Below are 288,358 nucleotides of genomic sequence, written 5' to 3' on the forward strand. Positions count from 1 at the left end.
CCCACCCCCAAATAAAAACTTGAAAAGATTGAACCGCTCTAAACAGGCTTTCAGAACTGTTTAAAGCTAAATAAAGGTAAAAATTGTTCCCATTAAAAAAAAATTAAAAAATCAACCACTTCCCCAACCCAACCAGTGTGATGTCAGGTATTCCTTGTCAGTATTGGCAACATTTTCAAGTATGACAGAGGTGTGTACGTCCAATATTCAGACACAACTGGCTAAATGTCTTCTGATGTCCTGACAGCAACAAGCTATTTGTCAATGACTCCTTGGAGAAGCTGGATGTTTTCAACTTAGCAGGGCTGGATGGGATGTATTCCGGGGTATGGAAGGAATTGGCTGAGGTAATTTCAGAGCCATTGGAGGTCACGCAAAGGGCAAACATAGTGCCCATCTTTAAGAAAGGAAAGGAGGATTCCAAGAATTACAGACCAGTCACTCTGGAAAGATCATGGAGCAGGTCTTCAAGGAATCTATTTCAAAGTACCTAGAGGAGAACAAGGTGATCAGGCACAGCGACTCACCCAGCATAAATTCACTAAGAGCAAGTCAAGCCTGATCAACCTGATTTCCTTCTATGATAAGGTGACATGCTCTGTGGATGGTGGAAGAGCAGTGGATGTGATATATTTTGACATAAAGCTTTTGACACCATCTCTTATGGCATTCTTATTAATAAGCTATAGAAATCCAGACTAGAAGAAAGTAGTGTAAGGTAGATACATAATTGGTTAGATGTTTGTACTTGTGTTCAGTAAATAGTCATCAGTGGCACAATGAGAGCGGGGGGGTCCTCCAGAGGTCTATTGTTTGTCAAGAAGATAAATGATTTGGACAACTGGATTGAGTACACACATAGCCAATTTGTGGACAAAACCAAGTTGGGTGGAGGGCAAGGCTAGAATCCAGAATGACCCGGTTAGACTGGAGAAATGGTCCCAAATCAGTCAGATGAAAATCAACAAGGACAAGTGTCAAGTCCTGAACTTGCAATGGAATAATTAGCCAAACAAATACAGACTGGGGAATGATTGACTAGGTTGCAGTACTGCAGAGAAGGACCTGGGGTTACAGTAGACCATAAGATGAATATGTGCCAACAAGTACGTCACTGAATGGCTTTTAGGCGATGCTGACTGTACAGTAGCTCGTTACTACTGCGCAGTAGCATTGCATCACGCTTCATGCCACGTGGCGCTACTGTGCAGTAATGAGCTCCTGCACAGTCAGTGTCTCATGTAGTCACAGCCACTGGGCTGTATTAACAAGAATGTCTCTTGCAAATCAAGGGAAGTGATTTTCCTGTTTTATTTAGCACTGGTGAGGCCTCACCTGGCATATTTTGTCCAGTTTTGGATCCCACTCTTCAAGAAAGATGTGGATGGATTGGAAAGAGTCCAACAGAGAGCAACAAAAATTATTTGTGGCCTGGGAAGCACAACTTATGAGGAAAGTTTGCAAGAACTAAGGTTATTTAGTCTGGTGATGAGAAGACTGGGAGGGTGATTATATACCTGATGGGTGATTATACAGAGGATGAAGATAACTTTTCTCTGTGGCAGTAGGAGCAGGCAAGATGACTAAGATGACTAGGATGGAGATAACCATTCTCTGTGACAAGACTAGGAGCAATGGACTCAAACTGCAGCAGAGGAAATTTAGGTTGGAGATTAGAAAGAACTTTCTGACTATGAAGGCAGTCAGGCATTGGAACAGGCTACCCAGAGACATCGTGGACTCTCCGCCCCTGAACATTTTCTAGAGAAAGTTAAGCCAGAAGCTTGGCTGGATGGTTTAGTCAGGGATGATCCTTTACTGAGCAGGAGGCTGGTCTAGATGACCTCATGTAGCACCTTCCAGCCCTGCTGCACTATGATCCTCATTGCAGCCCTAGTTGATACTAAGCCCTGGCAGAAGTCTCGCACCTGGCATTCCCTTGCTTGTGTCATCTGCCAATTTTCAAGCATGCTGCTCAGCTCAGGTTGAAAAAAAAGGAAAATTGCTAGAAGGAAGTGTAGTAGCCCACTTGTTACAGTATCCACCTGTGAAGTGGAAGACCCAGGATCAACTTTCTTCTCTGCTAGAGCTGGACTAGATCTGCTGCCTACCAGACGAGTGTCCTAACCATTGGGCTGTTGTGTATTCTGGATCACTCCCTTCCTGGGTATGAGTTTACAGCATGTACTCGTGCAGCTTCCTTACTGGGTTGCTCAGTGCGAACCACTCATTCTCACTGTCAAGTGGATGAATCCACCCAGGCTTTCTTCTCTCTTCTTTTCAATTGTATCCTCACAGAGGAAGTCTGTTCCCTTTGGCAGGCAAAGATCTGGAAGATTCAACATCAGTTGCAGCACAGATGAAGATCCACTGTGGAGCCACAAAACAGGAAGCTACCCTGTATGTCATCGTTGCTGCATCTGGGAAAACTAATGAAGTTCTGTTAAGAGAGCTGAGATTCTCTACATTACAAGGTTTCTTTCCTTATCAGTTACTGTCAAAGTGTTAATCTTTAAATATTGTGGGTGATATTCTCAAGGCTAACTAAGGGAGCTCAGAATGATGGGGGACAGGGGCAGAGGTTGGAGTAGATGACCTCTGGAGGTCCCTTCTAACCCTACTTCTCTACGATTCTGTTAGTGGGGCTTGAGGGGTAGGTCCTACAGTTACCTTTAGGAACCCAGTGCATGCCATTTTGCTATGCATCTGCAGTCCTAGCAGAACTTCTCAGTGCCCAAAAACTGTGAGCATGACAATGTGTATTAATATCCCTGCCACTTCATTGTGGCGGAGGTCTGTTTGGTCATGGCACAGTCCCCGCAGCCCAGGGATGCGGATGCTTTCCAGCCCCTGCCGGGCAGGCAATTCTGGGCGTGGGAATTCCTAGGGTGCACATCTTTAAGTGCAGAACAAGGAACTCCATGGGCTTCCCTTGCTCCCTAGCATGAAACACATGCCCTGGATTAACCTGCAAGGGTGTGTGTCTGCAAGTACAGAGCATGGGACCCTGTAAGGTTCCCTTCCCCCTGCAGGGAATTCTGGGACATGCATTTCACACTGCATAGCAAGGGAACCCTACGTGGTTCCTCTGGTTGGGACCAGGCACCTGGGGCCATTGTCCTGAACAACTGGAGGCCCATGAGAGGCAGGGGTTCGAGCTTGTGAGACAACAGCCCTGGATGACATCTAGACCTGGCAATTGGATCAGCTGTGCTGGAGCAGATTCCGACATAGCTAATCTCTCAAAATAACGTCTGTTTGTACCCCTATTCCTACACTTGGTGATCTGGGGTGGCTTGTCTGTGGTTAACACCTGGTCAACCTAAAACATCCAGCAGTAAGAGTATAGGACACCATCTACCCCAAAGGCATGGCTGTCAGAGCTCAACGTGTACATTCAAAACCTTCAAGAGCCCTGATGAAGAGGACTGGACAATCTTGATACTTGGGACTCTTTTTCTTCATTTATTTCTCAGTTTATCATGATTTCATGTCTAATGTACAATAAAACAACTATAAAAAGATGCTTTCACTTAACAGCTTAACATGTTGTTTAAGAAAAAATACCCATAAATAATTTTAGGGGAGAAAAAAAAATGTTAAGTCTCTAACATCTTATTGAATTAAAATTCAGTTAAGTCAATATTAGAATTTTGTAATTTCTAGAATGATGATCTCTACATGAAACCAGATGTAAAAAAAACAGTTCTCTCTCATAATGATAGGATGCAGGTTGCTTCTGAGGTTAGCCAGCTTAATTTTACCAAAAAAAAAAATATTAGAGGCACAAAAAGTCTAACGCAAGAGACTCTGCCCTAAGCAAAAGAAGTTCCTTTTGGTGAAATGAGTAGCCTTTAATTTTTTTTAAAAGCTAGGTTTTGGATAATATCCATAATTCATTACCTGTTGTGAAGGATGCAAATCATAAATTATTATTTTTAAAAGAACTGCGTAAATAATTTTTTGGGATATCCTGAAAAGTCTCATTAGGTCAAGAGAAAATCAAAATTTTATACAGAATTTAAAAATACTTGTTAGGCTAACTGGGTTATTACTGCTAATAATGGATAAAAACATTTTATTTGTCCTTCTATGATACAATTCACTTGCATCTAATCACCTCACAAGCGTGCGTGCCTGTAGGTGTGTGCACATCACATTGATGGTAGTTCTAACTTCCTGATCTCAAATCCCGTTGCAGGTTTTAATTTGCTCAGAGTGCTGAGCTGGTTTGGAGTAAACACCATAAAAACCTTGCATTAAAGTGATTTAAAGATTCTATGTTCATCCAAAAAACAGCAAAACAAAAAAGCCATATATGGGTAGAACTCAGGTACTTCTATGTACTTATCGTTACTTCCAGAAGAAGGCATCCCACGATGAGTGAAACTGTACAGTAGCTACTTCTTTTTATATACATGCACACATACACCTAGCTTTATAGATATAGTGGTCACAGCTTTTCTTGTTTTCTGCTTGCTCAATGGGTGTGTGTTTATTAGTAAAAACAAGTGCAGTGATGCCATGGTTCACTTACACTCCATAGTTGTACCTCCATTGCACACACATAGCTCAGCTTAGTGATCTTTACTGTCCCAAGGACTTTTCAGAACATTACAATGACATATGTAAGTGGTAACAATTTGTAACTGGTGGAGACCCCTCCCCTCCCCCCCCCCCCCAATTTTATTCTGGACCTCTTAATTGCCTTTTTATGAAATAATACAATACTTTTTTTTCTAGATGTACTTGGGTATTGTAGTCATGTGCACAATACACTGTAACAGTGATGTAAGATCCAAGTATCAATGTGTTCTAGAAAAAATAAATGGTTGCATTCTCAGACATTCCACAGCACTAGTAATAGCACATATGCAGCACAGTACATTGCTTTATGCAGCTCTATTCCGACTTTTTCCCTGCAATCCCAAGCCATTTTGCAATTAAATGTAATTAGACAAACATGGACTGCAACACCTTTCAATATTCCAGCATGTCACTGTGCGAATACTATCCCTGGAGTATAAATCTATCTGGAACAGTAAAAAATAGACTGTTTTTGGGTGCCATTATGAGGGGGAATGTTCTGCTTAATGTAATATTACAATTGGAGAATCTCAAATGATAAAAGGAACATAAACATGACATTCTCCAAAAGCTGACATGCAGTTCCACGATGCTGTTCATTTGAGAATTCCCACTGAGTTTTATATCACACATACAATGGGCAAATGCTGCCAACTCTTGAGTGGATGTCATGCAATTTTGATAACGGAGTTCAAGAAGTCTCTGCCTCTTCTTGGTAGATAAGTCAAGATCCAGCACTCCACTGGGCACTAGGCTGAAGGCCTGTCTAATGCACAATTCCCTGTGCATTTATGGACAGTTGCAGGATTCCTTGCTAATAAGCTGCCTTCTGACACTGTTTTGGCTGGAGAAGAATGCTGCTCCTCTCTGGACCAGAATAAAGGAGAGCTGCAGTGTGGCTTGCCCCATGCAAAATGGCACAAGGATCCTCTCTCTTGCTGCTACATTATTATCATTTAAAAGGACAGAGTTAAAAATGAAGTAATTTATTTAAGGCTCTCAAAACCCAAGGGCTGGTGACAAAACTCCACCTTTAATATTGATTGAATTGGTAAAATACTAAGTTTACTAATTTGTTCATAGCTTCTGGCATAGATATTGTTACAATGTCTATGTTTAATAGAGCATAGAGAAAAGACATAGGACTCTCCTTTCATACTTGCAAGGTATCTTAAACCATCAATGAGATAGTTTAAAGTGGGAGCAGAACTGTGGAAAATAACCCTGGTCACACCCTGTTCACTCTTCCTTTCAGCATCCACTCTCTGCCCCTGTGTGTGACAAGATACTGGGCAAGACGGACCTACCACTTGACCCAGTAAATAGCAGCTCTTACATTCTTATGTTTAATAACAATAAAAACTTGGACAGAAACTCCCTCAAAAGCCTGTTTCTCCACAGTGGAATGATCGACCATTACAATGAATTTGTAATAAATTGTATTTGTAATGAATTTCTCAGTAATCTTCCACCATTTTATGTGGGATGTCCTGAAGCCTCCTAGTGACACAAAAAGCTTTTAAAATTCCTGACTTCATGGACAAAAAAATAAAGTGTGAAAACCGGACTAAAGACAACTGCCATAGGAAAAATCCATGATTGGTAAAATCCAGCCTTGTGCACAAATGCAGCACACCAGTCAAACTCTATAATGAGAGCTTAAGCATGGTTTCGGGATACATAAGCCTTGTGTGGATTAGACTGCATGCACAGGGCTGAGTTTCATAGTAATTAAACTCTGTAGGAGAAGAAAATAATAGTCCTGCTTTTACAAAGTCAAGTCATTAGAGCTACTTCATTATTTGAACAGAAAGTCAAGCTGTGTTTGGGCTGAAATAAATGCATCACAGACTTCCAAGGCACAGGGGATATCATTAGGGGCTTGAAGAAGTAGCAAAGACGACGACAATGCTGCAATACACAAAAGTTTATTTTTAAGATTTTTTTTTCTTTTCTGAAGGCAAAATATAATAGAACCTAACATCAATGTTGTTTGTACAACAAAACAGTTTTTTTTTATATGAGAACAGACAATCCATGAAGAGTTTTGAAGTCTTAGAACTGCTTCCCTTTTTTTATCATGCTTTCTTGTGGTCAACAAAAAAGTTGGCACAGAAGATGCTGTGGCAGTCGAACAGGGTTGGGTATTCCTTCAGATCCTCGTCAGCTGGTGCCAGAGGCTGGAGGGCAGAATACTTTCTACTTTCTCCATCACAAAATTTAAAGGGGCAAAGAGAGTGCTGAGAAACTGCAACGAAATCAGATGTGCATGTAAATCAAAACAAAAGGAGGTAATACATATAAAACTTCTGCAATTCAGTTGTAATAGACCTTCATCCTACTTCTATAAAGTCCTACATGATGATACTAATTAAACACATGGTGCAAAAAGCCTTTCTGCCAAATGCTACCTTTGGGTTTTAAATGTGTATTCCTGGAGTCTGTTATAATGCAAGCAAGAATTACATTTTTCATACGTATCACTATCTGTTCAATATACAAAGGCACACCTGCAGACCCATGCTCAGATAAGCCACTGCAGATTTTACCTAAAACTCACTGAAGTCAACAGTCTCTCTCATGTGGGCAAAGCCAGGCAGACATAGCTAACTAAATACCAGAAGAGTGATTACAAAGAGGATGGAGATGGGCTTTTTTCTGGGACTGTAGGGGACAAGACTAGGAGCAATGAATCAGCAGGGGAAATTTAGGCTGAAGATTAGAAGGAACTTTCTGACTATGAAGGTGGAACTGTGTAGGTTTTCAGGAGCAGGTTAGGTAGACAATTGCCTGGAATGGTGTAGTCAGGGTTGCTCCTGCTTTGAGCAGGCGTGACCTTGTGCAGCCCCCTCCATCCCTATTTTCCTATGATCCAATGAACTATGGGCACAAAACTGTTCAGAATAGGACTTGGATTACTTGAATATCATCTAAGCATCTCCCCGTTGTTTTTCTGAGAATTTATTCTAACCTGCCCTTATCCAGATAACAAACTAATACTTTGAAAGACATATTGATGTACAGTATTAGTCCTTCATAGACTTCTATCCCAGTTCCATTTTATCACAGAAAAAACCCTGTAAGCAGGTGAGAATACCTTTCAAAAATTTGACTTTTTGGGATTTGATGCTCAATATTGAAAAAGGTCACAATCTAGATACCTAAAAACTGTCGCTCCTCAAACTATTAGTTAATCTTGGAAATGCTGGCCAATGTATTTTAATTGTGCTCTATATTAACAGTGTATATTACATACAGATGTGATGGGCCTCCTATAGCTGTATGGAATAGAATATATTATGGTATACTGTACTTGTTCAGACATATAATACTTTAAAACATGCAAAGTCAGCCCTTTTAAGGTTAAGAACAATGTTGCTTTCAGACATATGCTGGTTGATATCGCTTTGCCAAAGAATATAGTTCTTTTATGGGATCAGCACAGCAAATATCTGCAAGCAGCTTTATTTTCAGACACTGCTGTGATGAACACAGCACCTATTAACTGTCCTCAGTACACATATGTTAAAGAGAATCTGGCGATTCATAGATTTTGTTGTGTTGTAATTCCATCCTTCTGATGAGCAATACAGCAATCCGTGTACAGCAAATTCAAATGCCAAACAAGCTTTTGACTTACAAAAATACAATCATTCTTAATGCTGGTGAAATACATGTCACACACTTACTTAAAGTCTGTGGTACAGGAAGTATAAAACCTAGATGTTTTGGTTGTGAGTTTACCAGATAGGTCTTTATGATTAGTTTAACTATAAACATATATACTGCATATATTTTACATGTATTAATTAATAACAGGAAGACTTTGTCGGCATCCTGTTGTCTGTTCGCCTCTGAAAGAAAAGGAATTACCCTAGGGACAACTTGTACATTAAAGACAAATCAGTATAACACCACTTGTGACAAGGTTCTGTCACAAACAGCTAAAAGCAAAACCCTGGTCTCATCCTGAAGGAAGCTGGCACGCTGTATGAGGTACGGCTGCAATCATCAAGTTGTGTTTATGGATTAGGGCTGATCACATGAAATATCCAGGTTTCTGTTGCAGAGTTCCCTGCTCATATTCAAACTGTGATTCTGTCTGTTCAGATTTTACTTTCTCCTTCATAAAACATCTGAAGGAAGTGAATGCATTCACACCAACCTTGCAAAATGCAAAAATCTCATTACAGTGTATTATGTACTTTTCTAATTAAAGCTTGATTTATGCTTTTAATTTGCATCTGAAACATCTCACACAACAAGACAAAATTAAATGCTGTAACTAGTATAAATTAAATATAATTTATATTTAAGTTAGTGAAATTTGTGTTATTTAAATGACAGGGTTTTAAAAAATTTGCAATACTTTTGTAACTGAAGTAATTTAACATGTAGCCAGCAGCAGAAACTCAGCAAAATGTTTGTAGCTAGAGATATGATGAGGTTTTACTTCAGTTTAAAGAGTTCTGTGAAGTGAGAGAAGGCTAAAATGTGCTATTTAGACACATGGGTTGAAATCCTGGCCACAATGAATTCACTGATGAAATCCCCCAGGGCTTCAGTCAGGTCAGGATTTCACCCATGGTTTTGTGTTGTCCCAAATAAGTGATGCTTGTCACTTCTACTAGATCACAGCATACGCTGGAGTTGGAGTGAAGCTCTGAAAAGTCTCCTTTCTTTTAATTCTGTAATATTTTCTCATTCTCAGCTCCTTTTCCACTACAGCCCATGGGGCATAAGGAATGCACTTCTCCTTAACCCTAGTGGAACTCCAACCACTGAAGTGTCAAGGCAGCCTCTTCCTTTTGGTTACTGTTTCTGATCGGTTCCTCTCCCCTGAACTAATAAAGAACTCACTTTCCAGCCACAAACACGTAAAAGATGAAAGGCTCCTATCATCTGATGGCATTCCACTTTGAGTGGAAGTCCGGTAGCCGGAATTTAAGCTGTTGAAACAGAGCACAGTGTGTGGCCCTTGCAAAGTTGTCTGTGCTCATGTTCTCAAGCATCACTGGCAGCTGTGTAATTTGCTTTCATACCACAGTGCGGTACCCAGGAGCACTGACTCTGTGTGCTTTAAGTTTTCTTTATGTTTTTGGCCTTTCCCCTTGACTCTGACAGTATCTCATGTGGCAATAGCGAGAGAAGCAAGACTAGCAATAAAACAAGGGTATAATTATTCATGGGAGATTTGCAGAAATGTTTTATTTTCTTTTAAAAGAAAAACTGTCGACCCTTTTGAACTTGCTGACTTAAAAGGAATTCTGCTTTACGGGAAATTCCTTCTTATGGCATGGCCTGATTGAAAAACAAGCCCTGGAAAACAGTTTAAAGACATTTATGTCTCATGCCCAATCTTTATAGAGACACACTCTCTAACAAAGGCTGTGACTGGATTCACATATCCCCTTCTCTTGTACCCAATGGAGCTCCATGCAGAGAACAGGTCTCCCAGTGCAAGACTGGAGCTTTATTTATATAGGAATTGCTTATATAGAAATTGGTAAGTGACCTTATGCAGAGGGCTTCCAAATACACAAAATAATAGAAAAAATAAAGAAAATTTGATTTTTCTCAGGCTTCATGCCTTTTTTACTGTTGTTGGCTCAACTGCAGATAAGGACTCAACTGAGGGTCACTTTGAACAAACACTCATTCTATCAATGCCAGATTCATTTATACTTAAGAAATATTCCTTTGCCACAGACTTATGCAAGTAACTTCTTCTTTAATGACTCTTCATGATTTACAGATACTTTCTCCTAATTCTACACAATGAGGTTAAAAGAATACAAAACCATCTATGCACCCCGCTTATTATTTTAGCCAAAGTATTGCAATCAAAAAGCTTGCGTTCATCTTGAGTGCCCTCATTAGAAAGCCTTAGTGCAAATCAAAGTATTGTTTGCGCCACTAACGAGGCAGTCATTTCAATGAGCATGGCACTTTAACTTTACTACTTGACCTCCTACCAGCTCCTCAGGAAAATTTCCAGTCTGTATCTCAAAAAGCTGCCAAAATGCAGGCTAGACAAATGAGCTTGCACAACTAAACTGAAATGCTAAAATATGTTGCCATTTTTTATTCTCAATCCATCACAATTGAGAACTGACATTTTCCCATTTCCCTACAGAGACCCTTGCTCCAACATATTCTATGTTCAGGTATTCCTATAAGTACATAATTACAATTGGTCAGATGCAGGTGGAGGGGTTGAATTTTCATTTCTCTGAATTGTCGCCAGACAATTTTCACTGCTAAAACCAGGTTCCTGAACTTGAAGGGCCAGTGCTCTGCTGTAGTATGGCAAATTCTGTGGGTAAGATTATGCAGCACTGTCTGGACTGAGATGTAAATGAAAGAATTCTGTTGACCTATTAAAACTATGGTTTATACCTGCAGCTTTGCACTGTTAACAACACATCACATGGAGTTGGTCAAACCATAGCACATCAATCAGACATCAATTTTCCATGCACACGACCATGATATTATTCAGCATATTTGTCTTTTTAACTATCTTTAAAACTAATCCCCACAAAGAGAAAAGGCAGTTCTGTGAGGCAAGCAGGAGGTCTATTCCACTGGGCCCCGGTACTGCTGCGTGCCAAAGAGACGCCTGTCATTTCTCTTCTTAGATCTCACTCAGACAGCAACCCACTCTTAGCAGATGACAAAATGAAACATCAGAATCTAAACCTTCTCATGAGCTATGGAATGAAAGTCGCAGGCTTTTATCACTCAGCTTATTCATAATTAAAAGCCAGCTGCTGCCTATAGTTGCTTATTAGGGTAGTGATACAGCTATTCAAGTCACTTGGAGCAGTGCCTAACCTACCAACCATTCCCATGTAAACTTCAGACACTGCTTGTATTTTTTTACAGGATTACTAATATGACATGAACTGCATTCTGTTTGGGTGCATTTGTTTAAGATCTGTCCTGCTCTCAGATACAGAATGCTGCCATTCCTACTCTATTAACATCAATTGGAGCTGCACATACGTTTGAAGGGAACAGATACTATCTTCCTGTTGTTCCTATCCTCCATACATTTATCTAAATCCTTTTAGAAACCAGTTATACTGTAAGTCTACATAGAAAGGACTTACACAAATTATATTTTTTACGCACTGCATAATTATTTCACAGTGCATAATTATTTATGTTTGTTCAAAATGTGCTGCTTCATTATTTCATCATGTGTCCCCTAGTTCTTGTGTTATGAGACAAAGTAAATATCTCACTATTCATATTTTTGCCACCATACATGATTTTCCTCATCTCAGTCATTTTGTTTCCAAGGTGAAGAGCCCCTGCCTTTTTAGCTTTCCCTTGTATGGAAACTTTACCCTTTATTAATTCTTGTTAATCCTCACTGGCCAGAAAAGAAAAATTAGTAAAGCCCCTGATAGATGCATCTAAGAAAGGGAGGGAGCTTGAAAAGTTTTTGAGAGAATCTCTCTCATTTGTTGCAGTTTGTGAAAAGGACACTGATTTGAAAAAGACACTGATTTAGTCAGTGTCTAGTCAACAGGAATCCATATTTTTTCTGCTACTAAGAGTTTCTGTTGGTCCTCTCTCACACTGACAAGTACTATGGAGTTATTGGAACCCTTCACAACTATAATTTATTTTTCTGAACAGAGTGGGGCTCTGCAATCAATTATTACTTTACTTTCTTGGATTAATTATGAATTCTTTCCCCCTGTTTTGGCAGAACCACAATAAATCTAGATCATTAGAGCCATCTAATGCAGAGAAGAAAGACAAGAGTATATTTTGTTGATACCTAGATATTATCTTTTTCCCTTGCTGCTCACCAATGAATATTCATGTTATTAAGACCCAGCAGTGTCCAGCTCAGCTCTATTTTATCTGTGCATTTCCTTGCTCTGTTGTGTGTTCTTATTTACCAAAAGAAAGCCGAATACTCACAGCCTTTGCAAAGACCCCCATAAGCTCTGGGAACTGATGTGTCAGGAGAGCTAGCATGGCTGTGAAGGAACATAATCCAGCAGTGAAGAGTATAAAGAAAGGAAGTTCTTTCTTGGGGTAAACTGAAACTTCATGAAATGCTGCAGAAGAGAGAAGAAACAAACGAGGTGTGAGACTTAACAAAAATGGCCCTGAGGTTTGATTCATGGAAAAGAAGCATCTAAAGCAGTGGGTGGCAACCTCTTCAGACTAGCAGTTGGAATGACCCAGCTTGGGTGGGCAGACACTAGGAGCCAGCCACTGCCACTGTTTCTCCCCGCTCTGGTACAGGGAAAGTGCCTGCCACTGCTGCTTCTCCCCACCATAGCATGGGGAAAGCGCCCATTGTTGCCACTTCTCCCCACCATGGCATGAAAGATGCCCCCAGCTGCCAAATGTCTTGGAGTCCCATGTACACAGGCTGGATCTAATGGCTCCATGGACTGGCCCCCAATCTGAAGACTGCAAACCTCACAATCAGTAGAGATTCTTCCTCACGTTTCTCTACCCCTGATAACCACTTTTTTCTAATATGGCTTTCTTTGCCTCTTCCCAAGTGGAAGGCTCCCTGCCTTACACTCTGTCACACCACTATCAGTTCCTCTTATGTTCCTTTAGCATCTTCACCCTCATAGTAATAATCCATTTAATTTTTTTAGATAATTTAATATATACTACCAAAAATAGTTCATCTAAGATAACGAAACATGCTCAAAGGAATCTAGGGACAGGACAAAAAACTATCCCACAAATTCCCAAATGATTCTTATGGTGATTAAAAATACCCAGCAACAAACAATATAAACTAAAGAGAAACTTTGGTTTTAACCTAAAAATCCCCTGGGGAAACCTGGAAGTGTTAGAAAAGGAAGATGGGGCTCAGCTGAAGTGACGCTCCCTTTTATCTTTTATGGTGGCTCATGTTCAGGCTACAACGTTTGGTCAACTTGGTAGTTCTGGCCAGTCCTCACATGTCCAACTGTTTCACTCCATCCCTACTTTTGCATTAGGTTTATTGTACTTCTTATGTTTTGTAGCTATCTATATGCACATCACATTTATCTTCCACTCTCCCTCTTCCATTCCTTTGGGAAGGTGTGGTTTGAGATAAGCAAGAATTTGTCCCACAGATGGCTTGCTTTGCACCTGCCTGGTCACCAGAAGAGGGCAATTAGGTGGCACTACATCAATCATGCATTCACTCAGCACCAAATGGATATCCAAACCAGGGAACAGGGATTTGGGAACAATACTGCTCTTGTTTGGTGGGCCTGTAAAGCCTCTGTGAATAAGAAGAACGTCTTGCATTCAAAAGCTTGTCTACCCAGCCATGCAATTGGTCCTATAAAAGATATCATCCACAAAAAGCTTTGTCTCAAAAATAAAAATGGAAATTCTGTTAGAATTTGGGGTCTTCAAACATTGTTTCCTTAAAAAGAAAACCCATAAAGATTATCCTTTCTGCAAGAAAATGCACAATGAAATACTTTAAATCAAACAGAGGCAGAAAATTAGTCTGAGAAGTAGAACTACATGGACATCGCAACAATATATTGCTGGTTTAGAGTAACTTCTGCTTGCCTTTGACTGACATGATGAAACCCATTGTTGTAGCTTATTAGCCAGCTGAGGCAAAAATTAGGTTTGGTTGATATTTTTACTTAGCTAGGTTATTCTTTTACATCTCCTTTTCATCCTCACACAGATACCAGTGTTCTGACACCACTCCACCAGAAAGCCTTCAAAGAGCCTTTAAAATATAAGCAATTAAAGGGTGTAGACAGGCATGGAAAGCACCTTCAGGGAACCCCTGTCTCTTACAGTATGTTAAATTCTTCTCTAGTCAAACCCAAGAGATTTTGCAATAAAACGCATTTCCCATAATTGTTGAAGAAAAATATTTTCCTTTATGTATTTTATTAAAGGGTCCCTTGCTTCTAATTTTTGACAAAAGTATTTAGTTTTGCATCTAGAAAAGAGAATGCTGGACTATTCCATAGCACTTTGTCATTCCCAAATATCCCAGCTACTCCACCCTCCACAGAACAGTATCCCTTAGAGAAAGCATTCTGAGTGCTCTAGAAGATGGGGTTATAATTAGGATGATTATAACAGGGTGGGGAGCCAGAGCTGGCTGCCAAGGATTTCTGTGTAATATCAGAGAGACTGTGCTGTGAAAGAGGGGCCTCCCAATGAAAGGACTTTGGTATACTATTTCTCCCTACAGTTCATTCACATAGTTTTATTAAGAATGATTACATGTAATTTAGCCAAAATCAGAGTTGTTATAAGGACCAAAAATGCAAGCAAGCCATACAAGAGACACGTTCTGACTTAGTCATTTTTATTTTAAAAATGTGTTCATTTTTGTGGGTCTCCCTACATGTCTGTTATAACCTGATCCTGAAAACATCCATGTATATGCTGTGACACCAAGTCCCGCTGTCTTCATATGGGAATGGAGGGTGACTGGATGCAGGCTCAGTAGTTCAGCCTCTTCTTTGGCAAAGACTGATTTGTGTGCTTAACTTGCTGCACTGCAAGTATGTCTAATTGGCTTCGATTGTACAACTCTGCAGGAGCAGGAAAGAGTGTGTTGTATCTGTATCTTGTACTATTGGGCGCTGCAAATTCGTGGTAAGTATAAGTGATAAATGACACACATCACTATAAGGACAAACCCCCCTCTCCTTGCTACTAGGATTGGCGTACAACAACAAAAATCACAGAATAAATTGGCTAGCCTACTGTGTTAATCTTCCAGCATACTCAATCCTGTGGTCTTTGGAAGGGTGAAACTGCCTTGAATTTAAACAGACTTCCCTGCATTAGGACAACAGGGCTGGGTGACAGTATTTTGGTTTGATGACATGTTATCCTAGATACAAGGTCAAATTTATCTTCAAATGTTTTGGTGAGAGGAAAACAACACAATTTAAAAGAATTATGTCTACAGTAATCTGATTTTCTCTTTTTGACATCAATAAAGATACCTAAATCTTTATAAGCTATGGCTATGAATTACCTTTTTGACAATCAATTGAATTCTTGAGACTCACTGTCAAGTGATCAAGGTTCCCTCTAAGCTGCACGTGTGTGCAGCTGCGCACATGAAAAAATCATGCTGTGCAGTAACTTTTTAATGCCACACACCCACCCCGACCTGGCCAAAGGCTGCTGCAGGAGGGACAAGGGGCAGGCACACTGAGATACCCATGCACTCCCAGGGTATCTGCGGGGGGCAGATCGAGACCCCCACAGTGTAGGAGGGAATGCAGTAGGGGCAGGGTGCTCCCTCCTGCACTGTGGGGAATATCCCATGACTGGGTTCACTGTGAATGGGGCCCTGGCCGGGCTAGGGCAATTGAAGCCCGGTGGTTCTTCTAGGGGTGTGGGCGGGTGGCTGCGGCTTCCACTGCTGAGCGCACCGTGGGTGAGGGGGAGCAAATTCCCTGCCCATTCCGGTTCCCAGGCACCCAAGTGAGGGCATGTGGCCCGGTCCCTGATCTCCGCATGGAGCAAGGGCAGGCGGGATATGCGCTTTGCCTGCTCCCTGCCTCCGAGCCTTGCTGCAGCCTTTGAAAGCGACGCCATGTGCCTCGCTGCCTGGCCCACCAAGCGGTGGTATGCACATGGTGCTGCACCACTTTCAAAGCCTGTAGTGAGGCAGGGAGCAGGCAGAGCGCACGGGCCGAAGTGGCACGATCATGGACCGCTACACCTTAGAGGGAAAATTGCAAGTGATTATTCTAACGCAGTGAACCCAGGCAACCGGTGTTCAGAAATGCAGAACTGGAATAAATGACCTACCAACATCAAAGACAACTTAGAGTGAACTTACATGGAAGTAGTTCTCTGTCAGCTGTTTCTGTACAGATGGGGTAAGGGTAAAAAAGGTGTCCCTTTTCTAAAGGATAGGGAATCATTCTGAAAGCTGAAAAGGAGAAATAATGCATTGAACAGATTATTGTGAACATGACATTTGCTTGAAATGTTCAACAAACATTTAATATGTATTAAAATTTTTGTAAAACAAATACAAGCCAGCACTAAATCCAAAATGATTATATTTGAGTGCCTACATTTAAAAGAGAAAATACTTATAATACTTATGCCTAAACAGCTTAATATCCTCACAGGAGTATTCTCAGTGAAGTCAGCAGAACCACTTTCCATAGATAAAGTCAAGCACATAGATAAGTGTTTGAAGGGTTAGGCCCTCACATACATAAACATAAATATCACATTTGAAGTTTGATTTACTAGTTTTAGAGTTTCCAAGAGTTTGAGACTCAGGGGAAAATAACAATAGCTGGGGGATAATAGGCTTATGCTATGATAAAAGCAGTTAGTAGTTTATCCCTTTGGGTGCCTGTACATGAGTGCAGAGGCTGCTTCAACATGCTGTAATTACATAAGAGCAGGCTTGATGAATCGAGTCTGCTGGAGTGTGGCAATTACCATGCTCCAGAAGCCTCCCACGTCTCATGGATCAGCATCCCTGTGCTTCAAAATGGCAGCGGAGGCACTTGAACTAAAGCTTGTTGAATGAGCTTTAGTTCAAGCACCCCTGCCGCCATTTTGAAGCGTGGGGATGCTGATAAATGAGACACTGCAGTGCTTTAATTAAAGCTGCTCTCAGAACCACTAATTAAAGTGCCATGCCCCCCACCCCTGGAGCACATGTAAAAGTGCCCTTTGGTGCACTCACATTTTTAGCACTCAAAACTTCTGTTGATTTCTGTGAAGTTCTGCACGCGAAGAGAACACAACAACAGGTCCCAGTGAACTACCCAATGTACACAAGTAAGAAACCATGCAAGAAACAGTGTACCAGTCAGCAGAGAGCATCATGACAAGGTAACATACATTCACTTTGCATTTGACAATCTAAGATGAATAATAAATTATTAAAACCACTCTTGACATGCATTTTTTTTAAGTAGAGCAGATCAAGTCAAGTTTTAAATATGAACCTTTAGGCCATAGATCAACTAACACTTTATCTTCTGTATTCCATAAAATATATTAAATATTTAAATTGAAAATAATAATAGAGAGGGAGGGAAATGGATTATATTCTGATGATCTCATAAACCACCTGAGTTATGCTCTTGTGGTTTATGGAAACATCAGTACAGTTGACTGAATTACAGCTTTGCAATCAATGCATCTTTTCTTATTATCCTGTATGTTATTCTCACTGTTAAACTGTCATCCACATGTTATTCTCACTGTTTCTATGAACATCATTCACTGAAGCAATTTTTTCCTCAACAGATGTCCTATAAATACTGTATATTGTAAATATAAGATTGAGAAGAACACAAACACACATATAGAGTCATAGAAAATTAGGGTTGGAAGGGACCTCAGGAGGTCATCTAGTTCAACCCCCTGCTCAAAGCAGGACCATCTCCAACTAGATCATCCCAGCCAAGGCTTTGTCTAGCTAGGTCTTAAAAACCTCCAAGGATAACCTGGGTAACCTGTTCCAGTGTTTTACTATCCTCCTAGTGAGAAAATTCTTCCTAATATCTAACCTAAACTTCCCTTGCTGCAACTTGAGACCGTTGCTCCTTGTGTCATCTGCCACCACTGAGAACAATGCTTTATTATGCATCCCATGCAGGGCAATGAGGAAATGTATTAAAAATGAATGACTGCTACATACCACCCTATTTTCATATGTAAATATTTCATTTAAAATAATTGCGGTTATAATCCTACATTTTGAAATTACCCAACCCTCAGAATGCTGTCACCATGCATTATTTATCAGTTGTCATGTTTAAAATAATAATAAGGAAAGCAGAATATTCTCAGTGTATAATGCTTGTATTCCAGTGTAATAAGCTTCAGCCACATATGGTATTTATTCTAATGTCTGAATATTAGTTGGACATAAAAACGTTATGTATACAATCCCAGAGCAAGGAATGCAATCAAACTGGGCCACAATTCTGTCACTTAAGGGGCACCATGTCTTGTCCCAGAAGATGTAAATTACTCAGAATTTTGCAGCACGAGAGATCCTTTTCTCTTGTAGTTTGCTGATGTCAAAGGTTTACCAATTTTCCTTGGTAGAGAACCTTGTTACACAGAATAGTCTGCATTGCAGCTTTTCAGAAATGAAGTCTGGGTATGGACAGATGTAACATTACACAGTAGAATTTACTTCATTCATATTTGGGCTGTTTGCAACCTCGATTTCTTAATTCACAGTGGGTGCATCTACACCTTAATTAACCTTAATTCACAGTGGACACATTTACATGGTCCTTAATACGCTTCTGCTAATGCACATTAAATTTAGTACCTCCACTGTGAGGGCTCCTATACGTATGTGCAGACATTACTCCAACACAATGGAAATCCAATGCATCGGAGCAGACTCGATTAATCGTGTCCACTGGAGCATGGAAATTGATGCACTTTGGCAGCCTTCTGTGTTATGTGTATCAGTGTCCCACTGTGTTTCTGTGGTGAAAAAATGGTGTTGGGGCACTTTGAAATAAAACATGTTTATGAGCTTTAGTTCAAAGCATCCCACCGCTATTTTATCAGCACAGGGACGCTGATGCATGTGACACGCAGGCACTTTTAATTAGTGTGGCTTGCTAATTAAAAACCCTGGGTGCTACATGCCGCAGCACATGTAAAAATAAGCTGTGGTACTAGAAAAAAGCACATAAGCCTATTTTAATACGCATTAGTGAAAGCACATGGGTTTTTTGTGATGCTTTACTGTGCATTAAGATAGGCTAATGCTGTAGATGCACCCAGTGAGTTGCAGAGGAAAAGATGAGTCACACAGCTGCTTACTGTGGCTTCATCATCCCTGCAGTTCACAAACTCTCATCTTTGCAAGGGCTACAGAACCTATTTCCATGAACTACTGGGGTTCTACTGTACTTGTATAAAAGGACACCAGTATAAGCCATTATGGGCTATATACTGCTATTGTGCTGTAAGTGAGGAAACACTAACTCAGCACTGAGGGAAAATATAATAGATAATTTTCCAACAAAACATTGCTACCTGCAAAGACCAACTCTGAAAGAAACTAGAAAATCTTTCTAAGCAACCCCCAGCTTTTAGGAAAGCATGTAATACAGTTTATCTTAGTGATGTAACATTATCTCCTTTACGAAGCAATGAATCCAAATGCAAGCTACAACTGCACTGTTTAAATAGACATCACTTTAACTGATAAAGAGTATTATTTCAAGATTTTTTTGGATTAAAAAATATGAAAATATGTAGCACAGTATTCTCCAAACTTTTGATATCTGGGCCACTTTTTTTCTGGATTAAAACTGGCAGAATAATTCATTCTTACACCTGAAAAGCTGTAAATGTGTGCGTGCGTGCGCATGTGTATTTTTTTTTCCAAAACATGCAACATATTCCACTTTCCTGCCAAAGGACATAATATAGGGCTGAGATGTACTGTTAAAAATGACACCAAATAAGGTACATCTTTCTTTAACCAAATGATTAGTCTCTAAACCAGTGGTTTTCAACCTTTTTAGCCTCAAGGCCCCCTGCCATATCTTTTCTGAATTTTGCAGTATCCTACAAATTCAGAAAAGATATGTAGGGGGGCTTTGAGGCTAAGGAAGTTGAGAATCTGATCTAGCTAGTGCCAATTCAGGGTGTGGGGGCAGGACCTCACCCTGCTGTGCCCTGCTCCTTCCACTGTCTGCACCTTCCCATACTTTGGTCTGTACTTCATGGTGCCCCAGCCGCTGAGGCTGCTCCTGAAGGTGTCACATGCTGGTGACCACAGCTGTGGTCCCTCTTGCTGGCCCTGGAAGCGGGCGAGGAGTTGAGGGGATGAGCTGAGATGCAGAACATAGCTCACCTGTGCATCCTGGACGCACAGCTGCACCCTCGAGCATGCTGCTAGGAGTGTGTGGGGAGCTGGCACAGGGGCTGCTTGGGAAGAAAGGGTGAGGAAAGGCAGCAGCAGTGGTGGCAGTTCCCAGAGGAGCAGCCTCAGGCACTGCTGGAGTAGCTGGGGCAGGCCAGGGTGGCAGAGGAGGGCAGAGAGCATTTACCTCCTCACAGTGGGGAATCTTGTGGCACATTTCTGTTGCTCTGTTGGCAAACTAGTGTGCCATGGCACACCCATTGGGAATCACTGGTGTAGCAGGATATATTGTGCTTTTCATTTTCAAGGTGCTCTACTAATTAGCTAATTGATTTACTAATGTATTGATTATACTTTTGTTTAATCCCAGGTTCTGATAGTAATGCCATAGTAAAGGATGTGTTAGTGCTCACAGCAGACTAAATCTTAACTTTCTGGCTTCTTATTCTCCAGTGTAGGATTTCTTTGTGAGCAATAATGGGAAGTAGGCAAGTGGGGCTGTAGGAACCTGAACAGCTGCTGATGGAAGCAGAGAACACAGAATATTCTGTGGCACTCTCCTAAGCAGCCTTTTATAAATCTTGTCCCTCTTTTTTCCCTATGCAGATCAGAGTGGGCCTGAAACTGCAGTAAATCTCATACACCTGCTGTGAGGAAGAGACCTAAATGAAACCTTGGCATGCCACACAGGTTGTGCCAATGCCCCCTCCTCACTGATCTGAACATATACTATGTGCTCTCCTGTTGGCTACCCCTGGACTAGTAGCATGTTTTCTCTCCTCAGTTCTAGATAAGCCTGCCAATGAATTAACCACTGAACCACATGTGTATTGAGGCAAACTGTCTTCTCTCACATTAACAAATGAGAAACCTAATTACATTGAATGCCAGATGCATACTCAGGTTTATGAGCTAAATATCTGATTTATCCCTGCTTCAGAAGAAAAGCTTTTCCCCAAGAGATGCCAAGCCATTGCCATGCCTCTACTGTTCATTTTCTGGTCTGTCCTCCATGTTTGAAGTACTTTGAGGTAGGACCACAGATGAACGTGTTTAAGGCTTAAATTACACTGGATGTGCAGCTATGCTAGCCATAGAGTAGGGCAGCTATTACTGTACCTTGCCATGAGGGGTGTGTGTGGAGGGTGAGGAGCGGCAAACAGCCCATTTGCCTTCAGCAAATAGCTACCCCATGGCCAATGAGGATAGATGTTAAATTGGTGAAGCCTACATTGATAGTTTTATTATCTATGGGTATTTATACACATGCTTATAGTGCATGTATTTGTATAAATGGCAAAACATGCATCAGCATTGAGAAAACGGCAGCTGCATTTTGCTGCTTATACAAGTGCACGCAATGCACTGAAGTGTGCGTAAGCTCATGTGTGAGCAGACTTGATTAATCGAATCTGCTCCAATGCATCAGATCTCCGTCGTGACACAGCACAAAAATGTATGTGTATAAATGCCCTATGATTCTTTCATGGATGATTCTACACTAGATTGGGTGAAGTTAAGAATTTAAGGGTTTAAGAGTTTGCATTTGTCTGTCCATTGCTTTCTTATATCAGTTTAACAATGTGAATGTGTCTTCTAAGTTTTTACTTAGGCAAACCTCAATTAAAATAGCTGGCAATCATCCTGTTGAGGGAGGAACAAAAAATTAAATGAAGCTCTCCAGATTTGGTCCATTGTTGACAACTCTCAGTCTAAAATAACTATGCAATGGACTACAGCTGTTTCTTTAAGAGGAAACTGAAAGTGAATGCCCATTTTATTTACTGGATGGTGTGTAGAATAAAATGCATTTCCATGTAGGTGTGGAGGTAAGGACTGGTGAAATGATCAAATGAATGGTCAAATGAATAAGATGGCCCATTACTGCAAAGAAAGATACAATTAACAATTTCTGCAAACCACTGCTATACATAGGGAACTCCAGAGCCTTCTGCTAATGTACTTTTGAAAGTATCCACTAGGGGTGTGCGAAACAGGCCACATTCGATTCGGATTCAGATTCGGCCCGTATCGGGAACACTGATTTGATTAATTGATTCAGATCACTGTCCCGATTTAATTCGGCCGAATCCAAATCTGAAGATTCAATGCTGATTCAGAGAATCAGTGATTCAGCCATAGACATAGCTTTAAATGTTTTTTCTATGCACCTCGAGGTACCAGGCGCAAAGTATTTCTAGTCCACTTCTGGTTCCACCACCAAGCGTGCGGGCCCTCCCCCCCACACCTCCCTGGCTCAGCAACTGGCTGCAGGGGGGCCCTGGGTGCCCCTCCAGACACAGGAGACACCAGTTGCCGAGCCGGGGGGGTGGAGTCACCCACGCGCTCCCTGGAAGTGGATCGGAAGTGCTTCTGGTTCACTTCCGGGTGCACACTGGGGACTCCCCCTGCACACCTGTAAGACATTCCATCGCCTGGAGATGAACACATCTCAATGTTCACAAGCTGCCTGGTACCTTGAAGTACGTAGAAAAAACATGTAAAGCTGTGTCTATGTCTGACTCATCGAATCTCTCTGAATTGATTTGGAGGGTTCCAATTCAATCCAGAGAAATTAAAGGGTCTTCTGATTCTATTTGGATTTGGAGATTTGGCCACTGAATTGGGCTGAATCTCTGCCGAATCAAATGAGCAACCATAATTTCGCACAGCCCTAGTATCCACTATGAAATAGTTAGTGGAGAAGAAGAAACAATAATTAATAGGAGATGAAGAACCCAACAAGTGAGCCACTGGGTAGGAACATGAAAGGACAAAAGAAAACAATGCAGGGAAGAGAGGCTGGGTGAAGACAGAATAGGTAGTATCCTAAAGAAGGTGTGTGTAACATGAGAAACAAATACAATGAAGCAAACCAAAAACACCAAGAAAACTGAATAATTTGTTAAGCATTGCCAACAGCTTTTGGCTTGCCCAGAGCTCTGCATACCTGAAGTACATGCATGCCCTTCTCAAGATTAGCCAATGTTTAGGCTATACAATGCAGTGGTGGATGGATGATAATTCATTATCATAATGTTTATGTAACATGTGCAACTTCAGTGGACTGTTGTTATAACAGGCTTGGTAGGAAAGGTGAGGTTTGAATGACGATAAACAAATAGAGGGAGGAAAACAGAATGGAAGCAATGGAACAAAGGCCAGGAAGAGGGGCAAGAGAAATCAAGTTTCTGAGAAAGGGAAGTGAAAGGTAATTAGAAAAAGAAAAGTGAGAATGGTCAGCCTTACCCAAGCTGGTTCTAACACTGTTTATTACTCCCTTGGAATTCTTTTCTAAATGTGTACGCTTTACAAAGTTCAACTCATTTACTGAAAACAAAATATTCCAACATTCAGGGAGAAAACCGTACACAAAATACACAGTATCCTCATCAGATTGCGAACAATACATTTTACAGACTATGAGATTCGATCTTGGTTTGCATTATACATATATACACATACACATAGTGTCTCCAATCCAATGTACTGAAAGAGTGTAGAAGTAAACTCTACAATACTCCTATGAAAGAGGAAAAACATTTCCATTTTACAGGACAGAAAACAAGAGGCAAAGAGATTAAGCAATTATGCTCAATGTCACATAGCAATTAGACCCAGGGCTCCCTCAGTCGCCATTTCTGTGCTTGAAGCACAAGGCTTTGCTTTTGCCCATTAACTGAATGAAAGAAATGTGTATGTTCAGTTTGCATCTCAAAAAATTTCAAACTGACATTGAGGGGAAAAAACTTCAGATGAATCACCCTAAGGCCATGGACAGGCATTACATCTGTAGTAGTAAATATGCCCTTGTAGTGCTGCACAAAGCAATTGTGCAGACATTCAAGCTGTTTGTTACACTACAAGGAGGCTGAAAAAGTTGAAATATCAATACTTTCAAAGAGGAATATCTAGGTTTCACAGCACTATGTGTAATACCTCTACAGTTACACATAGCATGATGGAGTCTCTAAGGGTGCCTTTCTTTATATATGCTCCAGGGCTGGAAAGGCGGGGCGGCACTTTAATTAGAGTAGCTTCCAGAGCCACTCTAATTAAAGTGCCTGCAGCATCTCATGTATTTAGCATCCCATGCTTCAAAATGGCGGAGAACTAAATTAACTAAACTCCTTCGACACGCTTTAGTTAAAGCGCCCCTGCTGCCATTTTGAAGTGTGGGAATGCAGAATACACAAGACATGGAGGCTGCTGGAGCACACTAATTAGCATGCTATAGTAGACTTGACTAATTGAGTCTGCTCTAACACACTGTAATTACAGCATGTTGGAGCAGCATCCCCACATGTCTACAGGCACCCTAAGATCCCATAGCCTTGTGCTCTCTCTCCCATCCAGGGGCAATGTGTAGGGGGTGTACGTGGGTGTGCGTGCACTCCCTGAGTGCGGTGGTGCACCCCCTGCAAAAAGGCGGGTGGTCGCCTCTCACCACCCTGCCGTCGACACCGCCAGTGGCATCTGCAGGTGGTCCACGACTGCCGCTGGCCGTTGCTGCCGGCAGCACGTACAGGTGGTCACTGACCCCTGGCCAGCGCTTGCCACCCTACCCCCTGCCCTGCCAATGACAGTGCCAGTGGCGTCTGCAGGAGCTCCCAGCTTACCGCCACCGCACTCCTGCTGCCACACTCCCGCCGCCACCAGCGCAGCCGTGTCCCCACAGCCGCCGGGGGCACGTGCCATTCATGCTCCCATCCACCTAGGGGAGGGGTGGAAGAGCAAGCAAGTCTGTCCAGTAGCCAGCTGTCAGGGGGCTTTGTTGGGGACTCTGCTGCAAACCCAGCCACTGTGACCAGAAGATCTGAAGCTCTGTTGGCTATGCAGCTGCTCCTGCCTGATTCTGCTAGACTGATGATTGGAAGGACTTGAAGGGGAAGCTTTGTCACTGCCACGTGGCCAGCAGAGCTCCAGCTCCAGTGAGCCCTTGCTCTAGCAGTCCCAACAAGATGCTCTACCCTATGCTGCCACTGCAGCTGCTAAAATGTGGGTTTTTGCCTGTAAGAACCCAAGCTCTGGGAGCTTTGGCAGCACTGTGTGGAGGCCTTTGCAGGCAATTGTTACCATCCCAACCAATGGAGGAGGCTGCGAATCAGTGGTTGCCACCATTGGGTGGGAGGGGCTTGATGCAACTAGAGGAAGCTGCAGCAAAGGGGCAGCCCTTGCTCAGCTGCCTCACTGACAGGCTCCCCTGGAAGGGAGACAGGAAGGGAGCTAAGGAGCAACTTATGATCTGGCTGGAAAGCCTGCCTTTGAGGTGTCTTTATAACTCTCCAGCTAGGGCACTTGGGTGCCTGTATGCCCTTAAAGCACTACATTTTTGTAGTCTACAAAGTGCCGAGACACTGTGTTGCACTACAAATGAATGCCTGTCCATGCCGTAAGAGAGACTCTCAGAGGTTTACCAGAACAGCTGAATCTTGGGGCTGAATTTTAAGTCTTAGGGTTCTGATCCTAATGTCCTCATGTTCCAAAAACTCTCACTGGATGAGCAGACATCAGGGTGCTCTGCTGTGTTGGGGATATCCAGAACAGAATGGCAACACCACTCACTTCTATAAACATGGTCCTTTCACCATCACCCCATGAGGAATCATAGTTAATTTAGTGGCAAAGTAGCACGATCACTAGGAATCAGGATTCCTGTCTTGTGCTTCACACTTTGCTATGAAATTTGTTATTCTTTGTATGGCCTAAAAAAAGACCACTTGGCTTATTTATCACACAAAACAATACACACTCTAGAGCAGTAAGAGTGGTTCTTGAATTGTCTGAAGTGTAAAGGACATTTCAAGGATGAAAGATACTATAGCATAAGTCAAACAGTATTTCATTATGATATCCAGTGAAGGTGCATGTTGACAGCTTTTACTTCCTGTAAAATGTTTCTAAGAAAGAGAATTACTTACTGCCTTCCCACGTACAATGTAAGAGATTCAAAGCCCCCTCTACCCTCTTCCAGTGCTGAAGGTGAAAGAAAGCATATGCTATTGCTTCACTGTCCCCTCTCTTCAGAATGTGTTCAGGGGGAAGGATTAAGCTTTTCATTTCTAGCAGATACTGCAATAGAAAGGCAGAATGCAATTATTTCGGTGGTCATAACGCACACAATACTTGCTTGCATTTCTACACCTTGCATTGAATGATCTTTTTCCCTAAAGCACTGTCATTTATAAGTGTTTCATCAAACATGTAACATCATTGACTGCACTTGAAGATAATTATTGAATTATCCCAAAGACTAAAATATGCTAGCAGATGGTTAACATTGTGTTTTTCAGCTGTGCTGGGACCATAGAGAATTTTAAGATGTGATGTCTCTCTTATCAAATGGATAAAGAAAGGGAAACTGCACTACAGAAAGGGGGTTTAATTACAATAGCTTTTTAATTAAAATGTTTATACTAAAAGGTATGATATGAGAAAGTATTGAAAAGCCTAAAGAATCTAGCTTCCTTACAAAAAAAAGAACAATACATAGAGCTCCTCCATAAAATTATTTAGTTAAAAATCAGTGTGTGTGATCATGATCAAAGGCATTCCTGGGGTAAGGTTTGTAGCAGTACCAAGGTGGCTCTACCCACTGTAGAAATGGCAAGATCAAGGAGAACAGAGTCTACATTTTCTAATATGACTAATGATTCTGGATGCCTAAAATATTAGGTGTCCAACATGAAAACCTTAAAGTAGCATTATTTTCACAGGACAGGTACTCAGCACTCAAGTTGGGCACACAAATCTGTTTTGAAAATGTAGGCCAATGTGTTTATTGTAGCAGAAAACATGCCAATGACAACACACAGAGCTGTTTCTCAAAAGAGGTCTGCCAGGGTTAGTATTTCTTTCAACACCTGGGATACACCACTTATTAAAGCCCCTACTTCAAACTTTTTCAGAACCTATATGAAAAATAAAAATTTAAAAAAAATCTCCTTTAAATAGAAAAATCTGTATATAAAAGCATTTAGAAACAATTTAATTGTTTTCTTTAAAAAAATCCCCAAACCAAACTTTGGAGTCTAAGCCCTTTCGTGTATGGGTTAGCCCTGACTTCCCCAGAACCATTCATTGCCTGGTCAAATGTAGTGGACAGATGGAGAACCACAAGATACCAGAGCTGAGCTAGGAGGCCTAGGAAGCCTTAGGAAGGAGGGTTTCTGGGCTGTGTGACAGGTTTCCTAAGGCTTCCAGATTCCACAGTGGAGCTCTAGAGTTTCCTCCTACAGAGTTAGGAGCTTAGCCCAAGCAAGAATCAAGATTTCCAGGCTCCCAGCAATGTAGGAGGGACCCTTTGTCTCTGATTGACATCCGTATAGTGAGGCCCAGAGCCAGAGACCTTGACAGCCCTGGATGTCCCCACCAGTTGGCCAGGTGAGCTGTCTGAAAACCATACAGCTTTCAGAAAATCTGCCTGTGCTTTGTTACATGTTTGTCAAAATCAGCGTGTTCCAATGAGTTGGCATTTTCTAATGAAAAATTGCTTTAACAAAAAATTTCTGACTAGCTGTAACTCTGACCCATGCTTTTCTCTAGTGAACCGATACATTGGTCAGATATCGGATTGGTACTGATATAAAGAAAACTGGCTGTATCAGAAATTGGCCTGATGTGGCCGATCATTTGGCTGATAAATGCTTGTGCATATATACAGCCACAGTGTAGCACGCAGGCAGTGAGGAGCAGAGCCTGGCAGCTTGAAGAGCTGCGTGCAGCTGGTAAGTCCATTGTGGTGGAAGGGAAGGGAAGGGAAGGGAAGGGAAGGGAAGGGGTGGGGGGGGCAGGTCAAGGCCTCTGCAGCGAGGGAGGGGGTGGGAGCAGGGGCAGGCACTGCTCAGCTGGGGCAGGGCAGGGTATGGGACTGAGCTGCAGCTCATGGTGGGGGGCAGCTCCCACCGCTGCTTGCACCCCAGCAGGGCCCGGGGGGGGCTTGTGCCCCCAGATCTGCGTGGGGTGAGCAAGTAGACTGCAGCTGCAGGCTGGAGCCAGGGCTGTGCCAGGATCTTCTTGGTGGGGGCTGGGCTCGGGGCAGGGGCTATGGAGAAATATGTCTCCACATTTCACCGTAGGCCCGCTCCCAGCACCATCACCTGCCTGGCACAGCCTCGGCTCAATGCCCTGCCTCCACCCACACACCGGGAAGAGCCAGGGCTGTGCTAGGTGGGTGCCAGTGCTGGGAGCAGGGCTATGGCAAAATTTGGGGTGGCTGCACCTCCTCTGTAGCACCCTCCCTGAGCCCAGCTCCCACCAAGTAGAGCCCAGCATAGCCCCGACTCCAGCTCGCCCGCCCCATTCCACGCAGATCCAGGGGCACAACCCCCCCATGCCCTCTCTGGGTGCAAGCAGTGGAGGCTGGGTTCTCCAATACATATGTAAGAGAGGCAGATGTATAGGGCAGGACAGAGCAGGGTAGAACAGGTACCAAGAGGAAGATTTCTGATCATCAAATGCAGATCAATGGAAAACTGTATGAGCAGAGGGTATTACCCTGAGATAAAATCCAGGGAAAAGAGAGGGATGGATTAATAAACAAAAAGAACACCCACAGAAAAAGGAGCTGCCAAAGATGACCTTGGATGAGCAGTATAAGCAAGACAGGAAACACAAGAAGATATGACTGTAAAAGTCTAAGAATGGTAAGACATTAAAGAGCAACACTAAACACTAATGACAGCAGCAAAGGACACAGTAAAGGCCCTCAGGTATAGGCAGGAAGAGATGGTTGGAACACCTGGTGACTATATCTTCAGAAATAGGGACAGGGCAGAAATTAGATTTGAGGGCATGCAAGAATGAGTCAGTGTGTGTAAACAGATCATTTACACTTTGATTTTCTGCTTACCTAGTTCCCTACCACCATTAGAGCACCAGCAGCACATAGAGGGTTGGTAGGAGTGTGGGGGGGAATCACGAAAAAATTCTGCAAACATTTTTCCCTATTTTTGACCAAATGAAACAAAAAATGAATATTTTGACCACTTATATTTCTTGTACTAATAATATGGGACACTAGTAAAGAAATATGGAGAGATTACTCTGATGCAAGGACTACTGATGTCTCTCTGATTTAACTAGCGTGGTTTCTGAACACAGTAGAATGTTGATTATCCAAAATAATGAGTGTTTCTATCTTACTGGATAGTGAAGAGTCCCAGGGCTGTTCAAACGGCTGTGGCAGCACAGTGTACGTGGGGCTCCCTAACAGCTTGCTATTGGGTAGGCCATCAGGGAACCCGACACTCTCAGTCAGAGTAAGAGGGAAGGTCAGGGTTAATTGATGTTCTGAATAATCAGAGTCCTACTGTACATAATTTTTCAATGTTAGGGTTGTAACAGAATCATAGATTGGGACCTATTTAATTTCCAGTTTCACAGATTTCACAGAAACCGTAAAATCCAGGATTGTCCACAAAATCACCACAAATACTAAATAAAAATAAAATGCTGTCTCCCCAGTGGAAGCCAGAGGTCCTTGGTGCTGGGAGGGGAAAGTGCCGGCTGGCAGGGCGGCACAAAGACAGCAGATAAGATGGTAGCTGCATCCTTGTCCCTCTGCTAGGGTCTCTCCGCCAATCAGCACCAAGGGGTGGGGCCACACCAAGGGCAACTAGCAGTCAATATGGAAGCCATCCCCTCACTCCTCCTCCCACTTGGGGCCTCTCTGCCAATCAGTGCCGAGGGGCAGGACTGCTGCAAAATGACTGTGGAATTAGAACTTTATTCTACAATCAACCCGTAAAAAATGGTAAATCCCCTTGAGATTTAGGTAGACCTTTAATCATAAATAAGTAGGGCTAGAAGGGACCTTTAGAGGTCATTTAGTGCCTGAGCCAAAATCAACCCTATCCAGACCACCCTATACAAATCCACAATCTAAATTTTTCATAGAACTACTCTAACACAACACAACACAACACAACACAAATATAACACCCTAAACCTGCCACAGGTAAAGCAGGGGAACCATGGCAGTCAATGTCCTGCCTCTTAAAAGGTTGTTAATGTGTGTGGAAGAAGGCAAAACCTACCAGTCCGTACCAATCTGACCAGGGATACAATTCCTTCCTGACCCAAAATATGGAGTTCAGTCTGACCCCGAGGTGGGGCAGGGAGGGCAAGACTCTCTAGCCAGAAACCTGAAGCTTTAAGTCCCAGTAGAAGCACTGACACACCCAAGACAAAACCCCAGCCTTGGCTGCAGGTTGTTTGTAGGCTGTGGAGAGGTAAGAAATATGACTTCAGTCAGCAATGGGGTCACTGAAGAAAGAATGAGTGGTCAGAGGGGAAAGGTGTGGGTACTACAGGGAAGTCAATATTGATCTTGACAATATTATGTTTGAGGAAGTTTGAAAAAGGCTAGAAAACAGAAAAAAGACAGAAGAGACACTCAAAGGTGAAGAACAGGCAAATGTGGAGAAGAGGGGGCAATTCAAAGCTAAAGAAGTAATACTGTTTTTGATGTAGCCAAGAGAACTGAAGAAAGTGAAAGATGAGTTTGCAGTGGATGAAGTCTGTCGCATACACAGATATTCTCTAGGCTAGGTTCAAGACTCGAGTGCAGTGCCAGGGCTGGGACCAACAACCAACGGGAGTAACAGCTATCTCCATGAAGCAGTTGGATGATAACTCAACATGTATTACTTAATCCATTCTGGAAATACTTCTTCCCCAAAAAGTCATAACTTTGTTATGATATGATTGCACTTATTACATGTTTTTGGTGCTTGAATGTGTGGATGCTTGCATTTTAAGTGAAGTTAACACATCCTAAGTGTAATGTGCAATAGGGTTCTTATTAAAGCCTCAAAATATGCCTCGTTTAGGGCCCCTGCACATGGCTGATTTTACTTTTTTGTGCACAGAAGCACCAGTCAGTGTGATTTCCATGTGAAGTATGAAAGCCTCTAGGAATCAGAGATTTGGGATTGCCAGGGATCTTAGTTCCCTGTCAGTCTACCACACAGGCTGCAGCAGAGCCAGGCAGAAAAGCGGACTGGGACGAAGGCAGACAGGCTACCAAAGAAAACCTGCCTAATTGGAGGGCCTGATCAGCAACCTTCTTGATGTCTGGTTGATTTTTGTTGAGTCTTGTGAGAAGGTTAGATTCTGATGAACTGGCAAATTCTAGTGGGAAAAATTAACCCCACCTGGTTATATGGGATTAAGAAGCTGTACCCTTTCATATATTCCCTACTACAGAACAACTCTCTATTATATTATTTATTTTTAATTTGTTTAATTCAGTAGTTTTGCAAGGCCTTAATTATATAAGAAGGACCAGAGCCTGTCAACAGCCAGACACTGCTGGATCCAAGAGCAGCTCCAGATGCAGATGAAGAGTCAATTAAGACGCTACATAAGAAAAATAGCAGAGACACAAATTCACTAGAGGGAAACAGAAGTTGCACACAAGCAATATGCTAGACCAGGGGCGGCCAACCTGTGGCTCTTCAGAAGTTAATATGTGTCTCCTTGAACACAAGCACACAATGTGACATAAGAGCTACAGAAGCTGGTCACTGTGTGCTTGTGCAAAGATTCAAGGAGACACATATTAGCTTCTGAAGAGCCACATGGGACTCCACAGCCACAGGTTGGCCACCCCTGTGTTAGACAGTATCAGCATCCACTCTTTTTTATATTATTTCAAAGGCTAAAAGTAATCACTGCAGCTGGATTCAGTGAGGCAGAGGCGGGTTTCAGAATAAGGGCCTTGTTACATGTCATTCTGTGAGATGCTCAAATGTTGATCCTTGTTAATGCTAGCTCGAATTTGGAGTAGTCATACTTTAAAACTAAAAACTTTCTCTAACTGTGTCCCACCTGTACTGCTATGACTTGCTACTAGAGGGCTGGTAAGCAGAGGCTAGACCAGGAGCTACAGCTGTGAATGACCACTACAGGGCTGGTGAGTGAGGGCAGGCTTCTATCCCTGACTGACAGGTTGGAGGGGGGGTGGGAACATGAATTGGGAAGGCAGAGAGTTAATGGGATGGGGGTAAGTAATGAAATGGGATGTGGAAAGGAAATAGGGGTGAGGGAAGGGTGGTGAAATGAAGGAAGTCAGCCATGGAATGATAAAATACATAATAGTAAAATAAAAATAAAGAATTTAAAAAGAAATAAAAAAGAAAGTATATTAAAGATGGTTTCATGTTTTAAGAATCTGGGATTGGGGTGTGGGAGGTGCTGGCCATACTTCCTGGGGTAGCTGGGAGGTGGGAACAGTGAGGGAAGGCAATTTTGGGGGAGCTACTGCCTCTACCCCCAGAAGGAAGCCCCAGAACATGGGGACCCAGTCAGGCTCCCTACCTACCTTGTTCTCTCCTACCACTCCTAGATCCCATTCCTGAACTCATCTGTGCCCTGTGACCTGGCTAGCCGGCACATGCTCTGCAGGCTGTTGGCACAGGCTTACACACCCCTGGGGGTGGGAAGTTCACGCACCAGGGGACAGGAGGGGGAGTTGGCTTGGTGCCAGACCTCCCCCAAGGCAGTAGAGTTCAGAGGGTGGAAAGTGTGTCCACACAGAACAGAAGTGTGGGGGAGGGGACATCACATCCTGGGGTCCTGGAGGACTGCAACTTGGGCAGCTCATCTGTGAGGAGTGGCCACACGTTAATGGAACATGAGCTGGATAACATATATGAGAAATAAGCCTACCCTGCGTTGGCATAACTTTAAATGGCCTAAAGTGTGCTTAAAACTAGGTGTTACTGTGTGGACAATCCAGAAGTTAAGAGTTCCAGGAACTCCCTAAAATTAATGTGTAACAAGTCCCTAACTTTTTTTTATTTTAACAAGAAACAAGAAATGCCTTAGGCCTGTGGAGGCCAAACTTTTTGGCAGGCATGCCGCAAATTAGCCCCACACCCTGTACAAGTAATTTTTCAATCCCTTTCCCCTGCCCATTCTGCTGCTCTGCTTTCTTTTTCCTGCCCTGTTTCCTAGATAAACAGTTTCTCTGCTTTCTGTTTCCTGCCCTGTGCTCATTGCTTGATTTAATGCTCTGCTTTTTGCTCCTTGCCTAATCTGCTACTGTGCTGCCTGTCTCCTCCCCAGTCTGCCACCTGCCACATAGAGGCTGACTGTGCCATGGGTTGGCCACCTCTGGCTTACACTACTGAGCCTTTCTTTTCAGACTGGAATGACACATAGCTTTCCCATGCCAGGAAGAACTGTGTTTGCTGAAGAACCTTCTGAAGCATAAATCCTTTGAACCTCCTCTCTTTTGTGGGGTACAGAATAATAAACAAGGGGGCTAGAATGGATCTCCTTAGATCATCTAGTCCAATCCCCTGCGAAAGGCAGGATCATCCCTATCCAACCTATCCCATACAAATCCCTGTCTAACTACTGGTATAACTACTACACAGTCAACCCTGTCACAGAACTACAAGGCAACACATCCTAACCTGCCACATATAAAGCAGTGGTACAGACCCCCCAGTCCAAACCCATCTGATCATGGGGTAAAACTCCTTCCTGACCCCAAATTTGGCAATTGGTTTGATCCTGAGCAGAGAGGCATTCTGAATTGAACACTCTAGAGGGGTGGGCTAGACTCTAAATACAGGGGCAGGCAATTATTTTGGGTGGAGGGCTGCTTACTGAGTTTTGGCAAGCCATTGAGGGCTGCATGACAGGCAGCCCAGGGCAGATTAATATGAATTTTCTAAATTTTTTAGGGGCCCCACAAGCCAGACAGAATGGCCTGGCGGGCCGCATCCAGCCCCCCGGCCACATTTTGTCTGCCCCTAATCTAAAATGACCTGGATAAATTGAAGAAATGGTCTGTAATCAATTGGATTAAATTCAACAAGAAGAAGTATGTGTACCAGTACAGACTGTACTTCAGAGAAAGAGCTGGGGATTACAGTGGACCGTAAACTGAGTATGAGCCAAAAGTGTGCTCTTGTTACCAAAAAAGTCAACAGCATAATGGGTTGTATTAACATAACTGTCACTTGCAAATCAAAGGAAATAATCCTTCTTTTCTTTTCTGTTCTTGTGAGGCCTCACCTGGAGTAATGTATCTAGTTTTGCGCCCTGAACTTCAGGAAAGATGTGGGCAGATTAAGAAGAGAAAGCAGAGGGCTACAAAATTAATTAGAAGCCTATGACACATGACTTCCAAGGGCAAGCTGAAATAACTAGGACTATTTAGTTTGGTGAAGAGAAGACTGAAGGGGGATTTGATAAGTTTTCAAATACCTAAAAGTGTTTATAAAGAGGATGGAGATAGATTATTCCCTGTGACTGTAGGGGACAGGACTAAGAGCAATGATCTCAAATTTCAAAAGAAGAAATTTAGATTGGATATTAGAAAGAACTTGCTGACTATGAGGGTAGCTAAGCATTCAAATAGACTAGACTCTCCAGTCTTGGAAATTTCAAGAACAGGATACACAGACACTTGGATGAGATGGTTTAGTTAGGGATGACCCTGTTTTGAACAGGTGATCAGATTAGATGACCTCCTGAGATCCCTCCCAGAGGTCCCTTCCAGGTCCCCTTCCTACTTTTCTATGATTACGAGCTAGTAGGGCTGTGTGAAGCTTTGGTCTCTGATTCGATTCAGCAGAGATTCGGCCTAATTCGGTGGCCGAATCTCTGAATCTGAATTGAATCAGAGGACCCTTTAATCTCTCCAAATTGAATCAGAACCCTCCAAATTGATTTGGAGAGATTCGGAAAGATTTGGCGATTCAGACATAGCCACAGCTTTAAATGCTTTTTCAATATACCTCTAGGTAGCAGGGGCTCACGAATGCTGTGATGCTGGGGTCCATGAAGTGTCCCACAGAAGTGCAGGGGGCTCCCCAGTGTGCTCAGTAGCAGACCCGGAAGTGGACCAGAAGCACTTCCGGTCCAATTCTGGGTCCACCGGGGACTGCGCGGGGGGTGCCCCCTGCGCCTCCCCTGGCTTGGCAACTGGTGCCTCTGGGGTCTGGGAGGGCACCCGGGGTCCCCCTGCAGCTGATTGCCAAGCGGGGGGGGTGCAGGGCGCTCCCCCCCCGGCGTGCTCTCCAGCAGACCCAGAAGTGGATTGGAAGTACTTCCGGTTCACTTCCAGATTTGCTGCCGGAAGTACTTCCAAGTGGGGGGTGGAGGGGGTGGCGGATGGAGACACTGAGATGCTCCATCTGCCCCAGCATCGCAGCATTCACGAGCTGCGCCTGGTACCTCGAGGTATGTAGAAAAAACATTTAAAGCTGTGTGTATGGCCAAATCACTGATTCTCTGAATCAGCATCGAATGTTCAGATTCAGATTTGGCTAAATTGAATCAGGGACAGTGATCTGAATCAACAAATTGAATCACTGTCCCCGATTTGGGTCAAATCTGAATCCGAATTGAATAGGGCCTTTTTTGCACACCCCTATCAGCTAGCTCTAAATCAGCTAGCTCAGATACCAATTACTGTAACTGTCAAGGTAGGTTTTGCAACCTTCACTGAGCATTAAGCTGCTGCACCTATGCTGTTAGCTTAAAGCCAAATCAGGGATGTACCGTATATATGAAATACTGCCATATCTTTGACTGCAATGTTGACATATCCAGTGAAAGAAAACATGAACCTGAGGGTTCCCTGGATTAGTCTAAGCAGAAAGCAAATTTATCACTCACATGTCACAACAAAGAAAAGATGGCCCCAGTGGCAAGGAGGGCTGATCTACATGGTAGTCCTGTAACAGTGCACAATGCTTCAGCCACAAAAAGCCTCTGAAAAATGTCTAGGCACTGCTAGCTCTTTACTAGAAACTAGGATGATATGTAGTCACTAACCTTCAATGAAATGCATTGCACACCATGGTAGTCACCAAGGTCAGAACCTTTGTGTCTTTTTCATCAATGAGGCTTTAAAAAAATATAACTCCTTTCAAAATAATAAAAAAATTCTGGTTTTGCTGAGTCACCTAAACTGGACTGGAAATCAGACAAGGTCCTGACTGCCAAAACTGGCACCTGACAAAAAGTTCTGGGCCAGCCAAAGCTTACTAGAACCAAGGAAAATCAGTTATCTTTTGTTCAATTCTACTTGCAAGGGACAATGAACAGGTTTACTTACTGGGAATGAATCTCAAAGTTAAGAGTCACTATGGGCATCTTTACATGTGCTTCGGGGGGGGGAGGGGAGGTGCTTTAATTAGAGCAGCTCTTGGGAGCCATTTTAATTAAAGCACCTGCAGCATCTCATGTATTCAACACCCTGTGCTTCAGCTTTAGTTAAAATGCCCCTGCCACCATTTTGCATTGAGGTAACTTTTGAAGTGAGCGAATGCTGAAAACATGAGACATCAAGGCTGCTGGAGTGTGCTAATTAGCACACATGAGTACTGATTAATCGAATCTGATCCAATGCGCTGTAATTACAGCACAATGAAGCAGGCATTTAGCACATCTATAAACACTCTATATCTGCCTCTTATTAGTTATCTTTCACAGTATAGAAACTATTTAAAAGAACTTCTGAATAGGGTAGCTGAAATTGGTGCTTATTGGGCTGTGGCAGCAGAGAAGTTAAGGACTTCCACATTAAGGCTCTAGAGGCATGAGTTCAGGCTTTGCTAAGATTCATGACCCAGGTGTAAATGGGTACCTGGTCATTTGGGCCTGAGAGTAAAAAGAAGTGATGTTAACCACATCATGCCTTCGCAGGTTGATGGCCACTGAAATTGGTATGGCTAAATCAGTGAACTTAGAATCAGGAGAACCTTTGACTTGATAGTGCTTATGAAAGTGATGCATATGCACTGGTGACATCAATTGTTTTATGTTAAGGGTTCTGAGTCTCTCAATTATGTTCAAAAGCAAAAGGAAGGTTTAAGAAGCACAAGAGGCATAGCTGGCTGGCCTCCAAAAGATCATTATAGAGCTCCCATAATGTAGGGAATTTAGAAGGCCAGCCTTGACTGTACTTGAATCCTGTAGCCCACTCTACACATTACAGTTATTGTGCAATTAACCAAGACCAGCTACATGTACAAAATACCTATCACACAATAAAAAGCTGCAACCAGATATAAAGTCAAACCTGGAAAATGTGTACAAACTTTATAGCTAGTTGTTATCCAGATTTAATTTCCATATGTAGCAAGGAATACATTAAGTGATAGCAATCTGTTGGTCCTCCAGTATCCCAGGGTGCAATGCTCCATCTCCATTGTAAACTTATCTGAAAAGAACAAAGAGGAAACCCCTGCCCTGGCATAGTTCTGATCCCTACGTTCATTCTCCCTATACAGCAGCATCCAGGAGGAGAAATACAGCCCACCACTCCTCCCCCTATGTGAGCACAGAGCAGATGAGCAGGGACACCCTTGCCATGCTGGAGTATCTGTGTGGACAATCCAGGAGTCAAGAGTTCCAGGAGCTCCCTAAAATTAATGTGTAACAAGTCCCTAACTTTTTTTTATTTTCACAAGAAACAAGAACTGCCTTAGGCCTGTGGAGGCCAACCTTTTTGCCTCCAGAGGCAACAGCAACTATGGGGTGTACCTTTTACTATCCCCCACCCCGTGCTTGCTGATGCCTGGCAGACCAGGCTGAGCTGTGGCCGGGTGCAGTATCACTGAGTTCTTGAACTTGTGCTGGGAAGGAAGTCCCTCTGCCCCCTTTGCTGCTGCTTGGGAGACCTGGGCTCTGCTCGAGCTGGGCAGTGTGTCCCTGGCTCCAAGCAGGGATGGTGGGACCTAGGGGAGGATTTCCCTTCCTCCCTCAGCTTGCTTCCCAGGGAAATCCTGGAAGTTCTGGGGGATGACTCCTTAGTAGAGGCATCTAATTTTTTCAGTCTTCTGTTAACTAGTGAGAGGGCCCCCAGCTGGTCAGCAGCAGTGCAAGCTGTTTGTTATTCCTTTTCCTCTCCTGACAGCCTGCCCTACGCATGTGTAGCTGTCCACGTGGCATGATGTCTTCATTGCACAAGAAAAGCAATGCTGCAATTGGAATAGTGTTTAGAGCCACCCTATTTCTCAGGAGAAAGGAAAAAAACACAAGCCATTTGGAGTGCTGTGGGAATTCAAGGACTGTCAGAAATCAACCTCGGACAGACACCGTCTAAACATCCACTTTCCTCCATGCCTAGCTCAACAACACTTCTCACCATGTTTTCACTCTGTTCCTTTATTTTTGTTTGCTGGAGAGTCTTTTTCTCAATCACATTAGAGAAGTTCTATATGTGAAGTAGAAAGAAATTCTAGGTAAGTGCCTTTAACTCTGAAATGCAGAAAAAATTCTACGATAGCTCCCGTATCTGAGGATTGTAGGATACGATTATCTGAGCTGGAAAAGGACTAGAAATGGTGAAACTTCTTTTCTGAGGAGGAACAGAAATAAAAATGAGACCTTTTAAGCTTTTACTCCTCAATACTGTTGTTTCTGCCTATTCCTTGCTACTGGGAACTTTGCAAACACTGGCCACATTTACATGTGATGCTATGTCACCATAGCAACACACTACAGCAACCTAGCGTCTGCAGGCAAAACCTGTGATGCCTCAGCTACGTCACCATAGTGACGTGCTCCCCTGTTATAGTGCATCGCTATGGTGACATAGTGCCTTAAAATAACCATGCATGGTGCAGTACCAGATGTTACTGCACTGTCTTTTAGTATTTCCAAAAGGAAGTACTAAATGATGGCACAGTAACAATGGTGCCATAGCAGCACATGTAGACGTGCACTGTTTAAACAATTGTTCAGCTTTTGGGTCATCCATACATTTTGTTTTTGTCATTCCAAACAAGGAGATATTCATTACAGCTCAAGACTGAAATCCTCAAGAAGCTGAGTGTCCACCTGCAACACACTAGTTTGTAGCATTCCTTGCTTGCTTATGCATCTTGCTCAGAAACTCTGTTATCTGAATTCCATTATGAAGAAATGTAATTCTCTCTAATTTAGAATCAAGTCAGAAATTAAGATGTAACATCCATAGTTTTTATGGAAATGTATTAAAGCTAACAACAGCCAATGCAGTATGATTTGTGTATGGATAGTGATGCTGCATGTTAGGTTATATTATGCTACACTGTAGTCTTAATATCAGAATTTGAGTAAATAATGCTTCTGTTATTTCCTGTCATTAAATTAGAACCCTAATAATCAATGCCTGTAATTAAAATGTCTTACTTAAAGGACAAATTTTGAAACATTGTAGGGATTCAATAGGGGGATAAAACTGGTCTGAAGAGCTCTGGAACATAAATGTTGAATTTCTTTAAGTCAAAGTTGCAAAACATTTCAGAATTTTTATGCAAAGATAGGGGGAAAGTCTTGCAGGAAAGAGCTGCATACCTAACTGGATGAATAACCATCTCACAAAGCAAGTTAGGGGCAAGTAGGGAGCCTAAAGTGGGCAGAAAATGGAACAGATAATGCAAAGAAAGCCACATCTTGGAAATGAGAAAGCCTAAGGACAAAATGAGAATTGCGGTGATTATTTAGTATGGCTGTAATAGCAGGAGCCTGGACACACTGACTCGTGATCTTTTCCAAGCCAGCCAGTCACCACATTTTGACTTCCCCTTCACTCCCAAAGCTGAGCTGCACCTTTCTTTCCTGTTTCCAATTATTTCTGTTTCTTCACCACCCTTAAGGGTTTGGCAAGCATCACCAAATGGGGCCCCAATCCCCCAGTCAAAATGGGCCCCAGTTCACCCAGAAGCCCTCTGTGATCTCCTCTCTCAGCCAGTCACATATGATTGATTAGTGTGGCCCTGCTGTCCATGAGTTGAAGCCAGACCAGGCTGCCCTATGCCTCATCTGCATATACATTTTTGGAGGATCCCAGAACTCATGACAAGAACGCTTGGTTCCAGGCATGAGTGAGGGTCTAATTAGCACATGGATCCTTTGTGGGGGGGTATCTGCCATGCACACACATGCCGAACTGTGCTGAGCTATGGGGGCATCCCCATAGCTCAGCTATTGTGTCATGGCTTGAAATGCTGTTGCCTCTGCTAGGGCCCAGCCCAATGAACTATGTGGTAAATCTTGAAACTTTTGGCTTTGAACTAATATCCTACATAGTTTGTATTCTTCTTGGCCTCTTGTGGGCTCAGATCAAACGGTCTGTGCTTGCCTAGCAAGGGAAACACTGTGACCATGAAGGTGGCCTTCCTAGTCACTCCCAGGGAAGACCACTCTCCTGGCATGGGGATAGTACCTGCCAAGGTAATGTATAGTAAACCTCCCACTTAGCTGCTGGAGTGGGAAGGTCTTGGCTTTAAGCCTACTTTATGGAAATGGGAGACTCCTCCCTGGCTTGTCCCTGAAGCCTTATGGCTGAGGGCAAGCAAAACTCGGGGGCATCCGAACCCCAAGCCTCCGGGCTTGCGCCTGCAAGTAGGATGCCTGCCAAAGGTTTTGGAAACACCTGAGACCCCAGATGGGGGTGGAGGATGTTTGCTGGTAGTAGGGCCACTTATGGTTCTGGACTGACTCTCGGATTTGGAATTTGTTTTGGCTAATTTGGCCTGGAATACAGAATTTTTTTTTTTTTTAAAGTTTGTATTCTCTCTAAGTAGGTGCTAAAGTGCTACTTAAAAATGTGTTTCTGGAGTACCTGTGCTAAAACTTGCAGCAGTTTCGAAAAAGGTAAAATGCATAATTTCTGGGTGAGCTAAGCCTATGGGTACTATATGCAAATTACTACAGCTATGTTTTTTTTCCAAGTTCATTTTTTCAAATTTGATCCTCATTTCCATGTGCTTAGGGAGAGCAGGGTCTGACAGTAAGAAGGGGGAAGGGACTTCAGGTGGAAAAACAGGTGGGGGGTCAGAGGTCAAAGGGGCTATCTGACCCCCAAGATGACAAATAAAAGACAAATCTCCAATAAGTAGATTCTACACCTGAAAAATTATCAAATGTATAAATTTTCCATATATAGAATATAATTATTGGGGCTGGGGTCATCTTATAGTCAAGTAAATATGGAATAGTGTCATCTCCTCAAATTACAGTTATTAACCTAATTAGCAAGAGACGGAATGACTAGCCAGAAGCATATGCTTTCTGGTTGTTAACATGAAGGTGTAATAGAACTCTGTGATTGGTCAGAGGGCCAAGCAACTTTACAGGGAAAAATGCCTAATCCTTGAGAAGTATTGGGAAGAACCTTCCTGTGGTGGATAATCTCACACAATACTTATCTCCTTATGGACAATGAGAAAAAATGCTTGTGAGGATTAGGTGCTCAAATATAACCAGCAGTCAGTGCACTGGTTGAGCTCTTGCTCCCAAATGAAGGTTATGGCAAAATCACAACCCATTTCCAGGTAGCAATACTGGGCCCATTGATCGAAGAGGGGAATACAGAGGGCCTTCAAAACAGGAGATGTGCTAGAACTCATTTCCTGTTCTAAAAGCATCACCCCTATATCCGCCACTGCTTAGAATGCATCCACACTGTGTAGTATGGGGCTATCAGGTAAGGAAAATAAAGATACATTAGCCATTAGCAGTCAGAAGCCAGCACTCTGACTGCTGTAAGGGATAATTAGAGAGGGAATTAGGGAATTATAAAATAAATTGTTTTCCACATTGAACTTTTTACTCTCTATGATTTTTCATTCATGAACCCTGAATACTATGGAATTTAATGACAGCGTATTTCATAAAGAGTTACTAAAACAATTTATATGAAGCATAACAGGAACTATGCACATAAATCCCTTTTATAGCATGCTGAAAATATTAACCATATGTGGAAGAATAAAATACAGACAATATATTATTTTAAGCTTGAAGTTCTTTTCTATTATTGTCATTGTGCATAATACTTAAGAATAACCTTTATCTCTCTCCATCAGTGTGGTATTGATGAACTTTGTTATTGCCTTGTATTTTATTGATAAATTGACAAGACATCAGCCAATATCTGTAATTTCAAGACCTATTATGTGGTAACAGATCTATTTCCTGAGGTGACTAATGAGAAAATCATGGAGACAGTAGAATTTAAGCATTAGCTTCTTCATTCTAACCCCCACCCTGCATCTGGTTCACTTCATAACAACCAGCACTTGCTAATCTACCATTCTAAACCCAAAAGTTATGTCTCCAGCAACATTAAAAAAATCTATGACAAGGATTTTTACATACTCACTTTTGGCACATGTGGATTAAATTCTACTGCCCTGTGAATAGCTTCTACTGCATTCATCTCTGCTGTACTCAGCCCTCGCCTGGAGGCAGCCTCTGGAGAGAATCTACAAAAGCAAAGAAACAAACACGTCAGGTCAAAAATGCTAGTAAGCAAAAGCCAAAAAAGAGTCTCAACCAAGGGCCCATGTAACCAGGCTGAGCCAATTTCCTATGCTCTCCAAATTTCCCTAGTAAATGGAAACTCTAAATGTCCTATTACATCAAGGCCAATGAAAATCCCAGCAGAAGTGGAAAGCATGTCTGCATCTACTCATGGCAGGAACTAAGTTCAAGCAGTCAGTTCTACCTATGTTACTAATCTAAATTTGCTCTAGGTTCCTTGCTAGGGGGCTTATCAAGACAGAAATTTTAGAAAAAGAAAGAAAATAATGGAAGGTAATTGTGAGTGTGTTTCTATTAAAAACATATTTGGGGAGATTTTAGGGAAGTTCTCAACCCGATGCCCCTGGGTCAGGTTGGGATTACAGCATAGTGCAGCAGCAGTAGCGGGTGGTCTACTGTCAGCTGTACTAGCGAGAGTGGCATGCCCAAACTGTGGGCAAATCATCTGCCCCAGTGAATGAAAAACCAGACCATGCAATCTCTTTCTCACCTCACACCCCACGGCTAACTCCAGAGCTGTACTTGGCAGGCAGACACCACAGGGAAAGCTGTGACAACCTTAGCCCTGCCCTCCCAAGCTGGAGTCGCTGTGTAGGGAGGAAAGATGTTGCAGTAGGTACTGGCGATCTACAGGATAAAAAGAATGAAAGAAAATTACTTAGATCTTGAAGTGCACATACACTTAAAAGCAAACTGTCAGGATGTCAGTAAAGAAAGCAGCTTTCCACTCTACTTGCTTTCCAACTTTAGGGCCATATTCCCCCCTCAGATGTGTGCATACAACTCCTGCTTGGGATTTGTGTGCATGCATCCAAGAGCAGAATTTGGGTCTTAGGGCTTGATCTTGCAAGGTGCTAAGCATTCCTGGAAACAGCTGAACAGCCTCAACTCCAGCTGACTTCAACAGGTATTGTGGGTGCTCAGCCCCAAGGCTCAGTACCTTGGAAGGCTGAGGCCTAAGAAAAAAACCATACCAGGAAAGAACAAATGCTTGTGTCATTATAAACACGGACACCGCCTCCTTCCATTTGCCTGTCAGGAACCCTTACATAGGGAGTGCTAAACCCACCTGCCTAAAATAAAGACAACGGACACTGTGGTCAACAGAGTCAATTCCTTTTAGTACTCTCATATTATTTTACCTTTCTCGTATCTGATTTATACAAGATAAATACAACCAGCCACACAGCACCTCCCAGCTGTATTTCCATTATATACTACTTGGGAAGCCACTGGTCACCCAGATAGTATACATAATAACTGAAATAAAAGAGTCCAACTGATGCTCTTTTTTCAGTCATTGATACAGAACATTATTTGATAATGGTAAAATTCTCTCGATGCAACTCATCTTCTGAGTTTCTTGCAGGATAAAAATTATTCTGCTTAGACAGCAGATTGTGAGGGTGTGGGCTCAACAGGTCAGCTAAGAGAAATCTTCAGTTAAAAATTATTTAGTTTCCAGTCAGGAATTTTGCTGGACAGAAGTTCTTATGCACTTACTTGTCAGAGACAGCTCTGGCTTTGAGCAGTGCAGCTGTGTAGCATATTGTTGCTGATTTGGGTAAGCTTATATCTGTTGAGAAGAAAGAAAAAGTAAACATTTGAATGTTCACACATTTGCAGAAAGATAAATGTTTGAATCATTCTTCTATATGGTATATTTTATAAACTGATGAGAGATGGGATTTTCAAAAGCATCAGAATGTCTTAGAAGCTCTTATCCAGTCTTCAAATGTTTGTTTCTATGTTGCCAAAGCAGATATATCAGATTTTAAATCCTGAATTAACACAGATTTTGCCCTATAGTCTGTAAATGATCTAATTAGAGAACAACTTTAGAGAATGATCTTTTTCTGATGCTACATGGATTTAATTAAAATTTTAGTTATTTTTACATAACCTACACAAGGTAATTTTTCAAGACTTTAATCACTATGTCTGTACTTAAAAAACCACCCTTTCGCCATCTAATGCATCTTATTCTTTTCTTTTCACCCAAAAGGCAGTTGACTACATTTGTGGCAGGTTTGCAAGTTGAAATCAGCTCTTTAAGTAATAAGGAATTTGACAGTCAAGCCAATGCTCATCTAATTTACTGCACTTAAAGATTAAGAGTGAAATAATATATTGTGTCTTGTGGAAATATTAAGCCAACATTCAACAATATGCTCTGGCTTTTACATGCTACTCTACTGACACAAGACAGCCATAAAGTGGCCTAATTAGTTAATTCAGTCAGGTTTATTGCTGTTTTCCATCATCAGGGCTGCACAAAGCAGCTGGAGGGTATAAATGAATATGCCCCAATAGCCTTTGTTGATGGATTTGCCCCCATTATCAAAGAAGAAACAAATCCTACACTATTACATAGCTCTCTTACACAGATGTTATAAACTGTCTTTTAAACCATTCACATCTAAAAGCTAAGGTAACAGCTGCGTCAGAAACAAAGGCTGTAGTCCTGCAAAATAGTACTGAATTACCAAGTATAATGAAAGTATACCAATACTTTATCAGTAAAGAAAGAGGAACTATTCATACAAGGAAGCAGTGTGTACTGCAACAGTGTTGCAATTACAGATTACTTTATTTCCACCACTTATAATAAATGCACTTTGTACAATGATGCACTAGACTAAATTCTAAGAGCTGGGAAAGCAAATATGGAGCACTAGTTTAAGAAGCTGTAACCATCACTCAGTCTGTACCTAATATACTGAAAAAAATCACTCACTGGGTTTTCCCTACTGCCTTTTTATATACTAATGTTTCATATGTGACCTCATATTTTTATAAACTAGGTTGACTATAAAGTTGAGAACTACAACATGCAAGGAAGTGTTGGATAGTAGATATGTAAACTACTATACCAGTGATTCTTAACCAGGATGCTGGGGCACCCCATGGTGCCTTGAGATCCTTTGAAGGGTTCCATGAGGTGTGTGGAAACAAGCTAGACATGAGAAGATAAGCAGATAAATGCAGGCATGAGCTGATCCCTGACTGGCTGTTCCCCTCCCCCTACTACCCAGCCCCTCTGCAAGGAGATAAGCAGCACTGTAACAAATAAGTTGTTTGTGGGTTTTTTTAATGGAGTGCTACTCAATTCACAGAAGTTATGGAGAGGTGCCTAGAGTCTACTGAGGGGTGCCTTGGGTCTAAGAAAGTTGAAAACCACTGTACTACAGTAATAGAATCTGGCCACAGACACGTTCTAAGAAAACTTTTCACTGTAGGAGATGAATGTATATATGGGCTACTCCAACAGCCTTTTTAACATTAAGAATTTAAAAAACTACATCACAAATGAAAAGTGAGCTTTTTCAGATCAAACTGGTTTTAATTTTTCAATGAAAATTCTACTTGTTAAATAAAAAAAAAGGAGTGAAAAGCAGCATGTCTTTCTTGTAAACAAAGGAAAAATGAAAAGTTGTAGTTAGGAGCTGTTCACAGGCTGGTGTAAGTTTGTGAAGTAGTAGGTGCAATATTACAATTTTTTTTCATCTAAAAGGGGTTCCTTTGAGATCTTACAGCCATCAATCCAGCATTATAACATGGGGAATTTCTACTAAAAATCCACCCTAAACTCAGGAGCATCTATCCAGCTGAACATAATCCTGTATTGTTGTCACAGAATCATAAAAAATTAGACTCCAAAGAGCTCTCAGGAGGTCATCTAGTCCAGTGGTTCTCAACCTCTTTGTACCAGGACCCATTTGTAAACATCAGTGGCCAGTCCCAACCCAGTAAACAGTTTAAGTAGAAAACAGCGCTCTGGCCCTGCTGGTGGCCCTCACTCCCAACCCTAACTCCGGGGGGGGGGGGGAGGAAGGGGGAATGGGGGGCCCCAATCTGCCCCTTGCAGGCTGGAACTCTGCCAGTATGCGAGGGAAAAGCCACAGTTTCCAATGATTTTCTCCTTTACAGGAGAATCCATTTTAAAAGTTGTTTGAGCCATTTTTAAAGTTTGTTTGTGACCCTTCCATATATTCTTGCAATGCGCTTTTGGGTCACGACCCACGAGTTGATCTAGTCTAACTTCCTGCTCAAAGCAGGATCATCCCCAACTATATCATCCCACCCAAGGCAGGTCTTAAAAACCTCCAAGGATGGAGATTCCACAACATCTCTGCATAACCTGTTCCAGTGCTTTACTGCCCTCCTAATGAGAAAGTTCTTCCTAATATCGAACCTAAACTTCCCTTGCTGCGATTTGAGATCATTGCTCCTTGTTGTCAGACTACTGCTTCTTGTTCTGCTGGTGAGAATCAGTTAGAGGTGTGCTGTTGAATTCAATAAGTATAGGATGAGGTCCTTAAAGCATCTGATATCAATAAACTAGGACAGGATAACTCTTAATCACTTGTTTGAAATCCAGGCAGAATTCTTCTTCCCATAAGGAAAGGGTTAAGTTAGGAGTTGGAAGAGATAGGGTTTTTTTTCCTTTCCCTGGCTTGTGCCAGCTACACCCTCCCAGAGTTCCTTGACTGATGCAACAAGAATTTATCTTCTTATTTCAATCTACTTAGCCATTTAAATGAGACTGAGAAACAGAAGGGAGGGAGAGCCTTTAGAGTGGGGCTTCAACACAAAAATATTTTTCATGAGAAAAGGTGACTTCTCACTTTCATCCACTAAAAGAGAAAGAGTAGGGATACAACAAGAAGCAAGAGGCCAGAACTTCAGCATACACATAAAGATGTCAGTAATAAATGCTTAACTTGTGATGCTAGAACCATTAAACCACTCAACACAAAATCCCAAAAAGATAATGGTTTCAGCAAGCTTTCATACTAGATTGTAGTCTGGTGGTATTCTGCTACAGAACCTAAGTTGTAATGTGCATCAATACAGTGGACTACTGTTAAAGGCACCATAAATACAGAAAAAGATCAAGATATGATACATATATGGATGACCTTGAGGACAGGAATAATAGAAATGGAATGAAATTAAGTGTTCAAAAGTAAGCATAGAGACTAATTACAAAAGTATCTGAGCTGGGAGTTAATTATTAGAAATGACTGAGGAGAAAGGCCTGCATGTATGACTTGATAACAGGATGAGTGTAGCTGCATCATACTGACAGCTTGTAAAAATGGGAAGTGCAATCCTAGCAGAGAGAAGAAACTATTGAAGGACAAGGACCTGATACAGCCTGATCTGGAATACTGGACATAATTCTGGTCATCCACATTCAAAAAAGATGAAAGATCTCAGTACTGCAGAGAAGAACCTGGGGGTTACAGTAAACCAGATGCTAAATATGAGACAACAGCATTGTCATTTGCTCTTCTTGGAAAAAAAAAGCCAATAGCATTCTGGGCTGTATGAACAGGAGTACTGTGTTCGGTATTGGGCCCCACACTCTACAAAGAACCAACAAGAGTCTGCGCAGAGCAATAAAAATTATTAGGGTCATTTAGTTTGGAGAACAGAAGACTGAGAGGAGGATTTGATAACAGTCTTCAAATACCTGAAGAGCAATTAAAGAGAGGATACAAGCTTTTCTTCGTTACATAGGGGGCAGGAGTCATAGCAATAGCCTCAAGCATCAATAGAGGACATTTAGACTGGAGATTAGGAGAAATGTTCTGACTATGAGGATGGTCAAACACTGGAACAGGCCACCTAGAGAAACTGTGGAAAATTTCAAGAGCAGGTTGGATAGACACTTAGCTAGGAAGGTGTAGTCAGGGATGATTCTGCCTTGAGCAGAGGACTGGACTAGATGATTTGGTAAGGTCCTGTCCAGATCTACTTTTGTATGATTCCTGTGATCCTATGTTCAGGAAAGATGAACTGGCACAGGTTCAGACAGATGCTATGAGAAAGATCAAGGGAATGGACAGCATATTTTCCAAGAGCAAGCTAAGAGCTTGGCATGTTTGTTTAACAAAATGAAGGCTGAACCGGGATATGATTTCTGTCTATGAATAATACATCTGAGAGGTAAACTATTAACTTAAAGACAATAACACCACAAAGACAAGCACATAAAGATTGATTAGAATTAAATCTAGGCTGTAAATTGGAAGAAAATTTCTAACCATTGGAACAGGCCTCCAATAGCAGCAATGGGGGGAGGAGAGGGGGGCAAAAAATGAAATAACTTTAGGAACAGATCTTCATCACTTTATAAAAGGATGATATGAGATGGTTGTCTGCAATAGCAGGGATAGGACATTGGAGGTCTCTACCAAACCTATGTTCCAAAAAGCAAATATCTGAATATTATGTCCAGGGGCTCTTTGACTGTTCTTCTATGAATATTACATCCCTCATTAGTCCCCTCCCCAAAGGGAAGTATAACATGCATACCCATGCTTGGGTTGCCTTGGAAGTGGCTGCTCTTTATAGGCACATGATCCCTTCACTTGCCTTTTTTTATTCCTACCTAGAGCAGTACACAGCATCTGGTATTATTAAGTCCTGATTCAGACTGAGGTCAAACTTTAGAATTCTTACCTTATTCAGCTTAGATTTTATTTCCTGAATTGGTTCTTCATATTTCAGACAGAACCATAGTAAAATTGTATTTGGTCACCACTCAAGTTTAGCATCTCGGCCTCTTGGCCCAGATCAAGTGTACTTGGGAATCAAATCTAAACTAATTCTAAGAGATAAGTTATTTATCAGGAATCAAAGTTAAGGTTTTCATAAATTAGTGATTCCAGCTTATATAGCCATCTGGCAAAGCACCTCTATATACATTGTTTCCCACCCTCTTATGATAGCTATTGGAGCTCCCACAGTGTGCTGAAATATGCAACTGCTGCCTGGTTGTCAAAACATTAGGGTATTTTTGCCTCACAACATCCAAAAAAGGCTCTCTTCTTTCATTACTGCTCATATCTCTTGGTGGGACATAAATGATCTGTGCTGAATTTATGACCATTTCCCTTGGACTAATCTGATGTAGTATATAGCACCCCACTTACATGAAGGGCGGGCCGAGAAAGTGATTTCTTAATCATGGTTTAATTCTCAAGATATTTTTGACTTTTGATATTTAACTCATGGCAATAAAGAGCCAATAGAGCATTGCATCCATCATTATATTTATTCACATTATGTTCACACATCCAGTATGCCAGGTACTATCTAAACACATGATCTATTGTTCCCACTAGATAGCAATCAAACTGAGATGTAAGATATGGAGAAGAACATACAGAATCATCTCTGTCCAAGCTGAATCCCTAAAACTGGACAATGCTCTGGTGAAAGATGGGTGTTTTAAGAGCAGTCACTTTGCAGGGATTTTGTTTATCAATCATTAATAAGAAGTTATTCTGCTTTTGACCAAAACATGTTGACAAAGAATTTATCTATGCATTTAACTCCAATTATGTTAGTAGTCTTACCAACATCAAGGGGACTTGCACATGTGAATAAGCATGTTGCTGACCTGGAGCCTAAGGTTGAGGAAACCTCTATCAGTCAAGACAGGTGTTAGCTCCTATCTATACAGCACTGGAAAGAAAAATCTAACCGGGGTGTTAGATTTATATATAGATACCTTAGTATAAAATTTAAACTACTTCAACAAACTGAAGCAATGAAGAGAAAAGGTGATGAAGGATGATTCAGGCTGGTGTTACAGTACAGCGATAAGCTGCACTTGTATATTTAGCCTTTTCTGGCCAATGTGAAGCAGACCTTTACCCCCAGGGTGTCTTTATCTCAAGCCCCAGGTTATTTTTCATTTTAAAGGTCTTTTGTTTGACAGTTCCTGCCCAGAGATCTCCAAACAGGGACCCGTCCAAACTGATTTATCCACTTCTCATGAAGGGGACTGGAGATATTCATTACAAAATGGATATCTCATGTGAGCATGAGGCAACTGATTGTGTCTTCAGTCTTAGCCTCCTTTTAGCCAGTAATAGAAAAACCATTAACCATAAAATACATATTATTTTATGTATAAATACTTACTATTATATAACCATAAATGTATACACATACACACACACACACATATATACCTACACATACAAACACACACAAATATGCCGAGTATGGCTCTTCACGGGAGTAAAAGTAGTAGTAGGACTGACTTAAAAAGAACTACAGAAAATATGAACAGTCTGAATTAGTAATGACAGTGGGGAGATGTAGTCATCAAGCAAAATGAAAAATTATTTCAGCTGATCCGTCAGGTTAAAAAACCAAGGGTAACAGGATAAAAAGGGAAAAATAGATTGAATTATCAAGAGAAAAATCTTGTCAGGGAGCTCTATTATAATGTTATAATCTCCTGTCACAAGCGATGAGTCGTCATCAATGCAATCATTTAAAATTAGATGGGACAAAAGCAGGAGAAAATATACAGCAGGGAATGATCTTCTGGATAAGGCGACCTCAGAAGTTATTTTCACTATTTACACTCAACATGCAGCAGTCCTGTTTTTTCTTCTCTTAACTGTGTTTAGTTCTGTGATAAAGTGAGTTCTCCAGCCACACAAGTGTGAGAAACCTACATTTAAACAAAATGGACAGTTCAGACAGACAAAATGAGAAGGGGTTCCTTGTCCTGATAAGCCATGGAACAAATTTCAACACAAGAGGAGGATGTTATAGTATAACTTTGAGAATGAATGTAGAGCCTGGTTACAACTGCAATAATTCTGCAGTAATTTATTGTCACATAAAATCCAGTGTTGCTTGGATTTGCCGTTTTTGTGAGTTTCATGAGTTGTTTATCCTAAAAGCCTTGTTTCAATTTCTGGAATTAATAAGAAGGTTTGATCACATACTCAACTCTTTAGATTTTATTCAGTCTTAGTCATGTCTAAAGGAAATGAATGACGACCCCTTAGATGTAGATAATGAGGAAATCTGTACAGCCATATTTTAGGTCTCTGTGCATTTTTCTGTGATTTAATCCTGAAAACTCCTTGTGCATAGAGGAGAAACAGAAGTAGGGCATAGGAATCATAAGCAACAAAAAAGGACCAGATGTTTAGAACAGACAGGCAAACTCACACAAAGACTTAATTGGCATAACAAGCAATATTCAAATGAAGGGAAGAAACCAATTTTTAAACGATGGAGCCCAAAAAGAGAATTAAATGGAGACAGTTTTGCTTCATTATCCTGATGCTGATGCTGCTACTCCTGGCCCTGAAGAATTAGCTGGTTTGTACCTCAGATAGAAGGCCCAGCAGGCCTGTGCTTGACACAGATAGGGTTAAGAAACCACTTTTCAGGCCTCTAATAATAAGGAAACAAAAAAGGATCCAACAGTAGAATGTATGAGGTAACAGTTACTTTCTCTGTATTTTAATTCATTGCACTTTCAGCTCAACAGAGTTTAGGAATACAAAAAAATCCCTTCTTGCATCAGGAGACAACAGCTGTACCTACATACACTGGGCTAATCTGGCAGAAAACCTTGAGCATTTGGGGAACTGGACAGAGCTAAAGAAATGAAACTGTGCAAAGAAATAGGAGGAAAACCAAATTTGGTTCCTTGTGGAGCAAAGCCAGTATAACCGGGGACTTCCTGTTACATGGTTTATCTACCCTCAAAGCTTCTGCTGGTAGAATACCTTCAAAATCAATATGCATGGCATTTTAGGAATGCTACTGCACTGGTCTAGCAACCATAAGGGCAGAAAGAAATAAAAGGAAAAAGAAGAGTGTGCCCCTATGCAGTTATAAGTATAGAGATTCACTAGCATAAAGGACCAACATCAACAAGACCTTGCTTTCAGTGACTTTAATGGGAGGTTCATCCAAGTAAGAAAAAAACAGGACTACAGGGTTAAGTCCAAACTAGAATGCAATTAATTCTCATTCTTTCTGCAGTCTTCTATGCAGATGACCAAGATTCTATTCTTTAAAGATGTTTTTGTACCAATGTAAATCAGGACTCCACTGAAGTAATCAGTTATACAAGAATAAAAGTGCTGTAGATTAGATAAAATAAGAACATAAAATATTTAGAAGTGTGTTTTTCCCTATAAATTCTACATACTGAATTCTCGTAGTAACTTGGATTTTATACTTATGCAAATACACTGACTTCAGTGGAATTACTCCTGATTTGCAGTGACGTAAGTCAGTGGGAAACAGGCAAAGAGTATTTATGAAGAAGCTCCTTTAAAAACCAAAGGCTCACATTCTCAGTGATTCTAATATGGAAAATATTGTTCCTTAAAAATAAAAAAAGGAAAAAGTCTGCAACACTGTGATGAACTAAAAGGGCATCCATCCTTTGCAAGTCTGACTTTCAGAGATCTCAGTTTCTACACACTGCCCACATTACCAGTCAATAACAAACTGAGAGCTACTGGCAGTCTACTGAGTTTAATAAATCACTTGCTTTTGGCACCATTTCAGCCAAACTGCTCCAATGGAAAACAATTAGTTTAAAAATAAAGCAAGAAGAGCATAGAGGCTTTTATTTACTATGAATCCTAACATCTTATTCCTTCTGAATAGTAGTTCCTTCAGCAGCCATAACCATTTCTGCTGTAAATAACAGAGAGGTGTGTCAAATTAGAGCCAAAAATCCTTTTAGAATTCGATAGTGTTTAGATCATCTGCACTCTGTTGACAAGTGCTGAACTATGAAACCATAATGATGCATCTCAGCAACAGTGCATGTCTTGCCACTAATGAGGCACTTTTTCCATGAATAATTACTATGGACATCATCTCGGTTGCCAGGTACATAACATAAAAAAAACTCCACACAGCCTTTGGTATAGCAATATGTCTGCTTGCAAAGGCTGAGGTATTCAAGAATGTGATCCAAGTTTTCAGCCAAGGGTGGGGGCAGATTGCTCAAGGAACTAATTTGTTCATATGTTATCAAAATACAATAAATCAGGTTTGGGCTTAACTGAAAAAAAAAAGGTAGTGGAGTGGGACCAACAGAAACTGCCGATATGGAAGTATAAATGAGTTCATGGCTTTATGTTCCAATAAATCTTACAACACATAAAGCTGATGAGTTCTAAAATGAGCTGAGACTCCCCTAAGAATGGTCTTCAGAGACTTATGAATTGTAAGTTTTATACTAGTTAAATTTTGTTCATTGAGTCCTTGGGCATATGCCACACACACACACACACACACACACACACACACACACACACACACACACACACACACACACACACATATATCTGTCTATGCATATAGTAAGGGTCCACACAGAGAAAAGGAAGTGTCCAAGTCATTTTTTTTTACAAGCTTCATTTTAAATACATGCCATCAAAATCAATTCTTTTCTTGAATTTACAACATGATTTGGAATATGCCCTATCTAGACTAGGTTACTATCCTGATATTCAAAAGATCACAATTCAGTTCCATGTTCTATCACATACTTTCTCTGTAAGTATGTGATACCTTGACTAACCGTGCAGGAATCTGTACAGTGAAGCCTGACAAACTTCCTTATCTCACAGCAGCACTGTAAGGCTATAAATACAGTAAGGGCTATGAGTCTTTAGTATGAGGCCTGCTGAGGAACAGCAGAAAAGGGATATTAACACTTGTAAGGAAGAGCAAAATGTATGCTTGTTTTTCCCTCTGAACTCATCAAACCAAAGCCAGCAAGGTTCCATATTTGAGTTATGGGCATTCTGGAAAAAGGGGAAAGCACAAGAAAGCTATTTGACTGCATGGATCACTATAGCAGGTGTTTTTCTTTCCTTTGCTGCTTCCAACCAAACTTGATACAAGAACCTCTCCAGAAACAATGTGACAACCAAACCATTGAAAAAATGGTATGACACTCCGATTATTGCCTGGGCTTTGGTAGGAATCTAAGCAGGAAGGCAGTAAAGAGCTGAAAACACATACACAATACAGGCACACTGTCTATTATAAGACCATACTTCCCATATAGAACCGTATTTTACTTGATTACAATTTTACTAAACTGTAGCTGTTTCAGCTAAAATATACATTCTAGGTGTCTTTCTCACAGCCTTTTATTTGGACATCTAAAACAGGGACTTGAAATTTGGCAGGGCAGCAGCCTGTATGTCAAAGATGTACCCGTTGCCATCTCAATGCAAGTTTTCTCAAATTTGCCAAGTTATAATACTTTGAAAGCAGGTTGCACATCCTCTAAAAAGACATCCAGAGCTTACCTTAGCAACAAAGCTCTTCAAAGATTCTGTGCTCACTGTGCATATTTCAGTGTCTTATGACTACCAGTACAGCCCAGAGCGTATATACACCATCTTCACAGAGACACTGACCGTGGTCATACTCTCACAGTTCTTATATCGGATACAGAGTGAAACTGAACTGGAACTGAAAATAAGGGCATGCCTTTTTTGTATTTTAAGTGACACTCCCTCCCACTTACTGGCACCAAGGTAGCATAGGCATAGAAGAGGAAGTCATTTTTTTCAAATGCACAGGTAACAGAAGCCTAGCCAAGAGGGAGAGAAAGCAGTCAGATTGTGGCAATGAAGGCTTGTGAGATGGCAAGTAGAGCGTGGATTAAGAAAGACACTGTTACAGAGCTGTGTGGGAAAGAAACTCTGAGGAGGAACTGTGGGTAAGGGAGAGAAAGCTGGTACTGGTTGGGTAAGGAGAGTAACAGTCAGTGAAAGAGATGGAGAATGAGTAAATTGGCAGTCAGCTTGCTGGAGGGAACACCAGGACAAGGCAAAGAATTGAAGGGAAGGTGGAGGCCGAGTCTGGACAACAAAGATGACTAGGAATGAGGGAAGGAAGAATAGGGGCAAGAAAACATACCTGACAAGGACCTGAGGAGGAGAACCAAGATTGGCTGGCCAAATAGATTGAGATAAGGAGCCAGGTAAAAAGAAAACTTGAATGAGGGGCTGGATAGGGGAGAATGAGGTTGGATGTAAAGCACAGGGATTTAGACTAAGATAGCAAGTCACTGTGGATGGGGCAAGGGGAACGAAGTACCAAGAGGGGAGAACTAAAATTGGTCAGGCATGCCACCTGGGAACTGGCCAGCAAGCTCAGACAGGAAACTAGCACTGTCGGGTTAAAGAGACTTGGACTGGAATGAGACTGAGAAACTGATGGAGTGAAGACGGGCTCAGAAGGCAACAAGAACAGAATTAGGAGAAAGAACTAGCAGCGGGGATGACTGGGGGAAGACTAGAGGTTGGGACAGAAATATTTGAGAAAAAAGATAGAAGGGTGCCAACTGAAACACTCTTCTCCAGAGTCTGAAATGGAAAACAAGATTCCAGAATCTTCTCATCCCTCTGAGAGCAACAAATACTGTGAAAACCACTGGCAAAGTCTCTCTCTCATCCCCTCCAGTGCTGGTCCACAGTTATCAATTATTCTGTTCCGTGCTGTGGATCTACAGGCTTCACCCTGGCTGATCACTGATGTACATTGGGATGCCACATGATACAATTTGGGTTTTTTATTTGATTTGTTTAAAAATAAGAAATTACATGTAAAAACCAATACGAAAGAACATTGTTAAGTGTGTAAATTCAAGCACTTTAGGAAGCTTGGACATATTAGAAAAAACAGTTGTCTTTCTAACCTTTATTTATCTACCTCAGATACAGTATGATGCAGTCTCTAATTATGTGATCACATAGAGAATCTTCCAAAGAATTCCTGGCTTATTTGGTGCACAAAACAGAGCTGCTCCAGAAATGTTGCCTGTAGCCTGTAGGACTTCTGCCTCACGTGTTAGAGAAGTAGGAACGTGAATCCTGAATAAAGTGTAGTATTACAGGAAAAGTGAGCTCTCTCTTTGTAAAGGCAGGTAAATGTGGCTCTGGAAAATTGAATTCTATCACTGCCTCCAGTGGCTATTTAGTGATCAGAGTCACTTAGGTGGACTTTTTACAGGTGGGCACTGACTGCGTGTTCAGCTTGAGACCCTAGTGTCTGGCTTGAAATGCTGAGTGTGTACAGCTGAAGTTGAAGTCAATGGGAGCTATACCTTTAACATAAAATGCTTTATAATGTAATAGGAACTTAACAATTTGGTCCTATGCATCTCAAATTGGGGAAATAAAATTCATGGTAAATTCAGACCTTTTTGGTGCCTCAGCTCCTTGTTCCATTCCTTCATTTAACAGCTGTGTTGTGAAGAAAATGCTTTTGGACTCATCTACTACTGCAAAGCGCACCAGGAAGAAACTCAAATAATAATTCTGGACAGAATGTAGCAAAGGAGGCATGAGGTTGCCATATTGTATGTGGAGGAGAAAAGCAAATATGGAGTAGTTGCTAGTTAGTCCTGTGCAATGAACAGGGAAAATAGCACATGATCACATATTAAAGACTGAGTTATAATGCATATAGAAAAGGGGGTTGAATTAACAACACAAGTTACTTTAAACTTTAGTATTTTTTACTTTAAAGTGTTTGATTTTGCAACCTTAAAAATGCTCTTCTGAAATAATTTCTGTCTTCAATATGTATAAGGATACATAGATACATTTGGACTTACCATCATACTTTGCTAAAACTGCTTGAACATCTGCATATGCTTGCAATTCCAGCAGAGCTTCTAGCAGGTTTTCGTGGATGTTGAACATACTGAGCAGAGGAAACTCCTTCATTAACTAAAATCAATAATAAAAAAGAGTTAGATACGATGTCTAATTGAAAATATTCAGTCTCATTGCCCTTAATCATCAAGTATCCACTGATACCATTGGAAATACTTCTATTGGACGTCAGTGTGGTCTGGCAAGCCTCTTTGACATCAACAAGCCTTGCATAAACTGTAGTTTAATCCATCAGGCCCAAAAAGAGGCTTATCTGAACAACTTCCCCTCGCTGACATAGTCTCTTTTTGACATTAAGGAATATTTTCTTATTGTAGAGAAAGATAAAATTGAACAAGCCTATTCAGTTAAGCTTACATATTTCCAAATTATCTTATGCAACTTGTCTCTGTTGGGCTTTGCAAAAAAAAGAAAATATATAGGAAAGTCACAAAATAGTAAAATGAAAAAGATTTGCACCTGTTGTGTTTTGTATCTCAATTACTGTTTCATTCATACATAGCAAATAGAACTCTGTAAAAAGCTAACAATAGCTGCTAAACATATTTTTGGCCAATCCAGGTTAAAAAATAGGAGACAGTAGCAGAGAGAGAGATTAGGTGGAGCCTTAATGCTATTTTAATACTATAAAAGAATCCATAGCCTGTGACAAATGAATGACAACATCTGTAGTTAAGAGGCTCAGGAATTATTTTAGTATGTGCTAAATAGACATTGAAGTGCATTTGTTTTATGACTGATCCTTTGAGAAACACCAGAGAGTCTCAGAATGCTAGTGGACACTTACAGCCAAATTTTACTTTTGAATATATGTGCAACTCCTGCTGACTACAAGCCAACTGAGCTTCACATTTCTTCTCACCTGCCTTTTCAACTGACATCTTCTGGAAACTACCAGTTTCATTTCTTTCCAGGGTGAGCATATGTGGGTGAAGCATTCTAACTCCATTGCCCACTGATGGAAATGTCTTGGGGAGAATGAGGTGGCCAAATGAGAATTAGGCCAACTCTGAAAATACTCAAATGTGTAAACTGCCAAACTGGGTCCCCTACCAGCTCCAGGCCTGGGTTATGCAAAGATAACATGTAGCTACCTTTGTCCTTTAGTTCTGCACTGATCAGAGGTTATCTGAAGTCCCACCTCTTGGAGAGATTTTTCAGTAGGTGTGTAGGAAGGAAATACATTATTTCCACTATATACGAGTCCCTGGTATCTGATGTACAATACAATTCCCTAAGATCACTCACTGTGCTCATTATGCATCATACAAGAATATAGTATGAGACCAAAATAACAGTTAATTAGAAATTGTGTGTATTCAACCTAGAAGTTCAAATTAAAAATGGGGGGAGGGGGGACCACTCAAAACCATATACCATGTCTGAAAAACTGGAAGAGATGATTAATCATAGAATCATAGAGGTAGGGTCGGAAGGAACCTTGTAGATCTTCAAGTCCGGCCCCCTGCCTGGGCAGGAGGAAAACTGCGCTCAAATGACCCCAGCCAGGTAGGCATCAAGCCTCTTCTTAAAGACCCCCAGGGTAGGAGCCAGCACCACTTCCCTTGGAAGTTGGTTCCAGATCCTAGCCGCCCTGACTGTGAAGTAGTTCTTACGGATGTCCAATCTAAACCTGCTCTCCAACAACTTGTGGCTGTTATTCCTTGTTATCCCGGGGGGCACTAGGGGAAACAAGGTCTCCCTCAAACCCTTCTGGTCCCCCCTAGTGAGTTTATAGACTGTCACCAGGTCCCCCCTCAGCCTTCTCTTGTGGAGGCTGAACAGGTTCAGGTCCTGTAGCCTGTCATTGTAGGGTCTGCCCTTCTGTCCCCAGATCTTGTGGGTGGCCCTCCTCTGGACCCTCTCAATGTTATCCACATCCCTCTTGAAGTGGGGCGCCCAGAACTGGACACAGTACTCCAGCTGTGGCCTGACCAGTGTCGTGTAGAGGGGGAGGATCACCTCCTTGGCCCTACTTGAGATGCAAAGATTAATTCATCTTTGAAGATAATTAAAGTAAATAGAGAGAAAAAGCAAATTATAATCTAACTGTGAGCAATAATATACCAGAGTGACCAAAAATGGTAGTAAGCCGGGTATCACACAGTGAAAAACATGGGTTCAGGGAATTAACTCCATTCAGGAAGAGGATACTTGTAGACAAATAGTAATTCAAAACATAGGGTGAAATTCATTCTTCTACAGAGGGCCAAACATTAACTAACTGAAGTGAATTTGTGCCATTAACTAGGAATGTGCACAGACATTTGCTCTTGCAGGAGAAATTCTCCTGGGAACAATTTAACCCTAGTTGTTCCCAGGTTATTTTTCTCCTAGAGTGGCCATTTTTGCTCTGGGAGAAAAATCCTGAACATCCGTGGACTTATGATTTCTCCAGGAAGAGCAGTGACTCTCCCAAGAGAAACTAAATGTCTATACATGGCCATGGACTGAAGTGATATCTGAAGTGGTATTCTAGCCCTCTCCACAGCACTATCTGTGCTACAATTTGAGGCTTACAAAAGTACCGCAAAAGAAGGAAGGCAATGTTTTATTGGTATATATTTGTACTAAACTGGTAACACAAACTTCTGGTCAGAATCACAGCTATCTACAGGGGTACTGAAAGAGCTCATTGGATTTATAAAGCATATAACAGAGACGGTAACAAACTTTTAAAGAGAGAAAAAAAAATCAATTTCAGGACACTGAGGGATACAAAGAGCATGAACATTTGATAGTTTGCAGCAGGAATTCCTCTTTGCTTATCTATCACATTCATCCAAATGGTGCAGAGAGCTTGGTATTTATCTAAATGTGCAGGAAATTTGTTACTAAATGCAATCACTGTTCATCACAAAAAAACCCAAACAATTTTGGATTACATGTCAGATAATTGGATTTTTTAGTCAGGGAATCAGACCAGATTCTATTGAGCTATTTTATAATTTCTTTGGGATTTTTAATTGCTTATAGAAAAGACATAATATACAGAATGAATTCCGAGTTTCTTTGTTGCTTTTTCTTTCCAAAGGCAATGTTTACAGTAGGGGCTTATAAAATAGAAGCCAGCTTTATAAGAACTGCAGGTGGATATACCTCATACCTACAGAATCACAGAAAGAGAGAAATGTTTAAATACTGTATACATTTTTGCTATTTTTAATTTAAATGTTATTTTAATTTAAAACCAGTAAAGGACCAATACCATTTTAGTGCAAGGGAATTTAATTTTTAGTTATTTAAAAATATGTAACAAGAAGAGACATCATATTCTGGGTGTGTGTAAACACTAGAAGGAACATAGTTTCATTTACTGATACAGCATATATGCCCTTCTTTTTATTTGTGCCTAAAGAGAATAGCTATATGTTCTAACCATGGTCCAGTTGATAATGATACGAGTCATGCTCGCTGAAGCAGCAGTGTGGTGAAACAACCAATCCTTCCATTATACAATACAGAGGGGTCACTATGGCCCAATTCCAAAGCCCCTACTCAGGCCATTTAAATCTTATAAGTGACTTATAAAATTAAAATGGGGAGCAGTAGGGAAATTGCCCTTCTCAGTAGTGTAAGTATGGGGGAGAAGCAGGGCACCAGCCCTGGGTGCCAATTTACAAGAGGTGCCATATTGGCGGCCTCCAAGAGTCTGCACCATGGTACTAGTAACTGGAGTGCTGGGACACTTCACTACAGGAGCAGCTTATAGGGGTAGGGAGATGACACTGTGGCAGCAGCACTGAATCAGTCTTTGAGTCTCTGGAGCAGGCAAGACTGACTCTCTTCCCTCCAGACAGCTCTGCTCAGGGTGCAAAAGTTGCAGGTTACACTTCTGCCCCTTCTTACTTTTTATAATCATAACTGAGGTCTGAACATTTCTTATTAGAAACTGAGGCCCAGTATGGCCTTGCAAGGGTCTATGGTGACTTAAAAGCTAATAAAATGACAACATCATATCAAAAGAATGAATCAAAAGCAGGGTTTGGGGTGGGGGGGAAAGATATTTCTATTTACTATGGAAAGCAGTGGTTTGTGTTAATACTGATTAAACAGAAGTGAATAATTATCATTTTGAAGAAAATCATTCTTCATTCAAAATTCTGCATCCTGGTCATTTAATTGTCATTTAACATATTTCCACATGTGAAAAAGGAAGAAAATCAGATTTAGTCAGGAAATTCCAGATCCTTCCAAAGCTAAGGGGATGAAAGAGGGAAAAAAAACCCTTCTCTTGGGGGGAAAAAAAAGAGAAAAATAAACTTTTTAGATTTTTTTTACAAATCAAATAAACAAATCTCACATCTCCGATTTAAAAATTTGTTGCAAGTTTTTAACCAACCTATATTGTACTTCAATTTGAATAGACTTATCTCTAAAAAAATGCAGACTTCCCAATTAAAAAATAGCAAATCTAAAGCTTCTTCTATGAAGCAAAACTACTGTAACCAAAATGTTTCAAGTTTGCTGAAAACAAATGATGTCTTTCTCTCTGAATTCTTGATTCTTTCCCTCTGAATTCTTGACAGGGTACTTTGCCAAAAAATTCTGAAGTTTTCACACTGAACAGAAACAATTGTTACTGGATTTTCTGAAGCTGCCAGTGAATAAAAAAAATCCATTATTCACCCCAGCCCATGTTGCAACACCTGCCTGAGGCAGTGCTGCAGGAAAAGTTCCAGATATGACTTGCTATAAAAACCAGACAGGTGGATGGAGCAATTACAGTTATATTCATTTTCTATAGAAATCTATAGAATCTATAGAAATCTAGATCTAGATCTATAGATCTAGAACAGATCTATTCTAGATCTATACGTTCTATAGATCTATAGATCTAGATCTATAGATTCTATAGATCTAGATCTATAGAAATCTATCATTTTCTATAGAAATCTCATCTTTTCTTTGTTTGCCACAAAGAAAATATATCTGGAAGACCTGAGGGCCAGAGTCTAGCACTTTTACATACATGTGTATACTTCGCAGAGAAAGGTACTTCTTTACAGGTGTAAGGATGGCAGAATCAGACCTGAAGTAAATGATGTAACACTCAATGAGCATGTTACACACAGGCCCCTCAGGAAGACGGCGTGATCATCTCCAGCTCCTTGAGAATGACTAAGACTAACATACAAGAAGAAAATGGAAGAGGCGGCAGCCAGCTGCAGATGTCCTGAGGCCAGTAAAAGCTCTTCTTGTTCTGCTTCACTTTACTTCTCACTGACATCAACTATTGATTTTTTTTTTAAATAAGATTCTCTCAGAGCGATAAACTTTGCATCGCATAGCAGCAGAGTAAAGGTCATAGTCTGGTCTGCCTGACCTACAAATCTATAGGTTTTAATAAAGATTTCTGCAGGCTTTCTGGCTCAAAGAACTCACTCAGTCTTCATGAAATCAATTTATGCTGCATCTACAAAAATAATAAGCTGCAACTAGCCACTCTTCTTCTCTTTCTAACATCTGCTGTAAGCAAGCCAGAGCACATGGTTTATTAGAGAGAACATGTGTTCACTTAACTCATATATGAGTCTCAAGTTGTGGACTATACAGCTTATTCTTTATTTTTAATTCTTTTCAGGCATAGTATGAATTGGTTTTCCAACAAATCTGCCAGAAAGTAAAACCACTTTAATGGAAGCATTATCAAGAAATATCAGCTTTTGGACCCTGCAATGAAATGAACAGTGTGGAAGACTGCAACAAAGGCAACCTGGAGATGATCACTGCAAGCTAAATGTCACTTCTCTTCGAGGAGCAGTGAAGAAGTGAGCTGACTCATAAGAGGAATCCTATTTCCTCCTTCTCCCCACCAGGCATATAAATAGGGGCATGCTACCTCTGAACACCAGGAACAGAGAAGCACAAATGCCAGGGTGGTAGTGCACCTCTCCCTGACTTAGATGCTTACTTCAGTTGTGCGTGTGAGATGCCAATCTACTTCTATGTCAATAGATTTGTTTTCAGAGAAGATGTAGATCTAGATCACATAATTCACTTCACCTTTTTCTCAACTCTTTTCTAATCTCTCTTTTAAAATGTCTGTAGTGAAAAAAATTACATGCTTCCTTTTTAATAGTAACACCACGATTCAAGAAAAAAAAAAGTTCTCTGGTACTAAGCTACCAGCTAAATGTCAATAAAATATGCACCAGGCCTTAATAAGGAATATTCCATATTAGCAACCAAAAGTTTCCTATTAAAGCCAATGCATCTTATTAGCAGGGATCCAGGTTTTTCTCTTTCCCGTGGAAAAACATAGATTTTCTCCTTTAAAAGAAAAAAACTTGGGAAACTGCAGGTTTCCCCTTGCAGGCTGGCAGAGTTCCAGCCTGCAAAAGGTTGCTTAGGGCTGGGGGGAGCGGGAGGAGGATAATCAGAGATAGGGGGTGCCACATGAATGTGCACACACATATATTCTTATAGCCGGCAATGCAACCAGGCAGTGTGGTAGAGATCAGCTATTGCGGGGGCATAAGTGACATGTGGGTGTGCAGGGGGGCATAGGTGACACGTAGGGGGGCAAAACTTGTGCGTAGACTGAGATGGTGACAGCATCTCATGCTAAGCCTGCACGGTGAAGGAGGGAGTGGGGCACTGGGCAGGAGCTGCCTCCATGACCCAGTGGGCACGACTCAGCATGGGAAGGTGGGATGGGGCAGGGAGGCCTGGTGCTGCCGCCGTTACCACTGGGAGTGCCATAACCCCAACGCTGCCAAGGTGAGGTGCTGAGGCAGTGGCATGGACTTCTGCACTCCCACTAGGGCAGTGTGAAGGATGTTTAGTAAGAACTGGCTTAGTATAGAGTAGTAAATTATAGAGTATTAAGATGTATCATGGTTAAGACACTACGATATACAAATATATATTGTTCTAGTAAATATTAATTAATTTTGGATCCTCTTTGGAATTTGCACTAATCAAAAATGAATTCTGGTGGTGAAATTAAAATAGTGCATTAGTTCATATTATGCCAGTTGCTTTGGATGTTTGGGGGGAAAGGTAGGCATTCAGAAAAAGTGAAATTGTTTTCATTAGGACATTCAGTAATTGCACTGTAAATATACATACACTGTTGTTGTTTTGCCTGATAATTAATGATTATTTTAAAGATACCTTAAATATGTAATCTGTATGTTAGAACTAAAAATTGACAGAAATTCTAGAAACAAAGTTTATATTAATGGATATCTTCTTACTCCTCAGCATCATATTTCTGGATTCACATTAACATATTACAGGGGGTAGTTTCAATGATTTTTTATGATATTTTAGGATGCCAATTAATAAAAAAATACCTTTCTGCACATTGAAATCCCTCCCCCCTGCCAATTTACTAAAGAACAACCTCTGCAAGGTTGGGTTACTGCAGGAGGACACCCTTCCCTAAGAATATTTCACTCATCAGTTTTTCTGCGTTGAGAGACACTTTCTCACATTCTCAAGGAAAGTAGCCATAGATTTTGTGGTCATTATTCTCCCCGTGATGATATCATCTTTATGCATCAATTAGCTATGATATATTATTTATGAAGAAAACAATTTTAAGCTACAGTTTATGCCCCATATCTAGTCCTTGGGACCCAGAGGAAAATGGAAGTGGATGAATGAGCTTTTGTATATTCCGGTGTTGATGCATTTATTCTCAAAAGTCTCTATTTGAACTCCTATTTTTTGCAACGGACAATATGCAGCTATTCATTGTTTATTGCTTCCAACAAAACAACAAACATTTAGCCTGCCATATTCAAATGAATTCATGAATGCTAAGATACTTTTAAAGATCTGGTTTAATTAAAAAACAAAATATAACAAAACAAAACAGAGAAACTCAATGCAGACTCTGGAATTACATCTCAGATTTTAGTATACCTGTTCCTTTTACTGGTATCTGTAAATCTGTCTGGGAATTGCACTACTCTATTGGTACTATAATACTTAGAGTATATATGTCAATTATCCTAGTATCTGTGAATTCTGTACATATTTCTGTTAGCTTATGATGGATCACTTGCTATGGGAAGACATCAAAAGGGGTCATTAGATGAACCAACCAGAAAAAGCAAAGAGGGGAGTTAGGCCCCTCTACACGTACAGGTAAAGGTGCAACTAAATCTAACGTGTGATTCATAATCACACCTCCTGCCATGCTACACATACACGGCAGGAGACACTATTGTAGGATCGCACATTAGATTCAATCGCACGTTATTGCCAGTGTAGGCAGACCCTGATCCTGGACTCCCCCTGCATCAACAAGAAGCAGGATCCCACAGCTGAGAGCCCCCCTTGCTGAGGAAGCTCCTAGCCACAGAGGCCATGTGCAGCTGGGACCGAGTCCTATGCCTGATGGGAGTTTTGGTCCTGGCTGCGCCACATGTACGGCCAGAACTGAGAGTCTAACACCTGTCAGGAGTCCTGTCAGGTGTGTGGATTCTTGGTCTCAGCTGTGTATGCGGCACAGCTAGGAGAGAGAGCAGCATCGGGTGCAGGACTCCTGGTCCCAGCTGCACCTCATGGTTAGCCAGGACAGAGCCCCGGCAGCTGTGAGGTGCTGCTGTGGTGTCCCAGCCGTGGGGATGCATGGAGTACTCCACAGCTGGGAGATTGCAATGGCTGGCAGATTACAGCAGCTACGGTCTCCCAGCAGCAGATTGCCTATACATGCAAATTAAAGCTGGATAGAAACCATGTATAAAGTTATTACACATTTCTGTGCAGTAATTTTGTAGTTGGTTGGACATTTTTAAGGTGCAATTGTTAACTTGCATGTGTAGCCAGTCTAAATTTATTGTGATATTAAGTAATCGCGCAATAGATATAACATGTAGAAGGCTCTTTAAGTAAGGTGAGTTCCAACACACACAAGCTGTAAGCTAAATTACTAGCTATAAAGAAGCTACCTGACTGATACTAGCAGTTACACCACTATATTGCCAAGGCTGGGAAGATAAAGACCAAAAGTAACTGGCAGAAAGGGACAGAAAAAAAGGGCTGTTATAGTAGGCAAAAAGATGCACATACAGCTATGTGAGGGCTCTGCCGGAGTGAAGATCAGCAGAGAGGTCCAGAATGGTTTATCTAGACTATGAACAGCTATATTATGCTTACACACATTATACGTAAAGAAAAATTCAGTTTTAATACAGTTTTTTAAATGCTGCATTCCTGTAACAGGGAACCCTTGCCCTCTTATTGGGAGAAGGCTGGGGAGACAAGCAAAAACTGTGAGGGCCTTTGTGGCCCAAAGGGATAAGAATGCAGGCAATAATGCCACTAGGGAAAATCCCTTGGAGGCAAGCAGCCATAGGGAAAAAGGAGACAGACCCTCTGCAATCACTAACTGCCCTGCCACAGGTGTAGTGAATCTCAGCAGGGCTGAAAGTGCAAATGGGGGACCACTGTATTCATTCCAAGTGACTGGACAGGCTGGCCAGAAGAGGAGGGAGTTATGGATATAAGAGACTTGCTCTCCGGCCAGCATGGTCACTTAAGCCCTAGTTGGAGAAGGATGAGGAGCCCCTAGGCAGGCTATTGTAGAGACAGAAATCACAGGAAGAAGAGTCTGCAGGCATGCAAAGAAGCCTTTTTTTGTATTCTCAATTCACCCAGGATGGGTAGGATTTTAGTTCAGGTTTATTCCTTGTATTGTGAAGATATGGACGGGCTGCCTTTTCTTTTCTTTTTTTGTTGCAGTCAGGATTGTAACATCCAGTAGAGAGCGGCTGTAGGGATGGTTATGAGGCCATGCAGGGGCAGCAGAGAGACACTCCAGGTTTGGCCCTGCCAGGAAGAGGGCACTGTAGCGAGAGTGAGAGGAAAAGAGGGAGACTGGGGCAGACTAAAGCCTGACCCCATAAAAGATAAAGACTAAGGCTGAGAAGCTGGGCCAGAGTAAGTGGGTCCAGGCTAGAGGCCTACAGCCAGAGTAACCTGTGAGCCAAAGCCAAGAGGGCCGAAGCCTGCACAGGACAGTGAAGGATAATCAATAGGGCCACGCAAAACAGCTGTGTTTCGATTTGGTTTCGGATTTGGCTGTTTTGGAGGACAGTGATTCATTTCAGTGTTTTGGATCACTGCCCTGTTTCGTTTCAGCTGAATCTGTTTTGAACAGACTGCAAGGGAAGCTTTGCATAGCCCTACCCAGCCAGGTGGGGCTTGGCACCCCAGTGGGAAGCAGGACGGGGCCGTGGGTGGCTCATCCAGGGAAGGGGGAGGGCTGCTGCCTTCTGTGCAGGTGAGGAGACCGCTGCATGGATCTCTGATCCGTCATGCCAGGTCGCAGGGCAGGGAAGCAGCGTAAGGCAGCGAGCAAGCCTGCTGGTCCCTACCGTGCAACCTGGCTCTGCAGGGAGCAGAGATCCGGGGCTGCACAGAGCAAGCAGCAGCAGGGAGGAGGCCCTGGTGCGGATCTCTGCTCCCTGTGAAGCCAGGTCGCGCGGCAGGGATTCCCTAGCCCCCCATTCAATTCCCCAACTGTCTGTTCACATTCCCCTAGCTCTTCCCAGGGGGAGCAGGCCCCCAGTTCTGCGTGCTGGGCTTTAGCAGGCTGCTGCTGCAGGCTGGGGCCAATGACAGCACAGGCTGTGCCAAGCAGCTGTTGCTGGCCCCAGCTTGCAGTGACAGCTTGCTGAAACCCTGCGTGCAGATCTGGGAGCCTGCGCCCCCTGGGAAGAACAGGAGAAATGATCAGAGAGCTGGGGAATCAAACTGGGAGCTAGATGTCAATATCAGAACAGTCCTTCCCCCTCTCTTTCCGCTCACTCTTCTTAGTTTTTGTTTCCCTGCAAGCTCGGCCCTAAAACTCCAAAATTCTCTGAAACATTTCGGAAACATTTTGGAGCCTTACAATTCATTTCAGAGCTGTTTCAGAACCTTCTGTTTCTATTCAGATTTGGTGTTTCGGGTGCCAAAACCGTCCGAAACACCTCCAATAAGAAATGGCTGCTGAAATTTCGCACAGCCCTAATAATCAAGTGACACCATGGGCATGGCTACAGCAGGGAAAGGAGACCATGACTGGAACCCTGAAGGCTTGAGTTTGGTCCACTAGGGTTGTGAGTTGTGACCACTGATGTTGGCTTGTGCCCACTGGGCATAAGTAGTTTTACTGGGTACGTGAACCACTAGCAGAAAAGCAAGCAAGGGTCTGGTGGTGGGTGTAGGGCCCAGAGGCCAGAGACTGAGTGGGTCTGATAGGCACCAAGAAGCCCACTCCAGGACTCAGGGGCCCAATCAACAGAAAGGGAACATCAAGGTATGACAGACAAGATAGTAAGGGGTTGGACCTGGAGCAGGAGCAGAACAAGGTTGGTCCACAGACGGTATCACAGCAGACCTTCAGCAAACAAATACTAATTTATTTTGAAGAAGCTGTTTCTGTGCCACTGTAAGTTTATTCTATCACAAGTTCCTGGAGAAAAAGGGCTTACAGAGGTCAAACAAATGTTTAGACTTTTTTTTGGTAAACAAGAGGCAAACATCAAGTGATTCTCAGCCAGGGTGGTGCAGGACCCCTTGAGAGGCACCATGATACACAGCCCATGCGTAAGAAGCTTAATACTCTCCTCCTTCCATCCATCTTCCCTGTGCCTGCTGCAGCATCTCTCAGACCAGTGGTGTCCCCAGCTGCTCCTCCGGGGACTGCTGCCATTGCTGCCCTTCCCTGTCCTCCAGCGTGACTGTGCTGCCCACTCCCACACTGAGCAGTGCATTTTGCTATAGGCAGGCAGGTGGATGTGTGGATGGAGCTGCACTTTTCAGGCCATCTCACCCCTATGACTTCTCCCACAATCCCAGGGCCAGCGAGAGGAACTGTGGAGGCAGATGGCTCTCGTCACTGGTATGCATGACTCCAGGGAACCAGCCTCAACTGCAGGGCCCACCTTTGTGGAAGGTGTTTAGATCTTCTATAATGCAGTTCCTCTATTTATCTTTTAATTTTTTTTTTAATTCCTTTTTATTTTATCTTTCAGTGGCTGACTTCCATCATTTCACCACACTTTCCCCACCCCCATTTCCTTTCCACCTCCCATTTCATTACCCCCTCGCCCCATTAACTCTCTGCCTTCCAACTTCATATACCCACCCCCCCTCAACCCATCTTTCACCCTCCCCACAAACTAGAACAGGGGTAGAAACCTGTCCTGGCTCACCAGTGCTGTAATGGCAACTCATAGCTGTAGCTCCTAGGCAGGTCCCTTGCTAGCCAGCCCTCTAGTGGCAAGTCACAGCTGTGAAGGTGGAGGACAGCCAGAAAAGGTTTTTAGCTTTAAGGTGTGACTGCTCCAAACTCAAGGTAATAACAACACAGATTGACATTTGAGCAGCTCAAAGTGGAACATGCAACAAGGCCCATGAATACCACTTTGCAGTAGATGCTAGCAAATGGTTTGAATCTTGAATGGAAGGAGAGGGAGAAATTAAAGCATATGACCAATGCTATTCAAAACTTCTTAAGATAGTATGGTACCATTTTCAAGCCTTCAGACAACCCAGCCTTTTAAATCACCTTAAATATTTAGGGCAACTTAAGTGTTTAAAGCAAATCATCACAGACACCTAGTGGCACACACTTCCCTAAGAATGTAAGCTGCTTTAAGTCATTAAGGTTGTCTGGTGCCTGCAGACACGCATCAATACATGCATCCCTAATATGGTCGCTACACACTTCAGTAAAATATACATGTATGCAACATTTTCAGAACTAGGTCCCTAAAAGCTGAACTCCTGGGTCCAGCTGTAGGTACCATAATTTCAAAAGTGTGAACTCCTTGATGCTCGGACTGGTCCTAGATACAAACCTGGGAACACTAGAAGGGGCCTCTAGGGCCAATGAGGTCTAGTTCCATTTGCTAGAAGACATTTACTGAAAAGTTACTAAAAACTTATCTGCTCCAAGTCCTCACTGAAGAACTTCAGGACCCAAAACCAGAACTTTCAAGAATTCTGAGATAGGCCAGAGGTTAAAAAAAATATGAATATTTTGTAACCATAAAATGTATTTTGTTTTCATTCACTTCCAGATGTAATGAAAGTTTAGAAGGGTTCTGATTTTACTCCAAACCTAGCCCTAAACTTGCACCCATACAAACATTTTTTCATACAGCATCATTCATATAGTTTATCATATTCATTTTACTTTGACGCAACTGGAGAAAAGAAAGTTAAAATTAGAAAATGTCAATCTCATAAGACATACTTGCCCTTTAAGGACAAAAAGGTAGCCTCCAGGGCCAGCACTCCCCCTTTAGTGCTGCTGTAAGAAGTACTTGTTGCTGTAATGGGCTAGCCAAGTGGTCTGAAAAGGGCAGGCTGGGGGTTGTGAGGAAGGCTTTGATGCCTGCCCATGTTCTGGATCTGAGATCAGTGTTCAAAAGTGGAGGGTGAACAGGAGCTGCCCTCCTCCCTCAGAAATGAAAGATACTACAGTCCCTATAGCTCCTGGAAATGTAATCTGCCTTGCCAAGCTCAGGAACTGATTTTCTTTAGGAAAAGGAGAGACTTTCAAGGAGCCACAAGAGCTGGGTAGTTTCTCCCAGAAGACATAACACATGGTCTTTATGTCCTTTCACATATGGATTTTCTATTTTAGAGGAAAGGGGCAGAAATGGTACAGCAGACATTTGTGGAGGAACCATGCCACATTTTAAGAGTCTGAAGCAAGAAAGAGCCTTGCATCTGCACAGAAGAGCTGCAAATTAGAACCTCTAGGAAGAGGCAGTACTGATAATCGAATGTTCTGGTGGGGAGGGGATTGGTTTTGTTTCATCTCCTGAATGGGGCCTGTACTTGGGCTTGTTTCAGTCTGTCTCAGTCATGGCAGTGACATGATTTCTGCTGTCTCTCCTTTTATGATTATAAATCACCTTCTAAGGAAAGCTTGTCCTAGGATCCAGATAGCTTTGAAATTAATCCCTAAATGATAGATGTATGACATTCACTTTCCTGAGTGATATGTTCTAAATCAAGGCTGTCCAACAGGTGGCCTGCAGGTCTACAAGGGGTTAACATGCAACCCCCAGGCTCCCACCTGGCTGCTATTGCCCCTTGCTCTGACTGCAGCAGCAGCCAGGGTTTGGGGCTCCCCCTCCCTCCCACTGTCTGGTCCAGCTCCGGCAGAGGGAGGTGCAGCACAGCCTGTAGTGCTGGGTGAGCCAGCAGTCTGGAGCTCCTGTACAGCACACTGCCACAGGGGAACCTGGGAGCTTCAGGTGAGACAGGGATCTGTATGGGGGTGCTCACCCCAACATGTGTGGTACATCCAAGTAAGGAGTGCCTGCCTATGTGCACGGTGTTGATTGATGGGGGAATGGCTAGCCATCCATCTGCACATGGTGCAGAGGAGGAACCTGCTTGCTCGCACAAGGTTGCAGCGGGGATGGGGAGCAGTTGCCCCCACACAGTGCAGCACAGCGAGGTGCCTGACCACTCATGTGGGGGCTGCAGCAGGGTGAGGGAGCACCAGTTTGCCAGTGTGCAATGCAAAGGGGTAAGGAGCACCTGTCCACATGTGTGTACGGTATGCAGCCACTGGCGTGGCCCCCGTGGCATGCATCCCCTGGTGCTTACAAGTTGGACAGCCCAGTTCTAAACTATCATTCATCTTCATGAACTTCAATGACTCAGTCAAAGGAGATGATTCACCTCACTCTGTCGGTTCACTCTTATTTTTCAATCACCTTAGGCCATGTACAGGCGTTATGCTTCTATTGAGAAAGTTGCTGTTCTCCAAGTAGAAACTAGGATCATACAAGCATTCAGTCATAGTTTCATAGTTGGTAGGTTTGGAAGAGACCTAAGCAGATCATCAAGTCTGACCCCCTGCCATGGGCAGGAAAGAATGCTGGGGTAAAATGACCCTGGCTAGGTGATTATCTAGCTTCCTTTTGAAGACCCCAGGGTAGGAGCGAGCACCACTTCCCTTGGAAGTTGGTTGCAGATCCTAGCCGCCCTGACTGAAGTAGTGCTTCCTGATGTCTAGTCTGAACCTACTTTCTGTCAATTTGTGGCTGTTATTCCTAGTTACTCCTGGTAGTGCTCGGGGGAACAGGGACTCTCCTGTTCTCCACTGGTCCCCCCGGTAAGTTTATAGATGGCCACCAGATCCCCTCTTAGCCTTCTCTCGTGGAGGCTGAACAGGTTAAGGTCCTGTAGCCTCTCCTCGTAGGGCCTGCCCTGCTGCCCCCTGACCATGTGAGTAGCCCTCCTTTGGACCCTCTCAATGCTGTCCACATCCCTCCTGAAGTGCAGCTCCCAGAACTGGACACAGTACTCCAACTGCGGCCTGACCAATGTCACATAGAGGGGGAGGATCACCTCCTTGGACCTGCTCATGATGCATCTATGGATGTATGACAAGGTGCCGTTAGCCTTACTGACCGTGTCCTCACATTGGCGGCCCACGTTCATCTTAGAATCAGTAATGACACCAAGATCCTTTTCTGCCTCTGTGCTGACGAGAAGGGAGTTCCCCAGCGTGTAGGTATGCTGCTGGTTTTTTTCCCTAGGTGCAGTACCCTGCACTTGTCAGTATTGAAACCCATCCTATTCTCATCTGCCCACCCCTGTAACCTGTCCAGATCTAGTTGTAGCCTGTCCCTCCCTTCTAGCATGCCCACCTCTCCCCACATCTTAGTGTCATCCGTGAATTTGAACAAGGTGCTTTTCACCCCCTCGTCCAAGTCACTGATGAAGATGTTGAACAGTGCAGGCCCGAGGACCGAGCCCCAGGGAACCCCATTGCCCACATCCCTCCAGGTCAAAAATGACCCATCCACCACCACTCTCTGGGTGTGGCCCTCTAGCCAATTTGCGACCCATCTGACTGTGCAGGCATCAGTGCCACAGTCACCTAATTTTTTAATGAGAATGGGGTGAGAGACAGTGTCGAAGGCCTTCCTAAAGTCCAGAAAGGCTACATCCACTGCGACACCTATGTCCAAGGATTTTGTGACCTGGTCGCAGAAGGCAACCAGGCTGGTCTGACAGGACCTGCCCCTAATGAACCCATGTTGGTTGCCCCTAAGCATAATCTCCCCTGCTGATCCTTCGCAGATGTGCTCCTGGATAATTTTCTCAAAGAGCTTCCCCAGGACCAAGGTAAGACTAATGGGCCTATAGCTTCCTGGGTCCTCCTTCCTCCCTTTTTTGAAAACGGGGACCCACACTGGCCCTTTGCCAGTCCTCTGGCACCTGGCCAGAGCACCACAAGTGCTCGTAAAGCCGTGCCAGGGGTCTTGCAATGACCTCTGCCAATTACCTCAGCACCTTGGAATGGAGATCATCTGGACCTGCTGATTTGAACACGTCCAGCCCCACCAGAAATTCCCTAACTAGGTCCTCTCTGACCCTGGGCCTAGCTGTGCCTCTCCTGAGTCCTTCCAGAATCCCGGTGAGGGAGATGTCCTGGTCCCTGCTCAGAAAAATGGAGGCAAAGAATTTGTTAAAGAGGTCAGCTTTATCATCTGGTCCAACCACCAGATTGCCAAACATCTCCTGCAGGGGCCCCACGTTACCCGGTGCCTTCTTTTTACTCCCTATGAATTTAAAAAAGGACTTCTTGTTATCTTTGATCCTGATCACTAGTCCTAGTTCCGTCTCCACCTTAGCCTTCCTAACAGCCCCTCTACAGTCTCGAGCAACAGAGGTATAATCCTCCTTGGTGATGGCCCCTCCCTTCCATCAGGTGTACGCCTCATTTTTAGCTTTCAGACATTCCTGAATGCCAGTCAAATTCTGCTAGGAGAAACATGCCACCTCTGGGAGAAAGATCTTGCAGGTGTCCACCTAGAACAGGAGTGGGCAAAATGCAGCCCATGTGCTGCATGCAGCCCGCTAGGCAATTCTATCCAGCCTGCAGGGCCCCTAAAAAATTTAGAAAATTAATATTTATCTGCCCCTGGCTACCTGTCATGCAGCCCTCAATGGCTTGCCAAAACTCAGTAAGCAGCCCTCCACCCAAAATAATTGCCCGCCCCTGACTTAGAATATCTCCCTTGTCTCTCACAAGAAAGAATGCTTGTATGCTCCCCTCCTAGTCTGCAAAGCCCTCACCTACTCCTCAGGCTGGGGAATTCTGATCTAGGGAGCTGGCAGAGAGCTTTGGGGGCTGCTCTGGTCCCCTCTCAGACTCAGAAATTTCCCCCAGTAGGAATGAATACCAGTTCATGCCCTTAGTAACCCCTGCACCAGTGTTCACCACCTAGTATAAAAGTACACATGCACAATGCAGAGCTGTTAGTGCATTTCACTACAATTCCAGCTGTAGGAGTTCAAACCCAAAGGCCACCTCCAGCTGATTCAGTTGGTTTCCTGGTCATTCAGGGTGGGCAGTCAAAGGTGTCTACATCATTCAATCATTACGCAGTCAAAATGAGAAAATGTTCAACTTGTCTGATGTGTGTATTTTTCTGTTAGTCTGTGAGTTCAGAAGTGCACAAAGGCAAAACTGCAGCATGAACCACTAAGACTTTATTTTAGCACCTTAGAGGATCAGCCACCATCATATCACGTCTTGCCAAATTAAACTAACTCCCTTAGAACACTCATTATTAAATTTTTTTTACACATGCAACATTACAAATCAAACAACAGGCTTTTCAGATTGAGCTGTCATTAAGGCTGGTAAGATTTCTGAGCCATTTTGTATATCCTATGTGCATGGGGTCCTATTCTATATGGACTGGAATAAATCCGGAATACCTCCATGGACTGCAGTGGAGTTGCTCCAGATGTGTGATAACCTAAGTGAGATCATTTAGCACACTGTACATAAAAATGACAGGGTGCTGGCTTCTACATTAGAAACACAATAGTCTTTCATCAGATGTATAAATAAAGCAATACCTGTATATAATCTAATTATGCATCTCTTCTATGTAATTTGTCTGTCTTAGTATTTCTAATAAAGTCAACGAACCAGATCAAAGCAGCACACCATCATCAAAACAATTCAGGTTCTTCAAATGAGTTGCAATGCAACATTGTCTCCAAGTTAATATCAGCAGAGTGTTTTACTCAACAGTCCATAGCAACAGATTAATAACTGACCAGCAAATCCTCCCTTTTAATATACAACAGAAGTATTTTCAATTAAATGTTATGTAACATATTCATTCCACTACCAATCTGTGTATTTATTTAAACGCAAAACCTTATTTAAAACAATGATTGTTCATTTACCAGGTCTTTGTTTACATAGAATTCAAACAATACAAAATAACCCATCAGCAATATTACCACAATGGCCTCATAGGTGCAATAAATTAATCTTCCTCTACCTTTTTTATTTTCTCAAAGTGTCAAGGATTTACTGCATGCTAATCATATTTCTCAGATGGTGTCATGCACCTCTTGACACTTCATATTCTTTGTGTTCCTCATCTTGAAAAATCTGGTTTCAATCTTTCAACTACAAACAGGGCCTCCACTCCCTCTCTCACGACATTCAAATTCAAAAGTGCCCTTTCAATGTAGTCTTAATACTCTTTCAGGATGAATAAATCCCCTTCTATCCCCATTAATCACGTATAACCCATCAATATTATAAGAAGTTTTTATACCCTCCTCATAAAAATACCATCTGTATCTCTCATGAAGAGATCTCAAGACTGAATTCATCCCTTTCAGGACCCTGCTACACATTCAAATCAAAACTGGATAGAAATCAGCTATAGAGTTGTTACACATTATTAAGCACTAACTTTATAGTTGATTGGCTCTTCTTATAGCTGGATAATCATTTTTATTATGTGATAATTACTTTGCATGAGTAGCTGGGCTAAATTTATTGTGCAATTAACCAGTTCATTATGTGATAATTACTTTCCACATGTGGCAAGTCTAAATTTATTGCACAACTGACCAGTTAATTGTGTCATATATGCAATGTGTAGTAGGGGCCTCCAGAGAGTGGTGGGTCAGTTTCCCCCCAGAGGGATGTGGGCAGTGGTGTCCCCCAAGGCTCTGTCCTTGGACCAGTGCTGTTTAATATCTTCATCAGTGATTTGGATGAAGGTGTTGAAAGCATCTTGTCCAAATTTGCAGACAACACTAAACTATGGGGTACAGTTAACACACTGGAGGGCAGGGAGTGAATTCAGGCAGATTTGGACAGACTGGGGAAGTGGGCAGATCAGAATAGGATGCAATTTAACATGGATAAATGCATGGTGCTGCACCTGGGGAGAAAGAATCTCCAACACACCTATAGACTGGGAGGTACCATTCTGAGCACCACAACAGTGGAAAGAGATCTTGGAGTCCTGGCTGACGCAAAAATGAACATGAGCAATAAGCAAAGTTAACCGCACTCTTTCTTGCATCAGCAGGTGCATCATGAGCAGGTCTAGGGAAGTGATAATTCCCCTCTGTGTGGCATTGGTGAGGCCACAGATGGAGTACTGGGTCCAGTTTTGGGTGCTGCACTTCAAGAGGGATGTAGATAACCTTGAGAGGATTCAAAGAAGGGCTACTCATATGGTTGAAGGCCTGCAGGTAAGACCCTGTGAAGACAGACTTGGGGACCTGAATCTCTTCAGCCTCCGCAAGAGAAGGCTGAGAGGTGATCTTGTGGCTATCTACAAACTCGTCGAGGGGGCCAGCAGGGAATAGGGGGCACTCTGTTTACCAGGGAGCCCCTCAGGGTTACCAGAAATAATGGCCACAAACTGAAGGAGAATAGATTTAGATTGGACATAAGGAAGAAATTATTTACAGTGAGTGTTGCCAAAATAAGGAATGGGCTTCCAAGGGAGGTGGTGCTTTCCCCTACCTTGGAGGTATTCAAGAAGAGATTGGATAGGCATCTGGCTGGGGTTACTTAACCCCAGCACTCTTTCCTGCCTGGAGCAGGGGGTTGGACCCAATGATCTGCCAGGTCCCTTCCAACCCTAGAAATCTATGAAATAAATAACTAAACTTCCACCTTGCCGTATGGCACAGCCAGACCAAAGCAGCTAAAAAGTTGGGTTGGCCTGCCTTTTGATGCCAATACACTGGGGTTGTGATCTTAAGATGGTTTCAGTCATATTAAAGGACTGGCCCAGCCTTCAGTTTCCCTATAAGCAGGGAGTAAAAATGGCAAAACCAACTTTCTACAAACTGGCCTAATGGCCATAAGGGGAAAATGCAGGGCACCCAGACTTAAAGTTCAGTTCTGTCTCTACACCTTCTTGATATTTACAAGATAAATAAATGAGGACTTCACAGCTTCCTTTCTGGCATCTTTTGTGGTTCACATGAGGTCCTTATTTGTCAGTATACAATTCATGCTTCGAAAATGACATTAGCCACAGGATGGAATCCAAGAGTCTCGCATATTGTTCTGTTTCGCACAGAAAATTCTTTTTGTTGCAACACTGGATCCTTCCACTACATTGTGGCAATATGCACAATACAAATACATTCCATATACTTCCTTCTCATCCATGAGGACAAGCATTGACAAATACTTTCCCAGTATAACCAACAAGGAGGACATGCATAATACAGTGCCATATTTCTGATCTGTTCATGAAATTGATTGAAGGTTTCAGTAAAGGCACTGAAAATGCCTTTGGTCACATGCTTGTTAGAAACTAGATATTGTTGTCCATAGTTTATACTATTTAAAGCTTAACAGCCATTACTCCAAAGATTTCATTTTCAGTATACATGCTTTAGCCCAGCTTCCTAGCTCCTATGGGCTGGGCTGCCTGAACCATGCATATTCTGTCTCCCTGAGTGTGACTAAGGCCACTGGGTCCTGAGGATGCTCAGGCTAAGCAGGGCTTTCCCTCCAACCATTCCTCCTCACATGCAGAGACCACTAAAGCACTCTGCATAACGGATGAGACCATAAAAACTCTCCTGTGCTCTCAGTAGTGGCTTGCTGGCATCTAGAGAGTAAAAGGATGAAGGAAGAAGTATTAGTAAGTATTCCTCCTGTGTGTTTCCAACTGTGCACTTAATGGACGCTTTTGACCTCTCTACATGTATAAAAGGTCTTTATATAAGGAAGGGGTGCCATGAATTTTCAACTACTAATACTGAATTGTTTTCAAAGCCCTCAGAAATAATGAGTAACACAGAAAAACCCCAGAAGAAATTAATCATTCTATTTTCAGAGCAAGGTGTGTGGAAAATAAAGCACATGTGTGGCACATTCATCAAAGAGAGAAAAAATATTGTATAGTTTTTCGTTGAGTAAGCAACTCATTCTGTGTAGTGAATAAAGCAGGGGTTCCCTGGAACAAATATGCTCAGTTAAGTAGAGACTTCAGTAAATTGCATACACAAATACGGATGAGCTCAAATTGTTAAGGCTGCTTTAATTCTGATATTTCCTAACCTTTGTGTACTTGACTGTGCACCATCAATAATGGTCTTTCAGCACAATCTATATACACATTCCACCTAGGAAAACAATCAGAAGTATTATATGCAAGAAGGTTGTGTGTTTACCTGAAGGCAAAAAATAATTGCTTTCTATGTTACTGTTTTCAAACTACAGAGTTACGTTAAACTGTCAACTCACATCTCTCATCATTTTGACTGCTTCTCTGGTCCTCCCCAGCTTTCTTGCACACATTGCCAGCCTTCTTTTGATGTATACTAGAACATTGGTATCCCGTCCTGTAGAAGGGGAAAGAAAAAATAATTACAACTAAAACAGGCATTGGTCAGGGATGACCTCCTAGGTCAAGGTATACCTATATACTACTATGGGTATTTTCCAAACTTCTGGGCTTGGCTTGTTGCTGCATGGGGCTGGGAAGGAACTTCTTTCCCCTGCCCTCCCACCACCTGCTACTACATGTGTCAGGATTTTTTTTTAAGCCTTCCTCAGAGACATTGGGTGTTGGCTGCAGCCAAGGCTAGAGATCGTGCCAGGGATATGCCTGTGCTCCTGCTAGGACTTCAATCCAGAGGTTCTTGCCCCTCTATTAAGACCAACTGGCATATTTGGGATCAGGAAGGAATTTTACCCTGTGATCAAATTGGTAAAGAATGTAGAGAGTTTTGCCTTCCTTTGTAGCAGGGATGCAGCTTTCTTCCTGGGATCTTGACTGTATTTTTAACAATATTTGCAGCAACAGGACATTGACTGCCATGGTCCCCCTGCTTTATGCGTAGCTGATTAGGATGTTATGTCTTCTGTTGTGCCAGAGTTGACTGTGTTAGACAAAGGATTTATATGGGATGGTTTGGACAGGGACAATACTGCCTCAGGCAGAGGGTTAGACTAGATGACCTATTAAGGTCCCTTCCAGCCCTACTTCTCTATGATTCTGATTCGGATAAAGGTCCATTTGGCACTACCAGCCCACAGTGCCCCCTCAGCATTCTTGCTGATCACCAAGGGCATTATGAGACATTTAATAAATAAATAGCCTGGGCCAAATTCTACAGTAGGTCACATGGGTCTAGATGTGACCCAAATGTGATATATCTTTAGTAAAATCAATGAAACCACTGCAGATATACATTGGCATGAATGACGGCATGTTTGGCTCCACGCTTGTCTAATAATCTGTGTTTGTGAAATACAGTCAGAATTCAAGGTGCAGAAAATTTCTAAAAGCAAGATCATTTGAGTATGTTATATGCAGTCATAAGAGTAAAGACTACTCAAGAAATACATAAAATAAAATGTGCAGTTATTAAAGTTAGCAGCCAACTGCTTTTCTTGTCTAATTCTCAAAATATACCTTTCAGTACTTTGTAAGGGAAAGAGGCTGATACACAGCAGCCACTGACTTTTGCATTTGGCTTTGCCTGGATTATTAGGAAATTGAGTAAAGTGAACCCTAGGTGTAAAAGTCCCTTTTCCCTGATAATAACAGTGGAAATTCATCTTCAGCCTCTGTTTTATGCAACTGTTGTCTTATTTCTTGTGATGATGATCTCCTTCAGGCCCCAAAAGCAGCTAGTTATGAATGTCAATGTAACAGGATGCAGATATAGTAATCCAAGAGAAAGGAAAATGACAAGGTACCAAAAAAGGCATCAAAGAAAGTAAACAGCCACAGCAATAGCTCTCTTGGAAGAGAATTCTTATTCTCTTTGTAAGACTTGAGGATCATTCTCTCACTATTGTTATAGTACAGATTTTTAACTTGCTTTTCAACCTACAGGAAATGTGCATATAGTTAATAATCTGAGAAATATAACACACCTGCTACAGATTATTTTTTTTGTATAATATGTAGTCTGCAAAGATTTTAGTGTACGGTTCTAACATTTCTGACTCACTTGTAATAAGAACAAGATGTCTGCTGAAAACATTCCAAGTGCCTACAAATTATTTTAAAGCAAGATTATATTTTTCAACTAGATTAAACAACAGGTTGAAAGGTTTGATTTTAGAAGAGAAAATAAATAAAGTAGAATAAGGGTTTCATTCAGCTGTATTTTATATTATGTAATTTCTTATCTCTGTATAGATTTCTATATATTTAATAAAAGTCTTATTAGTTACATCTGTTTTCAGTCCCTTTATATAGTGTAACTAACAGGTATACTTTTCAAACTGGGACTCATAATTAAGCTGATTGAAGGAAAGGTCAAATATATTTAGCTATTATAAAATCAAGATAGCCCTTTAGGCCAGGATTTTCAAAAGTGACTAGAGATTTTGGATCCTTAACCTGAGACGCCTTAAAGGGTGTGTTACTTTCTAAAAAGCAGCCCTCTTCAAAATGTCTTGGAATTAGAGACCCAAAAATGTAGGCATCCAAAATCATTCTTGAAAATCATTGCATATTGTAAAAAATACCTTGGGTGTGAGAGAATGTATGTGCACATTCACATATGCAGGCATTTGCTAGTGTTCAAGAAAGGACATCATGAACCCCTCTTGTAAATGAGTACAGGTTTCCCTTGATTTATGTGGGCTCCGTATATGCAATTTCACTCCTATGCGATGACCCTTTTTATACCCCAAATTCGTTATATGCGAGGTAAATTCACTCTTATACAATCGGCTCCGGGGCTCCACTTGTACCCACTCGCTCCAGCTCCTGGGCTGTGCCATGCCGTGGTACTCCTGAGGCCACTGCAGCAGGGACTGGGGTGAGTGGGGACAAGTAGAGGCCCAGAGCACAGCAAAGTAAGTCTGTAGGGGAAGGGGCGGGGGGAGGGGCACAGCACGTTGGCTGCTCCCAGGCCTGCAGCAGGCAGCAAAGCATAGGAAACTGTGAATGGGTGTGGGGTGCAGGACGGGAGGTGGGGCCAGCTCTTGCTGCTATGCGTACCCTGGGAGGGCTGCAGGCTGGGGTGCTGTGCCAGGCTCTTCCCAGGAGGGCACATGCCCCTGGAACTGCATGTGGGAGGAGAGCAGGCTGCTGCTGCAGGCTGCTCTTCCTGGCACTTGGCAGCGGCACTGCAAGGGCAGGTTTGGGGGGGGAGGGGGGCGCTACGGTGAATTTTGGGGTGGCAGCAGCCCCTCACCCATTGTCGTGGCCCACCACGAGCATCAGGAAGAACCCAGTTCCGCTGCCAGCCCCAGCCTGCAGCGACAGCCTGCTCTCCTCCTGCGCGCTGATCTGGGGGCACACGCCCCCCAAGAAGAGCCCAGCACAGCCCCCCAGCTTCCAGCCCTCCCAGGGTGCACATAACCCCTGCCCTGCACCCACTCATGGTTTCCTCTGCTTTGCTCCCTGCTGCAGCCCTGGGAGTGGCCGACGGGCTGAGCTGCTCCCCTCTCCTCATCCCATCCCTAGACCCAGCCTTACTACCTCCCTCTCTCATAACCGTGGGAATGTATCACTATTTCTTACATTGTAAACTGGGTTCCCTTTCTGCAAATTCAATTTATGTGCAGTTTTACAGGAACGCATGTACCACGTAAATCAAGGGAAACCTGTAACATTCTTATATCTTTCCATGCCAAAAGATTAATAAAAGCCCTAAAAAACTGAGTAATGCATATTTTGTATTCTAGTTCTGGGTATGTTTGGTAAACCACATCCAACTAGAGAGCCTGGTGGCAACATGGTGGGGCTACTGGCAGGGTAGCTCCTATAAAATATCACAATGCTGCAAACTCCAGAGTAAGGTGAATATAGCATGCCTCAAAACCCTAGCTCCCACTGCTTTGGGGGTACTCCTTGGTTGGAGAAAGGCTAAGAGACATCACCCTGACAGATGCGTGCCATTGTTCATTTGGCCAGGGGTCGACAAACACAGCCCATGGACGAAATCTGTCCCTCCAAGGGATTTCATTTAGCTCATGGCAGATCCCTCAGCACCACCTGGCCCAGGCACAGTGGGCATCTCGGGCCATGGCACGTGCAGCCAGTCCTGCCACATCCAGGTACACAGCAGGGTGAAGGAGATGTAGCATCCAGACTCTCTGCCTGGCTGCCACTGCCAGTTGGATCCACAACCACTGCTGGGGGTGCTGGACAGAGAGGCCAGGTAAGGTCTCCATGGAGACAGGCCTCAGACCCCAGTGGGCAAGGGTGCTCTCGTCCAGGCAGATGAGATGGGGCCATGGGCAAGCAGGGAGCAGTGTCTATCGCAGAACTGTGGGGGGAGGAGATCACGGCTCTGCCCCAGGCCCTGGCCCCGCACTGTCACACCATCCCATGATCCCAGCCCCAGCCTCAGCCCTGCCCACCCATCTCATTCCTGGATACCACTCACTCCCTGTTTACCCATGGCCCTATTCCATCCACCCGGCTGAGCACGCCCTGCCCACTGGGGTCCCAGGCCAATCTCCATGGAGACCCTGCCTGTTCTCCCACTCTGTCTAGTGCCCCTGGAGGTGGGTTCAGGGCAGACAGCTCAGGGGTGGATAGAACAAATTGCTTCCTCCCCGCCTCCGAACTGGTCTAGCACCAATTCCCACCAGCCACGTCAGCACCTGCCCCAACATGCCAGCTGGGTCAGCACCACCTCCCCCGCCTGGCCCACTACAGTTCACTAAAACTCACTGAGTGGCCCTCCAGCCCAAATAATTGCCCAACCCTGAGTTAGGCAGTCAGCAGCAGTTCTGTTGCTTTCTGGCAGAAGCTACAACCATTGAAGCACTGAACATTTGGACTGAATCTGGCCTCTGGATTCTGTACAACAGTCTAAAGGGGGGATGATAGGTTTTGGGTAGCCTCCACTCCATCATACCCTTGCCTAGGTGTATGCATTGAAGGTCTCAGTATGATGGTTGCAGGACTCCATACAAGTGGATTCATCAGGCACACTGACTCTTATGTATATACTGTGATCCAGAGGATTGACAGTTGCCCTAAAATTAACCCCCAAGCAAAGGTCCCACATGTTTTACAGCCATCACAGATTTTAAGAAATGGTGCAAGGCCTTCAGTGTTTCACTTATTGATGTATTAAGCTTTATAATATTTCTGTGAGGTAAGGAACGCTTATCCATAGTTTAAAGATTGGGAAAAATGAGATATGTTGACCTTTTCTTGTGACCGAAAAAGCTAAATTTGGTTGTATGTCCTTTCCTAGTTTTTGTATAAAAAAAAAATAAAAAAAATCTACAACGTGTAACTGTAGCAAGCCCATTGATATCACATATTAGCAAGTTTGACCTCAGAAGATTAGAAAGTTTCCCAAAAATTCTTTGGCTCATCTGGCAATATTAGGTAGATAGGTAGCCAGTCACTGCCAGCATTTGAATTACTACATTCCAGTTTGGTTAGATAGCTATTATTGCCCCAGCTGCGTTAAACAGCTTGACCAGGTGAGCATCCTGGTCGCTCATGGGGAGCTGAGTGTCCTAATGTTTATATGGCTTTTTAAAAAAATGAGGGTGAGCTGTTCCACATGTTTACTGTATCAAAAAGGAAGCTAATATAGTAGGGATGCACTGATAAAGGTTTTTTGGGCCAATACTAGTGGCTGATTATTGACCAGCCACATCAGCTGATACTGATCTAATTGCCAATATGCAGCCTGGCAGCTTGGAGAGCAGTGTCCAGCTGGTAAGTCTGTTGGGGGGAAGGGAAATTGGGGGGGGGGGGGGGCAGATCGATGGAGTGGGCCTGGAGCAGGGGCAGGTGATGCCCAGCTAGGGCAGGGCAAGGCATGGGACAGAGCCGGAAGCTCCCCCTACCAGCACTGCCACCTCCAGCCCCACACCACCCAGCCTGAGTGCAGTCGCTAGAAAGTGGCTGAATCAGCCTTGACCACAAGTGCACAGCAGGCAGCCTGCCCTTGCCCTGTGTACAGATCTGGGGGGGGCACATGCCCACCATGCCTCCCCTGGGAGTGCACAAAGTGGTAGGAGCCACATTTGCCTCCCTGCTTCCCCCCACAGATGAGCTGCCAGATCCACCCTGCACCCTGCCTCACCCAGGCTAGGCAGTGCCTACCCCCACCCCTGCCAAGCCCCAATCCCTCCCTCACTGCAGGGACCTCGATCTGCCCCCCGCACAGACTTACCAGCCAGACACTGCTCTCCAAGCTGCCAGGCTGCACTCATGGCCACGTACAAGCTGTGGCTGCGCACATGCATGCAGCAACATTAATGCATTTATTGGCAACATTAATCAGCCACATCAGCTAAAACACCTGATTGCTAATAATGTAAATTTTCCTTTTATTGGTGCTAATATGATATGAACCGATGTATCAGTGCACCTTTGTAATATAGAATCTTAACTTTTAACACTTCCCCTTGTAACGGTTCTTATGATCTTTTCTGTACAAAGCTCTCAGGCCTCCGTCATTTGAATAAAGTTATGTTAAAAATGTATTTAAACTTCAATAAGGCAGAAATAGTTCATCTGCCAGAAATAGAATGTTTCTTAGTTGTTTCATATTCCTAGAAATGCATAAAACACTGACATAGTCCTTTCCTTCACAAACATTTTGGCAGCCTGATAAAATAATAAATGAACCCGAAGATTCTAAGACTGAGTGAATGCCACTAGCAGTGTAGCAGTACCAGCAGAAACTAAAAGCCCTGGGAGCCTAGAACCCCCAGAACAATTTAAGTGGAAGGGTGGCTGGGCTGTGCTCTCCTTCCAGACCCATCACTCAGATCCAAGCTGTGCACAGTCATCCTCAAGAAGCATGACAAACCCAGCATATGGTCAGCATAATTCTGACCTTCCTACCTTGGGGGCAGCACATGGGAAAAGGAACTAGGACTTTCCTCACTTGTGGTGGAGAAGCACGGGTGGACAAAGAGAAATGAGAGAGGAGACTGACTGTTCCTGCCCACTGAGCAACTGCCAGACCCCTGAACACAGTCTATTTGGGGCTGTAAAAGTCAAGCACTCAAAAATTAAGAAATATGAGACACGGTTGCCTGGACAACATTAATTGAGCTCCCTTGTGTACATACCTTAGGTCTCAATCTTTAAGTACCTGACTATTTTTTGTAGAACTTCAGTGTACAGGATGGATACACCAGGGAGCTGAGCAAAGGTTTCATAGGCAATGATAAATCTTCTTAAGTCTGAAAATGCTTGGAGAGCTTGGGTACTGTAAATTCCCATTTTCTCAAAAAATTAACAAAGCATTGAATAAGTATCATCCTAAATATTATTTTAGATAATAGCAATAATATTAAGGATATTATTTTTTTATATTATATCTAGTAAGGATATTATTTTATATCAGAAGCTTTAAGCAACTTCCTATTTCATGTGTTTGGAACCAAAGTTGGGAGAGCTCTACAGAAAATTCCACTGTGAGCCAAGTTGAAATTCAATCTTCCAATTATGTGAGTTTGGGTCCTAAGGAACCAAAACATGCCCTAATATGTTAGTATTTGTATTCATATTCTTTTTCAGTTTTTTTGCTTTGCTTGGGACAGACATTCATAGGACAGAAACAGCCTATGCATGTGGCATTGTAGGATAGAACATTTATTGTTGGTGGCAGCAATTTATTTTATGCATTGCTAGGTATATGAAGCAACTAAGAAATATTCTATTTCTGACAGATCAACTTACAGCCTTACTGAAGTTAAATACATTTTTAACATAACTTTATTTTACAAAGTGTAGATAAATGCTCCATGTTACTCCAATTGTTTTTTTCATTTTATTTTGTTTTTGTACTACCACATCAGGACATTTTTCAGAGTACGAAGGCATTTCAGAAACTAACAGCAATTTCTAAATAAAAATATTTTGTGTGCGATGACATATTCTGGGGCCATATCACTTCTCTACAGTCTTAAATGATGAGTGGAGGGACCCTACCTATGACTGGGCGGCGGGCATTCGGGGATACACCCTATATAGAAGAGACAGGACAGAGAGGAAAGGTGGGGGGGGGTTGCGCTCTATGTCAAAGAGCGCCTCACATCATCAAGGATTAGCTTCAGGTTAGAGGAGGGTTGGGCAAAGACACTATGGGTCAAACTACAAGGGGGGCATGGCGAAAGGGACCTTACGGTGTCTACTACAGACCACTCAACTAGGGGGAAAAGCTGGACCAGGACTTCTCCAGTCAGCTTATGGAGGCAGTTAGGTCAAGGGATGTTATTGTCATGGGTGACCTAAACTACCCAGACATTTGCTAGGAGGAGCAGACAGCCAGGTCTGACCGCTCGCGTAGGTTCCTGGCTGTATTACAGGACCTTCACCTTATCCAGGAAGTGCACAGCCCCAGTAGGGGTAATGCCTTGCTGGGCCTGGTCCTGGCCATGGGGGATGACCTGGTGAGGGGACTGCAGGTCCATGACGACCTGGGCAATAGCAATCATCACCTGCTGGATTTCACTATCCAATGCCGGGTCAAGGGCTTACACCAAAGCTGAAGCCCTTGACTTCAGAAGGGCCAACTTCAATGAGCTTAGGAGACTAGTGGGGGAGGTACTGAGGGCCCAGAAGGTAGAGGAGATGGGAGCCCACGAGGGATGGTCGTACCTTAAGGGGGCGATCCTCCAGGCCCAAAGGATAACAGTCCCTGAGAGAAGCAAGGTGGGTAAGAGTGTTCAGAAACCCCCTTGGCTCAGCAAGGGCATTCAGCAATGCCTGAGGACTAAAAGCAGGGCATACAACCAGTGGAAGGGAGGAGTTCTCCTCCTCAGCCCATGAGCGTAGGGGGGCTATTAGGAAGGCCAAGGCAGAGATGGAACTCAGGCTAGCGTCCAGGATTAAGGGCAATAAAAAGTCCTTTTTCAAGTACATTGGGAGCAAGAAGAGGGCACCAGGCAATGTAGGGCCCCTGCAAGATGCAAACGGTAATCTTGTGGCTAAGCCAGACAAGAGAGCTGATATTTTTAACAGTTTATTTGCCTCTGTTTTCTTGAACAGGGACCGGGATATCCCACCTACCAGAGTTAGGGACAATCTCAGGGATAGCTCTGTCAGGTGTTCAGTCAGTAGAGATGTAGTTAGGGATCTTCTGGAACAGCTAGACATTTTTAAATCTGCAGGTCCAGATGCCCTCCACCCAAGGGTGTTGAGGGATCTGGCAGGGGTTATCACGGAGCCCTTGGCCTGGCTGTATGAGCATTCGTGGTCATCTGGCCAGGTGCCGGGGGATTGGAAACTGGCTAATATGGTCCCAATTTTCAAGAAAGGGAGGAAGGAGGACCCAAGTAATTATAGCCCTGTAAGCTTCACCTCAGTACTCAGGAAGATCTTGGAGAGAATCATCAAGAAGCACATCTGTGTGGAGCCTTCAGGGGAGATCATGCTCAGGGGCAATCAGCATGGGTTCATCAAAGGCAGGTCCTGCCTGACCAACCTGATTGCTTTTATGACCAAGTAACTAAATCCTTGGATGATGGTGTCACCGTGGACGTAGTCTTTCTACATTTTAAGGAGGCCTTTGACACTGTCTCTCACCCCATCCTCATCAATAAATTAAGCGACTGTGGCATTGATGCCTACACAGTTGGATGAGTAAAAAATTGGCTGATGGGGCACACCCAGAGAGTAGTGGTGGACAGGTTGTACTCAACCTGGCGAGATGTGAGCAGTGGGGTACCCAAGGGCTTGGTCCTTGGGCCCACACTGTTTAACATCTTCATCAGCGACTTGGATGAGGGGGTGGAAAGCACGCTGTCCAAGTTTGCTGATGACACTAGGATGTGGGGCAAGGTGGACACACTTGAAGGGAGAGAGAGGCTGCAACTAGATTTAGACAGACTACAAAAGTGGGCAGATGAGAATAGGATGGGGTTCAATGTAGATAAATGCAGGGTGCTGCACCTTGGGAGAAGGAAACCACAGCATACATACAGGCTGGGGAGTTTCCCTCTTGAAAGCACAGAGGCAGAAAGGGATCTTAGAGTCATTATTGACTCCAAGATGAACATGAGCCGCCAATGCCAGACCACAGCCAGTAAGGCCAGCCATACCTTGTCATGCATCCAAAGATGCATCTCAAGCTGGTCCAGAGAGGTGATACTCCCCCTCTATGAGACTTTGGTCAGGCCACAGTTGGAGTACTGCATCCAGTTCTGGGCGCTGCACTTCAAAAGGGATGTGGCCAGCCTGGAGAGGGTTCAGAGGAGGACTACCTGCTTGGTGAGAGAGCAGCAGGACAGGCCCTATGAGGAGAGACTGAGGGACCAGAACCTGTTCAGCCTCAGGAAGAGGAGTCTGAAGGGGGACCTGGTGGCTGCCTACAAGCTCATCAAGGGAGATCAACAGCAAATAGGTAGGGCCCTTTTCTCCCCAGCAGCACCTGGGGTGACGAAGAACAACGGTAATAAGCCAATGGAGAATAGGTTTAGGTTAGAGATCAGAAGGCAATATTTTACAGTTAGGGTGGCTAAAATCTGGAACCAACTTTCCAGGGAAGTGGTCCTTGCACCTACCTTGGGCAAATTCAAGAGGAGGTTGGATGATCACCTGTCTGGGGTCTTGTGAACCCAGCATTCATTCCTGCCTGTGGCAGGGGGTCAGGCTAGATGATCTGTTCAGGTCCCTCCTGACCCTAGCTACTATGAAACTATGACTTTGTTCAACAATACTACCAACACTGTTCCACACTGCTGCGTAGGTTTCCCACTTTGCTGCGGATACACAGTGTGGACAGCCATTTTGCCATTAATTTCTGAAACAGCCTTGTATTTATTCTAACAGTATCAATATGACCCTGGTGAACAGGTCTACATAGCTTTAAAATCCAAAGTTTATTTTACAGGTGGCATGAAGCAAATCTTACAGCTGATGCACAGGATAAGAAATAGATACCGCTCACAAACATTTATTCCTTCTAGACAAAGTTTCTTGCCCGCACCCCAGCTTTATTACTCACGTAGTAACCAGCAACAATATCAGTCTAACCCTTCAAAATTGCTAGCTATTTTGGATGCCCAAGTTGAGACACCTTAAAGGGGACTGCTTTTCCCAAAGAAGGTTGTCCTGTACTTCCTGAACGTCAGGAAATATGTAAAGTGTTTTACACAAGACACTAAATTCACTAAACGCTTTTGAAAATTTAGGCCGTAGTGATCATACTAGCATTGCAAGTGTTGCTGACTTCCTACTGTGACTCTGAGAAGGGACAACTAATGATGACTTACCATACTTTACTCCTATCACTGCCGAGGTAGAGATAACAGCAGGCAAAAAAATAGACATAAAACATAAATAGTCAGAACCTGCGGGATCAAATTCCATCTACCATGAAAGACGGTGGGTCTGATTCTCTGTTGCCTTGCACCTAGTATAGTCATTTATACCTGTACAAAGTGAGGGATTTTGTTTACTTTCATTTTGTAGAGGAGTAAATAACTACACAATGTGTAAGGAAATGGAAAAAAGTCTAGTTTAAAGAGGAGGCTTCCAGGTGGACTGAAGAAATGCTCTTACTATGTTGAGCTTCATACTGAGCTCCATGGTGCTGTAATTGCTGACTACGTCTGTAACAGCCTTCTCCTGCTTTCAAAGCCTGCTTAAACAGCTTCTCTGCTTCCACAATAGTTGTTGCTTCTTCTTCAGCCAAGAGAATGTAAGCAGTGGCACACCTGTCAATGAGATCACCAACAAAAAACAAAAAAACCATGAGAAAATGAATTCACTTTGTCATTATCAAACACAAAGCAATCCAGACACACAAGGGCATATCAGATGAATAAGAGATTGTGTCTTGTTCTTGATAAAGCTGCATAAAGTAAATACATTAGTTAGGGGTGCACTGATAGAGATTTTTTTGGGCCAATATCGATGACCGATTTTTAATGCGCCATGTCAATCCAATTGCCGATATGCAGCCAGGCAGCGTCTGGTTGATAAGCCTATTGTGGGGGAAGAGGCAAGGTGGGAGGAAGGAGCATAGGGGGCAGATTGAGGCTCCTGCAGCGAGGGAGGGAGCGGGGATGGCAACAGGGCAGGGGCAGGTGCTGCACAGCTGGGGTGGGGCAGGGTGTGGGACGAAGCCATGGCTCATCCAGGGTATGAGGCAGCTCCCACCATTGCACACACCCCAGGAAAGCATGAAGGGTGTGTGCCCCCCAGATCTGTGTGCAGGGCAAGGGTGGGCTGCCACTGTGGGCTGGTGTCAGGGGTGGTCCCAGCCTTTTCCCGGAGGGGGGACTGAGCCAGGCTGCACGCGGGGTGGGTGGAGGCAGCACTGCTACAGGGGGACTATGGAAAATGTTGTGGTGGCTGCGGCCCACCCTGCAGCCACCCTCCCAGTGCCTCTGCCATCTGCCCCAAGCACAGCCCCAGGCCAACCCCCACACTGAGAAGAGCCAGGCACTGTCCCCAGCCCAAGTCTGTAGCAGCAGCCCACCCTCACCCCATGCACAGATCTGGGGGGTACATGACCCCCATGCCCTCCTGGGGTGCATGCAGTGGCAGAAGCTGCCTCCCCTCCCCTCCCCATATCCCCCAGATGAGCTGCCCATGGCTCTGTCCCATGCTCCACCATGTCCCAGCTATGAAGTGCCTGCCCCAGCCCCAGCACCAGCCCCACTCCTGCCCTCACTGCAGCAGCCTTAGTCTGCCCCCTGCTCCTTGCACCACAACAGACTTACCAGCCAGTTGCTATTCTCCATGCTGCCGGGCTGTGCTTCTGGCCGCCTGTGTGCTGAACTGTGGCTGCGCATGTGCATGCGGCATTTATTGGTGACATTATCAGCCACATCAATCAAAAAAAGCTGATTGCTGATAATGTCAATTTTCTTTTTTATTGGTCCCATATTGTATTGGCACAGATGTATTGGTACACCTCTAACATTAGTTGTCAGAGTCCACCTCCTTATTTATCAAGAGTAGAGTTATACTACTAGAGTTGTTTCACTGAAGCTAGGGAAGCCATTCATGAAAGAAGGTACCATACTAGATGGTCTCAACTCTGGCCTCACAATAACAAGTAAATAGACATGAGAACTTCCAGTGTTGTTACTGTTAGCATTTTCTTTCAGATAACCTTGACATTAAATTAAATGTTACTATATTGAAGGAAAACAAAAAGAGCAATTCCCACAAGAAAAAGAAATACAGGATATAGCCATAGACTCCCAAGCACTTAAAAGTATTTTACATTCATTCAATAGTCAGTTAGAAAAAAAATGAGAAAGAACCATAGCTAAGAGAAAGTAGAGGAAATACCATTAACAGTAGACTGAAAAGTGAAATCCATAGCTCAGTGTGTCAGTCAGACACAAGCCACAACGCATAGGTTGAAGACAGTCATTGCTTAGGAATCCAACAGGGTATCACTGTGTGTACCTCCCTATTCCCTACTCCCCTTTGCCCTCAAACAGACTGCACTAGCCTGGAAACTCATTTAACCAGGCTAAAGTAGGAACTAATTTACGGACCACTGAATCAATGGGAAGATTAACAGTGAAACAGCCTTCAGAGCAAAGGCCAAAGGGCCTATACTGCACCTAAAAAATAAAGGAGAATATGACTAGGTTTTGGGAAAACCATCAGGGAGTTTTCAACCTACAGTAGTATCGATATATATTGATAAGTGTCTACTACAACTACAGTATACAGTTCTGTCTTTCCTGCCAGCATCAGGTCTTTCTTTGACAGTTCTATTATTATGAATAAATATTTCTGTGGCAAAAATTACTGTCCTAAACTATTATCCAATTGACTGTTAAATATCAGGAAATAATTCCAATGTTGGTGTCACTCACTCATTCAATTCCAAGGCTTCATGTGCTGCAGAAATTCTGGCTTGGGGGTTTCTTTCTCTCCACGCTTTCTGCATAACTATGTAATAAAACAAAGCAAACAGAGGCATATCGTTACAGAATGAACAAGGAGAATTAACTGCACAACAATAACTAGATAAATTGCTTTCAGTTGGACTCACTGTGGAACATTTCACAAACCAGGAAATTTAGACAGTCACTCAGAAGACACATAATCAATTTATTATGTTGCTCTCCTCAATCCCCATGTTTATTCTTTCATTTAATTAAACCTTTTTTCACCAATTAATCTAGCCAAGAGTTGTTCATGAACTGAGCTACACAGCTGTAACAATGGGAGGGAGAAAACACAAGGACTCTTTTTTCCTTGCAAGGTAGGACCCTAATGCTTAGAAAAATACTAGGGGAGAGGGATCAATTACCTGTACTAACTCCCTTGCCACTGCTTCAAGCGAGTATTATCCGAGATGTTACATGGATGCAATATATTATTAAATGCATTAACCAAGAAATATTTAATACAACTAATATCTTATACCAAAGCTTATTATAAATTTTCAGCTTCTGTGTTTCCCTAAAGTTTGATTTTCAGTGAACCAAAGAAGTGTTCACTTTTTTTACTTCAGTTACATGGTTATAGGTTCATATAAAGTGAAAGCCATATGGGATCCTGAGCATGTACAATTGCATCGCATGCACGGAAAAAATTGGGAAAGCCAAGGCACAATCTGAGATGCAATTGGCAAGGGACATAGAAGGCAATAAAAAAGGATTCTACAAATATTTCAGAAGAGAAAGAGCTAAGAAACCATATGTCCCTTACAGAATGTAGAAGGCAATTATGGGTGATGCAGAGAAGAATGAAGTATTTAAAGCCTTTTTTACTTCAGTCTTCACAAACAGGGGAAGCTACCAGATGATAAGTGCATTTGGCAGCAAAGACAGGGAAAGAGACAAACAGCCTAGAGTAGCAGAAGAACAGGTAAGGGATTATTTAGAGGAGCTAAATGCTTTCAAATCAGTGGGGATACTGAAGAAACTGAATGAGGTAATTTCAGAACTACTAGCTATCTTCTTTGAGAACACATGGAGGTTGGGTGAGATCCTATATTGGTAAAGGGCAGATACAGCACCCATATTTAAGAAAGGGAAGAAGGAAAATCCTGAGAATTACAGAGCAGTCAATCTGATCTCCATACCTGGAAAGATCATGGTTCTCAAGGAATTTATTTCAAAGTACCTGGAGAAAACAAGGTGATCAGGAACATCCAGCATGAATTCACACAAAGAAAGCCATGCCTGACCAACTTGATTTCCTTCTACAATAAGGTAATAGGTTCTGTGGATGTGGGGAGAGCAGTGGATATGATCTATCTTGACATTAGCAGGCTTCTAACCATGTCTCTTATGACATTATCCCTAATAAGTTAAGGAAATACAGACAAGATGAAAGCACTGTCATGTGGATACATAAATGATTGGATCATTGTGCTCAATGAGTAGTCATCAATGGCTCAAAGCCTAGTTCAGGGGAGGGTGGTTCCTCAGCATAGGAGGTTTGTCCTATGTCCACTATTTTTTAACATCTCCATCAGAGATCTGGACAACAGGACTGAGTATACACTTAGCAACTATCTGCAGATAACACCAAGTAAGCAGAGTTGCAAACATTCTGGAGCAAACGGCTAGGATCCAGAATGACCTGGACAGTTTAGAGAAATGGTCTAAGATCAATCATGAAATTCAACAAGAACAAAAATAAAGTCCTGCACATGGGATGGAATAACTGGTTGCACAGATACAGTCTGGGCAATGACTGGCTAGGGTGCAGTATTGTAGAGGAGGACCTGGGGGTTACAGTAGATCATAAACTGCATATGAGCCAAGAGTGTGCTCTTGTTGCAAAAAAAACCCAATAGCATCCTGGCTTGTATTAACAGGAGTGTCACTTGCAAATCAGAGGAGATGATTCTTCTACTCTATTAAGCATTAGTGAGGCCTTACCAGGAGCACTGTGTCCAGTTTTGGGTCCCATATTTCAAGAAGGATATGGACAGAACAAAAATCATTAGGGATATGGACAGCAACAAAAATCATTAGGGAACTGGAAAGTATGATTTATGAGGAAAGGCTGAAAGAACTGGGTTATTTAATTAGGAGAAGAGAAGACTGAGGGTTGATTTGAAAGGCACTATAAAGAGGATGGTGATGGGCTTTTCTCTGTGGTCACAGGAGACAAGGCTAGGAGCAATGGTCTCAAACTGCAGCTGGGGAAATTTAGGTTGGAGATTAGGAGGAACTTTCTGACTATGAAGACAGTCAAGCAATGGAAAAAATGCTTGACTAGACAGGCTGTGGTATCTCCATCTCTGTCAATTTTCAAGAGCAGGTTGGACAGGCACTTGGCTAAGGTGGTTTAGTCAGGGATGATCCTGCCTTGAGCAGGGAGCTGGACTAGATGCAAGGATCCTTCCAGCCCTACTTTCTGATGATTCTATGAACTTGCCACACTGTATCAGTTAATAAATGAACTTGTATTACTGCCGTGTGTGTCAGAACCCACTGCTTGAAGTAGGGATGCTTGAGCTCCTTTTGAGTGGTTTTAGTGAAAAATACAAAATACAGCAATTTTTTTCTCAAGCCATACATTCCTCATAACTAAATAGTTCCTTGTGAAAATTGCAAACCCTGATAATCTAACTCACCTAGTCCCCTATTTTACCCATAGGGTGAACCACTGAGGTGCGATCATATATTTGACTTTGTTGATTAATCTCAGGCTCCTGGGAGATATTAAAACAATGATGTGGTTAGGATCAGAGAAAGTTTATGCTCCATCCTAAGCTCATACCACTGCAGAACTTCTCCCAGCTGAAACTGGAGAGGAGGCAGCTGTGTCCCTGACCCAAGGCTGCCAGCAGCCCAGAGGTGGTTCCAGACCTGGGACAGCCCTGTGTCCAGTTCAAGACCCAGGCCCAGGGCTGACAATCAGCTGATTATTGGCCCTCAGCCCCATAGAAGTAGGGTAATCAGCTGTTTGTTTCCCCAGCCCTGGACAGCCTTGGGGCAAGTTGCAGACCCAGGGCTAACAATTACCTGACTATTGGCCTCAGTCCTGGGTCTATGGCACCATACAAATGAGCTACAAAAATGTTCAGCATATTTTGTGGTCTATCTTTATGGCTGGTTTGCCACTTTATGCTGCCATGAATTTGCTGTATGTGTAGAACAATGACTATTTATGGCACAATTAATACCTTAATCATACCATAACAGTAATGTGTGCCAGAGGCCTCAGAGAGCTGATCATATGGGACAAATGTCATTGTTAACCCAAGTCTAAAACTTCCATTACCCTCCTGGCAGGAGTTCATTTGCTTACTGGCATCTGCAGGTCGTAAGTGATCCGTGTCACATGTAAAGAACGTTTGATGATCCTGTGCTGAAAGATTCATATCATAGTAAGTCAAAGGTTCTCTTCCTGTCACCCATGTATACCTGCAAAGTACCAACAAATTAGATGAAATGATACATTTACAGAAAAAGGAGAATGCTAGAAGTTAGACATGGAATTGACCTACTAGCTCATCTAAACCCACTCGCAATTAATGTATAATTGCTCCCGACATTACATTACCGTTACTATAATATCAAATACAAAATACTAGGAGATTATACATAGGTTAATTGGTATTGTGAAAAGAACCAATCGGAAAAGTACATACTCGTATCAGAAAAACCCTACATGACTAGGTACTCAGCTACAATCAATTTGAACTTGCTGTTAAGAAATATCGGATATGTTAAAAACTTGTAGCTGCTCTAACAATGTAAATGAACTCATGAAAATGGATTTAAATTCCTTCCCATTCATAAACATTTAGAAAATAGATAATGCAGGTTGAAAACTTGGGGCATAACTACATTCCATTCAGGCTAAAAACAAATCCTGGTATTATCCAGGGTCTGACTGTCCCAGGCATGACTTGCATCAAAACAGGTGCAGCACACCTGTTTACACATGTAGCTTGAATGGCAATTAACTCTATTTAGTCCTGATTTGGCAGGGAGGTTATTTTGGTACTTTACAGGTGCTTAAAGTGGGCCAATGAACTTGTAAGTTCGTAAGATACAAGAATAAAAAGCTTTGTGGTGGGCAGGGGAGGAGAATCTAATGTCTGCCTTTAACTTCAAAAGTTATTTTCTATGGTATCCACAACTCTTACTGAACAAATGAAGTAGCAGTTCCTAATCTAATACTATATCTGCATGGCAAAACACCTACCGGTTATACTCAGCTCCTCTGAAAAGGTTTAATGGATTTCGCCAGACTTTGCATTCTGTCACAATGATAAGCAAAAACACATATTAATAAATTGTAGCAAAATTACAACTGAATATTTAACTTTAGCAGACACATCAATTATTCTATAACAAGTCAGCTTTTATTTCCCATGAATCCAAACATAAAAATCAAAAGGTCAATTTTTGATTTTTCAATCAATAGGTCAATTTATCTGCAGCTTGATTTCCTGCCTCTTATCCCTTTCAAACAATAATTTCATTATAATTTATTGTTAACAAATGATATCATACAAAACAGACTCTTAATGAAGCTCTAAGTGTCAAATTAAAAAGATAATTCTGACTAGTGCCAGGATTCACTTTTACCATAACGTGAAGTGAGTGGGATCAGATCTGGGATTAGTGTGTTGAAAAACCTAGAATTAACTTGGTCTTGTAGCTTTGTTCTTTCTACAAGAAAACTTCACTGTCTTGTTAATATTGTAAGATTCTTGACTATACTTGCCTGATTCAATTCCTCCTCAGTTTCTGAAGGACAGAAAAAAACCATGGGCACCAATCACCCCAGGACTGAGAAGGAATGCTAGGATTATTGGCAGAGGAAAGCTAGTGTCAAAGGCTTGGGAGCTTGAAAAAAAGTTTCATACAGCTTGGTCCTCATATAAAAATAAAATTAAAAGAAAATTTCTGTCCACCCATATCCAAATCCATCTCACAGGAAAGGGGCATACCAGAAAATGTATAACAATAACTTAATTTAGATCAGAGTTTACAGGATTTGTAAAATGAATTCCTAAAATCTCCACATACAAAAGCCGGATTCTGATTTCACTCACACAAGTCTTACACCAGAATAATTCCCTTGACTACAGTGAAGTTATTCCTGATTTATATAATGGGCTTGATGCTGGTGTCATTTTCAACATTTATAACCAAAGATTCAGGGATGGTAGCAAGTTGCTTTGCTACCTTTCATTGTACAAAATGATATGAGTCACTGAAATAATTCATCATACTTCATTTTGCCAGCAGTGTGGTGTCTCAGACATTTGGTCAGGCTACTTTCCATTAGAAAATGTTAACCTGGAAATTTTCTGCAAGGGAGTTTCAAAGACAATATATCATTCAGCAAGATATCACTGAAAAAAACTACAGTGGGATGATAAGTCAACAACATACCTAAATTTAGACACCTTATAACATAGACCTGAGGATTAATACAGTCCCATGACACTCATCATGTCACAGTAAGAAGTATATATAATATACAGAATGGGAGTTGAGCAGTGCTCTTTTTTCATGACCAAGTCTTTCCGCCTCTGCTATATTACAGGCTTATCAGGTGGGGGGTAAAAGGGCAGGGAGAAAAATTTTCTCATGTGGCTATGTGTGAACTCATCACAGGGAGTAGTAGGTTCTCGGAGGATCAGTTCATATATTAGATAGCACAAAGAAGGCATTTTATGACTTGTTATGGCAAGAATAACAAGTCTGGTAAGGAAAAAACCATAGGTAAAGAATTCTCCGCATCAAATTCTGTGCTGACTAAGGATGTAAATATCAAGTCATTAGGCCACCTGCTGTTTTCCTCCTTAAACTCATAGGCTATGGGTACTAGATCCCCCTTCCTTCCCCCTCCCTCCCACATGCCCTGCCACCTTCCCATTCCTGCTGAGACACTATGTGGTTTCCCTTCCCCACCTTCCAGACTGCTCCCTGCACCACATTAAACAATAACTGGTAAGCTAACTGATTACCACTGGGCTTATTGATTAAATGATTAATAGTTTAACTTTCACATCCCTAATGTTGACCTCTTCCAGATCAGGGAAGTGGGCCCCTCAAAGCAGCAAGATGATATTAAGTCTTTACTTGTTTCCTTGCTGGTGTCCTTTCTTTAAGATTCAGAGAGATCTTCCTTGGCCCAGAGCCCAAGTGAGGTGTGACAAATAATAGCAGAAGCACTCAGATATGAATATGGTTATGGAGTAGTGGATTTCTGCTTTATTTTACATAGCTGAAATCCAACACATCTGGACTTCTAAGGAAAGTCAGGTGAACAAGGAAAAAAAGAAAGTAAACTCTCTTGGAAAAAAAGAAAGTAAACATAAATGCACTGGAAGGTGCAAAAAACAATTTCTCTTTTTGAAAAAAAAAATTAATTGATGTCAGTATTATATTCTAGTACCAAAATACTGCACCTTGCTGCAATGAAAACAACACCATGAACAAATAAATGCTTCCATATCCATGTACAAAGTGACACAGCAGAGCATTTACAGCATATCTGTGAAGCATGAATTCAAGCCTTGCTCTGCCCTCATGCTGAAGGTTACATCCAGTCCAGCCAGTTGGAAATGGACTGGGTAATCAAGGGCAGCCGGACACAACACCAACTACATCATTCTGTTGGGAGCATGGATTACAGGAACTCATGTGTCTTAGCCATGATACCCTGAAGGCCATTAGGACTTATGACCTATTTTATTCTATGTCTAAATGATGATGGCAATGAGCTAATGTCAGATGTGTAATTAAATGTTCTGGTTATTCTGACTGCAAACAGAAATAGTTAACAGTGAGCGCACCTACACAAGACATTTACTGAGGAGCTACCTAATTAGTACCACAATAAAGTCTCTGCTTCTATACGTGCAGCCGTATTAGGCTGCAGTAAACTAATAAACTCTACCATAGGAAAGTACTTGTAAATATAAGTACTATCCCACTGCGGAGTTATTTACTGCACAGCAATGCATGTTTAGACACTGATAGGGCTGGCTGGTGTTTCAATGCACCGGACAGCTTGTCCGCAACATGCTGAGCTAGGTTGGAGCGAGGGTGCTTCAATGCAGGGGATGTCTGCCAGCTAGACCTGCACTAAAACACGCTCATGCCCCAGCCAACCCTGCTGAAACATGTTGATCTGGGTCAGAGCAACCATGGGCTAACAGGCTAACCCCCTGGGCCTCCTGCCAGCCAAGGCTGCTCTGGCAATATGTGCCAGAGTTTACAGTTTTGAATTAACTGCCCGTGTAGACATGCCCACTGATTTGATGACTGTGATGTCATTCTTTTTGCTTTATCATCTAGATTTAAAGTTATGAGGACTGATCCTTGAGTACACAAGAAGCCAATGCACTCAACTGGGGATATAAGAAAGGGAAAAAGGTGTGTTAAGGTATAGAAACATGTACCATTTAGACTGGTTTAAATGCAGTTTAAACCTGAAGCGGACAGGTGCACTATAAACTGGTTTAAAGATGCCTGGAATGGTTAAAAATTGTTCCTGAAAAATCAAGCCTTCTTTTGGAACAGCTCACTGTGAACCAGGTCAATGTCTTGTGTGGACATCAAATATTCCATGATACAGGTTTGGTTATTCCTCCAGGTATCCCATGCTGCATCACTCCCAGAGGCAAAACTGACCAGGACTGCACATGGGGCAGTCCCCCTCCTCCTCCCTCTCTCTACCTTCTCAGGCTCCAGTAGCATGTAGTGTCCAGGAGCAGCAGCTGAAGTTCTCTGCTGTTGAGGGGAGATGTCACCTCATGTTTTTACAGCTGATGCCCATGTCGACCACCCAAAAAAATCCTATTTTCAGCATCAACAAAACAGGATGACGTCTCTCCCCAGCAGCAGCGGCCTCTGCCATTCCACACGGCTACATTTCTCAAAGTGCCCTTCACTGACTAACACAGAAGCTGCTCCTGCTGCTTCCTTCCCAGGCTGGACCCAGAAGGGCAAGGGAAGCAGGGCATGGGAAGAAGGGAAGGCATCCCTGATTCTATCCCTTAGTGAGGCCGCAGCTGGAGTACTGCGTCCAGTTTTGGGCTTCACAATTCAAAAAGGATGTGGAGAAGCTTGAGAGAGTCCAGAGAAGAGCCACGCGCATGATCAGGGGTCAGGGAAGCAGACCCTACGATGACAGGCTGAGAGCCCTGGGGCTCTTTAGCCTGGAAAAGCACAGGCTCAGGGGTGATCTGATGGCCACCTACAAGTTTATCAGGGGTGATCACCAGTATCTAGGGGAACGTTTGTTCACCAGAGCGCTCCAAGGGATGACGAGGACGAATGGTCACAAACTACTACAAGATCGTTTCAGGCTGGACATAAGGAAGAATTTCTTTACTGTCCGAGCCCCCAAGGTCTGGAACAGCCTGCCGCCGGAGGTTGTTCAAGCGCCTTCATTGAACACCTTCAAGATGAAACTGGATGTTTATCTTGCTGGGATCCTATGACCCCAGCTGACGTCCTGCACTTTGGGCGGGGGGCTGGACTCGATGATCTTCCGAGGTCCCTTCCAGCCCTAATGTCTATGAAATCTATGAAATCTATGAAATTCCAGCACCCTCCTCCAGTAGGCAGCACCCAGGGCTCCTGCCCCACTTGCCCATCCATCCCTGTACTATTGATCACTTCTTGCCATACTCATTGCTTTAAATGGCCATTTTGGTATATGGTCAGAACTCTACTGCCCCTTTTTTCACCTTTTGTTTGCACTTTTTGAACCAGTGAGATCCCTTGCACTGTTTGGCCAATAAAAGCCATATTTCTAATAACTAGCTGTGTGCTCCCTCCCTAATCAACTGTGCCCCCCTCATTATACTCTCCCCAGCTTTTTTTGGAAGTCCTTTTGGTTCTCTTGTAGAACGGCTTTTTAAAACAATTTTCAGGATCTATGATATACATTGAAAATCAAGAGTTCCTCCAGTTGTTTCCTAACAGCAAAACTCTGAGCCAGAATGTGTCTCTTTAGTCAAAATACCATTTCCTATTTTAAAATGAAGTATATCCTTCAGAACTGAACTGAGATTGAAAGTACTGATGCATACAGGCAGGTACGTCAATAGTTTTCCCATGTACCCCGATAAGCTGCACTTTATGCATGGCACAACATACTGCAGCTATTCAAGTCTTTTCACTCTCCGCAGATGGGAAGGTCAGCAGCCAGTTTGCTCTGCTACTTGAAGACCTCATACTGTATACAACATTTAGTGCTTCAGTTTTCAACTGTTTTTGATCCAAGGCATACCTTGGAAAATCCCAGGTCGTAACTGTCACCCATTTCTTGACTACAGAAATATAATAGAGCAATTCTGCTGGACTCAAGAGGAGTTCAACAGAATGTGGTCAGAATATTTTTGACCCTATGGATTCCTATTGTAAATCTCTGGGTTTAGCTTGTGAATCATGTAGGTTTTTCCACATGTAATATGGTTAATATTGCATACCCCCCCACACCCTTAAAAGGATTTCACAGCACCCCAAAGTGCACTAGTTGACACTCACTGATCTGGTGGAAAGCAAGATTGCTGAGGCCATGAAACTCATTTACTTGTGAACTAAACAACAGTTTTTGATGAACAGGGATGAAATATGTGCTTTATAAAAAATTAACAAGAAACATGATGGAAGTTACTGACCCAGTTAATGTACCAGGCTCCAAACACATGCCCCTCCTCAGTTATTCAGTTTGTTTATTTTCACATTTTCCTCATTTCTTTAGTTTTGATACATTTTTATGGCTTACAGGAGACAAATAATTAAATCACAATTGAAACAGGCACAACAATCCCAGTGAGAGTTAAACAGGTTTCTAGTACTAAAATACAAAGTTGAACAGCAAAGCAGAGCCAAAACAGCTCTATAAATGTAAATGACTGCTGCTTTCTTAAAAAATATCTACACTTCTTGAAAAGCTTCACGCTTATCTAAATAAAGATATAACATCATTTAGAGATGTGAAGTATTTCATTGAATCTGGGGAGCATTAACCTCAGTATTTTTGTCCATGCAAAATCCAATTCCTCTACAGTTTCATAGTAGCTAGGGTCAGGAGGGACCTGAACAGATCATCTAGCTTGACCCCTTGCCACAGGCAGGAATGAATGCTGGGTTCACAAGACCCCAGACAGGTGATCATCCAACCTCCTCTTGAATATGCCCAAGGTAGGGGCGAGGACCACTTCTCTGGGAAGCTGGTTCCAGATTTTCGCCACTCTAACTGTAAAATATTGCCTTCTGATCTCCAACCTAAACCTATTCTCCATCAGCTTATTACCATTGTTCCTTGTAGCCTTGATTTTCAGAAATGTTGCGTACTCACATGTCCAGCTGGAGACAAGGTATCTTAAGAAGTTCAGAACCTCCCAAAAATCAAACCCTAAGTGATTTAAATCTATGATAGTGCTATAACAGGACTCTTATTCTGCTCACAAACCTTCTTTTCCTCACTATAGTGCTCATTTCTTTTCTGATACCTGATATACATGTGTATACACTGTGATGATACCTGATAACAGAGGGTATAAACTTATTATCAAGTACATCAAGGTGGTTTCATTTGGGGTCAAATTTAAAGCAATTCAGGCTGATTTAGAGTACTTTATTGCTTTGTGTTGCTCATTTTTAGAGCTCTTGAAAGGCATTCAGAACAAAACAAATATTCCGTCTGTCCATGCCCATAGGCCACATACAACGCTTATATTTCTACTGGGAGAATTGCAGCTCTCCCAGTAGAAAGGACAAGTTTACAGATGTTCATACTGTTTCTCCCAGAACAAAAATGGCTGTTCTGGGAGAAAAGTAACCCATCTCCCACTTGGTAGAAGTTGCTCCTCGGAGAGTTTATCTGGGAGAATGAATGCCTGTACATTTCTTCACCATTTGATTCCTCCTAGAACCAGGAGGTATTCAGTGGTGGGGAAAGGTTCCTGAGTGTTTTCTGGAGACCGACGTCACCCTGGTCTGGACAAGGTATGGGAAGCAGCTGCTCTCACCCCTCCAGGAGACTGGGAGGGAATGGCTCCCAGCTCCTCACATTGGGGTCCATAGTGCAAAAGTGGAGGGGTGCTTTGCCTTGCTGCTCAGTCTGCTCAGTTCCCAGGCACCAGGAGCCGCACCAAGCAAGCAGTGCTGCAAGCCCCTGCCCACTCCTCACACCAGAGTCCCACTGGACCCAGGGTGGTGGTGGGGAAGCAGTTGCTGTGCTACTCCAGTGTTCCTGGGAACAGGAGAACTGCAGCAGCTGCTGCTCCTCACACTTTCCCCAGACCAGGATCACCCCAGTCATGGAAAGGGCAAGGAAGAGAGGAGAAGAGGTGGTTTCATGCTGAATACCTGGATGGCTCCTTCTCCCAGAATCATTTCTGGTGATGGAAGTTTTGGTGGAAATGAATGCCTATATATAACCATAGTCTTTATTTATTTTTGTTCTCAAATAAATACACTTTTATGCCTGAAAATTAATAATCACAATGTGCGCATGTGCCTTTCATGCAAGTATTTCAAAGCATTTCACACATGGCAGGTATATACAGAGTTGCTGTATTATTAGATATGAGCAACATTGGAGGACTTTACTTTTTTAGATGCACAGAGATGTGTACACCAAAGATTTGGCTCCTACAGAAGTTAATGGTGACTGTGGGTGCCCAGCAAAAAAGAGAAAAACAGGCCCAAAATATCTCAAATTAGGCACTGCTAAACAAGGGTCTCTTGAAGCCTGGCTTGATATAAAACACAAATCAAATTAGTGCCAGAGTCAAGAACAAAATGAACCCCTAAGGCTTAGGCCTAAGCTGTAACAAACCACAGCACTTGCATCGGAATCAAACAATAACTCAGAACTGCTTACTTTAAGCTAAACTAATATAATGCAAAGGCAGATAGATATTCTTCAGATCTTCCAGTGATTTGAGAGTTTACTCTTTGCACTAAGCAGTTGTTTAAAGGAAAATAAAAACTAATTGCTTATTCTTTGAAATGACGTAGAAAAGATTTGTACAATTTATCAGAGGCTTCTGAAATATGGGTGAAAATATCTGGCATTGATTTATGCAAACACAATCCAAGTAATCCCACTGTCTGTGTTTTAGGAAGGCACGATTAATTACATCAAATACTTCTGAGCCAGTTCCAAAACAAAACAAAACAAAAACCCTTTGGTGCCTGAAGTACAAACTAGGTCATACATGTAAGTCCAAGTAACTGATCCACAAACCCACTGTCTAATTGCTTTGTGCTTAAGCGGCTGTAGGTGTCTGAAGTTTCTGGCAAATCCTCAGTTACGTCCCTGAAGTCCTAACAATGAATATGCCCAGAACTGTTTGCATCTTAGCTGAGTATCTTAGCACTTCTCCATCTTAAGACCATTCAAAATTTACAAACCTAAGTCCTCTAAGAACTCAGTACTGTAGATAACTAAGAGCAAACATAACACATACCAAACACAGGAGCCACAGCTACTTCCATTCAAAACATGATGGTGCAGTGGGAGAGGAAAAGGATAGTGATAAAGGCCACCATTTTATAATAGCCTAACGGTTAAAGGACTTGCCTAGGAAGCAGGAGACCTGGGTTCTAAGCCCTCTTCAGCTTGCAGGGATTCAAAGCCACATCTCCAGCTTCTGAGGAGGCTGGAGCCTTACAAAGCTGTAAGGCTCAGTTGGGAGGGTAGAGCATACAGCAGAGTATGCTCCACCCCTCCTGCTGAATCTTGGCTGTCAATGTGCAGACAAGGATATTAGGGCCCCTCTACATGTGCAGGTAAAGGCACAATGGAACCTAACTTATGATGCACACAGTTGTGCATCCTGCCATGCTACACATATATAGCAGGTGATGCAATTATGGGATTCAGTATAAGATCCCATCATGCCTTATTGCTGGTACAGGAGGAGCCCAGGATCGCAGGTATAAACATTTTGTTTATCCCTCCAGACCTACCAGGGAAACACAGGGAGGTAATGCCAGGGGTGTGAGTGAATGTGTGTGTGCATATGTGTGTGCATGTGTGTACATCTAATTCAGGCTTAGTTTCAATTTGCCTTTTAGGTACCATACCAGTAGGCCTTGATCCTGGAAAAACTTAAGGCACATGCCTAATTTCACAGAGCTAGTCTAATAGTTACAGGGTCGATCTACACTTTCAATTAGTGTGGCATGATAAACTCCGGAGCAGTTCGCACCAGAGTTAAGAGCTCCTGGGCACAGTGTATAAGCGTGTGCCCAGGACTGCAGCAGTTTGAGCCAGGGCAGAGCAGCCCTGAGCTGGCAGCAGGCTTGGGTGGCCAATCCTGGGCTCTGAGGCATAGTGTCAGGCAGCAGAGAGGCTGGCTGGGGCATGAGAGTGCCCAAAGAGTGGTGGTTTGCCAGCAGGCAGGGGTCTGGCCCCTGCTGCCTGGGTGCAATTCAATTTACACCTGGGACAATGTTTACACACACCTTTGGAAGCAGTTATTTTTGCTGCCATAAGATAGTACTGTCCCTGACAGCACTGTCTTATGGCAGTGAAAATTAGTTTGCTGCAGTCTAATAGCATTGCACATGTAGACTGTGATGCTTTACACTGCAGCAAATTAGTCTACTCCACAGTTAAGCCCACATGTAGATGCAACCACAGAGAGTTTAACTGATTTCAGTTCTTTTCAGAATTAGGTCCCTTAATTGGTAATGGTCTAAGACAAGGATCAGCAACATTTTTGGGCAGAATGCCAAAAATACTGGCAACCTCGACTTTTAAGATGTTGGGAGTGCCAGGGCTGGATGGCAGGGGAGCCATGAGGGGCCCGATCCTTGTTAAGGCAGCACAGCTTCAGCCCCTTCCCCATCATATGCCCTGAGGCACGCATGCCAAACAAAATGCCCTCGTGTTTCACACTCTGATACACATGCCAGTACCCCGGGCTAAGATATTATCTTCTCCTCAGATATATGATTGATTTCACTTTCCTTTCTACTATCTGATCTCAAGATACCCAAATTTTAAACCATAAAACCGGACAGTAATAATTTCCACGTTATTTCAGGCAGTTTTATTCAATTTAATGATAAAAAAATTAAAAATGTTCTTACATGCTGTGGCTCTTAATACTACTTGTCTTGGCTACTTGTACTTGCTACTTGGCTGACTTGCTTTTTGACTGATTCACATCTTAATTTCTCAGTACACTGAATCTAGATCAATAAAAGCTTAAAGTAATGGTTAAGAATGAACGATTAAGCAGAGTACTGTATTGCACTGTGTTCAGGATAGGTAGAGGTTATATTTTATCATTTTACTATAGTGGAAATTTAATAGAAAGCTAGTACTTTTTTCAGTTAAAAGAGGGGGAAGAAAAGTGATGTTCACAGCTAACTTTGCAGCAGACAAAAGAAATCATCTTACCTGAAACACTTTGTCGGTTTGAATCAGAGTCCCCGTTGCTCGTGTTAGAGTTGTTGGGAGAGTTATTGTCCACCCCACCCAGCAGAGGGCGCAAGTGACTCACGGAGACCTGCTCAATGAAGGATGTCCCATACTTGCGAAAGTACCACCACTCAAATATCTAAAACACAAGCAGACAATATATCACATTACCAGGTGCATACTTTGCCTGTTCTCTCTGGAGCCTAAAGTGTAAAATTTTTATTAATGCTGTCACATCTATCTAAATTTCATTCTGCATCTCTTAACACTGATTTCCCATTCTTTACATATACATTCTTATTCATTGCTCAGCATTTTCCAGACATCATGAAAGGAAAGAAATAAAAGTAAGGATATTCTGGCATTCCTACCAATAAACACCTGCCTCTTCACACTAATAAAATACCTGTCTTTCACAAATCATAGACAACAAAGATAGAAAAGACTTATGATGTCATCTATTAAACAACTCTGCCCATGAACGATTCAACCCTGTATTATAATCACAGGTGGCTTGGGAGAAGAGCTGGGTGAAATTTTTCATATCAAAAGCTTTTCCATGAATAAAGTGCAATTTCTGGTCGATGAAAATGTGCGTTGAATAGACCTAATAATTTCAGCTGAAAAAAATGGTGGTAGTGGTGGTGGGGGGAAATCTTGGTGAAGCCAGAAAGCTTTCTATTGACATTTTCAAAATGAGGTATTTTGATTTTTCATTTCCAAACACTGATTTTGAACCAGCATGGCTAAATTTAATTGAAAAAGGTGGGAGAAAAAACCTCAAAATTAAACATTTTGCTTCCAAGTCAAACAGAATTTTCACTTTAAGGAAATTCAATTTGTTTTTCATTTCACTGATAAAACTGGGGTTTTCTGTTTTGTTTTGGGTTGACTCAAAATGCATTTTTTCCCAAAAATTTCAACTCAGTTAAATTATGCACACAGCTCTACTTGGGAACTGAGCTATCCCACAACTTAAGAGAGCTCAGTGTATGGACAAATATATTTTCTTCAAATTTTTCATAGTGAAGTCAACGATTACATTCTAGGGCAAGGGTCCTCAATCAAGGTCTTTTAAAACTACTAGTCATCCACCCTGACAACCTTCAAAAAACGTATTGATACCCATCTTGCTGGGATCATTTGAACCCAGCAATCTTTCCTGCCCAAGTGCAGAGGGGCTGGACCCGATGATCTGTAAGGTCCCTCCTTCCAGCCCCTAACAACTATGAAACTACGAAATGTTGCATCTTTGATTGTAAACACTATAAATATATTCACGCATTAGAAATGAGGAAATGAGGTTGCAGTTGTTCTGTATCAATAAGCACTTTCTTCAGTAAAGTAGCAAGAGCGAATAATTTAAGGAAAGTTTTTTTTCCAGTATTGGCAGTCCTTTCTGATATTAGGCTGGGAATTGGTCTCTCTCTTTTCCTTTCCACCATCTGCACATGCATTTCAGTACATGTAATTACTCCACTGTGGGAGTAACTTGTCCTGGACAGTACTATCTACAGCAGTTAATTAATTTACTGCGCCTTAACACAAGCTCATGTGTAGATGGTGACACTTTACTGCAGAGCTAATTTGTCAGCTACACAGTGAAGCACACATGTAGATGTACCCACTGCATCCTAACTGTGTTATAAAACTGTCCATCTCATCTATGGAAAGTCTCATATGTTAGCCTGGTTACAAAATACATGTGAAGTCCACCGTACGGTATAAACAAGAACTAGGTTTTTAATTGAGGCGTGGACAACTGGGTTAAAACCAAGTTTTCAGACCTGTTTATACATGTAATATAGTCAAGGATTCAATTTAGGCCATAAACTTAACCCCAGAAAGTGCTAGAGGAGACAGGGCAGTGGAGGATTTAATTTGTTCATTTTAAATTATGTAAAGTAACCAACCAAAAAGGAAGATGGAGGGTACAGACATGAAGAAGTCTTTGTACTCTCCTGAGCTATGCAGACTAGGAAAAAAGGGTCCACTAAAATCAACTGACTTCAGCAGAGCGATGGTTTCATAAGGCATATAGGTTCTCAGAGAGACAAAACAAGAGGAGAAAAGTATAATTTTACTTAAAAGCAATGCAAGATAAGCATTAGTACATAATGCTATTACCCAAAGCTGACCATCACAGAGTCACTGCTGTATCTAGAAATGTCATAAATATGAAGTAAGTGAGGGTCCCATCAGTTGCTATTCTTCTAAAATGATGGCATTTTCCTTCATTTCATAACCTGCATTAACTGTGATTCCAGCTTCTAATACGTAAATACAGCAAACTGATAATGAAATAAATCTGCCAAAACAGACCATATGGTGGAAAATTCCAATCCTTATTAGCACAGCTAGTAAAACAAAATCACAGTAATTTAGGTCTGAGAAAAGAATGTTTATTTTAGAAATTTTTCATTTAAGACCTTATTAAGAATAGGTGTTTGAGAATTGCATGTGTTGTGCAATGTATTATATTAAGCTGGGTTGGACTGTATTTTCTCCCATATAATACACCCCCAAATTTAGCATGCACCCCATTTTGAGAAAGCCCCAAGAAGGAAAAAAAGCTTTACCTTAGATATAGGGTCTTCTGCTGGGGCTGGAGGGCTGTGTGCTAGGGTTGGGGGGCTGGTGAATTGTATACTGGGGCTGGGGAACTGCACGCTGGGGTTGGACAGTTGAAGAATTGGGGGTTGAGAGCCGTGCGAGGGCTGGGAGCTGTGCGCCAGCCCTGATGCCATGCAGGCACTGGGGCTGGAGCTGCATGCCAGCCCCATCGGGCCATGCTGATGCTGGGGACAGAGCTTCACAGGTAGGCCCAATCCTGCCAGCATTAGAGCCAATGTTGCACAGCCAGGCCTGATGCTGCTGGTACTGGAGCCAGGAACCAGATACAACCCAGCTGTGCTAGCGCCATGGGCTAGGTACAACCCAATGCATGGTCCCAGAGTCAGCATGCTGGGTACAATCCAGCATGAACATCTTGAGCCAGTGTTGGGCCAAACTTGGTATGCTTGGTCTATGTTCCATATGCTGGATCAGACCTGGTGCACCAAATCTAGCTGTGGGGTTACCAGAACCCAATTGCAAAGCCCAATCTGGCATGCAGTTGGGAAGGGAGCTTTCCCATGGGTCTGGAAATTTGGCAACAGAGAGTGGCGGGAAGAAGAAGCAGTGATGGTGTTATCTGCCATGTCCCCACCTATATCACCAATTTTCTGGACCCATGGGGAGGCTTTTTCCTCGTATACAGAGCATTTACTCCAAGCATGTACCATCAAACATGCCGTGCTACTCTGTGCAGGCTACTTACTGAACCAGAAATAGCACAGCCATATGCATGTGATGCTACAAGCGGACTAATTTGTCTGACCAAATCAAAAACAACTCTCACCACAAAATCTTCCTGATTTTTACCTGCAACAGGCAAGGAAATTAAACAGGTATCTATCAAACAGGTACTGCTGTAGTATCGGAGAACTGGATAACAAGGGCAATATTGAGGGTACACAAAGGATGCTAGTTTCTCCCAGTCTTCCCCATTACCAAGTCTTATTATCACCTCTTTGAACTTCTTTCTTAAACCTTTTATCTCTTCCCTCTTATCAGTTTTCTCCAACTTCATCTTTGGGGGACATCACAGGGCTAGATTCCACTACTTGGGGAAGGCCTTTTCAAATTGTTAAATAACAGCACTTAAAGCTATTAGGCCTTAGGCCATGGGTGAGCAATTAGTTTGATCTGTAACAGCTTGCCAAAACTCCCCAAGTAACTCTGCGCCATGCTCAGCTGGGTAGATGGGTTGAGGCTGCAGGTGGGCGGGCAGTGGCATCTGGGAGTGGGACAGGTGGATGGGGATAGGCCCAGGGCTGGGATCAAGATCACAGGGCTATGACAGCATGGGGCTGGGGCCCACGGCAGAGCTGCGATCCGATTCCTGCATGCCCCCGTGACAGGCACTGGCTCCACAGGCAGGGGAGCGCAGGGAGTAGATCACAGCTCTGCCATGGGCCCCAGGCCTGGGCTGTCACTGCCCAGCGATCCCAGCAACTCCATGGAGACCTGCCCGGGACCCACATGGGCAGGGCATGCAGGTGGGCAGATGGGATGGGGTCGCAGGCGGGCAGGTAGCAGTGTCTGGGAACAGGAAGGGTGGGTAGGGCCTGGGATCACAGGGTAGTGACAGTGCAGGTCCAGGGCCTGGGGCAGAGCTGTAATCTGCTCCCTTCATGCCATGACCTGCTGAACTGGCACCAGTGCAGACATGTGTGGGCAGTGGATCATTGGCCCTAGCCCCGTGCTGTCACCACCCAGCTATCCTCATCATTGAATCACAGAAAATTAGAGTTGGAAGAGACCTCAGGAGGTCATCTAGTTCAACCCCCCACTCAAAGCAGGACCATCCCTAACTAAATCGTTTCAGCCAGGGCTTTGTCGAGCTGGGCCTTAAAAACCTCCAAGAATGGAGATTCCACCACTTCTCTAGGTAAGTTGTTCTAGTGCTTCACCACCCTCCTAGTGAGAAAGTTTTTCCTAATATCTACCCTAAACTTCCCTTGTTGCAACTTGAGACTATTGATCTTTGCTCTGTCATCTGCCACCACTGACAACAGTCTAGCTCCATCCTCTTTCAACCCCCCCTTCAGGTAGTTGAAGGCTGCTATCAAATCCCCTCTCAGTCTTCTCTTCTCCAAATTAAATCAGTCCAGTTCCCTCAGCCTCTCCTCACAAGTCATGTGCCCCAGCCCCATAACCATTTTTGCTGCTCTGGGATCAGGTCCTGCCTGCCCATCCTTCTCCCAGACACCACTCCCGATCTGCCCACCACCCCATCCCATATGCCCAACCTTGCGCCGTGCCCAGGCTGGTCTCCACAGAGATCCTGCCTGCTAGCTCCATCCAGCACCCCCAACAATGGGTGCAGGGAACATGGGCCAGGGTGCCTGGGCACTGGGGCTGAGTCCAGTAGTAGCAGCAGTGGAGAAGACTGGCAGCAACAGCTGGAAGGAGCCACCACTGCAGGGGCTGCTGAGTCTGGCTGCCACACCACCCCAGCCCTGCTGCATGCCCAAGGGCAGTGGGACCAGCCACATATGCCACGCCCAGGCTGCTGTCCACGCCTGCATCAGGCGGTGCTGAGGAACCCTCAATGGGCCAGACAAAATCCCTTGGTGGGTCAGATCCAGCCCACAGGCCATATTTTGCCCACCCCTGCCTTAGACCCCAGTCTGATCTTCTCTGTAAGGTTTCTATGAGTGATAGCCTGCCCCTCAGACACTCTACTACCCAGGCCAGAGTCTCTGTTCCTGTTGTATCTTCTAGCTGCAATCTTTCTGTGAGTCATTGATGGATCGCCTTCTTTCATACCCTAAAGCATTGTTGTCTTTGTTCCACCACTGCCTGATTTAGAAACCTGAATCGTTCTGACACTGACCTTCCTCCTCTGCCCCAAATAACAGACCTATGTTCTTGCTTCCTCCTGTTAATATTTTTTTAACTAAACTCTGATTAGTCATAGTCATTTTTAATCAAGCTCCCATTAGTAGCCCAGGCACAGAGATCCACTTCCATTTTACAAGTCTCCCAGAAACCATCCCCACTCCTTTAAATCACCCTTAGAGAAAGTCCTATCAAATGCACATTTTCTAACATTGTAGAACATTTAATAAAGGATTGCAGCCTTGCTCTGTAATTGTATACGATGGCTTAAAAATCCCTATAGCACTCAGCCTATTCTAATAGAAAGAATGAGGATTGATTTATACAGAATTTAGTTGGTTTTTCCTATTAAACCCTTTAATATTTCCATAAGGGAAAGATCTGTCTCTCTTTTGCCATGTTCTACAGTTGTCTTCACTCTTGCTCTCTGCCCCTGAGTAAAGAAATCTGAACCATGTTGTTCACGTTCCCAAGGAACTCTTGATTTCTCTGAAGAGCTGTGCTGTGGTTTGGGACTAAAATTACACAGTTCTGAAGAATGCCCAAGGTGGAATCATTAAGTAATTGTCTTCTGTTGCTTGTAAACACTGAAGTGAAGCAGCTCTCTGGATAGCAAAGCAGCAGCACACACGATTTTTTTTTATCTGAGCTGTGCAGGCTCATCCTAGCAAGAGGCTATGGAGATTTCAGAGGGTGAGAGGCTGGAATGGATGTTATACATCTAGAATTACATGACTCCCAGAGAAGGGTTTAAATGATAAAGTTCAGTCCTGAGTTCAAACTCATTGACAGTGAGAGGCCACTGTAAGCAGTTCATCTCACAGTAGTTCAGCATTGCTATTTTATTGCAGTTTTGCTCCCACTCTGAACAAAAGGGCACAGGGCTAATACTGAGTTCAGACTATGCAGGTAAAGCATTCTATAACAGCAGAGACCAAAAATGCAGTACTCAGCAAACTAGAGAAGTATGTGATTTTTTTGCAAACAAAAATAGGGATTGAATAAACATGAAACAAGGCAATAAAGCCGCTCCTAGCATCAAGGTATGTAAGAAAGAGCCTGATATAACCACGATACTCCAACTCTTTTCAGGTTTTTTTTCTTATGAACATGATAAACAAGGTCCAGTTCCTATAAACACAGGCACTACTATGGACATATACATCTATGCTGGTGTTAAAATCTACTCAAGTGCATCTTTTTTACTCTGAGAGGTTTAAAAGAACAAGTACATTCTAACAGGACCCAGTAAAGATATCAAAAGTATTATACATAAATTCATGCTCATTTAAATCTCTTTCTTTCCAGTGCAATCATCACCACTTGGAAGCAGGACACTAAAATCAGGTTCATTACCAATATTGCACCCCTCCATTTTTTAACAGGATACCTCATCTACAGCCTTAGCCTTCTGAAAAGTGCATATTAACGATCTCTAAGTCTTTTTCTCTTCCAAGAATGGTTTTATTTTTGCTGTATTTGTTCAAGGCAACACTTTACACACAAACTTGTTTGAATTATTATAGATTTACTCCTTCATGCTGGGTTGTTGGGAAATTTTTTTTCTTAAAAGGAAACATCAGTGAAACGTTTCTTTTAGGACAAATACTAATAATCCCATGGATTGTATAAATTTGAAAGGTGGCAGGGGGAGCGAAGGGGCAAGGAAAACATATCTAAATGTGGCACCTAAAATTCTTGCCAGTATTTGTTACATTATGGACAATGGAAGCAATTTATAAATTCAAGTAATGCATCTAGTACTTACCAAAATGAGCCCAGAGATTAATGAGGATGTGCCTGTCAGGGCAACATAGAACTTGGGGGTTAATGTGTTCAAAAACATACTCACTGAAAAAGAAAGAAAGGAAAATCTTAATTAGAAGAGCAGGACAGGTTCTCCCTTTTGGTTTCCCCAGAAAGTCTACAAATCAACAGCTTGCTTAATCCTTCTTCTTTTTATTTTTTTTTTAAAGAATGATTTAAAAGAATGAAATTAGCAGCCTGGTAAGACGCAGCTTAGTATGCTACACCCAGGACTTCATTTTTACAACAAGAATAAGTTATAACCAATTATTAAGTGCTTCACTATACAAGTGGTCTTTCCCAGGCCACACCACACATCCCCATCACTGCATTTTAAAAGCCAGAAAGCCAAGAGAATAGGCCAGGGCAGACTGTCTGTCATCTTTTATTGACCGTGAGTACACTGGGGAATCCTGGAATCAATTTGGTCCGCTTCAATTCCTTTTAAAAAAAACCTCCTCCTTTTGGAATGCAGACGAGACATAATTGAACTATGAACCTCATGGTGTCAGTAGTAAGGACAGCTAAACCTCCTATCCTTCTTGAACTAATACACTCCTGGGAACTACTACTTCACTATGACTGGAAGTTGCTGGATGGGTCTCCAGAGCATTACCTGCCTCAATGCCAACAGTAACCTGAGTGACTAAACAAGAGACTTTGGGCTGCTTCCCTGCAGTTTCCTTGCAGTAACCTAACAGCTTACAAAACATTAGGTTTTCTCCTATTAAACTGAAAATCACACTTAGGAATTTTGATTTCCAAATGTTTTAATTATGAGCAATACATAATTTACCAAGGCATTAAAGGCATGGTAACTTCTAGCATTAAAAACAGGGGCATATGTAAGGAATAGGACTAGATGACCTCCTGAGGTCCCTTCCAACCCTAGCTTCCTGCTTTCTAATACCAATACAGTTCATTTCACATAAATCAGTATTTTGTGTTCAATTGTGAGAGGATATTATTGGAAAAAGAAGAAAAGCCCATCATGATAGGAGATGTGCTTTCCCTTCTTAAAAGCACAGAGGCGGAAAGGGATCTCGGAGTCATTATTGACTCCAAGATGAACATGAGCCGCCAATGCCAGACCGCAGCCAGCAAGGCCAGCCATACCTTGTCATGCATCCAAAGGTGCATCTCAAGCTGGTCCACAGAGGTGATACTCCCCCTCTATGAGACTTTGGTCAGGCCACAGTTGGAGTACTGCATCCAGTACTGGGCGCCGCACTTCAAAAGGGATGTGGCCAGCCTGAAGAGGGTTCAGAGGAGGACTACCTGCTTGGTGAGAGAGCAGCAGGACAGGCCCTGTGAGGAGAGACTGAGGGACCAGAACCTGTTCAGCCTCAGGAAGAGGAGTCTGAAGGGGGACCTGGTGGCTGCCTACAAGCTCATCAAGGGAGATCAACAGCAAATAGGCAGAGTTCTTTTCTCCCCAGCACCACCTGGGGTGACGAGGAACAATGGTCATAAACTGATGGAGAACAGGTTTAGGTTGGAGATCAGAGGGCAATATTTTACAGTTAGGGTGGCTAAAATCTGGAGCCAACTTCCCAGAGAAGTGGTCCTTGCCCCTACCTTGGGCATATTCAAGAGGAGGTTGGACAATCACCTGTCTGGAGTCTTGTGAACCCAGCATTCATTCCTGCCCATGGCAGGGGGTCAAGTTAGATGATCTGTTCAGGTCTCTCCTGACCCTAGCTGCTATGAAACTATGAGTTAAGCTAATGCATTCACACATACTTTTTATCATGACTGATAGCTCTGAAAAAAATCCACCTCAGAGGAAATTTCTCCATCCATGAAAGATCCATGCAAGGTTCTCTGAACTACTTCGACTCTGGACAGCCTTTTAACAGAGCAGGTTACAGGAGCAACTGATGTACAAGAGGTCTCCCTACTTCTGTGCTTTGAAAGCAAGCTCCTTAACACAGACCCCAAGTGAGCCCCTGCATCAAGGGAGCTGTTGTTTGCAAGGTGTGCACTGTAGTCTGTCATTACCTCCATCATAACAGTCTATACTGGTTCCTACTTTAACAATCAGATGAGAGCAGAAATGGAATTTTTATCTATTATTTGTTTCAATATTCTCAGGTTCTTCCTTTTTGCATGTGCCCTCTTAAACTGATGGCTCCCAATGTATAAACTTTTAAAACTCCCTCTAAAAAAAAATGCTGCTAGAATGACTGGAAAAAGACGGGCTAGACTGTATGGGGCAGCTTTTCAGTGAGCTGGCATAGGACAACTGATTTACAACAGCTGATTACCTGGCCTTTATCTGTGGAAGCTCTGTGCTTTTACTATTCTCTGTAGAAACACAGTAATCTTCAATTAAATGACTTTCACAAATATTAAATTCTGTTAATTATTCCTCGATGTGTATTAACGTCCCAGGCTTCATTATTAAAGCAACTGGTTGATTATGTAAGTCCAACTAAATACAGAAAAATCACAAAATCCTCTGAAGTCAACGGAAGCCTTAAATGTCAAAGAAACCTAGATTAAGCCTTTATATAAGACTTTTTATAAATCCATGAATACTGTCTATCAGCAACTGACTTTTAGATCATCAACAAAGAAGCATCTGCCAGTGGTCACCACCTGGTGTTATCTGAGGTATCGCAGTATCACCTTATATTTAGAGCTGTAAGCAACTGTATCAAGTGTGTGGTGGCTGTTCTCTAATGGCAGTTCAATGATAACTACTTTGCCCTAACTTCCTGTGCAGAAAAAAATCACACCATGTTAAAACTGTGCCTCCTTTCAGATACTCTAGTGAATTACTGGTAATGCGGTTGGAAGATGCTGAAAGGCCACCAGTCCAAACCTGGACCTCAGACTGATCCCCTATGAAGGATTTTTATTTGATGGAATGGTGGGAGTGAGAAGGAGGATGTTTTGGAGTGTGGGAAGCTGCTTCCTTCGAAAGGGAAAATTCCAGTGTAATCATAAGACAGAGAAAACACCAATACTTTCTTCCTCATAAATTTATAGTATTTTGATACATCTGATTACTTCTGCCCATAGAAGAGGAGGAGGAGGACTGCACATGATGATACAACTGTTTAACTCTGAGTACCCACTTCTGATCGACTCCCTAGCATTTACGAAGGGTCTTGAAGAAACACGCCCCCCAGCAGTAAACATATATATTCAGCACCATTTGTCAGGTGTCCTTAAATAGCACTATTTTAATTATTGTTATATCCTAATTACTTGCATAAGCCTTTGCAAATACCTGATTTACTTTAAGCAGACAAAATTCTTTGGGTAGCGGTGATATCTTTTATTAGACCAACTAAATAAATTGAACTGTAATGTATTTGTGGGGATGATGGAACACAGTGAAATCTATATTTTGTAAAAACAATCAAGACATAAATGCTGTCTAAACAAACTGAGCATGATTACTTATGAGATAACCTCCTCCCTTCTTCTTCTCCTCCTTGCTTATATTTTAGCTGCACTGCGATTATCCAGAATAAGGTACTGCTTCTGCCCTGCACAGCTGAATTTACCTTTCCAAAGCTGTCAATGTTGCCTTAGTAAATAAAGCATTAAATCCCATCATCAAAAGTTCTGGAAAGGATTACTTAAACACTCTAGGAGATGTGAAATCTATTCTGGGCAGTCAGATAGAAAAAGCATCCAAGCCATACTTAATACCATATTCATAGTCTATTCAACCAAATGTTTGTCAGGGATCTGATGTCATTCTGATCATATTATTTTCTCCTTTTGTTGCCCAAACACACTCCCATATTCAGGTTGAATGGCACACAAAAACAAAGCAAGTACAGAGCTCTTTCAAGTGATGGAGTTTTAGCTTCGATTTTATTATTCAGGGCAATGCAACTAAGACTAGGTACAGACATTCAAAAAAACCCAAGGCGCAATCTAAATTATGTGGTTTTCTGGAAGCAATGCAGTTTAGCTCGTTAGCAAACAGAACACACATTCACCCTTTGGTGGGATGGCGGCAAATCTTAGATGAGGTTCTGCCATTTTTATACCAAGTCTATGTGTGTCAAACTTCTGTTCCATTACAGGTATAGACCAGTTTTGTGTGCTGGACTTCTATTCTGGGTATAAAACTGGTTTCCAATCACTTATACCAGTAAAAATGTAATGTCTATACCTGCCCTAAATTGTTTTTATAAATCTCTTTTCAGACTTGTGGCATTTCAATCACATGAGAAAAAAAATTCCAGGAAAGGATTAATAGATTATACTGGCAGAGTTAATATGAGCATAGCATTCAGCTATGTCAAGTAATTTAGATAAGGCCCTCAGGACATGAACATCTAAAATGTCTGCAAAGATCCATTCTCATATATGGTTCCATATAAACTAACACTACCATGGTGATTTTGGATGTCAGGCTGGTCCTTTGCCCAATAAAGTGACATATTAGAAGCAGCACTGCCCAGAGGTCAGGCAAAATGCTGTTTAGGTGGAGATATAGTGACTCAAAATAAACTGGAGGAACAGGAGCAATACAAGTCCAGATTAAAGGTCAGAAATCAAAACGTGCAAAATGCACAAGGCGCACGTCTTTTTGTCTCAATAGTTCTATACTTTAAAGACTCTTTGTGTTCCTGCCTGTGTGGAACACAGTGTGAAGAATAGTCAAGTAACGGTGTGATGGAAGCTTTGTAAGCATCAATGCTAAAAGCTAGTAAGCTGCAATGGCAGCTTTAAAGTGCACTGACAGCCCTCTAAGTTGGCTACTATTAAGGGCACTTCACAATAAAGCCTAGCCTCTTTTACTACAATAAAAAGAATTGTATCACGTAAATCGGTTGTAAGGGAACTCTGTTAATTAGTTAATTTCACAGTGGCCCCATTTAAGGGTTACTTGAACTGTTGACCTGGCCCAGTCTGCAGTCTATAATTATAACAATTAGATAAACCAATTGTTAATAACTTAGCTTTATTCCAACCTAATAATTCTGAATAAGGTATACATGTGTTATTTCAACCAGTTTTCTCTCAAACAAAAGCTTGCAAAATCTGTATTATTCCATTTATGAAACTGGTTGAGGCAAAAAAGACCAGATACAGAGTGAAATCATTTTAAAAGACCCATTTTAAAATTAATCTTACCACATGCTTTTTACCAGAATATCCCAGAATCCAATTATCCAAAAAGTAATTTTGTATTGAAAAAAAGTATCTTCAGTTTTCAAGGGTGATGTACCATATTCTACAAACACATCAAAGAAGTTTATCTTCTGCTTCATGTGCACAAAAGAACTCAACCCTAGTATTGTCAATTTGTGCCTCAACAATCACTCTCTCAAAAGGAAGTTATGATCTCTAGATTTAAAATTATTGCTGCAATATAGAGTAGGAGCAAAAAAATTCAAGAATCCTACTTAGACACGTGAATGTACAAAATTTGCGCCAAGGAGCAGAGCATTACAAGCTTTTGAGTTGTAAGTGAGCCATTTACCCAGATATGCTTTCAAATAGCCTCAATCTCTGTCTGTATCATCCATCTTTAGAAAGATCATAAGCCACTAAGGGTCTTCAATAGACGCAGACAGAAGTGCAGCTTCCCAGTCTAACCCATGGGACTTCACATAAAACACCATAAGTTAGACCAACGTTCCTGATCCAACAAATGTTAGGAGTTTGGTGGGGAGGGTGGGGGATCAAGGTCCAATCTGTAGCCAATCCAGTGAGAGAAACTGTCTGTCTGTAGCCTCTTCCTTAAGTCTTACCTCCTACTCCAGTCCCCCTCTTCAGATTGGGAAGGGGAGAGGCAAGGGAGGGAACTGTTTTGGGGTTTGCTCAGCTGCACCAGAGTGCGTATGTGGGGGGGAAGCGAGTGGATTAGAGCCCCTCACCTCAGGGGGGGCTCCAAACCAACTGCTCCCTCCCCACCCCCAAGCAAGGCTGTGCAAACCCCACTGGACCTCCCTCCTGTGCCTTCTCCCCATCCCATCCTGAGACAGTACCAGGAACGGGGCTGGGCTGCTTTATCCCAGATGCAGGAGCAGACAGAAGTTAAGGAAGGCGCTCTGCTTTGAAGCATCTTCATTTGAACCCTCATATAATGAGGGTTAATTTGTTGTGTGATCAAAGCACTCCACAGCTGTGCCCTTCTGTTTGGGCACAGCTGTAGAACACTTTCAAGGGGCTGACTGCACCACAAATGTAATTTCTATATGTGCCTAACAAGAAAAATGAGCTCAAGTCATGATGGAATGTGCATGCTTCAGTACAGTGGTCTCTTTGTCCCTCAAGTACAAATAAAAGAGCAAGATTGGAAAACACCAGATAAATGATAGGCTGCACCCAGATCCATAATAGTTGTTTTCTCATTAAAGCTATTAAAAATTTGCTTGTGCAAAGATTTTAAGGATATTACCAAAGAAGAAAATATCTAAAAGCTGAACAGTTAAAACCATTCAGTCCAAATTAAACTGAGTGCTTCTTCCTTACATGGTAATACATGGTAACCTGCTGAGAATATAAAGCTTTTTAAATGCTGTCCTGTACAGATACTAACCAACCAATGAGTTTAGAACACATCATGATTAGCAGAAACCTATCACTGTTCTCCCTTATATCCTCATGGTTCCTCATTTTAATGGTTATACAGAAATTCAGTGGTGAATATGTAATATTTTTAGGTTTGCGCTACTATTATGATTAAGAGGTCTTCATTTCAAAGGTATGTCAGGACACAAATTTTCTGTTGAGAAAATGCTTCTGCTTTTGGCTGAAGACTGGTATCCTGAAACAGAGTCCAATGGATATGAGACATTTGATTTAAGTCTCCTAATGGAATGCTCAATAAAAATGTTCACTTTTTAAAAACATTCAACAAAAAGTTAAAATTTTTCATAGGGAAAAACCAAACCAAACTAGAGGTGCACCAATGTATTAGTTCATATCATGTCAGCACTGATAAAAGGAACATTGATATTATCGGCAATCGGCTTTTTTTGGCCAATGTGGCCGATAACATCACTGATAAATGCCATGTGCATGCATGTAGCCACAGCATGCATGGGGCCAAGAAGGCAGCTGGGCAGCCTGGAGGACAACAGCCAGCTGGTAAGTCTCTGGGGGTAAGGGATGTGGTGGGGGCAGCTTGAGGCCCCCACAGTAAGGAAGGGAGAGGGGCTGGGGCAGGCACTGTCCAGCTGAGACGGGGCATGGGACAGAGCTGCAAGTGGCTCATTGGGGGTGGAAGGGGTGGCTCCCACCACTGCACACATCCTCAGAGGAGGCATGGGGGACACGTGCCCTTGGTGAGCATGGGCTGCCCACTGTGGGCTCAGAGCCAAAGGCTGAGCTGGCCTCTTCCTGGTAGGGGGGCTAGCCTGGGTCTGCGCTGGGAGGTGGGGCTGTGGGGGGACTATGGCAGATTTTGTGGTGGCTGCAACCTCCCCCAATACCCTCCCCTGCCAGCGCCAGCGCCAGCCGCCCCACCCTGCCCATCCCAAACATAGACCCAGCCCAGCCCCCTTGGTTGGAAGAGGCGAGGGCAGCCCCTGCCTCCAGCCCATAGCAGGCAGCCCGCCTCTGCCCCGAGCACAAATCTGGGGGGCACATGCCACCTGTACCTCCCCTGAGGGTATGCAGAGTGGTGGGAGTCACCAGCCCCATTACCCTAGACGAGCCGCCCATAGCTCCACCTGACCTTGGCTGGGCAATACTTGCCCTGCCTCAGCCCCACTCCCTCCCTCACTGTGGGGGCCTCAATCTTCCCCCTTATGCCCCTCCCTCCCCCACACTCCCTCCCCTCCACAGACTTACCAACCAGAGGCTGCTCTTCAAGTTGCCAGGTTGCATATTGGCAATCAGATCAGTACTGGCTGATATGGCTGGTTAATAATCGGCCATCAGTATTGGCCAAAATAATCTTTATCAGTGCACCCCTAAACCAAACACAACTATCTTAACCACACTGTGATTCAACAATCCACTGACCAAATGAGACGGATGTCAAATAATCCAGGAACTGGAACGGAAGTTAGCAAGCTCAAACCGTTTTAAGAGTCTTCTATACTCTCTGATCCCTACTGAGGGTTTTGCTGAATGAGAGCTGATCTGCAGCCACATTTTAATTCACTAAATGTTTGCACCCCAAAAAATAAAAACAGAACAGTGATCAGTGTTGCTCCACCTTTTCATACTAACTCTGGTTTCGTTCTAATGGCAACAAATTTTGAAATTAATCAAAATTCCAACTTTTGTGGCCCCTTATATCCCTAGAATCCTATGATTTTTGCTTGCAAATATTTTAAGATATATTATCAGAATCCATCTGTCCCTGCAGCTCTCGCTTTCCAAGGAAGTTATGACTTGTATTAGTTTTACTTAAGTACTCTAGTATACGAGACAATGTTCCACTTTGCTTGTAATTGGAGGTTTTCTTCATTAAGCACTACAACAAGGCAACCCAGCCTCACATTACTATCTGAATGACCAGTATATGTATTACAGAAAAACATCTGAGCTGTGGGAGCAAATTATGGTCCCCTTCAATACATTCAGCCAGTGAGAAAGTAGGGCAAGTTTCAATACCAGACTAGTCTCAGATGAGACTCCTTGATGCACTGTGCTGATGTTGCTAGTATGGTTTCTGAATAGTATAATTTGCACAAATTCTCTACTGCCTTTTAGACATGTAGCTTGCTGCTTTCTCTTGTAAAAGAAAGCAAGTCTATATATGGTAAGAAAAAAACCTGATTCCCTTGGGGCACAGCTAAAGAACAGTACATGAGCCAGATGAATTTAAACCTTACTAAGTATACCCACACACAGCAATCTAATTTCTGCTATAGTTAAAATGCTAGGTAAGTTTATTTCATTGCGCATTTGACTAATTGGATGAAATGGTATTAAATACTGTAAAAAAATACATAACTTGTCAGAGAAGTACTTTTCACCCCAAAATGTATGAACAATCTGTAAATGGGTTTTCTTAGCAATTTCAACTAACCATCAGTGAAAATGGATCTACCAAGTTTGGGAGACAGATGGGTTTCATATTGTTTGCTAAATATAATGTTCCATCTACCTTGGTTATACCTTATACTGAAGCATTATGAGATTTATAAGGTTTAGCCTCTTAAGCTGTATTAAAATGAAAGCCAATTACTGAGCCTCATTATCTGAAGCCATTTAAGACCATTAACAGCTTTTCTTCCAAGTAAAGAGAGGTAGTTAGCCAGTTTAGGCTGAAGTCAGTTAGAAGGAGCAGCTGGTATGTATCTTTATAGACTACCTAACTAAGATATAGATAGAGAGAGCACAAACTTGCATGAAAGTTGAAGTGAACTTGGGTTCGCAAAAGCTTGTGCTTTCTCTATATATCATACTAATAAGTCTATAAGGCTCGGGACAGACATTACACAAACTTGTTTAAGTGATCAGAAACTAGTTTAAACCTGTAACAGAACAGCCATTCAGTGCACATAAACCAGTTTATAAATGGCTGAAACCGGATTGAGATAAACTTGGTTGAATGTAGCATTAGACTAAACTGATTTGGCTCAAACCAGTTTATGCACTGTCTGTCCCAGACCCCTTCCTGGTTTAAGTTAAACCAGAGTCCTCCAGCATTCCAGCATGCTCTCTAGACTGGACCAGGCTCTCTGCTCCAGCAGCAGGGCTAACCCTGGGCCTCTGCTCTCCAGCCCAAGCAGGGACCAGCCCTAGAGGAGACGCCAGCCGGCATGGCTCCATTAAAGCAAAATGTCCAAGGAGGGGGTTAATTCTTCCCTCCTCCCCCACCACAGCCAGGGTCTGCCTGTTTGCCAGGGAGCAGAGGAGAGGGGGCTGCAGCGATGGCCCCTGGGGCTGGAAGACCCTGGCTGTAGGGGAGAACAGATGAAGAGAAGAATTAATCCTTCTCCCTGATGCCTTCACCTTAGCTGGGCAATGCCAGAGCTCTGTTTTGTGCTGAGCGGGGGACCCTCCCCCCTTCAATTCCTCTCCACAGGATGGTGGGGTCTTTGTGCAGCACTGGAAGGGGACTCCTGCTCCTCCTCCCCCACTGCAGGGCAGGGAGAGGGGCTCTATGCCAGGCTGCCCAGCCCCAGAGGGAGGCTCTACTGCATGCTCCTTCCCACCCACTGCTGTGGGGTGGGGCGGGGGGGCACTGTTTAGTGCTAGGGGGCTCTTCCCCTCCTCCCCCCCCCCACAACCGCTGCAGGGCAGGGAGGGGAGCTCTGCAAGGCTGCCCAGCCCAGACCAGGAGGACAAGTCTTACCCCTGCTCTTCCCTCTCTTTTATTCTGACGGGGCAGGGGCTCTGTTCAGTGCTGGGGGGGGCGGGACTCTTCCCCCTCCTCCTCCTCCGCCCCCACTGGCATGGGGCAGGAAGGGGCACTCTGTTTAGTGTTGGGGGTACTCTTCCCCCTCCTCCTCACCCCACCCCCATGGGGAAGGGGCTGTGTGTGTTGCTCCCCGGCCCAGATCAGCTGGGGCGTGGGGAGCAGCTGTAACAGAGGTGCAGCTGCCAGGGGTGACCCAGCCCCCACGGTCCAGACCAGCCTCACTCAGCCCAGGCTGAGAAAGCCACACAGTCTGGCCAGGCTGTGCTGTGGGGGCAGGTCCATCCCCAGCATTGCAGCTCAGTGATGGGGATGTTGAGCCCTGTCCAGCACATGGCTAGCAGCCACTAGCTGAGGTGGCTTAGAGGCACTGTGGGGGCTTGTGGGTCTACAGCTAGCCCCTGAAGTGGGCAGCTGCTGGGCTCCAAGCCCGCTGGCTCCTGTGAACCAGCCTGGCTAGCCCACTGCACAGCCACGTGCTGGGCCAGGCTGGGCTGCATTTGCTGACAGAGCAATGTCCCTGCCACTGAGCTGCAGCTGCCAGGGGTGGCCCCAACCCTGTGGCCTGGCCAAGCCGTGCCGCTGCCTCAGCTGGACCTGAGCAAGGCTGGTCTGGGTTGTGGGGGTGGGACACCCCCAGCAGCTGTGGCTCAGTGACAGCCACTCCCCACACCCCAGCTGAGCTGGGCCAGACTGGGCCAGGGAGCACCACACAGAGCCACCCCTCTCCCTGCCCCCTGGTGGCGGGGAGGTGGGGGTAGGAGGAGGGGGAAGAGTTCTTCCCCCAGCACCAAACAGAGGCCCCCTCCCTGCCCTGTGGTGGGGCCAGGCAGCGCTGTGTGCTGGGATTGCTCCTGGATATCAGGGAGCTGCTGGAGTCAGACAGAGCTCTCCCCTCCTCCTTCTCCCCCCCTCCTCACAGTGGTCTGGCCAGGCTCCCTCTTCCCCCACCCTCAGCACCCTGCAGGTGAAAGTTGGGGGTCTACTCAGGCCTGCCCACACCCCCCCTCTCCTCAGCTCAGCTTCCCTGTGGAAGTGAAGGACTGTTTTAGCACCCCTGTGTTTCTGGTCTGAGCCACTGCACGCATTTGCCGAACGTGTATCCACTTGGAAACCAGTTCACTCTCTGCAGGTTAGACTAACCTGCAAAGATTGAATCAATTCAGGCTTGGGCTTTTTGAATGCCTTTCCCTAGCCTAAGGGTGTACATCTACGTTGCCTTTTGTTCTAAGTACCAGATCAACACAAGTTCTCTATACGGGAAAGAATTTTCCTTTTTTTCTTTAGCACGATACGTAGAGAGCTTACAACTATTGATTCCACTGCATTTTACAATAACAGCATGGGAGGTTTGTTTTGTTTCAAAAAACAACACCTTTAATTAGTGGTTTGCTACAGTGATTAATTTTAGTGTTTTAGAGAACTCAGTCTAGACAATGCAATTCTTACTTTGCTATTTGCTTGCAAACTGGAAAAAAGGAAACGGTCATCATCCTTGCCACTGGGTTCCACCCCGTCCGACATCATCCAGGTGTTCTCCATGATCAGAGCCATATTCAGCAGTGAGGATTACACAAACAACATGTTCCATACTGCTCCTGCAAGCCTCATCTACAACTTTTGGTCTGACTTAGAGGCATCATATTCTTCAGCCCCTCATGTGAGTTCTGTTACATTTAGATGCAAACTATGATGAAGTTCATCATGTTTCATACCTCAGAGTGAAAGCTGATCACTGCAAGGGTCAAATGGGAACCCTTCTGCACTGACAGGAACAGGACTATACTGTTGGCCAGAGGCAACATTAGTGATTTATATTTAAAAAAAAAAAAAAGCTAAATACTGGTTCCTGCTATAGAGAAAGAATATCAAAACTCACAGAACAATAGTCTAATCCAATTCAATAAGGCTTACGCACCTCTGACTACCGCTGGTAAAAGCGTATGCTTGTGTGTATGTAGGAGAGCTTTTGTGGTCATTATGAGACTGTGTGCTATAAATAGATTCTAGCATACTCCCATACTAGAAATATAATAAAACAGCACTCAGTGCACACAGAAAATACCTCAGTAAAGCAATAAACTCATTAGAATAAACTCCAAAGAATTCTAGGAGAACCCAAAGACAGGGATTTTGGGGGGATACCTTTTATTGGACTAACTGCAAAGTTGGGATAAAGTTAAACAAGCTTTAAAATACAAGGCATTCTTCAAGTCCTGAAGAAGAAATCTTGTCTAGTTTTATCCTAACTATACAGTTGCTCCAATAAAAGATATCATCCACAAAAATCCTTGCCTCTCCCAGACTATCATGGCTATAACATCACTCTAACACAGGGGTGTCAAATTTATTTGGGTCTATGGGCTGGATAAGTGACACAGGGCCAATCCAGACCTTGCCCCCTCCTTCCCCCTTGCTACATGCTAGATCCAGCACATGCAGCACGTGCTCCAGCTGGTCCAGGACTGCACTGCACACAGTGCCCATGCAGGCCTGATGCACACCACATATGGCATCTGCTCCAGCCAGTCTAAGACTGACTCCCCTGAACCAGCCAGCCTAGGCATCATATGCAGTTCAAGTCTTGGACTGGGCGCTATGCACAATGCAATCCTGGGCCAGCCACGGTGGGCTCCATATTCAGCCACGGTCCCAGACTGGCCAGAACAGACCCCACAGTCCTGGACTGGGCAGAGAAGGCATTTTCTGAAACTTGGGACCTGTTCCCTTCATGTGGAGCTGGTCCAGAGCCCATTGCATGCTGAATGTGAGACCTGGGCCAGCACTGGGGGCTGGATGATGCAGTTCAATGGGCACACATGGCCCCAGCCTCCTCTACCCCACCCATGTCTCTTTGCCACATGCCAGAACACGCCTGCAGGGTCATGCCTGGGAGCAAATAGCAGCACAAATATCATTCCCCCCACCTTCACTAAATGTGATATAATGCTTTGCACTCTTACACTAATGTTTTATAGGAAAAAGTAATGATCTTTGCATGTTCGCTATTACAAGGTGAAGTAGCCCTTTAGGGTCATCAGTACATAACATCTCAGGTGATCGGACAAATTCCTGCAACTATTGGTCCCAAGGAAAATGCCCCTGCACGTTGTGCGGGCCGGGAATGATCCGAGGCCCTTTTGTGCACTGTGGGCTGTGGCCGGCAGCCCGGACCCGCTGGGTCGGGGAAGGCAGGCGGCGCGCTAGAATTAGGCACAGACGCTTAATGGTTGTTTAAGATTATTTACTTACACCGAAGATGGTCACGGTGTAGGCTAGAACGTTTCCAGAAATACTTTGCTTAAATCCTAGTTTAAGGACTCGGAAAGAACTCTGATTCACTCACACGAAGTTTTCGAGGCTCCGTGGAACTTTTGCACGCAGGGAAGGGTACGTCGAGGGATCGTTCGGCGACGGGGAGAGGCGAGAGGCTGATCAGACCCCTGTTGCCTTCTTGATATTCACGCTGGGTCCAATAGGCTCCGCAGCGCTTAGAGATCTTCACGAGACGTGAAGTCTCCTCCTCCTGATGTTTGTGGAGTCCTTCAACTTGGGCGGAAACCACTCAAGCCTTTTATACGGCTAGCAAGCCAATCGCTAGCCGCCACGTAGGAATAATTTAGAACTGACCAATAGTGGGGCACGAATCTGAATACAAATGGTGGGAACTCCTTGCAACGTGCATTTCTGTGTTGCAACGAAGAAATGCACCCTGCAAAGAAAGCTACAAACGGTGGGAAAATAATTTAGCAGTGCCGAAGCGCACACAAACAAAAAAATCACACCCTTGGGTTGTGACACACGTGTGCACTCATGAGGACACGCCCATTATGGTCCAAGTTAGTAAAACAACGTAATAATTCAAATGACAAAGTAATCAAAGTAAGCCTTTTCCAGATCTACAGTTTCTTCAGGCCCTGGCTAGGCTCAGTAGTTGTTTCCTAAAACCTAGATCCTACTCCCTGGTGTCTGATATTACTTTAAGCCTCCTTTTCATGACTCTTCTGCTCCTCATTTCAGGTAGTTTCTGAGTATAGCAGACAACCCTCTCCCTCAGTCCAGTATGCTCCTTCTGAAACTTTCCAACTAAGTAGCTTGTAGACTTGTATCAAAGGAGTAGATGACCTACAAGCTATTGCTTGATCTACCATCTCTCCATCACCAGAGACATAGTTATGTACTGATGGCCCTAAAGGGCTACCTCACCTCATAATAGCAAACATGCAAAGGCCATTACTTTTCCTTATAAAATATTAGTAAACAGGTGCAAAGTATTATATCACATTTAGAGGAGGTGGGGGGACCTTATAACAGAATTCTGCTCTTTCTTTTCTTATGTACTCTTTCCCGTTTCAAACTACTTGGTTACCTAACTCGTGATTGAGAAGTAGAGCTCCCTTACTAAAAACAAGAACAAAAAAACCCAATTAAAACAAGACTTTTTTGTGTACTGGTTGTCATAAAAAAAATGGGAAATTCCTTAGTTTACAGGCAACCAAAAGAATTAAAATTTTCAACTTGCTGGGGAATAAATGAGCTTAAATATACATATTCACTTAAATAGTAAAACTTTTTTTTTGCCAAAAATTAGTTCTGAGTTTTCTTTTCAATTAAAAACTCAACTTTTTTTTTTAACCAGAAACTTCTATTTCCTCCAGAAATCAGTATTGAGAATGAAAAAAGACTTTTCATCTAAGAACATGTCAAACACACAAAAATGATCAGCTCTACCGTGAACATCAAGATGGCACCTCAGATGGACAGGCTGTGGCTGACCAGTGTTCACTGTTTCTCTTCTCAAACAACTGAGCATAATGTCTTCTACTAATTTCAGGTCCTTCACAAGAAATATATAGACTAAACTGGTGGTTTTCAACCTGTGATCTTCAGATCCCTGGGGGTCTGTGGACTATGTCTAAGGGGTCTGTGAAAGATGACTATGATCAATCAAAAGTATATGAATACCCACACTTACAATTCAAAGACACCTCCATTCAAAATTTTTTAGGGATCTGCAAATGAAAAAAGGTTGAAAACCACAGGTCTAAACTTAAGAACCTTCTTCTCTATCTAACCTATTTTTCTCAGGAGTTTCTAAGATGTTCATTTTGCTACATAAGCAACTGAAAAGTACTTGTGGGGAAAGGAAAGACCAGACAATATTATAGTAATTAAAACTGTAAATTTATTAAGGCTACCCCAAGATATACAGTAACTAATATTGTTAACCTATTGCTGAATACCTTCCTATGTTTCCTGCTTCGATATATTATGTTTTTTGTAGGCAAGATGAGTGCAAGAAAATGGATTTTTATAAGTATAAAGTATCTATCTATGCTTTAAGTTCAGTTTTTAGCAAACCTGTGGAGAAATAAATGTTTCTATCACTGGACAATTACTGGTGTCTCTTGAAATGCAATAAACACAGCATTATACAAGGAAAGAACCCTGAATTCCAGCAAAATGTGAAGTCAAAAGAAATAATCATACCACCTTTCCATGACAAATTGTCTGTAAGTTTCAGTACAATAGGAAAGTACTAATAATATCAACTATTGAAAAAAAAAGTAAGTAATTGGGTACTGACAGTAAAAAAAAGTGACTTCTTCCATTAATGTCATTTTTACACCATCCTATAACTTCCTCCTCTAAAATAATCTGTTGAGTCACTTGCAGAATAATCCTACCAAATAGAAAAGATATTAGAGTGTGTGGAAAATCTTTTAACTCTTTTTATGATTTCCTTAGAATTTTCAGGGAGGTTTGATTTAACTTTACTATGCTACAGTACAACCCCAGTTGTCAGGAAATCATGGTGGGGTTCCAACGTTTCTACAGTATGTCAGCACGTAGAACCTAAGAAGGTACTTGGGTTTCAACAGCTTGACTAACTTTGGGGATGCTGTGCTACTATAAATCGGTAGTTAGGGTGAGGCAAGGTAAAAAGAAAGTTTATCTAATTTCAAACTTTAGGAACTGCAAATGATATAGCTGCAACCTCTGCCATATTTTTTATGTGAATAAATAATGTTTAAAAGACTGCAACCCATCTGAATCATTCACTCAAGCTGGGATCATCCTGGTACAATTTTATAATTCTAACATAAATAATTTATTTTATTACATCCATAATAACAAGTACCCACTCAAAGGATTTTTGTTCATTCTTATAGACTTACTCAAGTAATCAGATCTTACTGTTAAATCAAATAAAAGTTATAGATATATAACTAGATATATAAATCACACGCAAGTATCTATGTGGATGGGCTTAAAGACATAAAGAAAGAGATATTTTCCTTGTCACTTGATTAACATTTTATCCATCAGCAAATTTAGCTTGCAGCTTTTCCACTTGCATTATGATGCCATTAGATCGAACAATATAAGCAAAGTTGGGGGAGCTCAGTGGTTGCTTAGTGCACCTCCAAGGAACACCTTAATGAGGTGTTGCATGAAGTGAATTTGGTGAGTCAGCAAATGGCTTTCTTCCCTGATAATTAGGGGAGCACTGACTTTTCAGTTCTGAGTGAAATTCCTTCTAGTGACCCCAGGCACCTTAGTCAAACTGGAAAAAAAAAATTGCCTACTGTCAAGTCCTCTAGCCAACTTTTGAAATTGTCTAATTTTCTAATTTTTTTTAATTTCTCTTTCACCTGCTGGAGTGTAAACCACACACATACAAGGGGGGAAACTAACTAGCTCAGGAAGGAAAACAACAACAATCACAAAGTACTATCAAATTCAGAAAAAGGATGAAAAAGTTTTTTCTTTATTTCAGTTCTAGTAATTATAGGTATCACTTGCAACTGCTCTAGGGTAAAAATAAACTCAGATAAAAGTGATGTATAAGCTTAGGTACTTTAAGAACAGTTATTCATCCCACAGTAGTCAGTAGGGATACTGTGGTATATAAGCATACCCCTCATTCACATAAAACCAATTTTTTTTCTTCTAGACTTGGAGCACTTGTCAAGGCCATGCATATGCCTTGTGCTCCCATATGAGAGCAGAAAGGGTGACATGGCTTTGACCTTTCCTCATTTCACCCACAAGTCATAGCCTGTAATGCTCAGGTTTACTAAGAGCCTGGATATAAGTTGGGATGTGGAATCCAGAACTGATTACATTACAACATCTCAAAGAACCAGATGTACAGTAAGGCACAGCTCTTTCTTCTTGAAAATGTGGGTTGTTCCTGCTACAGGGACTGCCTAAATGAGAGTTCTTGTCAACTTGGCTTATGACTTGGTTGCCATGTCAAGTGCATAATATGTAAGAAAAATTAGTGATTTGCTCCACATCTTGAAGACTGGCATGTTTTTGAAGCAGGCAGATAATGCTGCCAGTGCCCTGGTAGAACGAGTCTGTATATTTGGAAGGACAGGCTCACAAGCCAACTGACGGTAGGTGGAAATACATTCCATAACTCACTTTGAGGCTTTCTACCGAGAGCTATGTCTCAACATAATGTGCAAGATATGGCCAAAAGAAGGCAGGGAATGAGCATGAAAGACAGAGTCTATTAACTCCCTCAGGTCAAGGCTCCAGAAATGTCCCAAGCATGCAGCCGTATCTCCCACAGTGGAGAGTATAGATTCAGGAAGACCAGAAAGCAATGGATTGGCCAAAGAAGAATTCTGAGACTACCTTAGGGATATAATGAGGTATGGTTTCATTTCTACCATGAAGAAATCACACCATCAGTTGCCTTTTTCTGGACTCCAAGACTAGTTTGAAAGGAGCCACCATAAACTGTAGAAGAATGACATGGAGGTCTCATGTGGCAAGCAGATCCTGACCCCCAAAGGGCAAGCTTCAGGAAGGCCTTTGAGAAATTTAGATACCACATGGTGTGAGAAAGTAAGGCTATGCTTACGCCAGGGCATTGCAAAAAGATAAACCTGTTTAACCCAAAGCATTTCAGAAGAAGCACATATTTCAAGAATTTTGGCTTTTGGGCTGCTATGAGGTTAATTTTCTGAGTTGTTCATAAAGGCGGAATCTTTTCTATCTCAAGACTGTTTCCTGCTTTGTATGAGACTTTCATGAAACTGTCACAGATCTCAACCAGACATTAGCAGGGCATCAAGTGCAATGACTAACTCTGGGTGCATATGTGACCATAGGATATTTTTTCTAGACAGACTGGAAAGTGGAGCAGCTGTAATAGGCCCAGCACCCCAACACTGTCCAAAACAGTTTGGGCTCGCAGACTGATCTAAGCCTTGTTCTACCTGATCTCAGATATTAGCCTGGGAATCAGTAGGAAGACATGCAGGAATTATCACGAAGGAATTACCACAAAGATCTTGGGGGGGGGGGGGGAAGGGGGGAGAAGGGAAGGGGCAAGGGAAGGGGAAGGCAGCACGAGGCAGGCAGTCTGCCTTCACGGAGGAAGTCTGGACCATGGTGTGCTTGGGCCGGGCACTGCTGCTGGCAAGAAGGGCTATGGGGAGGGCTACAGTGAATTTTCAGGTGCCTGCAGTCCCCACATAACCCTGCTCCAGTGCCGAAGCTGCCCAGCCTGAGCACAGCCCCTGGCCCCAGCCCACAGCAGCAGCTGGCCTGGCCAGCGTATAGATCTGGGGGCACACCCCCCATGCCCTCCCAGGATGTGTCCTCCCCCTCCCCGTACCCACTGGATGAACTGCTTGCGGCTCCATCCTGTGCCCTGGCTGTGCAGGACCTGCCCCTGCTCCAGCCCCACTACCTCCCTCACCGCTGTTGGCGCAGGGGGGAGGGGGGTGTTGCAGATTGAGGCCTCTGCAATGAGAAAGTGAGACTAGGGCTGGGGCCTATGTGTATGTGTGTATATGTCTCTATGTGTAGAAACAAATCCTGGTAGAGGTTCCTGCTATTTCTTAACTCATTTTACAAGTAGTGTTATAGTGGTTAGCACCTGCCACGGGTGTTATACAATTGAATGAGGCAGTTCTGGCTGGACAAAATGTTGAACAGTTTGTGAAGAGCTATGAAATGCGAGTTGTTCAGCTGAATAGGGAAGAAAAGCTCCTTCTCTTTCTCTATGGTAAAGACTGGTCTATGAGAATGAAGACCAGCTCAATAGCACCATGGCCACATACGAATAAAGAAGACACACTGGTTTCATAGTTGGTAGGGTTAGAAGGGACCTAAGCAGATCATTAAGTCCAACCCCCTGCCACGGGCAGGAAAGAATGCTGGGGTCAAGCCCCATGCCAGCCGCTGATGGGACAGTGATATCAGGGGCCAGGTAAAGCAGTCAGTAAGCCTCTCTCTGCCATTGTATGCAGACTTGGAGGGAACGTTCCATCCTTGGCAAGGATTCTCACTGGTGAAGTAAGAAGGAGCAAACCTCCTCTAGGACTGGTGCCAGTGTGTAAGGCACTTCCTGTACTGCAGTCTGAACCAATGCTGGTGGTTGTCTCAGCAGTAATGACAGTTTTGGTTCTACTTCAGCTTTACCTCCCAAAGCAGAAGTTGATGCTGAATGGCATTGTCAGCATAGGCACCATTGCCAGGAGAGCTTGCTGTACCTCTCCATCCCTCAGTATCATAAGGGGACTGGAGAAGCTTTGCTGTCCCTACCTCTATGGGAAGACACAGAATAGGTTTTTTTTTAGCCTGGCTGGCTTTTGTCTGGCTGTTTGGTTTTGATTCATAAGGTGTAGGTGTTAGCTTCGGTGTCACACAAAGGTGTGCATGACTGCTAGACTAATGTAGGTTATGATATCAGTGTTTGGTTTTCCTTCAATGCTGTTTTCACCAGAATAGCTACGGCATCACCTATCTATTCACAAGTTAACACTCCTTGCAGAGAAGGAAAGGTATACCAAGCTTCCTTCTCTCCCAAGCAGAGTATTTCTCCCATTCAAAAGAAAGGTCTGCTGGGTATTCTTTAGTAGATGGGGCTTCAAGACTGCAATTTTCAAGACCATCATTAAGGTGAACCTGTTTAGGGAAGTATGTATACAGGGTGCTTAAAAAGTGTCTGACCAGTGAAGTTTAGTCCAGGAACTACTCAGGGGACTCAAGGTACCCAGGGTACTCAAGGAGCTGGCGAGCATCATAGCCCAGCCTCTAGCACGGATCTTTGAAAACTCTTGGTGCTCTGGTGTAGTGCCCAAAGACTGGAAGAAGGCCAATGTGGTGCCTATCTTCAAGAAAGGGAGGAAAGTGGATCCGGCTAACTATAGGCCCATCAGCCTGACTTCTATCCCGGGGAAGATCTTAGAAAAGTTTATTAAAGAGGCCATCCTTAATGGACTGGCCGATGCCAACATCTTAAGGGATAGCCAGCACGGGTTTGTTGCGGGTAGGTCTTGCTTGACCAATCTCATTTCCTTCTACGACCAGGTGACCTATCACCTGGACAAGGGAGAAGAGATCAATGTCATATATCTTGACTTCAAAAAAGCCTTCGATCTGGTGTCCCATGATCGCCTCTTGGAGAAACTGGCCAATTGTCTCCTTGGGTCCTCCACGATCCACTGGCTGGAAAATTGGCTCCGGGGTCGGACCCAGAGGGTAATAATTGATGGAAGTCACTCATCGTGGTGTCCTGTGACCAGTGGGGTCCCCCAGAGCTCTGTCCTTGGACCCATACTGTTCAACATCTTCATTAATGATGTGGACACTGGAGTCAGAAGCGGACTGGCCAAGTTTGCCGATGACATCAAACTTTGGGGCAAAGCATCCACACCAGAAGACAGGCGGGTGATCCAGGCTGACCTGGACAGGCTCAGCAAGTGGGCGGACGAGAATCTGATGGTGTTCAACGCTGATAAATGCAAGGTTCTCCACCTTGGGAAGAAAAACCCACAGCATCCTTATAGGCTCGGCAGTGCTATGTTGGCTAGCACTATGGAAGAAAGAGACTTGGGGGTCATCATTGACCACAAGATGAACATGAGCCTGCAATGCGATGCAGCGGCTAGTAAAGCGACCAAAACGCTGGCTTGCATCCATAGATGCTTTTCAAGCAAATCCCGGGACGTCATTCTCCCCCTGTACTCAGTGAGGCCGCAGCTGGAGTACTGTGTCCAGTTTTGGGCTCCACAATTCAAAAAGGATGTGGAGAAGCTTGAAAGAGTCCAGAGAAAAGCCACGCGCATGATCAGAGGTCAGGGAAGCAGACCCTACGATGACAGGCTGAGAACCCTGGGGCTCTTTAGCCTGAAAAAGCACAGGCTCAGGGGTGATCTGATGGCCACCTACAAGTTTATCAGGGGTGACCACCAGTATCTGGGGGAACGTTTGTTCACCAGAGCGCCCTAAGGGATGACGAGGTCGAATGGTCACAAACTACTTCAAGATCATTTCAGGCTGGACATAAGGAAGAATTTCTTTACTGTCCGAGCCCCCAAGGTCTGGAACAGCCTGCCACCGGAGGTGGTTCAAGCGCCTTCTTTGAACACCTTCAAGATGGAACTGGATGCTTATCTTGCTGGGATCCTATGACCCCAGCTGACTTCCTGCCCTTTGGGCAGGGGGCTGGACTCGATGATCTTCCGAGGTCCCTTCCAGCCCTAATGTTTATGAAATCTATGAAACTAGTGGACCTACAGGCCACCTCTATATGCTACAGCTAACCAGTTAGTTAAGCAATTACCTTGAGACTTGCTACACATGCAAAGTAGCTATCCCACAATAAAAAGCTCTGTGCACTAACTTTATAGCTGGTTGCTATCAAGCTTTAAATTTGTACATGTAGCAGGGTTTCCCCTGTGGCTGGGAGACCCGTCAGCTGTTGGATCTCAGCGGCAGGGGTGCACCTTGCTCAGCTGGGCTGGAACTCCTGCAACTGCTGTGGACTCTCAACCTCAGAAGCTGCAGACTCTGGGTCCAAGCAGCACCCTGAAGCTGCTGGGAACCACAGCTGCAGATACTGGGTCGCCCCAACAATCCCCCTGTCCTGGGGGGTGGAAGGATCACTGCTGTGGTGATCCGCCACCCTAATTTCATGCACCCCTGGGGGAGGGATTGTTGCATGATGATCTCCTAGGTGTGGGAGTTGCATGGAGTGTCACCATAGCTAGGAGCCCCTCAGCTAAGGGGACTCCCAGCTGCAAGAGCCTGCTTCTTGCTGGTGCAGGGGGAACCTGGGATTGGGCTTCCCCTGTACCAACAATAAGGCATGATGGGATCTAAAGCACAACCTCACAATCACACCTCTTGCCATTCACGTGGTATGCCAAGAGGCACGATTGTGTAAATCACACATTAGATCCCATTGCGCCTTTACCTGCATGTGTAGAGGGGGCCCACAATGACAGAGATTCTAAGAAAAAGCTACAATTCTCAGTGTAAAGAGAAGTGTGTTAACTGTGGTCCTCCGTTACATGCTACATTGGGTAATTTACTGGTTCGTTTGGATATTTCACTTTCATCTTATAATTGTAGATTAATGCCATTGAGGTATCTGCATTTTAGTGATGGATGACATGATCTCCTAATATGGATGGATGACATGACCTTTCTTACTGCAAATGAATTCACTGCAAGGCAATGTCAGCATCTGTGAAGAATCACGACCATTATTTAAAGTGCATCAGGATAAAAGACAGCATATAAATGCAAGATCATCATCTCAGGAGGACGAAAAATATAAAAAATAGTACTACGCAACCTTTTAAAACTATTTAAAAGATAAGGCTGGGCAGTAATAGACATTTACAATAAAAGATATTGCTTGATTTAGCCTTTGGTAAACTTCCAAAGGAAAAGATAGCTGAATGTACAGTGTTTTGCTTACTGAATATTTTATGGTTTTGTTCTAAAAATGAACTAGGATTAATCATCCTGCAAATAGCTGCAGGTGAGCATTCAGAGCAATACCATTTTCTTTTTCTTTATCCAAGATTACTATCTTAAGTGGCTGTCATTGTGAACAGAAGAACAATATAAAACAGCTAAGATACTGCAGACCAAGAGTGGCATACAGAATTTATTTGGTCTGCTATACGCCCCACGCAGAATTCTCATTTGACCTGCATCAGAAGTGTTGCTTCTTTAGAAATGCTGCACAACAGTGCTAATTTAAGCACTCAGTATATGCACTAATTATTCTGTCAGCTTCCTTTCCCTCTCAAGCTGAACTGCTTGGATACAGAAATGAAACATGCAATGCTATATTAGTTCAACAGATGGGGTACTGGCAATAGGTGGGAAGCTTATGCCTTGAATATAAATGTCACAAGATTTATAATAGGTATTTCTGTAAGAACCTCCATTTAGTTTAGCAGTCAGATGTGGCATTGCCGATTGTTTTACACCTGAAAACCCACGGCTGATGTGCAATACAATTGCCTTTAAGCACCTGTATCTTTGAATCCAAATCTGGAATCTACGAATGCAAATACATATTTGCATATCTATTATAGACTATTTGAATACAAAGCCCCAAAACAACCACAGCATAGAAGCCTCATGCAGAACTTGTTAGGACATTGAGTTAAAATATTCTGCAGGCCTTTCCATATCAGGCTGCACATAACTAATGATATATTGCTAGCATACAGGTACTGCAATTTGTGAAAAACTAAACAAAAAAAAAAAATCTTTCCCCAGATTAGATGCTTTATGCTTGTTGTTCCTGTACCAGGTGCTGGAAATATTCAGTAAGTGGCATATGGACAGTGTGGCAGCATTCCAGCCAAATGATGGATCAGTAATAGTAATGCTTGGCACTTTACTGTGTCTTCCATTTTGGGATCATGAAATGTATGTATAAAGATAAAGGACCGTACAGGCAAAAGGGATGGTAAAACTGGGCAGCTTCCCTCTGATTAGCAGTTATGGGAGCTCAGAATTTCTACAATAATCAGGCCCGATATGTCTCTACGTAGGTGCTCAAAACTACTGGATAATTTTTAAAAATTGTCCAGTCATGCAGCGAGTCAGAGATGAGAATAAAACACAGGAGTCCTGATTTCAGTTCTCTAACTGCTGGATTTTCATAAGTATGGATCCCCCAAAACTCCAAATGAAATTGATAGGAACTGCATGTACTCTGAAAAGTTTTAGCCTCCATACATAGCTATGAAGTTAGTGCTACAAACAATAGCAAGTCCAAAGAATGTACTTTTGTTGTATAGCAAACACTTGACTATCTTTCTTCTCTTATCTGTCCACAATACCCTGCAGTTCCCAACCATGAATGATCTGTGATTGTGCTGAGATTTTCACTACCTCCTCTCACTTCTGCTGTTGCCATTCATGCTCACCTTATTTTAACCTTCTGAAAAATTCTCTTTAAAGCAAAAGCTTGCAATATATCATTTTCTCAGTGCATAGATAAAGGTTTCTGAAAAGTTAAGGAAAAATCCTTTAGCCACTTCTGAAAATAGAGGGCCTTCTCACCCTCCACCAACATATTCCCAACTGTTCAGAGGCCAATTTGAAAGAAAACCATAAAAGAATGATTTTTCAAAATCAAGATCTTCTGACTATGTTTATTTGAATGGATAACTGTTTTAGCTATAAAGACCAACACAGCTATATAATTCAAACCAGAGTCCAGCATTCAATGCTCCAAGGGAACACAAAATTATCCTCTGATTATGGGAGGCTACATAATGCTTTTCAGAATGCCAATATGATGAGAAATATATGGAATTTTAAATCCGCTAAGTATTTAAGTGCTCTGCACTGCAGCATTTAAATGACCAACAGAATCCTTATCACTCATCACTTAAAGCATAAAAATAGCTCCAAAAGAAGAGTACTTTACTTTCTGGCTAAGACAGCCTATTAGAGAATCACATTTGGATATGCAGCTAATGAGGCAACATAGCATTTGGAACAGGAGGAAAAAACCTAGGTTCCATTACCAGCTTTTACAACAGCCTGGCTGAGTGATCCTGAGTCTTCATTTTGCCATTCTGTGACTCACTTTCCTTTGCTGTACAATCTCTGCAAAAGCAGTCAAGCATTTTTATATATTTAACAATAAGATTAAGCATTGAGGCTATTTTGAACATGCTTGACTATGTTTCCATAGATGAAAGCATCATTAGGGCTAAGTACAGATAGTCAAAAAGCCTGAGGCTGAATTGATTCAGTCTTTGCAGGTTAGTCTAAGCTACAAAGATTGAATCAATAAGCAAATGAACAGACATTCACTTCTGATTCTGGAAAGGCAGCCGCATGCCTGCAGTGGCTCAAGCCAAAAGCCAGGGGGCACTAACGCACCGTCCTCTGGCATATAGGCAGCATGGGCTGCATGTTCACTTTCTCTTCCTGCTGCCCCCAAGGTCTCTGGGATTTGCAGTTTACAATCACAGCAGCAGGACTCTGCAGGATTGCTCATCACTTCCTCTTCCTGCTTCTAGGTGCCTCTGGGATTTGTAGTCCACAGCTGCAGCCAGCACTAGGTAAGCAGGGCAGGGCAGGCAGCTCTGTACTGGGGGAGGGGAAGTTTAACCCCCCTCCCTGGGCCCAGACCCCAGCTGGGGTTTGCCTGGGGAGGAGGTTGCAGTGAGCCAGCCAGAGAGGCCAGTGAGCCAGTCCTCACTGTCCAGCGAGAGGGCAGAGGGATGGGGCCAGCTCTGCTTTATGGAGCAAACAGCACAGCCCAGCCCAGGGCTGTAGGGCATGCTGGGATGTTGGGGGACCCTAATTTAACTTGAACCAGGAAGGGGTCTGGGACAGAAGTTTCATAATATGGTTTGACCTTAATCAGTTAAGTCATACTACATTCAACCAGGTTCATCTTTAAAGCATTTCAGCTATTTTGAAACTGGTTTATGTGCACTGGACTTCTGTTAGACGTTCAAATGAGTTTCTGCTCACTTGAACTGGTTTATGTGTACCTTCTGTCCCTAGCCCAAATGTGGTTAGTGTGAACAGCTATGAGCTTACCTGACTATGAAGATTATAGGGATATTACTATTCATGGTTTCAAAGACTGTTGAAACTAGACTTACAGAGGAAGTCACCTAGTCACCGCCTCTCCTGCTTAGAGTTCAGTTAGGAAGAAACTGAGACCATGGAAGAACTACTTAGTTTGCTCTGTGACCTTTTCACAGCAGAATTGCAGCTGAACAAAATGATCCAAGTCTGAGTTTTAAAAATGAGACTTACAGTAAAAAAAATAATCTGAACTTGGTTGGCATTGCTGCCTGGAAGAAAACTTAAACTGAAGGACCCCAAGTTGACTACAGGAGCCGGATGCAGCCAGAAGAGATGTCAATAGTTTTGTGGGCTTGAAACAGAATCAATTATTGTTGTATAGCAATATTAAAAGTATTTTAGCTTGTACATAGCAGAGTAGGATTTGCTTACACCTGCAAGAATGCCCTCATAAAAGAAATACTGTATTAATTCCTGTCAAAAGACAATTTATCATTCTTTATCCCCTCCAATATTTTTATCCATGAATCTTCACAGGATTAGGACACTAATGTCTCAACTAATTAAAATAATTGTGCCCCTCCCCCTGACTTTTGTGAGACCCTTATGAAAGTCACTGCATGGGGAAAATTAACCTTCTGAATCAAAGACTCTAGCAGGTTCTTTTTAAATGAATACTGTTAATCTGAAATGTTATTTTTATCCAGCTGAGGAATGAGGCACCTGTACAAACTATTTCAGGTTTACAGGTACTGGAAATGTGGTATGTATGCTTATCTAAATACCAGAGAATCATTACCTTTTCCCCTCAGGAAGGTTTCTTTCCACCTGGGAGTTCTTCCACGTTAATTTAATAATCTTGAATCAGAAAATCCTTCTGAGATTCTTCTGCAAACCTCAGCCAGAAATCTAATAAGCAGCAATTATATTTGTGTCTGAGATTTTAAATAAACTGTTTTTATATTACAAATTATAAAGCTTTCTTTTCAATTTTATGTTTTACAGGCAGGAAATAATTTGACAAAGACAATGCAAAAACATTAACAGAAATATTTTTTTTTCTTTGAAAGCAATCAATGATCTAAACATTCTCTTCCTACCCTAATGCTAGCTGAGCTATAATTTTGATGCCTTTGAGCAGAGTGGTTAACTTCAAACATGTCAATATATTGGGAGCATTGGAATCTCACAACATGAAAAATAAAAGAAGCCAGTTTTTACCATATGAAAACACAGCAAATCAATCTGAATAATATTTCTTTGATGGGGTAGCAGTAATAAATGGACATAGCCAAGACAGAATTACAAATACACATGTAGCACAGAAATACAGTGAGTAATTAAATGTACAACACCCTTCTGAATTACACCACGCTTATTGCATGCATTCAAAAAAGTTACTGTTCTTTCACAGAAGCCTAATTCTATTTGCCAGCAGAGAAGGCCAGCAGAAGAGTAGTTAAGGAGAGGTCTCTTCACTGAAGTAGCCATATAAGACCTCATGCATGTCTGGGACTGTATCGACAAGAAAATACATTTTGTTTACTTTAAATCTTTCATGTGATTAGAAATTAAAACATGATTGTTTTATAACATTTTTGATGGAATCAAATTATTTCCTTTTAGCTCCTAAAAGAAAAGCTGGAGGAAAAAACCCCTGCATTACAGCCCCTAGAGTTCTTTTCTTGTAGTCATTCTTTCTAGCTTTTTTGCCAGGCGAACTACTAACTCACATGCTCTCTCTCTCCAAGTAGAAAAATCTATTTTTCTATTAGTGTATTTACATGCTCATACCACATTTATCACTATAACACTTTGACTGAGCCTGGTGAGGAATGTATTTAGGGTTCTGCCAGCAAACAAGCCAATTTAGAAATCAGCTTGCTGCAAACTGTATCATCCTGTATACACTTGGCTCAAGAAGCCATCCATCTATTAACAACCAAATATTTGTACCTACATCTCCTTAAGTCATAATGGTAATGCGTACATTATGTGAACAAAGTTTATTTTCCAAACAAAAAATCCTCCTATATACATCACCACTTTCTTTTTCATCAGTTCTCCAGTAGTTTCAATAGCTCATCTTGATTTAGTCTCTGTGATGTACATGTATTTGCTCACCTCCAACGCAGTGCCTTTTGCAGCCTTTCACCCTTGCTCTAAGTCAGTGGTTCTCAAACTTTTTTTTTTCCCCACAGACCACTTGAAAATTGCTGAGGTTCTCTTAATAAGCTTTTTTTGTTCTACAGATCAACGCACACAACTCATATTTTAATATCAGTAGTCTTACCTTTCTAATGCCATGGATGTGCCTGGTTTTTTTTGAGCAAAGTTCTGGGAAGTCACGTGTAATGTTCGTCAAGCTTTAGCCTTAGGTCACCTTTCTGCAGACCACCTGAATGGAGCTTCCGAACCACAGTTTGAGAACCTCTGCTCTAATTATTAATTCTGTGTGACATCGGGTTCAAGTTAGAGTCAATTTGCAACGTCATTTGAAAAACAGAGCAGAGCAAGGACATTGTCCTCATCTACCTAGATGCAAATGTGAATTGCCACAGGAAAATATGGGACTATTAGGCAGAACTTCTTATATCTTGGTTCAAGCAAAAGCACAAAAACAACATATAGGGTAACAGCATCCTAAAAATTCAGCATCAGAATGTATCATTAACTGCCATATTCTCTGTATGTGACATAAATAGAAATGGATATATATTTCAGAGAATTATGGGCAAAGTGATATTTGATATAGATAAGCAATAATTCTATTGAAGCCAGTGTACTTAGTGCTAGGTACCGTGACTTCAAATGAATGCAAAACTAGGTGAACTCCTGGAAACACTGATCTTGATTTTATGCACGTATTCTTATCTACGGGGGAAATAAAAAACACGGCAGAGAGGCAGAATAATTATTTCTGTCAATGGAATATTTTTCAAATATTACACAGCTACTCTTTTTTTCTTCACATGGGACAGGAAATGAACTGAAGAGAAGGGATGAGAAGAGTAAACAGTATTTGTAAAGGTCTAAAGTAGGGAAGGAAGTAACTTCTTTTGTTTTAGAAGAAAATTATATTATGGCAGTACCATTGGTTTCTATATGGCTGAGTTTGCATAATTTGGGGTAATTAAGAGATTACTGATCAGCCAGGATAACATGGAAGGCAACAGCAGCTGTTCCAATCAGTTACTCAAAAGGTGCCCTGTAGAGCAAAATCCATCTGTAAAAAATAAATATGGATCACTGAAAAGTAGAATTAAGAAAAAATAATTAAAAATGACAAGGTTAGCATTGATCATCTAATCCTACATGCCAGGAAACAGCCTTTCCCTGCATTACCTATGGGGCAATTAGTTCAGGAATGCAACAGTGCCACATGGAAGCTGCCATTTTGTAAAATAGAGATATTTTGTAATATCATGTCTGGGACTACGGGAGACAGGATAAAGGTTAATAACTAAAAAAAACCCAAAAAACATTGTTACATACAAACTTCACTTAAAAGTACCCTCACATTTCCAGAAAAAGAGAGAGATGTATTGCTTCTCCCTTGTCTAGTCCTATTGTAATTTTGCAAATGTGCATTATATTTTCAAGAGTAACTGCTTTAACAAGATCATTTCTATAGTACACCAATATTAAATTCAGTCCCAAGTGTATTACAGAGAACCTGTGTAGCAAAACCTGCTCTTTTATGGGAACACAGAACAAATAGGGAAATCAAAAAGATATGGGATGTGGTCGGTCTGGAGGTCCAGTTCTGGAACCTTAACCAATGCGGTATGGGGCGGCAATCTACCACCAGTCCCAGTCATTTCAGTGAGGTTGTTTCTAGACTGAATCAACAGAATCAATTGAAATCAACAGAATTTCAAGCATTAGCCAGCTGTGAACAAAGGAGTTCATTCTATAAACTGATGCTGATTTAATAACTGCTATATGTTATGTGGCTTAATTTATATAATTCAAAGTATTAAATACAGTGGTATTTGGACTAAACCAAAAAGACCTGCTTGCTAAAATATTGGGGGGGGTTTGAGAAAAATAAATGGTGCACACACTGTTGTCCTCTCTCTTAACCCCCACCCTCTCCTGTTTCCCTCTTCAGCATGATACTCCTGGTGATGCATTTTAGAGCAGCTGTGATGACTCAGTTTTCTAGCAGATGAAAGTTTAAGACACACACAGAGGAGCAGATTTGCAGCACGGGGATTTAGCTATCCAACTCCAATTAATGGTAATGGCAGCTGAGCAGCTAAATCCCAGAGCACAGACCTAAAGATTTACTCCACAATATTTATTTAAGCAAGGGGTTTGCACTTGATTTTGCTCATTTAAATCATATCAACAATAGACAAAAGTTTTCAGAATCATTATCCTCTAACACCCACATTAATAACGTTAATTCAAGGATGTTATGTAATCAGGATCAAGGCTATAATTTTGATGTTTGGGTTTCTGTCTTTGGTTTTCATTTGCAAATTTCCTAACACTGCCACTTGTATTTTGTTTTTTATTGTAAGCTGCCATAAGCCTTTTTGGTAAGGGGAACATACAAATCTAATAAATAATATTAGGAAGTGTTACCAGGTTCTGAACAGTAGTAAACTGCAGCAAGGTGACTTATAAAGTTTTCCACATTAAATTAACTTGGGTTACAGTTCTGGCTGTAAATTTTTTAATCTGCTATACTATTTCTGTGAGTAACACCCATGATGACTACAACTGAAGAAGACTGAAAACTGTTAGTTTTTACCATTTCTTTAATAATTTGACATTGTTGCATGTCCAGTTTCACTGCTTTCACCTGTACAGCCAGGTAATCAGTTTCTCCTGTTTGTCTGGATCTACATTCAGCAACAGGGGAAAGAGAAACTGTTATAAATGACTTAATTGTCAGAATCTGTTTGATTTTTAAATTGTTTTTGAGTTAAAGGATACTGCTATAAAAGCATGTCGAAGTGCTTAAACTGATGATATTAGTACTATGCTAGACTTGTACTTCTAGATCATCTTCTGTCTTGGATTCTCCACATGCTATATCAGCATTAATTAAGCCACCTTCAGACCATACCAAGTCAGCCATTTTGGAACAGAGAAGCAGAGCAGTTAAATGACAAGCTGAGAGTAGAGTTCTGAACTCCTAACTTCCTGTCCTGAGGATTAGATGATCATTTTGCTCCCTAACTTTAAACATCAAACCAAAATTTTATAGCTCAGTTTGAAACATGAAATATCAGCACCCAGGACTCTGCTAGCCACAGCAAGACCAATGTAACTAGCATAATAATACTAATGTTTAATAAAAGAGACTTATCATGGAAGGTACCTCCACAGCAATCTCCCTCTCACAAGAAAGTTTTGAGACTTGCCAGGTGCTCCAGTTGTATATATGCTTTTTTGTCTCATTTCACTGTACCGCATGAAATATTGATGAAAAAACAGAATTTACTGTTTGTTCGCTAGGACTGAAGCATATGCATAGCTTGTATTTTATCATGAGACAAAAACTAAAAGCAACACATGGGAATGGATAGCAATCACTAATGCCTGCCAAGCAAAGTCTCTCATTGTTTATTAATTACTGCCTTCTCTTTTGGAGTCTAAAGTACACAAGAAGAATTACAAACCCCAAACCAATTACCAATTACTCCAAACCAATGGACAGACTTAAGAATAGAAGCCAGGGGTGAAACCCTAGCCCCACTGAAGTCAACGGGGATTTTATCTGTGATGTCATGGGGTAAATGGAATCAGGTTATCATCTCACATCTACCGACCTCCATTTCTCTGCCTGAGTGATCAGTTTCCTAAACTGTGAATGTATAGTGTTTACAAGAAAAGATACTACACCGATTGATCATCTTAGCCAGGGGTAGACAACCTATGGCCTGTGGGTTGGATCTGGCCTGCAGAGCTGTGGCTTTAGCACTGAGGACTTTGCCCACCACTGTGCCACAACCTGATGGTAGGGGCCTTGCTGGTAGTACAGAGGGGAGGGCCTGTACCCAGGCCCCGTTATAGATGGGCGACAGGGTCTTCAGCAGAGGGGGGCTTGCTTCCCCATGCCATACTGTAACCAAACAGTGGGGAGAAGTGGCAGAGGCAATTAGGTCCTAGTGCTGGCTTGCCTCAGCCCCAAGCTAAGTCATTCCAGTCCACAGCTGGAAAACACTGACAACCCCTGATCTTAGCGCTAAGTTATGCATCAAGGTAATTAAATGGTTCTAGAAGGTCACACAGTTCTTGGATAGAACCTTTTCTCCCATGCAGCAATTATGATTATTGGTTTATAATGTACACATGAACAGAAAAAGAGCATCATTTGAGTACTACTCCTAGACAATAATGGTAATAAACCCCAAAACGGTAACCTGAAAGACAAACATATCTGTTTCAGAACTAATTTTAATATAGTTTCTCAGCCTCTCATAGGCTGAGATCAAATGTAATATCTTCTCATTTCATTCTATTTTGTTCTAACATACTCTGCTCAGCCATTTATTTTACTAATTTGTATTTTACTTTTTTATTTTTTAAATAAAAGACAAGTCATTGGACTAAGCCGTTGCTTGTGAATGTGCTGCCTTTCCTGAGCCACTATTTATTACCCTGCAGATATGGGGCAAAGACTTTTCCAAGACCTCTTATGAAAAGCAAAAGTTCCCCATTTAAACCAAGTCCTCTCATGCCACATAGTGAGGAATATACTTCTGTTCCATCTTTCTGGCTTCATGATCTGAACTAATTTATTTTGTAATGGAGTTAGAGAGGAGACATAGTCTTAGAATTTACAGAGCTCTGATGATCATTCTCATTGTATCGCTTCTCAGACTTTCGAACCAAAAAGGCCAGATTCTCTTTTGCTTTAGTACAAGTGGCGATAAGTTGGCATAAAATTTGCCGGTAAGCAAGGCAAGGCACCTCCTCTACCCCTACTCACCAAAGCCTGAACTTAATGCCTCTTTAGCTGTTCCTCCACTGGGAGCTAAGAGGAAGTTTATTAGAATGAACGCAAGACTCCAGTAGAACCATTCACAGCATTACTGCCCAGGCCAGCATAACTTAAGTTTTATATTTACATTCTAATAAAACTTAAATGACTCAAAGGGTAACAGAAAATCTCTTGTTCTTCTAAATATTTTAATGCCCCACACTTGAATGATTTAACTTTATTTAAAGGCTTGTTGGCTTGCATTTGCAGCCCAGAGACGGAGTGCAAAGCTTGTTTTAAACCACATTTGTGCTTTTCCAATTCTTGGCTGTTGCATGAGCTGAAAAGGGCTCCAACATAGGCTTAGACAGCCCTATGGGGACCTAAATTTCACTATTCTTTCTCGGCTTGAGGAGCCTGACCCTGTTACAGAAATTCCTCTTCCAACCCTAACCTCATAAAATCCCTATCCCAGACCCTATGATAGAATCCTTGGAAGGCAGCATTATAAGCAACTTCCACAGTGCCTGCTCCAGGGAAATTGTCCCATGGCAGAACCAGGATTTTTATGCTTTCTCCCTACTTAGGCATAAAGTAACCAAGGAGGGCATAAAAATCTAATTCTTGTTCAGACAAGGTTCTTTGGATGAATCTGATATCTCTTATTAGACCAACTTAAATAGTTGGAAAATTTTTCTTAGCAAGCTTTCAGGTTTAAAAACCCTTCATCAGGCTGAGGAAGCAACTGTAGTTGGTGTGTGCTCTTCCTGGATGGAATGAATAGTAAAGAGGCTAGAGACTGATATGCATGCAAGAAAGGCAGTCAGTTCTAGCATGCATACCAGCCTCTGGCCTCTTTACTATTCATTCCATCTAAGAAGAGCACACACCAACCAGAGATGCTTCTTCAGCCTGACGAAGGGTTTTTAAACCCAAAAGCTTGCTAAGAAAAAATTTTCCAACTATTTAAGAGATATCAAATTCACCCAAAGAACCTTGTCTGCCTATGTACTTAGACTAACACGGCTACAACCTACACCCCTTTAATTCTTGTTCAGTCTTTAGTGGCAGCCATGGGTACAGTGTGAGACCAGTTTTACTTTATGGTGGATAAAAAGGTTTTTCATTTACCATGTGCTAGAGAACAAGATGAAAACCATGCCTGCAAAACTAAGATTTTTTTTAGAAACATTTTTTAGAAACTATTTAAGAAGCTAATGGCACTGCAGTTGGCATTATAATCTGACTTTTGCTAACTTCTTCCAAATTCTGCCTGCCTGAAACCTTTGCTTCTGTCTTCAACTTGTATGCAGGCTGTTACAGATACAAAGAATATGTATGGTATACCATGTGCATGTGTGTGTACGGCTGTCAAACAATTAAAAAATGTAATCTTATTTAATTACGTGATTAAAAAAATTAGTTGCAATAAATTGCAATTTTAATCACACAGCTAAAACCTCAAAATTAAGCGCAGAAAAACTCAAAATTATGCAAAATGGTGCAGGTACTTTGTATGGTTGGGGGGTGGGATGTGTGGGGGGGACTTGTGAAGCTGTGGGGGGCTGTTGGTGTGTTGTGGGGGGTTTGGAGCCCGGTGAGGGGGCCACGGCCCCAGCAGCAGTGGGCTCACCTTGCCATTGCCTCAGCAGCAACGGCTGCAGTCAACCTGGGCTCGAAGCAGCTGCTCCGGCCCTAGGTTGGGCCCAAACTTCCCTGCTTATTTGTTCAGCGGGTCCAGCATCTCCATGCGGGTCCGGCAGAATGTAGGCTCTAGGTGGATGCAGCAGGAAGGTTTGGTGGGCCCCCACACCCATGCACAAACCTCAGCCAGCCTCCATCCAGGATCCTGAGCAGCTGGGCTGGCAGTGCTGAGTGTTCAGGGAAGGCGGTTCTGGGCCACAGCAGGGCTGCCTGGCACTCTTGGGCCCCATGGCCCAGGCTCGGGGCAGGTTAGGACTGCCTGGGAACTCTGGCATGTGCTGCCTCTGGGCCCACAGGTCCCCACACACCCCCAGTCTGGACCCCCAGGGAGTGGTGACAGTGGCCCTGAGCCCTGCACTCCTGTGGAGACAGCCGCTGCTGGCAGGTGGAGATGGGATTTCTGCAGAGTCACCTTGTGCAGCCCCCGCCGTGCACCACCCCAGCCCAGCACCAATGGAGCCTGAGCTGCGCCCAGCCGGGTGGAGCCACCACTCTCCCCATGCTGCCCGAGTTCCCACCAGGACCCAATGGCTCTGTGAGGGTCCTGGTGGGAGCCTGGGTGGTGTGGGGAGGAGAGCAGTGGCTCTGCCTAGCTTGGCGGTGGCAGCGGTGCTGGGCATGGCTTGGGCTCCAAAACCACATGCACAATTAATGTGTTAAAAAATGAACGCGTTAATTAGTTGTTCCGTTAACTGCACACATTAACACCGATTAACTGACAGCCCTAATATCTACATACACACAGAGTTTGATTTTAACATGAGAAATTCAATTCTTGTCAGCCCAGCTTTTCCTCAAAGACAGGGAATTACTGGAGAACCATCAAGGTTATGACAAAAGATAACTCAAAAGCAAAACCTAGCTAATTGAGAGGGGACCTAATATTTTTCCAAACTACATATTTAGAATTTATCTCAAATTAAATATTTTTATATATATTCATTTTTCTCAAGGGCCTAAAAGATAAAAGGTTTTTATTTATTAAAAGATTCATCACTTCTTTTTCTGCAGGTAATTGCCAGGAAAGCCTCCTATTTACTTTTCTGCCTCATTGCAGGACAGCTCATGAAAGGGATAGAAGAGAAAACTTCAACCTGATAGATATAAGTTGACAGAAAAATCTTTAAAATGGTCTGTACAGGGTATTTTAATATTTTTGATTTATACCCATTTTCTGCTTATTTATGATATTTAATGAAGCCCCCCTATTCTCTTTTTCTTTTTTTGTGTGTTGTTGTTTGTTTGTTTTTAAACCAAACTTTTTTCACTTGCTTTCTGGGAAGTTTCTGGGAACTTTAATTAAGAGGGAAAGTAAAAAAGCACAGACTCTATATTCTTTTCTTTACAAGTCAACCTCAAATTTGAAAAAAAAAGAGCAAAGTTGCTTGCAAACAATTCAAAGTATATCCATTATTATTGGACTAAAACTCATTAAAAAGTAAAAGCTGTAGCAGACAAGGTTGTGAAACAATATATATCAAAAGTCATTACTAGAATTTGAGCTGCATTAATCAGAGCACTAACTGTACCAATCCTATCAATTTTTTTCCTAGAGGGAACAGTGAAATGCTAATAATATATTTACTACCGCTGCCCCTTGCACCTCAATCTGTGACTATGTCTTGGATGAAAAGCAATTGGTACACTAGGTATCAGCAAAGTCTGATGAGGCAATATTTCCTTAATATTTTGTAAGTTAAAAGCTTAGGCCCAAACTTTCAAAAGCGACTAGTGATTTGGGGCGACATGCACATGGCCAGAGGTGTGACACTGCAATCATGAATCAGAATCTGTCATGCCTTACTGCCAGTGCAAGGGAGGCCCCAATCCTGGACTCCCCCTACACTGGCAAGAAGCAGACTCCCATGGCTGGAAGCCCCCTCCGCTGATGGGAGCTGCTGCAATCTCCCAGCTGTAAGGCATCCCACATATTTTGTGGAATAACTCTATAGTTTATTTCTCTTTTTATCACACCATTAACTGATTGAACCTGTGGCCAGGTGACCACTTAAGACATGATTAACTGGTAATTAATCACGCCTTAAGTGTAAGGTATAGAGGAGACCACAGAAATAAAACCTAGAGATCTGTCAGCATTTTTACCAAAAACTGCATATAGAGTTGTAAATGTATATGGTGCTGTACAAACGTCTGGAAGGTCATCTTAACAACCATCAGGACTAGAAGCATAAGGTTTCCTTTTTACGTGAAAAGAAATGTTGAAGACATTCACAAAAGCATCTGACTTAACCTGGCAAGGGCAGTTTGATTACAATTAGCCAGGGAAAGAGTTACACAGGATATAACTTCAGTATTTCATAGACAGAAAGGGCCAAATTAACACTGACCCGTTTGATTCCTGCCCTCTACCCTCCCCTCTGGACACTGGCAAAATTTACACCAGGATAAACTCAGTCATTTGTCTCAGCATCAAACAGTGCAATGCAACAGCAATTGTCATACATTTCTTGCTTCATTAATAGCTCATCATGAGGTAACTGACTCATTTTATTTGGGAGGTATTGCTTTTCCTTAGTTCAGCTGCCTGACAAGGAAGAAAGAAGTTACAATGAGATGAGTTACCTGTATCTCAGAATTATACCTACTGCTAATACACTGAAATTTAAGGTGTCATTTAGAACTATAATTTGAAGAGACAGACATTACAATGAGTTAGAAGGTTTTCATATCATTAATGCAGACACAGAATGTTGTCAAGGAATGAAAAAATATTAAATTTAGGCGTATTTTTAAGACTGAATATTCATGCAATTTAAAAAAAAAATACTATTTTCCTTCAAATAAAAGAACAGAAGGAAACCTTTTCTTTGAACCTGAAATAACAGTGATCAAAGTATGAGTCACAAATAAAAATGTGTACTTGATGCTCTGTTACAGAAATTGAGTTGATTCTAAAATTAATTTGTTTGGAAAACCATTTAGCTCAGGGCCATTTCATTCTAATTAAAACTTTACCAACTCCTTATCACCTCTTTATATCACACTAGAACAACCTTTTTTTTCTTTTTGACTTATGGTTGAATGTCTCTGTGAAATGTTGCTTATTAAGGTAATAAGGACATTGTATAAAAGATAAGACAGTTTATAGCTAAGCAGAATAAGATTTTCTTTTACTAATCACAACAATCAGACACAAAGGCCACAAGTAGGTCTATAAAATCATGACAACTTCATATTCTGCCACTGCTTTGGTTAGACACTGCCGCTACAGGCAAAACAGTGTCCTCTACCGTGTCCACCAATGTTTCTGCAGTTCTATATGAGCATTTGCTCCTAAGCAATCGTTTCCTACACAGAAGTTTGTCCTAAGGTTAGAAGAGACACTGCATGGTATAAAAACACATTAAGGCTGAAGAGTTTCTACTCATGAAATGAAAACAAAGAGGGCACATTTTATTTCTTTCTTTAATGTGGTCTTCTGCTAGAACATAAATCCACTAAGAAGGAAACCTATTGAGAAGTTTTAGCCACCTGCTGAATGTGAAGGCAAGATTTGCAGAAAGTGTTCAATGGAGGAAAAAACTCTCCTCTGAAAGCAGGTAACTGCCAATATAATAAAAAAGACAGTTACAAAGAAACTTTCTCATGTCCCTGCCTCTAACAATATAAACCACCAGGTTATGTTAATGCAATAGTGTGTCTGTTTTTGAGGCTCTAGCTCCTCTAATCCAGTGATTCCCAAAGGGTGTACTGCGAGAACGGTGGAAGTGCGCCAGGAAAAATTGGCTAAACTGTCCTGGCCCCATGTGGCTGGACTGGGCCCTGGCTCGTTCCAGCCACAGCGGCCCCGAGCAGAGGGATCAGGATTCAGCTTGGACTAGACTGAGCCCTGTCTTAAATCAAGGACTGCCTGTATCTAATTGACCTCTTTTTGCTGTAATTTTTACTACCTAAAACAAGTTAATCTACCCTGAACTGGGTAAACAGCTCCTTCATTCAAAATGGCTCCTGCATTGCATTAGCTCACTCTTCACTTCAGGTTGGCATGTAACAGAAAACAGAACACCTACGAAAGGACTGAAGTAAGGGCATCAAACTATCAGGCCACAGAAGAGGAGTGGCAGTGCCTGGTTTCTTTCGCAGTCTCTCCCAGTAGCAGGGAATATAAATTATTTTAGGAGTTCCCTGTTCTCTCTTCTCATAAACACACTGAGCTTCAGAGGACGTCCTCAAGGGCAGGTCCCTGGAATCAATAAAGGAGGTTTGTGACATGGGGACAAAAGGGAGAGAGAATAATGCCATCTCTTTTTATGTTCATGCTAGTTCCTTTCTCAAACAAAAAAAAACCCGGTTTTACCTTACTCTGCCTGGCCAAGTTATGGGCTATGTGGATGCATTCCCAGCTGATGGATGGCAAATGGGGTCGGAGTGAGGCTATAGGCACTCACAATTAGTGCTGATGTGAGTCAGGCCAGCAGTGAGGGTTTTTTTGTGCAAACAAGGAGAGAAGAAAGGGGAGAAAAGAGCAGAGTAGGCAGAACACTTCCAGTAGCTGACCATTCAGGAATGAGAAGGATAACATATGCTCCAGGGGACAGAATCCCTTTAAATGTAAAATACTGCATAAAAAAAATACAGGGACATTTTGTTGTGCTTCTGATAAATACTTTAAATATACAAGGGTTTTTAGTGACAATGAAAAACTATTGAGCAGAACCCATCTCAGCAATCAGTAGGGACACTTCCCACTACTGGCCTCTGGATTGTTGAATGGGGCTGTGATCAAGGACCCGAATTCAGAGCAAAAAGGCCTAAAAGCACAGCTGAAAACTGCAGGAGATCTAATGAATAACAGGGATATTTCACTGAATATGGGCCGTCAAGTCATTTACTCTTATGTTAGAAAATGGAAAGAAAGCAATGGACTGAAAGGGGGCATGCAGTAGATGTAGCTGAATGGATGGAAAGCATCACTAATGGGGACAAAAATGCATTTGCTGTACTCATTTGTTTGTTAGATAAAAAGAGGGAGGAAAAGATGCAAATGACATGGAAATGCCTCATTTTCACAGAAGCTGGAAATAACACTGCAGGACATGGCAAGGCACAGCTGGTACTCAAGCTTACTGCTACTATCAAAACTGAATGGCTACCAGGATTAAGAGCAATGCAGGCTAAAATAAAACATCACCAGGCAGTTTCTTTTTTTTTTTTTCTATCTGCAGTTCTACTCTTTTATACTAAATATGTGGTTATTGTATAGCCCAGCTTTAATTTGATTTAAGGCAACACAGAATGTTGTTGATCATATTCTGAGGGAGGCAACAGCATTTGGTTTGTGCTGGTTCTCTCTCAAGCACAGATTGTTTCCAGTTGCAAATAGGGCACCATCTGGAAGAAAAAGAAACTAAAAGTACCAATTAAGTAGCCTAGCATTTAAATAAAGCAGACAGGATTGACAGATCCATAAAAACAGGAAAACTCAGTAATCACAAAATAAGGGAGAAAGAGGCGCAGAAGCACTACTAGTCTAAGAAGAAAACAGAACAATAAGGCTGTGTTTGTGTCATGGTCATGGCAAAACCCCCAACCTTAGATACATTTCTGGGTTTTGTCTCTTCCATTTCAGGGTGAGTCTGAAGTGACTGTGCCTTCTGTTCCTAACCCTGAAGTTAGGTGAAGATCATGGCAGCCAACCTGCAGGCATGGAAGCCTGCCGTGATGAAAATGGAACCTGGATTCTCAGTCTTCTTGGAGAACCACCAGCTTCCAGGGGCTCAGCTGCCATGTTTTCACAAGAGTTTATTTGGCAACACCAGCAGTGGCCAAGATTCCATATAGCCTACAACAGGGTAAAGAAAGGAAAAGCAACTTGTACTTTCTTTAAAAAGAATTAACATGCCCAGATGTTGTTAGGTTATATTTTTATAAGAATTTTCTGCTTCAACACAGACGTTTTCAAGGGCCTTTTCATTAACAGCGAGTAGGTCCAGCCAAGAAGACCAAACATGCTCATACACTCTTTGATCACTTGGGTCCTCCCCTGGGCACAATGCTTATGACCTTACAGACTATTCAGCAGCAGACTGCAGGGAAAGCCTCTGAAGCCCTCACTCTACCTACCCATGGGACATGCATAAATCTTCTCCATTCTGTTGCTCATTAACCCTCCGAGACTACTCCCAGATCTTCTTGCAAGGAACGGAGGAAGGAAAAAGGGGGGCTCCCTTTGGCCTCCTCCCCAGGCTACCACAACTCTCCTTACATGACTCATACATGCCTTTAGCTGAATTTTTGCTGTTTGACTTCAGAGCTGATCAGATTTCTTTCTTTGCATGAACATGGCCAACTCCATTAGTTACTATAAGCCAACAGAAATGTGGCTAGAGCCATTCCACAAGCCAGTACCTGAGTGAAGAATGCCCACATCTATTGCTGAAGCAATTCAAAATAACAACTATCAGTTCATAAAGCCTGTGCTAAATAGAAAACCCAACCCATACTACCCATACTAGAGGTCTAACTTTATGGTACGATACCAAATAAATCAAAGTTCTTATTCTGTTGTGCTTTGAAAACATAGCTCATCCTCAATGAGTGCAAAACAACTTATCAAAAGGTAGGAGGAGAAAGGTCACCCATGCATGTTATGAAACAGAAGAATAGAAACACAATATGCTATTTTGTTCTGAATGTACAAAACCACAAGAAGCTGAGAAACTGTTGCTTTTATCAGTATAAGATTCATTCACGTCATACAAACCTCAATCAATTATAAATCTGTATTTGAAGTTTTACATTGATCTGACATTAAAAGAATACCTCCCACCTACCTGTGCAACATCCACTCAAGATATTTTCAAGCTATTTATAAAAGTCTTCTACAACCCATTTAGTCTCGTTGTGGATGCTTTTCAGTGCAAAATGCTCTTTGCTCCCAAAAGCAGTAAGGAGATCTGCATTTTCCTTGTAGAGGCAACGGTGCTAGGTGTTCTTTTTTACCCCAACTAATTAAAATGTTGAGCACAAGAAAGCAAAAAGTAGTAGCTTCTATGTTTAATTCCATATTTTCCAGTATTTATACAATGGTTTCTGTTTGCTCCTCTCTCCAGAAAAAAGTAGCTACTTTGAACTTAGAAGTTTAATTAACAGCAGCCCTGTTTAAATAGATTTAATACAGGATGTAAGAAAAACAAAATCAAGCAAATTTATTTACAAGAACCCCTTTGTTAGTTCTGGTCTCAGCCGAAGTTTATTTGGTTAATACACTAGCTCATTTCTGGGGGCCCGGCCAGTGTAAGTACACTAGTGCCTGAATCCAAAACAAGTTGAAGACAATTCAAGTCTTCCTTTTCACTCTAAAGGGCTTTGGGGCAGGGTCTTGGGCCTTTTTTTCCCCCCATTGGTTTAATTAGTGCATACACATACTTAAGATTAAGAGTGGCTTGTTTCAGTTTCGCTTAACTCATGTATTCCTCAATGCTTTAGGTTAAACCTGGGCTGAAGTACCCATTCTAGTTTTTACAGTGTTTTAATGGAATTGGTTTTAAAAATATCACACCTTGATTAAACTCAGCTTTGCATGAAGAAAAGGGCAGGCTTTTAGCAGGCAGTGTAAGTTTTGGGATACTGTTTGAGGAATTATCTGTTTTTTTTATTGTTCCCAGATTCCAATGCATGACGAATCAGTGATGGTATAAGGAAAAAAAAAGTAAATCCACCATGTGCCACCAACCTAATGGAACTTCTTTAGTGTCACTGGCTATTGCTATGCTGTACAGAATACTGTTCTTGATTATGATGGACAGGATATTGGTGTGGTGTCCAAAAGAAACAATGACTTGCCACAGAAGGAGGGTAACAAAACCTGCCTACGGTGACCTGCACCATATGTCAACAGCATATGGACATTACCATTCAGCAGAAAGTTGTGAAAAATAATTTGCAAACAGGCTGAAAATCACTACTAGATTTCAAACCAACATGATTCTACTCGGCTGATATAAAAAAACCCAGGAAAAAACAGGTGTTTAAAGAAGAGAGAAAATTAGCTCTGCTTTTGCCAATGGCTATCTCCCTTTTTAAAAATAGGGAAAAAGAATTAAACAAATTGGGATTTTCAAATGCTTCCTTTTTTTAAAACAAATGAACTAAAGTGTTTCCTGCCACATGTCAGATCTCTCTCTAGCCACATATCCTTCATTTTCTGGATAGACATAACAGTAGTGTTGAAGAAGCACAGCTTGGTATTCGTTATTTTTCACTCTGAAATACATTCATTGGGAGCATTTACTATGACCAGACAAATTCTCTCCATTCTCTTCTTCCAAATGATTAAACCTTGTCCTTAGGTGATGCAACACAAGATGCACAGTCCAACACCACACCTGAGTCTAGGACTTGAGAGGTATTTCTTTCCCTATGGATGCCGCTTCTGAGTTAACTTCTGAAGTGAAGGTGGGACAACCTGTCAAATTTTAGCCAATGAACAAAAAACTAACAACTGAGATTATCAACCAAACTGATTTTTTTAATGAAATTTCAACTCATTAGATAGAGATTTGACAACACAGTTGTCACTGACACAGTAGATGGCATGTGAACAGCCAGAAGCATGAATTGTCTGCACCATGGGCAGGAGGAGTGAAGGACAGCATGAAAGAGAGGGAAGAATGGGGGTAGAGGGAGAGGGGGAAGGGGAAATCAGGGGGAAGGGGGTACCAAGCTGCTGCTTCTGGTGTATGATATCTCTGCTCTGCATCTACTGCTGGCTGCCACCTTGCAATATCCCCAGGCTGCAGCAGCTAATGCATGGGATCCCCCTTTAAAATCAGGGTCCAGGGCTGGTGTCCTGCTCACTCACACCTTCTTAAATTATTGTAGGTGGAGGCAGCAGCAGCATAACTTCCTCATGTTGCCTCCAGGCCAATGCTGAAAAGACATTTTTAGGGATCAAAAGGTACTGGAGTCACCACGTGCATTCAAAACTTTGGTCTCTCTACATAGGCTGGCTACAGGGCTTCTAATTATGAGTTTCACAGTGTGTTTCTGTCCCGTTGAAAGGCAGCTAAGACCACAGTTTCAAAATTAGCCACTGAATGCTTTGTCAGAAGGTAATTTCAAACTTTGTTGTTGCTTGGAAAAAGGTCTGCTATTAACTTATGTTAAATAAATTGCATTACAATCCTAGTGAAGACAAGGCCATTGTAATTTTAACACATGCTAGTTAGGAAATATAAAGTTATTAACCAACTAAGAGGTTAAAACTAAAACTGCCTTTTCTCTTCACTAGGTTAGCCAAATGGATTTAACACCCCCCCAACCCCAAACCAAAACAACCCCCCCCCAGCTTTTAGTCGTGATAACCCAGTCATAACTTTATCTTGGAACAGTTCAGAAACAGCAATATAGAAGTGGGGAAAAAAGCCTAATTAATCGACCCATTACAGTGTTTCAGAAAAAGCAGAAATTTTCAGTTGAAATTGAGTAGCTAGCAATACTGACTGTCTCAAATATGAAGGTGAGTGCTATTTAATGTCTTTAATGGAATACAGTTAAGAATGGCAAGCCAAATATAAACCTCATTTTTTCTTGTCCTTCGGTGACACTTGGAGTATGTGTTTGTGAGCTCTTTCTATATATAAATAATTAATTCACTCTAAAACAATGAAGACGTAGTACTGCATAGTGTAACCAGCCGTCTCCATATTCAAGATAAATGCGGTGACAAATCAGGTTCATTCAATGAAAAAAAGAAACCCAGCCAAGCAAGCTCTCCACATCCATAAACATAACTCTATCAGGCACTAGGTAAAGACCTTTGAATGCCCATTTTACTGCCACCTCTCTCTCCGATGATGAATCACTGATAACTAATCCCGTACATTTAATTCAGTCTCCTGGGTACAGAAGCTATTATATCCCTATGGGTTGGAGCAGTGCCCAGGAGTTGTGCTAGATGGTGGCAAATATAATTGATTTTTAGGATGATCTACTAAAGGCTGTGCTTCTATCCAGCTTATTTAAACTCCTTTGTCCTAGAATTTTTCTTTTCTTCTTTTGTAATAAGTGTTGTATCCTTCCTGTATGATCAGAATTTCTTGGATACGCCACATTCAGGTAGGTTTTTTACAAGGCCTTTGTTCCAGAGTGAAGCACTACTCTGACTTCCCTGCCTTACAAGTGATTTTTGTAGATTCTATTCAGAGGTTTTCACGATCCATCTACACAACTGACATAACTACCTTCTTGTTCTATACAGAATTAGAAAAAGTATATACAAGTAACACTGGAGTTCAGCTATATAGAAGGGAAAATAGAAAATATTCAGTATTGCCTTGCCTTGTGCAGTTACAGGTATGCACTGCTCAGTTTAGTTCATCGTTCCAACCAAGTTGTATTCTCCACTGAATGTTCGTATTACTAATGGAGTTCTGTTAAATTTTTCTATAGATTTTCATTATGGATCCTATGTGGTACAGGATCTTTGTATACCACTATGTTCAGTACATCTCTTGAACAATTAAATTTCTGACTTGGTGCATTTTTCAGGAGTCCAAATCAAAGGGATAAAGTCTTAGAATACTTTATTGGCATTTGTCCTGGTGTTTTTACTGGTTAGTAGGCTTGTACAAATTTAGCAATGCTGAATATTACCACTGAGGTATATTCTTAAATACCTTAACTAATGTCTAAATGCAAGTAATCAATACAGTTAATTGGAAGTGGGGTTGACAAACCTAATGGTCAGGTCATGGAGCTTTTTCCTTCTATGGACTATGCTTGAACGCTTATAATACACTGATCTACTCTTCCTTCCTTTAAAACCTTTACAGTAGAGGGTTTTTTTGTGCTAAATTACTTATTCAAAAGTAGCTGTGGGAGCAAATCACTTGTGACCGACCCTCCTGGAGGTCATTGGTTCAGAGCGGAGCAGTAGCCTTCGAGCAGCAGCTCACAGCAGAGGCAGTGAGGAAGCACGTGGCCAGGAAAATGAGGACCTTTCATGTCCAGTCCTCATTGCTCTACTTCCCCTGCTGCAGCAGATTGTTCAGGGCAAAGATTGGGCTTATAAATCACCTGTGTACCCACACAACCTAGCCTCCACCCTCCTCACTCTCTGTTTCCTCTCTCTTTCTCCCTCCCTTTTTCTTTCCTGCTTCCTTTCTCTCTTCTCCCTCCCCACTCCCTCACTGGATGCAATCATCTTCACTTGCAAAGGACAAACAACAACACTTATTCAAAAATAAGATGAAACACATACACATGCTGATAAACAATAGTTATGAGGTTCATGTTCTCTCTGAGGTCTGCTTCTAGTGGAGCCCTCATTCTGTGATCTTTTAAGTTTCTTTGCAACTGAAAAGGCTGAGTGAAACAAAAGATGCCTACCCTCCCTTTTCCACCATCTATACTTGTTACATTTTGGATCAGCACATTTCTTTACTGACCCCTTCTTGCTGGAATTGTTTATACATGTATGTGCTTTAGTAGAACTAGGACAGCATTCCCTAAAACATTTTTGGTGCACCATAGAATGTATTACTCCATACTTCCTTGTCTGAGTGCATCTGAATATTAACTGATGAGAACTGAAATCTGTTGGTTCTGATGCCCATTGATACCCTGCAACATTTATGTGTAACGGGGGGGGGGGGGTGCAGCAGGGGAGGAGAGACTTCAGAGGAGGGGACAAACAGGGACCTGAGGCTGCAGTGTGCAGAAGCAGTGTGAAAGAGGAAACAGAGAGCTGGTAGGTGACTGCAGGGGGAGGGGGAAATCACAATGAGGAGTAAGTGGAAAGCGGGGAGGGGCAGGGGCAAGCTGCATGCCTCTCTCATTACCTGCCCCCAACCACCTGTCCCCCACCACCTCCACTACCTGTCCAATTACTAACCCCACCTGCCCTCCCATGTGCCCCCCTACTGACTCCCCCAGTCTGTCTCCCATCGCCTGCCCCATTACTGCCCCCCTCATCACCTCTCCCTCCACCACCTGCAAAAGTGGAGGGGACAAATTTAAGATTATCTTCCAATAATTATATTCTATACATGGAAAATTGTAATAAATGTATAAGTTTTCTCTGTGGAAAATCTAATTATTGGGAGGTCATCTTACATTCAGGGTCATCTTGCATTCAGGTAAATATGGTAATATAACAGAGTAAGTATACATGGTCAGTTACCAACCAGTTTCAAAGCTGGTAATTTTTATTTCAATAAATATAATCAGTACTCCTCCTACAATCAGTACTACTCCAAGTCATACCCACTGGCAATTTGCATAGTAAACTATGACCCTATTATTTTGGCCAGAGTGTCAAAGGAAAAATGAATGACTGGCTGAACTTGAGATAAGCTAACAGTTTGGATAGGGATTATGGTTTGGATAGGGGTGATCCTGCCTTAGGGAAGGGGATGGACTAGATGACCTCTGGAGGTCCCGTCCAGCCCTATTTCTCTATAACTCTGATTCTGACATAAGGAGATAGATAAACTGTCAACACCATTTCCCAAAGTCTCCCTGCAGCTTCCTGCTCTTTAGACTTTCTTATTAGGGGACAGAGTTCATTTTGTCTTTTTTCTGGCTATTTCCCATTATTAAGTGTTTTACAAAGGTCATAAGTGTTACATAATGGAAGCCTAATGAACATACCACCTTATCTCAATTCTTACCTGTCCCATATTTCCTGGACCATCATGGCAACATCACTTCAACATTACCACCACTTTATCAAGAAACTCAATGGCTTTTGTACCAGATGCATTGTTCATGAGCTCTTCAAACTGAACTGCAGCCATACTTTGGGAATCAACTCAAATACACTTCTTTTGATAGTAATCTTCCCAGGTACTAGGATTTCTCTCTTAATGGAATCCACACTTACCTTGTTTTAATGTTACTTCATGGTCTCAAATCTTACAAGTATTTTCTCTTTATTTCTCATTACAAGGGTTTTATCCAGTATATACATTAGGATGTCATTTAAAAATAGAATCTATATATCATATAGACATCAGAGGTGCACCAATACATTGGTCCAATATCAGATCAGTACCAGTATGAAGAAAATTGTCTATACCAGATATCAGCCCGATGTGGCCAATAATTTGGCTGATAAATGCCCATGCTACGCACATCTGCAGCACAACACGGAGCAGAACCAGCACTGTGGAGAGCTGGCTCCAGCTGGTAAGTCGGAAGGGGAGGGAAAGGTGGGGTGCAGATCAATACCCCCCGTGGTGAGGGAGGGGGCACAGACAGGGGTAGGCACTGCCCAGCCAGGGCTAGGCAGTGCGTGGGATGGAGGAATGGGTTGTGGGGTGGGGGTGGCTCCCACTGCTGCTTACACCACGGGGCAGGGGCATGTGCCCCAGTCTGCATGGCATGGGGTAGGCTGCAGCTGTGGGGTAGAGCCAGAGCTGTGCAGGGCTTTTCTCGGTGGGGGTTGGGCTCAAAACAGGCTCTGACAGCACTGGGAGGAGGCTGCAGCTCCACTCCCCAAATTTCACCGCAGCTCCACTCCCAGCCCCGTGCTGCCACCCACCGCAGCCCCAGCTGAATGCTCCATCTCCACCCAAGCACCGGGAAAAGCCGTGGCTACAACACCATGGGGCTGGGAGCAGAGCTGTAGCAAAATCTGGGGTGGCTGCAAGCTCCTCCCATTGCCACTGGAGCCCGCTCCAAGCCCAGCCCCCAGCAAGAAAAGCCCTGTGCAGCGCCAGCTCTGGCTCCAACCCATAGCTGCAGCCTGCCCTGTGCTGCACAGATCCAGGGGCACACCCCCTGCCCTCCTGGGGTACAAGCAGCAGTGGGAGCTGCCCCCACCCCACAATCCACACCTCCATCCCGCACCCCCCCCATCTCGCCTTGGCAGCACCTCTCCCTGCCTCCCTCACCGCGACTGATTTACCCCCCACATATCCCTTTCCTCCCCCTCCCCTTCCATCACACCAGACTTAACACCTGGAGGCAGATGTATCGGATATTGGCTCAGTATCAGCCAATATGCCTCCTTAAATATCGCCTATTGGTTCCCAAAAATCTCTCAGTGCACCCCAATAGACATCTCTAAAATACTTGACCATATAATGTTGGAAAGCAGCTGGGGCATTTAGTAACCTGGGGGAGTGCAGGTCTACTCACAGTGTCCCTGAGGTACTAACTGGTTACGTCCAGCTTATGAGGATCTTTTTTCTGTATCCTAGTGATAAGCTTTACCTTGATCAAATGCAATAAGGATGTTTATTTTCCTATGAGCTACATGAGATTCTGGATAGCAAATGTTTACCTGTGTCATCTTATAGCTTAATTCTCTATAATCAGAATCTCAGCATCTTACACTCTTCTGTATACAAGCCACTAAGAACACAAATGAAACATTTGACTTCCCATGTAGTGACCTAACAAAAAAAATGTTTTACCAGTAGTCAAGCCATGGAATGCATCTCAGCTCACAGGAAGGAGAGGCTTTGTATTGTTTTGTACCAGTAACATCAGTTACGTATGGAAACATCATCAATTGTTGTGAAATTAAATCAAACCTTTGTGCTTCCACTTAGGCTATTTGGGTCATGCATGTCCACAGGAACTATAACATCCTCTTGCCTGCTTTCAGATTTAAAGAAATCCCCCTAATTCTTGGTTCTAAAGATAAAACTGATCAGCGTTTGAGCTTGTTAGTATCAAAAACTATGTCGTATACATTTGTAAGTGGAATGTAAACAGTCTCTAAGTTCTCATATTGTTTAAAACAACCCTGGTTGTCTCTGGCAACTATGTACCTGTGACTAATGCCATCAGCTGTCATAAATCATGTACAGGCAACCCTGACTTAGCACTCTTAATTGGTTCCCACAAAAAAGAACGTTAAGCAGAATAGCATTAAGCAAAACCAATTTTTTTTGATGAACCAAGCTGCCAGCTGTACGATGCCCATGAGCATTATAACGAAACTCGATAAGAGCTAAGTGGAACCAGGTATCAATGTAAAATGAGCGCTATAGTGAAACAGCGCTAAGCAAAACAGTGTTAGGCAGGAGTTGCCTATACAGTAAACTGGGGAGGTGAAAGCTTACATCCATAGAAAGAAAAGGAATCTTGGTCCCATTTCTCTTCCCACAAATTCAAAAAATTGCTGCAACTATAAGTTAAGATTTTATTCATCACTACCAGTGACCTCACAATACAGGGAGACCTAGGACATGTGTCAAACATATGTCCTGCTGGCTGGATCTGGACCAGGGAGCTTCTCTATCTGGCCCACTGGGTTACTGACAGAACATGGCCTGCTTTTTGGTCCCACTGGCCACAACCATTGGCCGTTAGGTTGGCTCACCACCTTCTCCTCCAGATCCCCCAATGTCACCACCAGACCTCTCATTGCTGCTGTAACTGCTGCAGCCACAGTGGCTGTGACGACTGCCCTAGAGCTGGCCTGCAAGGAGCTTTGAAGTCCAAATCTGGCCCTGAGAAGTCTGACACCTCTGATCTAAGAGACAGGGCACTACACCTAGGACACCTGTACTTCTAGCTCAGCCACAGACTTCTTGGGCAAGTCACTTAATCTACACTGGGCCTCAATTCCTAGCCTGTAAAATCAAATAATATTCCATACCTTACAGGGATGCTAAGAGAATAAATATTCATTAATCAGAAACATTCAGACACGTAGTGAGTTGGATAGTTAAGAGGCCACTTTTATGGCTTCTTCCTGAAAGGCACCTTCCTCTATCTTTTATTTTCCAAAGTTCTAGATAATATTTCATCCTAGATTTACTTCAGTCAGATTAAGACAAAATACAGCTACCTAAAACTCAGATGAAGTAACACACCTGAAAGTATTTCCTTGGGCTCATGAATGACTGGTTAAGCATGCACATTAAAAAGAAAAAAAAAAGAAAAGAATGAAAACCCCTCATTAAAAGAACCCTTCCACCCACCACTCAAAAAAACTCTACTGTATTTTCTCACATAACGTGCCCCCCCCCCCCCCCCCCAAGACAGATACCTTGTTTTTGGAAAGGCAGACTAAAGAAAAAAAAAGATTTTTCCAGAGTTACAACTGCACACAGTAGGAACAAAGCCTAACTTTTAGCTTGCTCACCATCCCTTTGCTGCTCAGCCAGAAGCTGAAAATATGGCTGCTGCTGAGGAATGGTCTCTGTGAGTGGATCTACAAATTTGACAAGATTTAAAATGGTCTTTAGGGATGTGAAATAGGAGAAGAGTGACCAGGAGTAGTTAGCAGACAACAAAATTGTCAGAAAAAAGGTTATCTTGATTAGTGGAACATCAAGACCATTAAAAGGAGAGATGATCATTAATACCTGTGAAGAACAATGAGCCATTAAGTTAATTGCTCCCTTACCTTCCCAAATAAAAATGCCACTGCTACTCCAGGCAGTTAGTTTTATACTTTGGTTGGAGCAGAAATCAAACTGGGGTGCTTCAATCCTCAGAAGAAAATCAGCTTCCTTACTTAAGACATTCACTCCCATCTTGGAAGGCTAAATTTCAGAAGAGCAGTGCATATGGTATGTGACTAAATATAGTATTTCAGGGACTTCTTTTCCTCTTTGTAGTAGATTCTGACTTTATGTATAAGATGAACAAATGGGATGGCATGTTTGTCCTCTAAATAATTATATAGTTTTAGTATTCATAGCAGGTAAATTTAGTTAGATTTTCCAACCTACTTTTGATCTCCATTAGTATTCATAATACCACTAAAGGTACTATGCTGAATTTCTTTAATTGAGTTTCTGCATGGGTGGTTGGGTGCTGTAAAGCTGAGCCCAGTTTCTGACCTTGCTCTCCAACCTGTTCAACAATCCCTGAGAAAACTGGGAGCTTTAGTAGCTGAACATGTAAGCTTAAAATTGCAGCTTCTGATACCTCTGTACTCACCATTATGTTTTCATTTACAGATGTATGAGAAAACACTAAAACGATATTCAAGTTTGGTAGCAATCTGAAATTGTACCTGTGTTGTCTCTAACAACAGATGACTTCACTGGCAACTGTTGGTCAACTGGTCATGTAAGCTCCTCCTCAAGGTAAGTACTATCATCCATGTCCAAGAGAGCAATTTTCTATCCATTAGAACACAATGGCTGCTTTCCTCCTCCCACTTGTAGGCAACTTCATGGACATCGTCCATTCTAAGGTGAAAAGGCACCTCACAATGGGGCCTAATATTTAATTGTAAGGTTGTATGGTCTCTTGTTACTGTCACTGAGTCTCCTGTTGTCTTAAATAGAATTCATGAGAAACTACTTTTGAGATCTTGCAAAATCAACGATTGTGGTGAAAGATAGATACTTTCACTATGACTAAAACTAAAGCATGCCCAGGAACAAAAGAATTCACTTGAAAAACAAAACAGAACACAACTGAAATGGTCACAAGAACTGCTCCTTTACTCTAACTTACTGGGCTTTTCTTTCCCCACAAAGCTTTCCCCAACTTTGATTTGCCCAATTTTGATGGAGACTGGACTTTTCTGCACTGATCCTGGACACCTCAAGTTTCCAGTGGTTCACTTCAAGAAGGGAAAAGTCCGTTAGTCATATTGGAGGAACCAGTCAGTTTTCACCAACAGTCCATGCATCTCACCTCCCTTTTCTCATGTTTCCTGACACACTTTGCTTTTTCATTGTGGCTTACCGCCTGGCAGACATCTCCCTTAGTTGTCAAGTTTGGAATAATTGCCTCCAGCTCTAACCATTCCTCTTCTATATGTTACTCAGTTACATTACTGTCTAGCAGCAGGTCTTAAACTGCCTGGACATACACCAATACTGAAAATATTGCCTCATTCTTCTGCAGCAGGTGTGTGTGTATACACACATACTAATATTCACATGTTTCAGAGAAAGTGTTAGAGGTTATCAGGAATAATATACAAATTGCAAATACATAAGTTACCAATTAACATTTATACTTCAACAAATTGAAATCTGTCATTTATAACCTTATCAAATTAAATGTATTCAATGTAACCAAATAAAATTACATTGTATTATCAGTGTATTGGAAATACTCAATTTTAGATTACAGGTACTTAAGCCTCTCTACAACTCCATGATAACATACACATTTCTCAAATCTCTACCTAGTCCAAAATGTTCATCATTTAAAACTAAGACCTTAGGTTAGCCGCCTGAGGACAGATCTCACTGGATGCTATTTGTGTATAAAAAGAAGCAACTTGACTCATTTGCCTTCTTTTCCTTTCAGTTTCTCAAAGCAGCATATTTTACTGCATGGTAGCTTGGTGTTTAAATATTATATCTACATATCTGAAAGAACACCTTCCATTACAGCTTGGCATAGCCTATGGTTTAACATCCAAAGACAAGGAAAGTTAAACACATTCTGTGAAGAGGCCCAAAATACATACTTGATTATGGTCTGTGGGCTGAAGCTAAAAGTCAGTGATAAAAGTTACTATCTTTTCTAAAGCAGATCTCCCATTGATATCAATGGAAAAATGGGGGCTAGAACATGGCCTTCAAAATATAAAACTATATCGGTCGTCTCACCACCCTGAATTCAAGATTCTTCTCTCTCAAGATCATAGGTGCATATCCTATTTCCTGTGCTTCTCTGCTGCTGCTAGAGCCCCAACACCCTATTTAATCCTTGCTTCCTTTCCTTACAACATAGATACAACTGAGGCATGTATCTGGAGCCTCCCTTGGCTGCATCTGCATTCAGGATATCCCCTAATGGTATTGCAGGCAGTAGGCCATGCCTTCCTCCTCCCACCACTCAGAGCCCAAGATCTGAGAAGAGTCTCCCTTACAGGAATATTGCTAAAGAGCTAACAGCCCTTTCCTTCTGCACAGGCATGATCATGAGACATCCACAGACGGGGCTTTCTATGGCCAGTTCCAAAGGCGTATGAATGAGAGCTAAACTTTTACCTAGTAAACATACTGCTACATTCAGTATTACCTAATGGAAAAACAATGTAAGGCACTTTGAGGATGACTGCTATTCCTGTCCTTGATCTATTTCCAAATTTTGTTTGCATGAACTACAGCATTTGCAAATCAGCAAATGCATTATATTATCAGAAAAAAACCTGATTGTCAAGGTATCACTATTAGATCCCAGAGTTACTATGTTTCCATGTAGAGTCTGTTCGCCCATTTGGCCCCTAAAAATTGTGGTCCCATCACCCTGAAATAATGGCTGTGTTTGTCTCTGATGTTGGGCACACTGCATTAGTTAACTAGGATTACAGCTGGTTATTTAAGCTCACAAACAGGGACATTCTCCAGCTCACATGTGCTCTCCCTTTCTAGCTGATCAGCTCTCCACCGCCAAACAGCATGTCTTTGTTTGTGACATGCGCAATCCCTTTGTTACGCATTACAGTCTATGGCAGCACCCTCCAATTTCATATTTAGAAAGGTTCTACTCACAACAAGGACTAATACAGTTTCTTTTTAATCAATACAATTTTGCATTCTGCAGAACTGAAACAGTCAGGATGAGTGGGTAAATCCATCAGGTGAGCTGATGTTTAGTGTCCCTGTAGTACATAGTACCATGGTGCCACATTCAGCTGCATGGCTGGAAGTGGATGAAAACAAAGCTGTTAAGAAAAAACTGTCCCTAGCGTGTACGTATGTTTCTTGTGGGTAGTTATAAAAATGATATGCAACTAATGTGAAATAGTTAAGATTGATTGTATGGAGAATATAGAACTAGTGTTAACATATTTAGCTATTTGCTTTAGCCCTTCCTGCAATTTTTTAAAATCACACTCTTATATAACTATTAACAAACATTATTGCACAGATGTTGCTTGTAAAGAAGAACATTATCATGAACATACCCTTATGATTGTCTTTCTTTAACTCTATAAAAAGATAAGTCACGTCTGCATTTCTGCAATTGCACTCATAATGTCTTTTATTGTGCTTTTTACTGTGGTTAAAAAAATATAGTCACTGATTAGGCATTGATTTGACTTGTAATGCAGAAATACTATCATACTAAATGTGTACAGAATGAGTGTATGAAGCCTGATATATACACACAAAGTATATAAACTTCTTATATATATTATAAACTTCTGATATCTAATATTAAAACTAAATACCCATTTAAAAATAGAGAATCAAAATAAAATACAATTCCTAAGTATTATCCTGCATATTAATATTTTTAAACACAGCTGTTTATATTTCATGCTTTTTGGACAGCTGCAGCGACTGCTTCTGCCTTGTGCTCAAGACTGGGGCTACTGGATTTTTTTAAAACAAATTCAAGTTTAATCAGTCTAATGCTGTTATATAAAAACAAACGTCTATAATTGGATAGTAATATTGTTCCCACACACTGACTTTGGGATACAAGGAAAAACACAAAAAAAACAAGGCCTTATCTAACAATTGTTTAAATGAGGTTTTAACAAGGTTGGATTTCAAAAATATTTATTTAAAAATAATTCCTCAAATAATAAGATTCTGCATGACAGTGAACAAACCCATTGTACAAATCAGTATAAATCAATCTTTAGAGATGCATTAGGAATAATTCAAACTATCCTGCCATGATTCAACGAGAACAGATTAGGAAACAGTAGGTCCCATCCAACATAGCTACAACATCTATTTTCCAGAGCTCTCCCTTGGTTAAAGGTCTTTGTCCCTAATATCAGACAGAACAATGACTGAGGCACAGACAAAATGGAATGGATTTAAACAAAAGAGATGATGACACAGAAGGAGGAGGAGAAGGAAAGAGCCTGCAGTGCTTGCTCTGATTAGCAGAGCGTCCTTTGTGACACCTATTTGGCAGGGGTGGGGCAATGCACCGCCAGTGTTCAGATCAGGAGCCTTCATTTCAATTTTTTATTTATTCATTTTTTTAACAAAGAATATTTTCCAGCACCAATATAGTGTTCTGAGAGGGTATACTAGCTAGATACCTGTCTTCTAAATGCAGTAATCTAGGAGCTATGGAAACAAAAACAACCACGGCTGTTGTCAGAACAGACCACATAGCACATTGATGACTTTATCAAAAAGTCCTGTTCTTTAATCAAGTCTTTTATTAATATACTGTACCAAACAAGTATGAATCATTGAAATAAACAAGGTTAGACATTACTCGACTTCCAAGTGGGTAGCATGCATTTTCTGAAAAAGAATACTCAGCACCATACCAATTTTTTTTTCATAAATATCGGTGTGCATATTGCACACACGCAAACTGTGGCTCAAAATTCTTGACTGGTTTCACTAACCTAAACTAAAATATCAGACATTTTAGTTATATTCCAGTGACTGAGATCTCCAAGTATGTGTTCAGCAAAACATTAGGGCATGCATGAAAAGCTACTCTCAGAGCAGAAGTAATCAAAGAGTGGATTTTGCTTTTATACTTTCCTGACCTTGACCAGGCATTGTGTCAGAATATCTGCCACAATGAATCAACAGGACCAATTAAACCTCAGAAAGAATGAGGTTCCTGAGGGTTACCACTGCAGGATCACCAGATAGCTCAGCATGTTACCATTTTTGATTAACAACCAGCTGAGAAAAGCTCTCCATGCTAACCAAATTGAGATATTATGGAAATCCATTGTCCTGTGTATTAGAAATACAGAAAACTCAGAATATACTAGGGTTATCATCTGCCAAATTAGAAGTGCTTTCAATGCAGAGTATTTAGTTTATATATGTAACATGCTAATAAAACAATTTTATTAGCTACAAGACAATCAGTGAATACCAAATGGTTTACTATAACTGCATTATAATGTATATTAATTATAAAGCACCTCCCTCCCAATCTCAATCACCAAGCATTCTTTGAAATTAAAGAAACCCAAGTTATTTTCAGTGACATGTGTCAGCACTGCTTTTATGCCCTAGACTAGTTGCAAGTTTCCAGCACAAGGCTTAAAAAGAAACAAATTACCTATTGTTGTGAAATGTTCACCACATACCATATTTAGATTTCCTGTCATCCCACAAACTGTTCAACACTGGCATCTCAATTTATCAGAAAGAATTTAAAAGACAGCTCTCTCTCACAGAAACAAGAATAAAGAAAATTATCCCACTGCTGTCTTTCTTTCCCCTCAGGTACAAATCATTATTCTGTAGCCCTCTCTGGTTAATCCTGTAGCATCTTCTCAGTCCCTCAAACATGCCTATCGTCATCTAACACACATACATTACACACTTGTAACAACAAATTATTGACAGAGTGGATCTTATCATTTAAACATATTAAAATAAAAATGTATTTTTCTCCACATCTTCCAGTGGCCTGGATTCAGCAATACTGACAGCCCTAAACTGACTTGCTGCCGGTCACAATGATGCACATACACACACACACACACACACGCACACACAGAAGGCGGATGCTTTGTCCATCATCGTTTGCTCCTTTGTAAATAAGCTAGATCCACAGCTTTTTGCCCCCAATCTACAGCAAAGGGAATACATGGATCATGGATGCAATGATGATATAAAACAAGCCCTGTTATAAACAGAAAATGATGCAAGTGGGATGCATTTACTTACATGAAGATTCAGTGCCAAACATGGCTGGCCCCAGATGCTGCTATTTAAAAACAGGAAAAAAAGGAAAAAGAGTGAAAGATAGAGGGAGTGTTTGAGAGCAGGGATGAGACTGCTACACAGCAGGGGTCATGAAGCCAGACAATGCAGTCCAAGCTATCCAAGCTGCCAGATTCTTCTCTCCTAAGCTTCACGTTGCAGATAGCTTTGTCCCTGTAGCCAAAGCAAAGGTCTTCTTTCAGGAAGCAAAAGTCAGGAGCTGCTGTTTTAAAATCCAAGAGATAAGGAAAGGGCCAGTTCCCTTCTGTGATGCAGTGAGGCAGAAATAGGTAGCAGACACTAGATACTGCAATCCACAGACAGCCCCTGCTCTCAGTAAGACAATAGCATAGCTTATGCATACACTGGATGACGTCAGGACACTGCAAAGACTGACTGCTGTTAACCAGAGGCTCAGAGGGGGCTTGGATACAGCAGAGCAATTCAAATGGGAATTCCTTTGTCACAAAATGCAGAAGACAAAGACCCAGACGTATATTTTCCTCCCCGATGATTAAAAAGAAAAACAATCCCAAAAAACCTCAATGCTTTAACTCTAGCATGAAAATAGCTGTACTGGATTTACAATGATTTCTAAAGTGCATACACTTGGAAGCCTTTCATTGCAAACACATCATATAGAATAGATGAAAGATTCCTGGGACATATGTCTGGGCAGATACCTCTTATGGTACTTTGGCACTTTCAGAAAAAGAATGCTTCGTTTTGTAATAAATTATCTAAATGCCTCCCCCGCCCCCCCCCGTCCATCCCCTCAGCAAAAGGATCAAAATCCTGAGCCAACCTAAGCTTAAAATTTTGATGTATGAGTGGTGATCAAGTGTTCAATAATTTTATGTGTTCAATAATTTTACTAATGTCCTGCTACTCTGCACCAGTGATCTAGCCATAATTCAAAAGTCACATTTATAATAAACATGAGAAACAAAAATTACATTCCTCTCAGAGATGCAAAGCCTTCGTAGCAACAAAAGGAAAATGTTTTCTTCCCTATCAATTTCACTTCATTCATTCCAACTATACAGATTCCGCATTTACTAACCTGCACAAAATTTAGAATGACTGCTTTCAGGGACTCTGCAATTAGAAATGCTAATATAAAAGCAAACATAAACAGAGACTTAAGCTGACTGTTGCAGTTCTTACAGCAAACAAAATGAATTCTCAGAAGCCAAGCTGAAGCCCTGTGCTAGCAAGCGCAGTGAAGCAGTAAGTTGACACTACCTCGTCCATATTAGGGATTCCTCTCTATGAATGGCTATCTGGAGGGGTAAGGAAGAAAACTGGCTCTCTCTGAGCACCAACATAGAAATAACTGGAAGATGATGCCAATGAAAAAGAAGAAAGGAAATACAAGTGCACCCACTGAGCAAAGCACTTAAAGATGATAAAATTGTTTTTACACTTTTGTAGATTAAATGTTACTTAATATTCCCTCAGCATTGTTTACTAAATACTCTCAGGCTCTTTGCAAAATACAAAGTATCAGTAGGATGGAAAAAAAAAAGTTAAGAATACAACAGTAACATCTTCATTTACACAACCTTCCATAGAGGATTTCAACTTGCTTAAAAAACAAAAACATCATCGTGCCAATTTTAGCTTTGCCACAAGCCTTAGGTCCGAAAGAGAAATGCTCCTCTTTCACAGCCCGTCCTAAGAGCAGATATTTTCTGTTTCCCTGCTTAGCACCCCAGAAGAATATTTTCCTTTGTTTAGATCTGCCTGTAGAACATAGCTTTTCCATCCACACTTTTAATAAAGTGGCTGGGGAACAAGATATTACAATGTTGTAAAGAAGTCACTTACTGTTTAGTCTTTTTTTTTTTGCAAAAGAAAAAAAACACACAAGCAGAATATTGTTAAGTGCTAACTAAATGGGTGCAGATCTCAGGATACACCTTAAACTAACTCACTTCAACAGAAATCTTATTAGGTCTTCTGGCTAAAGTAACATTTCATTTTGAACCTGGTGTCTCTGCTCCACAGGAGAAACTGTGGGAAAAGGAAAACTATCCAGAAACTGTGAGGTTCCTCTGCTGGCATCTTCTCTTCTCTGCTTTGCAGATCAGTAAGGAAAACTGACTGCACAGATCCTAAGGATCTTCAGCCACCTCTGGGGTTAGCTTTCACTCAACCGTGAAAGTTAGAATCCAATCCATGCTCTATATTGGTATGAAAGGTTTTCTCAGGAGTCTTGCTACTTTTGATTCTTCCTCAGTGACTGTGCACTAATCCCAGGGTTTGAAATACAGTGGAGGCTGGGGGGGCTAAGCCCCCCCCAAAAGAGACACACACACCCAGGCCCACTCCACACCTTCCTAAGCAGCTCAGGTGGCAGCAGCAGCTCCTCCCAGGTGCTGGCTGCCACCACTGCAGACCCCACCCCAAAGTCAGAGTGTAATTCAAACCCTGAATAATCCCTAAAACCAAGAGGTTGAGGAACTAAAGAGGGGAGCACATTTATTTCTAGTAATGTTATTTCCCAACTAGAAATGTAATTATATGTTGAAAACACCAAATCATTTCTATTTCCCTGGACTGCCCAATTTCCAACTGACAAGACAGATGGGAACTCGGTCTTATTCCCGGGATGGGAAGATGGGAAGAGACAGGCTTCCCAGGCTACCTTGAATCAGCTAGCTGTGCCTTTGATCAGGATACACTCAACAACCCAAACTTTACAAAAGTTACAGCAATCAGTGTGAGGGGAAAACACCTGTTCATGCCTTAGCCCAGCAGAACTGCCATGAATACTGGCCAGGTAACTCACCGCAGTTCCTGGGATGGGAAGATGGGAACTTCCCTGTCGCAGATGCCAGGCAGTCCGAGAAGTCCTGGAAGCACGGGAAGTTAGAAAATTGGCTGTCTGCTAAATAGGCAGCTGTGAAGCCAGACAGCCCTGGAGCTCGGGAGCTGTCTGGGCTTGTAAGGAGGCTGCAGATACTCAAGGGTTCTTGAACTCCCCTAAAACTGACAGAATTCATGCCTTCTTTGTAATCAAGCTCCTTTCAGCTTTGGCTAAGCCTTTTTTTTCCCTAAAAAGTATTCCTTCTCTGTGAATACAGATTTCCTTACCTTTATGTCATTTACAAAGACTGAAAAGATGTATAGGAGGTGTAAGCAGGCACACCATCTAGGTGCTTATCTAGTTCAGCACACACACAGATATTCTTTGGACTAGCCTAATTTACTGACTGTAGGACTATTTTTTCCCCAGTGCTCGTTCCTACACTGAAGGCTGAAATACTGCTAGGCACTCCTTATGTGGCATAAGATGTGATGTGGCTGACTGAGACCGTGTTTCTGTTGCTGCATTTAGTTTCAACCTGCTAGTCCACAAAGGGGAATTTAAAGCAGGTTAACTTCTGGTGGGGGGGGGGGGGGGGGTTCAGGCCTAGTGATGAATTCATCCAAGAGTATCTGAACGAAGCTAAGTAGCAGCAGTATTTAAGCGGACTGTGCTCTGAAGCACTCACTCCGGTTCAGGGGACTGATTCTGCGGGGAGTTACCCAGACGGTGTTCGTGGCAGTTCTATGGGGTTAAGGTGTAAACAGGTTTTCCCCTCACACTGATTACTGCAACCCTGCCACGTTTGGGTTGTTGAGTGTACCCTGGTCAGAGACACAGTGAGCGGTTCCAGCAGCTGAGATAGCAGGGGGTGGAGGAATGTAGACCGTTATAGACAGGTGTGGGGAAGAGAGGAATACCTTACCTGCCCGAGATCTCTGCACACTGCAAGTGATGGCTCCCTGGGAGCTGCATCTGGTACCCTATTCCAGGGGTGGCCAGAGTTACTCACCCTGGGAGCTAATCCAATTCTGGAGAGCAGAAAGCTGGACAGCGAGGCAAGGGGAGGAGGGATGGACCCAAAGTGTAGGTCCCTCCCACAACTGCCAAGCTGCTCTGGCTTTCCCCGCGAGATGCCCTGCCCCCCGGCAGCCCACTGTTCCCCTGAGCCACCTCGGAGAGAAGTGGAAAGGGCTTCAGTGGAGAAGCCCCAGAGAGTCACAAGAACTGTGACAGCAAATCGCATGCAGATCACAAGCCACAGTTTAGCCACTGCTGCCCTATTCTCTCCCCTCCAACCCAGATATGCTATAGGCCACAGGGCTGCACCTGCTTAACAAATACCCGCTTGGAGGGATTCTGGTATCTCCTCAGTCAGCTCCTGGGACTGGTGTCTTGCAAACTCCCCTTTCCCCCCACAAAATGCTATTGATCCTGGTAACAGTTGTTATTTGGGATTTGGTACCTGGATTGGGGATAAAATATGTTGCCAAGTTTGGCCAGCCATCTTTTTTGTGTTAATGAGACTTTGGCCAACAAGGGCATATTACAATTGACTCAGGTTTCATGAAAGTGTAACTGTTTATGTAATATGGCATTATCTTCAGGAGTTTTTAGCCAATTACAGCCTAGAAAAAATATTATTTTCTGTGCAAAATAAACTACATTGAGGACTCAGGAAATATTGTTTTATGGCAGTGAATAATCAGAAAAATGACAAAGGAGGCTATGGAAAAGGAAATTAAAATTTGTCTTTAGATCTGATAGGACTTATTGCAGAGGAAAGAAGTAAAATACAACAATATAGCCCCTGACCCTTAGTTATATACCTTGGGCCTGTGATCCAATCTTCTCATTTCTTGGTAATAAGGATCATCAATTATAAAGGGTAAGACAAAACAATCTGTCAAGTTAATTCCTTCCTACCCCGCAAAAAAAAAATTTTTTGTTAATGTATGTTTGTTTATATGTGGTAAGCTTAAATATATAGCACAACTGTAGCTAATACCCAAAATTATTAAGTAATTGATATAGTTTACCTAACCGCACTCTACACTATGACTAGACAACTCTATCCTGTTTGCTTGTTTGTTTTGCTCCAGGATTTTGAATTTGGGTTTTGTGGTTGCCACTCTATTGAGGCAGACATCTATTTGCTCTGCAGTGGGAGAATGAGGGCAGCCTGGAGCGGCCCACGCTCTCCAGCCACTTCAGGTAGGTGTTCCAGGGCCCTGAGTGGCCGGATCTTGGACACCCTGGGGAGTTGCACACTGGATCACAGACCTCAAAAGCCCCGGAGTACCTTCCTGGCTTTCCCTGCTTCCAGAGATGAACACCGGGGAATATCAGGGTGCCTCTCTGTAAGCAGGGAAAGTCAGGATTTCCAGGGCACATCTCCATAAGCTGGAAAAGCCCACACTGGTCCCGATGTGCAGGCACAGGACCTGGGAAATCCCCAATGCCCCATTCCTCCACACCAGGACCTGCACAGCACAGTGCCTCCATGATGAGACCAGCACTGACCTATGCCTCTGTGTGAAGTGCAGGTTGGTGCAGGACCCAGTGCTAGTCCCAGTGTGGAGGCATAAAGCACTGGAGATTCCCTGGTTCCCACACTGCCCTGAACTTCTGTGCCACTCCATGCCTCCATGCGAGGTATAGATTGGCACAGGGCAGTAATGGACATGGGGGATCCCCAGGTCCTTTGACATCCCACCATAGCTGAGCTACTTTGTTTGGCAATATTCATTTCTACAAGATGGGCAGGTCTACACATGCTATTAATGCACTGAAAGCTTACTGTGCTGTAAAATACTATGTAGTAAGCTTTACCTGGGAGCACATTTACGCATATGCTTATTGGGAGCAAATTTGCACCTGATGGGAGCAGTTCAGTGCAGGAAGCTGCCTGCTGGCCAACCCCTGATCAGACTGGAGGCTGGGACATCATCCCCTGCCCTAGCAGCTAGCTCTGGGGCAGGCAATTATTTTGGGCAGAGGGCCGCTTACAGAGTTTTGGCAAGCCATTGAGGGCCGCATGATAGGCAGCCACGGGCAGATAAATATTAATTTTCTAATTTTTTTAGGGGCCCCACAAGCCAGATAGAATGGCCTGGCAGGCCGCATCCAGCCCCCGGGCTGCATTTTGCCCACCCCTGAGCTAGCTGCTGCTGGGTCCCTACTCTGAAACTGGAGCTAGGGATGGGACATTATCCTTTGCCCCAGCAGCTGCTTGATCTTGGGGGCCTCAGCTCCAATCTCAAAGTGGGGGCTGGGACATCGATGTCCCAGCTCCCACTCCACGAATGGAGCCAGGGCCTGGCATTAGGCAGCTGTTGGGGCAAGGGACAATGTCCCAGCCCCAACTTCAACTGGCCAATCAGAACAGGGGCTGGGAAGCAAGCAGTTTACCTGGGGAGGGAACAGTTCTGCCTCCTGCTGCCTGGGCTGACAAGGAGCAATTTGCTTCTGGTCAACTGTCTACACAGTAAAGCGTCTTATGTAGAAGCACCCTGTATGACTGAATGGGGAGACAAAAGCATAGTTCTCTCAGATGAAAATGTTTTTAATAGGTGGTACTGTGGTACATGTAATGCTTTGTAATGAGAGCTTAAAGGAAATGATACGTGCCTTTGGATGTGATCATTAAGCATACTGCTGTGGAAGTATTTACATACGTTGTTAGCCGTGATCCATTTAAAATACACTTTGCTTTACCATTTCATATAAAGAAAATATCTTAATTTAATATTTTATTTTGTTTGATTCTGTTTTAATTTCTGTGCATTACAAAATAAGGCCATTCCCACATGATCAAGACCAAGTGAGGAACTGACTATATGAAGTATTTCTAAGGAAGTCTCAAATCCAAGCATGAACAGAAAGTGCCCAAAAGCTTACATGTTCAGGAACAAAGATAGTCACTAAGGAAAACAAACAACTATGATTGTACTAAAACAGAGCTAAATTCATATCTATTACTATATCACCTATGGACCATAGACATTAGGGCTCACTCAAGCTAAACAAACACTCTGTAGTCTGATAGCATAAAGATACAGAATCCCCAAAGCAGAAAGCATAAAAATACCAATTTAGAAACATAATAAACACTAGATTGTAAAATAACTTAGAACTGTATTAGATAGTCTGAATATTGTATTCCGCTAAAAAGATCCACATCAGTCGTGTTAGCTGATTCACTACCAAATCTTTATAGTTAAAGCTCACTCATTTGTTGAAAGATGCATAAAATTCACATTATTTTTCATTTCAGGCAAACCTGAAGAGGCCTGTCAAAGCTAGTAGTACAAATAGCAGTGATTTCATTACACAGCTAAGGAAAATTTAAGAAAGTATCAACACAGGCAGCGTCAACACCACAAATGTGCTGTCTTTTCTTAGAAGGGAGGTGTCTCCTAAGCTTTGATATTAAATTCTAACCACTGACCCTCTCCTGCACCCTGATCCTGTAATCTGATCTATACTGGGAGTCCCTCTTGCTCACGTGGCATTCCATTGAAGTCAATGTGTGGGCTCTCCATAGGCACAGAAGTCCATCAGCATTGCTCAGATTGCAGGATCCAGCCCGGTCCCTTTCCAGAGAACGTGGGCAAAGCAGTGTCATTTCTATCAGACTGCAGTAGCAGTTTCCAAACTCCATACTCAAGGTGTTTAAAAGTAAAAGTCTTACTGACTTTTAGTGGGACTGTACTTCTAAATTCTTTAAATACTTTTTAACATTTTCACCTAAGTTGACTGCAAAAACTTGGGAGGATCTAGTTATATTGCAGAATGCTTCATCACAAAGAAAAAGAAAAGGTACAATTCCTAAACCCAAATCTGCTTGAGAACAATGTTTCAGAACTACTCTAAATTTTTCTCATGGAACCTAGAAGTTCAGTCTCTTTCACAGCCAGTGCATGCTTTGTTTTCTCAGCTTCTTCAGGGTTACTAACACCTCCTTTTGGAGTTTTGAGATCTTTCAGCTAAGCGGTAAGAAATTGGATTATTACAAGCAATGACCTTTAGCCTAGTCTAAAACCAGCTTAATATTAAAATTAAGTTCTCTTCCCAGGCAAACCAATTGACAACATATGTTGTGGTTATGTTGGAGTGATGTCACTGTGGTGGTCCAGGAAATGTGAGAGAAAGGCAATGGTTTTTATGGGCAATAACTTTTATTGAACCAACAACATATATTGTTACTTTAAAATTTAGTTGGAGCAACTTATCTTAATTAAGATCATTTAGCAATGCTACACTTAATCCTGGGACAAGGAAGCAGACAAACATACAAAGGAAGGAAAAAAATGGAGAAATAAAGAAGAGAAGGAACAATCTTTAGATGAGGATGTTATGTTATAAAAAAATTAAGACAAATTAATCAGCAATTTATACATTATAACCAACAAATATAGTCACCTGTCTGGGTCAACTGATTTTCATCCTCCCTTTTAAAGGACTAGAATGAAGGACTGCTATGTTTTTGTTCACAGCAAAGTTCCCAAGTGTCATCTTTAAATCAATATCTCCCTTCCAAATAAGTATGGAACAAACTTGCTGTTATAAATTCATGACTACAAGACCCAGTTTCTTTACAGAGAATGAAAAAAGAATACATAAACAGCATTACTAGCCAAAACAAAGCATTAAGCAAGGCACCATTTGCCCTTTATACACCTGGTTGATAACTGTGACCCTGCACATCCTATAGGCCACCCTACCTGCATTCAACCACAGCAGAAAGGAAGAGGTAGCAGGCTGCAGATAAACACCATTGACACACAGGTAAAGTTAGTTTCTGATATTTCAGAGGACAAGATAAAACCAGAATAGTCATCCATAATAAAATGAAAAAAACTGAAATTACAGAAAATAACATGGGAAGTAAATATTATCACCAATAGGTTTAAATTCCTGAGAATTTTAAAGGGTAGGTAGATAAAAAATATTTTGAAATCAAGTACAGGAACTATTGCATCTACCTCTGACATACTGGGTACTGGCTACTTCTGGAGCCAGAACACTGCACAAAATTTACTGCTTTCATGTAGCATGGTACTTCCTAGACTTCCAAATAAGTTTTGGAAATTAACTCTTGACTTCTACAATTTTTGTTTGCTTATTAGAAGATAAGGAAAATGGGAAAAGAAAGTATTTTAATAAGCAAAGGAAATGTGACACTAGAGGTCCACCTGTGAACAAAGAACTTTCTCTGGGTTTTAATGCAGTCTTTGCTGTGTCATATTCCAATCCAACTCCCAGTGAACTCAATTAATTTCACTGTATGCTAACTGCACAAACAAAATGCATCTTATTTTCAATGTATATTTGTGCCACAAGAGTTTAAATTACTCTTTGGAGCTCTCTTAATGTGCCCCTTAAAATACATTTTATGAAAAACCAGTCCACTTAATACCAACCTTGTCTGTTATGATTTTACTTGCATATGCAATATAACTCCTTTTAAAACCTTCATGTGACTGTGCAAGCCTGGCTGGAACTGTAATCTGAGGAGCAGGAACTGATGAAAAAGTAATAGCACTGAAAATCAAAACACAAGTTACCATAAAGTCACAAGCAGCAAATGGACTAGAAGTAAGCGTCGCACAGGTTGGGTGCCAGGAAGGCTCAAGGTGTAAGGTGATTGCAGAGGTGCCCTGTGTTCCTTTCCAGTTCAGGTCATGGCTTATAGACATCAACAAAGAACTTCCCCCAAACTAGCCTGAGTTTCACAGGAATTTTCCCACAGCAAGGATAACATTCATCACTCTGTAGAAGGAACAGTATTGCATTGTAATGTCTTTGTGGGCCTAGTAAATGAGAAAATAAATTGACCACAGCAGTACTCAGACCCTAAACCGCCCCCCTGCTGAAGTAGTAAACGTGCTGATATATTGTAGATAATGTCTTTTGCTCAATGCTTGTTAGCAGAGTTGTAACTATTTATATTACTTAAATACTAAAATATTATTTGCATTCATTATGTTAGAGTGAAAATAAAATAAAGTTTCTTCTTTGGTTAGACTCCAGCAGGACAATATTTACAATGCAGAGCACAGAAAGGAAAAAACATGTTGAAATAAAATACTGAAATTAAAGACCAAAGTAGACATAAGCTGAACTAAAACCACAGATCTAACAGACTTGAGGTTTCATGGTCAGACTCCAGACTAGACCTGGCTTTCAGGCTGGGTCACACTTTCACTCTAAAGGAAAATTGTATGAAAGACAGAAAGCAGAAGTGCTATTAGTTCTACCATCCTAGCTGTGAATAAACTACATGATTATTAGACTGCAAATTTGGGATTTAAAACAAAACTTCATCACTGCTAGTAAGTGTCAACTATGCTGCAAACTGGACATGCATCAGTATTTAAAATCAAAGTCTTTGATAGATATGGTTTATTAAAGGATGATCCTGCCTTGAGCAGGGGGGTTTGACTAGATGACCTCTAAAGGTCCCTTCCAGCCATGTACTTCTATGATTCATTCACCAAAAGTCCCAAATAGTTTGCATTACTCCAAACTATGGACTAGTTAATTTTACATTTTAAACCATTCCTGATCAAATCAGAAGTGGAATAGATATCAGCAATACAACCTGGAAATATTTTATGCAAGGTATCCAGAAAGGAAAAGGAACAAACAACCAATAAAATTCAGGATTGTGTTATACCAAATGAAAGAAATCCTAATGCTAAGACTTAATATCTAGTGGACCAATGGTCCAGTAAAGTACAGTGAAATAAAACACTGGTCCAACATCTCTGAAAATCTGGGATCTAATTAAATAATGTGACCTCTCAAATGAAAATCAATAAGTAACCCTGACATGGAGTGTTGGGGGTCAGGACTGCAACGCATGGGGAAATTAGACATCATAAAACATGGTTTTGACTGCATACAGCACATCTTCTCTTTCATGATCACTATGAATTAACTAACTCACAGGTATTAAAGGAGAACAAAAGTTGGTACCTTACCAATGCAAGTAAGAATATAATAAGTGCCATACTGGTTCAGGCAAATGGTCCATTTAGCCTAGTATCCTATCCCGTCATATCCTCCTCCCTGAGGACCACCATCATTGATTTAGAGATACCAGAGAAAACATCTCCAACTTCTGTTTAATAGCTATTTTCCACAAATTTGTCTAGTGCCTATTTGGACCTGGCTATATTGTCTGTCTCTGCAATGTCCTGTGACAATGAGTTCCACAACTGACATAGTAAGAGGATGTTAAAAGATAAATGTTCCAGGAAATGTTCCAGGACTGGAAATGGGCCACTGTGGTCCCTATTTTCAAGAAGAGGAGGAAGAAGGATCCGGGTAACTATAGACTGGTTAGTCTCACCTCTTTCCTTGGGAAAACCTTTGAAAAAATAATTAAGGATCACATTTGTGGGAGTCTAGTGGGAAAAACAATGCTGAAAGGCAACCAGAATGGATTCAATGCAGGTAGATCCTGCCTGACTAACCTTGTTTCTTTTTATGACCAGGTCACAAAATGCTTAGACGCAGGAGTCAAGGTAGATGTCATGTACTTGGATTTTAAGAAGGCCTTCGATACGGTATCTCTCACCCTATTCTCATAAATAAACTGAGGGGCTGTGACGTAGATGATTACACGGTTAGGTGGGTGGCAAATTGGTTTAGGGGGTCGCACCCAGAGAGTGGTGGTGGATGGGTCAGTATCGACCTGGAAAGATGGGGGCAATGGAGTCCCACAAGGCTCGGTCCTTGGACCTGTGCTGTTCAATGTCTTCATCAGTGACTTGGATGAGAGTGTGGAAAGCACTCTGTCCAGATTCACAGATGATACCAAATTATGGGGTAAAGTTAACACACTAGAGGGTAGGGAACAAATCCAGGCAGATCTGGACAGCTTGGAAAAATGGGCAGAACAGAATAGGATGGTATTCAACAAAGTGCTGCACTTAGGGAGTAGGAATCACCAGCTCACTTACAGGCTTGGGGAGGACCTTCTCAGCAGCATAGCAGCAGAAAGGGATCTCAGGGTCATTGCTGACACCAAAATGAACATGAGTCATCAATGTGATGAAGTGATCAGTAAAGCTAACCATACTTTATCATATATAAACAGATACATGACGAACAGGTCCAGGGAACTGCTACTTCCCCTCTATGCGGCATTGGTCAGGCCGCAGTTGGAGTACTACATCCAGTTTTGGGTGCCGCACTTCAAGAGGGATGTGGACAACCTCAAGAGGATTCAGAGGAGGGCCACTCATATGGTTAGGAGCTTGCAGGCAAAGCCCTACGCAAAGAGATTGAGGGACCTGGATCTCTTCAGCCTCTGCAAGAGAAGGCTGAGAGGTGATCTTGTGACTGCCTACAAATTCTTCAGGGGTGGGGGAAGGAAACAAGGAATAGGAGATGCTCTGTTCACCAGGGCACCCATTGGAGTAACTAGGAACAACAGCCACAAACTGACGGACAACAGATTTAGGTTAGACATCAGGAAGAACTTCTTTACTGTAAGGGTTGCCAGAGTCTCGAATGGGCTTCCAAGGGATGTGGTCCTCTCCCCTACCTTGGAGGTCTTTAAGAGGAGGCTAGACATGCACCTGGCTGGGGTCATCTAACCCCAGCGCTCTTTTCTGCCCAGGGCAAGGGGTCAGATTCAATGATCTACTGAGGTCCCTTCCAACCCAAACATCTATGTTCTCTTTACCTGAATGATCCATAGGTCACGTCCAGAGGAGTAGGGGCATGTGCTTGCAGAGGCCCAAATAGTAGCAGCATAAATTTGTGCCTCTACTTTGTGCCGCAGTGCATGCCCCTGCATGTGCACTTTGTTGTGGGACTGACTGTCCCACTGTGGGCAAATTGCCTGTGCCCAGCTCATCCTGGCTCCCAGCGTGCTGCTCTGACCAGGCTCCATGTGCTACTTGGGGGAGAGGCCTGGCTGGGACACACGGTCCCTCAGTGTGGGGCTAGCCAGCAAACAGTCCTCACGCTGAGGCACCCTGCACCTCAACCACCTGGAGAGAGGCACGTAGACACAGGGAAGCAGGTAGCCCAGGGCTGCCTGCACAGCACAGGGCCTCTGCAGCAGGGCCTCCAAGCTAAAGCATGCGAAGACAGGGAAGCAGCCAGCCCAAGGCTGCCCGTTCCCCCGACCTCGAGGTACACTGCGCCCCAGGTAGCCATCCATAGCTGGCTGGGATGCAGTGTGCCTCAGTGCAAGGGCTCCACAGTAGGCGGAGATAGGGGAAGCAGGCAGCTCAGGGCTGCCTGCTTCTCCCTCTATGCGTTTGTCCTGGTACATGCTATTTTGGCATGCTTTGCACTGATTTTTTTTTTGCTACTGGGATTTTTGCCCCTGCACTGCAAATTAGCAGCACTACTCACAGTTTAACATGCAACACATGCAGTCTGTAGTGCCACAAAGAGATCTGCCGCACCACAAAATGCACGTGCCTGCATGTGTGGACGTGGCCATAATTTTTGTGAAGAATAAGCTGTGATGGGTACTCAAAGAATTCTGCCTGCCCCCCAAGCTCTAAATAAAGCAATTCCAGTGAGTGTATGCATTTTAGAGAAAGTTCTCAACATGCGAAAAAACACATGCCATGTTGTTCCTTATCTCCAGGCTCAGCTGACATTCATTCTTTTCCTACATATTTTAAAGCAAATCTCTCTCAGTTAGTAGAACATTCTCATGGAGATCCTATTTCAAAACAAAACCCATTTTCTTTTGCTCAGAGAAAACTGAGTGCACATTCTGCTATAGTCACTAGGAGCAAGCAGATGGACACAAGAATTTAACTTCAATCAATCTCTTGTTATCAAATAACAATTTCAATGACATCTCCTATGTACATGTTTTACCTGCAAAGCTAGGTGGAAAGGAAAATACAGATTCAACAAGTTCAAAACCCTTTGAGGAAACATATTGACTTCATTGATATTTTCATCTGGAAGGTTTCTCAAGGCCTAGGATGGACTTTCAGGTCCAAATGAGAAAGACTTTATAAATGATGGGTTAGGGTAGCAACTGGGGCATGGTGGACAAGGTTTCCTGCTTTGCCTGATTCACAGCAGAATTTTTCTTATACTGAATTGCTACAAATCAGGCAGACTAAGGTTTAAGCTGGGGGCAATCATATACCATGCTCCACTACCACCATATATGTCATGGTCCCAGGAGAGAGAGAGAATCTGCTATGAAAAGGCAGAGCATGGTCAGGGACCTAAGGGTCCCACGTCCCGCTCCAGTGTCCTAATCTTTTTGCTACTACAGACAGATTCAGGTTACAGAGCCAAGTGTACCTAACAATGCTACTGAAAACCATGCCTTTGTTCCCTGTGGCTAAATACAGACAGTGAAAAAGCCCGAGGCAGAATCGATTAAATTTTCATGTTTCTTTAAACTGCATAGATTGAACCGATAAGGAACTGAAAATTGACATTCAGTTTTCAGTTTGGAAAAGCAGACAGAAGCCTAGTGACCCAGCCTAGAAGGCAGCAGATGCTGGTGGAGCATGCCTCCAGCCCTCCACCACCTCTGCCCCCTCCCTGCAGGGAGGAGAAGGAGCCCCAGCCTGGGTGCTGAGCCAGGGTCTGTCCCCTAGATCAGGCCCACTGCTCCCCCCCAGCACCCCAGATGTCCCAGCACCCCAGAAAGTCCCCAGCACTTTCCCTCCACCCCCTGATTACTTAAGTTTGCCTGCACTGTCTGTCCCAGGGACCAGGCAGGAAAGGGTTAAACTGCCTAACTGGCTTGCTGAATATAACCCTTTCCAAGGAGCAGGTAATAAAGGGTTAAATCAGGGAACAGGAAAGAAAGGTTTAAGATGCCTGTCCCACAGGCTGAGCAGACCCTAGCAGTTTGTTAAGTCATAGGGTCATCCCCACATCTCACTTCATAGTATTATCCTGCTGGCTGGGGCAGGTTTACTACAGAAAACACATTTACTTCAGGTACATTTCTACCGCTCAGCTACTGCCACTGAGATTATTAAAAAAAGCACTAGATTATTAAAAAAGAAATAATTTAATGCTGATGGCATCTAACAAAATAGTAGCAGATTTCCTCTTTTATCCGAGGAAAATGCAGATTTTTAATTTTAACAGAGAAACACACAGATTTTGCACTTTTGCAAGGAGCTCTCTGCAAGCTGGCAGAGTTCCAGCCTGCAAGGGGCTGCGGGGAGTGGAAGGAGGAGCCAGGACGGGGGCACCATGCACATGTATATGCACATGGCCACCAGGCAGCCTGGAGAGCAGCTCCCCCAGGTAAGTCTGTCGGAGATGGGAAGGGGGATCGAGTCCCCCATAGGGAGAGAGGGAGGGAGTTGAGCAGGGTTGGAACTAGAGCTGGTGCCCACCTGGGGAATGTGCTGCAGGGCCCTGGCGGAGAGTGGGACGGGCCTGCGGGAGGCTTGTCCAGGGGACGGGAGGGGTGGGGCTGGTTCCCTGCTGTTGCACACACTCCCAGGGGAAGAGAAGGGGACCCAGGCCCTCCAGATATGTGCGCAGCATGGGGCTGGGCTGGCTGCTGCCAGCTCAGGCTCCCCAACCTGCTGCCCTCCCCTGGGGCCTCCACAGCCCAGCAGGCAGGATCCGGTGAAGCAGGGCAAAGCAGGACCAGGAAGGGAAACTCCTTCGGAGTGGGGCTGTGCCCCTTGCTGCTGTGGGGCAGGCAGGGGGCGCATCACCACGGCTCACAACGGCATGGAGCTTCCTTGCCCAGCCCTGCTCTGCCATGCTGTGCTAGGTCCCTCCCACTGGGCTGTGAAGGTCCTGGGGGAGGGCAGCAGGGCAGGGAGACCGAGCCTGCGGCAGGCAGCCCACCCCCACCCTATACACAGATCTGCCCCTCCCGCAAGTGCACGCAGTGCTTGGGAGCCAGGCCCCCCTAGCCAAACTGCAGCTCACACCTGCCCTCCATGGTCACTGCTCCAGCTATGCTGGGGGGGGGGGAAGGGGGAGGGGGGAAGCTGGGCTTTGCTCTGCTGCAGCAGCTGCTGCCTCATACAGGTGACAGGCAGAGCTCAAGGCACTGCTGAAGGGAACAGGGGCCTGAGGACCTGGCCCCATAGCCCAGGCAGCTGGGGGTCCCCTCTGGCAGGGCTGGGGGAGTGAGGGGCACCAGCAGGGCCAGGGGCGGTGGTGGGGGAGGAGTGAGGGGCCTGGACCTGCATTCTGTGAGCTAAGGGGGTAGAGGGAGCTCTGATATGACCCCGGCACCCATTCTCTCTGGGGCAGGGGGTTGGACCTGATGATCTGTTTAGGTCTCTTCCAACCCTAAGTACTATGATTTCCCATGATAAAACACCCCCCCCCCCCAAAAAAAAAAAAAAATCACATACCAAAATGTATAGGTATTTAGAATTTATTTTATTATAGTGATTGAGGCACTGGTAGGCTTCCAAATTGCTTTAAAATTGTAAATATATCAATAAAACATTGTGTTCAATTAATACATGCATACATATACATACACACACACACATTATACACACACACACACACATATATACACATACACACACACGTATATATATTAGTGGCATTTCATTTTAATCTCAGATTTGAATTGGAGTGGGGGGGTGGGGGCGGGTCATCAGAGAATTTGTGTGTTTTTGTTTTTTTGTTTGTTTTTTTTAATCAGGGAAAACCAGGATCCCTGGTCATAACCACCACAATTACATGGAATACCCTACATAGAGCAGACCCTCATTCTCTCTAACGAGCCAAACTTACTGTTCTGTTCTTACTGTTTTTAAAATGTAGGTTATAACCTGCACTAGGTTTATTTAACTATTGGGTAGGTTCATTAACTTGGATAGAATTTTTTTAAGTTCTCATCCCTTGAGCTATGTCTATATGGCAAACTTAGCAGACCCAGCAGCGGCACCCTCAGGCACTCCACGCTGTTCTGCAGTGCAGCCACATACATCTATGTGGCATTGCAAGAGGGCTAATTTAACTCTTCTTTTCTCATTATAAGTATAGTTGCACAGAATTCAAAACTATATTTTTGGGGGGATAAGGGGAGTTAGGCCAAAGGCCTGTACCTTTCTAGATTTACTATGAACTGCTTTTTATCTTCTCTCCCCGCCCCCTCAACTTCAGCCCCGTGTTATTTCTTTCCAGCTCCAGTATTCCTTTCTCCCCAGCCTAAGTTTATTTTTGAAACTGAAATATGCCCCACATATTTCTCAGTACATGATTTATTTTTAAATTCAAGTCTGGGAATGCAGAATATATCTTAAAACTAGTATTCCATTTTAGTCATCATTTCCATCATTTATCAACCCTTCTGCAGGAACTGTGATACAGAGTAGAACAGGAACTGAATTTAGTTGAGTATTTTTTTTTTCATCAGTAACTTTTCTCTGCTCTTGGCTTCAAAACCTTAAGAATAGAGTATCTTCATTAAAATGTGTTTATATCATAATGATTTTAGGAGTACCATTAAAGCACTGGATGTCTTTCTAAGAGAGGTGCTGTTCTTTAAATTACAAACTGTTAGCTAAATACAGGTCTGGCAGTTACATTTTGTGATCTTTATTCCAATCATAACAGCCCTTTTAGCTCTTAATCTAAAAGGAGATAATTTAAGGACCATGTCATGCTCACAAGAGCACTCTCACTGACTCAGGTGGGCTTCAAACAGTTTTCCTACCCAATTGTCCAAAATGAGAACAATTACTAGAGCAATCACTGTTTTGGAGGAAGGGGGAGGAAAATTTGGGATCATATCAATATCTCATAATGCACTTCAATTCTTACATGCTCATTACAATTACTGCAGTGAAAACATTTTACCAGATTCTTGGTGGTATTATTAGGCTTAGCAGAATTCAATTTTTATTTATTATTTTATAATTTTGATGGTTAATATCAGTGTTTATTTTTAACCATTTATTTTGATTTTTATCAATTTAAAGTTTCAGGGTTGTATGAAATTAGGGGCATGGGCAGCAGACAATTTATTAATGACAGTATACTATTATTGCAGTGCAGTTTAACCACCCACAGTAACAAACGTAACTAGGGATGTAAATATTGTTTTAAAATAATCTGTTTAACCTCCTCTAATTATAATTGCTTAAACAGTTAACTGATAACACAGTTAGCTCAGACATGGCTGCTGCTGGAAGCCACTCCCCAGGACCCTGTGAATAAGCAGCTAATTGTTTAATTGGTGAAGCATTAGGCTGCCCACTGTTTTCCTCTAACTTCATAGGCTATGGGTACTAGTCCCCCCTCTCCCTTCCCCCTCCCGCTCCCCTCCTTCCTCCTGCCTGCCCTGCCACCTTCTGGTTCCTGCTGGGGCACTGAGTGGCTGCTCTCCCCCCTGTCACAACCCAAGGGTGTGATTTTTGTTTGTGTGCGCTTCGGCACTGCTAAATTATTTCCCGCCACTTGTAGCTTTCTTTGCAGGGTGCATTTCTAGGTTGCAAAAGAGAAATGCACGGTGCAAGGAGTTCCCGCCATTCGTATACAAATTTGTGTCCCACTATTGGCCAGTTCTAAATTATTCCCACGTGGCGGCTAGTGATTGGCCTGCTAGCCGTATAAGAGGCTTGAGCGGTTTCCGCCGAAGTTGGAGAACTCCGAGGAGAACCCCGCAAGGGAGGACTCCACAACCATCTGGAGGAGGAGAACTTCACATCTTGTGAAGATCTCTAAGCACTGCGGAGCCTATCAAACCCAGCGTGTATATCAAGAAGGCTATAGGGGTCTGATCAGCCTCTCGCCTCTCCCCGTCGCCGCCTGATCCCTCGACGTACCCTTCCCTGTGTGCAAGTTCCACAGAGCCTAGCAAACTTCGTGTAAGTGTATTCAGAGCTCTTTGCTTCGAGTTACTTTCTTCGGTTGACACGACGGGCTCGCGGTTTAGAGCTTTCAACCGGATTGAGCTAGAAGGTTCACGGGAAGGAACTCTAGTCCGCCTGTCTTCTTTTCTGTCTGTAACTGCAACTCAAGCAAGTTTTCCTGCCTGCACCGCGACCATCTTCGGCGTAAGTAAAATAATCAACCACTAAGCTTCCGTGCCTAATTCTAGCGTGCCGCCTGTCTTCCCTGACCCGGCGTGTCCGGGCTGCTGGCCACAGCCCGCCGCGCGAAACCTCCCCCCCCCCCCGAGGGCCTTGGACCACTCCCGGCCCGCACACCCCCCACCCTGCCAGACTGTGCCCCATCCTGCGCTAAATAACCAGGAAGATAACCAGTTATCACTGGGCTTATTGGTTAAATAATTAATCATCATTTAAACTTTTACATCCCTAAACATAACTACTGTAGGACTGCCACTAGCTGAGCAGCAGAGCTGCCATCAGTCCCAGCTCCGCTCATCCATAGTTCCCTCATCTGCTTTGTCACTTCCTCTTATTTGTTCCCAGTCCCCCAAGGTTTCTAGGAGTTGCAGTCCAAACTACAGTCAGCACAGTTCTGTAGGACTGCTCCCCCTGCTGTCATATAATCCATAAGCCATTATTTTTCTTATGTCCCCTTTCTATAAGTTTTGATTATTAACAAAGGAAATCTTTTTTGTCAGTTTGAGAGAGGCAAAAGTTGCTGTTTATCAACACTTGCTGATAACAATCAAATCCTGGCAAGCCTAATTATTGCATATACTTTGCTCATTTTCGTCTCATCACATTCACAACAGGTATGTGTATTTTGTTTCTGCACTAGGGAACAGGAGACATTCTTGACATGTCAGGACCAAAGTTTAGGTTTTGTACAATAAGCTTTTAAAAAGCCAAAGACCATTTGAAATAGTCCATCAATTTGGACTTGAAGTTTCTGTTGAGGAAGCTGTTCTTCATTCTTTCCTCACATTTAAGAGTTTCTGAAATGATGGGACCTCAAGCTAAAACAACACTACTATACTTGAGTTTGGCCCCAGTATTGCTGCATGAACAATATCGTGCTAAGGTAGCTTTATTGCTTCCAGGTCAGGAACACACACACACACACACACACACACACACACACACCAGTAAACCCTGGTGAGAGGCAGAGCGTATCAGTTAGTGCATGCACGCTAAGATGAATAACCTCCTTTGGGTTTAAGAAGTAGTGTGCTTGGTGTATGTGTCAGCTCACCGCTTGCACACACGATACTGAAGTAACAGTAAGCAATTTTTCTAGGTCAAAATTATTCAACTAGGACAAAATCCCAATTTTTTTAAAATTCCTTCAGGACACTGGGACAACTTTTCTGCCAATGGAGGAGTGCTGTGGCTAAAGCTGGACATTTGGTAGCTTTCTGTCTTACTCTACTGAACTGTTACAAAATGGCTCCTACAGTACATCTCAAAAGTGGCTGCAACTATGTAGTTGCTGACCAAACCATAGCATAACAAAATTAAGATAAAGAAAAAACACTCATATAATTTAATGTTATTACAAATAAATTAATGTTAAAGTTTGTTAGTTTTTTTTTTTTCCTTTTCATTGGATCGTTGCCTTATTTTGAATAACTGCATGGCATGATTTTCTATTTCTTGGTTTTTTTATGATGTATTTTATAACATTATTATAAAACAAGTCGGAGTAGACGCTATGCCAAATAATTATAGTTAGGTTATGCAACTATTTCTGAGGGCAAAATAATAAAAACTCAATAAAGGTTGTAAACAGACCCAGTGTTCATAAGTATCAAGACAAAAATTAGATTTGCTTCTTCACACTGGCCCTGATCCTCCATCCATGGAAGCCAACAAGAATACTGCCACTGACTTCAATGCAAACAGGGAGATCATTCAAAACAGATGCAACAGGATAATGCCACACAGAACAGACTAGTGAATTTCCAGGTATTATAGCATCACATTTCAACAATCTGAGTGTCAAAAATAAGTGGTAGTCAAAACATAAAACAGACAATGATTCAACCTGCATTAACCTTTAAACGGTCTCCAAACATTCTTCCAAGACAGTTCCAGCTATACCATTTTCTAAAATGGACTCGGCAAGGCAGTATGCATAGGATCAGACCACATGTCTGATATATTTAAAAGCTAGGAAACTGATTCTGTAAACACTTGTTATCCGGCCTACTGCTTGCCATTGTGCAAAGGATTTTTCAGAGTGAACACTTTAGAAAAAGTGCTTGGAGGAACGTGAACCAGGTTCTAACCTATATTAAAGCCTATGTTTTTACAAATTTCAGCCCACTTAAAAAACTGCTGAAACCTCCTAAAAACACACACGTTCATATTCTTTCATTTGAAGCTGCAGAAGTTATCCAGCTGCTTAGTTGATGCCTGACCATTATATTACCATTATGTTGTTCTCTTTTAAATTTCTGTAACATAGCAGGCTAATAAATAAGTATAAAAATATATGGCAATAGCCCCATAATTAAGACTGTAACTAGATCCCAATATATAAACAATTTTTAACCCCCGAATGATTAGATGCTTTGGTAACAACAGTCTTCAACACCTCCAACTAATTTGATCTCCCTACTCAGAGGATTAGATTTAGTCAGAGCCCTTCCATCCAGTAACCCCTTCTGCCAGTTACCCTGGCTGTCTTGCTTCTGGCAGTGCAATGGCAATGCTCCCTCTCTTATTTAATACAGGGGCACCTCTTTTTAAAAGATCACCTGTCCCTCCTGATACCCAGGTGTTTCTGTTGGGGAAATTGCACAGACCAGCCCCATCCCACTTGCCCATGACAGGTACTGTGTAGCCATGAAGGGAAGCTTCCAAAGTCAGTTATTCTGCAGGTAATAACACAGCTAGTTTTTCCAGTCTCTTATTTCACTATTATGACTTCTTAATACAACCAGGAAATAAGAAAATCTTGAACTAGAAGTTTTACAGTCAATATTATGTACAGTGTATGATCAATTCCATGGCTAAAAGTGAAATGAGTTCAAGGTCTAACTATTGTGGTGAAATAGTTTTTCCCATTTGGGGCAGAAACATTAAAATTTACCCTGCAGCATCACAAGATTTTGAAACTTACACTCATCCCATGGTTTGTGGCACTACATAAAATTAGACTTGGGTAAGACTGGGCTTCAGGATAAGTTCACGGAACTCAAATCTGTCTACACTTTCTATGCCTGTTAGAACTGAAAGATGGAGAGACCTATTTCCATTTTGCAAATCATGCAAGCCACATGCAAAATATTTACATATATGCCATGCTATAGATTGGAAAGAAAGTGAGACATTTTGCTACTTCATTCTAACAGGTAGTAGGATTCAGGCTTACAAGAAAAGAAGCATTTTCTTATTACACAGATATTCGTATCACAGTCCTAAATACAATTAACTCATCCTCTGCTTCTACAAGCAACGACTTGCCAAGTACAGCAAAACTTAAAATGGCCCAGCAAACAGTTGATTGGATATATGTTGAAGTTGTGCAGGGGGATCTATATCAGCTAAGCGCCATGTTTTTTCTAGCAAATTAGGAAGCTTTCCTTTAATTAATTCCAGAGTCATAAGTGGTAGAGTTTGTACCCTGTGCAGCACAGGCATACCTGACACTGGCTTGTGTGCTGGGGTGCCAGAATGGAGGCAGGGAAGCTTGAGGCTTCAACTGCACCAGCAGCCAGGTTAACCCTCCCCTGGTCCCGCAACCCTGATACATTTACAGTATATGGCAATCAACAATAAAAAAGACCCTTTAATTTAGTAGTGGCTACAGGGCGAGGGAAAGGTTAAACCTGGCTAAACCTGGCATCACCAGCTCCCCTCCACCACTGGGAGGGAGGAAGGGTGAGAGGACTCCTGCTTCCCTGCCCCTTCACAGATCACCGGGGGCTCATGCTCTATTTTTATCTACCCTTAGTTATACTACTGGTTAAAAACTAACCAGTTCACCACATCAGCATCTTGTGCTGCTTTATCTTAATAGTCTAGCAGTGGAAGAAAAATGTGAAGATCTATAATTCAACAGACTGTGCTTTAAATAGCTCAACTGGCTTTAAAACAACCCACAGTCTGGGTATAGAGAATTCTGCCCACCAGGGCGGGGGGGCACGTCAATTTGCTGTCAGCTAAAACAATAAAACAACAGGATAGTCTTACTTTCCCACCGGTGGTAATAATGCATTATGTCATTCTATCATACTAAAATACAAGTAGCAACTGTTCACACTACTCTTTCTGCACTCTCCACCTTCCAGAGCAGCATATAGGTAGGAGAACTTCAGGCACAAAACGAGCTCTGAAAGAACCTCCCCAATAATATGGTTGTAAAATCTGACCCAATTTGGGGAGAAAAGACTTTTATTTCAGTCAAAATAGTTGCAGAATTGAAACCTCTGGGCACTGACCTTCTGTTTCCAGTTATGGTTAAGAATGTAAAAGCATGACCCTATTTTCTTTCCCAAAACCTCCTCATCCTGTTCTAATTTTGGAACAGAATTCATTCTCTAGTCAAACATATTTCTAAATGATGCAGTTTCTTTGTTATTAGAAAAGTGTGCACAGTAACCATGAGAAATTCTTACACATTACCAAATTTTAAGATGACAATAAAATGTTCAGCTCTTATCATGCATAAATAAGTTATGTTTTGAATAAAGCCCTTGAGCATCACTATGGATGGCTCAATGAAAACTTTTGCTCAATGTGCAGCTGCAGTTAAAAAAAAGCACTAAACATGTCATGAAATAAGGAATAGTAAGAACAATAATATGAATAAATATTACAACATAGCTATACAAACTAATGTGGCAGCCTCACACAAAATGCTGCATACAGAGGTTGCATAAAGATCACTAAAGTCTTGGAAAAGGATTTGGAAGAGGACAAGGAATGTATTGAGGGACTTGGAAAAATCTTCACTGAGGAGACAGTTAAAAAGGTTGGAACTGATGAACCTTACAAAAAAGATAAGAAAGAGTGGATAGGATTAAATTATATAAAATACCAAATGGTTTAAAGAAGGTTGATAGGGAAAACACAAACTCCCATTCTCATAAGAGAACAAGGGGACAATCAATTAAATTTAAAAGTAGCAAATTCAAAACCAATAAAAGGAAATAAATTCCTTATTGAGAAAAACTTCATTAAAAATCTCAATGCCACAAGATGATGTCGGACCCAAGAATTCAGCAAAATTCAGAGAGCAACTGTACAATTAGAATAACAGAATAGAAAAGTATGTCTGGAAGGCATTTCAGAAGGCCCATGATCCAGATGCGTCTAACTCAATCCAGGGCTGCTCCTGAGACAGATCCACAGGGCCAGGCCCAGTGGAAACTGCTGTGGGCCCAGCGACAGTGGCAGGACCAGGTAGTGCTAGCTGTAATCCTGAGGCAGAAGTGGGGGTCTTAAGGTCACAGGACAAGGCCCCTGCTGCCAACAGCCATGTCCTTCCGAGCCCAGGGACGTTGAATTTTCTAGAGCCCACACCCGTCCCCAACTTCCAGTAGCATTGTTGACCAGCTGACAACTCCATGGGCCATATCTGGGCCATAAGCTGTACGTTTGACATCCGTGATCAAGTCCCAGCCCCTACTTAAGTCAGGATCATTCCCAACTAAATCATCTTAGTTAAGCATTTGCTTAATCTGCTCTTAAAGACGTCCAAGGTTAAAGATTCCACAACCTCTCTGGATGGTCTTTTCCAATGCTTTTCACAGTGAAAAAGATCATTTTAATTTCCAACTTTAAAATTTTCCTTGTTGCAATGTAAGATCATTGAGTCTTTTCATGTTCCCTGAAACCACAAAGATTGTCCATCTCCATCATCTTTATCATCACTCTTCTGATATTTAAAGATTATTATCTAATTCCCCCCACAGTCTTCTTGCCTCCAGACTAATTCCTAGTTCTTTTAGCCTTTCCTCTTAAGTCACATTTTTCAGACCTCTAATCATTTTTTGCTGCTCACACTGGACTCTGTCAATTTGTCCCCATCCTTCTTGAAGTGCAGAGCCCAAAACTGAACACAGTACACCTGATGAAGCCTCACCAGTGCTGAAGACAGCAAAAGAATCACTTTGTGAGTCGTATTCTTCAGCAATCCCTTGCAGTCAAGGAAGACTGTCTTCCCTGATTGTCTTATCTATGTATCCAAAGATGGCTGATGAGGCCTATCCAGGATCGACAGACTCTACTGCAGCTTACACATGTTTCCATGTGGGGTGGGTGGTGCTGGATTTTTTTATTTGGTCTGCAATGTGCCATTTCTGCCGCTCCTGCTTTTCCATCTCCTGTTGTTTTCGTGAGGTTTCAAAGTACTGAGATCCCAGCAGCAGACTCTTCCTCCATTTCGAGCGGTCCTGGGTGATAGTCTCCCATGAGTTGACATAGATGTTGCTTTTTTTTTTTTTTACGTTGGCCTTGAGGACATTCCTGAAGTGCTTTCTGTGCCCTTTTTTTGAGCATTGGCTGAGCTGGGAGAATAAAACTTGCTTTGCAAGCCTGGTGTCAGATATCCAGATGACATGGCCGGCCCAACAAAGTTGATGCCAGATGATCATTGCCTCAATAATCATGGTGGTTGCTTGGAGGAGGACATTAACATTGGTGCAGCTCTCTTTCCACTGGATTCAGAAGATCTTCTGCAGCCAGCATTGATGGTACCTCTCCAACAACCTTTAGATCTCTCCTGTACATTGTCCATGACTGAAATCCATGCAGCAAGGTGGGGATCACAACTACTTGATAAACTTTGATCTTGGTTTCAGATCTGGTGTTGCAATCTTTGAATACCCATTTCTTCAGGTGTCAAAAGGCTGCACTTGCCCATTTAAGGCAATGTTAGATTTCTTCATCTATGTCAGCTTTCTGCTGTGACATAGGCACATAGGCACAGACATAGCAGCTGAAAATTATGTCTGTGTAATAGAGGTGCTTGCTGAAGGCTCTATGAAGATTAGACCAAGTGTTTTTCTGTATTTATTTAGATATTAAGCTGTATGTTGTTGCTAAGAGCCTAATTAAAGTTTATGATGTAGTAGGGCCTTGTATAAAGTAAGGCCTAGTAAATTTAGCAAAGCCTTGAAGTAGTAAGGCCCTGTGGCGTAGTTAAAATTAACCTGATCAAAGGAATGCAAGGCTTGTACTGCTATTGGTCAGTCTAAAGAGAGTTGAAGTAAAAGGAATCTGAGTGACTGTACATTATTGGTACCATTCAGAAGCTATAAATTGGCTGGAATATCTGGAAATCATTCTGAAGGAAGATACAGCTCTGTGAAAAGGATTAGTTAGCTGTTGGCCTGGATCAGTGGGCCCATGGATCTCAAGGAGCCCAAGGACTGAATTCCGGGGTCCTTTCCAGTACCTCTCGGATAGCGCTGATCGGGAACACCTGACTTCACTGAACTTTGTGGAAAGAGAAACTTGTTGTACATCAGGCATCAGAGGGGACTGCCGATAAGTTGCCAATGCAAATTGTTCTTGTCTGTCATTGTTTGTCTTGTTACTACGCGTAGTTGTGTTTTTGTTAAGTCAATAAACCTTTCTTACATTTCTACCCCCAACCATACTCTCAATCCTGAACCCTCCACAGGTGGCTGGGACATCTGTGAGAGATGGCTTCCAAGACACAGGAAGTACTCAACTTCCTCCAGAGTCTCACCAGGGATCTGGATTACTGGAGCTGGGGACTGTTCATTAGGAGCTTGTTGGTGGAGGACCTTAGTCTTCCAAACTTTAAGAGTCAGTCCTATTTTCTTGTACACCTTGGTAAAGATGTTGATTGCCTGAAGGCTGCTTCCACATGAGCACACACAACAGCATCGTCAACACACTGGAGCCCGATGATTGTGGTTGGAGTGGTCTTGGCTTTGGCTCTGAGTCAGTTGAAGTTAAACAGCTTATCATCCATTCAGTAGCTTGGTCAGATATAGCCCTGTGGCAAGGAATATTGAGAAAAATCTTGGAGTGATGGCGTAGCCTTTATTAACTTCCATTTTAACTTCAAAGGGATCTGTGATAGATCCATTACTGAGAACAAATGCTCGCATACCATCACAGAGCAGGCAGAGAATGGTGACAAAGTTTGGTGGGCATCCATACTTCAGAAGGATCCTCCACAACACTTCTTGCCTGACAGAGTCGAAAGCTTTTGTAAGGTCAAAGAAGGCCACGTAGAGAAACTTCTCCTGCAGCTGAAGCTTCTGTTATTCCCAACATTTCTCCTGCAGCTGGAGAGCAGTTAAGGTCATGTCAGTTTTGCCTCTTTATGCCCTAAACCCACACTGAGATTCTGAAAGGAGCGCTTCAGCAAGTGGAAGGAGTCAGTTCAGAAGGATTCTCGCAGTGATCTTTCCTGTGGTGAACAGCAAGACAATCTCTCTGTAGTTTCCAGTTGGATTTGTGATTTCCTCATCATTCTAGATCCTTAAGATGAGTTCATAAAGCTGTGATACGAGTTCATCTCCTCCCTGCTTTAAGATTTCAGCAGGGATTCCATCCACTCCAGATGCCTTGGTGCTCTTCATCTGCTTGATGGCTTTCCTCACCTCATCAAGGGTTGGAAGGATTCTGAGATCGTCTCTGACTGGGTGTTGCAGGATGGAGTTGAGAACACTCTAGTCTTGATTCAGAGTCTCGACTGGGGAATCTTGATTGAGAAGGTCTTTAAAATGCTCCTTCCAACAGGCATTGATAGCTCCCTTTTCCTCAGTCAGGTCTCCTCCATCCTTAGGTCTCAAATTGTGGATGTCAGCCAAATGTTGAATCTCCTCAGCCTTGTCTTCCCACCATTTGTTCTTCATATCACGTATCCACCTTTGGACCTCTCCCATGACATGTTCGAGATTCAATTTCTTTTGCTTCAAGTTGGTGTAGTTTTGCCAAGCAAAAAAGGCCTTGCACTTGCAATCAATCAACTCTTGGATCTCCCAGTCATTCTCATAAAACCAGTCTTGATGTTTCCTGGTAGAGAAGTCACATGTCTGTTTACAGGTACTGATGGCGGTGGCTTTGTCAGCAGCATGTGGGGTGCCCTCATTCTCCCAGTTATTGATTGGAATTCACCAGTTTTTCACTGAGGTACTGGCAGAAGAGGTCTCACTTGCTTGGGTCCTTGAGTCCCTTCAACTGTGCGGTGTGGCTGACTTTATGAGTAATGCTCCTATTAAGAGAGCTCAGTATGTTATTTGCCTTTTTTGCAACAAGAGCACACTGTTAGCTCATATTCAGCTTATGGACCACTGTAATCTTCAGGTCCTCTTCTGTAGTACTGAAGCCTAGAAAATCATTCCCCAAATCTGTATCTGTGCATGCTATTGTTCCATCTTAAGTGTAGGACTTTGCACCTGTCGTTACTGAATTTCATTTGATTGATGTCAGACCACTTCTCCAGTTATCCAAGTCATTCTACAAGTCCATCCAATTTGGTGTTTTCTGCAAGCTTGCTAAGTGTGCACTCAATTCTATCCTCTACATGTTTATTATAGACATTATGATAAACCTTACCAGACACACAACAGGCTCCTGGGGAACCTCACTAAATACTTGTTCCAATTAGACATCAAACCAATGATAACCACTCTTTGAGCATGATGATCATTTCCTTGGTCTTCATCTGACTTCTGACATATTGTAGAATAATTTATTTTTGTCTTTTGCATCCAAAGCTAGCTGGATCTCAAAACGTGCCTTGGCATTCCTGATTTTCTCTTTCGATGCCCATGTGATACTATTATAATCTTCCCTAGTTAACATGGGTATGGATAGGTATTATATGGTTACATACACTCAAAGTTATAATGCTAACAGAACAGAATTTGGACTCTTATGCTTCTAAATTAAAGAAGAGACCTCCATGGGGACTGACTGCATGTGCCAGATGCTTCAGAGGAAGATACAACAGCTTTGCGATAGGCAGATGTGAGGTAGTCTCCAAGACAGGATGTTGCACTAGATGCATGTTGTGTATGATCCAGTACAGCAATTTCTGTGTTCCTACAGATTGTTTCTTTTATGCTATACTATGCATACTGGTACAATGTACAGCATACATACACTATAATCATCTGGTATACACAACAACTGTACACCAGCCAAAAGTACCAAAAATAAGGAGGATAGCACATAAAATGTTCTACAGGTAATAGTAAACAGCTCAGCTGGCTTCCATATTAACCTGCAGTGACATTAAGGCAAAGGTACGTTAAATACCATCTGTACAAGAAGTTGTCTCTTCCTCTAAAATCAAATGTGTTTTAAAACCAGTACAATAACCCATCCCCCTTACTCTAACAATGCAACACTATCTAACCGGTCTTCAAATAAAGGACTTTTTCACTGCAGTAACATCACCACTGTCCTAATTAAGATGCTCACTGACCTTTTTCTCCTCTCTTTCGTATAACCCTGTTAACATGGAGATATACCAATATCCCTGAAATGACAGAAAAGGTGAGGGGTGGTTGGACTGGGATCACATTCCACTCACACTTTTAACAATCTACTCTTGAATGCTATCCATCTGTAAGAAGGCTGCAGAATATAACCATCTCATGGGAACCATTTCACTTGGAAACATAACACACTTTAATTTGAAATTCTGGTCAGGAATAGATAAATTCAAAAGTTTACTTCCTATTTTAGCAACCTTCCATAAAACAAGTTAAATTACCTTCGTGTAATAATTCATTTTTATAGAGAAAAAAAAAGTTAAGTATCTAATCAACTCTTCACCCTTCTTCAATATATGGAGGCAGATACTAATCTAGTGTAAATAGTTATTGCTTCACTGACATTAATTAAGCACAGACAGCTTATACCAGTGATTCTCAACTAGGGTGCCAGGGCAATCAGAAATGCCTAGAGATCTTTGAAGGGTGATGTGAGGGGTGAGAAAATAAGCTAGGTGTGAGGGGGATAATCATAGAAGTGCAGGCTCAGGCTGAGTCTCTGACTGGTCATTCCCTTTCCCCCACTGCCTGTCCTTCTGCAAGGAGGTAAGCACTGTGATAAATAAATTAGGTTTTGAAATGGAGTGCAGCTCAATTCACAAGTTATGGAGGGGTCTCCTGAGTCTACTGAGGGGTGCCATGAGTCTAAAAAGGTAGAGAAACAGTGGCTAATACCTACCAAGGATATGCCATCTGGGGTCTGATCTCAGAATGCATGTCAGCCTCTTAAAAAAATAATCACTGGTGCTATTCTGAATTACACCATTTGAGGATTTGTCTCAAATTTGTTTAGATTAAGATTTTTCCAGGATGGGCAGGGTGTGGGTGTGAGTGTGCGGAGATTTCCCCACACACTCCCCCCCATGATGCACAGCCTTCACCGCCGGCAGCAGCAGCAGGGGACGGGACCTCAGGGTGTTCGTGGCCCATGCAGGCGCTGTACACAGCCAGGTCCAGGAGCCGCACGTGGCAAAAAAAAGCTGAGTCAGGCCGGCCTGCCTCTATCATGCGGAGCTCATGTACAGCTCATGTGCTACCAGGGGGAAGCCCTGCACAATGGAGCTGGCTGCCTTCCCCGCTCCCTACCACCATGTACAGCTCACAGGACTCCGCCGGAAGTAGAAGGGAGCACCACCTCCTGGTTCCCATCAGAGTCCCAGCAGCTGCATGTAGCGGCAGGGAGCGGAGAAGGCAGCTGCCTCTATCATGTGGGGCTTCCCCCTCCAGTGATGCATGACAGCTGGAAGCTGCACGTGAGTCACAGGAACCCCATGAGATAAAGGCAGGCTGGTCTGGCTCCACTCCTTGCTGCCACATACAGCACCCAATACTGGCTGGAGCTGTGCACTGCTAAGCATCAGTGCCTGCATGGGCCATTAGCATGCTGAGCCCACTGCCTGCTGCTGCCAGCAGGGCTGTGTACCACGGGAGGGGAGGGAGGCAGGATTGTGTGTAGGGTCCCCAACACCCCCCACTCCCACACACACCCCTCTACAACCCCACACACACAAAGTCACAACCCCCGCACCCCTCATACACAACATACAAGAGTAAGACTTCTTTGAGCAATTATGCAATCATCTCTATATGCACTATGCAAACACAAATAAATCAGGACAATTTTTTAAAATAAAATGTAATAGCAGATATTTGACTTTTAGTATATGATTTGGGGTTCTTTGGTTCCAATATGGCAACCCCCCCCTCCCCCACCCCCTGCAAAGGACTATGGCCAGGGGCAAGGAGAGGGACTTCTGGGGCAAAGGTCAGAGGTTAGAGGTGGGACTTCTGGTCCCAAGATGGCGACCAATGGCAGGGCACCTGTCAAGGGGTAGGCCTACCTTTGCAGCCCTTGACAGTTCACCATAACTCATTAAGTGGCCCTCCAGCCAAAATAATTGCTGACCCCATCTTAAATTGTACAGCAATTAACAGACATCCATGATGCTTATTTGTCTTCAGTTAAAGAGTCCTTCCCAGGAATATACAGTTATAGGTACCACAAGAACAGATTACAGTAAACGCCATAAAAATGCAAAACATTTTGCAATATTTATGGATAGACTGTTTGTGATTAGGGACTGACTTTTCAATGTCATGAAAACCGCAAAATCAGACATTGGCCACGAAATCCAAACATAAACAAAAAAAGTACTAAAGATAGCTAAGATGGTGGCTGCCTCCCTCCCCCCCTTTCTCCCCCCGCTTATTGGCTGAGAGGACTGCCTGTCGCGTGGCCCTACCCCTCTATGTCAATCAGCAGCAAGGGGCAGGACTGCATGATGGACAGCCTTCTCAGTCAATCAGTGGTGAGGGGCAGGCTCACTGTGAAAAGGCTGCAAAGCTGGCTTCACATGCAGCCCACAAAAATCCCTTTTGAACACCACGACTTAAGTAGATTCCTATTCATGATTTCATGGATAATGCTAGTAGGAGAAAGAAACCATGCGTCCTCACACCTCCTACTATTCCAAGTGGTCCCGCTTTAAATAGAGGCAATTTTATAGAGAGGCAAAAATCAATTATTATTATTTCAAATCCTTTAATTATCTAGTGTTTGCACATCCTGGTGCTGAAGAACTTGGAAAGAAGCCTTCCTGGCAACCCTAATGCAAATTTGGAGTTGTAACTAATTTGGGTAGACAGACTAAGAACTGGAAAACAGGTCAGAGACTTTAAGAGATTTTACTTGAAATTTCATTGTTGAATTCTAGTTTAGAAAAAGCTGGCACAGCGTAAATGATGTTAAAAAATAGGATTATAATCTGACATATGTCTTCCGCAACATCACCTATTAAGAGAAAGGGGGGAGGTGACACTTCAGCTGCTGCTTCAAAAGACAAGTAAGGAAGCAGACTTGGATAAAACATAGGAACAATATTGCTACAGACAAAAGATAAGGTATTGCTTTTTTTGCATAAAACAAGCATTTTTCTTTCATGCCAAGTCCACCCTCTGTCCCAGTCATGTGCCATTCCATTACCCATCCTGAGTATTTCATTTTTAGGTGTTCAAATTAAGGGTGGGACAAAGCATGCATTTTAAATGAAAGGTACAAGACATTCTACTATGGAGTTATTTAAATGACATAAGCTTATTATTAATTTTCTTCATCTTGTCAAAGTTCATAGTTAGAAAAGTAAATGGGGGAAGGAAGGAAGGACACACACACAAGTAACAACTTGTCTGCACACAGAGTTATTCTGTATCTGTTGTATTTAAAGGCCCTTGGGCAACATTACATTTGTCATGCATTATATAAAAGGACTGCAGGACAAATGTGTTAGTACTGTACCTTATTCCACATCAGCTTTTAAGGATGAATAAGCACTACACACACACAAACACTAAACACATTGTAAAATGTAATCATCAGGGATAGAACCTGAACCCTTACCTTTACCCTTCCCCTTCTGGATAGTGAGCTTTGGCAGCTCTATAGACAAAATGAAAACCACTCTCCAAAAGAGAATTAAAAAAATCTTGTGACAGGCAGCCTGAGTTAGTGTCTGTCAAGAAAGAGTCCTAACTGGTCCCATCCATGATGTCTCTTTCATAAGAAAGCATCACGGTTTGGGACCACTGTTATATGAAGGCTGCACAAACGACATTTTTTTAAGTTTAATCAGATTTGGTATTTCAATCCAATTAAATTATATGCATGAGTTTAATACATACTGTAAATTCATGTGCACTTGAATACTAAACTCCAAGTAATGTGGAGTTTCCTTACAAGAAATCAAATATATCCAATTAGTCTGTCTGTACATACACATACAACACTATACTACAGTTATATTAATCTGATAACAGATAGACAGGTGCTCAACTGTGATTAATAGGGATCTACTCAACTAATGATTTTGCAATTTTCAAAGAAACCAAATCACCAAGAAAACTCGCGTTCCTAGCAATTTTGCACAAAATTGCCGGGAAAAAAAACCCCTTACTAAGAATAAAATACTGGCTCCCCAGTGGGAGCCAGTGGCTGCTGTTGGCTGGCCTTGCAGCCTGCTGGGGATGAGGGGTGCTGCCTACACCCTATGCTGAATAATAAATAATGCAAATGCTAATGATGTAATACACTGAAGAGAACCAATATTCTTGACTACTGTAGCTGTAGGCAGCCAATCCATCTCTACTAGGAAAACTTCTGACAGCCTGAATGTTGTAACAGCTGCAAACAGTTGCATTTTAATTGTGCATAATTTACATACATTCTGCACACATACATACTATAGCACAAATGCAACAACATGTGAACTGGTCAGAGAAAAAGTTAATCTCATTGATCTAAATTCTTAAGGATAATTACAAAGGAACAATCAATTACAAAATTATTTTAGTATGACATACCATCAACCACAGCAGAGTCCTAGTTTCCTTCTCACTCCGTGTCATATTTTCACTAGAACTAAACAGTTAAATGGTGCTCTCTTCTTTATAAAGGAGATAATTAAGAAAATGTTAAATAAATAATGGGTCATGAACTGGGTTGTGTCTATGATTACTACCTCCCCTTCTCAATTTGTCTATCTCAGAAATACCCATGTACATCAAAGTAGACTTTCATTTTGGCTCTGCTTATATTGGGCTTTTCTACTCAGCAGCATATCTAAACTAGCTATTCTGCAATGGTTCCCTATATGTACTACTCCTTTTCAGTGTTTCCTACTGTCTGGCTTAAACATGTCCCTGCTCAGCTTACTGGCGGTTATGAATGCCAGATTGAGGCATTTAACTCTCCCCATTTAACTACAAGAGGTGTTTGTGAATTCCACTCCTGGAGTGGGGAGTCTTTTAGCTGCAGGAATGGGACATTCACTATCGCTGTGCTTAAATCCCTTTAGGAATCTTTTCTTCAGTGTGTGCATGGGAAAGCAGGCTGAGCAGCTAACTGCACTTTAAATTTAGGTTTCTGTTTATTTCACAACAGCATTCTTGCAGAGGGAAGCCCATAGAGAAGCTCTTTTATTTCACACATTAAGTTCCTCAATCCAGGACTTGCTGTTTACAGGTAAGATTCTCAGCAAATCCTGACTGGCTTCCATGGTAGAATTGTACCCTTTTACAGCATGCAAGAATTTGGTCCTATGGATTTTGTCCTTCAAAACACACGTATTGTTTACTGTTAGGCAATCATCATGGTGTTTTTAAATACATACTGGTGTTCCTCTGCCAAGATTTCTTGTAGTTCTCTCAAGTCTGTTTCTGGCATTAGTTTCTTCCAGTGCCACAATTAGGACACTAACTAGATAGTGACTGCTGTTTAGATGCCTCACCCCTTCATCTTCAAACTGCCTCCAAAACACTCAAAAGCGTATTGTCTGATTAATTCTTTCAGCCTATTAGCATATCCACAATTGCTACTCACCAATGATATTCTGGCCCAGTACTTGTTTTAATTTCCTGGGTTTCAGTAAGAGTGTTACCGTATACCATAACATCAGAATACAATCATCTTGTTTCAACTACATCCCCCACAATCCTTTATCAGTTGCCTCTTATCAGCTGCAGAAGTCAATCATGTTGACTATTGCCTGCTTTCTTTAAAAGGCTGCCCTCTACTGTTTATAATGCATATGAATGTTACCATCTTTGTATGCATTATTTGTATAGCAACTGTAAAATCTTGGGTTACTTTCCATTTTAAGATGAAATGGACAAGACATTTTGCATGAGTGAAGTGCAAGTCAAAGGTTTTAAGGGGGCTCACAAATACAAAAAAAACATCAACAGCTTTTGACAAAGTTTCATGTTAGGGTTCACATCTGTACTATAAGTGCTAGGAGCGACTAAAAAGCATGTATTTGATCTGGTTGTAGATGTTTCCTAAACAAAATGAGGTGAAACATATGTAAGGAATATTTGGAGAATTTCAAAACAGCAAAATTCATCAAAAATAATCTCTGTAAATGAAACATGGACTGTGGCTAGTTCAGAAGCAATTTGTAGTCAAGTAGCAAAAGTTCAGTCGGCTCTGATTTGGCACAATTCACCTAATAATTTAGCCCCTTAAATAGATATGTGCAACGCTGAAGTCATATTTGAAATATGAAAGTTCACTGTTAAAAGTTATTTGTGCATTTATAGAGAATACTCTGCAATATCACTTCAGCATTTATTAATCAAATCAGCAAATAATCCTCCCAGTGAACTAGAATATTAATTATAAGCAAGCACCACAAAAGGAAAAACATTTTGAAGGTTTTCAATATTTGTAGTGAGTTAGTATTATTTTCCAGTATGCGACATTAAAAGTTGGCACTGATGATGCATACTTACATCTGAACTAGGGTCATCGGCTTTTTCAAATCCCTGATATGCTACAGATGTAAAAAACACGGGATACACACACACACACACACACACACGCATATATACACACACACACACATACACACTGCTGCAATCAGCACTGCAGCAATCAGCATGCTGCCCCAAGTGTATCGCAGCTGCCCAGGGATCACAGCTGTCCAGCTATGCCTCTGAGTACTTATGTACACACAAAATAATTATTGTTCTATATAGTAAACTCAGGTGTGTATATTCGGCCTTTATCTCTCTCTTAGGTTTGTCTCCCTCCCTCCCTCCGTCTCTTTCAGAGTAAAAATATACATAGGGCGCATCTACACATTGCTCTATGGCATGCTACAGTCACGTAGCAACCACGTAGATCTACATATGATCGGCAGCTATGTCACCACAGTGGTATGCTCCCTCGGTATCGCATGTTGCTACGGCGATATAGCAACAAAAATCTAGCCATGCACCGCATGCACAGCACAGCAACTGTCTGTACTGTGCCGTCCTTTAGTACTTCCAAAAGGAAATACTAAAGCACGGTGCGGTAGCAACATCACCACATGGCGACATGTAGATGTGTCCAGAGTAGTTGGCACTTCGACAAGGTAAACTTTTCAAAATTGTCCAAGTGATTTACAAAACTCAGTTCCATTTCAAAATGTAATTAAGTGCTTTAGAAAAATGTTACTGTATCTATCTCTAAACAGTATACAGATACCTTAAACCAGTGTTTCTCAACTGGTGGGACATGAAGGTCATCTAGGTGGAACCTGAAGTTTCAAAAATAATTACAGCAATACCTTGGTGAAGCCTCTGGAAGCAAAGCTCCTTTATAACGAAGTCTGCCAGCAATGAGATCCCTGCAGTCTGGCTGAGTTCCAGCCTGCAGGGAGCTGGGAGGAAAAGGAAGGAAGGCGGTGAGACAGGGGGCACCACGTGCATGTACACTACTACAGCACATGCACGTGGCCCCAGGCAGCCTCAGGGCAGCTCTGGCAGGTGACTGGGGGAAGAGAGGGGAATTGAGGTCCATGTAGGGAGGGGGCTGGGGCTGCTGCCCAGCCAGGGGGTGTTTGGGACCCAGAGCCACATTGTGCAGCTGCATGGCCTCAGCGGGGAGCAGGACAGAGCCTCAGGTGGCTCATCGGGGGAGGGCCATCTTCTCACGCCATGCACACTTCCAAGGGGTAGCGGGGACCCGCACCTCCCAGATCTGTATGCGGGGCAGGGGCAGGCTGCAAGCTCCAGCGCTGCTGCCCTCACTGCAGCTCCGTGTGAAGGAAATGTGTTGCCATGGCCGCGCAGAGCTCACTGGTGCAGAGATCCCCACGCGGCCCTGCTGGGCTGCAGAGGCCCAGGGCAGGGAGGCAACGAACAGCAGGGTCATGTGGAGACCCTGCTCCCAGATGCTTGCCTGGCACTGCCCTGTAAACGTGCTTCCTGTGTGTGGGGCTGCAGCGAGGGCTGCAATGCAGGGCTGCACCCCTCAATGAGCAGCAGGGCAAGTAGCTACCATTCCCTGCCACTCTGCTTCCCTGCCCCAGGTGCCTCTGCAGCCTGGAGGGCACGATCCAGCGTGGCTGGAAGAAGTGGGGCCGTTGCGAAGAAGGTACTCTCCCTTCGCTGCCTTGGTGATGCATGCCCTGCATGTGCCACTCCTTGCATGGCCCCATTCTTCCCAGCTGTGCCCAATCACGCCCGCCAGGCTGCATTGATACCTGGGGCAGGAAAGCAGGGTAGAGTGAGGAGCAGCAAGCAGCCACCGTTCCCTGCCACTGCTTCCCTCTCCCGGATACCTCTGCAGCCTGGCGGACACAATTTGGCGCGGCTGGGAAGACTGTGCCCGCTGGGCTACCTGGTGGAGGGTAGCAGAGTGTCAGGGAACGGCAGCTGCTCGCTTTGCCACTCTTTGAGGGGTGCAGCCCCGCATCAAAGCCCTGGACGCAGGAGGTGTTTCACTGGGGCAATGCAGGGTGAGCGGCAGCGAGAAGATCCCCACGCTGCTCCTCTGCTCCCTGCAGCGCCAGGTCACAAGGGAGAGAAGCTGGGCGGCAACTGTTCCCTGCAGGGAGTTCTCTACGGCACTGTTCTCTGAGGTGCTGCAGGGAGTGGAAGAGCCACACAGGGACCGTCTTGCCGCCACTCGCCCCGCACTGCCCTGGTGAAGCGCCTCCTGCGCACGGGGCTGCAGCGAGGGCAGCGGTTCGGGGCTGTGCCCTTCACAACAGCGGCAGACACAGGAGGCACATCGCCAGTGCAGCAGGGGGACAGCTCACAGCAGCAAGATCACCACTGTCCTCAGCCATGCCGGGTCGTGTTGGCCTCGGGGGAAGGAAGCAGGAGCTCATCGACCGGCCGCCAGGGGACCCCCCCCCCATCGTTTATCAAGGTGGGACCAGGGTTTTTGAGACCAATGGCTGGTGGGACGCAAGATGCAAAAGGTTGAGAACTGTCTTAAACCATGCATAAATATTAAAATATATTAACAGGAGGAAAATTATAGTCCTATGAATGAGTTCAGTGTGCCAAGAGATAAAGTAGCATCAATCCTGCTTAAAAACAACACACAGATGTAACGAAACCCAAAAGGTGTAGAGCTATACTATATTTTTTCTGGGTACCAAGCCAAATATATTCTGAAAACGGGAGAAACCACTTCGCAAAACATCTCTTAAGTAAATTCTCATTTCTTATCATCAGATTTTCCTTTTAACAGGTTTCTGCTCAATTATGTAATATATAGAGGACAAATATTAGGAAGGATTTTTGTGGGCAAAGTCTCCATATTCAAGTTTTAGCACTGAAATTTTTTTACGGGGAGGCCCCTGCATTGATGTCATACTTTGCTACCACGAGCACAATTTGCTTTGATACAAGTACAAAGATGCTTGTGAGAAAAGCTTAATAACAATTTCACTGCTCATGGCAACTTGTTCCTTAAGTGTAGCTGTCTTGTTACGTGAAGGTAAAAACAAGCACACACAAGGAAAAATTAAATGAAGTATATTTTGGCAGATATGTATTATTCATTTTCAATTTATTTTAATGTTATTAAATTCTCTGCCTGCACAGAGAGATCATTATGTTCATGAACTACAAAAAGAACAGTTGTTAGATTTTTTTCTGAAGCTAACAGTTGTAAATTTATAGGAGAAAAAGTCTTTTTCTCATAAATTCATAAATTCAAAAGTCATAAATTCTTCATCAGTTTTCATCAAGTCCTTTATGGCGCACTGGGCCCAATCTAGGATCCAATTATAGAAGGCTACTCAACTGCGGAACTATATAGTTAGAAGGTTTGGAATACTCAATTTTTTAACCAATAATCCAATAATTAATATTCTGAACAACAGGCCTGATATATCTGATTCAATAATTAGAATCACCAAATCATACAAAATTAGGGTTGGAAGGGACCTCAAGAGGTCATCTGGTCCAACCCTGCTCAAAGCAGGATCAACCCCAACTAGATCATTCCAGCCAGGAGTTTGTTGAGCCAGGACTTCAAAACCTCCAAGGATGGAGAGTCCACCACCTCTCTAGGTAACTTGTTCCAATGCTTCACCACCCTCCTAGCGAGAAAGTTTTCCTAATATCCAACCTAAATTTCCCTTGCTGCAACTTAAAACCATTGCTCCTTGTTCAGTCATCTGTCACCACTGAGAACAGTCCAGCTCCAATTTCTCATGAAAGAGTAACATTTCAAAGGGCACGTGAGAAGACACTGTTTAAAGGATGTTCGAAGGAAGGCAGGTTGGTGTAGACAATTTTCTTTTTTTTTTTTTTTTTTTTTTTTTTTTTTTACTTGTGGACCAGGGACCACACAGCTAAAATATTCAGAGTTGTCATCAGTTCTCAGGACTTGTCTACAGTATAGGGCTACTGCTAGAGTTACACCAGTTACCTGAACAACTGATTTAATTTGAACTGTTGCAGGCTTTTTCAGCTAAATATCCTCCATGATGCATGACTTCTACCCTACTTTAAAAGAATTGGCGGGGAGGGGGTTGCTAATTAATCAAATTGGGCTGGAGCTTGTTTTTAACTTCTAATTCAGCCATTGGCTCTATTTTTCCAGTAGTCAATCTGAAAAACCATTGATCAAAATTAATCGATCCCATCTCCACACATACTGGGTCCTAAGATGTTAAAAGACCGACCCCATTATGATCAGTAAGAGTTTTGTCATCGGATTCAAAAGTCATATTTTCAATGATGCCTCTGTAAGCTATTGTCCACACATGTACACACATTTATACTCCCTCCAAGCATGTATGGATATAAGAACAGTTTATCCAGGTCCTGCCATCCTTGAAAGAAGGATTCTCTACAGCAATGGTTGTCAAAAAGGGGTATGTGTACCCCTAGGGGTACTTAAAAATACATAGGGGGTATGTGGGAGCTCCCGCCACTGCACGCACCCCAGCGGAGAACCAGGGGGCATGTGCCCCCCCCATCTGTGCTCAGGGAGGCAGCTGGAGGTGGCTGCCACTGAGCACTGGGCTTTGTGTGCCGTTGCAGCTGCCCCAAGAGTGGTGCAACACCACATGCCTGCTGCCACTGGGCCGAGCTGTGCACCCTGCCCCCCCAGCAGCGGGACGCATGTGGCGTCGCACCGCTCCTGGGGCAGCTGCAGCAGTGCACAAAGCCCAGCCCAGCCGCCTCCGCCCCACGCACAGATTAGGGAGGTATGTGCCCCCGGGCTCCCACCAGGGTGCTCACAGCGGTGGGAGCCTCCCCACTCCCCTGGATGAGCCACCTGGGCTCTAACTGTCCATGACCCAGCCCGGCTGGTGCCACATTCACCCCAGCCCCCGTCTGTGGCCCACTCCCGTCCTCACCATGGAGGCTTTCATCTGCCCCCCTGCCCCCCACAGCCCTTTGTCTTCCCCCACAGACTTACCTGCTGGGAGGGCAGGAGGGGGCCCATGCACTCACACTCAGTGCCCCCCCCTGCAAATAATTTTAATATAAGGATTACATGAGCTGAAACTTTGAGATAGAAGGGGTACACTTGTTCAAAAAGGTTGAAAACCCCTGCTCTACAAGTTTCTATTTCTAAAAGCAGAAGGAAAGCAAATGCTCTCCTGTACCTACCCCACCTCTACTTCACTCTAAACAATAGTTAGGGCTTTAACAGGTAACGGAAGCAAAACTGATACTTCAGAGATCTGATACGGAAGCAATACTGATACTTCAAAGACCTGATACTCTTCCCCACCTATGATGCCCAGCTACAGTCTGTTCTACTTATTATCCTTTATTTATGGAAACAAAAGACACTGGGTCTTATGTTATAAGCTGAAACTCTGTCTGGCTTGGGATCAACCCTATGTTGTTCAAGTTAACATTCATGTACAGCGGTGGTCAATTTCAGATAGCAAGTTACAAATAAGTATAGATCAGATATAGCCCGGGATGGCCTGGGGTTAAGTAATTTTCAGACTTCAGCAGAAACATGTGTATAGTAACTTCAAGCTATTTACTTATGTGAAGAACAGAATCTGGACTATTCTCATATTACCAGTATGCTTTTAACTGAAAGAGAGAACAACTTTACAGGGTAAAATAGGGGAAAAAAACCAACAAAACAAAAAAATTTAATATTGTAATAACTAAAATGCTATTCCAAGCTTCCATTTGTTCTCTTAGCACCTTGTGGCTGAGAAGAAAAACTAAAAGAATGCCTCAAGCAGGGAGTACATTTCATTCCAAATCCAAGTTTATTTCTAGAAGCGAACTGGAAATTACAACATCAAATAGCTGCAGTAGGCACACCTTGACAGAAAAAGAATCTTGCTTATGATGACTGCAGTTTGATTTCCCCCCCACCCGTTGCTGTTATCCTTCTAATTACTATATTTAAATGCACTTAATTATTTAAGCACTGAAGCCACCAAAGTGATAAATCTTCAATTTATATTAAGCAATAATACATCTTTGTCTTCTCTTAGCAGCTGAACACTTTTGATTCGGAATTTGAATTTATACTTTCTCCTCGGACTTAATAGTAACAACTTGTTTGTTCTATCATTTGAAAGCATGACATTACTCTTTCCAATAAATGCATTATCCTTGTTTAAGCTTAGTGTTCTCAAAGTTAAAAATGGTGTTGTTCTACAATACTGTACCAAAAACACACAAAAAAAATCTAATTAGTCACTGCTGGTAATTTACAATGCAACTTGAGCTCATTAGTATTGATAAAGCACCATGGGTGCACATGCCACTTTACAGACATGAGGACATGCTAGAGTTTATAATGCAACCTTTCAATGAGGACCCTCAATGTCCCAGAGAGCTAATTTAAAAACAGGTGGAAGAGGGCTTCAAATGCACATTTTAACAATTAACAGAGGAATAATGTCCAAAAGTACCTTACAGTTTGGCCAGAGAACCCAAGCTACGCTTTTTACTTCTTCATCAAATATTGTTAATACATAATTAAAGTACCGGTAGCCTCTTTTACAAGACAACAAGCATTAGCTGTAGCACATAGATAAACAGAGCAAACAAAGATGGTCTCAGGATTTAAGAGATTTGGGTTCTATTTGCAAATCTGGTACAGATTTACTGTGGGACCTCAGTAAATTATTTAGGCCCCAGTCCTGAAAGGACTTTTGTATGTACTTCACTTAACTTAATTCAATTGGCTCAAATGTTTAAAATTAAGCATACGCTTAAATGTTTGCCCTTACAGTTAAAGTGTGAGCACTGTATTTCTGGTTTGAATCTTATGAACCTCAGCTTTCAAATAAACAACAGTGAACTATTTTACTAGGATGCAAATATCTTAGAACATAATTACTTAAAACAACAATACAGATCAAAACAGCAGCTGTTCACAGCCGTACTAGATAGCTAGGTTAAGTAGTAGCTAACAGTTAGCTTGCCCATTATCTTTTAGCTCAGGGTGAGGCCAGAACAGTTTGCACAGGAGGGGTGGGGGGGGAAGGGAAGCTAGCAGGGAGGGAGTGGGAGGGACTGCAAAGAGGTCTAGTACCCACTGCCGTAGATCAGGGGTTTTCAACCTTTACTAAGAAGTGTACCCCTTTTGGTGGCAGCGGCCAGACGCAGAGCAGGTGGCAGGGGGGAGGGTTTGCACACGGCAGTCACTGCCACCACCCACTGCCTTGCACCACCACCACACCCCACTTTCCCCATGGCCAGTTGTACGTGCAGCTCTGCATGCTGGTCATGGACCTCGCACCCAGCCAACTGCGCACCACCTATCAGCAGCCCACAGAGCCGCATGTGTGACTGGCTGTGGGAAGGCAACACGCAGCAGCGGTGTGGGGCAGTGGTGGCAAGGGGTGATGGATGGCAGCGGCAGCTGCCGCATGCGAGCACGCCCCCTGCCCCGTGTCCGGCCAGCCAGGCAGTGCCTGTGTGGCCTACAGAGGGGTGCTGCTACCTTCACCCACCCTGGCCCTGCTCCTAGGAGGTAGTGGCACGGGGTGGCGGGTGATGGCTCTCCATCCCCCCCTACCCACACATACCCCCTAGGACCTTTCCAAGTACCCCTAGGGGTACGCGTACCTCCAGTTGACAACCCCTGCCTTACAGGAACACAGCCAGCAGCCTAATGACTCAATTAAACCGTTGTTCACAGGTGCTCCCACCCTTTCCTGGGCTGTGCTGTCCAGCTGGGCTTACCTCCTCCCCCTCCCCCTGTCAAAGGACCCCCAGAGTGCTGAGTGGCTCCTAGCAGCAGCTGTATGCATGACTGATGCATACCCCCAGCGGCTGGGCGGGGGGAGGCACAGCTGCGCTGGCGGCAGCAGGAGCACAGCAGCAGGAAGCGAGGAAGCTCCCACAGACGCCACCGGCAGTGTCGTGCCAGCAGCCAGCAGGAATCACGGACCTCCTGCAGATGCCACCAGTGGTATCTTTTTGTAGGGGGTTAACCGCCACGCTCAGGGGGTGCATGTGTACTTGCATGCACCTATGCATTGCCCCTGGCTGTATGGGAGCTGCTGTGTTACTGGTTAAATTAACTGATATAATTAAAGAAGGTTAAATGAATGCTTTTAAACAACATTTACATCCCTACTATCTAGACACTTTCCCCCTTCTTCTCACACTGCTGCCAGTGGTTCTCTTGCATTCATTTTCTGCATCTCTCCCCCGAAAGCCTAGGGACAGACCTCTGATCTCATAATACTACTTCTTTTCCTGTTCTCTAGAGATTGTTAAGCCCTCAATCAATAGCAAAATGGCATTTAATGCTCTGGTAATTAAACCTTTGGTTTACTACTCTTCTAAAACAAACTGGGATTATTTCATTTTGGCAACTATTTAAAAAAATGAATAAAAAGCTGAAGCATTATGTCAAGGTATGAGGGGAGAGGAGAAGGAAGAAGGGACATGCAGGGTTGCATATGCTGTCCCTATCTGGTTCATAATAATGTGGTATTTAGATATCCTGTAGCTGGTGACGTTGAGGGAAAATACGTTTAAAGTAATCACGCACATTTATTTTGGAAACAGATGCCTATGAAGATGTATATCTTTAAATCCTGTTCTATCTTTAGTGTTCTTAGTATACACAAGATTTACTTTATCATCTCCCATTGTAGTATAGTTATAATAATTTAAAAACAAATAATAAGGTGAGCTTAAGTTAAATATGAGCAATAACTTTTAAATGCAATTAAGATCAAATATAACCTGGGTACTTTTATCTTGTAGGACCTCACTCCTCTCTGATTTACACTGAGAGTTACTCCACTAAAGACTGGCATAAAACTGGTGTAAATGAGGAACACTGGTCCTGACAGTAGGCACGTCTACATGTGCTATTAATTTGACTGAATAAACTCCAGCACACTTCATCCCAGAGTTTATTGCTCCCGGGTGAGCCATTTGCACGTGCGCCCAGGACCACAGCACATTAAGCTGAGGAAGAGCAGCCCCAGCTGGCAAGGGGCCCCAGGGTCAGCCTGCCAGCCTGGGGCTGCTCTAACCTGGCTCAACATGCTGCTAGGGACTAGTTGGGGCAGACGGGTACTCCAGTGTGGGACCAGCCAGGAGGAAGCCATTGCACTGAAGCACCCTCACGCTCTAGACAGCTCCATCAGCGTCTACACATGCAGTGTAGTGGAATAAATAACTCCTCCATAGGATAGTAATTGTGTTTGGCAGTACTATCCTACAGTGGAGTTAATTAGTTTACTCCATCCTAATAGCATCGCTTGTATAGACATTGATGTTTTACTGGAAGAAATTCTTTACAGTAAGGGATGCCAAAATATGGAATAGGCTTCCAAAGGGAGGAGGTGCTTTCCCCTACCCTGGAGGTGTTCAAGAGGAGATTAGACAGGCATCTGGCTGGGGTTACCTAACCCCAGAACTCTTTCTGGCCTGGAGCAGGGGGTCAGACCTGATGATCTACCAGGTCCCTTCCAGCTCTAGAAATCTATGAATCTATGTGGAGCTAATTAGGCAGCTCTGCAGTAAACATCTTGTGTTGGTGCACCCAGTATTTCTCAGGTTCCACTTCCAATTAAATCAATAAGATGACCAATAACAATGTCAACCTAGATTGGCTACAGAATGTTAGGAGCACAAACACTTACATAACATGCTTTGTTCTTAGTCCAAGGAGCTGATTACTATGAAGATACCATACATATTGCTACTGAGTAATCCCTCAGTCTGCTTTTTTGCTTAACAAACAGAATTATGTTTCTCTTTGAAAAGAAATTTCTGTGACCCTTGAAGAACCATTCCTATGGCTCTTCCTGCATTCTCTCCTATTTTTCAATACCCTTCAAAATATGGACATCAGAACTGGACATGGGGTTCCAACGGGTGTCTCACTACTACCAAAGAGATAACAACCACACCCTTTTCCCCATCTGCTACTCCTTTTTATACCTTTCACAGTCATATTAGCTTTTTGGCCAGTGATGCCCAGGGCAGTCATTTACAGCTGCTTGTCCACGATGCCTAAAACCTTTTCAAAGTCATTAATTTCTAAAACTCAGGCCCCCATTTTATAGATGTCACCATATTATCATATTTACTAAGATTTAAGATGAGGGTTTTTCCCCCCCTCAATCAACACGGGGAAAAAAGCCGCTTTATCTTAGATTTGTATACAAAGCAAAATGGGGAGGAGGGGGAGGGGGGGCAAGCAGATGCTGGGACTCACTAGTCCTGACCCTGAGTCAGGGGCAAAGTCAGACCCAAAGAGCCTCCTGCCCTCCCCCTCCACTTGTCCTCTGTAGCTTCTCCCACCACCCCCACCTCGGTCCCCTTAACTGTCAGGTGCAGCTCAGCTTCTGCATGGGCTAGATTCCCTCTCAGGCACGTAGTATTGGGAAACTCTGTCCCCTGCCTGGCCAGTCAACAGCACCTCTAGGTGCTGTGCTCTGTGATCCAGCAGGGAACAGAGCACGAGCAGCATCTGACAGTAATGGGGAGGAGGAGGGAGGAAAAGTGGGGCAGAAGCTGTGGGGAGTAAGGGGGAATGAGCAGCAGGAAGGCTGCAAGGGTAAGTGGGGGTATGAAGATAAGGGGGATGCCTGACTCCCCTTCCACTGCCACCCAACCCTCTCAGCCACTGCTTTCCCTGTTGCCGCAGTTGCGGGTGGATGAATTTAAAACAAACCTCCCATAATTAGGTTCTATACCTGGAAAACGATAACAAATTTATAAATTTTCCATATACAGAAACTAATTATTGGGGAGCTGTCTTATATTTGAATAAATATGGTATTTCCTCTTTTCATAACTATGAACAAATGCCTACTAGTTCAATTGATTAAATTGGTTCCAGTTTACCAACCAATCCAGATTGCTCTGTAAAGCTGTTCTGGTATTACCAATCCACAAACTTCTGTATTACTTGCAAATACTACTAATTATGATTATATATTTATGTCCACATCAGGGTTGCCAACCCAAGAAACATTTTTTACCAACAATCTACAAACTTGTTACTGACAACCACATTTTTACTGATACATTTTTACTGATATATGTTTTATATAATATAAATATAACCCTTCAGTCAAGACCTGGACAGCACTTAGAAGGGCTGGGTTCAAGTTTAAGGGTTCAACATGAGCCATAGTTTAAAAAAAAAAGTTTGGCCATCACTAAGAAGCTTGCAGATTGTCAAGTAAAACAAACAAAGAAAATACTTCTTCAGTTGGCAACCCTCTCAAATGACTGATATGAAAACAATAATCTTAAGACTTGTCTAAAAAGCAAAAACAAAAATATTTCTAAAACCCTAACCCTCTCTTTCCCCTTTCAAAAAGTAGTGTTAACTACATGTGAACATAAAGCTCATCATTCTAAGTGACATTTCAGAGTCTACTGCTGAAGGCAACACTCTTGCTAAAGAAACAATATAACTGTAATATCATCTTTTCATTCTTAATCATATTGGGATCCTTAGTAAGAAATGGTGAGGACTGCAGCAATGGTTTTACACTGTGCTACCCCCATTTCAAGCCCCACCCCTGCCATTCACCTCACATCCTTCTTCCCCCTCTCCCAGCCTCACAGCTCAAATTTACAAGGGGCCTCCCTGTCCTGTCCAGTCTGGCGGCCATGAAGCCCTGCATACCTTTGAGGTAAGCACTGAGCAGCTGGTTAAAGGCAAGGGCAGCCAGGAAACACAGCAGCAGCACATGGCTGGGATGAGAGGAGGAAGAGACTGGCAGTTCCCTGAGAGGCACTGAGCTGTACTGCCACAAGCACTTTCTTACTTTTTTTTTTTAACGGATGTTAGACACGCATTTTTAGCGTGGTTTCTTATGCACTATCCATAAATTTACAGTTTACAACCGTGCTCCAGATGGAAAGTTGTAAATGTTGAATGATATCAGCCCTAGTACTGATTCCTGCAGAATCCTCCTGAAAGCACGCCCATTTGATATCAGTTACTCAGTGATAAGTTTTTATCTATTTAACACGTGCTTTACTGATATCATGAGTGCTCACTTTTTAATCAGAATATTGTGCAGTAGCATATGAACAGTTCAGGAATAAATATTGTATTGTGATTTTTGTTCTCAGTAACTAGTTTTCATGGAAAGATTTGTGGCTTTAGAGGGTTCTCTCTGTGAGCTTTTCAAGCCACAGGTGTGAAGGCTTTTCCTATCTTTCATTTTCAACTGGCACTTTACTTGTATTTGAGCCATCTCAATGAAAAACAGGTGAAGTCTGCTGTAATCATGTATTTCAACTGAAAAAGCATACAGGGAGGAAAATTAAAATGCAAGTCTAACTAGTTCTCATGTAGTTCTATAGTTTTTGGAACTAGAAAAAATGTCAATAAGATGATGTGTTTGTTGGATAAATCTAAACTATAAAGTCTAATACATTTATTATGCAATGTACTGAGGTGATACCATGACATCATTAGAACACCAAAGTGTAACAAAAAAAAGCAAATTGTGTACTTTCAACTGACATTTAGGCAAAGTGAGTTCTCATACATTTCTTTTAATTCTGCTTACAGTCTGACTTCTAATCTGAAAACTACAGTGTTTTAAATCTACTTTGTTTCCATGACAGAAAAAAGGTTAAGAGGAATCTCAGTCTATTTGCTTCCCAAACCAGGTCGAAATGAAGAACAAACACTGTGTAGATAATACTTTTAGGGCCCCTCTACCTATTCAGGTAAAGGCATATTGGAATCTAATGCATGATCCACACAATCATGCATTAGCTCCCATCATACCTTATTACCAGTGCAGGGAAAGTATATTCCCTTGCCCAGATGAGGGGGCTCCTGGCCACAGGGACACCCATGGCACCTCTGTGGCTGGGAGAGGTAGCCACTGCAATCTCACTGCCTCAGGGATGCATGAAATCCCAGAGGCTGGGAGATCGTAGCATCTGTGGGGCTCTGGGTCCTGGCTCCTGTAGGGTGCTGCCGGGACACAGAATCCACAGATGTTGGGACCAAGAGTCCCCTTAGCTGCAGGACTCCCAGCCCCAGCTAGGTATGGTGCATACCTACTTGCTGTGGCTGGGAGCCCCGCTGGCTGATGGGTCTCACAGCCACAGGAGAGACCCTGCTACAAGTGCAAATTAAAGCTCAATAGCAACCAGCCATAAAGTCAGTAACATTTTTGAGGTCTAACTTTATAACTGATTGGAGATATTTATGGTAGGATAGATACTTTGCACATGTTGCTAGCCTCAAGGGAACTGTGCAATTAACTCGTTAGCTATGCAATATCTATAATGTGTAAAGGGGGGGGGGGGGGACTGAGCTTCCTAGAGGGAAGGAAGTTGCATGCATCACACTTCGTACCTCCAAAGGCTTTTGCATTACATTATAGCTCCTGATGCAGAGTTTTTGATGCAAGCCTGCAAGCACTAAAACAGAAAAGAAAAAGATAAGATGCGCCCCCTTGCAACAAATTCAGACTGGCTAACACTACTTAAATTTCTGCTAATTCAATAAATGAATGGGTTCTCCAGAAAAATACCTTCACTAAGTTTAATAATATGTTAATAGGGAGCACACTGCTATGATTACCTCCCAGTAAACCTCTCACTATCTTTTACTTCTCATTTTCATTCAAAAGAATGAGCTATGCCAAAAACTCCAGAAAACTGAACAGCACTTAGAAAACACTAAGAAGCCTCATCCTTGGATCCTGCAATAAGCAAGTGGTGTAAGCCAGAACAAAAGATTACCAGCCCTGTTACTGAAGGTTCCTATTTAGCACAGAACTTGTTCTACATGGGCAGCACATAGGCAGCAGTCTTCTCAACACGGCCTAGCAAATGTCAAGTGTCATTAGGAACAGAGGATGGGTCAGGGTCTATGCTCCTTAAATCCATGACAGTCTCAGCAGAGCTGTCTGCAAGAGTGTCAGTTGTGTGCTAGGTGTGGAAATGGACTGAGAGCACCCCCTCCTCCACCAGCACACAATCAGATTTTTGCTCACTACTTATTTAGGTTTGTTTTAATCCACACAGAGGTAAAAAGGTTCCATACCTAACCCTGAGTATGGGCTATTAGGGATCCCTGGGCATCTGTTCATATAAAAAGCAGTAGAGGAAAAGAATACGTTTGGTACAAAAATATACATGTTATTTGTACAGAGATAGCAGGTAGGTATAGATACAAAAGCAAGAAACAAGTAAACAAGTCTACTCCTTTAAAAATACAAATTTCCAGCTCACATGCCAAATGCGGCTCATGGAACTATGGCATTTGGCGTGCAGGGCTCCCCATGGGTTGGGAAATTTAGCAGCGGGGGAGCAGCAGTCGTTAATATGACTGCCCTCCCCTGCTGCCATATTCCCAACTCTAAGCCCCAGGTGGCTGGGGGTGAGCCATGTCCCTTCTCCCCTCAGGGCTGAGTCCTCCCCTCCTCTTCCTCTCTGGCTGGATGGTGCCCACCCTGGGCACCGGATCAGGACCCCCAGCTGGATCCGGCCTACAGATGGACTGGGCCCTGCCCATCTGGGTCACTTGGGAAAAGGTTGAGCACTACTGGTCTCGATTGTTACCGCCTCTCTAGAAGAAGATCTGAATTTAACACACATGCACAATAAAGCAGTCTAAGAGAAAGGAATGGAACCAACACGATACTCACAAAATATCACTTCCCGTCTGCACTGTTTCTTCTTACATACCTAACCCAATAGAAGTGTAAGCCCATTGCTGACACTACACAGCATTTGTTTATACATAACAAACAGACCAAAGAATCCAAGGCTCGGGATGCCTTTGTCACTTGTTAAAAATACAGTCAAAGAAGAAGTAGACACCAAAGTTGTTCTTCGTCCCAAAGAAAAAGTAGAATAAAATAACAGTTGCAATGAACCAAAACTTCAACTAATAACTTCCTCCTCCCAACTTATCCGCCCGCATCAGACTCCCTCTGCAAAAGACAGGCCTTGTGTTGTGCCCATTACTTCAACCAGTTGAGGCTGCTGCAGGCAAGAAAGGGGTTGGGGAAATAGGGGTGACATTAAGGTCCAAGGGTAAGGCTAGCATTTCCCACATAAAGATTTGGGGGGTCCAGAACTTCCACTGCTTTCACTACTCTCTCAAGGAGGCCTCCATCCACCCATGGCTTCATCACCTACCACTTCAGATGCTACCTGGAACGCAACTGGTGGCCCACAGAGGCGACAGCTCTGCTGTCACCTGCTACCAGGCTCCATGCCAGCTTCCATCTCCGGATGGACTGGACTTGACGGGTGGTTTGCAGAAAGCTACTCTCCAGGTGGGAAAAGACATTACCCACAATAACCAAGGTGCCTGCATTAAAGAGGAAGTGCATGACCCTGCCAGACCAAAAACGAAGAGGAGGAACAAAAAGAAGAGCTGCTGCTAAAACTCCACTAGTGGGAGACCCTGAACTGATCCAAGCCGGGGCCTGGCTGCACACAGACTGTGCCAAGGAGGTGGAAAGTCCTTTCCACCAAGGAGCGGGGCAAGCTTTGCTGTCCCTTCCACGGGGCTCCTGGCTCTTCCAAGCAGACGCTGCCGGCCACTATGCGACTGCCACCACCCTCTTTTCACCCCCTGCCTCGCTGCCACTCTGAGAAGCCCCATGGGAAGGGAAGGGAGGGAGCACACACGAGGTGGTAGCTAAACTCAGCCCGCTCCAGCCCCGCGGGGCCGGGACTCGCCTCCCCTCGGCCGCGCGCGAGAGGCCCCTCGGGGCGGGAGCGGAGTCCCCGGTGGGTGCGTCGCGCACAAGCCGCGTCCCCACCTGTGCTCAGGTTGTCGCTGATCCGCAGCGGCAGGCGCAGGACGCCGGCGAGGCAGAGCAGGGCGAAGAGCCAGAGCGTCCACGGGGACGTCCCGGACCAGGCGAAACACGACTTGAGCTGCTCCAGCCAGCCCGGCCCCGGCCCCGGCCCCGGCCCCGCCTCAGCCATGTTTCCCAGGGGGAACCAAGAGGCGGCGGCGGGGGAGGCTCGGTGCTGTCTGCTGCCCCCCTGCCAGGCTTTCTCTACTGGCAGCGCCTGGTGCCGGGCCGGGCCGGGCCGGGGTGGGCACAGCCGAGCCGAGCCGAGCCGAGCCCGGCCGCCTCCCCGGGAAGGCCCCGCCCGGGGGGAGGGCCGGGCACCACGGCTGGGCCGCTTGTCCTGCCACGAGGACGCTCTGGGCAGGTCCCGCCCCGCCGCCGCGGGAGGAGAGGCCGAGCGAGGGGGCCCGGCCCGGACCCGCGCCTCAGGGGCGGCGCGGGGCCGGGGCCGGGGCCGGGGCCGGGGCCGGGGCAGCCCTTGGTGCGCGGGGAGTTGGGAGCGGGACGGCGGGGGCAGCACAGCCCAGCAGGGCCGGCAGCGTTACTGCTCTGCCCCGGGGCTCTTGCGAGACGGGACACGGGCTTGCAGTCGGTTATCTTAATGTTAAAAAAAGAAAGAAGTGCTTTTCTCCTTCACTCGGTGCCTCCTCCTGCCACGTGTTGAACAAGGTTGTCCTCCTGTCTCCTCCCCCCATCGTCTTCTCAACTCCGGCTCGTCTGCCTTGTCACAGGGGTTGTTGTCAATGGACTTCGTTTCTCCCTGGTGAACAGGTCAGGCCAGGGCTCCGTGCAGGCGCTGGAAACCCTGGAGGCGGAATCGATTTAAGTTTTGCAGTTGTCTGTAAGCAGCGCAGTTTAGAACCGCAGCAAACAGGGCACACGTTCGCCGGTGGGTGGGGAGGGGACACGTCTTAGACCAGGTTCCACCATTTTTAAACCAGTATGCGCATGCCGAACTTCTGTTCTGTTACGGGGATAGATGGCTTTCCAATCACTTATACCAGTAAAAGTGTAATGTCTGTACCTGGCTCAGCAGTCTCCCTAATCCTGAGGAAGGGTGTTTGTGCCCAAAAGCTTGCAAAGAACTTTTCTCCCAACTTTTTAGTTGGTCTAATAAAAGATATCACATCTACCCAAAGAACCTTGCCTGCCTAATGAACAAGAAGCTCAGTGGGGAGCGGCCTCACTTTTGCTCTAAAAAGATGTTTGTAAATGCTTAGAAGACACGAGTATCATTGTGTTTCACATTAGGCACAAAGCACAAAATAATGGGGTTGTATCCCCTCTGCTTTCTTTGGTGTGCCTCTGAACTCACTGTAGCGCTGTTGGGTGGGCTCCCTGGATAGTACTGATTGTTTGAATAATGTCTTCTGGAATCATAGGGGTAGAAGGAACCTCCAGGGTTTCCTAAGCCAGGGGCTCTCAACCAGGGTGCCACTGCACCCTGGTGTGCCTTGCAAGGGTGCTGTGGGAGGCCATGCAATGTCAGCACTATTAGGTGTGCAAACATGTTTTACAAGAGAAACCCAGAGATTTCAAATAGGCAAACAAGGTTCCTTGGATGAATCTGATATCTTTTATTAGACCAACCCAAATAGTTGGAAAATAATTATTAAGCAAGCTTTCGGGTTCAAAAACTCTTCGTTAGGCTAAGGAAGTTTCAGCAGTTGGTGCATGCTCTTCCTGGATGGAGTGAAAAGTAAAGAAGCCAGTGGCTGGGCTGGTATGCATACAAGACAGTTAGTCAGTGAAAATGTAGATTGAGGAGTCAATGGGTGAGACAGGCGGGGGCGTGGGGGGCAAAACGCAAAAAAAAAAAAAAAAAAGCAAAAACCAATATCAGGCATTCTCTGAGGGGTGCCTGGAGTCTGACAAGGTTGACAACTGCTCTGGGCCAGCTCCTGGTGTGTTGGGACAGTGCCTAGCATGTCTTGGGCAATACCAGAATATAAATCAAATCCTTAGTGAAACATGACAATTGAAGCACCCCTTCAAGTCTTGGCTGGAACAGACAAAGTGCCAGATATTCTGAATGCTTTAAACTACACCTAAACAATTCATACATTGGCTTATGACCATCAAGAACCATCATCTTCCTATGTCAATACATTTTGATGTTCACCTCAGTACAAATATATAACTTATTGAACATGCCCAAGGTAAGGTTAATAAATAGATGCACGTGGCATTGTACAAATAGGTAAGGAGAAGTGTGACTGCTCTAAAGACTTTAATCTAAAATCTACATACAAGTAAAAAAAAATGAAGGATTAGCAGGTGAGAGTGCAAACAGTTTAATTGTTGTGTTTTGTTAAAATACACTAATTAGAGTGTAAGTATTTAACAAAAATCAATATAGTACTGTAACCAGAATTTTCAGATCCTATCAATCAATGTCTCTTCTCAGAGATAAAAAATATCAAAAAAGCTGTTGAGGTACAGCTAATGATTCTATGCCACTCCTCAGTGAATTTATAATATGTTGATTCAGATTGAAGATTAAGTTTGAATTGAAGATTAAGCTTGAACATTATTTGAAATGTATTTTTACTATGCTAAAACAAGACAAACTCAGTATGTGTTTAAATGTACAGACTTCTCAACTGATAATCAGTTTGGAGTTTTTATTCCTAGGGTCATAAACAGAAACCATCTTGGAGCTGTGGGTATGTTCTCAAACTTTAGAAGAGGATAGGGGTAATTCAAAATATGCCCACACTGATTCAAAAAGAAGAGTAGAGGTAGCTTTTGTATATTCAGAGTACCACACCTCAGAAAAGATGTAACAAGGAAGAATTTATATTTGTTCCTGACTTCTAAAGCAGGGTCAGGGTGATCTCTGAGTGCAAAACTATTTCCTAGTCTCTGATAAAATGATCTCTGATTAGCAAATGGAGAGTGTAATGTTGCCAATCCTGTCTTCAGTATTGGGACTGAAAGCAGATACAGACTGAGAAACTGCCATATTAGGAGGAACAAGATATTTGGCCTCCTGAAGACATGTTTAAACTGAAGGAAGGTGGAGAAAGCTAACCACTTGCCACACTGCCAAAAAGTGGCCTGTGGTTGTGAAAGCCCTGCCAAAGGGGTGAAAGAGAACCTGTTTAGAAAATTAGATTGTTGGGAGGTGAAAGAGGCATGTATTTGAAATCTTAAAAAAGAAAAAAGGAAGGCCATAATAATATGCATCAAAATAGGATTTGATTTGGCTGCTGTAACAGTAAAATAACCAACTCGGATACAAACTAAAATGAGGTAGTAGAATGAGTATCAGTAATCAGTAATAAAGTATTTTCCAGTAGTATATTATCCTTGCATCAGAATAAAGCATTATACTTATTTTGTTCTTTTCTTTAGCTCTTAGACTTATTGGGTTCATCTACACATGAAATTAATGCCAACAAATATTAAGCCAGGGCAGTGCACCCCTGGCTGGCAGGGGGTCATAGATGTTAGGGTCGGAAGGGACCTCAATAGATCACAGAGTCCGACCACCTGCATGGGCAGGAAAGAGCGCTGGGTTCTGATGACCCCAGCCAGATGCCCATCCAACCTCCTCTTGAAGACCCCCAGGGTAGGGGAGAGCACCACCTCCCTTGGGAGCCCAGTTCAAATTTTGGCCACTCTAACTGTGAAGAAGTTCCTCCTAATGTCCAGTCTAAATCTGCTCTCTGCTAGCTTATGGCCATTATTTCTTGTGACCCCCAGGGACGCCTTGGTGAGTAAAGCCTCACCAATTCCCTTCTGTGCCCCCATGATGAATTTATAGGCAGCCACAAGGTCGCCTCACAACCTTCTCTTGCGGAGGCTGAAGAGGTCGGTCCAGGTGCCCTAGTCTCTCCTTGTAGGGCTTGGCCTGCAAGCCCTTAACCATACGAGTGGCCCTTCTCTGGACCCTCTCCAGGTTATCCACATCCCTCTTGAAGTGTGGTGCCCAAAACTGCATGCAGTATTCCAGCTGCGGTCTGACCAGCGCCCGATAGAGGGGAAGTATCACCTCCTTGGTTCTATTTGTCGTGCACCTGCTGATGCATGATAAAGTGCAGTTAAATTTTCTGATAACTTCATCACACTGATGACTCATGTTCATCTTGGAGTCCGCTAGGACTCCGAGATCCCTTTCCGCTTCCGTGCTGCTGAGAAGGTCATTTCCTAGGCAGTAGGTGTGCTAGACATTTTTCCTCCCTAGGTGCAGCATTTTGCATTTCTCCTTGTTGAATTGCATTCTATTGTTTTCTGCCCATTTGTCTAACCTGTCCAGGTCTGCCTGTAATTGTCCCCTGCCCTCCAGTGTGTCCACTTCTCCCCACAGTTTTGTATCATCCGCAAACTTGGACAGTGTACACTTCACTCCCTTGTCCAAGTCGCTGATGAAGACATTGAAGAGTATCGGTCCAAGGACCAAGCCCTGCGGGACCCCACTGCCCACATCCTTCCAGGTCGATACCGACCCATCCACCACCACTCTCTGGGTGCGACCCTCTAGCCAATTTGCTACCCACCGGACTGTGTAGTCATCCAAGTCACAGCCTCTTAACTTGTTCACCAGTATGGGGTGGGATACCATACCGAAGGCCTTCCTGAAGTCTAAGTAGGTGATGTTAACCCCTACTCCTGCGTCCAGGTGTTTTGTAACCTGGTCATAAAAAGAGACTAGATTAGTCAGGCATGATCTATCTGCTATGAACCCATGCTGGTTTCCCCTCAGCATAATTTTTCCTGCTGGGGTTTCACATATATGAGCCTTAATAATCTTTTCAAAGACTTTGCCAAGGATGGAGGTGAGATTGACTGGCCTATAGTTGCCTGGATCCTTCTTCCTCCCCTTCTTGAAAATAGGGACCACATTGGCCCTTTTCCAGTCCTCCGGGACCTGGTCTGTGCGCCACGAGTGTTCAAATATTCTTGCCAGTGGGTGTGCAACGACATCAGCCAGTGCCTTCAGTACCCTCAGATGGAGCTCATCTGGGCCTGCCAACTTAAATGCATCCAGTTCTTCCAAGTGACTCTGCAGTATCTCAGGATCAACGCTTGGTAGTCTGGCACCCTGCTGTTGCCTCTCTAAAATCTCATTGTGAGACTTGTCTTGCCCCTCGTTTAGGAACACTGAGGCAAAGAACTCATTGAGGAGTTCAGCCTTGTCCCCCCTGTCCATCACCAATTGCTTTTGCCCATTCAGTAGCTGTCCTATTCCACCCTGGACTTTTCTTTTACTCCCTATATATCCAAAAAACTATTTTTTGTTATCCTTAACTTAGGATGCCATCCTCATCTCCATGGTAGCTTTGGCCTTTCTAACTGCCTCCCTACAACTGCAAGCTGAGGAGGCATACTCCTCTTTAGTAATCCCTCCCTGTTTCCACTGCTTATATGCCCCCCCCTTCCCCTTTTGCCCTTAGGCTGCTCTGGATTTCTCTGGGCAGCCAGGGAAGTCTCTTGGCCCCTTTCGCCGCTTTCCTCCGCATTGGGATCGTCTCCCTCTGTGCCCACAGGATGGTTTCCTTAAGGCACAGCCACCCTTCCTGGGCTCCCATCTTGCTAAATCTCTTACTCTGCAGTGCGTCATAGACTAAACGCCTGAGTTTGCTGAAGTCAGCCTTCCTAAAGTCTAGCACTTCCACCCTACTGGTTACCTTACCCACTCTATGCCTTATGACGAATTCTATTATTTGGTGGTCACTGTCCCCCAGGGGACCACTGATCTGTAGGTCCCCTACCATGTCATCCCCTGTTGCAAATACTAGGTCTAGTAAGGCATTCCCCCTAGTGGGACCACGTACCTCCTGCGTCAGGAGGAGGTCCTGTACACAAGATAGGAACCTGCGTGAACGGTGGGAATTTGCTGTCTGCATCTCCCAGCAGATGTCTGGGTAGTTTAGGTTCCCCATGACTACCGCCTCCCTAGCCTTCATGGTCTCTGAGAGCTGCCTCAGGAGTTCCGAATCTAGTTCTTCCCTTGGTGTGAGGGTCTGTAACAGACCCCTACCACCAAATCTCTTTCCCCTTGTCCTCCATGTATCCTAATCCACAATCCTTCTACTTTCTCCTCTTCCAAATCCATTTTGATAAGGGTCGATGTACAGCGCTCCTTGACATAGAGCACAACTCCTCCCCCTCTCCTTCCCACTTTGTCCTTTCTGTACAGCTTATAGCCCTCAATGTGTACCAACTACAATCTTTGCCTGAGTTCAGACACATCACATCTCTCTGAAATGTTTTCCTGAAACCTTCCCTTAATGAATCCCTCCATTAACTTATCTTTCAAATTCAAATTACCTTTTCAACATAAGACAATATTGTCTCTACTTGATAGCAACATTGGAATTGTGTGACTACAAAAAGCGGGGTGGGGGGAGAAGGTCTGGTCGGCGTGTTCCAAAAAAGAACTGGAGCTCTCATACTCCTCCTTCCCCCCTCCATGCATGAGAGTGGAGGACCTCTGCTGCATTAAATACACAAGTTGGACAGCACTCACAGAAAGAACAGCTATTGGTTTGATTGTTATTTGATATTGTTGATCTGATATTTTGTTTAATCATCCTTGTTCAACGTGTATCTTCAGACCCTATTTATCACACATTGTTCAAACCTTGTCATGAATGCAAAAATATTAATTTCCTGTTGAACTTTTCTGTTCACTATGGTATCTGAGTGCTTCACAAACAATTATAACACCTGTGTGAGACAGGTGTATTATCATATTTTATCGATTGAAAATTGAGGAACAGAGAATGCCAGGTAAAAAAAATGTTCATTAATTTGAGATGCTTGGTGTGAGATATCTGGGACCTGATTTTTCCCAGGTTGCCATAGGCAGATTAATGCCCAGTCTAGCCCAGGGTCCTTTAGGAAATGGAGGCCTGGGAGGGAGAGGCAGGCAGCATGCATATGTGCATATGCGCACTGGCCCACAAGCATTGCTGGTGACCAGGAGCCAGCCCGGCCAGCAGACAGCAGAGCAGGGAGGAGGGAGAAGAGCAGCCCAGCAGAGCTCCACAACCCACTTACTTCATGGAGGTAAGTCTGTGGAAGGGAAAATGGGGCGAGGGGGCAAATTGAAGCCCCCACGGTGAGGGAGGGGGCTAGGGCAGCAAAGTCTGGGGCCACGGGGCAGACACAGACATACAGGCACACACACACGCAGACACACAGATGGGTCAGGTTGCAGGTCATGCAACAGAGCAACTGGGGGCTGAGCGGCTGGCCCAGAGACCACGCAGCCCTGGCCAGCCAGGAAGGCTCACACCTTCCCCGTTGGCCTCAGCCCTCCTGGACAGGCTCAGGCAGCTGCCTCTTGGCATTTTTACATGTGCTTTGGTGGTTGGGAGTAGCACTTTAATTACAGTGGCTCTAATTAAAGTGCCATGGTCCCTCGTGTCAGTGTCCCCACACTTAAAAATGGCAGTGACAGCACTTGAACTAAAGCTCATTCAACGAACTTTAGTTCAAGCACCCCCATCACCATTTTGAAGCACCAGGATGCTTTCGTGTTATTATACATTTATGGTGATCCCATGCATTTGAGTAATTTTCCTAAGGCAGTTGTTTTATTCCTTTTTGTGTGTAGCAAATCTGAATAGTTAATTTTAACATTGCATGTTGTGCTTTATTAATGCACCATGTAAACATTTAATGGGTCTATTTATTAATGCTTTTTGATATATTCATGTTTGTAGTAGGGTGTGGGAGGCCTCCAATTTTCTGTTTGCCCAGGGCCCCGATGAATCTTAATCTGCCTCTGCAGGTTGTTTAGTGTTATACAGCACTGGGCGTGTTGTTCAACTAGTTGTAGCTGTGACTACCTAGCACTTCTACCAATCAGATCCCAGCATCTTACACTGCACACTCAGCAAATGAGGAACACCAAATTAGTGATTACTTGTGAGAACTGTAAGTGTCTTGCCCCAGATCACAGAGATTGTGCACAGGTAAAGAAAGAATAAAATTCTTAAATGATATTCAGCTGTCTTAACCACAAGATGATCTTCTTTTTCTGTACTGTCCTAGCTCATTTTAGCACAGGGGTGGGCAAGATGCGGACTGTGGGCCAGATGCGGCCTGCCAGGCCATTCTAGCCGGCCTGCGGGGCCCCTAAACATTTTAGAAAATTTATATTTATCTGCCCCTGGCTGCCTGTCATATGGACCTCAATGGCTTGCCAAAACTCAGTAAGCAGCCCTCCTCCCAAAATAATTGCCTGCCCCTGTTTTAGCACATCTCCCCTCTGAGGACCAGCCCCCTTCACATCATCGGGGCTCCTGGAGAAGTCAGTGACAGCTGCTATTACTTGGCTGCTGATGAAAGGGGAGCAATATAGTCTCCCTCTACCCATAAATTGCTGATTGATCTTACCTCTTGGTACCTGTCCAACTCTACCCTTGGAACAGCTCCATTTTCCCCCCCATTATCCTGCATGCACACAGCAGGGAATACATTCTTCTACCCCTGCTTCCTCCTTTCCCTGGCTGTGCTGTCCCACACCACCTTTCTTTCCTCACCTTTCCTTTTCCTTTGTTTGCACTTCCAGTATCCTCCCCTCCCTACCACCTCCCTCCTTGCTTTAGGTCAGTCCCATCCACTCCTTTTCCCCACCCTGCACAATACCTACCCACCTTGCAGTCCCTTTGGAGGAGACATCAGAAATAGCCCCCCAGCAACATTGTCTGTTCCCCCTGAAGATCTTGCAGTCACATTCAAGACCATCAAGACTTTGGATCCGACAGTGAAGTCTAGGGAAGGCTGATGCCCTACTGAAGGGTCTTGTTCTGTGTTGTTTACCCAAGTACCTTCCTCCTCCTCCCTTAACCCCTCTCCAGTTTGCCACCTGGGACAATATTCCTGTTTCTGCCTTTGGGACAGACCTTGCTCTTCTATATTCCTGACTGCAGATGCATGTGAAGACAAAAATTGTCATATTCACTAAGATGATCGCAGGAGTCAAGCAGTGCTGAACCTTGCAGGATGTCCTTTCCTGATGCAAAGCACTTGTTTCTGGAGCAGACTGAAGGGACTGTATCCAGTCAAAATAAACCCCTTGTACAATAATTCTGTGCATGCTAAGTCCACTGTGGTGCCCTACCCAGGAAAGGGGTCCCCTCTCCCTTCATCGATCCCAGTTTCTTCATATAGCACAATGGTTCACCATCCACTTAATTCGCAGTGATTTGCCAAGTCAAGGACAAGCTGTTCAGATTTTTAAATGCAGCTTTTCCTTTACAGGTTAACCATTCTGAATTCAGCTGGAGCACCTGAGAAGTCCCACACAACTGTTCTCTATGGCTGTATCTATCCCTGGCTGCTTTGAAACCCTCATATTTGCCGGGGTAAGGAAACTACCCCCATGCAGTAGAACCCTCGGGTTCCAGGGTACAAGACAGCTGTACCGTGGTCAGTGGCGCTGGCTCCTCGGACTTCTTTGAGGAGTGAACGGTGCATGAGGTTTTCTGCCTAGAGTCCCCTATTACTCTCTGTGACCACACTGTTTCTCCCATTCTTTTAGTAGTTGTCCCTTGTAACCAATACTTAACTTCATGCTGCCCGTCAGCCTTAGGGGACAAGCCTTTCAGCAGTGTAGTGTGGAAAAATAAAATGTGCCCTGGGGAACCATCTCTCACTGCCCACTTCTGTGCCCTATACCTGAACCCCGCTGTGGAAAACAGGGGGGGGGGGGGAGTGTCTTGTGGAATGCAAGGCACTATGGGAATTGTAGTTCTCTAGACTGGCAGTAGAACTATTTTCTCCCTCCCCCATGGGTCATGGGTTTCCCTTTCCAGCAGGGTCCCCCTGGAAGCACTGAGAGCACCAGTGTCACTGTTTCGTGTCCCCTTGCTGTGCTCTATCTACAGTAACTAGAAGAAAAAATGTTAAGGAAAGCTCTGCTAAGCTCCATCCTGGGACACGTTCAGTAGACCTTTGGGGTTGGTGCTGCACATTTGTAAACCATGCTCAGTTCAAAAAGGATATTAGGGGAAGTTAGTTTTCAAATGCTGTCAAGTCTGGCACATGCAGCTTTTTCAAAGACCCATTACTTGGCCAAATTTGGACTGCTTTTCAGAGGAACAAAGTTATGGAAGATTTAGTTTTGAAACAAAAATAAAAAGATCATTTTGGAACCAAGAGTTCTAGTTTTTTGTATGTCTTCTTGTCTCAGATACCACGTACACCCTGAAACATGGAAGATGCTGAATTTTAGCTAATTTTGGATTTTAAAAAATCTTTCTTGTTCTGCAATTAAGTTTACCTCCCTGCCTGCCACCTGCCACCTTCAGGGAAGGAATTCTACCTCATCTACACATGAAAGAGCTACTCAGCACAGCTCACAAAGACTCTCATGGACCCAGAGGGACAGCTTCCATCTTCAGCTCCCTCTGTGCAAAAATGAAGTTTATTTCCTACCTATGGGGACTTTTTACCACCTTGTACCAGCTATACTTTTCCCAGAGCCTGACGAAGGGACTTTGATCCCGACAGCTTGCAGAAAGGGACAATTTTCTTGCCATTTCCCAGTTGGTCTAATAAAAGGTATCATTTTGGAACCAAGAGTTCTAGTTTTTTGTATATGATCAATTGGTATGTTTTCACCCAGTCTTCTGCTCAGAAAGGGCTGAACAATTTTGACTAAAACTCTCCTCCCCTGCAAAAAAAATTCAACTTTAGGTTGATACCTGCCCTGAGAAAATTCAACCCAAACAGTTAAGAAAGTAAGTATTTGTAAACAGGATTTTATAATTTGAAGTTTTAGACTAAGTTAACTGGAGCACCATTAGCTCTGCTGATAAAAAAACATTTATACAGGGCTCATTAATGTTTTACCTAAGCATCTAGGACTGTTTCCTGTTCTCCACCTCATCTCAGAGAAGTGTCTTTAGGACTGCAAGGATAATCCTTTTCATGCCCCACACTAAACTGACTATAATGCCTTTATCTTCCCAACTTCAAGGGCATAAGATAGAAGTGGTGGTGGGAGTTTCATATTCATACAAACAATAATTGATCTACTAACTCAAAACTAATGTTAACTTCATTGTAACTTACTTCAACAGTTCAAGTCTATCACTCATACTACTGTTCAAAGGCAATTCCTCCATTTGAGAATCTCAGCTTTTAGATTGGAGCACATTTTGCCTAATGAGTCCCCCTCTACACATGTAGATAAGGGCATGATGGGTTCTAATGCACAATTCACACAATCACACCTCCTACCATCCCAGTACACCTTATTGCCCATGCAGGGGGAGCCCAATCCCAGACTACTGCACCAACAAGAAGCGAACTCCTGCAGTTGAGAGCCCCACACAGCCCAGGGCATCTGCATCATGATCTGCCTCACCCTGGGGGTGCAGGAAAATCCCCAGAGTGGGGTAATTAAAATTGTCCTGCAGCAATGCCCAGGACCTGGAGGTTTCACCCCCCCACAAGGCCTACAGATTGCAACAGATGCAATTCCCCAGGGCTTGCGAGTTTCACACTGGGCATGGTGCACCCTATGGTTGGGAGCCCTATCAGTTGAAAGGGCTCCCAGCTGCAGGGGAGATCCTGCTACCCATGCAAATTAAAGCTCAATAGCAACCAGCTATTAAGTATGTACACATTTTCAAGATCCAACTTTATAGCTGGTTGGAGCTTTTTATTGTGTGATAGCTACTTTCCACATGTAATTACAATTGCAACCACTTAAGTACACAATACCTGCAATGGGTAGAGGGGGCCTAAATGTCATCTTGCTATTCCATGCTCCTGTGGCTAATATTTTTAGACTTGTTAGTGTTGTATCAGCAGTTGTAAAACTTCCCAATTCTATGCATCCTAAAACCCTAATGCAGCATCTAACTGAAAGCAGATTTTCCATGCCAACAGAATATTATCATTTGCTATTTGCTTTAAAACTACAAATAGCTGTGCGTCTAACGAATGCAAGAAGCTGAGATTCCATCTACTTAGGCAGAACCTAAATCTCAGTCACTGAGGTAAAAGGAGACACAACATTCCCCAAGGTTTATTTAAAAGAAAAAAGAACCCCTCTTATTTTCCAAACCACAAGCTCATGTTTTTGCAATGTGTGTATTTCTTTTTAAAAGGAATTTGGAGTTATAGCATTCCATTACCCACACTGCTCCCCTTGCAGGGAGAAAAAAAATCAGATGCCAAGGCAATGCAGAAATACATTTAAGTGCTCAAAGCAACACTCTTAAAAATGAATCCTAACTCCAAATTGGATTAACACTAATTGATAAAGCATTGTTAGCATGTGGTGAACTGTTGGAGGGATAGCTGAATGAAAGTATTCCAGAGGGAGCGCTTTTGCAAGCTACAGTACAGGAAGTACACTGGAACAAAACAGCAACATGGATGTACATGGAAAAAGTTGCTGCACATGGCTGACCAGAGGGGGACTTAATTCAGTTTTTTACATAGTTTGTGCAGGAAACAACCAATCATCTGAATACAGACCTTTGCATGAGCCACTTGCTTAGAGAACCATACACGAAGAACACAACTGGGGAAGGGTGTTTTGTTCCCCCTTTGCAAATAAAGGCTATTTTAACTGTTACCACCTCAAGAAGAACTCCTCCCTTAGGATGTAGTACCAGACACTGAGCTGAAGTGCAAAAAAAATCAGATCAGTGGCACCAGTTTTTGCCTTTTATTCTTTCCTTCTCAGGAAAATGCTTGCTGTTAAATCCACTCTTTTTACAATGTTTCTTTCTTCCTTCATTTTTATATGTTCTTCCACAAAACTTGTGATATCACTTTAGCATAGTGCTCTTTCTCCAGTTAGGGGAGTCCAATTCCTTTAAAGGAGCCACCTGGCAGGAGGTTTTAAGTGGAGTCTCACAGGGGTCTGCACTGGGCTTGGTACTGTTTAAATTTGTTAACAATTTGGATACTAGAATAGAGAGCTTTCTGAGCAAATTTGCAGGCTACATGAAGGGAGAAGGAATGCAAACATGCTAGAGGATAGGACTACAATTCAGAAGTATCTTGATAGATATGCTACACCTCAACAAGGATGATCAAAAACACACATACAAAATGGGAGGCAAGTGGCTGCAATAGCAGCAATACAGAGTAGGATTTAGGAGTCTTGGTGGAGTGTGGCACAGCTGTACAAAGGTGAATGCTGTTTTGGGCTGCATCAATAGAAGCATTATGGGCAAGACATGGGTGGTAGTGCTCTTCACTGGTTAGGCCTCATCTACTGTACTGCATGTAGCTTTGGGCTCCTTATTTTTAAAAGGACATGGAAAAATTAGAGGGCCCAGAAATGGGTGACAAAAACCAGAAAGCTTAGAAGGCAAGATATTTGAGGTTGACAGAAATAGGCATGTTCAGCTGCAGGAAAAGGCAACTAAGAAAGGACATGAGTCTTTGACCTGACATCTGACGAAGACTAGATAAAACACCTTTTTCAGTTGTTGCAGACAGCAGGATACATCAATGGCTTGATGTTTCAGCAATGTAGGTTTAGTTTCGTTATTAGAAAAAGAAGACATATTCACTGTTAGAACAGTGAGGCAATGGAATAGACAGACTGCCTACAGAAGCCGTGAAAACTCCATCATTGGGTTTTCAAGAGGAGACTGCATAAGCGTTAGTCAGGGATGATCTATCAGTAGCTATGCTGCTGCTAAAAAGCAAGTTAGAAGCCCAGGAACACCCCCCCTCCCCAACATCCACAGACTCCTGGAAGATGGTAAGAGCTGGGAAGCTCAGAGCAGGTAGATACTGGAGAGGACCATGCTCAGCAGCAGGAAAGCAAAGTAGTAATTCACAACTGGCTTATTTATAAAAGGTTAAAATAATTGGAATAAGTTCATGGTAGGGATAAAGAAAGAGGAATTTTGGTTATCCAGTAAGATGATATGATGTGTGGGGTTATGCCTGCTGTCCCCAAGTTGCAGAGAATGGAGGGCATTTGGGTGTCCCACATTTCTGGGCTTTGTTGCTTGCCATGTGGGGTCCAGAAAGATTTCCCCCCTTTTCTGTTGCTACAGGTGTTGGGATTTCTGCCCCCCACCCTCCAACTTTCCTCAGAAGCATTGGGTACTGGCTGCACTCTTTTCAGACCTCTGTAGCTCTCCTCCTTCCCACCAGGTAAACAAAGGAAAAGGAACAAATCATAGAATTAAGGGCTGGAAGGGACTTTGAAAGATCAGAGTCCAACCCCCCTGCTCTGGGCAGGAATAGTTGAGATCAAATTATCCCATCAAGGTGTCTGTCCAGTCTTCTCCTGAAGACTTCAAAGGTTGGGGACTACACCACCTCTTTGGGAAGTCTATTCCAGATTCTGGTCACCCTTACCGCAAAGAAGTTTGTCCTTATATCCAACCTGAAACAATCTTCTAACAGTTTATGGCCATTGCTTCTTGTCCTCCCCTGGGCTGCCCTAGGGAACAGTTTTCCCTCTGAGCTCCCACTGTTCACCCCTTACAAACTTAGACAGCCACCAGGTGCCGTCCCCCCCTCCCAGATCTTCTCTTCCCCAGGCCAAATAGTCTCAGATCCCTTAAGTCTTCCCTCATAAGTTCTGTCCACCAGGCCCTTAATCATTGTTGTAGCCCTTCTCTGGAAACTTTCAAGATTCTCCACATCTTTTTTTGAAGTGCAGCACCCAGAACTGGACACACTATTGCAGCTAGGGTCTCACCAGTGCCTAGTAGAAAGGAAGTATCACTTCCTTAGCCGTGCTTGTGACATGTCAGTTAACGCATCCCAGTATGCTATCAGCTCTGTTGACTACAGCATCGCACTGGCGGTTCACGTTCATCCTGTGATCAACCATAGCCCCAAGGTCCCTTTCAGCCATTGTGCTGGTCAGACATCTACTCCCAACCTATATTCACGTTGCTGGTTACTTCTTCTCAAATGACGCATTATGTATTTATCCTTTAGATAAACAGATATGAATTATTCTACATTTGTAGAAAGTAGCTTTATGGTACTCAAAGACAGGTTCAATTTTACTTACTAAACCAAGGGGTCTTCTCCCCTCTTCAAGAGGAAGGGGCCATCACAAAAAAAAGTGGTTGACGATAAGGGTGAGAGTCCTATATTTGGCTCACCTCACACACAATGTACATAAGAAACAAAAAGTTGAGCTAAAAGTGCATCTACTTTTTAGTAATACATACTATATTTTCTCACATACACCTTTTTTCCAAAAACCACATGCTGTAAGTAGGAGTGCATGTTATGTGCAAGAAATACTGTGGAAGCAGTTTCTGCCACTTATCAGGCAAAAGCAAAAGTAAAATATGCAGCTGATTCACAGGGAACTGGACAATAAGCAGGCTCAGCTCCCTAGTTGCTATTACTTGGTGATTTGCTACATTGAAAGATCTATTTTTGTTCTTCATTCTACCTTTCAAAAATAAGTTGTGTATCTTATTCCAGAGTTGCAATATGGTAAGTGACAGGTTTATCTCAGCATTACTGGCGCAGAGACAATCCTGAAATCTACTTTAAATATTTAATTTTTTATTTTAAACTTATTTTTACATGCATGAAATGCCCTAAGTAGGACAAGTGTAAACACTGCTCTCAATTCAGCATTAAGAAAATAGGTTTTTAAAGACGTTCTACAGTTCATGAATTCTCACTTATGAAAACCATGTAACTAATAGGTTTTGAGCGTGAAGGAATAATATTTGAGGGGATGGAGTCGAAGAGACAAGGACTGCATTATCAGGAATAGTGAAACAAATAATAGTACTACATGTTAAAGGAAAAGTGCTCAACTACTAGGAACTGACTTAAGATCAAGATTTACTACAGACAGGGCAGAGAGCCTTTTTAGTCAGTACTGACCTAGCTCACACCTGAACTGTTACTTAGATTAAGATTTCTGCATCATGTCCATTAACAATTCCATCAACCCTTTGACAGATTCATGGAATCACATCCCCATTCCACCTTTGGCTTCTTGTTGGAGAAAAGAAAAAGTGCTATATAAAGTGTATGTTAGACCTAAAAATTGCTTATACAGCAACTGGGAATCAATCATTAGTTATTTTTCAGATTTTATAAGATACCTTTCAATAAACCTGGGCAGGACAGTATTTTTTCAACACTATTCAGGTAAGCAGACACCTAAAAAGGCTGCGACGGGAAAACAGTTTACTTTCGTTCCCACCCCTTGTTCCTCCCCCAGCGCTTCAGCAGCTTCCTATGGCTGCTGAAGGGCTCAGGAAGGGACAAGGTTCCCACACGCACCACGTCAGCTTGACATTGCCCACACAGTGCATGCAGGAAGAGGAGAGCCGTGTGCCGCTCACGACAGAATGAGCCCAGCTGGAGCAGCAGGGGCCAGCTACATTTTCCCCCTACCTGCGCTTGTCAGTCCCGAGTGGCACACAGCTCTGCCACCGCCTCTGCTGGCTGGTGCCGACCCAGGCGGGTCTGTCCCATCGGGAGCAGCTGAAGCCGGATTCCTGCATGCTGCTGGGGACAGGAGGAGCCTGGCCATGTCGGCACCAGCCACCAGAAGCAGCAACAAAGACATGTGCCACTCGGGACTGACCAGTGCAGGCAGGGGAAAATGCAGCTCAGCCCTTGCCGCTCCGGCCGGGCTCATCCCGTCCCGAGCGGCGCACAGCTCCGCCGCTGCTTCTGCTGGCCGGTGCAGACCCGGCCAGGCTCCTCCCGTTCCCAGCAGTTCATGGGAACCCAGCTTCAGCCACGTGCTGCTCCAGATGGGATGGACCCAGCTGGGTCAGCACCTGCCAGGAAAAGTGGCATGCAGTTGAAGCTGGCTTCCCACATGCTACTGGGGACGGGAGGAGCCCGGCTGGGTCTGCACCGGCCAGCAGAAGCGGCAGCGGAGCCGGGTGCTGCTCAGGACAGGACGAGCCCGGCCGGAGCGGCAGGAGCCTGAGCTGCATTTTCCCCCTGCCTGCACCAGTCAGTCCCAAGGGTACATGGCTCCGCCACCTCTTCTGCCAGCCGGTGCTGACCCAGCTGGGCTCCTCTCGTTCCCAGTAGCATGTGGGAAGCCAGCTTCAGCTGCATGCTGCTCTGGATGGGACAGATCCACTCGAATTGGCACCAGCGGAGCCATGTGACACTCAGAACTGACCAGCGCAGGTAGGGGGAAGTGCAGCTGAGCCCCTGCTGCTCCAGCTGGGCTCATGCTGAAGTTCATTTCATGTTTGTAAAATGCTTGGAGAACCCCACATAAATGTACTGCATAGAAATGCAAAATATATTTTGACTTATTTGGTTGGCACCTTGGGCTGAGATTTTCAAAGCTGAGTCAAAAGGCCAACTTCCATTAAAATGAATGAGATTTAGAGGGCTCCAAATCCTTTATGATAACTTTGTAACATTCCTATCTACCCCTTTTTGCAATTCTCAGCCATAGTTTGGAAGCTCAGCCAAAGAACATAAGAGCCTCTGAACATAAGAGCATAAAAAGTCTCATGCTTGGTCAGCCTCATGGTCCATCTAGCTCAGTATCCTGTCCCAAACAGTGGCAGAGGTGGATGCTATAGAGGGAGAGTTTTGAACTGGTTAGACCCATTTCATTGTCACCTCCTGCAACTTCACTGGTGTCAAAGGTGATGTGACATCACTTCCTGATGTGATACCACTTCCTGTGAGGTCTTTGAATATGGCTCACTGGCCCACTGGGTGATAAAAAGTGTGATCTGGCCCCACATTCAAAAAGGTTGGACACCCCTGACTTAGACCCTTTCATGCAAAAAGAGACTGAAACAAAGGATATCATCTTAAACACCATACAAAATAATTGTATCGCTATTATGAATTCTCACTTGTTCACTTGATGACCCAAATCAATCACTTTAAGCTATAGTTCATTGCAAAAAAAAAAAAAATAAAAAAAAAATAAAAAAATTTGCACAATTATGTTTGTGTTTATTTCGAAACACACAATAGATTTCTATTTCAGTGTTTTTATTATTCTGAAAAAATACAGTTGAAAGTTGAAGATTAAAGTAGAACACTCGTGCATTTTTTATAATAATAAAACTTTGCACAAATCTATGTTCACCTTCATCCTATGCCATGACCTAGACTTAAAGTAAATGATTAGAATCCTTAAAAAAAAACAAACAAATAAGAATTCATATAACGCCTTTGTTCTACAGGAACTTCCATAATCCCAGTAAAGTTTAACACCTATAAGAATTCATTCAATTAATTAAAAAAATTTTTATAGTGTTAAATTAGGAACATAAGCACCTTTCAGCAAGTGGTAAGATTATGCTTTCATACATAGTTTTAAAGGCAATTGTTTACCTTTCAAATCACTGAAAAGTTTTTCTGTGTACACTGAGACTGGAAGGTCTTTGTTTAACCCTAAAACCGTTTTTCACTCCCAACTGCAACAGATAAAGAAAATATTCTCCCCCATTCTATCAGAATTCTTTGTCTTCACTATTGTAGTAAGTTTCTTCAGTTCCCTACAGTCAACATGAACAGCTGTCAATGGCATATTACGAACATGCTCCTTACATTTATGAAGACAAAACGTATAATGTTACAGCAAGCCGCACGTACACCCAGGTTTTCTAATACAGCCATAAAACTCCACAAATTTCAGACGGGAAATATATCTGCTTCAAGCAGGTTTCATCTTTTATAAATACCACATAATATGATATATCATTAAGCAATTTGCTGCTCAAATAAATAGAAAATTTGCATTTTAATGTCACATTGAATTTTAGTACATTTCAATCCAAGAAAAATAAACTGACAGACATGGTAATGAGTACAGGATTATATATATTACAGTATGCCTTGTTATAATACATTTGTGGCTGTATGATAAAAAATAACTCAAGGGCAGATGGAATTTGAGTTCATTTAAGTAACTGTCAGGAACAAAGCATTAAATGCATTTCTGAAATAAGTATTTTTATTTAATTTCATAATCTTAAAACAGCATTAGACCTTGGCCTTATTTAAAAAAAGTTTAGTTAACACTGAGCTAGCTAAATAAGTATTTTGGAAGATTTAAACATAATATAGAAAATGCTTTCCCAATCTTACATACAATGAAGGAAGGGATAGATGGTTTCTACAGCAGCACCTATGGCAAAATTCATGATGAGCCTTGAACTAGAAATGTACATTAACAATTTCTTTGAGGAATCCAGCAAATTTCAAAAGTCGCCCACTTCTTATGAAAGCAAGAGATATAGGGTTATTGTATGCAAAAATAGTTTTTTGAACTGTTCTTAATTTTCAATTGAAAACTAAAGGCATGGTTTTCATTATAAAAAAAGTCAAGGTACAACAGAAACTTGAAAAGAATTTGAGCTACACTGATTTTGCAATGCTCTGAGAAAAGGAAAAAACAGAAAGAAAAAATGGTCAATTAGCTAAGCTTTGTGCTCTAACCAAACTACTTACAGTGATTTTTCAATGGCAAAAGCCCATGCTGACTGGGTGACTTGACCGTTCCAAATACTTTTTGTAACAAGTTTTATTTGTATACAAGGACACTAAAATGATCCAGTCATGCAATGTTCGTCTTAAGCATTCTGCATCTCTTTTCCAATCTTGTAGCTAAGGATCTTGTTCCAGTCAATCTTAGTGCGGGTAACTGGCAACTGTCGACGTAAGGCTTTGAAGGTAGTGTCCGACATTGTCTGATAATTCTCGCTGATGGCAGTCTGTTTAAACACAAGTATTAAAGAAGAACAGAAGAGAATTGAAATGGCAGTCAAAATAAAAATCAAGGTAACACACAAATTGTTACCTCTTCCTCTGTGAAATCTTATGAAAATATGCAGTTTAAAAATTTAAATCAGAGTTAACTGCTGTAAGTTAGTGGTCAGATGGGTTCTAAAATTGTTTCGGTGCAGGAAGTTTTTTAGCTAACGGTGGGGCTTTTCTTTAGGCCATAAGCTTTCATTTCTTTTCCTGTGTGATAAGTGCAAACAGTATGAGCAAACTGTGCATGTGGCCCTTTTAGTCAAATAACAGTTTAAAATGTACAGTGCTTTAAGAAAATGAATGTAAATGTGACATTTTGTGCCCAGAACTTACATTGTCATGTCAACAGTCTAAGTGTGCATGTCTTCTTAATTGCCACATCTTCTAGATAGCTACACTTTGAAAAAATCCATGAATTGCATTCAGCTGTATAACTAATTTTAGCCATAATTATCAAACCTGTTTAACTCTGGATTGGCTTCTCACAATTGAAGTTGTACAATATTTCATGAGCACCTAAAGACCCTAATGAGAACTAAGGTCCTAATATTCTAAGCACCGTGGAAAGACAGTCTGTTCTCAATCAAACTTAGAACGTATTTCAGGATAAAATGCAACAAATGGGTGCAACTCTCAGAAGGACTGGTAAAAGATGACCAGAAATGTTAACTTAATTTCAGGACTATTGCTATAGTGACTAAGTTTACTTACAATACCTAATTTTCCTATTTTAGTAGCATGTTGAGCTTGGAACCACTCTGGAATAAATCTATAGTATTAAATGTCTTGTTTTTACATATTATACTTGTTTAAGACATCATACCTGATACTCATTTTCTGCAGCCTCTACAATTTTTATGAATTCCTTTGCTGTTTGGGCTTCGCTCTAGGCAGGGGGAAAAAAAGAAAGTTTCAAAAAGATGTCAAACTAAACATGTCAATTCCAAAACAGCTTTCAAGTTCTACTTCTTCCACAATTATGAGATACTTAAAGTAGTCTTCATTAGTCAGACCATAAATTCCATTCTCATATGGTGAACGATATTTTGAGATCTGATGAAAATTCCCTGAAGGATCAGTACTGGTTTCTTTGGTACTAAGTTCTTCATGCCTGAATTGTGAGAAAACAGTAGTGTTGCACTGGCCTCTAGTCAGTCCATTATTATAAACAGATCATTACTGGAAAGAAGAAAACTAATAAAAAACTATGCAACAGTATCCCTGTTCAGTTATTTTTGGCTAGTGAATATAGACTCATTTATACCAACCAGGGATATTTTCAATTAGCAATAAATGCAACTCAGATTAGTTTCATTGGCTCCAGTTGATTTTAGCCAATACCAATACAGTCCAAAGATCCCTTTGAGCTTCTGCAGTTATTTTGATAAAGAATATAGCATATAATCTTGTCAAATTAACAAGAGTATAAAAAGTAGGAGAGATGCAGAACAAAAACACATTTGGGAGCATTTTTGTTATAATCAGGGACCCCGGTTTTCTCTGTTAAAAAAATCCAACATTCCCCAATAAAAAATCCTGACATCTCTGATTAAAACCCCCCAAATCTAATGTATCTGCAATTTAAATGAAACACCAGTTACACACACACACACACACACACACACACACACACACACACATATGTATATAAGCAATTTGGAAGCCTACCAGTGCCGCAATCACTATAATAAGCTACATTATAAACAGTTATAAATTTTGGCATTTGATTTTGGGTTTTTCTACCATGGAAAATCAGAGCTCCCCTTTCACTCACCAGGATGTAGATCCAACTGTGGCTGTCCCCACCCAACTGCTTTGTGGCACTGAACAACCTGGATATGCTGATACCCTGCCTGTGCTATTGCCCCTCACTCCCCACCCCCAGCCACCTGGCCCTGCTGGTGCCCTTTACTCCCCACCCACAGCACCTCCTCCCCAAGGGCTATGGGGCCAGGGAACCAGGTCAGCAGTCCTCTGCCCCCACAACAGCATCCAAACCCACGTTTGCTGTCTGTGGGAGGCAGTGGCTTCTGTGGTGAAGTGGAACGTGAAGCTCAGCTGGAGTGGACCCTGTGGGAGAGTGGGGAACATGCGGGCTGCCTGCTGCAGGCTTAGGGCTCCCCACCCTGCCTGCCCTTCCCCCTGGGGCCTCTGCGGCCCAGCAGGCAGAACGTGGAGCAGCAGGGCAGGGTGAGGCCCGGCAGGGAAGCTCACTGCCGCGAACCCTGCTCTGCCCTGACGAGGCGCCCTTTGCCCACCCAGCAGCAGCAGAGGGAGCCTTGCCATGGCAGCACGGGGCTCGTGGTGGCGGCACTGAGCTTCCCCACCCCACTCTGCCCTGTCACACCAGGTCCTGCCCATTGGGTTACAGAGGCCCTGTGGGGAGAGCAGCAGGACGGGGTGCCTGAGCCTGTATTCGCCCAACCCAGTATATAATCCTGGGGGGCACGTGCCCACCATTCCCTCCGAGAATGCATGGCATGTAGTGACAAGGAGCCAGCACCATCCCCCAGATGAGCTGCCTTCAGCTCCATCCTACTCCCTACCCAGGCCCTTTGGCCATGCATTCTGGCTCCAGGCTCCAAGCCCCACACACGACCTGGGCTGGGCAGCAGCCCCAGCCCTGCCCAACTCCCTTCCCACCTCACTACGGGAGCCTCAATTCCCACCCAGCCACTTCTGTGGACAGCTGCTCTCCAGGCTGCCTGGCTGGAACTCTGCCAGCCTGCAAGGGGAAACCCACCATTTCCCATGCTTTTCTCCTTAAAATAAGAAAATACAAGTTTTACCGTGTTTTTCTGCGGTGAACAGAAAACCTGTACCCCTGGTCATCAGCATATATTTTACTTTTTCATTCTCTTTCGACTATTTAATGCAATTGGCTTGAGGTTCTTTATTGAGGAACACTCCAGCAGGAAATATAAATGTTTATGCACTTCCTTATGCCTTCCAGAATTCATGATTACCTAAAGCAATAATTAGTAGATTACGCTGCCCTCAGAAAGTACCAGTTCCTTGAGGATGCAACCGTTGCTGTTTTCAAACAATGGGTTATTTTTAGCATGTCCTTAGGCACCATTATAATCTTTATTTGAAACAGAGAAAGCTAAGACGAAAGAGCCTAAATTCCAGCATAGAATCTCTCAAACTGAAGTTTAACAAACCAAAATAACTTACTGTTCATAAAAGCAAGATTCTGACAGCATTAGTTACAGACAGATTGTGCCAGCTCCTTAAAACAGTATTAGCTATGGTTCTCTCCTTTGCAAATTGCTATCTTTAGTGCCTTACTCTTTTTGAGCAAATGCTACCAAACACTTAATGGTGGGGAGAAGAAGAGAATGTTCAAATAAATCCATTGCACATTCAAAATTTAATCCCAGAACCATCAAGTTTAAAATTAGCATTTGTAAGTGAACAACAGAAGTACAGATAATAATGGGAAAGTGAGATAACTAATACCTAGTAAACAAAATTATTCTACATTGTTTCTCTTAAGTCGCATGCAAACATGAAATGTAAAATGATGGTTATTTTAGAAAACAGGAATGAACATAGACAACTACACCTCCATTTACTTACATAGTGTTAGTTATTCATAAAAATCTTGGATCCACAATTTTAACAAAACCAAATGAGATTGTGCCACTCAACAGATGGCAAAACATCATGAAAAGACAACTTACAGAAACTGTTAGAGAATCCTGTACATCTTTATGGCTCACTAACTGGACGTTACCATCTTCATAATAATGAACCTATGAAAAAGTGAAGCCAACACCACATTAAATATTACAGAATAGTTAGAAGAGACAGAAACATTGTAACAAAATGTCAGTATTAATCAGCTTCTAACACACTTTGGGGAACTGAGTGACCAGTAGTTGCAGTGGAAATGCATAATTACAGGCAACATGTAGGGGAACCCCAAAGAGCTTTCTTAGAATCTTAAGTTTCTCCACAACTGAGTGTTCATTTTACCCCAGCAATAGGCTACAGCAGAACATGTGATCTGTTTCTGAGGAATTCTTGCAGAGCTTTAGGCTAAAGTAGCAGTGCTGTCCACACACCTCACCTAGAACTTGTCTGCCAGAGGCAACGTGACATCTCCCATCAAGGACAGACAGGTCTGATCTTTCTAAGTCAGTCCATGATTTGATATCTCCTCATTAGATAGAGATAGCTCCCAAACATCAAAAATGAACATTTATACAAACCAAGGAAATTCCTTTTACACAAACCTTGGCTAAGAGACAGAGCAGACTGAGGTGAAAGTCTCATGAGATTCTGTTCCCATACCGTAACATCTTTTCTACCACTCTCAGGATATGAGTTTAAGAACAAGTATCATTAGGTAACCGAAGGTGTAACCCTTATGGCGTGTCAGCTACTGCTCATATGCAGGCTCTTACCCTTGGTTAAAAGCAAGGTAGCTTACCGCTCAAATCAAAGTTCAGCAAAAAGTTGTTAAAAAAACAAAAATGAAAGAACACAGTGCTCAAATGCTCTGTAAGCCATGCGGCAGCAAGGCAGGTACTAATCTGTTTACTTACAGCAAGGGAGATGAGGTTAGATATTAGGAAGATCTTTTAAGGCAAGCAAAACAAAAATAGGGTGCCTGAAAAGGTGTTGAAATTAGAGGTTTTTAAGAATAGGCTGCAAAGATCTGTCAAGGATGGTTTAGGAGGTATACTTATTTTTCCTCAGTGAAATAGGATAAACTAGATGGCCTCTTGAGGTCCCTTTCCAGACCATAAATTACTGTATGGATAATTGTAATGAAGTGTGCTTATATACTCCATTTTTGCTTCCTGAACCAGAGATCTTATAACAATCTTACTACGATGCCCTGAGATTCCCCTAGTAAAAAGCATTTAGAAATTGTCTGGTTAAACTTAGTTTAAGCCTACCTGAATTTTCAAGATGCCAGCCACCTGAGTGGTTGAAGGGGTGATTGTAAACTTCCATTCTGACCTCCAACGGCCATTCCTTTAAAAATAAAAATAGCAGCTATAAATAAGGCAGGAAAAAAAAAAGTGAATAAGCTATTTAAATTTCAAGCACTGGTTTACTTCACTAGTTGTGTACAATTCTTGGTTTCAGCCTGAAATTGCTAAAGGAGATGGAATGGACAGCATAACATCCAACAGTATCACTAAAAAGCAAAACAAAGCAAACCTAATAGCTAAAGATCCTTAAACAGGTGAAGGGAGATGAGACACTTTCTGTGAATACTCATTCTTGCTTTTAGACACTGATCAAGATGATTAATTAACAGAAACATTCCAACAATAGGACCCTTCTTTCCTTCTGAATCGGTTAAGAGCTTCAATGATCCACTTTCCTCATTTTTTTTAGTTACTGAATATATTTATCTGCATATTGCTGGTTTCTGGACAAAGGAAGGCTGACAGGATGATTTCCAGCAATGGAGTCAACTTTTTGCAGCCAACTAACTTTAGAACCTTTACATAAAAAACCCACAACACAAATTCTGATAGGATGAATTTCTGTAATACTGAATTGCTGTTAAGATTTTGGGTTCCTTCTGCAGAAATATGAAGCTCTAGAACTGTTGGCATTTCTTTCCAGTAGAACAATGGTCTTCCCAAAATTTCAGAAATCTGGAAAGAGAAGTACAGATACAGATTTCTACCCACTTCCTCTCCTGCAAGTGACAGTCCTAACGTACTCAAATAATTATTGGATCATTCTACATTAGAGATGTGTTAAGAAGGCATCTAGATTGCAGCTCAATTTTTGCTGTGTATGCATTCAGAGGGAAGGAAACAGTTTGGTGAGAGAAAGAATTTAGTTTCCACAAGATTTCGTTTCCAGTGGTATGAATACCGAAAAGTGTAGTTTAACATTACCAATCAGTAACTCATATGTGCAGTTAAACATCTGAAACGTTGTTAACAATACAGGAAACCCTCACTAGTCGCAGGTTCGGCATTCGCAGTTTCAAATATTTGCGAATGCTGAACCCGCTTCTTAAATACACTTAAAGGAGCTCCTCAGGAGCTCTGCGCTTGCCGCCACCAGGCTCCCAACACCGCCAGCACAGTCATGCCCCCACCGCCACTAGGGGCACTGAGTTCATGAACGCAGAGCCTTATCCACGGATTTCACCTTTCATGGGAGATACAAGAACACATCCCCCGCAAATGGCGAGGGTCACCTGTACTGTGCATGTTGTTAGATAACAGCCACGTTTCACTCTGAAGGCCTTTTTCACAAAAAAAAAACAAAAAAAAACCAAACATACTCAGTTAAACATTTTCAGATCTCAACAAGACAATGCCCATCCTATTTTCAAAACCCCCACTAAAAAAATCCAATCATGTTAGGGCCAGGTAAGTAACTGCCTCTCTTGGATGATGCCCAACAGCACTGTGCGCCATCTGGAAGTTCTACTTCAAAAGTGCAGCTTTGCATGTGTACCAAGAAGTTACCATAAGCTGCTTTGCACTGCAGACATGATTTAACCTTCTGGCATCTCAAAGAATACCGAACTCGTCCTACAGCTGGGATGCTAGATGGCACTGTAATGCTACAAGTGCCATAAAACCTGAGCACTTCACAACTTTCAGCTATAAGGAACTCTACAGAACTTAGTGACTCAGTGTCATAAAAAAAATTCTAACTTGTCAATTCATTCTGTATACCTAAATTCCTTTCAAGTGAACAAGATATTTTTTAATATTTCTGTTAGTCATATTATTAACAATACCATGCAGGTTGTTAGATGAGGGAAATATTTCACTCCTTGAGGGACTCCATTTTCACAAAAGATTCAGCTATTTCAAACAGAGCATAAAAAGTCCTTAGTCATCTTTCTGTATGAAGGGCTTTAAAACTCATAACCAACATGCACCAAAGCTGAGCAAAGAAGTTCTGGAAGTTGGCTGCAAACCAGCTAAATGTTTTTCAACTGCTTTTTGTAATTATTTTTATGCATTTTTATCTATTTACATACCTGAATCACTATACGTTTTATGACAGAATGTTTTTCCCTGGAAAACTGATATACCAGTTTTGAATCCTCAAGTGAAACCAGGCAGGTAAACTTGCCTGGTTTGCTACCAGCTCACCCACCTGGCAGATTGCCACAACGCTGGGACCATGCAAGTCCCATCTGGAGTTGTGAATTTCAAGGTCCCAAACGTATCTATAATTCATAGGCAGGCAAGGCACACTTTATATAGACTCAGAAAGTCCTGTCGCTTTCATTTTGAAAGAGTTGAAATATTTTGATTTCTAACCAAAAGGTTGATTTCCTCAAGCCCAATGCCACAGGAGACTTGAATTGCCTGTTTTTGTCTTAATATAAGCACTATTTTTAAACATTCTGGAATTTTCCCCAGATTGGAAATCTGAATCATCAGGTGCTATTAGCCATATTAATCCGTTTGTATGCAATGTATATGAAATCAGATAGCCATGTACTTACAGTATCATACAGGGACAAGCTGAGAGCCTTATGCAATGAGGATATCCCTCAATACTTGGCAGAATAGTTTGGTGCGGGGTTTACAGAAGCATTTGCTTCAGTGTTAAACATCTAACACTTTAAATAATATACTGCACTTACAAAAGTAGTTTAAATCTAGGCCAAGGTTCTTTAAACTCTTAATTCATTGATATTTGAAAACTTCAGAAAATATCTGAAAAATATGGCAGAATATTTGCCCCATAGGAAAATGTTAGCCCAATATAAACAACAATATTTCAGTTAATTCTAAACTAGGATATGCAAAAACCCAAAAGATAAAAATCAGACATCTAAGCTAGTCAAGATAAGTCAGAAATGGAAAGGCACTGACATTTCATTTTTTATCAGGCATGCCGATTCAGTAAACAGGCTGTTCATTTTTCTGGAATAAAATTCCTCAAAGACTTCAAGAGCTGGAAGATTTCAAAACCTGGTGATTTTTCTTTCCCACTACTGTTTGACCTGTTGCCACCCTCCTCTAGACTAGAAGTCTGGATAATTGAAGACTTACTCTGTATGTATTTAACAAGACCTATTTATGTGAAAGAAAGGCCATGTTTGGATTACAATTACTGAGCGCCACGATAGGAAATTTACATGTGGACTAAGTCTTGTTAAATACTTTCAGACTAAATATGTCTTCTGGTCCTTCTCCCTTCTCACTAGTTTTCCAATTTTTAACTCCCCACCACAACTGTCCTGGGAGAATGAACTGTTTTCCCAAGCAGTATGATGGACTATGAAAGAATCAGATTCGCATTCTTCCCTTTGTTCTGGGAGAAACTGATTACAATGAACCAGGGCTAAAAAAAGCTGATAGAAAGGCAGAGGCTGGATACCTAAGCTGAAAAATACAACTCATTTCCATACCGAGAAAGCAAACTCTTGTAGATCCTCAGGAAGAACTTTGACTATTGATGTCAACAGTTTAAACAAGCTTCCAAGGTATAAAGATCATAAAGACCAATCTGCAGCAAGTTTCACATCTCCACTACCTACACAATGAAACAAATACTCTAACATTCATGGGAAAAGGACAGATTTTAGAACTGGCTGTAAGAAAGTAAGACTGCCTCCTTGGCATTCCCCCTGCTAGTGCAAATCTGCTGTTTCTGACTGAGCAAAGAAAATCAGAAGATCACTCCATGTCCAAATAGCTGTGAAATTCTTGGTCCTCAGCTTATCCTTTACCATATGGCAGGATGGAGAAAGCAATGTAGCAGGGTTTTAAACATAAAAGATATTGGCTGGAACAATGCTCAAGGAAGAAGAAACGCAAGAATCAATAAAAAGTCAAAGGAGAACTATGAGAGAATTTATCAAGTGTTCTGCAAAACAAGTGGAGATCTACATCTGTTGATTTGCTCCACTGAGTTTTCTAAATAGCTCCCATCAGAGGCTTTTAACAGATACGTCTTCCCCTCCTCCCACCCAAGGAAGTGAACCACTCCAAATTGAGTAGTAGGTGTACTGCAATAGGTTAATTATTCAAGCAAAACAACATGTAGCAAATACAATATTAATTACAATAACTTACCAAAAGTTTTTTGCTTGAAACTGATGGCTCTCTATACATGCAATAATGGTTTGCTGTCCATCAATTGTTTTACCGTACACCTTAATTGGAAGGGAAACAGTAGAGTCATGTCAAATTCTGGATTGAGACCTCAGCCACTGTTTAAGTGCTTTAAGCAAGATAGATATTTGAGATGCCTAGCTTTTTTCTTTTTAAAAATAACTTAGGGGATATTGATCACATTGTAGAAATATTTTCTAGCCGTTCACCCATTGTTCTTATGAATAAAGAAAAGCAACCAATATTTTAACTATAAGTTCCTTGGTCGTCAGCTTGTCCTTCTTTGGCATGTGGCAAAGTACTTACAGGAATCACAAAGTAGGGACTTGAAATATTTCACTCTTAAAACTTCAATTATAAGAAACCTAGTCAAACAGGAAGAGGGAACACTGGCATGCCCTCAACAACAGCTAAGGCTTATATTTATTTCAGTGAGCCTGTCAGTGCTGTTTCCTATAATGAAAGGTAACAAAAAGATCTGAAGTTTAAAGAATTGAAACTACTTAGGAAACAAAAGTTTGATAAAGGGATGATCTGGACCACAACAAAAAAGTTGAACTTTATAAATCTGCTAGCATCTCCTCCTGCTTTTAATCAGCTGAGGACAGAATAAAGCACTGTTCTCCTCTTCACCAGGTCCTACTATACCAAATCTTTTATATTTACATACTGAAAGCACCTGAAAACAATCTATGTAACATAGCAGGGTTGGAGTGATGCTGTAGCTGTTGTTGTCCAAGAAGTGAAAGAAGCAAGGGGTTTTTGGTGATGTATCTTTTATTGGACCACAGTAAAAGATTCCAACTCATTAGTGACATGATTCTATTCTCATACAGTTGTTCCAATAAAAGATAAATTGACAAAAATCTTTTCTTCCAGGACACAAGATTCCAAGTAACCAATGGCATAGTTTGTTTATGCTAGTCTAAAACAAAATTTAAATACGAAAGCCTGAAGAACTAGTGAAAAGATTTATATTCTGTTCAATTTGCTTAGAGATAATGGCACAGTAAGTACTTGTTATGTATAATTTAAAGTTGAGCTTTTCATCACACAAGATCAGAATTCAACTTGCAGACATAAACAATGGTAAATTCAGAAAAGACAGATCTTAAAAATAGTTGGCTGCTCAAGGCAACAACCCAGTCTTCATGAATAATGCTGAACATCATGCCATCAACAATTAAATTAATGGTTCTATTTAGGAAATCAAGTCCATTCAATAATATATAGGGTCAAATTCCAAACATCTTTGTTATCACAAACTTAAAAAAAAACAACTTGAATTTACACTACATTTGAGAATGATTCAGAGATTGTGTTCCCTGCAAGTTGTTAAGAATCTGATGCCATATAGTTAATACTCCCTAGAACAGGTTGGCCACCTTTTCAGGCTGCAGGCCAGACTGACCCAGTTCGGGTCAGAGGCGGGCTGGCATATGGGGCATGAGTTTGGTCAACGCTAGAATCCAGCTGCCACCAACCCCACTCTTCCCAGTAGCTGCACACAGAAAGTGTCTGCAGCAGGAAGTCACATTCCCAGCAGTCACTTCCCTTTGCCCTTGTGGGGATGAGCACCAGCAGCAGACACTTTTCCTGTGCCACTATGGGGAAATGTGCAGCAATGGCTGGGTCCTGCCTTCTGTGTGTCAGCCAATCTGGCTACAGAAATTCCACTTCCATGGGCCAAATCAAATGGCTTCATGAGCCAAATCTGGCCTGAAGGCTGTAGGTTGCTGACCCTTGTCCTAGAAGTTTCAGAAAGAAAGGAAAGAAGGGTGTTGGTAGATAAGGACGGATACCAGGGGAATGTAGCAGTGCAGTTGCACCCCCCTCCTGCTACCACTGCTCCCCAATGACCCAGGTATGGGGTGTGGAGGGGGGCACAGAACTTCTCCTGCCCTGTTTCAATTGCAGGCTGAAGCTGCACAAGAATCCAGGCTTAGCAGGGGAGAGAGGCTGCAGTGGGCAGATTTCCTCTCCCTGTACCTGCTCCCTGCCATCTGTGTTCCCTGCTGACTGGAAGCAAGCACTGGAAGGAGGAACCTGTCCCACACCACCATCCTGAGCTGATGCAGAGGCACCGGGGAAGCTCCAGAGTTGCTCCTGTCCTGCTCCAGCCTACGGGGTGCCTAGCTTGGCCAGGGACCACAGTGGTAGAAACAGTTTTCTCCTTCCAGTGTCTGCTGCTGTGGGGGAGGAGGATGGTGGAGGGGGTAGTAGGCAGGCCTGCCACCCCTGCTGTCCCTCAGCACAGGCCTCAGCGTGGGGCAGGAACATTTCTGAGGCTCCCCTATCCCCAGGTCAGCTAAGGACAGCTGACCTTCCCCCCAGCTTCATGTGCCTGCTCCTCTACCCAGCTCCCTGATGTCCCTTGCTGACCCAGGGAGTCCAGCCACACCTCACTCCAATTCCCCCATGATCTGAAGGGGTCTGAACATTCCACCCATGTTTGTAAGTGGTGCAGAAAGAAACACAGATATTGATGAAACACAAGTCTCTATCTATAATTATGTTGTGGACATATGCTGGTTGCTATTATTTTGTATTTCAGAGATCACTATCCATCTGAAAGTGAATGTAAAAATGGAACTTACAAGCAAGTTTAGACAGCTGTTTTGTACTTACTGTGCAGACACCACTTGGGTAGTGTTCTTTCACATAGGCTCTCACTGCAGTCTCAATTGAATTTCTCCAGGATTCTAATGCATTTTCAGCTTCATGGGGCCTAGGATCAGTAGCCTCTTTTCTTAAGTGATCAAATTTAAAGGAGACCTTGTTTTTTGGATCCAAAAATTTACCATTGCCCAAGTCGCCATGTTCTGTTATCAAGACCTGCATCACAAAATTCTGGCTGTAACATTTTTCTGTTCAACATGACATCATTCAGGGCAGAACTACCCCAATTAACAGACTGAGCTGTACCGAAGGGAGACCCCATCAATATCCTAATTAGAATCAAGGTATGAACCAAGTCCATGAACACCAAACAGAAGAGTAACAAATTTAGAATTTCAGTGCTTTTTGAATTAATGCACTGGTAGTTCCAGCGTAAACTGTTTTTGAAGACTTCAAATATTTAGCCAAGGACTAGACTGTATAACTAAGTTAGCCAGAGGCTGCATGCCACTGGGGTCAATGTTCCCTGCTGTGCCAGGCACCCTCTTGCTGCTGCTCCCCAGCATCCCCATTGCACTGCATGACCTCCCACTACTGCTCCCCAATCTCACCACTGCACCATCTACCCCAGTGCCCTGACTCATCTTTAGGTTCCAGTTGCAAACTTCCCCACTGCACAGCCCACTCAGGAACCCCAGGCTACTGTACTAGCTTCCCTGGCACTGAAGAGGATGTTCTTGTCCCTGGGACAAGGGCAGAAAGGGGAAGCCAGAGGGAAGGAGAGCCTAGAGCCCCTGGGTGCTGCCACAGCTGGAGCAATAGGGACAGCAATAACTGGCTGGGAGCCTGGGGGATGCAATCTGACCTGTAACAGGATGCATGCATCCTGCAGGCCACCAGTTGGGCAGCACTGGCCTAGTATATTAATATAAAGTAGAACTAAAAGTTATTCAATGCCCTTGTTTACCTTACAGGATCGAAGCTATGGTGTCCCAACAATATTTTATATTATTTACCTCATAAATAGCTTGTTAGATTATAATAAAAGCAATGCTTATTTCTGCAAGACAATGAGAGTCTATGTGGTGTCAAGATTGATGGTAGTCTTACGCAGACTTTAGATTATGGTCTATGAGACAGTTTGGATAAGGACGATCCTGCCTCAGGCAGAAGGTTGGACTAGATCAGTGTTTCTCAACCAGTGGGATGTCCCATTGGTGGGACTTGAAGGTCGTGTAGGTGGGACTTCAACTCACTGCCTGATTGAAAAAAAATCAGTTGTTTGCTCTTCAAATAGATGAATCAACAGATATCTTGAACAGTGCAATTTTGTGGGGTTTTGTTTTTATCATGGTAGGACGCAAGGTGCAAAAGGTTGAGAACCACTGGACTAGATGACCTCTGGAGACCCCTCCTAGCCCCATTTCTCTGTGATTCTATGAAGCCGATAAGAGCATGCTCTTAAACTACAAATTTGATCCATACCTGCTCATCGTAACCATCAATTTTTACTGGAGTAAACTGGTCCAGGTTGTATTGTGCAAATGCACTAAAAAGACAAAAGATATGTATATCAACAATCTACTTAACTTTACCATAAATCTTTCAACATTACAAAAGTTTAACAGTGATTATTTATGAATGTTTAGATATTAAAGCTAAAGAAAATATTTCTTTCCTCACATCAAAGCTAGCAATCAAGGAACATCAAACAGTAGTTGAGGTCTCTAAGCCACACTATCTTAAGGAGGCAAATGACAAAAGCATTTAATAGCACCTAAAAATAAATAAATCTAACAAGACCAAAATACATACATGCACATGGGATTTCATTTGCAAATCATTAAATATTTTTAAGAGACTGGAAGCTTCCTGTTGTCTGATATGACCGCCATTTCTAAAATAATTCAACATGAAGGTAAACACCATGAAGTACAAACTTCTGCTGCTTCCACATTTGATTTCTAACTTGTGACAAAAATATGTCCCTTGTGGTCATTTAACTGTAGCTCCATCTCTGAGCTACATACTCAAAACACTTTTATTTCAAACTTCCTTTTTATCCTGAAGTCTTCTCTTAAAACATATTATAAAACAGGGGACTTGAACAGGGTGCATTTTATGCACATTTCTGCTTACTTCTAGAAGTGTACAACAACTTTTATGAAGTTATTTGCACAAACATTTTTACTTTCAAATATTATGAGCAATAATTTGTCAGACTGACTTTAATGGAATATTATAAAAAGTTACTAACCTCCTGGTTTTGCTATTTAATCATAAAGGATCTTAATGTATCCAATTTCATGGAAAAGGCTCAATAAAATCACATTAAGCACACCGAAACATCCAAGATATACCAAAAGGGCATGTGTGCAGGCTTCAAGAGGTCTACTGGTTCCAAACAAGAGAGTATATATGTTTTTTCTCTCAGTTGGATTTTTTTAAGCATCTTTTATTGCAAGAGTGTTGCTATACACACAGACCTTTGCAGGGTATTCACCCTTCAAAATGTCTTGAATGGATATACTGTAGCTGTTTTCAAAAACATAACTGAAACCCTAATTTCAGAGCTACCTGTGATAAATTTAAGATTACTAGATGTGGTCTTCTGGATGGACTAATTAAATAAGTCTTATTTTCCCTCCATTCTACTCTTTGGCCTGTTTACATGTGTTGCTATGGCAACATCATTACTGCACTGTGATACAGTACTTCCTTCTGTGTTGTATGTGCAGCATACGGTTATTTTTGGCAGCTACTATGCTATAGTGGCATGCTATACTGAGGGAGTGTGTTGCTATGGCGAAGTATCCGCTGGTCACATGTGGACACTACCGAGCCATGTGACCCTACGCAGATGTGCCTTTTGTATACTTAAATGGGTAGACTTACATTTTCTGGTATCTGTCATCTAAGGATCCTGAAAATACCCAATTAAAAGTGCATCTTCTAGTTACAACTTAGCCTATATCACAACACTATACAACAGTTTGTATGTAGAAGTGATGAACACTTCCAAATTACACTAGATAGTAGGTATATATAATGCTAGTTACCCAAATACATTTAGGCAGGATACTAGCCTTAGCACCCTTGCTCCTGTAGAAAAGCACTCTGGAATCTTTAGCAATTACAAAGAGACAGAACCTCTTATTCCTTCACATTCTCCCATTCAAGCATCAAAGATAATAAAAAGTCATTTTTTAAATATATAGGGAGAATAAAGAAGGCACCAGGTAATGTGAGGCTCCTGCAGGATATGCTTGGCAATCTGGTGGTTGCACCAGAGGAGAAAGCAGACCTCTTTAACAAATTCTTCGCCTCTATTTTCCTGTGTAAGGACCAGGACTCACCACCAGGATTCCAGATAGACTCAGGAGAAATGCCGCCAGGCCTAAGGTCAGGGAGGACCAGGTTAGAGAGCTTCTGGAGGGGCTGGACTTGTTCAAATCAGCAGGTCCAGATGCTCTCCACCCCAGGGTGTTGAGCGAATTGGCAAGGGGTTATTGCGGGGCCCTTGGAACGGCTTTACGAGCACTCGTGGTGCTCTGGCCAGGTGCCAGATGACTGGAAGAAAGCCAATGTGGTCCCCATCTTCAAAAAAAGGAAGAGGGAGGACCCGGGCAACTATAGGCCCATGAGTCTTACTTCAATCCTGGAGAAACTCTTTGTGAAGATCATCAAGGAACACATCTGTGATGGGCCAGCAGCAGGGATGATGCTCAAGGGCAACCAGCACGGTTTCATTAGGGGCAGGTCCTGTCAGACCAACCCGATTGCCTTCTACAATCAGGTCACAAAAGCACTGGACGTGGGTGCTGTGGTGGATGTAGTTTTTCTGGACTTCAGCAAGGCCTTTGACACTGTCTCCCACCCCATTCTCATCAAACTAGGTGATTGTGGCACCGATCCAGTCAGATGGATTGCAAATTGGCTGAAGAGTCGTACTCAGGGGGTAGTGGTGGACGGGTGTTTTTCGACCGGGAGGAAAGTGGGCAGTGGAGTCCCCCAGGGCTCGGTCCTTGGGCCCGCACTGTTCAATTTCTTTATTAGTGACTTGGACAATGGGGTAGGCAAAAAGCAGCCTGTTTAAATTTGCTGATGATACCAAGATTTGGGGTGAGGTGGGCACGCTAATAGGGAAGGACAGATTACACCAGGACCTGGACAGGTTACCAAGGTGGGCTAACAAAAATAGGATGGGTTTCAATACTGACAAGTGCAGGGTGCTGCACTTGGGCAGTGGGAACCAGCAGCACACTTATAAGCTGGGAAACTCCCTTCTTGAGAGCATGGTGGCAGAAAGAGATCGGAGTCATTACTGACTCCAAGATGAGCATGGGCCGACAATGCAAGGTCACGGTCAGTAGGGCTAACTGTACCTTGTCGTGCATCCACAGATGCATCTCAAGTAGGGCCAAGGAGGTGATCCTCCCTCTCTATGTGACACTGGTCAGGCCGCAGCTGGAGTACTGTGTTCAGTTCTGGGTGCCGCACTTCAGGAGGGATGTGGACAACATTGGGAAGGTCCAAAGGAGGGCCACCCGCACGATCTGGGGACAGCAGGGCAGACCCTACAAAGAGAGGCTATGGGACCTTAACCTGTTCAGCCTTTGCAAGAGAAGGCTGAGGGGGGGACCTGGTGGCCATCTATAAACTCACCAGGGGGGACCAGCAGGGTTTAGGAGAGACCCTGGTCCCTCTAGCACCCCCCTCCCCCCCCCCCCGGGGTAACAAGGAATAACGGCCACAACTTGTTTGAGAGTAGGTTTAGACTAGACATCTGAAGGCACTACTTCACAGTCAGGGCAGCTAGGATCTGGAACCAACTTCCAAGGGAAGTGGTGATGGCTCCTACCCTGGGGGTCTTTAAGAGGCTTAACGTCTACCTGGCTGGGGTCATTTGAGCCCAGTTTTCTCTCCTGCCCAGGGCAGGGGGTCAGACTTGATGATCTACAGGGTCCCTTTTGACCCTACTTCTATGAATCTCACCAAATATAGTGTGGGGGTATTGTTTTAATAAGCATAGTATTTCCATAAGGCTGTTATTCAAAAGGTTGATCCTGGGAGCACCTCCCATTCATCTATACCACTTCTATAATTTTGTTTTCCTTGGACTTTTCCCATTCAAGTATAATCAAAGCTGACATTACTTTATCAGTTCTAATAAGTTTAAAACAGTTATGGGTGCAGAAAGTGACAGATCCGCTCACCATGATTATTTGCTGGTAGTGAATACTTTAATGAAGTGTAACATTTTCAGTCTCTCAAACTAGAGGATAGTATATAGTACTTACTGGGCTGCTCCTTCCCTGAGAAGATTATCATTGTTAAGCAGTAATCGAACATCTGAAAAAAATAATTTAAAGTCTTAATTCTCTCCTCAAGATGTTGGAAGAAAACTCAATTTTTTTAGCCCAGACAGCAAATGAAAAAACATTCTCCAGGAATGTATCTAATAAACAGAATTGATTACTTGAGAAAAATAGGTAACAAAGCTGTTTATATATTTCACAATCATGACTGCCAGATGTGAGGAGACTGGATTGAAATGAACTGCCCTCACAGCAACTTTGTAAGTAGATAAAAATCATGCCATAGAAGTGGCATGATAGGCCTTGTAGGAAAGGGCCAAATTTGCCATTAGAGAAGCACCAGATTTAGTTGGCTCCATTCATTAGTAAGACAAGTAAGTATTCAAAGATTTTAAAAAAAAAGTCCCATCATTTGTGGGACCAGGATTTGTTAGAGGTTGTTAATGCAGGCCTTTGCTAATTTTAATGTTGCCTAGACTGTAGACTGTTTCTTTTTCTTCTTCCCCTGTCCTACCATTATCATTCCAATCTCCTAATGGATATTACTAACTGAATATATACTGCTAGATACCATTTTTATTACTGGCCAGAAATTATTGCATTTTAACTACATAACAAAGTCCTTTATTCTAATACATTTTCTCTAGAATGATTTTAAAGCAGTATCAGACTATTTTGACAAATAAAACTCACCCTCACATACAATGAAAACCCTACATGCAGAATCAATCATAACACTGATTCAACACAGTGCATTTTATGAGCTTAGGTTTAAAAAAAAAATACATACACATAAACAACCTGATATACTACCATATAAATCATTCAAATTTAGTTTTTAATTTCAAAGAACATAAAAATATTGTTATCACAGTAATTGTAATGTTATATTTTTAGTTCTTGAACCCAAAGATTTCACAGAACTTTTGTGAAGGGAGAAGCCACTGAAATTACTGAAAACTGATGCCTTGAACAGGAAACAGGATTTTTCTACAAAAAAAATCTGCATCATATTTAAAGAAGCGTATTGGGTTTTGTTTAAGAAACTTTTGTGACTCTAACCAAAGCTTTTAATTTTAGAGTCAATTTATAAGTCAGAATGATAGTTATCTCCCCTCTCCAAACCTTCCCTCCACAAAAAAAAAACAACTCCCCTACAGCCTCTTCTGCACAAAGTTAAATCTGATTCTGTAAATGAAACTCTGAAGAGCTGTTGCTGAAATAGTTAACATATCTGATACAGAATCACAAAACTGGCAGGGAATTCAGATCATGTATTCTAACTCTCTGCTTAACACAGGAAACATCCCTGTCCAAGCTACCCAGCTGAGTGTTTATGTACCCTGCACTTAAGAACTTCCAATGTGGGAAATTCCACAATCTCCCTAGGCAGCCTGTTCCAGTAGATAACTACCCTAATAATTAGAAAATTCTTTCTAATATCCAACCTAACTCCCTTGCAATTTCAACCCATTATTTCTAGAGGTGCACCAACACATCAGTCCCGTATTGGATTGGCACCAGTATAAGGAAAATTGACTGTATTGGCAATCAGCTTTTTTTGGCTGATGTAGGCAATAATGCCACCAATAAATGCCCTGTGAATGCACACAGCTGCAGCGCAGCACACAGACAGCCAGGAATGCAGCCCGTCAGTATGGAGAGCAGCCAGGGTCCAGCTGGTAAGCCTGTGGTGAGGGAAGGGGCATAGGGGGTGGGGGGTGGAGAAACAAGGCCCCAGCAATGAGGCAGGGAGAGGGGCAGGGGCTGGGGCAGGTGCTGCACAGCCAGGGCAGAGAGGGGGACTGAGCCGTGAGTGGCTCATCCAGGGGTTGTGGCTCCCGCTACTCCACACACCCTGGGAGGGCATGGAGTGTTTGTCTCCAGCTCTGCATGCGGGATGAGGATGGGCTGCTGCTGTGGGCAGTGCTGAGCAATTCCTGGCAGGGGGGCTGGGCTGCACTGCACTTAGGACGGGCAGCAGCAATGCTGGGAGGGGAGCTATGGTGAATTTTGGGGTGGTTGCTACACCCCCCCCCCCAGTCCTGCCGCTGCCTGCCCCAAGCGCAGCCCCCTACCAGGAAGAGCTCACCACCACCCTGTTCCCACCCCACAGTGGCAGCCCGCCCTTGCCTTGCACGGATCCGGGGACACATGTCCCCCAGGCCCTCCTGGGGTGGTGCATGCAGTGGCAGGAGTCACCCTGCCCCCACCCCCAGATGAATGCTCACGGCTCCCTCCCATGTTCTGCCCCAGATGTGCAGCATCACAGCACCTGCCTCAGTCCCAGCTCCAGCCCTACTCCCTCCCTCGTAGAGAGGGCCTCAATCTGTCCCCCCATGCCTCTTCCCTCCCTCCACAACAGACTTACCAGCCTGATGCCTCTCTCCATGCTGTCCAGCTGTATATTGGAATCAGATCAGTATCGACCGATACAGCACATTAAAAATCATCCGTTGGTATCAGCCCAAACATTCTCTATTCATGCACCCCTAATTATTTATTATCCTGTCCCTTGTGGATACTGAGAAAGGATGATTGCCATCCTCTTTATAGCTACCTATCAAATTCCTCCCCTCAATAATAATCCCAGTGCTTCCAACTTCTCTTATAAAATTTTCCTAAAAGTATAATCATTTTGTTACTCAGTTAGACTCTTCCCAATTTCTACACAATTTTCTCAAAATACAATGCCCAAAGTTGAATATGGTACTGCAGCAAGGCATCACCAAAACTAAAAAGACTTGAAGAATTGCTTCCTTTGATTTGAAAGCGAGACTCCTATTCATGTATCCTAGCGTGTCATTAGCTTGCTTATGACAAAGCTTAACTTTTAACTCATATTTGGCTTGTAGTTCACCATAATCCCCAGGTCCTTTTCTGCACTCCAGCAGCCTCCTAGCTCTCCTACATTTTGTATCTGTACGTTATATTGTTCAGTCTTAAGTGCAGTACTTTGCTCTTGTGCCTATTACATTTTATCTCAATTATCAAGATAAAATTTTGACTCCTACCCCTCAAATTTACTTAAACACATACTCAGTTCAATCTTCCAAGTCATTAAAGAATATACAGTAGAAGTCACGTTATCCAGCACTTTACAAGCCAGCATGCTCTATTAACTGGCATGCCAGCTTGTAAGGTGAAAGCAACACCATAAGTGCCCCACCATGGCACTTCCAGTTTCGCTGAGCCCCCACGGCCCAGGGCAAAGCAGACTGTATTGCCAAGCCCCCACAATAACAGTTCTTCCCCCCTTCTCTTCTGCCCCCCCTCCCTGTCCCTCACAGCGGGAGGGGCGGTGGTGCACCGGACGCAGCAGGAGAGGCCTCTCAGATAACCGGCGTATTTTGTTATTTGGCACCCCTGATTCCCCATGGGTGCCGGATAACAAAGCTTTTGCTGTACTGAAGAATAGCAGACCCAGGACAGTTCCCTATGCAAATTAAATAACAAGGCCTAAACAGTAAAGAGATTAGCTAAATATTGAAACAAAAGGAGGTATTAACCATACCTTAATATTAGTGATTCTTGACCAGGGTGCTAAAGCATCCTAGGGTGCCTTGACATCTTTTCAAGGGTGCCACAGAGTACCACACAATGTTAGCACTGTTAGACGTGTAAACATGATCCACAAGATAAACCCAGAAATTTGAAATAGGAGCTGACAATGTTAAACAGCCTGAACTGTTGTGGTTTTTGAGTTTTTACATCAGAAAAACGGCTCCAGTCAAAGAATAAGTGAAAACTAAGAGCTGGCATTTTCTGAGGGGTGCCTTAAGCTGAATGAGGTGTGCCTTGAGTCTAAACGAGGTTGAGAACCACAGCTTTATATCAAACACTAAATTGTTGTCAATATTATACAACATTGGCAAAGCAAACTCTCCTCCTCAAACTTAGGAAAATGGCAGCTTTACATCTTTGTACCAAGTAGAGGCGGCAAAACTTGGGTGTTTAAGATTATTTTGAGACAAATAAAACCAAACTATGAAAAGTAAGTATTTCATAACACTTGTAACAAAAAAGTTACTTAAATACCAGGGAAAGAAAAGCAATGAAGACATCATATCCAATAACTTAATCCAATAACTTAATCATACAAAAGATCTATAATTCATTGACAATTGAAGCTAGCACAAAGGAGAAGCATAAAATTACTCACCATTGAACACCTCATTAAATTCCCCAGGAGGAGCATGAATGATGAATTTTGCCGCTATGCGCACCTTAAATTAAAAATATATAAACATTCTTATGAAACTGTAATATGTATTCCAATATAAATAACCAGAGACCCAGAACTTGTGGTTCAAGCAAAGTTAAGTCAACTCAGCTTTGTATGATTTTAGTATCTAAAATATGAAGCCTTCCAAATCTTGTGTACTACAGTCTTCATTCCCAGAACAATTTCTGTTCCTGCTCACCAGCAGGAAGGAACAGAAGTTGCTTCCATGCATGAGAGAAAAAGAAGCAAAAGGAGCAGTGAGAGCAATGTTAGTGGCAAGGACAGGAAAAGGGAGGAGATAAGGAATACAATGCATAACAAGACCATGGGTTAGGTCTTGGAAAGAAATTTAATTTGTACCCACTTCTAATGCCCCTTAATAACCTCATAACAGCAGCTACAGGTCTCTGCACTGGACATTTATCGTCTGTAGGAGACAGGGGTACCCATGTTGTTTGCCACCGTAGTATCCAGCAAAGAAGGGCCTTTCATTTCATGCAACAGTCTTAACTTGCTGAAGTGGAGGTTTTTTGCTCAAATTTTTTTGTTGTTGCAAAATTTCAGATTATTCATAGAAGAAAAATGTACTAACATTTCAAACTCAATCCTAGAAAAATACAGCAGAAAGGTACTTCAAAGTCATCTAGTTCCTCTGCCTCAAGACAGGATTATTTATGCAGACAAATCTAAGACCTCAGCACTGTTTTTGCTTTAATACTGCCATACACAAATAAAACACAGCAAATCAGCAGCCCTTCCTACATACTGAACTTCCACAAGTCAAAAGCTGCAGTACTTCAGTCTATCTTCCATCAGTGTTTCCAGTATGAAGTCAAGTGGACTGTACATTTAAAAGTTATCGCATGTATACCCCTAAAAAAACCTTATTAACATCACTATTTTCCTATTTGTGAAAATTCCAGTGACAAACTCAATGTCCCGAAACGCCAAAAAACTTTTCACTCTAAAACAGAATTACCAGTGCTTAATCCCCTAAATTTGATGCTGATGCATTTTTTTTTGGTAAATAAAATCTGTAGACCTGATGCCACACTCCACAAGTTTTACGATGTCACAAGTTTGCTTTATTTATTCACCACAATGGGATAGACTTTACATTTAATAAGATTTTAAACTGCATCTCTGCTTAAAACATTTGCAGGTTCAGGCTTATTTTCAATGCGTTTTGCCTACAGCCAGACATTAAAAATATCTTACCAAGAGTAGCTTTTAAAGATAGCATTTATAAAGGAATTCCATAATGACAATTAAAAAAAAAAGTCATAGGACATAAGGCTGTTTCACAAATTTCTATTTTATAAGCAACTTAAATACATTATTTTTGTCATTTCATTTACATAAATATTCTTGTAGCACTCAAGTAGTGCTTTATATAAAAACAAAATCTTAAAACATGGGAATCATAGGAAACTAGGGCTGGAAGGGACCTCATGCGGTCACCTAGTCCAGCCCCTTGCTAGAAGCAGGATCATCTCCAAATAAACCATCTCAGCAAAGTGTCTGTCTAATCCACTTCTGAAAATTTCTAAGGATGGAGATTCCACAATTTCTCCAGATAGCCTGTTCCAACGCCTGACCGCTCTCAGAGTCGGAAGGTTTCTTCAAATATCAAGCCTAAATTTCCCCTGCTTCAGTTTGAATCCATTTCTCCTAGTCCAGTTCCCTGCAGCCACAGAGAAAGGTCCATCTCCATCCTCATACTTCAGCTGTTCTTCAAAATGAAGAATACCAAGTAGCACAACTAATTACTAACCTGTTTTGGACATTCTGTTAAACAAAAACAGCACAAATCAATTATTTCTCCCAATCTCTCTAAAAGCTTAATTCTTTAATGATTTGAAAGTATACCCTGCCTCCCCACTCAATTCCCATGCTTTAGTATCTCACCAACTTTTGTAGGCAGTACAGCACACAGCTTGACAACCTTTTTGGAAGTTTGTGTGTTTTCTACGGTGTTCTGAAATAACTAGTCCTTGGTCAAATTCTTTACCAAACTTTTAAAGTAAAAACCTTACCATCAACAGCTTTATGGAAAGACAAGAATAAATAAGAGGCTTATACATCTACAGATAGGAATCCAGAGCGCTCTCCTACAAAAAAGTGTCTATTGCTGTCACTTTCGAAGAAACATAAAGGGCTCAGTATATATGTTAACACAGTCAAGAATCCTTTTCAAAAGTGTGCAGCCATTAGAGTACTTGCACCCAGAGAAGTGAAAAACTGGCGTTCAATCCTTTCCTCAGTCTGCAAAGATTCAAGCTCCTATCCCAGGAGTGCCCTAACCACCATGTTATAAACCCTTCTGAATCACAAGAAGGCACACTTTCACCTCTTCTACTGAAGCTGCGTCACGATGCAAGGTTCATCAGTCTAAAGGAGTAACTGTTGCCTGGTGGTTAGGGCACTCAGCTGGGAAAGGGGAGCCCAAGGTTTCAGTTCCTACTCCCTCACCTGTTTATATATTTTATCCAATGACTATTTAATTTAAAATATATGCATAGTCCTGAAAACAGGGACTGGAACTTAGGCATTACCCATTTAGCAGCTGTGCGTGTTGAGCACACTCAGAGTACACCCACCATATTCAGTCCCTCAGGAGATTCAGGAAGAGGATGACCTGTTTTTTGGCATGACATGCATACTGTACTGCTTAGCTCTGTCATAACTGGGGCAGCTCTGGATGTGCACCCAGGTGAGGAACATTAGACATGCCTATGGAGTCTAGGTGACTCCAAGGGTGGGCAGTATCTTAATGGAGATGTTTGGCCTTGAATGCATGAGTCCTTTTCTGGATCCAGCCTTTAATGCTGTGCCCTATTTTGAAATGGCTGAATAGCAAAATGATACTACCTAGGTCACATCAGTTGGCCGTCATAGATATATTACAGCACCTGACCACCAGATGTCAGGGGAGCCAGTCAGCATTACGAAAAGAGCACCATGAGATGAAACTGCCTGGGACAGTAAAGACAGACAACCCTTGGACTGGTATAACTTATGCTGGTATAGAGTTACTCACTTTTTGAGGAGCAACTTTATCCTGAAGTGGAGTGACTTATAACCTTACACAGGTGTAAGTCATGGGTCTGGTTCAATTTAGACTAAAGTAATTTACTTTACTCTAGGGTAAACGTATCATGTTTCTGTACTCATGAAGAGTACTTTCCATTTTTGGTATTATTTTACCAAAACTGTTTAGTTCAATGTATAGGCATACTAGATACTCAGAAACAATACAACTAGTTCTTTTCGGGGGCAAACTTAAAACAGATTCTATTAAACCCCTGTAATACCCGAGGCCTTATCTAATACAAAGTACTCTTCTGAACATCTTTGTTATTTAGACTCTCCTATGTTGACAGTATTTGGCATAATGCATCCATATGAGAAATTAGTAAGGAATATTAATTCACCTTTAAATTCACACCCTACTTCAATCAAAAAGAAAATCCTTATTGCAGACAAGACCTTGAAAAGCTAGAATATTTACTAAACAAACACGAGTATGTTCAAGCACATTTAAAAAAAAAAATCCCATTTATTTTCAGAGAAGAGGGACTGAGGTCTACTATGGGCTTCATTACTGTTTTTTATGCAAAAGGCACTGATACCACAGTAATGGATAGCAGTACTGAATATGCTAACATAGGTATCAAGGAAGACCTGAAATTGTAGTGTTCCAAACACAGGCCCCAACTGGGGATGTAAATTTGAATACACAGTCAGATTTATCATGACAAATGTCAGACTTGTTGCCATATCATAACAAAAGACAAAAACAAATAAATATATGACAATAAAATTAGTTATGCTTGTCTGAATTTTTCTGCTTATTTGTATAGTGAAAACTGTAAAAAAATTATATAAAACTCAACTGAAACCGCTGTTTTTGCAGACGAGTCACAAGTATAATTAAGTAGCAATTATTTTAAATATTTAAATATACAATAAAATGTGAAATTGAGGCAAGCTATATTACAGGTTTTATCAGAACCTTAAATTGATTACAAAAGTGGTGAGAACAAACTCTTACTAAGTACTTTAACCCATGCTAGTCTGATTTAAGTATCTCAAAAGACTAATTTACTCCATAGATGCAAATTCCTAATTGACATCCAATATATATGAGAGTTTGCTTGGTATTAAAAGCAGCAAAGATTTTACATTGCATTCGAGTCTCCCTTTAATATCTGATAGATTAAAAAAAAGAAAAACTCATAAAAGCCAAGAAACTGAAACAGTTCTATAATTTATATCTATACCAAAATTATGCAATGTTAACAAAAAGTTATGGTAACGGGATTCCTATCCTTGAGTTCAAAGAGAAAAACAATCTTGGAAACAGCGTTTACAAAACCTAATTTTAATGTATTAACCTAAAACACTGTGGCATAAGTAAATCAGATAGGTTAACCTAAATAAATTCTGAAATTATTCCAGGTCAATCCCATGAAATATGATATAGCTTCCCCTGGAAGAACATTTGTAAAATTAATTCCAACAAGGTAAAAGGAAGTGTTTGTTACCCCCACAGCCAAAGTTCTTTCCAAAGTTGACAAAGGAATGCATGGCTGACCAGATACATAATGCTGATTTAGAAGTAACTGATATATATATATATATATATATATATATATATATATATATATATATATATATATATATAATGCAAGTCAGATTAATCAGAAGTTGTTAATGAGATTTACTCTCAATTTACTGTGCAAATGAAATCTACTCCTCAGCCTAGTTTTGAACGTATCATGTAATTTGAAATACTTTGATTTTAGAAATAAGTTATATACCTGATTCAAACTAAGAAACTTGATAGAAAGGAAGGAATATAAAATGCGTTGAATTTTGAAATAAAGCGTTAGTCTTATACATATTTGGAATGTTCTATTACTGAATATCTGAAGGTTTCACTTCTACCTAGTCAACTGACATATCAATAGATAATTAGATTTAGCAACCCTTTTACTTGGAATTTCCACTTCATATAAGCCAGCAGTTCAGAGAGTGATATTTGCCACCAAAGATATACTTTGGTTACAGCTCTGTGCCTTTGCTTCACTCACCTACTCTTTGAAAAGATGACATTATTAAACCAGTAATTCCTTTGCTGACTACTGCATTCTTTCTCTGACTCCAAACATAGAATAAAAAGGTTTGTGGTTTTCTTCTTTCTCTCCCCCACCACTTAAAAAGAGCATTGCATATGGTGACATGAAATGAGATGCTCCAAAACTGCTGCTCTTCCTGTTTCTGGCCACATCGGAAGCTGACATTGGTAGAAAGGCAAGAGCTTCTGCAATTTACATGCCCATATATGGTAGTTAATATGTGCACACAAAAATGTTAATCACGAGGAGTGCTGAGAAAGTCAAGCTATGGTATCAGTTCAACTGTAAGATCCATTTACTTCTGTTAATCAACAGTTACTCCACCTACTTGTTAATTAATATACAGCTACAAAAAAGGCAGCACAACTTAAATTAGAAAGTAACCTTTTTAGAAAAAGGCAGAACTTTGTGAATACAACTCCACCTGGTTTATATCTCTGAATTTTCTAGTATGTCCACAGCTCCTTTCATAGCAAATGAAGAATTATGGGTGAAAGATATGGTAGTACAGAAGATGCCCTGAAGTTGCATGCAAATATAGTCCCGCTTAGTGTTACTCTCCATCCTGTCACCTACAGTCTTTTCTGTCACTAGCTTTCTCAATGTAAATTGGGGGGGGGCAGGAAACAATGCTTTTCTGCCTGCATGAACATTATACAGCAATACAGTTTAAGTGCAGCTTACGCATAAACAAACCTTGTTTTCTTCTAAAGGGTAGCTTTCCCAAAAACTGATTCACAAAGTTTAATTTCCAGCACCTTAGTTTTATAGTTTTTGCTGCAAGTAAGTTTAAGAAAAAACTGCAGCTTTCAATTTCTTATAACTCCCCACCCACAAATGTCGCACTATGTTGCACAAAAAACTTTATAATATGTTTCGGAAGACCAAAGCCAGCATTGGTTGCATCAGAGAGCCACAGTCTGCACTTTTCAGTAAATTATATTAAAAGATTAAAAAAAACCCCAAAGACATTTTACAAAGAGGACAGGATGTTTTACAAGCTGGGTTCATGTAAGACCCTTCCACTTAGCAATATGAAAAGGCTACAGTGATTACTATGACCCTATCTGGCAGGCTGAGAACCCACAGATCCAACAGAAACTCTCTTTAGCAAGGTAGTTGGAATTTAAAAAAAAAAAAGATCAGACACAGTTCATGGGCATCACACCTTTGCAAAACTGCACTTGTTTGATTTATAAGGACTCTTTTTTCAGACAAATCAGAAATGAGAGCTATTTAGTGGAAAAGGCTTCATGCACAATGTTCAAGTTCAGCTACTAGACTAGAGTGAAGCACTCATAGCAAACCAGCACCGAGTTACACAGCAATATAAATTTAAGTGAAAAAATTCAAAATGATAAATTACACCACAAAGAACAGTGAACATAAACGTGCTGGTAGATTTATCTTTAATAAAGTTCACAACTTTCAGCCCCACCAAATACTTTTAAGTTTCACTAGCACTCACTTTGCCATAGCTTCCCAGTAAACTGAAAATGGCTTGGACTCCAAAGGCTAGTCACAGTGTACTACATTTTCTTCCTATACCTTAGCCATCAGTAGTGGAAAAAGCACAACTAAATTAATCCAAACCAAATATTACGTTCCAAATATTTTCCCTTATGTGTCACATGCAGGCAATGGACAGCAAAGCAGGATTTTTACCCTTATCACACTGAAATAACTGGTTTAAAAAACACATAGGGCGCATCCCCACAAGTGAGAATGTGCGTTTCCCTGGGGACAACCAGCAGTGGCATATATTTGTGCTGCTGGTAGTAGTTCCTGGGCATGCCCCTGCACGTGTGCTCTGCATGTGACAAACTGCCCCAGGTGGGATAGAGGAGGCTATGGCCAGCACCTAGGCTGATGCCAACAGCCCTACCTGGGATCCTGGGGCCTCCCAGGGCTGTAGCAGCAGTGACCCAGGCATGCAGAGCCTGGTCAGCAGCCAGAGCGTGGCTCTGACCAGCCAGGTTCTGGTTTTGGAGAGCACACACAGTAGCCACATGCACCGCCCCATTTTTTGCTGCAGGATTTTTTTTTTTTAGATACTACGATTTCCTGACCTCTAATTTTGCTGCTATGCTGCAAATATGCAGCGCAGAGAACAGAATCGTAAGTGCTAATCCCAACAGAGATTTCTGGGGCCAATAATGATAGCTGATATTTAAGGAGATATCTCGGCAGACAACAATCTGATTTTCAATGCAGCTGCCTTCAGCTAGTAAGTCCGGTGTAGTGGAAGGGGAGGGAGAAAGGGCAGATCAATGCCCTCTGTGGTGAGGGAGGGGGCAGGGCCAGATGTTGCCCAGGCTAGGCGGGCTGGTGGGCCAGAGCTGCAGCTCGTCTGGAGAGAGGGGTGGGCAGCTCTCGCTGTTGCTTGCACCCCAGGAGGGCAAAAGGAGGGGGGGCATGTGCCCCCCAGATCTGTGCAGAGCAGCATGGGGCTGGCTACAGCCAGGGCTGTGCAGGGCTCTTCTTAGCAGGGGCTAGGCTTGGAGTGGGTGCTGGCAGCACTGGGGAGATGCTGCATCCACCCCAAATTTTGCTGCCACTCCACTCCAAGTGCCACTGCAGCCAGCCACCCAGCACAGCCCTAGCTCTTCCCGGAGAATGGGTGGAGGCGGGGTGTTGAACCAAGGCTGCACTAGGTGTCTGGTGGCAGCAGTCCTGGGAGTGGAACGGCAGCAAAATCTGGGGTGGATGCAGCATCCTCCCAGCACTGACAGCGCCCGCTCTGAGCCCAGTCCTCCCCCGCCCCCACACACACACACACTGAGGAGAGCCCCATGCAGATCTGGGAGGCACCCCCACCCTCCCCAAGCCATGGCTCCACCTCCTTCCCCACCCCAGCAGTGCCTGCCCCTGTCCACCCCCTCACCATGGGGGGCACTGATTTGCCCACTCATGCCCCTTCCTTCCCCTTCCACCACACCAGACTTACCAGGTGGAGGCAGCTCTCCATGCTGCCAGCTCTGCTCCTCGCTGCCCAAGTGCTGCATTGTGGCTGCATCCAGCACGGGCATTTATCGGCCAAATTATTGGCCCCATTGGGCTAATATCTGATATATCCAGTTTTCTTTATATCGGTACCGATCTGATATCAGACCAGTGTATTGGTGCACCTCTAATAAATGCCTCGTGCATTTTGCATCACCACACAAACCTCTGCAGTGCTGCAAACTGTGCATTCCCACTCATGGGGACGTGCCCCTAGATTTTCTGTTGAAGAATTCAGATGAGCCATAAAGTTTTCTTGGCATACAAGCATTTTCTGAAAGCTGGCTGCCAAATTCTGACATGATACGTTTGACTTAACTAGCAGCAGCAGATCTTCAGCTTACATTAATGTCATGTCAGTGTGGGAAAATGTTGACTGCACCCTACTAGGTTGCAAGCTTTCATTTTGACAGATTCAGAGATGGACAATATGAAAGAACCAGTCTGGAAAAATTCTAATGAGACATTTAGTCATTTTGCAAAATTTTCCAGGCCCTTTTCTTTTATTTAAATTGAAAATGCATCATACAAATCTACCATACTTATAAACATCTTGGAGATCTTCAGATCAACCTAGAGATCTTTTTACAAGAACTGTTTAGCCAAGGTCTGATTGGGCTCAATCATGCTTTGCTTGCAAGATTTGATGGAATCAACATGATTAGCCTGAAGTTGCAGCTTCAGGTATCTTCACCCGCTAAAGGTATGAAATCACAACTTTTGTGGCAACTATAATAGAAAAGCAGATTCTTCATCCTGAAAGCCAAAGAATCTCCAGCCAGCCACTGAAAACAGTTCACATACAGAAGATTATCCTCAAACTGTTGCCAGTATTTGCCCATGTAACCTACAATAAGATATCCCATTTATTATTCCCGTTCTAACTCAAACTTTAAAAACTGACCTTGTTGCTTATACCTGATTTTGCAAACAGAATCTTTCAAACAGGGGACATCTTTTGAGTACTTGCACAACACTGTAGAAATTGATAAAATGCCAAAGTAGTTTAAGAAAAAAAAAATTGTGAAAACCTTGCCCTCAAGGTTTACTCAACCCCAGCTCAAGCTCTTCATTTACTGGGCTTTTCTATAATTTACAAAATATCCAGAAACTCCCTTGACCAGGAGATAAATGTGGCCATCTCCCATAGGGAAGGGAAACAAGATTTCAATTTCTTTTCCTCAAGAGTATAAAGCAACCCAGCTTTTCTCTTAAAAAAAAAAAAAAAAAAAAAGAAAAGCCCATGTGATTTTCAAATAAAACTTGTTCCCAGCTGTTATCTTTTACTGCTTTCCTTTGAATACTGGAGTTCACTCCCATTGTATCTACTAACTCAAGAAGCTAAGACCTCAATTAGGAGGTACAGATAGTTGCAGAATAGTAATTTCCTGATGAGTAGCCAGAGGTCTAATATGCCAACTTGTCAGATCAACATTTTTGGTCACATGTCAAACCTTGTGAGCCACAGAACCTTTACAAGATATAAACAACTGCACATTTTGAGTATGGATGAGATGCCCTTGTAAGAGTTCCTTACCCTCTCAAAATTCAACCAATGAAGAAACAAAAAAGCACCAAGGATCTGCTTGAACAGCATATTCAATGAACTCTGGAAAAGTGTTTAGGTAGCCTTCCTTTGGACAGTGTTTAAGAACTGAAAAACTGAACCAAGAATTAAAGCAGGACCTGTATCAAAGTTTCACATACTCCAAAATCAGCATGGTCTGACAAGAACAAATTAGACAGATCCTGGACCGTGAATCAGCAACTATCCTTCCTGGAGCAGAGGGCTGAACTAGATGAACTTGTGAGGTCCCTTCCAGTCCTATTTTCCTAGGATTCTAAGACAGCACTGTTAGTCCATAACACAACCATACTATTTTATTAGCTTTAAAATACCTCTTAAAGTTATTGTATGGTTTGAAATGTGCAATTCTTGTGAAATTACAAGGCAAATATTTTCAAAATAAAAATATCCATTTCACAGCACTTCTCATTCAAGAGTAAAAAGCAATCGTTGCTTCAGCATTTTAAAATGCTTTAACTTTAAGGCATAAGTGAGAGAGCAATGTTCCTTTATACTTGATTAACAATGCTCCTAAGAGTTGCACCCTGATGATATGCATTGCTCTTATAGAAAATTGTGAGCTCTGTTAAACTTGGCTGTATACTTGACATCCGATTCTGTGTTTTTGCTAATATTAAAAATCAGAATAAGATGATGTTTGCAAGCAGGTTAGTCTAATGGATTTCAGAGAAAAGGCAGGGTGGAGCTGCACCTTATAGACCAACTGAATCAACAAGCTTCTGTGCACAATAGCTCAGTTAGATGCTATGAAAGGACCTGAAGGCCATGTCCAGACGAGCAAGGGCATGTGCTTTTACAGCAAACAGCAGCAGCACAAATTTGTGCTGTTATTTTGTGTTGCAGTGCATATCCCCGAGTGTGCCCTTTGTTTCAGGCTGTGCCCAGCTTCCTCCCGGCTCCATGTGCTGCCCCCCCTCCTCCCCCCCCCCACTCTGCAGCTGGCCAGGGCTCAGCCTGCCTCCAGACAGGGGAGCAGGCAGCTTTGTGGCACCACAAATCGCATGTGCCTACATGTTTGGACACAAGAGCAAAGAGCAGGCTATCAAATTCAACAGTGAGCTACTGTTCACAGTTGAATACCCTGGTTCTCAATCAGGGACAACACAATTCCCATCAGGGATGCTGCAATACGTGGAACCACAGCAGCAGTGGCCATTTTTCGCCAAGAAATCCCCGTGCACACAGGCTCCTCCAGCATTAGCATTCTCCAATAACCTTCAAGCAGGCAGGAGAGGTAGCTTGTGCTGCTGCCCTCCCTTTTCATGCTCCCCCTGGAAACAGAGGTACACAGGACAGTGCCGCCTTTCCTGTGCAGCTGTTTCCAGGAGAAGCGTGTTGGGGGTGGGGCAGGGGGACAGTCTGTACCAGAATAGCTGCAGTGTGAGATTAATTCTAAATCAAGCAGGAGATCAGAGAACCCTAACGTACAAGGAGCACACGCACCTGTCAAATCCTTCTCATTATGGCTGCACATGAGGTGTGCAGGCAGTTGTACCTGATGTGGCAGCACTCAGTTAAGAAGCACTGAAGTAAGCTGAGCACAAGTGGCTTTCAACCAAGGGTGCTGCCACTTTCAGAAAAATGAGGCGGCATACCCCAACTTTAACTCGCTGGTGCTCACATTTTCAGTCTATAAGGTACATCTCTACCCTATCCTCTGCCTAACTTTAGATTAACAGTTAACTATCTTGTCCAACTGAAGAATTTCTGTTATCATGCAGTGTGACCTAATGGACGGGACACTGACTGAGACCAAAGAAACTTTTGCTTGCTCTCTCACAGACAAGCTCCATTTCCTTCCCACTTCCACTTTTTTCTGTATGAACTTTTTGGGGAGATAATTATGCTAGATAGATGCTGAGCAAGGCTTAGCTAGAGTCTGTGTACTATTTAACAGAGCAAGTAAAAATCTACACAGTTTAGAGTGAAAATTAATTTATAATCAGTATTATTTTCAAATGATTATACAGAAAAGCCACTACTTATTATTTTACAAGTTACTATTTTAAGCACAGAAGCAACTGAAATAGTAATTGTTTTAATCTTCAAGTTTTAAGTATAAACTGGTCAAAACTCAATTTAACCTACGAGTAACTGACCACTTGGAAAAAAATTTCCCAATTAAAATGTTTTCCAACTAACTAGTCACTTGCGTGTCTGATAAGAGTCAACAGAAAATTTTCAGTCTGCTCCATGCTGAACTGCTTTCTGCCAGTTGCCCACTACAAGAATGGGGGTATCTGTCCTTCAAATAGATCTTTTGTTTAAAGATGTATAACATGTCTAAGTTCCCAGTGGCTGGGGGCTGTCTCCCACATTGTCCTGCATGGGCCTCTCTGCCGTACCACACTAGTGCTCCTGTGCCCAGGGCTGTCCCTAGTGGGGGGTCAAATCAAGGCAACCACCCTGGGCCCCATGCTTTGAGGGGCCCTGCAGAGCTGGGCACAGCAGCAGTGGCATGGAGCTGGGCGGAGCAGCGGCTCTGCCTCCAGCTGCTCACTACACCCTGCTGCTGATGCCACCACCACCAGCTTCTTCAGGTCCAGGGCAGGTGAGATCAAACTGGGGCCCCACATAAGCTGATTCGCCCCAGGCTCCACCCCCTCCTCAGGTCAGCTCTGCCTGTGCCCCATGTCCATCCCGCACCCCCCCCCCCAATCACATCCCACCCCACCCAGCCCCCCTCTGCACTGCACTGGTGCCCCAGATCCCCCTCCCCTAAATTCCTCATCACAAGCTTCCTTGGCCCCATGGGCAACATTGCACCACCCAGGGGAAGGGGGAGGAAATAAGCTGAAGGAGGGAGGGAGAGCCCAGAGACTTCAGCAGCAGCAAGAAAGTGATGAGAGGAACAGCATCCAAACCAACAGCCTGGGAGTTTCAGGTTTCATAGTTGGTAAGGTCGGGAGGGACCTAAACAGATCATCAACTCCGACCCCCCACCATGGCAGGAACGAATGCTGGGGTCAAATGACCCCAGCTAGGTGATTATCCAGCCTCCTTTTGAAGATCCCCAGGGTAGGACCGAGCACTACTTCCTTTGGAAGTTGGTTCCAGATCCTAGCTGTCCTGACTCTGAAATAGTGCCCTCTTGATATTTAGCCCAAATCTACTCTCAGTCAACTTATGGCCATTATTCCTTGGACGAGAGTGTGAAAAGCACCTTGTTCAAACTTGTGGATGACAATAAGATGTGTGGAGAAGTGGGCACCCTGGAGGAGAGGGACAGGCTTCAATTAGATCTAGACAGGTTACAGGGGTGGGTAGATGAGAAAAATATGGGTTTTAATACTGAAAAGTGCAAGGTATTGCACCTGGGGAAGAAGAACCAGCAGCATACCTACAGGTTGGGGAACTCCCTTCTCGTCAGCACAGAGGCAGAAAAGGATCTTGGGAGTCATTATTGATTCCAAGATGAACGTGGGTCGCCAATGTGGGGATGCGGTCAGGAAGGCTAACCACACCTTGTCATGCATCCATAGATGCATCACGAGCAGGTCCAAGGAGGTGATCCCCCCCCTTCTATGTGACACTGGTCAGGCTGCAGTTGGAGTACTGTGTTAAGTTCTGGGCGCCGCACTTCAGGAGGGATGTGGATAACATTGAGAGGGTCCAAAGGAGGGCCACGCACATGGTCAGGGGGCAGCAGGGCAGGCCTTATGCATGGAGGCTACAGGACCTGAACCTGTTCAGCCTCCACAAGAGAAGGCTGAGAGGGGATCTGATGGCCATCTACAAACTGGCCAAGGGGGACCAGCAGGCTATGGGAGAGTCCCTGTTCCCCGCAAGCACTACCAGTTAACCCTTTTGGGGGCCAGATGTAGCCTGTAAGCCAGTTGGACTACAAAAGATTCAACTTTCAGGAATTCCCCATTTTTCTCAAGGAAGAACTGTCAAAGCTACAGACAGCAGTTTCAGTTCAGCCAATGTATTTAACCCGCAGTTGCAAACAGACTCAATTGCTTGCATGTACCAAACTAACTGTCCCCTACAGTACTGCCAAGACACCTTCCTATACCCTTTACTCAGCTTTCAATAGTTAGGCATCACCAGTTCAAAATCTGTGGCATCTTGATTTTCAGATATAATTTTATTCAATTCTATTTATTCTAAGGACTAGGGTACTAAATTAATTGTTCACTTGAAATTGAAAAATCTGAAATTTCCAATGATCTAAAGCTGCTGCAAGACATCTAGGATTACTGCAAAATCCAATGAGCGTGCAAGGAGAGTTTAGGTCCACACTGTTTTAGAATATAATCAAAAAGACATGTTAGCATGTTCTACTTTTTATTAACCAAGTGAATGTTACAATGACCTACAACACCTTAACACTTGAAATTTCATTTCATTCCCTTAGTTGTAGGGGTTATAGCAGCAAGAGAATTTTTCATCCTGGCTGCGAAGTGTCAAAAAGTTTTCCAAATGTTGTTACCTGTTCATTCCCTTCATATTTTTCTAAAGTCCTTACGTCTTAATACCAAATTTATCTGCCAAAATTAGTAGGTCAGAACATACGGGCGAGATAGAATAGGATCCTGAAAAAAACATTCATCTTAACCTCAAGACTAATGCACAAAAAGCAGCAAGGAAGAGGAGCACCTTCCTATCGAAGCATTAATAGTTCTTCAGGGACTTGAACTAGGTAGGGTTACACTTATTGACACTCAATGGGTAAAAGAGGCTCTTGCCCTACAACTTTCAAAATTTTAAAATTAAAGGATCTCATCCTCTCACATCTAGTCTTTACTCATAGACTGAAACATGACAAGCTTTTCTGTTTTTTCTAATTTCCAATCAGTTCTTCAACTTGGAAAAACCTACATGAAAATACTGAAAAATAAATTATTTTCTTTGCACCAGCTAAATAAAAAGTGACTAATATTAAAAGTAGGTTTAGCACTTTTAAAAATTCTAATTCCTGGTACTTAGCTTACAGCCTCTACCAGTTCAGTGGTTTGACTTTAAAACTTTGCTATCAAGCACGTACTGCTTATTTTCTATTATAAAACAGGGCTGCCCAAGTTCTGGACAGTGGGAGGCTGGATGCCCCACAAATTGGAGTCCCCCAGGCCACATGCTCTGCAAGTGCCACCCCCACCTCCTGAGAAGCCACACAGGAAAACAATTGTGTGGGCATCATAAGCAACCCAGCTCTCCTCCACTGCCAGAGCAAGCAGCTTGAATCCCCTCCATTGCAAGGGATCTCCCTCTTTTCCGCACATGCAGCAGCAACTTAACTTGGAATGCATGTGCAGCACAAGTAGCTCAGGTCTTTCTTTACTGGGAGGGAAGTGAGAGCAGACCAGCTCCCCTCCACTGCCCAACAGTGTAGTTTCCCTCATGCATGCAGCACAGGCAGCCTGGAGCTCCTCCTGCTGCATATGCAGTACCCTCCTGCTGCCTGACCCCACCCTGCACCTAGGGACCAAAGGCAAAAACCAGAGAGGGGAAGGAAAGCCGGGAGATCCCAGCTGCAGCAGTAAGAGTGATGTGGGGAGTAGCAGCCCAGCAGAAGCATGGGGACGGGGTTTGCATTTTAATCCACTGTGGGATGACTGCAGCCCACAGGCCACCAGTTGGACAGTCCTGTTAATAAGGTATAATCTGACAGGTCTGTCAGTTTTAGGGTTTTCTTCCTAAATGCATACATGTAGATACATATGAATGAAACAGATTTTTTAAATTAAAAAAAAAAAAAAAAAAAAAAAAGGTTTTCCACCCTTAGTTAAAGGCAACTCACTACAGCCCAAAAACATGCATGTGCCAGCATAGAGATCATTTTGGAGGTAAAGGACATGACAGTTTCAGCTACTAATAATTAGCTGGAAACTCAAGTAAGCCTGGTCCTTAAAATAACATTTCTTCATTCCTTTTCTGCAGCTGGCTGTTCCTGTCCCTTGCTTTTAGGGCCATTTCCCCACTTGATGCACAGCATTTTATTACTTTCAGTTTCTTCACTATTTTCTGTCCCAGTCCTACCTTCCTGTACCATCCATTCCTGTGTGCGCCAAATACCTAGTATCACTCTGAATTGTTCTAGTACTCATTGATACTACTTACATACCCAGTGTGGCTATGGAAGTGGTCACCAAAGAGCAGCAAGAGATGCACTGTTTCTTCACAAGGCAAGTCTCATCTTAGAAACAGTTACAGCCGACATGGATAGTTGAAAAAGGAAGTAAACCTTAAGTCCTTCTGAAATTGTGCTGCCACTACACTACTTAGTCACGAGGCAATGAAGCGCTTATACACCATCATTAAAAACCCAGTACAGACAGCTTTAGATGTACTGCTTCCTTCCCTGAATTTCAGTTCTCTCATTAGGATTATGTCTATAGTTCTGCCAACACTGCCTCTTCCATTAGACCACCAGAATCACCAGCACGACTACTACAGGCCCTGCATCAGTGTAGGAGAGTGCCACTGGTACCATCTATTTCTGGCCAATGTTAGTACATTTCTCCTTTCTATACCACCCCATGGCCCCGTCTTAAGAGGGCAAAAAGGGTGTGTTTTTGAACTGTGTTATCTCTATGATTAAAGGCACTGATGTGGTCAAGGCCATTACTATGGAAAACAGAGAAAGAAAAACTCTTGTGCTACATCTTCCCACTTCATTAGGGGGGATAATGCATAACATGAGGGAAGACGTAGTTCAGAAAGGGATACTGGCCTATGGGAAAAAATGATGGCATTAGTTCTCCAAATTATAACTCTCAGAAGTATTACTCTGCAGTGGGGAAACCACTTAGAGTAATTGTTTATTTTTAAAAGTGTAGCAGACAGTAGCTTTTCTGCAAATATGGGTATTTTTCTTCATGTGTATAACTGCTGGTAAATTAAGAATTATTGTTACAAAAATCACAGCTCTATCAATGATTTACTCAGCATGCTAAACTAGTTTGAAGCTGTGCTGGGCCATATTTTAGCTTGAAAAAAGAATGCAAATTCTGACATCATTAAGAAGTGCAACAGAGACATAAGACGTTCTAGAAGAAATTTAGTTAAAGAGCTCCACACATAAGAGAACCTGCTTCTGAATGATTTATACAATGATAATTAAGGGGAGTGCGTCAAACAGTAGAAAAGTTCTACTTGAACAAGTTACCGATTTAAAAATATACTCCCAACTTTATCAAGGGGAAAAAACCCTCATATATCCTGGTGTAAGGGGCAAATGTGGATTTAGTTAAATCCTCCCTAAACACAGTCATCCAAACATGATAATATAGCCGTAGATGAAAGCTTCACAAGTGGCACACATTTCCTCATCAAAGATAGCACACCTTGGACACTTGCTTTTGAAAGCATAAGTGCAGTTCAATCAGAAAATATTTGATTATACCTCAAACACCTTTGCACTTTGATATGCCCTGGATGGTAGATGCATCTCCACTGCAAAGGCTGAGAACATCTGAGTTACAGAACTTCAGTCACATCAGCCTGTCTTGTATAAAGGACTTACAAATGTCTTATTTCCCAATATATATGCTGCCAGTGTTGGGTAAAATCCAGCTACACAAGAAAATCCAAATTTTTTTGCAGGATTGAACTGGATAAAAGAATCAATGGCTCCGTTCTTGATGGAAGAGAAGGGGAAAAGAAAACAATTCTAATGCTCCTACTTCTTTTTAGCACAGGTGGGGGGAGAAGGGGGGAAGATAGGAAGTAGGGAGGCTCTAAGCTTTTAGCACTTCAAATGGGAAGGTGTGTGTGGAAAAAGCACCACAAAGCAACTTGAACTGTAACTGGGACAAGTACACATGCCCCATGGAAAAAAAAAAAAGTACTGGGAAATGGAAGGCTTCCTGCAGGTCATTAAGCTCCACGGTGCCCCCAGACCTACAATGGTGCCCAGTGTTCACTTGCAGCACTGAGGTGTAGATGTTGATTTTACAAGCCTGGAGAATCAAGAGTTTGTTTGGGAAAAGAAAAAAACAGAATGTTTTTGGAAAAAAGCAAGCCCAGAACTTCATCAGATTGGTGACAAGGGAAAGAGAAACTCAGAGAAACACCATTATGTGGCATGAGCTGGAAAAGGGGGCAGAAGTGATAGGTTGGAGTCAGTGCAAAGCAGCAGCAATGTGTATTAATAAGTATAGTGGCAAATACTTTTTAGCAGCGTAAATGCTGAGGCTTATTTTTTATTTAGTTTACCCTTTGACATACTAACTAAATACCTTCTACCAGGGCAAACTAACACTTTACAGGCTCTTCCCAGGTCACTGTGGGTGCTCCAACAGAGGCAAGAGTCTTAGGGTAGGGGTGATATTTTTTGTTAGACCAACTTAATAGTTGGAAAAAAAATTATTTGCAAGCTTTTGGGGCACAAACACCCTTCTTCAGGCATTGGGAGACTGCTGCTATGAGCTCTCAACCAACAACCAAGTACTGGAAGCATTTTTCGTTCAGCTCCCTGATCTGCAACTCAGTGCTGCAAACATGGAGGGACTCCCTGGCTACAGTGAACATGAAGGCATGTTAACCCCCACCCTCATGTCAAAGATATCTGAAGCTTCATTTATTCTCTCTCACATCTGAATCATCTCCACAGGTTCAGCAGCCCCCTAAACTGACCTTTCCATCCAAAACAAAAAAAGGGAGAAACCCAGAGGAGAAGAATTAGGTGAAGTGCATCCCCGCGCTGCACACACACCAGCACCACCACCACCACACCCTGGTCCCGGAGCATTAGCGGTGAGCAGAGGGAGGAAACGGCGGCACGGCCGGGCTCTGCAGCCGCCCCTCCTCCCAGGGGCATCTCCGGGGCAACTCTCGCGCCACAGCAGCCCTGTGGGCAAGGGCGGCGGCACCCAGAGCCGGGCACCGAGCTCCCTTCCTAGCGTGTTGCTTCCCTTCGCCCTGCCCACACGGCCCCGGGCCGCGCCCCTTCACCTGCCCGGGGCCGCTCCTTCACCCAGCACCGGGGGAGGGCCCCCTGGCGACTCCGGGGGCGGGGCGGGGCGGCAGAGACCCGGAAGGGCGAGGCTGAGCGCCCAAGGCCCCCTCCCCCGCGGCGGCTCCTATTTTCGGCGCTCGGACCGTACAAGGAGCGGCGCGGAGAGGTCCCCGGGCCGGGGCCGCCGCTCGCCGCCCCGCGCCCGCAGGCCCCGGTCCGGCCCCGCCAACTGCCAGGCGCCGTCGCGGGCTGGGGTTGCAGCGGGGGGGGCCGGGCGGGGCCGCCTCACCTTCTCCTCGTCCGACAGCTGCTCGTCCAGGTCCGCCATCTTCCCGTCCGGCAGCGACCGCCGGGCGCCTCCCTCTGCGCGGCAGGGCGGAGCCGCGCGCTCCCTGCGCCGCGGGGCGGGGCCGTCGCCGGCCAATGGAGGGCGCGGGAAGGCGCATGCGCACTGCGGGGCGGGAAGGCGCATGCGCACCGCGGGGCTTGGGGGGCGGGGCGGGATGGAGCCGGGCGGCCTCAGCGCCCCTCCCCCCGGCGGGGGTGGCCTGTGACCGGTTGCGCCTGCGCGGGCGCCGCGGGGTGTTGGCCTTTCGCGGCCGCGGACGGGGTGACCTGGAGCGTGCCGGAAATAGATACGTCTCCAGGCGACTGCTTGAGGGGCCAGGGATAGATCGGGCATTCTTTCAAATTGAAATAAATATTAAATGTTGAATCTAATTTATGCAGGAGTGCAGTGGGTTTTTTCAATGTAATAGTAATGCCTTGCTGAGTACAGGACAGTAGATCAGTCATTAATGTCGTTACATCCTGTGACGAAACCTCCCGGAGTAGATTCACACGGAGCTGGGGACGCTGCCAGGGGCACCTGCTTGCGCCAGGGGGTGCCTGGTTGTGTCTGAGGGAGACCGAGCAAGGACAGGCCCCCGGGCTTGAAAACTGCCATCAGAGCCTCAGAGGTCCTGTTTTAACAAGTGTGGATGGGACAGCCCAGCCTGAGATACCAGACACATTGGAGAGAGACCCGTGGAGGGCAAGGAAAATGGCGAGGGGGCTGGGACACATGACTTGTGAGGAGAGGCTGAGGGAGCTGGGCTTATTTCATCTGGAGAGAAGGTGGCTGAGGAGGGATGTAATAACAGCTTTCAACTACCTGAAGCGGGGTTATAAAGAGGATGGAGCTAGACTGTTGTCAGTGGTGGCAGGTAGCAGAACACAGAGCAACGGGCTCAAGTTGCAGGAAGGGGAGTTTAGGTTAGATATTAGGAAAAAACTCTCGGGGCGGTAGTAAAGCACTGAAACAGGTTGCCCAGAGAGGTTCCGAACTGTCCATCCTTGGAGGTTGTTCAGACCCAGCTAGACAAAGCCTTGGCTGGGAGGATCTGGTTGGGGATGGTCCTGCTTTGAGCAGGGGTTAGACTAGCACTAGATGACCTGAGGCCCTTTCCAACCCTCGCTTTGTATGATCCTGCTACCCAAGACTTGCAGCCTCTGGCTGTTTTCCTTCATCATCACAGCAACAACAGCACCTCAACACTCCCTAGGACACTGCTGTCATTTAGCAGTGCACAAATGTGCATGAGACCTCAAAGACATACACAAAACTAGAGCTCTTGGTTCCAAGAATTGGTTCAAGAATTCTTGGAACCAAGAGTTCTAGTTTTTTGTATGTCTTTTTGTCTCAGACCAACACGGCTACCAAGTACACCCCTGAAACATGAGGTTCAAGTGGTTTTTTGAGGGATTGCAAGGGCATGCAATCATTGTCAGGGACTGGGCTTGATGGCCCATGAGTCCCTTTCCACTCCTGTGTTCCTGAACATTGATGATGTGTAAGGGGTGCATGCAGGTGCATGTGCACCCCACTGAGAGGCCACCACCGATGCTGCAGGCGGTGCCTGCGAGTGGCCACCACTTGCTACCCCTGTCCCCCCCCCTCCACTGCCAGTGGCATTTGCGGACAGTTGCTGATTGCCACTGGCTCTCACCATTCCCCCTTTGCCACCGACACCACCATGGCCTCCTGTAGATGGTCCCTGCTCGGCCCACCCTCACCACCAACATCACCACGGCTGCCTGTGGACGGTCCCTGCTCACTGCTGTTGCATCCCTGCCACCGCGGCTGCCACCTGCGGGCGGTCGCCATGTCCCTCCCAGCCACAGGAGGCACAAGATGTTCATGTTCCTGAATATTTTTTGTCCTTAACATGTGACCGTGTCACTGTAAATAGTATTTTCTTCGCTGCCTCTCCTGGCACACAAGTGTCTCATTCAAATTCTACTTCAGAGTCCAGGCTGCTGCATGCTCACCTTTAGAAGCACCATTGCATGAATAACACTATTCTGAGTAAGTCCGCACACGTGAGGGAGGATACAATTTAAGCTCATCTGAAGATGGAAAATTGATCCAATATTAAATAGATATTGAAACGTAAGCACTTGTGTGTCAGGGTTGACAGAAGTTTTACTAAGAGATTAGAGTATGGATTTGTATTCAATGGTTTGCATAGGAATGGTCTCAGGCAGGGGATTGGACTAGATGTGACCTGTGGAGGTCTCTTCTAGCCCAACTTTCCTTTGATTAGTATTCTATGATTCACACTCTTTGGATCAGTCTGAATTACTGTACATTTTGGCCACATTTGCAGCAATCTATCAGACCTCACACCAGGGTTAAATTTACTCTATTAATATATAATTATCATACATCTATCAACACAAAGAGAGGCATACATAGAGAGAGAGGCTAGAAGGAGAGTGGTTGGCTTTCCTACTAAACAATCGTTAGCCTGTCTTGCACAAATGAGAAGTGCATGGCACACCAAGGATGGAATCAGAATGCCCTTTAGCAATGGGTGGACACACAACTAACAAAGCCTTTCCCAGGCTGGGATAAGCATCTCCTCTTTACTTTTTTTCCCCCAGAAATCCCAATTGAACTTTTCCCTGCACTGTTATCAGCAAGAATGAGCTCCTCATACTTTCAGACAGATTGAACTCAGGTTTTGGTAATTGCAGGAATGCCATGAAGCAAATGTTAGTAGCTCTGGGTTATACACAAATAACTGAAACATATTGGGCTTCACTTACTCCTGTTGTTGGGTCAGCAATAATCTATAGCTCCTACTCGAGTGTCAGAATATATTGCAAGCGGCATCAGTCTGGTTTGTAGGGGGCAAAAGGGCTGTAGTGTGAGGCTGAGTGCTACAGACCAGTCAGCATTTTCAGAATTAAACATTTTGATTTTGATGTTTCCATGTGCAATTCTGTGCAATTCTTACCTTCTTCATTTCAGTAGTAAAATTAGTCATTTAAACATGCTCACTGAAAATTCATGTGGGCAGACACGCAGTTAAAAATGCCCAGATTTTCAGACACCCACTCAGCAATATGTCTAAGGCATGCAAGCACATACTGCTGCTTATGGGAGAGAATGGAGTTTCTGGGGTCCTCCTTGCCTTCCCATGTCCCTGTGACAAGGTATTTACCAGAACTCACAGACTCATTGGGATGTGACATGGCTGCTCTGTGAACACTTCTGCTATAATCTAGAACGTGCAACCTCTGGGCTATCAACCATGCACCTTACTGCCACACCACCTTGAAAATGGCTTCTTCAAGTTTCAAGGAGTAGAATTTCCTTGGGAGTTTGTGGGAGGGAGTTTGGAGGCTTTCCTTCATACAGCATGCGTCTACATGTGCGCTGGATTGCACAGTTGTTTCTGCACAGTTTAGTACTTGCTTGAGCAAGTACTAAATGACTGCGTAGTAACCAATGTTACTGCGCAATCCTGACACTGCACGGGTCATTTCTGACACTACTGTGCTGTAGCAACAAGCTACTGCACAGTAGCTCATCATTACAACAACATGGTGTCTCATGTAGACCCACCCATAGAGGTACAGTTTCACCTCAGCAGCAAGGATGCTGGCAGTGAATAAGTGGTCAGGTAAGTAGCATGAGGAAGATTTTGTCTTGTGGAACATTACAGTGAGAGAGGAATATTGAGGTGCTTAGTATGGAAAAAGGGGGGATTGCATTATTCTGATGTCTTCCACCTCAGTAATGGGGCTACCAATAACTTGAGTGATAAACTAAGTAGACTAGCTGGCAGAGCTTTAAACTAACACTAAACAGGAATGAAACCATTCAAATGTGTAAATAAGCCCCAAAGTATCACACAGGAAATCTGAGCGCACATGAATAGGTAAGGAACATGTATTTTATCTATGTATTAATACTAGGAACTTAGGTTATAAGAGGAGTTGGAGATGTTCAAATGTGAAAAGAAATATGAAATGGTTTTCATATTTTTACTAAAATGTGGTGAGGTGGATCATATGATTGGAATGCTAAAGTTGATGCGTACTCCTTCTGCTACAAGGATGGGAATTGACAGGTTTTATATTAGACTCCCATGTGGTTTATAGAATCATAGACAATTCAGAATCACAGGGCATATCTACACATGTAAGTAATGCAAAGCAATAAACTATGGAGTTTATTGCCATTTGAACATTCACCCAGGACCACAGCATGTTGAACTGGGTTGGAACAGCCCTGTCTGGCAGGGGATCCAAGGGATTAGCCTGCCAGCCCAGGACTGCTGCTCCCCTGTGCTCAGCCTACTGTGGAAGGGCTGGCTGGGGCACAAAGCTGCTTCAGTGCAGAGCTAGCTGGCAGGCAGCTCCCATGCTGAAGCACCCTCATGCCCCAGCCAGCAAGTGTAGAGTCTTTCCACTGCTGTGGAGTTTTTTTCTAGTACTATCCTGCTGCAGAGTAAATTAGTTTACTCCAGCCTATATGGGAGCATGCAGTGGCGATGTGTAGGGGATGCACAGGGGTGCATGTGCACCCCCTGAGAGCGCTGGTGCACCCCCTGACCAGCCACACTCACCACTTAGATGAAGGGCAGGGGGCAGGCAGGAGTTCCAGTGCCCACCCTGCAAGTGCCAGCTGGGGAGTGACACTCCCAGAAGAGGCCGCAGTGATTGATCGGCCACCTCGTGATCGGCCCCGACTGTTGCTGTGGGGGCATGTACCTCCCCTGACTAAGGTGGCACCAGTTGCCCATGTAAGCATGCTAATTAGTCTGCTGCACAGTAAATGTCTCATATAGACATACCTGCAGGCTCTTAAATGCTTATAGAATGAAATTCTAGCTACTATTACTAAAGATACATGAAAAAAATTACCCAGGGCAAAAATTACCAGAAATCATACAGAAGCAACCAGAAAACAGGAAGTCAGTATGCAAAAGATGGGAAAGGGGGAAGTAAATAGCAAAGCATATAACTTACAAATTGTAAAATATATCTGACCGATGATGAAAGTTAAAGGAATCTCTAAATCAGAATGACCACTAAGGTTAAAGATAAAAACACATTTTAAATATATTTAGGAACCTAAAAATCCCCAAAGTTAGATATAGATCTACTGCTAGATTCAGATGGTAACATTATAAATACCAGTAGTGATGCAGAAAAAACAGCAAAGTTTAATTGGTATTTTTGTTCTGTTATTTGAAATGAAGTAGGGGGACATATTGATCTTATATGTTGTGGCTGGAGTAGAAAGTTTACCATCTGTAAAAAAGCAGGATGTGAGGCAGCATCTACTAAAATTAAGTGTTTTCAGATGATGTCTGGAGAACTTACACTCAAAAATCTTAAAGTACCAGCTGAGGAGGCCTCTAATTAATGTTGTTTTTTAAACAAACCTTGGACCTTCCAAAGGATTAAAGAATTTCTAATCTATTTTCCATATTTAATAAGAGTAAAGGGATGAATTGGGGAATTGCAGATGAGTTAGTTTCTGGGTAAAATAATAGAACAGTCAATGTGCGATTCTATTAGCAAGGAATTACAGGCTAAAAATATAATGAATGCAATCAGCACAGTATTATAGGTCTTGTTTAAACACCCTATTGTCTTTTTTGATAAGAGCCCAGTCTAGCTGATAAATATAACTATTAGGTATACTATATATGGATTTCTTTTAGTCATTATTACATGACATTTAGATTTTAAAAGTTTAGTTATATGGACCTAACATAACACTTCTTTGTTGAAAGTAGTTGTTAATAGTGACACATCAGTGAATGCAGCCTTTTTCTAGAATCTTCAGGCGCTGGCTCTTAGTTCAATACTTGTATCAAGAATAAAGTTAAGTCTGTGGTCATAAAGTTTGCAGATAACACAAACATTTGTAGTGTATTAAAATAATGAAGATGATGGGTTACTGTTACAGAGGAATTGTAGAATGGATAGACCAAAGGAACCTGT

General features: G+C 42.9%; 2 protein-coding genes across 10 annotated transcripts; both read right to left on the minus strand.

Moving 5' to 3' along the window:
* Nucleotides 1-6,499: 6,499 nt before the first annotated feature.
* On the minus strand, nt 6,500-222,840 carry ST7 (suppression of tumorigenicity 7). 9 transcript variants are annotated; one of them, XM_019492154.2, is made up of 16 exons: nt 222,485-222,838; nt 207,581-207,673; nt 113,965-114,047; nt 106,731-106,890; nt 96,540-96,594; nt 95,610-95,752; nt 92,237-92,312; nt 89,955-90,109; nt 78,740-78,837; nt 57,159-57,273; nt 44,228-44,300; nt 42,564-42,666; nt 26,380-26,515; nt 16,409-16,501; nt 12,529-12,668; nt 6,500-6,835 (listed from the first exon to the last, which is right to left on the minus strand). In XM_019492154.2, exons 1-16 carry the CDS (start codon nt 222,651-222,653, stop codon nt 6,740-6,742), a joined length of 1,788 nt encoding a protein of 595 aa, XP_019347699.2. In that variant the 5' UTR covers nt 222,654-222,838; the 3' UTR covers nt 6,500-6,739. The 9 variants fall into 9 exon arrangements, with proteins under 9 accessions (XP_019347699.2, XP_019347696.2, XP_019347708.2 ...); XM_019492151.2 differs by having other exon boundaries at nt 26,365-26,515; nt 222,485-222,836; XM_019492163.2 differs by having other exon boundaries at nt 26,365-26,515; nt 95,637-95,752; nt 222,485-222,834.
* Nucleotides 222,841-241,171: 18,331 nt separating this feature from the next.
* Nucleotides 241,172-282,471, minus strand: CAPZA2 (capping actin protein of muscle Z-line subunit alpha 2). Its single transcript, XM_006272851.4, has 10 exons — nt 282,363-282,471; nt 263,377-263,440; nt 259,197-259,248; nt 255,382-255,445; nt 253,906-254,112; nt 251,239-251,318; nt 247,117-247,195; nt 245,893-245,964; nt 243,030-243,092; nt 241,172-242,163 (listed from the first exon to the last, which is right to left on the minus strand). Exons 1-10 carry the CDS (start codon nt 282,399-282,401, stop codon nt 242,023-242,025), a joined length of 861 nt encoding a protein of 286 aa, XP_006272913.1. The 5' UTR covers nt 282,402-282,471; the 3' UTR covers nt 241,172-242,022.
* Nucleotides 282,472-288,358: the final 5,887 nt, after the last annotated feature.

This window comes from Alligator mississippiensis, chromosome 4 (assembly GCF_030867095.1).
Source record: "Alligator mississippiensis isolate rAllMis1 chromosome 4, rAllMis1, whole genome shotgun sequence".
Taxonomy (NCBI): Eukaryota; Metazoa; Chordata; order Crocodylia; family Alligatoridae; genus Alligator; species Alligator mississippiensis.

Bases quoted from the DNA above. Each gene is read 5' to 3' on its own strand.
- ST7 (XM_019492151.2), bottom strand. From the start codon at position 222,653: ATGGCTGAGGCGGGGCCGGGGCCGGGGCCGGGGCCGGGCTGGCTGGAG. The intron at 57,274-78,739 runs GTGAGTTGACAG...TATTGATTTTAG, and splicing joins CAGTCAAAATGATGAGAGAT to TTAATGAAGGAGTTTCCTCT. The intron at 12,669-16,408 runs GTAAGTTCACTC...TCTCTTCTGCAG, and splicing joins TGACAGAGAACTACTTCCAT to CATTTCATGAAGTTTCAGTT.
- CAPZA2 (XM_006272851.4), bottom strand. From the start codon at position 282,401: ATGGCGGACCTGGACGAGCAGCTGTCGGACGAGGAGAAG. The intron at 247,196-251,238 runs GTAAGTTATTGT...TTATTTTTAAAG, and splicing joins TTTCAAGCAAAAAACTTTTG to GAATGGCCGTTGGAGGTCAG. The intron at 242,164-243,029 runs GTATGATGTCTT...GTGTTTAAACAG, and splicing joins CTGCAGAAAATGAGTATCAG to ACTGCCATCAGCGAGAATTA.